At 40.3% G+C, this 288,358-nt stretch overlaps 11 protein-coding genes and 2 long non-coding RNA genes across 21 annotated transcripts in view; 5 read left to right on the forward strand and 8 right to left on the reverse strand.

Annotated features, from left to right (window-relative positions):
• Positions 1 to 5,048: 5,048 nt before the first annotated feature.
• fbn1 (fibrillin 1) lies at positions 5,049 to 67,856 on the forward strand. Its single transcript, XM_063472688.1, has 66 exons — positions 5,049 to 5,364; positions 5,555 to 5,833; positions 7,722 to 7,804; positions 8,599 to 8,697; positions 9,518 to 9,613; positions 11,250 to 11,345; positions 20,984 to 21,181; positions 23,242 to 23,367; positions 24,460 to 24,585; positions 25,607 to 25,759; positions 26,016 to 26,222; positions 26,665 to 26,817; positions 26,896 to 27,015; positions 27,101 to 27,226; positions 27,458 to 27,580; positions 28,473 to 28,595; positions 30,735 to 30,887; positions 31,397 to 31,450; positions 31,581 to 31,706; positions 31,792 to 31,917; positions 32,006 to 32,125; positions 32,501 to 32,638; positions 32,746 to 32,796; positions 32,898 to 33,023; positions 33,112 to 33,339; positions 33,434 to 33,559; positions 34,644 to 34,772; positions 35,813 to 35,938; positions 36,203 to 36,328; positions 36,425 to 36,547; positions 37,102 to 37,227; positions 37,800 to 37,925; positions 43,044 to 43,166; positions 43,386 to 43,508; positions 43,611 to 43,736; positions 46,319 to 46,441; positions 46,647 to 46,769; positions 46,894 to 47,061; positions 49,014 to 49,082; positions 49,195 to 49,320; positions 50,475 to 50,597; positions 50,688 to 50,846; positions 50,941 to 51,012; positions 51,102 to 51,227; positions 51,325 to 51,447; positions 52,230 to 52,355; positions 52,438 to 52,554; positions 52,646 to 52,771; positions 52,866 to 52,985; positions 53,555 to 53,680; positions 57,201 to 57,353; positions 57,476 to 57,538; positions 57,631 to 57,750; positions 57,839 to 57,958; positions 58,041 to 58,163; positions 58,688 to 58,819; positions 58,906 to 59,031; positions 59,673 to 59,879; positions 61,716 to 61,841; positions 62,037 to 62,159; positions 62,649 to 62,765; positions 64,534 to 64,662; positions 64,757 to 64,876; positions 65,335 to 65,566; positions 65,644 to 65,815; positions 66,234 to 67,856. Exons 2-66 carry the CDS (start codon positions 5,643 to 5,645, stop codon positions 66,618 to 66,620), a joined length of 8,673 nt encoding a protein of 2,890 aa, XP_063328758.1. The 5' UTR covers positions 5,049 to 5,364; positions 5,555 to 5,642; the 3' UTR covers positions 66,621 to 67,856.
• Positions 67,857 to 68,142: 286 nt separating this feature from the next.
• Positions 68,143 to 70,961, reverse strand: dut (deoxyuridine triphosphatase). 2 transcript variants are annotated; one of them, XM_063472695.1, is made up of 7 exons: positions 70,563 to 70,961; positions 69,910 to 70,066; positions 69,658 to 69,749; positions 69,440 to 69,484; positions 69,270 to 69,344; positions 68,703 to 68,773; positions 68,143 to 68,257 (listed from the first exon to the last, which is right to left on the reverse strand). In XM_063472695.1, the coding sequence occupies exons 1-7, from the start codon at positions 70,669 to 70,671 to the stop codon at positions 68,201 to 68,203; spliced, it is 606 nt and encodes a 201-aa protein (XP_063328765.1). In that variant the 5' UTR covers positions 70,672 to 70,961; the 3' UTR covers positions 68,143 to 68,200. The 2 variants fall into 2 exon arrangements, with proteins under 2 accessions (XP_063328765.1, XP_063328769.1); XM_063472699.1 differs by having other exon boundaries at positions 69,910 to 70,675.
• A 3,350-nt stretch (positions 70,962 to 74,311) lies between these two features.
• Positions 74,312 to 84,918, reverse strand: slc12a1 (solute carrier family 12 member 1). Of its 3 annotated transcripts, none has more exons than XM_063485084.1 (26): positions 84,670 to 84,918; positions 83,859 to 83,996; positions 83,443 to 83,518; positions 82,630 to 82,725; positions 82,286 to 82,425; positions 81,949 to 82,059; positions 81,750 to 81,861; positions 81,514 to 81,641; positions 81,224 to 81,308; positions 80,844 to 81,007; positions 80,647 to 80,754; positions 80,424 to 80,547; positions 79,954 to 80,055; positions 79,521 to 79,676; positions 79,336 to 79,435; positions 79,069 to 79,180; positions 78,632 to 78,772; positions 77,948 to 78,054; positions 76,987 to 77,069; positions 76,492 to 76,617; positions 75,685 to 75,807; positions 75,383 to 75,494; positions 75,105 to 75,191; positions 74,809 to 74,944; positions 74,612 to 74,679; positions 74,312 to 74,516 (listed from the first exon to the last, which is right to left on the reverse strand). In XM_063485084.1, the coding sequence occupies exons 1-26, from the start codon at positions 84,916 to 84,918 to the stop codon at positions 74,381 to 74,383; spliced, it is 3,120 nt and encodes a 1,039-aa protein (XP_063341154.1). In that variant the 3' UTR covers positions 74,312 to 74,380. The 3 variants fall into 3 exon arrangements, with proteins under 3 accessions (XP_063341154.1, XP_063341006.1, XP_063341077.1); XM_063484936.1 differs by having other exon boundaries at positions 75,685 to 75,813; XM_063485007.1 differs by having other exon boundaries at positions 75,685 to 75,792; positions 76,474 to 76,617.
• Positions 84,919 to 89,137: 4,219 nt separating this feature from the next.
• ctxn2 (cortexin 2) lies at positions 89,138 to 91,999 on the reverse strand. The gene is made up of 2 exons (XM_063485214.1): positions 91,759 to 91,999; positions 89,138 to 90,860 (listed from the first exon to the last, which is right to left on the reverse strand). Exon 2 carries the CDS (start codon positions 90,789 to 90,791, stop codon positions 90,546 to 90,548), a length of 246 nt encoding a protein of 81 aa, XP_063341284.1. The 5' UTR covers positions 90,792 to 90,860; positions 91,759 to 91,999; the 3' UTR covers positions 89,138 to 90,545.
• A 4,513-nt stretch (positions 92,000 to 96,512) lies between these two features.
• myef2 (myelin expression factor 2) lies at positions 96,513 to 105,958 on the forward strand. The gene is made up of 17 exons (XM_063472733.1): positions 96,513 to 96,695; positions 97,716 to 97,915; positions 98,734 to 98,786; positions 99,751 to 99,758; positions 99,856 to 99,949; positions 100,284 to 100,475; positions 101,374 to 101,527; positions 101,634 to 101,683; positions 101,791 to 101,851; positions 102,102 to 102,203; positions 102,548 to 102,592; positions 102,693 to 102,791; positions 102,919 to 103,014; positions 103,102 to 103,167; positions 104,584 to 104,768; positions 105,333 to 105,384; positions 105,575 to 105,958. Exons 1-17 carry the CDS (start codon positions 96,586 to 96,588, stop codon positions 105,736 to 105,738), a joined length of 1,731 nt encoding a protein of 576 aa, XP_063328803.1. The 5' UTR covers positions 96,513 to 96,585; the 3' UTR covers positions 105,739 to 105,958.
• Positions 105,959 to 106,856: 898 nt separating this feature from the next.
• slc24a5 (solute carrier family 24 member 5) lies at positions 106,857 to 113,060 on the reverse strand. 2 transcript variants are annotated; one of them, XM_063472714.1, is made up of 9 exons: positions 112,773 to 113,060; positions 111,929 to 112,108; positions 111,254 to 111,337; positions 110,921 to 111,024; positions 110,668 to 110,768; positions 109,572 to 109,855; positions 109,247 to 109,453; positions 107,677 to 107,778; positions 106,857 to 107,521 (listed from the first exon to the last, which is right to left on the reverse strand). In XM_063472714.1, the coding sequence occupies exons 1-9, from the start codon at positions 112,933 to 112,935 to the stop codon at positions 107,199 to 107,201; spliced, it is 1,548 nt and encodes a 515-aa protein (XP_063328784.1). In that variant the 5' UTR covers positions 112,936 to 113,060; the 3' UTR covers positions 106,857 to 107,198. The 2 variants fall into 2 exon arrangements, with proteins under 2 accessions (XP_063328784.1, XP_063328779.1); XM_063472709.1 differs by having other exon boundaries at positions 109,247 to 109,456.
• A 4,352-nt stretch (positions 113,061 to 117,412) lies between these two features.
• On the forward strand, positions 117,413 to 120,189 carry LOC134626797 (E3 ubiquitin-protein ligase RNF128-like). The gene has a single exon (XM_063472723.1). It carries the CDS (start codon positions 117,761 to 117,763, stop codon positions 118,844 to 118,846), a length of 1,086 nt encoding a protein of 361 aa, XP_063328793.1. The 5' UTR covers positions 117,413 to 117,760; the 3' UTR covers positions 118,847 to 120,189.
• Positions 120,190 to 150,423: 30,234 nt separating this feature from the next.
• Positions 150,424 to 158,472, reverse strand: LOC134635844 (uncharacterized). Its single transcript, XR_010094984.1, has 4 exons — positions 158,070 to 158,472; positions 151,611 to 151,706; positions 151,144 to 151,228; positions 150,424 to 150,790 (listed from the first exon to the last, which is right to left on the reverse strand). It is a non-coding gene; the product is annotated as an uncharacterized LOC134635844 (long non-coding RNA).
• On the forward strand, positions 153,829 to 155,715 carry LOC134635769 (uncharacterized). The gene is made up of 3 exons (XM_063485348.1): positions 153,829 to 154,138; positions 154,283 to 154,565; positions 154,693 to 155,715. Exons 1-3 carry the CDS (start codon positions 154,047 to 154,049, stop codon positions 155,362 to 155,364), a joined length of 1,047 nt encoding a protein of 348 aa, XP_063341418.1. The 5' UTR covers positions 153,829 to 154,046; the 3' UTR covers positions 155,365 to 155,715.
• Positions 158,473 to 186,158: 27,686 nt separating the features above from the next.
• Positions 186,159 to 193,853, reverse strand: LOC134626817 (uncharacterized). The gene is made up of 4 exons (XR_010093836.1): positions 193,451 to 193,853; positions 187,087 to 187,182; positions 186,620 to 186,704; positions 186,159 to 186,266 (listed from the first exon to the last, which is right to left on the reverse strand). It is a non-coding gene; the product is annotated as an uncharacterized LOC134626817 (long non-coding RNA).
• LOC134624162 (uncharacterized) lies at positions 189,280 to 190,754 on the forward strand. The gene is made up of 5 exons (XM_065471740.1): positions 189,280 to 189,528; positions 189,673 to 189,955; positions 190,083 to 190,265; positions 190,353 to 190,436; positions 190,587 to 190,754. Exons 1-5 carry the CDS (start codon positions 189,437 to 189,439, stop codon positions 190,752 to 190,754), a joined length of 810 nt encoding a protein of 269 aa, XP_065327812.1. The 5' UTR covers positions 189,280 to 189,436.
• Positions 193,854 to 225,545: 31,692 nt separating the features above from the next.
• LOC134639143 (M-protein, striated muscle-like) lies at positions 225,546 to 238,063 on the reverse strand. Its single transcript, XM_065471549.1, has 18 exons — positions 237,988 to 238,063; positions 237,521 to 237,683; positions 237,280 to 237,386; positions 236,227 to 236,271; positions 235,727 to 235,863; positions 235,185 to 235,329; positions 234,563 to 234,625; positions 234,229 to 234,296; positions 233,166 to 233,279; positions 232,947 to 233,034; positions 230,574 to 230,612; positions 229,615 to 229,720; positions 228,891 to 228,953; positions 228,380 to 228,476; positions 227,470 to 227,506; positions 225,810 to 225,832; positions 225,664 to 225,708; positions 225,546 to 225,588 (listed from the first exon to the last, which is right to left on the reverse strand). Exons 1-13 carry the CDS (start codon positions 238,061 to 238,063, stop codon positions 228,923 to 228,925), a joined length of 1,182 nt encoding a protein of 393 aa, XP_065327621.1. The 3' UTR covers positions 225,546 to 225,588; positions 225,664 to 225,708; positions 225,810 to 225,832; positions 227,470 to 227,506; positions 228,380 to 228,476; positions 228,891 to 228,922.
• A 50,117-nt stretch (positions 238,064 to 288,180) lies between these two features.
• sema6d (semaphorin 6D) overlaps positions 288,181 to 288,358 on the reverse strand; it is a 21,854-nt gene continuing 21,676 nt past the window's right edge. For all 5 annotated transcript variants that reach the window (XM_063472748.1, XM_063472746.1, XM_063472753.1 and 2 more), the window contains one exon: positions 288,181 to 288,358. This exon is cut by the window's right edge and continues 3,731 nt beyond it. The gene's annotated coding sequence lies outside the window, so the exon portion shown is untranslated.

A 288,358-nucleotide genomic window follows, 5' to 3' on the forward strand; every position in this document is an offset into this window, starting at 1 on the left:
CACAGCTGGGGGAAATCAGAACTGACGAGACAAGGAAGCAAAGCTGGATACACTCACATGAGACACAGACCTTCAAAGTAAAACAGGAAGTATAACACTGAGACGCAGACTAGACACGGTGGAGACAGAGCAACTAAGAACACAGAGACATAAACCATAAGGCATAGAACTCTAAGAACCAAAAGGCTAAAGATGATAAATAATACACAGAGGGAAATACTAGGCACGGAACACCAGAAACTAGACTCAAGGAAGTAACTAAAGACCAACAATGAGAACATAATTCACAATACAAAGTGACAAAAAACACAGGAAACTCAAAACACTCAGTCAACAGTGGCGCGGCTGCCCCTCTGTTGGTCTTCCTTGGTCTCTTGTGTTCTGGGGGCCTCTGGATGTCTGGAGTTTTGATCTCCTCCATACCTGCTTCATGCCCTGGAGGATGGGACTGTGGCCCCCCACACCCTCTAGCAGATCATTACATTAAGGAACCTTTTAAATACAAGCGCGCTCATGCTCACAGGTGTACACACAGGTGATCACACACACAAACTACACCCTTTTTGGCTCCTACCTCAAAGCACACTGTGCGCTGTCGATCTTACGTGCTGCACAATAATGTTTAATATTAAGTATGTAGTGTTATATTCCCATATATCATTGTGATGTTGTTTATTCTATTACTCTCGTTTTCTTCTGCTTGTTTTCTTTTTTCTTTCTCAACAGGTGATCCAGGTGATCGATATATGTATTTTTTGTCTGCTTATTTTGTTGGTTTTTGTTTTTTGCCCTTTATCCCCGTCCCTCTTCTCCGCTGTTTTTTTTTTTGTTTTGTTTTGTTTTTTCCCCCCTCTTTCTTTCTCCCTTTTCTTTTCCCCTGTCCCGTATCTAGCAAGTAAAAAAAATAAAATAAAATAAAATAAAATAAACAATAAAAGGTAAATCAAATGGACCATTACGGCAAGGCTGGGATGGTCCATTTGGTAAAGTAAATCCGTTGGGCATCTTTCTTCGCCTTTAGACAATAATTCTGATGGCAAAAGAACCAAACGGGACAGGTTTAAAAAAAAAAAAGAGGAAAAAAAAAAAAAAAAAAAAAAAAAAACACTCAGTCAAAAACCCAGGACCCTGACATCTCGCCCTATGATAGCTGGGATAGGCCCCAGCATCCCCACAGTTGTTTGAATGCGATGGAGTACTGTTGCCTCACAGCAAGAAGGTCCTGAGTTTGATTCCTCCATCTGACCGGGGCTTTATGTGTGGAGTTGTCTCACTTTAAGTTACTTCCTGTTTTACTGTGAAATGTATCTTACTTATATGGTTTGCTGTTTACTAACATTCTCCCTTTGTTCTTTTTGCCACCCCTGTTACTGTGATTTAGTTCACCTGTGAACGAAATCACCAGAATCAGAATAACTGGTATGATAGCTCTTGAGGCTATGTTTTGTATCACTGCAGTCTTATACCCTCGTTATTCTCACCCTCTATATCTGGTGCTCATTGCAGCATTATACACGGACAATGGTGGTTTAATCTCATTTATCTAACAGCAGCATATTGAATTTCAAAATGTGAAACAACCACTTTGCGTGCAATACTTGAGTGAAGGTAGGCCTACTTTTACTCACCACAACTGACAGATGGCTGCAGCAGAAGCCTGGTGATGGATAATGCCAAGAGTTTTTTGGTGTTGAAGCCAGTGAGCTGCCTCTGACTCCCTTTAACTCACCCCCAAACCACTTGGAATCAAATACTTAGAATTCAAAATCTAGTGCTCAGAATTTCACCCTCATCTCAGCTTCTATCCAGGTCACACTTGTCTTGCAGAGGGTAATCACAGTTAGGTTCAGCAAGAGAGTTAAGGGTCCAAGATAACCAGGGAGAGGCAGTTTTACTGTAAACCACTCCAGCCCCGTTTGCCAGTAACCAGTCTGTTATCTTGGTGCAATATGAAGTTCAGCTTTAGATGTCGTTCACTTTTACCAAGCATACTCAACAGTACTTCCAGTATTATTCCTATTATAATGGAGCACATAAATGTGGGTCCAAATAATATTTAAGTGCAAAGATAATGTTTGAGAACAGAAAAGCTCACATGGATTTTTTTTTTCTTCAGAGAACTCAGGGAAAACAGCAGAGAGGAGAAATGTTGAGTGAAAAGTTGGGGGAATGGTATGGATGATCCAGTTATGTTTGAATACCATTAAAATATGCCTGCCTAAAACTTCAATAAGTTCTGTTACTATCTTTGTAAGAAGTGGCTCATGATGGCATGACTACATGATAGAAGAGACTGATTTAAAGCTTAAAAGATGATTGCCCACAAATATGTGTAATGACTGAAGGGAAAAACTTTTTGCTTCAGTAATACATTGTTAAATGTACAGTTTCAAACGTTTTTATAAAAGTTGAACATAGCCAACAAGACATCATCCATTAGTTCTTTTTTATTTGCTAAGGTGTCAACTCACACCAGCGACCTCATTTAGCAGACTGTATGAATGCATAGACACAGATACCTGCTAATTAGTGCTAAATACCACACAAATAAAATGCTATAAACACTGACAAGGAGCAGGGTGCAAATCAGCAACTGAAATGAGTGAAGTTGAAGCCTGGCAGATAGCTTACAGCCACAGACACCTCAATGAACTTTTATCCAATTATATACAGTTTTATAATCCAATTTAGTACGTGTGCTGTAAAATTACAACATGTGTGTGGAGGATTTAGCTACTTTTGGAGCCAGCCTCAAGTGGCCACTCAAGGAACTGTAATTTTTGGCACCTCATAGTTTGTTTTTGGTTTTCACATAAATCCCTAATTAACTTTGTATATCATTTGTATATTTTATCTACCCATACTTTCTCCACAGTAAAACATAGAAACATATGTTCAAACTGAGAAAATGTAAATGCTAAAGGTACAGTCAGCTGTTTTTTGAGTTTATTTAAAAGAAAAGAAATGCTGTACTCATAAATATACCTCAGTGTGCAGTTATGTTTTCTCGGTTTGTCCCCATGTTGGTTGCCACCTTGAAAACAGTGGCTTAGATGAACTGTTCTGCCTATTCCCTTTTTATGTGTTTGTCTAGAGACCGACCACATATGGAGTACACCAAAGGTGAAGGAGAAGAGAAGTCGTAGGCATTTGCATGCTGTGGAGACAAATGTTACTGAAAAAATAAAAAGAATTTATTTATTTTTGTTCTTGTCCTATGCGCACAGAGATTTCTCCAAATCCTCTGAATCTTTTCATGATATTATGTACTATGATATCAAAAATGATGTTGTTGTTTTTTGTTTGTTTTTTTCCATACCCAGTTATGTTACTGACTTACTGCCAATTAACTGTTTCTTTTGGTACCACTTAGTTTCCCTGCCTTTTGTTGCCCCAGTCCTACAATCAAATTCATGAAATATTAAACATAGGTTTGTTTTAGGCTTTTGTAAAGGAAGGAGTCTTATATCAATAATTAACGATTTTCATTTGGGTATTATTAGCATATTATTAACATAATCCTGTGTCAAGAATTTTAAAAAATGTTAAACATCTGCAATCAAAGCCAAAGGAATCAAATTTGGGCTATGAATTTGTGAAGCACATTTTTCAAAACCTGTATACAAAAGACAGCGCTGGCTGGTGGAAAATGTGAGTTTCCGTATGAATTAAAACAGTGAAAGCTACACTTAAGATAGATCCGCCTGCAATCTTTTGGTGATCTGCTTTGAGGTTCACAGTATTTATAGAGTGAGCTGCAATAGCCCAAATTGGACAGTGAAAGCAGATGCCTTTTAAGATGCTTTTCAAAGACACTGATTAGAAAAAGTTGGACTGGATGAAGCTATTCAAGATCAAACCTGCTCTCGGGGAGCTGCCTCACAGTTGGTCGTCTTGAGGCAGACGCAGATTCTTGGCAGTCCGCTCAGGAGCAAACGTGGTCTTGTACGCAGTGATGAAGAGGCCTTGCAGAGGGCAGGACTTTCCAGAGTAAAGAAAAAGCAGCACAGCATTGTTGAGACTAAGTTTGAGTTGGTGGGCAGACATCCAACTGGAGATGTCAGCAGGCCTAATGGAGATGCGTGCCTCAACCTGAGTGTCAAAGAAAAGAATAGCTGTGGAAGCTGATATAAACTATCCTGTAATGCAAATCAACTCCACATAAGGTGGGACACCTGTTGGAGCAGATGAAGCAAGTTGTCATCAACGTCTTTACAGAGGGAGGTGAAAAATGGACAAAGGGTTACATAAAACACGGAGAATTTAGTGTGTTGTCTCAACCTGGCAACGGCAACTTTCTGTGGTGATTTCATGAGGCTTTGTTCAAGCTATAAAATCTAAAATGCAAAACTAATGTGTAAGACTGGGCTGTGCTCAGACTCTTGAGAAAGGAGAATGCGCATAATAGAAGGAAAAAAAGACAGTGATGAAAACCAATGCAATGGAACACATAGCCTATACAGTGTCAAAAACCTTTTTTCTTCTTCTTAGTTTTAGAGGGATAGCAGACTGGAGCGAGGAGCCAGTTTGACTCTATATTTGCTGGGTGTGGCTGCAGACATGAAGCAATGCGTGTGAAAACTATCACTGGACTGGACAAAATTCCTCAAATATGGACAGTGTAAATATCCACCGGACTTATCATATATCAAGAGGAATAACAGTGACTTAATTTTTTATTTTTTGAGGGGATGAGCGAAAGAAATGACATTTCTTTAATATTTATAACTACTGGAGAGAATGGTTAGTCTGATTATCGTTTGGAACTGTTCTGTGTCACCACGTTTAAACAAAGGAGGAGCAGGTGTACTGGTTTCAAAGATGGAAAAAAAAAAGATATTATGTTATTTATATTATTCAGACTTTAAAAAAACATATAAACGTCTTCATCCTCCGGGTTTTTTCTGGGCTGACTCTCTATTGTTATAGTGTCGCTGCATGCTGAAGGTCCGCGGCTTAAAGTGCATTTTTAAACTCAAGATTTTTATTGTATCGCGAGAGCAGGGCACGGAAGGGGGGAGTTTGGAGAAAGTTGAGCTGAGCAGGGATGAGGAAAGACCTCAGCTGGAAAGGAGAGACGCAGTGAGTTTTACCATTCTCATCCTCTGGAATGCATCAGCTAACTTATCTGTGCACAATTCACGCACAATTGGATGCGCACGGGCAGACTTCAAAAGTTGCATCTATTTATAGCCTAGGAGCCTGAGCGACGGTTTTTAGTGGCTTTTCTTCTTTTCCACAGTTTGCTCCTACACGTTTTTTTGTTTTTTTGATTGTTTTTGTTTTGTTTTGTTTTTACCTGCAAGTCAAAGTGCAGACAGTCCTCTGTCGAGTCCCAAGCGAATCTCCTATTCGGGAGACAAGGTAAGGAATTGGCTGCTGCTGATTTTTTTTTTTTTTTTTTTTTTTGCATGCTTTTGCAAACCTATCACCACCAACCCAGTGACAACAGCAACAGAGTTTTTTTAAATTTGTTTTTTGCCCACCGTTTCTTGCAGTCTCCACTGTCTCCTTTCAAAATGTTTTTTTCCCTCCTGCATTTATTGTTGTGCAGCTTTGACTCCAGACAGGAGAGGTCGACGGGGCTGGGAAACTACATAAGGTGATTTTTCTTCACTGAAGTCGTACACTTGAGAGTGGAAATGACAGAAATTAAGCGTGGAGGACGGCTGCTGCAGTTGGCCGTGACTCTGGTGGCTTTACTGTCGCTCTGTGCCGAGGCTAAAGACGCAGCAGAGGTGGCAGATACCGAAATCACTGAGGTGGCAACGAAGCAGACCGACACCAGAGCCAGTAGGGCCAAGAGGAGGGGAGGGACGGACGTCCTCAGAGGGTAATGTGGTTCTAATAATCCGGCAAAGTCAGTTTTGGAAATCTTTTCTTTTCTTTTCTTTTAAACTTGGAGCAGGTGTCTGTCCTCACATGTTAATTGGTGTGTGTGTGTGTGTGTGTGTGTGTGTGTGTGTGTGTGTGTGTGATTTTGTGTGTTTTTAAAAAGGCAGACTGGGACCCATGAGTGACATTGTCTGTGATGGGAAGTTTGGAGAAAGGTTTAGTAATTAAATACTGGCAAGAATATCACATTCCTGCTGACTGCAATAATAAATTACATCCAAACAAAGGAGGCCATTGGTCGTGTGGCTGTGGCAGAGAGAGAGAGAGGGAGAGAGAGAAAGAAAGAGAGTAACAGCCTAATCCTCTTTCTAGCCAAAAACACCACACCCCAGTTGTGGATAAATCACATCTGCAGCTGTACACAGTGGGTCACTGCTGGAGAGGTTTTGTGTGTGTGTGAGTGTGTGTGTGTGTGTGTGTGTGTGTGAGAAATCGAGAGCGACAGAAAGGAAAGACAGACAGGAGGAAACCAATACAGAAAAGAAAGAACGTTTGTGTTCAGTGATGACAGCAAACAGCTGATGAAGGTCACACAACTCAATGAGCATTCTCCACAGGCATTTTTATTTGACATGCTTTAAGTTAATCTATCTGAACATCTGGGTTCAGTGCAGGAAGTGCATACAGGCTGCATACTGTGTCATGCAGACTTACCACTGTTTCCAACATCCAAATGGCTTCATTTTTCACATCATGGATCTGGTCTGAGTTACAGTGTACATTATATGTATACTGACCCCTGGGTCAATGCATGCCAAGTGATTATAAGTTCACATATGTTGACCTGCTCAGCATCTGTAGGTGGGAGGACAGACTAGGTGTTCACTTTCATGTCAGATGAAACATTTTTGTGTACAGGTGCAGTAAATTTCTTATAGTGGCTGTGCTCACATCATAGCATATTCCGGTGGTTCCCTACATTGTTTTACACACGAACACCAGACAGCTTTATTCGATACTTAAAAAGTTAAGAAATGAAAGAATTAGTTCTGTCATTTGTGCAAGGAAATATCAGATCCATGTGAAAAAAGCTTGGGAACCACAGGCACACGCAAGAACTTTCTAAGTAAAAGCAATGGACAGCTTATGTTTTTTTTGAGGACTGTTAGAATATGATTCAGGCAGTTCCTTTGTACATACAAAAGATTGTGATTAAGATTGGCATTTACTTCTACAGTAATACATGGCTTATTACTGGCACATGGTGACAAAAAATTTGGTATTAAGTGAGAAACGGGGTGACAATGAGAAGTCGAGATGAACGTGGGTTGCAAAGCAGCTTGCAGCTTGCAGATGTGCAGCTACTGTTTCTGGGCTAAAGAAGTATAAATAGTCCACTCTGTGTGGTTTTTACCAAGTGAAGTTCTACAAAGTATGTTGAGCCTTGTGTACAGGTGCAGTGGACTTGGTTTCAGATCAGCTCATCAGGTGATCAGCAGGGATTACAGGTTATCTTTACTTTGTGGCTCACCTGATCTATCACTATGCCTGATTGTTAGTATGTTTGGGAGGGTCTCAGTGTTTGTGTATTTAACAAAATATGGATGCTGTGCTTGGACAACACAGACAGATCCCAACTACCATTCTATTAAAGTGTCCTTGAGCAGTGTGCCATTATTCCTGCCACCTGTTTTAAAAGCTTCAAGAAACAGACCATCAGTTTCAATAATATGTAGACAAGTAAGTAATATAGAGTAATTATTGTTTGGTGTGCCAAATTTCAAGCCCACTTGGACAAATCTTCGATATATATCTTAATTAAAGGACTTGTCTTGAAAATACTTGAGGTTTTTTGACATGGATCATCACTTTTTGATCGTCTGCAGACCAAATGTGTGCGGCTCAAGAAACAATGCCTACTGCTGCCCAGGTTGGAAGACTCTGACTGGAGGAAATCAGTGCATTGTTCGTGAGTATCACCTCTATTACTCTACTTGCACTTCTCATTGTCAATTTTAAATAAATTTTTGCCATAAATTTCAGTTTTTATTTATTGTATCCAAAATTTATTTGGTCTATTTCTCTGGCTGTGGTTACTTTTTCAGGTATATTTTGTCATTAATTGTATTGACTCCACATTTTGCTCTGTCAAACTTCACCCGCCTTCACTCACTTTGTAGACAAGAGAGTCTGAGAAGCTGTGTGATTGCAGCGCGGCTGGCTGGCTGGCTGGATGCCGGTCGCAGCTCTAATGACATTGTTTAGCAGTGGGGTTCATGGAGTAGGGTTCAGTGGCTGGACTCTACCTGATGGGAGCTGGGGGGGAAGTGGACCATGCCAACAAAAGTCTGTGGGAAAGAGAACAACAGAGCAACACAGACGACACCAACTGAAAACACATAACATTTATGGTAACAAAACTCACAGAAGAAAATAGCTCAGCAACGTTGCCAAGTCAGCTTCTATAAGTAAACCACGATCAGGGCAAAAAGAAAGATTTGGCCTTCTTTGGACTGTGGTCTGTTTTTGAAATATTATAGAAGAGAGTTTAGCATGAGGTTAAGATCAGCGCTTTAGCTGCAACAACTGAAATTCTAACCTGAAATTCAAAACCGGCAGCGGACAGGCTGACAAGCAGCAGACGCACAACATCAGAATTTCTCTAACGCAAAATAAAGTCAAGTCCTGGCGCCGTGACGTGAGCGTTGCTTTGTTATTTGGCCTTGTATTTTCTTTGACCGAGTATCATTTTCTCATTTGCAGCCATCTGCCGGAGTTCATGTGGAGATGGTTTCTGCTCCAGACCCAATATGTGCACCTGCCCCAATGGTCAGATCGCACCATCCTGTGGATCCAAGTCAGGTCATTCATTCACCTCCATTTTCATATACTTTCTTCTGAATCAGCTCCATTGAAGTGTTATTAGTTTTGTAATATATAATATGGGTGGCTGGATGGGGGGGCAATAGACAAAGATAATTATGATTTATGCAAATAGGAGTATAGTTTTTTTCCTAAAATTATAGCTCTGACTACACCGCTATTTTTGTATATTTTTTTTAAAAAGTGGCTGTTATCTGAAGAAAAACATTTCACCACATGACAAGTCGTGATGGCTGATGGATGACAGAAAATATGCCATCTTATATAAATTTTCTTTTATTACAGAAATTGCAATCGAATTGATTTTTTGGCACTTAAAAAAATCACAGTTGTTTTTCTCTCCTTATCATGAGTAATGGGCACCAGCTTACGTGTACTAGCATATGAGATAGCAGGGCAAAGAACCTGAACGCATCCCTTATAACTACCTAAGACTGAAGCAACTGATATATGTTGCAATCACATCCTTGATTTTAGCGGCCGATCCTGTGGGTTTTGTGAACGAGTGTGTGTAAGTGTCGACTGGGAGTGTGTATGCTTTGGAAGATGTCCACCATCAACATCTTCTCTATGTCGCTCCCTTGCAGCTCACCGCACTTCAACCTGGTGTGCTCATCTGTTTACACACCATAAATTTTTTAGGAAATATCTAGAAGCATAACGTTTAAGAAACATGGTTCAGTGTCAGTTTTGTTGATGTCGTAAATATAATCTGCAGCATGTGTTTGGATACACTGAACTGAACCCTAACGCTGGTCTGTGTTCATGTGTGTGTATCTTTGTCTTGTTCTTCCCACAGTCCAGCACTGTAACATTCGGTGTATGAATGGGGGAACATGTGCAGAAGACCAGTGCTTGTGTCAGAAGGGCTATGTGGGAAACCACTGTGGACAACGTAAGGCTCATAATAAAACACATTACTCTGAATAACTTCATCATTATCTGCCTCCTTTTTAATTCTATTTCTTAGAGTTTCTGTTTTACCCTCAAGCTTGTAATAGTGCTATTTAGTAAAACTTAGCATCAATAACATTGAGGCCCTCTAGAAGCAAGTCTGGCAACTCTTATTTGGGTGGAAAAAAGAGCTAATGAATGCAAGAACAGAATTTATTGTCTAATTAAAACACTGTGTATAGTCATGTGAAAAAGTACAGAGAATAAGTAGCACCCAGGTGCTGCTAATCAAATGAACCTGATTAACTGATCATCAGCAAGTGTGAGCACTGTGAAAGCAGAGGTTTTGGCAGATTTCTGTTCTGAGCATTGAGATGTGTGTTAACACAGCGCCACAATCGTCCCAAGACTGGACAGACAAGCAAGCTAATCACAAGGTCAGAGAACAGCACGGATTAAGGTTGAAAATTTGCATCTTAACAAATCAAAGGAATTCTGGAATAATGTCTTTTGTGCAAATGAGACCAGAATGGTTAGGTTTGGCTGTAATTTACAGCACCACATTTGGTGAAAACCAAACACTTAACACCAACTGTGAAGCATGGTAGAGGAGAGGTGATGATTTGGGCTTGTGTTGTGACCTGGGTACCTTGCAGCCATTAAGCTGACCATGAACTCTGTATATCAAAGTATTCTAGAGTCAAATGAGAGGCCATCTCTCTGACAGCTAAAGCATCATTATTCTGACAGTATACAGCATTGAATCTGCAATAAAATGGCTTAAAAAGAAAACACTTGAGGTGCTGCAGTGGCCCAGTTAGTCTAGACCAGCGGTCCCCAACCTTTTTTGCGCCACGGACCGGTTTATGTCCGGCAATATTTTCACGGACTGGCCTTTAAGGTGTCGCAGATAAATACAACAAAATAAACCAGTACCGGTACCAAAAAAAAGAAGATTTATTCATAACACATGGGAAAAGATCCAGAGAAACCGAGTTAACGATAAAAACGATAAAAAAGTAATGATTTTAAAATGATAAAAACCCTGAAAAACCATGAATTTCACCGCTGAGCCTCAACTCTCGTGGCTCGGTACCAAACGACTCATGGACTGGTACCGGTCAGTGGCCCGGGGGGTTGGGGACTGCTGGTCTAGATATCAGCCTCCTTAAAATATTGCTGCAGGACCTTAAGAGAGCAAAGTATAATCAGATGCCTGCAAACCTCAATGAACTGAAGCAAACACTGTAAAGAAGAGTGGGTCAGAAATTCTACACAACAATGTGAGAAACTAATAACATCATACAGCTTATTAGGTATTAAATCATGAGTTATGAGTCCTGTGAAAATATTCTTTTTCACATGACTGTGCTTACTAAATTTCACTATAGAAAAGGATCACTGTGTGTAGGTTGGGTGTCTTTTTCCCATGGTTTTAAAGCTAAGAGTATGTGCCTAAACTTTTGATGCTCATTTCTTGCTCCACCTAACCACAACTAGTGACATCATTGTGTTACTGAATTCCTTCACTTTGCATCAGTTATATTTGGTGACACCCTACAAAAACAAAACCCTGGCCCCGTCTACACAGCGGTGTCCTCCTGTTGTGACATTGTTGATTTCTCTTTCTTCTCCAGCGGTATGTGAAAATGGCTGTCTCAATGGAGGAAGGTGCGTGGCTCCCAACAGATGTGTATGCACGTACGGCTTCACCGGAGCTCAGTGCGAGCGAGGTAATGAGTGCCACACCGCATTACTCTGAATTTTCCTCCTTCACTTTACATGAAACTGTTCCTGTGCTCTACATTCACTTCTCACTGCTGCTGAAGTAGTTTTTAAAGGCACACGTGCTGCTTCTTTAAAAACGTGACTTGATGTTGAATGGTGGTTGTGTTTTTTTGTTTTTTTTGACTGAAGGCAATTCCTGCTTAGTCATGCCATCGGCTCCAGGAATGTGGTTTGTTGTGGAACATTTGCATTTTAAGCTCAAGCTCAGAAATTACCATTATTTTCCACATCTGCTCTGAAACAACGCTTTGGGGAATGTAATGTCTTTCTAAATGTGAGCTGTTTGTTAACTGAAGACCTCCCAACCTCCTGTGGTTGCTCTCTGGCACATGTGAGCAAAGTCTCCAAAGTATACAAGCACACGCAAACCAAGGGCAGCCTGCAATGTGTTTGAACAAAAATGTGAGCATTTTTTCAGTGTACGTGTTTTGTGCTTGTGCTGACGACCTTTAGAGGTCAAAATGGTGACCTACTAAAACTAATATTTGGATTAGAAGCCGAGATCCTAATTATGCTTGGGAGGCCTGTCAATTAAGTCCAACTGAAGATGTGCCTATTGGTTTACTTTAGTATGTTCATTAGCCTGTATCTAATAACAACTTATCTGGCAGCTCAACTTGTCTGGTGGGTTTCTACTCTTTGGTGCTGAGTCTTTGGAGTGTTTGTGAGATTTTGCAGGAATGTAAATTAAGCCTTTTTTTTCCCCAACAAATTAACTTGTCAATAGTCATATTTTTCAAGAAACACAAAAAAGCACAAGGAAAAAACATGTTTTGTCTTATATAATTATTTCTGACAAAATAATTATGCACTGGGAGGAAAGGGGGCCATAACTTTTTTTAACTGTTTGATTCGCCATGTAAGGTGATGAGAATTCAAGGAGATGATACATTTTTAAATGAATGAAACAGGTATACTTGCGTATTTCAGGCAGCTACTTAGAGACCACCTTCCAATTTCAGTCAGGTTCTTAACATAGTATAATATACTGTATGGAGTTATCCACTTATGCCATTGCCAGTTCATGTTTAGCTGAAATCTAAGATGATGAAAGCCAGAACAAATCAATAAAAGTGATGATTTTGTAGTGATGAGTATAAATAGTGGAAAAATAAAAAATAATTCATCTCTACATCTTTTCTTTGATAATATGCATCTTTTTCTGTGTGTTATTGTTAGCTTCAACTTTTGTCAGCACTTTGAAGATGTCCGTTTAGGATATGAATGAAACAGCTCAGCATTACATGCTAGCTAACTGTATTTCACTGAATTAAAATGTATTTTCAACTTTTAAGGGTAATGTGAGATGATATTTTTCCTCCATTTGATTGACTTTTTAGTGAGAAATAGTGGATAGAAAATAAATAGAAATCCATAAATTTGCTTTTTGGCTATTCTTCTGGTATTTTGTTGGGCCCAGTCTGGGAACTGATTGGTTATCATCTGATGATAGAGCCTTAAATAGTATTTCTGGGCTTCTGGTCTAGCCAGGCAGATATCTGACCTGAAACCTTCTTCAGGTAACTTTTTTTACACTCATTAGCTACTTTGTTTGGTACACCTATTCAGCTGCACAATTATGCTATCTAGTCTGCCAATCACATGGCAGGAACTTAATGTATTTAAGCATGTAGACATGGTCAGGATGACCTGCTGAAGTTCAAACTGAGCATCAGAATGGGGAAGAAATGTGATTTAAGTGGCTTTGTCATGTGGCATGCATCAGAAACTACTGATCTACTGCGATTTTCCTGCAAAACCATCTCTAGTGTTTACAGAGAATGGTCCAAAAAAGAAAAAAGGTCCAGTGACTGGCAGTTCTCTAGGTAAATGTCTTGTTGATATCAGAGGTCAGAGGAGAATGGCCAGACTGCTTTGAGCTGACAGGAAGGCAACAGTATGGGTATGCAGAAGAGCATTTTTGAATGCACAACATGTTGAACCTTGAAGCAAATGGACTACAGTAGCAGACAGCCACACCAGGTACCATTCATGTCAGCTAAGAACAGGAAACTGAGGTTTCACACTCAAGCTCACCAAAATTGGCCCACAAGAAGCTTGGAAAAATGTTTCCTAGCTTAATGCCAATTGAGCATTGTTTAAAACTTTGCACTAAAAATCCAGGTAGTTATGAGAGAAAACGAGGCTCCAGTCCAATACTAGCAAGGTGTACCTAATGAAGTGGCCAGTGAATGTATATTTATAGAGATTAGGTCATAATTAAGTGAAGCAGAGAAAGTTGGCTGATGCATTCAGTGGCATTTTTGGTTAAGCTACTTTCCCTGGAATTTCCTTGGCTATAATCCATTACCTCCCAAGAGAAAGACATTGTGCTCTCACATAAATACAAACAGATGCATAAAGTACATGTGTACATACACCCCACAGGGTTTTCTTAATGTAGTTTACAGAACTGCGTCCCATTATGGCTCTATCTTATCGCATTAGCAAGAACACAAGCTTTCCACACACGTCATGTGACCAGAAGTCACTAAATTCAGGAGTTCGAGGTTTTCACGGCTGTAGCGTTATCATGACGTTGTCATGGCTCAGCATGAACATACTGAGCTGTGTGTGCTAAACTGGCTGGCGATCTGCTGACCAGTCGTCCCACCACCAGGCACAGCTGACTGCAGGGGAAATGCAGTCTGGTACATGAACGTGTTCTTTGTTCGTTGCAAATATGATTAAGGTTGGAATGTGGAATTGGTGATTGCATGCAGGGCTCCGTGCTCCGGCTGTAGAGTCATTTAACTGTGGAGCAATAAAGTCGAGCTTTCAGTATGACACCATTGAGACGGTGGGGAAAGACTGGCCTGAAATGGTGCTACACGTGAGTTACACAGTCAACAAGTCAGCAGCCAGAGCACAACAGGGAAGTCGGTCAATCAGCTGAGGGGCTCTCTTAGCATCTCACTGACCCCCCCACCCCCACCCCCACCACCACCACCAGTTGTGTTATCCCAATGCAAATATTATGAGGTACATAACCAAGTGTGTATGTCTGTGTGTGTTTGAGTTCAATTTGTTAGTCCGGGGAGGATGGAGAAATCTGCTGACATGCCATTAGGGAAGGCCCCACCCAAATATTAAGACCCATAACACGTGCAATGAAACACACACATGCACAAATCTCACAAACATATGCAAATTACACACACATAAAAGCATGTAAGGTGTATGTAATGAACACCATCTGCAAGGGAAAAACTTAGGAAGGGTGGATATGGAGAAGGTGTGCAGATATCTTTGTGTATGTGTTCCTGGAGTTAATCCAGGAAACTCTTTTACCCACTTCCCGTCGTGCTTTCCCTCGTTTTTTTTCTCGATGATGCTGTTATTGTGCATAAACTCGCCGGGCACTGAGGGAGCATTTCTATTGTGTTCTAAAAGTAACCAAACCTCAAAACAAACACTAAAGAGCTAACGAATCAGAGTCAACGCAAAGTCTTGAATCTAAGATACTTTTTTACTGAAGGACCTAAAGCAGCTACTCCAAAATGTTCCCACCATGTTTTTTCCAAACTAGGGCAAAAACAAGAGTAACATTTTGCAAGTTTTGCTGTGTTTTTGAGATCATCGCTGGCTGGAGTGGGGATGAGGAGTTGGGACATGGGCAGAATTTTTAAGTGTGTGCATGTGTGCGTGAGCGTGTTTGTGTGTGAGCACGTGCGATTACTCCCAGATGTACAGGACATGGGTGGATCCCCCAGCTGTATGCAGTTCACAGAGAGACAGTAAGATGACGGATGAAATGACACCATTTTCACCCTACAGCTGTCTGCCTCTCCCTGTTTACCTCAGCTGACTGTTTAAGTGCAGTGCTTGGATCTACTTTATCTTGTGCTCAGATCTTTCGCCTTAACACTCACTCACTCTCCTCAGCTAAGAGCTGTAATAAGCAGATATCAAGTTAGATTGTGTACTTAGAGCATTGTGAATAAGACATAACAACTTTTTTTTTTGATGAAAAGAGAAACCTGAGTTCTCTTTATACAGCCTGTTGCACTCGCTCAGCCTGGGCTCCATGTGAAAACTTTCCATAGCTCCTCAAACTGCTTTGCCTACATAGAGATTTTCGCTTTGTTATTTTAGATGAGGCACACAGTGTTAGATACAAAATAAGGCTCACAGTTAGTTAAAACAGAACATTCTTGATTGGTAGATCCCTTAAGTAAAAGTACAATAATCCAACTTAGGCAAAATTTCTGTGTTAAAAAAATAGAGTGAAAACAGGAAATACTGGAGAAAATCCCCCCCTGAATATATCTTTTTTAAAGCAATCTTTGGCTTTCTAGTCTAGATTTTGATAAAAAAAAAAAATCATTCCACTCCTGTCAGCACTGGCTCTTTGATCACTTGCAAAATTATAACCATTTCCTTCTGTTGGAGATTTCATAGTTCATGCTTTTCCCCCTCTCACCTCGATTATTGCAGTTCTTTTTGTGTAGTCAAGCCTGATCTCTCCTGCAGTTTGGAGACCATATCACCCCTGTACTGGGCTCTCGTCACTGGCTACCAGTGAAGTATAAAAATTGGTTTTATGATTTCTTCTTTTGTTTTTAAAGCAGTGGCACCTATTGATACACCGGGATTTAATTGATATCAATAGTGAGCCTGTTTATCAATACTGATACTTATGAATACTCATATTGATAACATGCAACATAGGCAACATAGCTGTGATTTTAATAACATCATATGGCTGGTTTTGCAACTCTTGATACAAACCGAGTTAAGCACAACTTTGCCAACTTTCAAGGTGACTAGAGAAGATGATAACATTTGAAGACATTGAAGCGTCAGCAATTTTTGAAGTGTAATAAACAACTTTATTGCTTGACGAGCACATTTCGGCTAGTGGTCTTCATCGAGGTCATCATGTTCTCACTCTTGATGAGTTAGCAAGCTAATGTCAAGCAGGTATTGAGGTGTACACATTGCTTGAGAGTTGTGTGTTTGAGTATTTGTGTTTGTAGACATATCCGTCAATTCTGATCAAGCTACAACAGCAGCAGTATACTAGCAACCAAAGTAACGAAAAAGAGCTTTTTGCCAACTGGTGCAGAAATACTAATTTTCCCCTCACGACCATTGATTGCCAGATGGTTGCAGACTGGTCTCTAGACCAGTGTGACCGGGGCCTTATTCAACTGATTCTACATTGTTACCATGATTATCATGTGTCCATTTTATAGCAATTCACAGTTGTTGTTAGCTTTTGGCTCCTGACCATACAATACTTTCACAATGCAAAAGAATCTTTCACAACAAACTTGACTAGTTGTGTTTTTTCCTGCTTGGTATTGTTTACGAGTTGAGGACAGGTTGGTCTTGACTAAGCTAAAGCTTTAGAGGTGAAGCCTGATTAATCATTACTGCCTTTGTTACTTATTGAAGTTTAAGCTCTGGCTGCTGGGCTGAAGTCTGCATACCTTTAGCTCTACCATCACTCTGGGTTCTTTGCTAGCTTTGTGTTAGCATGCTGTCTTTGCAGATGCTTACAAAGAGCTGATGTTGAGTTAGCAGCAGTGGAGTTGTTTTTGTCCTGTACTTTTCTACTTTACCATCACATTCTTGTCCTTCTGTGCAATAAAAACATAAAGGTTATGTACACATCTCCACTCCTCAGAAGTTACAGTCTGCTCAACCATTTTCCTCCTTCAACATATTTTAACAATGACTGCAAATGCTGAAATTTTTTACTTTCACAAATCCGACCCACATTAGAACTAGCGAGCTCTGCTAGAGCAAGCAAGCAAGCTGCACAGCTTCATTTACAGAATCTCATATTTGTAAGTGTCTTGTTAGGCTGCTGGTGTTAACTTGTTTTCCACTGCTATCTATCTGCAGTCTAGCTGCTTTTTTCAATAAAAATGTTATGAAGAGACATTTATGCAAATCAGATGTGATCACTTGACTGGCAGCTTCATTATTAGAGGATAACTTGTAAAACATGAATTATGTTAGAAGGACTAAATATTATAGATGAATTGATATCAGAATTATTTATCTAGGCTTTAATACTGACAAGCTTTTCTGCTACTTAGTTATTTCGATATTTCGTTATTTCTGCTGTGGCTAGCCAATCAACTGCTGGAAGTGCTTTAATTTACTACTCACATAGGTGAGTTTAGACCTGTTTTTATCAGCGCACCCCTAAAAAAATATTAATAGTATTAATAACTTTTCCCCCCCAACTTTTCTATTGATGACAGTACAGGATAGGATGAAAACAGGTTTTATGTCCAGTATTGTTGATGTCATGATGTTACAGAGCGCTCACACAGAGGTGTTGCTGCTTCAACAGCCTGGCTTGTCATTAATCGCTTAATAAGACTTTCATTGCTGCGGCAGAAAGAAGATGAAGAGGTAATCTAATGACACAAATCAATGATGCAGATTTAAAACACACTTTAACTGGAATATAGCAAAAGTTCAAACTCTTCTCATAATTGCATTGCTGTGCATATAAAGTGCCTGTTTTGTTTAAATTGTTCTCTAAATAGTGTTAATATTAGCTAACGTAGAGTAAAACATTAGAGATTATTAGCTAATTTTAACCTTCTGATCCACTAATCTGCTGGTATATTTGGAGTTGCCAGCCAAGGAGCTGATATACTTTATTACTTTTGTTTGCTAAAAAATTTCCATTCCTGTTCTGATCGAATTGGGCTTCAGTGTTTGTTTACAGTACAACTCCAGATCCAGGTGACAGCAAGTTAAAATGATGTTACCTGTCTATGTCCAGCAAAAGCCTGTATTCAGTTTTAATATTGCTATAAACTGATACCGAGCCGTTTATGTCTTTTATTCACTGTAATGTTTAGTTTTTGGGTGATAGTACAAAGACTGACAGAGGAGTATAGAGAGGGAAAAATGGGAGAGAGCAAAATGAAAACAGCAAAGAGAGAGAGCAAAAAGAAACAAGAGTAAATGTAGACAAATTCACCCAAAATTATAAAGCTGTAGCTTCTGTTTGCCCACATTCATTGGTGATGATTTCACAGAACTAAGCAGTGTATTGGATCCACCACTTGCTCTTATAATAATTACTATAAGATTTATATTTTTGTTATTTTCTAGTTTCTAGTTGAGTGAAGAGGATGGACAGGAAAAATGAGGGAGCAAATCGTGAAGTTAGCTGGGAAAAAAGTTGTTTTTCACAAAGTAGTTTTTCATGTACTTCATGGATGCTTTGCGTGTTTTGCAGTAGGACACTTAAAAAACGCCACTGGACATTGTAAACAGAGTGTATTGATATGAATGGTAGCATTTTACAGGACTCATACCACTGTAAACATGGCATGAAAAGGATGGTTGCCACTACACTGATGTGACAGACTATAAAACTATTCTCCTGTGCTGATTGTGCATAATAAAGGAAGGGTTTGTGTGAATTGGTAAAAGAACTTTGTTACCAATTTGCTTCATGTACAGGTGTGTGGCGTGGCAGGGTGATTTTCCAGTGTCTCTACTGAATATTGCTAGTTTATGTGACTGATGATTTGGTGGGCTGCTTCTATGTGATTAAAACACTGCATGTTTTGTGCATGTTTCTCATCTTGTCTCCTTTGGCACAAATGGTTCTTTATCTTCTTTAACTAAAGGCTCCACCCTAAAATAGTTTGCATTTGAAGGTAACACTGTAATGTGTATCTAAGTAAATTTAGGTTTGTAAATGTGAAAAGGGTTGATTACATTTGTAAACAGCATATTCCATTAATAATAATTACTAGGAACTGCTGACATTATGATTGGGAGCTGAGCCCCCCTAAAATTTTGAACCTAGAATCGCCCCTGCTGTACAACATATGCAATTCTTTCTTTCGTTATTTCTTTTTCATTATATAGTATTTTTTGCAAAAAGGTGAAGTCGTGTTACAACGTGTGTTTGGATTTGTTTTGCTAAGGGTCCCATGAATGTACTACAGCATGAAAAATTAAACCAATGAAGAGGTAGAGCCCTCGTTTGCCTTTCAGATTGCATCTGAGGTGTGGGCTGCGGCCCAGCCTCTCATATCCTATGAGCAATCAGGGAGCAACATTCAGCACAGATTTAAATTAATTAAACTGGGAATTAACACAAAAGTGGCAACACATGGGAGTGTCGCACTGGGATGTGTTTAGCCTGCAGTCTGATTGTTGACTTTTTGGTAACTTTCAGGTTATTATTGTTCAAGAAAGAGACATTATCCTGAAGTGTCTCATGGAGGTTTTCCAAAATAGAAATACTCAAGTAAAGTACAAGTATCTTCAAACTGGGCTTGAGTAAATGCACTGCGCTACTTTCAGCTGCTTGTTGGAGGGAGAAGTAGACAAAGAATCAAAAGCATTTGGTCTCCAATTGAGCCTGAGCAGGAGGGGAGTGAGAAAGAGAGATGACCCAGTTCTGTTTCACACAGTACTGGTGCCAGAGGCAGAGAGACGGTGGAGGCTGGGGTGCACGTGACGGGACTGGGCTGGGCCCCGGTCCACATGGGAAACTCACAATGTCTCGTTTGTTTTAAACGACTGCGCTGTTGGAACTGGTCTCCCTTTTTCCTCTTACTGTCTGTTGTCTGCTGTGAAATGTGGAAATGATTTTTGTCTTTGGCTCATGTCCAGATTCTTTTGGGAAAGATGTATCCCCCTCCTACCCTTTTTTTCTGTGCCCCTATCTCTGTTCCATCTTCATCTTCCAGGCCTTCACCTGATAAGAGTAAATGATTGTGTAAACTCCTTGGGGACTTGTAAGGAGAGAGTGGAAAAAAAGAGGGGTTAGATAAAGCAAGCAGTCGGCTCTAGGGAATCTGATTTGAAGGGAAGGAGAGATGAATAGTCTTGATGGAGGGACTTTCTTTACACTCTGTTATTTATTATTAGCCTTTTAGTTTTAATTCTAGGCTGCAGTAGCTAGTGTGGAAATCACCTACTGTGTTCCACAGACACACCCTTGCAGCCAGCCAGCCTCCGGTGGCTTTAGGGATGATGATCTATACCCTAGATTGTGGATTATTAAGAAAATCGCAAAAGGCAGCAAACTGCTGATGGTAAATGTGACATTTTACAGAATAGCAGTAGCATAGGTAACTAATGAGCCAGTGATCATATAATAGAAGCAACAGACTGATTTTTCTTGTCCTTGCTTGTGTCCGTCGCTCTCCATAGCCGCCCACACAACTTTAAAAGGTTTTCCAGACCTCTTCCCTATCTCTTGTTTTTTTCTTTCACTCACTCACTCACATACACACACACACACACTCACAGAGACACGCGCACACATACACACACTCACGTACAGTGCACCTGAATGCCAGACCAATTAAAATGCCAGGAAAATACAATGCATGCTTTATGGAGTGCGTTACCGTCTGCTCTGCAGGCCCTTTATCACTTATAATCTAAGTGTGTTGTAGATGTCATGTGAGATTACATTGAGTTTGAGCGTTTGTGTATGCCAGACAGCCATTCGCTCACTCACTCAGGATAATGTTCATATTCTGTGATTTTAAGCTCCAGCTTCAACCTTTTTTTTTTGGCCTAATCTTACAACCTGTCTTTTTGCTTTGGGTTTAAAAAAATCACCCTTTTACCTCTGCAGACTATCGCACCGGGCCGTGCTTTGCCTCAGTAAATAACCAGATGTGTCAAGGACAGCTCACGGGCATTGTGTGCACAAAGACTCTGTGCTGCGCCACAGTGGGACGGGCGTGGGGTCACCCCTGTGAGATGTGCCCAGCCCAGCCTCACCCCTGTCGAAGAGGGTTCATACCAAACCACCGCACCGGGGCATGCCAAGGTAAAGTCTATTCCTCTGTGTCTCTGCCTCCCAGTCTGTTTTCCTATCTTTCTTTTTCTCTGTTACTCTCCCTCTACCCTCTGCTTTCTTTGAGTAGTGTGCTGCTGCTGCTGCTGCCATCTTTTCCTTTAACTCCTTCTCCCTCCTTGTCTGCCTTCACCCCCCTCCCTCTGTCACCCACTGAGCTCTGCCCACCATCCCTTTTCCAGAGGATTAGCTCTAATTGGGTTAAATTGGGGTGGGTGGCAGTGCCTCCCACATGTGTATGGAATGCCCGCAGACGCCCGCTGCGGCGGGACTGTCAGAGTCAGTAACACGGGTCAGTGGCGGTGCCACGTGGGAGAGCTCATTTCTGGTAAGACGGCCCTGTGTCTGCCTGCTCCAGACCCAACAACATCAGAACCTCCGCAGGGGAGGCGGACCTGAGCCAGGACCCAGAGGAACATGGAGTACTCTGAGACAGCATCAGGTCACAGCCTCCTGTAGGTTTCCAGCCTGAGACCTTCGTTTTAGTCTGTCACATTCATTAAATGAATTTCATTTAATCATCAGCATCACTCACAAAGTAACAGATTAGAAAGCTGCACAAACCTGATGGTCTGGGTCACCTCACAAATGGCGTCATCATGGCCCTCCTTTCAAGCAATATCTTTATGTACATTAGTCTTCATGTGCGTGTGATCATAAATGTATCGAACCTGATGCTTTACTGTCAGCCTTTTTTTCTATATTCACTTCATTCCTGTTTTTTTTTTACCAGTTTGGTTGCAGTTTTTGTTCATTCTGCTGGAGAAATTCCTCTCCTCCTGTTTCTTTTCGTTTGTCATACTGTTGATCTCAGGAAAGTCAGAGAGAGACTGTAAAAACAGACCCATGTACATCCAAGGCTGTTCACATTTGTGCGTTAAACTCAGTCAGCATGTGTATTAGGGCTGCCACGATTAGTCGACTAGTCACGATTACTTCGACTATCAAAATCGTCGACGACTGATTTAATAGTCGACACGTCGTTTGAAGCTTTGTAAGATTCCAAAACACGCAGGAATAAGTAGTAGGATTTAAGAGTGTAATAACGGACTGAAACAGAAGATGGCAGCACTGCATGTACAAGGATGCCAGCTGCCATTAAACCCCGAAGAAGAAGAAAAAGAAGAAGAAGAAGCTGTGTCCCAGAATTCATAGCGCGGCCCAGCTAAGTTTCCAACAATGGCGGCAGCTAGTTAGTTTTAATATTACTCTTATTATTCTTTCTGGGTGACAAAATAAACGTTTAACATATTTTCAGGCGAGAATGTAGCTGTGTAAACCTCAAATATCTGCTCAGTTTATCAAGACACCACATATTTTCAAAAGTGCTCCGGCGTTTTCGGAGATGTCTGTTACCCACTAGCTCGATAGCTAGCCGGGGGCAAGGCTCACTAGCGCCGGTGAGAACACCGGACTCCCGGCAAATCATTTTCAAACCCACCGCTGTCTTTCGCTACTCAGGTTAAACATATATGAGTCACTTAGATAACTTAAAAATATTATTGTTTGGCTTTTTTTTAGTATTTTATTTGTCCCTGAGTAAATCGGTTTGGCTGAGATTAAAGTTATAGTTTTTACACAGCTGAATAAACGTCAAGCAGACAATCCGAAGTGTGAGATGCTCGAGAATATACTCCGGTGTCCTGTTATATTTTAGATAGCAAGGAGTTCATTAAACTTCACCGAAACAATCTGCAAATTTCATTAAAATTTAATAAACTATCATCTTGTCTTTATTTTTAGTTAGCACATACCTTAAACACTTAAAGCTGTAAGTTAATGATAGTTATATAAGAGCAGATGCATGCTGGTGCAATAAGCTGTACATTTTACGTCCAATTGATGCATGATCTGATTAGTCGACTAATCGCAAAAATAATCGGTGACTAGTCGACTATCAAAATAATCGTTTGTGGCAGCCCTAATGTGTATTAACTTCCTGCTCCTCTTCTAAGTTTATTTTACCACAATAATGTCTGTGTCCTTTTGCTGTTTCACCGTTAGAGTATTAATTCTGTGATATGCATGTACAGATGTGGATGAGTGCCAGGCCATCCCTGGCATCTGTCAAGGCGGAAATTGTATCAACACTGTTGGATCGTTTGAATGTAAATGCCCCGCTGGGCACAAGTTCAACGAGATCTCGCAGAAATGTGAAGGTAAGCAACAGTAAAGCCATGAACTGTCTGGCTTTCGGTGTCAGCTTGAATGACAGAGTAGACTTTCGGTTATTTTTTAAATCCGTAAAAGTTGAGACAGTTAAAAGCCACATCCGCCAAGATGTGGTTAACTTCACCTCAGTCGTGGTATTCTGATTATTACTTTGTAAGGAAAGACCACACATAAGCCACATTTTTGCCCTTCCCTTGAAAAAAGCCTAATTAAAGCAAAGCAGCGCTCTGGTTTCTCTCAGTAACCCCATGTAACACTCAATTTTGATGTTTGAAAGAAATGCTGATGAATTTTGAAATGAATTTTTTCCCCTTCTATACAAATGTTAAAGCTAGACTATGTAAGTTGCTGCTCCAGACTAATTCAGTCTGGTATGAACAGTAGATTGGGGAGGCTAATATTGTGTTAGTTTTATTGAAATACTCATCTTAAACTTACATCTCTTCTTTACAATACTTCTGTTTTATTGCTTTGAATGTTTCAACTTATTAAAATTCATTATTAGCATTAATTATTGCTGTCAGTTGTAATCAACATGGTTGAGCTGCACCATGAATCCTAATTAGACTCAGTTTCAGGATTATTTGATAAAAACATGTTTTTCTCCCTCTGCTGTGGGACTCACATGGATTTTAATGCTTTTGCTGGAAAATTTTTACTACTCGTCCACAAATATAGGCCTAAACCAATCCTGTGAAGTGTATTGTCCGTTAGACGTGTATATAACAATTTCAAGGCCTAAGCTCAGAGAAAGGTAATCTGGCACTTGTTTACAGTGTGAAATGTGTGCTATTTTAATGCCCAGAAATAATTACCGGAAAACTTCTGCACTTTGTAAGAAATATTTCAAATGTGTCGAAGTCACAGTGCTATTCCTGCAGACTTTTGTGCTGCATGGTGTGCGCTTGGTGTTTAATGGTGCTAACAGAAGAGGTACGGAGGTCCCTGGATTTGATATCCTGTGACAATGCCTCATTTCCATTGTTCCTGCCAACGCACGCTCTAGTTTTGGAGAAATTCACGTTTCGAGATAGTTTTCACTTTCAACACCAGCTCTCCTCTCCTCTCCTCTTTCGCAGATCTGGACGAATGCTCAAACATTCCAGGTATTTGTGGTGTGGGCGAATGCTCTAATACTGTCGGCAGCTACTTCTGCAAGTGTCCCCAGGGGTATTATACCTCAGTGGATGGATCCAGGTGTATAGGTGAGTCCCCCTGTCCCCTTTCCCACTCCAAAGAGCTGCAAGTTCCATTGTGTGTGATTTGCTTTAGTTCATGGTTGCAGTCATTATTAGACCTGACAAAATAGGAGACAAAGCAAAAGATGCTGCTTCATTCTCTTTCCTTTTTCCACTCTATTTTGGTTCTTCTTGGCACTGAAAGCAGAGAAAGGAAACTCTCCAAAGTTCCAGCTGGTAGAATTTAGGTCAATAGTCACTTGTTGAGTTAAACTCTCTTCAAGCTGTGGCGAGCACGTGATGAGAGAAGTAAAATGAAGTCTTATTTCCAGGTGACTTTCTTCACAGCTGGAAAACGCTAAATGTATGTGCGTCTTCGTAAAGAAAACTCCTGTATACTTCCTAGTTAAGCTCACTTTCACCCTAAAACCAGAGCAGGAAAAAAATTAGGTCAGAGCAGCCTCTTACACATACACGTGCATACAGCACACACGCACAAACATATGCAACCATGCAGTCACATTACTCCCCCCCAGGAGAGCGTGTTCCTGAGGAAGGAATGTCTGTGTGTTTCGTTTCCAGAAAACTTTTGCCCAAAACATTTCGTCTGTTTCTCATGCAGTCACACTTCTCGCCCGACCCCCTTAAGATCTCGTGGTTGCTTGCGAGCAGTTCTGTGCCTGACATCTTGTCGAACTGAAGCAAGCGATCTGTAGTTTAGGCTGTCATTTTCTCCACATGAAATCTGCCCCGGATGGTCTGGGTGTGAAACAAAACATGATATATTTATGTTAATGCACAACTTGAGTGTGAGTCATGCTGGCACACAGTGCCAAAAACTGCAGGATGAAGGAAGGGTTCATATAAATAGGAAATGAGGACTATTGGAAGTGGCTTCCACCTTCCAAATGATGGAAAATCTGAAGCAACAACAACAATTTTTTTCTGATTGTACTCTTGCCAATTTGCTCAACACGCAGACAGCACATGCCATATTCCATGCGGCGCGGTTAGTTTAACCGACTTCCTGCTGTGTCGTTTCCCACAGATGCTCGTGGTGGGTATTGCTACGCCAGCCTGCTGAACGGGCGCTGCGCCAACCAAAATTCACAGCTGTTGACCAAAATGCAGTGCTGCTGTGATAGTGGACGCTGCTGGTCTGATGGGTCCACCCCTGAAATGTGCCCCATTCGTGGAACAGGTGCAGTCATTCACATGGCTTAAGTATTGTGATCTTTGTGGCATTGTTATTTAATTATACTCAAAATCAATGCTCTTAATAAAAATGTAATAAATCTGTAAGAATCTATGGAGATTTACAATGAAAACAACAAAAACAAACTTTACAAAGAATAAAATGCAAGTTAACATACAAACACAATGTACACACATATTTGCACACACACTAGACAATTCAGAGCTAACTTCTATCTGTTTTTCAAATATGCTTGTTATAGAAGAGTACCAGAAACTGTGCATTCAGATACCCAGTGGACCGATACCTGATCGTGTCCCAGGGAGCCCTGACATACCCAGCATCTACCCAGTTCCATATCCTGGACCTGACATTCATCAAATTCCAATCAAGGTCCCTGTCCAACCTGTCCAACCTGTGCAGCCTGATCATCCTAGACCACCTGTAGAACCTATATTGCCTAGGCCAGGTATGTCCCGGCTTTCTGCCCGTGATTGCTTCATGTTTGCATGTTCAACCTGCAATTGACCTTGGGCTGCCATCAACGTCCAACTTTTGATATACAAACAACCGGTACCGTTGAACTAAAAAATTAATGGCAGTGAGTGTCCTTTCTCAAAGAAACCATTCTTACACAACTGCATAGTAGTATTTAGAGTTCTATTAAACATGTCCAAAATCTTTGGCTTTAAAAATTCCGACACAACTGTTTTGCACAACTATTATACTGTGCTAATGCAGTGTTCAGATTTATCTGGCAATGTAAAACTACATATGTGCAATATGCCAGAAACAGGTGTGTTGGCTACACTTCCTGTAAATTAAGATGTTGAACTAAACAAAAATATGATTTTTCGTTATATTACCTCATGTTTTATTGACGAAACGCTCGCGTGATTTTGTTCTATCAGGTCCCGTAATTATCCAAACCCAGAATATCACCAACATGTGCCAGGCCTTTCGTAACCTCTGCCTGAATGGCAGATGTATCCCCATGCCAGGCGTTGGATATCGCTGTGAGTGCAACATGGGCTTCAGGCTGGACAGAAGGGGAGAGTGCATCGGTGAGTTCTGACAAGTTTTCTTAACACGAAACTCAAGGTGCATGCGTTTGGCTGTTAAATTTCACGTTTGCTTTCCAGATGATAACGAATGCGAGAAGAACCCATGCGCACACGGAGAATGTGTGAACACAGACGGATCTTACATCTGTCAGTGTCCTGCTGGATTCCAGTCGACCTCAACCAGAACAGAGTGCCGAGGTTACACATTTACATACATGCAACAAATGCGCACTTTAAGAGTGTGTATGTTTATTGTGCTATCCGTTGCTTTTTTCCCTGCCAGATCTGGACGAGTGTGTGGCCAATGGTCGTATTTGCAACAATGGCCGCTGTGTGAACACTGAAGGCAGCTTCCACTGTGTCTGCAATGCTGGATTTGAAATTTCTCAAGATGGCAAAAACTGTCAAGGTCTGTTAACTTCTCATGTTGGTCACTTACTACTCTATGGAGTAGAGATTTAAAGGGCAGATTCCTTTAATATTTATGATAAATGGACCATGGATATGTTAGAGGTGGTGGAAGCATGAACCATAATGGGTGAAATCATGCACAATCACTGAAAATAATTATTACTAGAGTAAACCTCTAGTGTTACTAGAGTAAACTAGGGTAAATCATTTAGTTTCCCTTTGTCCACAGACCTGGATGAGTGTCTGATCAGGAACATGTGCCTCAATGGACTGTGCATCAATGAAGATGGGAGCTTCAGATGCATCTGTAAACCTGGGTTCTATCTCGACACCAGCGGACGCATGTGTGTAGGTACGTTTGTCCAAAAGCCCACAAAGTGAAGCATCAGCAGAATGTATTTTGAGTAAGATATTCTCTTGACTGCATTTTCGCCTAGCTTGGAGGATGACTACCTCTCTGGCATGTTAGTAGCTCTGTTATATGACTCTTAACACACAGGGCAAAAAATCCCCCTAAAAAGCCTTGGAAAAATCCCTTTGCTTCCTTGCACGCCAGTTGGACATAGTTGGATAGTTGGGACCCGCCTGTTTGAGATTTCAGCAGTCAGGCCGCCCTAAACTTGTTGAGTGCAAAGAAGAAAAAACGATTTGGCTTTTTCTTGTTACATGCTATAACATGCTGTAATAGCCAACAACTATTGTATATGCCAACATCAGAAGCTATATCAAACCTTAGATGGCAACTAGAGTTTCATGGTCTCAGACACAGACGTTTGATTTCAGAGACACTGACCTGGTTAAGTCATTACAGAATAAATAAACAGGAGAGTAGAGTGTGGCTGAAATGTGCTGATGTATGCAGCCATTAATGAAATGTGTAGTCTGAAGGGGCCCTGGGGCCTCATTGTCTCTCTCCAGTCTGTCTGTCCTCCAAGACACCCAAACAGAACACACACATACACATCATACACATACGTACATGAACACAGACTTAAGCATGCATGCTTTATCACGGTGTATGCTCGTTATCGTAATTATTGTAACACAGTGAGAAAACAAAGAGAACAAAGAACATTTTCTTAGCTGAAGTTAAAGCTGAAATTTTAGGAGTTGTGGCTGCATTTTTTTAATCAGTTATTTATTCCAATCTGTTTTATCTTCTTACCTCTTAGTATTGTGAAGAGAAAGGTATATCGTTGGATATAGATGTATACAGAGGTGTTTTTTCTTGTCTCTATTTGTAGACATTGATGAATGTGAGACTCCGGGCATGTGCATGAACGGCCACTGTGTCAACACTGAGGGATCCTTCCGCTGTGAGTGTATGGCCGGGATGGCAGTGGGCCTGGATGGACGGGTCTGTGTTGGTGAGTACATGGAACTAGAGTGAATTGCGTGATCAAGAGTCAAGAATAATCTCACCTTTTTTTTCTTCTTTTTTTTTTAAAAAATAAAGCAAAAACTTGAGTTTGTACAATTCTAATAAGATTGAAAGTCAATATTTGGTGTGACCATCTTTATTCTTCAACACAGCCTGAACTCTCTTATTTAGCTTTCTTGTAATCTCTTTAACTAATCTCCAGGAATAGTTCTCTGGGCTCCTTGAAGGACATTCAAAGCTCTTCTTTCAAAGTTCTTCTACCTTTTGGACTGTACTCTGTCAAGATGATCCCACACTGTTTCAACAGCATTGAGGTCCTGGCACTTGGGAGGCCAATCCATGACTGTTGTACCTCTTGACGTTTGTACTTACCGATGAACCAAAAAACCTAAAGTTTCAAATTTGTACTCATCACTCCCAAATACCTGTTGCTACAGATTTTTGATCTAGTTCTTGTGTAATTTGGCATACCCTGGTCTTTTCTCCCTGTACCCCTTCCTCAATAATGACTTCTTGAAATCCACCTTTTCACTGAAGTTGTTTCTGAGGAAAGTTCATTCACTTATCCCATTTCCTCAAGTTTCTAAGAACACTCTGCACAGCATACCAAGATATGAAAAGTGCTTGGCTATATATGGAAATCACCTTGTTGGTGTAGAATAACAGTTTTATACCCATTAAACTTTACTATCTTTCACATTTTTTGTAGATTGTATATTTGATAGACTGCTAGTAACAAGGTGCATAAAGATACACTTTAATATTGTCTCTTTGCTAAGTTGTCTGTTAAATGTAGACACAACACTGGTTCAACCCTTGAGGTGCATTTTTTATTTCGTATGTGCCTTTTCACTCGCTGGGCCCACGTCCTGGAGCTGCGGTTTGTTTCGAAGGGGACTGGCGGCGGCTCCCGGGCCTGGCAGATCCCCATGTACTACATAGAGGTGAAGAAGTGAAAGAATCGAAAAGGGGAGGGAGGCTGGGGCATGAAAACCTTGTTGAACTGGGGGATCATATATAGATAAGAATCGGAAGGAGCGTGTTTGGAGGTCCCGCTCCTGAAATTCAGATACTTTATCTCCAAACCAAACAAAAAAGAAAACAACACATAAACAGGAGAGTAGAGTGTGGCTGAAAATGAGTGAAAAAGAAGCCAATGTTCAAAGAAATCTCTGTAAGACCTCCATTAAGACTGGACAACTACTGCTCAAGAACGCTTTAAAAAAATACAAGAAATCTGGCTCTTTGTAAGAAAAATATAAAAAATGATGGTTGGCTCCAGACTTTGTACTGCACAAGTCCAAGAACAGAAAACATTGTCTGAAACTGTTTAGAGCAGACTGAAAATTTGCTTTTGATTACTTGTACATACCATGATGTCAATATTTGAAAATTTGTTCATATTTAATAGGAACAACCAGCACATTAAGAAAGAAATAAGTAAAAGAACTTTAAGTGCTTTGGCGAAGACTTCAGTACATGTGACCATTTTAACCAACAAAGGACAAGCCAATGGTGAAAGTGTTTGTTCCACTTTTTGAAGCACCTGAAAGCACAGACTGAACATACTTGTAAGATGGGTTAATCCCACAACTGTCTACAGATGTTTACCAGCAAGCGTACATATTTTTTCCTATTCTGTGCTAAAATTCAGCAAAGATGAACGCGATAAAGCAGAGAGTTTTCACGTCATATTAACCTTTACCATCAACCTGTGCTGTTCCTGCACATTTACTGCAGTTATTGAGCACATGTTGATCAGCACTCAAAGAACTTTCTGTCTCTCCTTCTGCTCCGGTCCCACAGAGGAGCCCTTTGAAAGATTTGTCTTGCATTTTCATAAATGATATCTCTTTGTGTGAGAAATGTCGAAACGCTGTTGTTTGGTCTATGTGAACATTTGTCAGAATGATATCAGTGCAAGAGAATTCTTCAAATCCCTGGATATTGTGAAAAGAGAACAACCATTTGTTTTGCCAGTGTTGTTGTTTATTGGAGCTGCGGCCTCTTTCCTCCTTTTCTCTCGCTCTCTCTCTTTTGCTTGGTCTTCGGTCTCTTTTGAGATCTCTTTCCTCATCTCGGTTTCTCACACACATGCTGTCTGTCTTATTTTTGTTTCAAACAGACACACACATGCGCAGTACGTGTTACGGCGGATACAAGCGAGGGCAGTGTGTTAAGCCTCTCTTTGGGGCTGTGACCAAGTCGGAGTGCTGCTGTGCCAGCACAGAATACGCCTACGGAGAGCCCTGCCAACCGTGCCCACCACAAAGCTCTGGTACGGCTATTCAAATTGCCCCAACCTTTACACATATAGAACCACCTCCTGCTGCTTGACAGATGCAAACGCAGACAGACACAGTTTGCGCATAATTCAAAACACACCCGTTGATGTGAGGATGACCAAATGAAACACTGCATCTCCTCTGCATGCCAGCTTAGATTTCACAAAAATATAAAGTTAAGTTGTTTGACGGTGATTCCCGCAGTTTGGAAACACTGACAGCCACCAAACACACACACAAACCCATGTCCACAACCACACACACACACACATAATCCAGTCACTTCTCATTAGTTGTGCCAATTAAGGTTTCGGTATCAAAAGATGCCAGAGCTGCACCACATTAAGAGCCTGTTTTGTATACATCTAGGCTAAATGAGAAAGCGTGTAAATGGATAATGACATGGTATTAAATGGCTTTTGGCAAATGTGATATTACTTCTGTTGCTGTTGTTGCTGCTTTTTTCAAGCAAACTGTGGTGTGTGTGTGTGTGTGTTTGTAGCCGAGTTCCTGGCTCTGTGCCCCACTGGCATCGGAACGACCGGTGATGGACGAGGTAATGTAATACATAAGCTCAAACCACTGACAACCTTGAAACCAAGTGGTGCTGCGTATATTTAAGAGGTTTTTTAGAGTTTGTTGGGTTTTTTCCTGCAGACATGTTCAGCGGTTTATTGTTTTTGCAGATATTAATGAGTGTGCCCTCGACCCTGACATCTGTCAGAACGGAGTATGTGAGAACATGCTGAGGACGTACAAATGCACCTGCAATGAAGGTTTTGAAGTAGACCTGACAGGGAAAAGCTGTGTTGGTGGGTGGACTGTTCTGTAATGTCCTTGTCTACAGCCTTGATCTCAAAAGCCAGTGTCGTCACGCGTCCCTGTCTGTGATTTCAGATATCGATGAGTGTCTGATGAACCGGCTGCTCTGCGAAAATGGCCAGTGCCGGAACACGCCGGGGAGTTTCTCCTGCCTGTGTTCGACGGGATTTCGCTTTGATCCCGAGACAGACGTCTGCGAGGGTCAGAGACCCGTTCATTCCCTTGTACGGCGCAGTGTAGCTGCATCTGCCGTGTCTCAGATTTGTTGTCTCATTTTTGTGTCCCACAGATGTCAATGAGTGTGAGTCTAGCCCTTGTATAAATGGGGACTGTGTGAACAGCCAAGGGTCCTTTGTGTGCTTGTGTTCAGCGGGTAGCTCCCTGGACAGCACCGGGCTGGAGTGCATAGGTAAGTATTATACCAATACATTACCAATAGATTTTATGGCCAAGTTTTTTTTGTGTATTTGAAAAAAAACTTTAAAAAAAGGTACACTGTAGTATGGATTGATTCAGTCCTACCAATTATAATTAGATCATTATAGATTAAAAATGAAAATTTGCTTCACTTTTGCTGAACCTTAACTCAGTGCATCGCCCCTTAAATTAGTGCTACGCCACCACTTGCAAGCCAATCAGCTCATTCCTTTTTTCCAACGATCAAAGGAGATTAATTAAATGTAAACGATATTATGCACTGTGTCATACTGTATATAAAGCCAAATCCTAGTTACTTCGTGTAAACTGATTGTTTAGTAACTCTGAGGTCTGTTTGATAAACCAGAGACTATTAAGAGCACTTGCTGGCTGAAGATGATCAATGATCGGTGTGAGGTCAACATCAACGGGGCCACACTGAAATCCCACTGCTGTGCCACACTGGGAGAAGCCTGGAACAGCCCCTGTGCCAAATGTGAAAAAGGTGGACAATCGTTGATTCTTTTTAGATATGAGTTTATGTTATATAGTTTTTATTTTAACCGATGACTTCATTGATTTGGAACGTGTTATGTGCCCTTCTTTGTTTAGATCCAATCTGCAGTAAAGGCTTTGCTAGAGTCAAAGGAAACGTCTGTGAGGGTAAGTGCTGCTTTGATGCTGGGTTCTGGAAAATCAGACTTGCACTCTTATTCCTGTAATGTTCAAATTGTTGATGTTGTTTTTTCTCTGCTTACCTTCAGATGTGGATGAGTGTCAGGTATTTCCTGGAGTGTGCATCAATGGCAAATGCGTCAACACACCGGGCTCCTTTTTCTGCCAGTGTCCTCCAGGAATGACTGTTGACATGAGTGGCAGGATGTGCATCGGTAGTAGCTGTCCTTTATACTTGTGCAATCTATAGCGCGTCATAGTCTTATGTCAAATACATGTTAAATATGTGTTTGTGACATCCAGACCTGCGCACGGAGCTGTGCTACCTCACTCATGAGGATGAGCGCTGCGGGACTCCTATCCCGGGGCGGCACCGTGTAGATGCCTGCTGCTGCTCAGTGGGTGTGGCCTGGGGCCCTGAATGCGATGAATGCCCGGAAAAAGGCACTCCGGAATTTAACCAGCTCTGTCCTCGGGGCCCAGGCTTCTCGCACAGGGGTGACTTCATTAACGGCAGGCCCTTCCTTAAAGGTGTGGCACTGTTCACAAATAGCAAAGACTGCTATTGGTTGTTGCATCAACTACTTCTCACCTGTGTCTTTAATCTCCCTGTTCTGCACCTCAGATATAAACGAATGCAGGATGATAAGCACGCTGTGCTCCAATGGGAGGTGCAGAAACACTATTGGTAGCTTTCGTTGTCGCTGTGATAACGGCTATGCTCTGGACTCTGATGAGAGGAATTGTACTGGTGAGTAGAACTGAAGCTGATTGGTCAAATCATTTGGTTAAGGCATGAAAGCAAATATTTTTTGCTTCTTAATTTATTATTATTGTAGTTTATAGTTTAGGTCCATTAAAGCAGCGTATTTATGTGATATTCAACCTCTGATTCAACCTCTATATTTAAACAGCGAGCGTCTGTAGGGCGTTTGCTTATTTAAACCTTCTGCTTTCTTCTGATTGGCTGCCCCTCAGCTGGCTTCCACAAACAATACCCATTACTTAAGAGCAACATCTCCTCTTCATTGTAAAATAAACTTTTAGATAGTTTCTTAATGGATTACTTGATGGGCTCTGGTCACACACTGATCAGCATGTTTCAGTATTTCTCACATATATGAAAGAATGATTTACTGAACATTTTTGACAGCTAATCAGTAATGAAAATAATCTTTAGCTACAATTAAAATTCTATTTTTGACTGGAGTATGTCAGCTGCTCCATTATGTCTCTGCAAGTCTAACCATCCTTCATCAGTTCCGCTTTCTCTGTATCCCTCTGCCAGCACTAATTACAACAAAGTGTTGCAAAGACATTGCCTCCATTCATCTCATTCAGTCTAATGGGAGTCTGGCTAGCTTTGGGGACTTGTTGGAGCCGGTCCTTGCAGTCTGGTTAGCTACATTGCAACACTGTTAAAATGTGCACGCATCACTTTAGGTTTAAATGCCTTTACATTCTATTTCGTTATTCTGAAATAATTTATAGGCCCAGACTGAGTAAATGATATCTGGGACCCTTTAACCCCATATGAGGGAAATCCCAGCCCAAATGGTTTGAGTTAAGTGTTTCAAAATGTGGATTCAAGTCAAAAGGGATCAGAACTTTAGCTTTCATTGGCCCTTTAATCTTATTGTATACTTTGACTTTCACTATTTTTAAGCGTTCTGTGCTTTGATATGTTAATTTGCCCTCCGCTTAAAATCAATTCTCTATTTTATGTATTTTTTACTTATGATAAATAAATAAATATGCTCTCTTTACTCGTGAATGTTAGTGCAGTTTTGTGGATAATATCTAACTTGCTGCATTGTTCTGTTCCTTTCTTATAGACATCGATGAGTGCCGCATCTCACCGGACCTGTGCGGACCGGGCACCTGCATGAACACGCCTGGAGATTTTGAGTGCGAGTGCTTTGAAGGTTACGAGAGTGGCTTCATGATGATGAAAAACTGCATGGGTGAGCAGTGAATCCCCACACAGCAGTACCTGAGGATTTAGACTATGCATACCCCCTCATCTTCATACGATCCGGTTCAGTAATATGCAGAGACAGCATGCTTTCATGTGAAATCATTTCATCTGTCAGGACATAACTGAGTAATTTGATGTCCTTAACAGCTCTCTCATATACCCTGTTAAAGGGACAATGTCTGAGTGCAGCACAGCCAGGTTGAAAAGTATAGTGACGGCCTGCCACCTCCTTCACGTTCCCCCATGGGTCATAATCTCTGGATGAGGTGCCTAGGCTTGTATGCCAGACCAGGACCTCACTGTTGAAGAAGATGATGTAATCTAAATGAAATGAAAGTTTAGTTCACTTAATTTGAGCCCCCGCGGGGTGTTGAAAGCATCTAGTCTGGGCAGCCCAATGTGGTCACAACCGCTTGACAAAGCTGGTCCATAAAATCTTAAGGATAATAGCTCTTTATTACATGCCATACTTGACCTGCACGCGAAGGACCCGCACACAATCAGCTGCCCAACCAAAATGAATTTTATTTGAAGCTTCAAGTTCTAATACTCTAATGAAAAAATGGTCTATTTCTGTTCTGGTCTGCCTTTTGATGCCGTTTGATTAAATATCTTGGAAAAGTCATACAAACAAAATGGTGAGACTCAATAATTTTGTCGGTGAAGAGCCGTAATTAGCCAGAAATTGGCAAAGCAAAATTTACTGCTGTGGCAAAAAAGCAGCTGGATGTGGAAATAATGTGGGCAGAACTACAATCATAAACTGGTGGTACTGAATGGGTTTGCAGGCTGACTGAAATAACGTAATCATGCCGTTATATTGACTGAGATATAACAAGTACTTTGTGACTGCCAGTCCCACAGTCTTTGTTAAAATGGAAACAGAACTTCTGAAGTTGTCAGTCCGGTGGGTTTCTATGGTGAAGCAAACATGTGCACAGACTAGTGTTGCCTCGATTGCTGATGGCTAGCACTGAATGGCTGTACTTGCATCATTGTGTCTACTGTGTGTTCTGCCATCCCCAGACATCGATGAGTGTGAGAGAAACCCTCTGTTGTGTCGAGGAGGTGAGTGCATGAACACAGAGGGCAGCTTCCAGTGCGTGTGTCCGGAGGGACACGAGGTCGCCCCCGATGGATCGGCCTGTTTAGGTGAGTGTTGAGAGATAAGAGAGTCTTTTCCTCTTTCCTGTTTTTCTCCCTTCATTGATTACTGCACATTAGGCCTTTTCTACTGTATTTTCTTTGGATCCTTGGATTGACTTGGATCATGCTGTGTGTGGGCTCATTAGAGAGCGTTTGTGTCCTTAGATAGACGGGCAGACATGGACTCTGGGCCAATGTGCTCTCCTATATGCTGACATTCTTGCAGTCGTTTAGAAATGAACTAATATGATGTTTTTTTTGTCTTTACAGACATCAATGAATGTGAGTTGAGTGACAGGCTGTGCAAGCATGGTCAGTGCGTGAATATGATCGGCCGGTACCAGTGTTCCTGTGACACAGGATACAAATCAACCGAGAACAGACTGGAGTGTGTCGGTATGTTGTGACTGTCATGTGACTGCGTTTTAAAGAATAGATTTTATTTAGATTTTTGCCAACAGTATGTGTGTGTGTGTTTTGTCTGCCGCTTAGACATTGACGAGTGTACCATTGAGAACGGTGGCTGTGAGACTTTCTGCACCAACTCAGAGGGGAGCTATGAATGTAGCTGCCAATCTGGGTACGCCCTGATGCCCGATCTAAGAAGCTGTACTGGTGAGTAGCTGCGTTACCTGTCTGTTGTTGTCTTACAGTTGGCATTTTTTGTACACTGCATGCAAAATATTAAAAAAACCCTTAATTTTTGTGTTTACATCAAAAAATGTATGTACAATACAAAGACGTGGCTGTGACTTGGCTGGCACATGTTTAAAGAAAGCTCACACTGAGCCGGGTTATGGTGCCAGAATTTTTTTTGCTTCAAAGAAGCTCTTTTTGGAGAATGAGTGCAGGTTTCAGGCGCTGCTTATAGACTCACTCTTGTGATGCTTATTCCTTTAATTAACAGAGACGGATTTACAGACAGAGATCCAGGCAATAGAGGGGTTAATTGGAGAGAACTGTTCAGTTTCTTGCAGAAGTGCTGTCCTGAATTGAACTTGCTTATTTATGAGAGACAAAGTAAATTCAGTCCTGGCTTCCTCTTTGAAGCTGATGTGTGCTTTTCCCTCATTGTTTGCATACCTAGCTTTAAAATATGTTTTTTTTTCTTTCCCTCTTGTCCCTCTCTTTTCTATTCCTATTCCCTTTCTGCTTTCTCCAATCTGCAGATATCGATGAGTGTGAAGAAAGCCCAGACATCTGTGACGGGGGCCAGTGTACAAACACACCGGGGACCTATCAGTGTCTGTGCTTTGATGGCTTCATGTCATCCGAGGATATGAAGACCTGCCTGGGTAACGGACGTTCTTTTTATAGCCCAAATAAAACACTGCAGCCACACCAATTGTAGCTCTGCGCTTATTAGATCCAGGGGATTCTCGCATTTACTGAAACTACATAATGAGCATCTTCAGGGTTATCCAAGATATGAGTCATGAGAATAAGTCTTAAATGACTCAGATCAATGAGTCTGTGTATGAGAGAACGGGGCAAGTGCTGTTGTTGATTTATAAAATAGTGAACATTGTGTTAGCCGGAGGAATGTGTGACATTTAGACGTCTGGTTCCACTGAGTGAGAAAACAAAGAACTGACTTCTAAATGGATCTGCACAAGCTGTCTGTTATTGTTGTATTTATTTAAAGTAAATGTTTTAAAGCCTCAGTGTAGCTCATGATGTAATTTTTTTGTGCCTTCCTAACACCCATGTTATAGCTTATTTAAAACCATTTTTTTGGCTGGCTGAACATACAAAAGCAAATTCATCTCAAATTCATAAACCTTTCCTTTATTGTATTCATTTTAAGCAAGTTCTTGATTTTTATGTTTTTTAAATGGCATCGCTCTGTTCTTACCTCACTGCATAGATGTGGATGAGTGCGAGTTAAACCCGAACATCTGTCTGAGCGGGAACTGCGAGAACACCAAGGGATCCTTCATTTGTCACTGCGACCTGGGCTACTCTGTACGCAAGGGAACCACAGGCTGCACAGGTGAGTGAAACAAGCATACAAACCCACCAAACCAAAATGCTCTAACTGTGGGGGAAAATGAACAGAAGTGAAAGAACGGTGAGTCAGTCGGAGCCGGCTACTAATTAATCAGTGTGGAAAGAGTGCGAGTGTGTGTGTGTGTGTGAGACGTTGTTTAACAGCAGCAGTGAAAACAAGTTGAAGAGAGGTTAGAAATGAGAAGACCCAAGGAGAATGCCTGGCTAGCCCGAAGCAGCTCGAACATTACTCATCACCATTCGAAAGCTGCTGTCTGAGTTGATAAGAAACACGCTCACACATACACACACACACACTCACGTGTGCAGACAAACATGCAGCATCGTTAACAGCAGCAGGAGCAGTGAGGTCACCGTCTTCCATCAGATGCATGCATCATTTTGCACCTTTGTTTATTCTTTTGTTGCTCTTTCATTAGGGTCAGTTAAACATTACGTGATGGTTGGAAGAGTTCGGCAGCACGTAATCACCTGTAACGTCTCCAGAACACATAAATACAACGTCTGTCCGTCCGCTAGAGTCTTTTGCTAGTTTGGACTCGCCACTCGTCTAGAAAAAATTAAGTCTTGATTTATGAGGCTACTTAAAAAGTGTGCGGTCGAAGGCTAGTTGTGACTTTGGCCGGTGATTTCTTTTAATCTAACACACTCAGCAGCAGCAGCAGCAGCAGTGCATTTTCTTCAGACGCAAATAAACAGGTTTTTCTGAACTGTTACACCTCCACCTTCTCCACACACACACACACACACACACACACACACACACACACACTTGCAAACACATAACTCCTGCTCATTCTAATCCCATTTAAATGTCCATACAGTATTTTCCTTGTTTTCCTCGAGGTTGCAGCAAAAGCAGCCGGTTCTGATTCACAGCTTTGGAATTTCAGCCCCAGACCAGGGAATCGAGATGCTAATTCCTCTCGGACAGGCATGATGTCTTCTTATACACAAGAAACAAAACCTGCTACTCTTTCTTTTGGAAAAAGGTCTCCACCAAATAAAAAAATTCAGACAATGAAATTCACAAGAAATTGGTTGCTATTGTTCAGCTGCCTCATGCGACCTTGTTGGCATGCAGGGACTAAACCTTCTTGCATGTGTGTGTGTCTGTGTGTGCGAGTGTTAATGAGTGAGTGGTGCTCTTAAGCCCAGATATGATCCAGCTGTTTATGTGGCTCCCACAAGAATTATTTCTGTTTTTATTCCACAACATTGAGAACTCAGGGGCAGGGTGTGAGTATCTTGAGCGTACACTCAAGCACTTTTGCGTCTCTACATGTGTATTGGAAAGTTGGGGCCTGGGTGGAGATGTATTGGTAGAGTTTACAAGCATGGAAGCATCTTAAAGGGGTGATCATTATCAGAATTTATGGTCTGTTGTCTTTATCGTCTCTCAGCTAAATGACAAAACAATGAAACAATTCTTGCTTTAACAATGTGTTGAAGCAAGACCATGCAACTTTGACAATAACAAATTACACTAGCTGTCATTTGAAAGTGAGAACTTAGATTCCAAAGAGTCAGTGTGAACCCTTGGTCAGTTTTTACTACTGCAGCCGAAAGGTCAGATTAGCTATATTTTAATTCCCAATCTAATCGCGTTATTAACCATGTATGGTATGACCAGCAGCTTTTGCTGGCTAATGCTTATTGTTATCAAACTTAACATGAATGTGACTTTAAACATGGGCTGCATGCTAACAAGATGGATGCAGCCACAATTTCAGTTTGTGCTGTTTTCAGTTTAGGTTAGATTGGTACTTAGTGCTTTTCTTATCTAACTGAGCACTCAAAATGCTTTTTACTACAAGCCTCATTCACTCAGTCACACACTATTCAATTCAATTTTATTTATACAGCGCCAAATCAGAACAACAGTCGCCTCAAGGAGCTTTATATTGTAAGGTAGAACCTACAATAATACATACAGAGAAAAACCCAACAATCATATGGCCTCCTATGAACAAGCACTTTGGCGACAGTGGGAAGGAAAAACTCCCTTTTAACAGGAAGAAACCTCCAACAGAACCAGGCTCAGGGAGGGGCGGCCATCTGATTCAACCAGTTGGGTTGAGAGAAGGAAGACAGGAAAAAAGACATGCTGTGGAAGAGAGCCAGAGATTAATAACACATATTCATACAAACACTTTTTTCTATATAATCACCTTCTCTTGACATTCACACACACTCATGCTCATGGATGAGGCAAATCGAGATTCAGTAACTTGCTCAAGGAAACTTCAGCACACAGCCTGGAGTAGGCACAACTAGTCTTCCAGTTGGTACCTCCTGAACCACAGCCACCCCAGGAGCTCAGAGATTCTATGGTTTATGGTCCAAATAGATTTAGAAATAGGGTATAAAATAAATAAGGTGTATCAACTTGAAAAGATGAGAGTATCTCATAGACAGTATCGAAGATGGATTTAACTCCTGTGATTTCTTTTATTGGTTTCTGAAGTCGTGTTCTGAAGCCTTGAGAGAAGTATTTCTGCTGTCACTATCTTGGTGAGCAGTAATAAAAAAAACAAAAATAAAAGGAAGTTATTGAGAAGTTATTAGGAGTTTCTTTCCACAGGTAATCCTACATTTTAGGAAAATTATTTTTTATTCATTTTTTTAGTCAAAATCAGTGACTGAGTCCATAATCTCAAGTCTTTAAAGAGGTCAAGATGGAACATTGTTTTCCCTTTAGGACTGGAAATGTTTTTGTTTTTTTTTCCTCAACCACAGGTATCATCGTCTCCTTCAGATAGAGTGCAGGTTTAAGGCACTTCCACATTGGCTTCATTTTCCAACCTGGAAGCTATTTCCATGTTTTGTACTATGACGAAAACTCTGGTTTCGCGTTATGTTTTGGCTTCTTCTGCTCTTGTGCCAGTGTTGATATGGAGGTTTTTACCCTTCAGCTGTAAAAGGCTCATGGGGAGTTGTCGTCACCCTGCTGGGCGGCTGGCCAACATGAACACCCAAGTTTGTGAATGCGGTACCTTGAGAACGAATGTTACCACTGGGGTTTCTTTAGATTTATGTGCTTTTGAATGTATAAATGATGGATTTGGGGTCTAAAAAAGGGAAAATAAGAGTAGAGCTGCATTATTTTTAATGACCAGCAGGGGCAGACTCTCCTGGTTGCAAAAAAGCTTCCGATTGCATAGAAATCTATGAGAAAAAACACCCCTCCGATCATGTGCTCTTTGACTTGGGTAAACACTTTCCCAAAGACTTTATGGGCTCATAACCAATACGATGTAACAGTGGCTCTGTCTTTTGTACTGTGTATGGTCTGACGCAGCTTCAAACAGCCGATGATGGATGGCACTTTTGACACTGGTACTTCTGCTTTGGCATCATTATTCCACGCTGGCTTTAGTTTAGTTTTAGTTTTTCATGACTCTTATTTTTTAACATGATAATATTTGTCTTTGTAAATGATTCCCTTGTACTCTTGCTTTGGTTATTTGACTAGTAGATCATGGTGATTAAAACAGTAAAAAGGCTTCAAAAACATGTTAGTGGTGGTACATAAAGTAGAGAGGCAGATCCTTCAAATGCAGTATTAAGTATTAAGAGAATGCGGCACGTTAATATGGCAAATACATAAATGGTAAATGCTTGACAGTTGTCAAAACATGTTGGAAAAAAAAGAGACAGGAGGACACTCAGATAAACTGGCAGTCAGGCATGCATACACACTAACAGCCAGCTAAGCAGCCATGTATAGGCAAATGTGTAATTCTCAACTTTTGGTGTCCATTTTTTTCATCTGTCAAACACTGTCCTAGTTAATTCTGCCCTGTTTTTTGACACCAGCTGCGACCGATGACACGCTTCTCACATGCAGCAATCTTTGTTTGCATTGTGTGTGTGTGTGTGTTTGTGTTCTTTTTTCATCAAAGGCTTGGAGGAGCTGATCATTAGTTTTGCCTGTAATCCAGGGAGATTCGTTTGCCGCAAGCCCTCATATTAACCTTGTAATCAAATGTAATGAAAATATGCCGTACCCTGTCCTTAGGAAGACTGTAAACCAGCAGCGCTAATCTCTAATTGACTGTGTCTTGAATTACTACCCTCACAAAGACAGACACACGCAGAGAGGAGTGTGTCTCATTCCCTGATAGGTCGTAACATCTTGAGTTCTCAGCATGGTTTCCCTTGAAGTACATGAAGGGAACGTGAACTAACTAACTAACTTGCATGCTCTTGCTATTAAAGCTCCACCTCTAGCTCAGGCCTCAGTCTTTGAGTGAGGCTACAGCCACACTCAAAGAGATCCTTATTGGTTCCACCCCATAGGATTTAATCAACTTTATGAGCAGGGCAGATTTTAATAATATTCACTAATTGCTCCCATTAATTTTTATTGCTCATTTATTAGAATCTTGAGTGGCAAACAGTAGGTCTGTACATTCAGAGAATAGATTTAAGTACCCTGAATATTTCATTGGTTGGGAGATATTATTGTCATGGTTTTGCTGTGAAGGAATGTTTATTTGTAGAGTTGGCACATCACACTTTTACCACATCACATTTAAAGAAATTATGTTTTGGAAAGATTAAATTTCCACACTTGACATCTGGGGCGGTGAGAAACCCAAACATGAACATTAAAGGGGGGGCGGGGGTCGTAATGTGCTGTTCCAGAAGCTTCACATTAGAGATGCAAAGTCTGTGGGTAAAAGGAGGTATCTTTGCCTAAAATAACCTGCGAGGACTAGTTCAGACGGTGCAGACAGAACAAGGCCTCAGCGTTAGGCCTTCGTTCCACCTCTTAGCCATTTTACAGCTCTCAGGACACACTTGAATGACGAAAATCCAGAGACTTGCTGCACTCATTAAACCTTTGTAGCAAGGCCATTAGTATCAGAGATCATGAGAATGCCTCGTTGCCTTGTGCTCTGAAATACAGAGACAGTGAGCCAGAAAGACTTAGCCCTGTCTTCTCCCGCTGCTATCTTTATACAAATCAAACCAAGCATCAACTCACTCTACAGCGCCAAGAACCCCACTGGAATGAGAAAGCAGACCTTAATCATCGGACCATCAGACCTGTGTCTATTTTTCTTTATGTTGTTTCTCGTTCTCTCTTTGTCAGATATCAATGAGTGTGAAATCGGAGCCCATAATTGCGATAGACATGCAACCTGCACCAACACGGCCGGCAGTTTCAAGTGTAATTGTGCTCCGGGGTGGATTGGCAATGGTCTCAAATGTACAGGTAAGGCTGATGGCCTGGAATGTGCAAGTAAATGGTAAAAATACATGAACCATCTGAAATGAATGAGCTTGTGTATGAGATGCGCAATTGCGAAAAGCGGACCTGTGCTTTTGGCTATGGTCTTTACTTTGATATTGATTTAATACTGCAAGCCTTATCCTCAATATTTGGATGAATTCGTTTACGTTTGCAAAAATGTAATCGTTTGTTGTGTTTCAGACCTGGATGAATGCTCAAATGGGACACATATGTGCAGCAACAATGCTGACTGTCTCAACACCATGGGCTCCTATCGATGCGTGTGCAAGGATGGATTCTCTGGAGATGGATTCTATTGCTCAGGTCACACATACAAAATCAGTTTCTTAATCCACACTTCAGCCTTTTAAAAGATCCACGAATGTATTTTGTGCTTACTGACTCTGTGTGGGTGTGTGACTGCAGATAGCGATGAGTGTGCAGAGAACGGCAACCTGTGTGAAAACGGCCACTGTCTGAATCTGCCAGGAGGCTTCCGCTGTGAATGTGACATGGGCTTCATCACCACTCCTGACGGCAAGGCCTGTGAGGGTAAGGCAATACAACACAGACTATCATAGTTCCCAGGATTTCAATGGGTGCCCGCATCCTAAATTATGTTGACAGTTTCAAAAAACAAAACCCAAAAATCTCCTGGTGCTATTTGTTTGTTTTGTTTTCCTGTTTATGGAAATAGCAGATCCAAACAGATGCTGCCTACTAATTATATGGATTTTTGGACATCAAACAGCACAATATGCTGAGCATTAATGTGATTTAGGCTGTGAGAACATTTCGAAGGACTGACAATAACAGTGAAACTCGCCTTGATTTTCTGTTCACATTTGCTCGATAATTTAGTGTTTCAACATCACGCTTCTGAAACTTGAAGCACACATCACAGCGTGCGAGCTCATAACTATGAGATGTTTATCTAACTCAGGAGTGTATATCAGTTGTGCAACTGCTACAATTTGGTTAAAGGTTGTATCTAAGCTTGTGATGGAGACAAAAATGAACTGGGTGGAAGGAATTCTTTGAAAAAACAGGTCCAAACATTATTTCCTGCTTACAGTGTAATTCCTTGTAGCATAAAAAGGCTACATATTAGAGTTGTAATGAAAGGCTGCTCTAAAAACAGTCTTATTCTTAAAATTAGTGCTTGAGATGCACAAGCTGCTTACACAACATACAGCTGTGGACAGAATTTTACTCATCGTAGGCATAAATTGTAATTTTGAGCTTTTGACGATTTCTTTGAACTGTTCTTTTGCCAGGGTGGAATGATTGTACAGCGTACACCTTTAATGACCCAAGCAAGAATTAGGTGCACAATTTTCAGTTTACTTTTTTGTTTTCCTAATATACACAGGGCCAAACTTATACATACAGACCCAAGACCTTATATATAGACCCCCTCTAATATCTTGTTAAATGTCTCTTAGCAAGTTGCAACTTGACCAGATGCTTGTCAAAAATTGAAAGAGTTCATTTAAATTGGTTGGCACATTCTTGACTTTTAAGTGTAGTCCATATATTTCCAATAAAGAGGAGGTCATGGCTTTGGGAAAGACATTCCAGAAGCCTAATGTCAGCCTGCTTTAGTCATTCCAAAACCAGTTTGGATTTATGTTCAAGATCATTGTTGTGTTGAAAGATACTATTGTGTCTAACTTTCAACGGTTTAGCTGTTGAGTTCAGGTGAAAATTAAGAATTTAGAGGTAGTCCAGCTTCTTCATTATTCCACCACTTTGTGCAGCATACCAGTACCATTGCTGGCAAAACATCTCCAGAGTATGAGCATTACGCTACCACCACCATGCTTAACAGCTGTTTCCGTTTTCTTAGGTTTGAAAGCCTTTACTCTTCCAAACATACCTCTTACCATTACGGCCAAAAAGTTTAAAGATTTTTCTCCAGAAGGCAGTGACACTGGTGTTCCAACAGTTTCCAGTTCATGACACACTTGAGCCTGGGAAGTTCCCAGGTTGTTCTTGAAATACTAACCAATTTACAAGTTACAGAAGTGGTGACAAATCAGAATAACTTGCATACAGTTGTTAGAACTGATAATCTTAGAGTCTGCACTTGTTTAGAAATGGCTTCAAGAGACCTTCACAACTTGTGTAAATCTGCAGTTCTCCCTTTTACATCTTCACTGAATTCCTTGCACTTTCCCATTTTTCTCAGTTTTAAATGAACAGTGTCAAACAAATGCTTTTTATGCTGGCAGCTACCGGAAACTACCGGTTGTATTAAATTACAATCACTAAACAGAAGATAATATGCCAATTTAAAAGACACTGTAGAACCTTCAGCACCACTCATTAAAAGATATAAGTGAGTGTATGTATATTTTTTTAAAACCCCTCTGTGGATTAGAGTAAATCCAAAAAAAATTAAACCAGTGAAACCAGTAATTGTTTTTTAAAGCCATTAAAGATGTGTCCTGTACAGTCATTTCATACTGGAAGAACAACAGTTCCATGAAATCATTAAAAGTCCAAAATTACCATGACACTCATGCCAATGATGAATATAAGTCAGCTTCTGACCACAACTGTATAAATTCCGGATTCCTAACCTTCATAATATACTGACATATGATTCAGATTTGCCATATGTGGGAATCTCAACTGCAGGCTCTTTTTTAGGATGTTTTGATTGGGATGCATTCCGCTCATTTACTCAAAGTCTGAATAAAATATTAACTTGTTTTTAAGATTTCTTGTAAGCTGCATATGAACACATTTATAACTTGTTGCAGATGAATGCTGAGTGCAGTGATAATGCACTGCAGGATTCAATTGAAAGAGCAGACTGACCTCATTGCACTGATGTGTCAAACATCCTGAAATAACCTGTCCAGTCCTCCCTCCATCAGCTCAGTCGGAGCTGGACAGTAATGACTTGTGCAGAGTGTAATGATGTGGAAGAGCACAATTTCATAACCTTGGCTACAGTTCTGATAGTGTATGTGTGCGTATGTCTGTCTGAGTATGTCTAGAGCTGTCATTCTGTAGCAGAGGTGAGTGGCCTTCACTTCCTAAAGCCGACTGCCAGTTTTCCACCGTGATCTCATGATCCACTAATCACTCACAGCTGGCTCGCTCTTTATCTCTCTTTTTCACAGACATAGATGAATGTACCTTTGCTGACATCTGTGTCAACGGACAGTGCCAGAATATCCCGGGACTTTTCAGATGTAAATGTAGCATTGGTTATGAACTGGACAGAAGTGGAGGCAACTGCACAGGTAAGACTAGTCCAGCTCCCCTCCATGGTGTTCCTGTGTTTAGGCCTCAGCAAACAGGGGAAATATATACAAGTGCAAAAGAAACGCAGCACACGTGTAAAGATAAGAGCTTTCATATTCTGTGATCCATCCAGTTGCTTTTGTATTGGCCAAAAAATTGAAAGCGATGATTTATATATAAAAAAATTTACTTTTTCTTTCTCAGATATCAATGAATGTGCAGACCCGACCATCTGCATTAATGGAGTGTGCGTTAATATCCCTGGAAGCTACCATTGTAACTGCCCACCAGACTTTGAACTCAATCCCACTCGAGTGGGCTGTGTAGGTGAGACTGCAACACTAAACATATTTAAAACTGTTCTTAGCTTGTTCTATAACTAATTGCAAAGAAAAGGCTTAACCAACATAGCTGAAAATCTGTGTCTGTTTATGTGTGCGTTTGTGTGTAGACACTCGCTCTGGTAGTTGCTTTCGAGATGTTCGTTTGCGAGGAGATGCATCTGAAAATTTGGACTGCTCCAATGAGATTGGAGTTGGCGTCTCCAAAGCGTCCTGTTGCTGCTCCATGGGCAAGGGCTGGGGAAATCCATGTGAATTATGCCCGCCTGTAAACTCAAGTGAGTCATCACATCATCCCTTGTAACCACACATTATGTACTTTTTGTTTTCAGTTCAACTGCGAGGAATGTCTACTCTAGCAAGAAATACTCATGCGTGACACACCTCCAGGAAGCCACAGCGTCTATAGCCCAAATACAGTGCATAGTTAGCTAACCTTAGCGTCTCTTTTTGGAGCTGATATACTCAGTGGCATGTGATAGTACATGAGAAGGTAATTTATTGCCAGCATTACTTACTTTGATAAAAATTTCCACAATTCAACATTTTTGTTCATTTCAGCTGTAGGCAGGCAACACAAACATCTGATGAATGATGGCATGATAAAATTGGAACCATGCAGTGGGTTGCATGGGTGCATCACACAGATATAGTACCTGCTAATTAATATATACAAATAAAATGCTAGGATTTAGGAAGACTTTATCAAGTAGGCTACAGTTGTGCATAAACCAATACATGTCAATTGTCAGATAAATGGATTAAAAAGTGTTCCCTGAGTCTCCAAATCCATAAGCAGAGCAAAGGTGAAACACACCTCACAGTCAAACTACAGTTATGGGATAAGGCATAAGGGATAGATTAGCTATGGATTGCAACACCATTCTTTGTACCAGGATGTCTTCTTCTTTTTTCAGCTGCCCCCTTTAGGGGTCGCTACAGCAGCTCATCTGCCTCAATCTCACCCTATCCCTAGCATCCTCCTTTATTATACCAACCCTACATCCATGAAACGTCTCTGTGGTCTTCCTCTTTTCATCCTCCCTGGCAGCTTCATACTCAGCATCCTTTGTCCAGTATCTCCACTATGCCTCACTGACTTTGTCTGAAAACTGCTCAACCTGAGCTGGTCCCTCTGATTTACCATCTTATAAAGCTTTCCTTTCATTCTTGCTGCTATCCTTCTGTCACAAATCATCCCTGACAATGGTTTCCACCCTGCGTGCACTCCCTTCTTCACCTCTCTTGTGTACACATTTGTTTGGATGCCTGACCCCAGGTATTAAACTCACCTACCTTCACTACCTCTACTCTACTGCATGTTCACCTTTCCACCTTGCTTCTACTGACTCCTCTTCTCTCTTGTGCATACCTCCACCTCTCCAGGATGTAAACATTTTTATATATACTCTTACGCTCTTAAGCTTTTGCACCCTGGCTGAAGTGGTCACTCCTGGAAATGCAATTTTTGACAGTTCCTTGTTGGCTTGACTTTTCACCCTGTATTCTTGTTGGTGGGATGGGTTGGCTTGTTAGCTGTTGGCTGTTTTGAATTGTGGTTTAAAAATTAGATTTGAATGTAGAGGAAAGAAAAAGATTTGGTGTTTATGTTTAATCAATAACCCTGTCAAATCCATCTATTTGTGGCAGGGTAAACAAAACAGACCTTAATTTCCTTAAACCAAACCTAAATTTCCTCAAATTAAGGGCATCTGTAAACTAATATGAAAAATCATATCCAAGATCAATATATATTAATATACCAGAGTACATCAGGCGTCTTAAGGTGCAAACTAGCTGCTCTGCTTACATGCAGACTCACATGCTGGCTTCTCTTGCCATGCGATTAGTGTGTTTGCTGTAATTGCTGTTGCTGGTAAAAATGAGACAGCTTTGTGCAACTTATTTGGAAATTGCCAACAGATGTTTCAAAACATTACAGGGAATGACTCATCCTTTTCAGCTCAGGGAACTGTTTGCTTCTGTGACAAGAACAAAACCTTTTTCTTTTCGCTTTGTAATTCTGAGTAGCTGCAGTCATGTCCGGTCCTCTGGGCTCTGTGGCTAACGCTGAGATCAGAAAAAGCACGACAGAAAACGAAAGGAAACAAGTGCATGACTAAAAATGGCTTTTTCAGGCACCTCGATTCATCGCAATTACTGGCAAATTCTGCTATAACGCACACCCTTGATGTAGGCTTGTAATTCGTTTCTGTGTTTTGTGTTACAGCTCAGTACAAGACTCTGTGTCCTGGAGGGGAAGGCTTCAGACCAAACCCCATCACTGTCATCTTGGAAGGTCGTAGCAACATGCTATTATGCCTTTTTTTGTTTTTGAGGTCGCCCCTGGGTATACTTACAGAAACACCAGCCCACAGTGGTGCTGAGTTTTCCCTTTCTCTCTCCCACAGACATCGATGAGTGTCAGGAATTGCCCGGCTTGTGCCAGGGAGGACGGTGCATCAACACGTTTGGTAGTTTCCACTGTGAATGTTCAAGAGGCTTTGCCCTCAACCTGGACACCAGAGTTTGTGAAGGTATTAAGCACACACATGCACAAATGAACAAACAGGTGACCCATCCATCTCCAGCTCTGGCCCTGGGACATTTCACTGGGGAGGAAATTGAGTCCAGCCGTGGAGATGTTCTTTCAGTGACACATGGAGAGAGAAAGAGAGAGAAGGAAGCACTGGGAGCAAAAAGGCAAAGAAAATATTGGACCCTGTTGTCCCATAGACAACACTCAATAAGTGTCTGCTCTAGTTCCCGTTTGTTGCTAACCCAGCAAAGCTCAGCCAGAATGATGAGACAGCTGAGAGCGCTAACTGTGTCCAGAGGAGCGAGGCTCTGATGTGGTCAACTCTTTCCTCGGGGAAGTACGCAGTGTCCCCTGTAGGCACGCCAGTGATGACGGAGAGAGGAATGAAAGGCGATAAAATAGAAGGGTGTTTAAAAAAGAGAAAAGGGAACAGAGAAAGGAGGAGAGCAGGAGGCTTAATGGGGTTGACAGTGACATGTGACTGGTGGCATTTTAACTCAGCCGAAAGCGTGTAATAGACACGCCGGTCCACCGTGCACATTTCACGCTTTGCCCCCCCCCCAAAACGTGAAATGTACACGCATGCAGTAAGTTGCAGTAACAGCAGAGGGGGATATTTTATTTCAAGCCAACATGAAAATAATCATGGGAAAGTGTTTAAACAGACATTATTAACACGTTTGTGTGTATATAGATACTAGCCCCCTAGCTTAATCGATTCTGACAATTAAGGACCCTGGAATGTACTTGATATGTTTTTTGCTCACTGCCGGTAATGCATTTTCTGCATGTGTTTCCTTTTCACGTTTTGGATAGGCAAAGTGCGAAATGGACACAGTGGACCGGCCTGTCTATTACATGTTTTGCCGTCACACTGGGTTGTTTAATTAGTGTGTTTTTGTTGGCCAGAAGTACAAAAGCAGCTGCTCTGTAAAGTCTAGCACTGCAAGTCCTCCTTGTTTGTGGTCAATGAACTGTTCAGCTATGAGCTGGGCTGGGAGGAATAAGCATTGTGTTCATGGCTTTTTAGGAGTAATGCTGATAAAGAATTTAATATATTTAAAGGCATGGACCAAAATATGTTTCATAGAAGTAGCTGGCACCTTTACTGAAGGAATGTTTCTTTCCCTGTGCTGCTCTCTCTGTGTACAGATGTCAATGAGTGTGAACGGCCAGGCATCTGTGGCCCCGGCCAGTGCTACAACACCATCGGGAACTACACCTGCATCTGCCCTGTGGATTACATGCAGGTCAACGGAGGGAACAACTGCATGGGTAGGTAGGCTTGCTGGGTTTTCACGATTGTCGCTGTCGTATTTAGGTTTACCTGAAACTCTGCATTTCTCATAAACGCACCACACACAGACATGAGGAAAAGCTACTGCTACAGGAACTTTTACTCTGACAACGGAACGTGCGACGGCGAGCTGACCTTCAACATGACCAAAAAGATGTGCTGCTGCTCCTACAACATCGGCCGTGCGTGGAATAAACCCTGCGAACAGTGCCCCGTGCCCAGCAGCGGTGAGGTCTAGAACAGTAGAGTAAATACGCAGTATATACCAGCACGTGGAAGTGGCGATGAACTCCTATAAACTCGTGCCTCCTGTCCATTCAGATGAGTTTGCGATCCTGTGTGGCAGCGAGAGACCGGGATATTACATCGACATCACCACCGGACAGATTATTGGTAAAGATTTTCACGCTGAAACGCTTACGTGATGAGAAGGAACGCTTCTCTTTTCTCACGCCACCGTTGGTCTCTCGTTCATTTGACAGACATCGACGAATGCAGGGAAATTCCGGGAATCTGTGAGAATGGAGTGTGCATCAACATGATCGGTAGCTTCAGGTGCGAGTGCCCCATTGGCTTCATCTACAACGACAAGCTGCTGATTTGTGAAGGTGAGGTTTGCAGTCTGCTGTAGAATCCCTGTGTTTTACTTTGGTCTTTTTATATTTATGCCTGCTGTATGAACATCTCTTTCCCTCTTGTTGTCAGACATTGATGAGTGTCAGAATGGACCGGTGTGCCAGCAAAATGCAGACTGTCTGAACTTGCCAGGAAGCTACCGATGCGAGTGTAAAGCTGGGTACCGCTTCACTCCCACTGGGCAGTGTCTTGGTAAGGATGTGCTGGTTATTAGCTAAAAATGTTTGAGGTATCAGCAGCACTCGAATTACACTGCAGTTGTATAATCTTCATGTTTTTCTCAAGCCTCCAGTTTAGTCATCTCCTATAATGGCATCAAATGGAGATAGTACAAAATTAGTGGACAGATGGAATAGAATTATAGAAAACATTAGCCAAAAAAGAGCAGCCAGAAATCCCTCTGTCATTCCCTTGAGAAAGATGCTAACTTCACAGGGTCTTTCTGTGGCCTCACGCTAACGCTGTCTCGCTTCTTCCAGCTATTTTATCAAATGCGGTTATGCGAAACTCTTTGAAGTGCACATTCTTCCCAGTTATTTGCCAGAGATAAAGCACACAAAGAGGCAGCACAGTGACAGTCAGCCTGAGACTGAATTCTTCATGGTGGGCTTGTTATTAAGGAGGAGAGAATGTGAAGCAGGTGTTGAGCTGCTGAACATGTGCTACAGCGTATCTAAATCATGTTGCTGTCAGTCTGGAGAGTCCTAAACGATAAGTGAATGTTATGCCGGCATCCTGTTTTGCTTCCTGCTTTTCATGCAAGTCCTAACACCCAAACACGCTCAGGCTGGACTTGATGATGTTATTGGTTTCATGCAGTCTAATTATTGAGTTATAGTGCAAAAGAATTTTTGGTCAGTTTCATGTATTTTGAAGAAATATATGAATTTTTGTGACTGTTTGAGGATAAAAATATCTAAATACTATTTGAATATGATTCAAAGTGTGACATTTGTTTTTCTCTTTTCTCTCAGACCGTAACGAGTGCATCGAGAACCCCGGTATATGCAATCCAGGCCAGTGCATTGACACACTGGGGAGCTATCGCTGCGTCTGCCCCAATGGCTTCAAAGCAACTCGGGACCTGTCGATGTGTGTCGGTAAGCTGTGCTACTTCCCATCAGTCTCACCGGTGTTCCTCTGCCAGGTGAAAAAAACTGTGACGCTGCTCTCTGGTTTCAGACGTGGACGAGTGTGAAAGACAGCCCTGTGGAAACGGGACCTGCAAGAACACCGTAGGCTCTTACAACTGTCTCTGCTATCCTGGCTTTCAAAACTCGCACAACAGCGACTGCATAGGTGCGTGTGTGGACGTGAGTAAATAAAAAGTGAAAAAGAAGAAGAGCCATAGCATCTGTGTTAACTATTGTGTTGCCTATGTGCCGAGCAGATGTCGATGAGTGTGCGACGCAGAGGGGCTTGTGTCGAAACGGGCAGTGTGTCAACACAGTGGGCACATTCCTCTGTGTGTGCAATGATGGCTATGAGCTCACTTTAGACGGCAGACTGTGTGGAGGTAAGGAAATGCTGTTTGTCCTTTTTTATACTGATCTAATTATGATATAGATATGTTCTATAATATGTACATTTATATCATCCCTTTTCTTCAGATATTAATGAATGTGCAGTGAATCCAGGCACATGTGGTGCAGGAACTTGCCTGAATTTGGATGGTTCTTACAGGTGTATCTGCCCACCTGGCTACCACCTTCATGAGGAAACCTGTGAAGGTAGAGCGTCATAAATCCCATTCATTCTGTGTTGTGGTTTAAAAAAAAAACCTGAAATGTGAAAAACAAGAATTACTGAAGCAATAAAATGCACATAGAGGTGAATTTCTGCTAACATCTAACTTAAACTAGTTTAGACCAGCTCTACTGGAGTGCACCAGAGGAGGGGAAGCTTCGTCAGACCCCCTTTTTCTTCCTTTCACATGTGAGAATAAGGCTGAGCCAAAAAACATGGATTGTTTGTATAGTGGGGCTGATGAGGAGATATTCCGGAGACTTCAATACATTCCTGCTTTGTGCTGAGTTCCTAGAAGAAGGGAGGAACAGCTATGAATTCTCAGCATCAGAAGCAGCCACAGCAGCTGGTTATTGTGATAAGTGAACATGTAACAGTGAGGCGCAACTGCCTTCGTGCAATTATTCACTTGCGAGATTACACTGACATTTAGATGTGCAGTGACATACTGGAAACTGGAATGCTTCTAATGGTACAAAATAGGGGCAGGTTTTAAACAACTGGAAATGTCATTTAATGAGGTTCACAATGTTGTTTCTCTCTTTTATGTCAGACACCGATGAGTGCGCCCAGTCACCTGAGATCTGTCAGTATGGAACCTGCTCTAACACTCAAGGAAGCTTCATCTGCTTGTGCCCTGAAGGCTTCCAGCTCTCTGCGTCTGGACGGAGATGTATAGGTAACTGCGTGTGCACGTGTGGGAGTGAGAAGGATGGGAAAAGAAGCTATGAAATTATAGCATGCATTTGCTTTTACAGTGAAAAGTGAGCACTAGTGGAGACTAAGCAGCAGCCAGTGGTGTCAGGCTTTTCCTGCTCTTTCATGATAGCACACTGTGTTCCAGCTGGTTCTGCTGCTGCTGCCTCAACAAGGCCAAGGGTGGCTCTGAACAGATCACTTTTCCATTTCCTCACTTGTGTGTGTGTGTTTATACAGTATATGTGTGTATTTTGGATTGGGTGGGGGTGCGCTGAGTCCTCTGCTAGGGAGTTCCCTCTCCAAACACTGAAGTGATGACATCATCAGAAGCGTTCGACTGAAGGTTAGGGGATAGACAGGAGGAGTTTGGTGGAAAGTGAGTAACACTGGCAGTAAATTAGTTTATGGTTTGTGTGTATTACTGAGAAAACACTGATGATGGTGAGATTTCCAAAATGCATGTATAGTTTCTATAGCTGCATAACCTAAAACAGCCCTTTAACATATTGAGGAATAACATTGTTTTATTTTAGATTATACTCTTCATAATTTAGCAGACTGGAATAAATGTACATATTTAGATTTGACCGCAAACCCTAAATTTATTTGTGCTAACCGCTCTCCTCCGTGACATCTGTATTTTACATGAATGCTACAATAATGAATGAAGACGTAGTTCTCGGCCACAAAAGGGATTATGGCATTATGCAATATAGTGTTAAAGCAGCACAAGTTAAGAAGAGTTATGCAGCCTGCATATGCAATAGCAGAGAGAGTACTGGCGGGGACAAGAACGAGTAGAAAGACTCCCTGTTAAATCTAAAAACAAGTTTAAAATCCTTCTACTCACGTCCAAAAACTTTCCTTTTTGATAAAGCTTTTAGGGTCAGGTGACCCTGAACTAGCTCCCTTTGATAGGCTGCAGTAGGCCTAGGCTGCTGGGGGCTTCCCATGATGCACTGAGTGTTTCTTTTTCACTCACTATTTGTTTTCAAACTCCGCTTTGACTTTAATAATTATTTATTATTAATCTCTAGCTCTCTTCCACAGTGTGTCTTTTTCCTGGCTCCCTCCCCTCACCCTAACCCATCATGGCAGATGGCTGCCCCTCCCTGATCCTGGTTCTGCTGGAGGTTTCTTCCTGTCAAAAGGAGTTTCTCTTTCCCACTGTTGCCAAGGGGGGTCGTCTGATTGTTTGGGTTTTCTCTGTATTATTTTAGTGTTTATCTTGTAGTATAGAGCGACTAGAGGTGACTGTTGTTGTGATTTTGTGCATCGCTGATGGTCACTGAGGTTCTTTGACATCAATGATTTATTAGTGATCACTGTCCTCTGTGCAGTTCTAAATTTAATCTGTATGTATAATCATTTGTGACAGATATTGTGACAGCATAGGTGCCACAGTGATGCTTTTGATGTCATTCCCATTGACGTCTATTGATTGCCTGGAAACAGGGAAAGAAAATGAGGCCACCCATCAAAACAAACTCAGCTTCAAACTCAGCACTGCAGTTAGTAACATTCCCAGAAATGAACCTCACAAGTTTAAAGTGGCTTGAAAGAACAAATGTCGAGATAGGGTGAAGGATATCAGTAGTTTCTCTATTAGCAGGATGTTTGTTTAACATTCTTTGGTAACAGAATCATTCACAAAATGCAGATATGTGGTGAAGAAAGAGGCTGTGAATTTCATGTTTTTTCTGGCATCGCAATAATCGATATTGGTAGGAAAACAGAAAGAGAGAATAGGAGGGTGATGACATGGATGATTAGTCCTTGGATGGAACCATTTCAGTGATTAGGGGAGTTGCATTTGCAGTATTTGGTATGTGTCTTAACCACTTGGCCACCAGCGCTCGCCAATTAATGATATGTTTTAAATTATAATGCTTCACTGGTTTTGCAAATGAACATAATTATAACTATTAAATATCTGTCACCACACTTCAGATCGTTGTCCCTGCTGTCAGTGTTAGCCAAGAGTTGATTTATTTAAAAGCTTTTTTTTTTTTTATCAGGCGACTCTCTTGTTGATTTTAAAAACCCTAAAACAATTTATTTCTTTATTTCACAATTTTCCTTTTATAAAATACAAAATATGAAGGAGATATGCACTTGGAGATTCCAATGCACCCGTGCATATGTGTACATATACTTGCAAGGGGCTGTGCACAGAGCTCCATCAATCTCTTTCACAGAGAGGCTGACAAATCAGTTTCATGGAGGAAAGTAATGTGACACTCTTTGACATTCTCCTCACAGCACCAGGTGTTCATGTATGTGATCTTTGCTCCTGAGCCAGGTGTGTGAGTGATCTATGGCGGTCAGAAAGCTTATTTGTGTTGAGTTCACTGAAGGCCATTGCTAGCAGGAGAGCGAAACCATATGCTTCCTATTACAAGTAAGGGGCTGCCTAGTCCTGGAGTAACCAGACACACACAGATTGGTGAGTGGAGATAATTATGCAACTTCAGTCTGTACAATTAAAAAATGGTTGAAAACAAGAACACTTTTTCTCATATCGAGGTTCTGTTTTGTAGTTTTGATGAAATAGCCCCTCACACTGATGTAATAATCAAGTCGCAGGTACAAGCACTACGTAAGACTTTACAGCTTTTACATTGTGGCCGGAGAATACCTGACTTCAGCTCTTTCTAATTCTGAACTTTTAAAATGGTTGTTGTTTAGGGGCTCGAAATAAAGCTTCCTTCTTTTAAATTTTCTTCTTCATATTTTTCATGTAAAAACTTAGGATTTTGCCACACTGATTAGGAATAGTTTCTTCATTCTTTTGTGTTAGTTTCATGCCTTGCCCTTGAGCACTCTGGCACCACCAGTTGCTCAAGCTCAGACCATTTATGCGCGTAACTTATGAACTTCATGACTGATTTTTTTCCAAACTTTTCCCGAATTGTCACGGATGATTTTCGGACTAAGCCTGCTCATTATTCATTCATGTGGATTTTTGATTCTCAAGCTCTTTTGTCTGTTACAGCCAATTGTTTGTGGCAAAGCTTCCAGAAAATGAAAGGAGACTGAAACCAACAACAGAAACAAACAATCAGGAAGATGGTGATCACAGTGATTAACTTGCCATAACGACTCAAGACCTCAGTTTGAGAAAGCACGAAAAAATTTGAGTTGTTTGAAAAAACAGAGTTTTGTCATATTTGCCTTAATCAAATAATCTTTGTGCCTCGGAATATAGCAGGATTTCTTGAGGCTGAGGCTATAGTGAACCAACCAGCTATGGATTTACTGATTTATTGAATTATTCAGAAGCAACAAACTTTTCTTACGATCTTTACGGTTGTCAAATAGTTTCTCGAGTTATCTGAAATGTTTTAGATTTTCAGAACCAGTTGTCCTCTGCCAAAACAAGCCTGACAGGATCCTGACTTGATATATATTATCTTGACGATATTGCGCTTCTAGATATTTCATCCATCTGTTTATCACCATTCACTGTTCTTGCCTTCTCTATGTGTGTTATCCCATAGATGTCCGTGTGAACTACTGCTATACCAAGTTTGAAAATGGGCGCTGTCAGGCTCCAAAACCTCAAAACACTACCAAGGAAGTGTGCTGCTGCATCGGCATGCCAGGTCAAGGCTGGGGAGACCCCTGTGAAATCTGCCCCATCAAAGGACAGGGTGTGTATTCTACACATAAAACAGACACTGCTGCGCAAAACACATAGATGCGAGAAACCACTCATATTCATGTAAGCTCATGATCAAAACGTTTGATGACTTTTGACATCTGACGGTTCCAGAGGGGTATCGCGATCTCTGCCCTAACGAGGGATATCAACGTGGGCCAGATGAACATCCAAAAGGTAAATAGGCTGATAATAAATCTGCATTTTTTAATATCTCTGTTACTGTTGTGGCATTTAATTTCACTCTGTGTTGACATTTCTGATTGCAGATATTGATGAATGCATCAATAGTCCTTGTGTTAATGGCCAGTGCATTAACACAGACGGCTCTTTCCGCTGTGAATGTCCCATGGGATACCGCCTTGACATTAGTGGAGTCAGATGTGAAGGTCAGTCAGGTCATTTTCTTTTTTCTTATCCTCCTGATTGCTCTTTTAGTCATTCTGAGTCGTTTTTTTCTTTTTTTCTTCAATACAGACACTAATGAGTGCGACATTGGAAATCCCTGTGGAAACGGCACATGCACTAATGTTATCGGGGGATTTGAGTGTGCGTGTGATGACGGTTTTGAGCCTGGGCCAATGATGACCTGCGAAGGTATCCGAAGCTGTATCTGAGCCCCCGTTTAGGTCATGGGTGTCTTTATGTGTAACTTGTGGTTTTTCTGTTTCCGGTCCAGACATCAACGAGTGCGCCCAGAATCCTCTGCTGTGTGCCTTCCGCTGTGTTAATGTAGTGGGTTCGTACGAGTGTAAATGCCCAACAGGCTACGTGCTGCGGGAGGACAGGAGGATGTGTAAAGGTATAACAGTAAAATGACTCACCCGTGTAGTCAGAGTTCGCAGGTCCTTTAACTGGAAAGCTCTGGTAGAAATTCTCACAAAAAGCCATGCCAGCACCTTCCATAAAGTTACATAACACACTCTCGCACTATTTCTGTTAGATCCTCAAGGGTTCTCTGTCTGGGATGAACTTAAATCACTCTGACAACTGTAACCCGCCGAGTCTCTGTTTACACCTCTGATCTCTCATATACCTCGCACGCCATAGCAACAGTTGTATTTGGAGGGAAGCGGTGAGTCAGGAGGAACATGTCAGTGTCTATAACGTCACTGTTTACATTACAGTTCCAAACAGACCACCAACTACCCCACTACAACCCTGTTATCAATCCAGAGCTCAGTGTTGGATTTAGTGGTTAGATTAAACTCTGGCGTACTTTGTCTGAGTGTCTGTGTTACGTCACCTGTTGCACAGGCATGAATGCACGTGGGCTTCTTGAGGCTTTTGCATCCACTTACTCTTACTATGGTGTTTGTCTTCCAGACCAAGATGAGTGTGCAGATGGTATAGATGACTGTGACAGCAGAGGCATGACCTGCAAGAACCTGATTGGTACATATATGTGTATCTGTGCACCTGGATACACACGGCTGCCCAGTGGAGAGGGCTGCATGGGTAATTATCATGGTGTCGTAGGTGGTTTTACCTTGAGTACATTTAATATAGTATGCCTCTTTACACTGTGTGTCTGTCTGCTTTAGATCTGAATGAGTGCACGGCCAAACCGGGTATCTGTAAGAACGGCCGCTGTGAGAACACTGTCGGAAGTTACCGATGCAGATGTGACCAAGGATTCATTCCCAACCCCACTCAGACAGAATGTATTGGTATGTACACTGTCATCAATTTAAAAAGGCTGTAAGGTTATTATCAGAAGAGAACCCCTTTATTTAGTATCTTCTTTATAGATTTACATCTTTAAATTGCTGTCAGATAGATGAGATTAGGAGTACATAATTAAAACAAGTGTTTGCAGTGTCTAGCCACAGAGACAGTAATTGATTAAAAATCATCCATACTACTAATAGTTTAACAATATAAATAATTTAGACATTAATGTACTGTATGTGTTTTGGAAAAACAGAAAATGCTGAAGCTGAATTTAATGCTTCCATGGGAATTGAACTTTACCATGATGGTGTCCAAATCTTCCTAAAATAAACAAGGGTCTGTTACTATCAGCAGAGGAGGAAGCAAGGAAATACTGCTCAAAGCCTTTCTTCCTAGTCTAAATATATAGTATACCTCTGGATAGCTGTTATGTGTTGAGCATGGTGAGAAAACCTCCAGTGGGACTTGTAACTGTATGGCTATCTTCCTCCTTACAGACAGTAGTGATAGAGCAGTGTGGCTTATCTATTTATGTCTGCTGTGTGAGGCCAGGCCCTGTCTGGGTGGTTTGGTCTGCTTGCTGTTATTGTCTCGCTCTCACGATCCTTTCTGTGTGTGTGTCTCTCTCACCCTGCAGATAACCGTGAAGGCGTCTGCTTCACCGAGGTTCTGACCACTCTGTGTCAGATGACTTCTACTAACAGGGTCCCAGTGACCAAGTCAGAGTGTTGCTGTGATGGGGGCAGAGGATGGGGTAACAACTGTGAGCTCTGTCCCTTGCCAGGGACGACCCAGTACAAGAAGATGTGTCCTCTGGGACCTGGGTACACCACTGATGGAAGAGGTAGCTTAATGAGTATTTAGTAATCCACATTTACTTTCTACAATTCAGAAGCGTTGAGCTGGAAGTCACCAGATTTGGATGACACCGTGAAGTGCTAAGTTATAAGCTAGTTCTAACTAGCTTTTCTAGCAAGGTTCATCGACTGTAAACAGGCATAGACACCTTCTAATTAGCGCTTAAAATGCTAGATTTTCACTCACCAAAGCTGAAGCACTAACTTCGAGGACACTTTGTGCAGTTAGCCAAACAGTAAACAATCATCATTTGAAAGATAGTTGAATAAAAAAAAAAACATCCAAAAGGTAAAAAATCAGATGGACAAAACATCAACACAGCTGTATAGCCTATCTGTTCCTCGTGCTATACAGTTATCACTTTACTGGCATCAAATATCTGTATTTTTATTAAAATATGAAGACACTGATTTGATGTCCTGCCGAAAATGAACCAGTTTTTGTGGCGAAGAAGATCAGGGGAATGTAATCAGAGATATTTAACTACACAACACACACTGCGGTGAATAAATACACTATTGTGCCATTTTTTCCTTCAGTTACCAAGGAGATTGGTGATTTTTTTGAAATATTACTCTGTGGTTTATAGTTACTCTGTGATTTCCACATTGAAAACCACAAACATGGTTCGGCGCTTAAGTGATTATAATTAGCTGAGGTGAAGCCTAGCAGAAAGCTTCAGCTTACAGCAGTTTATATTGGCATCCACCTATCAGTCACAATGAACATGGGCTTAATAAAGCTTAACTTCGAGTCTTAATACAATTTAAACAAGTAGATTATCACTAAATTCACACCCCATTCAGTGAGCACAGAGTAGAAAATTAGCTATGACAGATTCTTTTTTTGTACCAGGTGCTAAATGTGTGTGTGTGTTTTCCCCCAATTCTAATTTTAGGCATTTTAACACGAGACAATGGGGACTGACTCCATTTTGCAGCCTCAAATGGTCTAACAGAGGAACTTTTTGACACTTTGACTCAGTTTTTCAGTCCAGAGAAAATAGTAATCAAACATCAATCGATGAAAAGAAATACTATGTATCTTTTTATCTGCTTTTGCATTAAGTATCCCTGTTGGTGTGAGTATATGCCAGCAGGCAGTTCCTCCCTCGCTGAACTCCCTTGACATTACAAGGCACAAAAGCATTCCCTATATGCCTGTATTTGGTCAATACAAATAACAATGACAAGGTCAGTGATCATTGTTTCTAAGTTATAAGGCTTTCTGTCAATTTTCAACCAGTAAATTGTCAAATTGACCTTGACGACCTTGGTGGTTGTAAGCCAAATTTTAATGGACTGTTAACATGATCCCATTCTACACTCCTACAAGTTTTATCAGAAGTCATTCAAAACTTTTTAAGCTATCGTGTTTACAGACATAAAGAATTACACACACGCACTCAAACGCTGCAAAATCGTGCAAAAAACACAATACAGGACACAATACGATGAGTTGAGGCCCTAAAAATGGGGCCAGTGATTAATTTTTCTAAAACTGCCATTGCGTGTATGTAAACCAGAAACCAGAAAATTATGAGTAGTGAAGGTTAAATAATATAAGATGGTTGTTGTTATCTGTGTTGACATCACTTGCAAAGCATTAACTTTTTCTCTGGTTAACAAAATTTGTAAGATCAGTGATTTTATACCCGAAATACATTTTTTAATTGATGGTGCATAAAAGAACGCATAACAGATATTTCCTCCAACTTTTGGGGAACTATTCAGTTTTTTGATATGTAATTATTGTCAAAATCTGAAAGAAACCAAATCTTGAACTAACTTGAAGTAAGCTGGCGTTTCTCATTTCTCTCCAGATATTGATGAGTGCCGTGTGATGGGGAACTTGTGCAGGAATGGTCAGTGTATCAACAGTCTGGGCTCCTACAGTTGCATCTGCAAACCTGGCTACACTGCTGACATCACTGGCACGCAGTGTGTGGGTAAGGCTTAAATTCACCTCCAGTGTTTATACAGAATTGAAACCTCTCGTTCTCATTCCTGCTGTCTAGTAAAGAACCCACACCACTCCTATGAAAAATGCAGCTCGGGTCTGTCTTTCTCATGATCTCTGTTTATGGAATTTCTGGCTACAGGATCTGTTTCTTTATTTTGAATCATTCTGCCTCTCCCTCTAGATGTGGATGAGTGCATACAGGCACCAAAGCCTTGTAACTTTATCTGTAAGAACACGGAGGGAGGGTACCTCTGTTCCTGCCCCCGAGGATACATCCTTCAGGAGGATGGAAAGAGCTGCAGAGGTAACTTGCACAAGCACCAAAAGAAGCCCGCAATTAAGCCCAGTGGTTGTCACATCACTTGAGTCCAGCGATTTTCATGCTTGATTTAGTTTCCAGGTTGGAGCTGCTACATTCTGCGTTCTGCTTGCCGACCTAAGATGCTCACTTTTAAATGCTCACTGCAAGTGTGCCCTTTGCCTTTGACACAGTGCATCTGTCTGTATCTGTGTTTATCAGGCGTGTTTATACGCCTAAACAAATAGTGCTCATAGTGTTCTTTATTTACCATAGTTTTAGCTTCTCCCTCTACAGTACCCTTCTATGTTTCCGGTGTCTAGTTCATTTGTAGGTCAGTGACTGTAGAAGGACTGGAATTTGCTTGAAAAAGAGCAGTCCACATACAGTAGAGCAAGTAGTAGTCTTAGATTACTCCGACCCCTGTATCTTAACTATGAAGTATGAAACAGGTTCAGTTGGGAAATTCATTCTTTATGTTGTTCTTGTTTACAGATCTGGATGAGTGTTCGACCAAACAGCACAACTGTCAGTTCTTATGCGTCAACACCATCGGTGGCTTCACCTGCAAATGTCCTGCTGGCTTCACCCAGCATCACACTGCGTGCATTGGTAAAAACACATATACAGTCTATACAGTCGTATACAACATCCGGTGATTTTTTTCCCTTTAAATTCTGAATTGTCTTTAATCAAACTGCCTGTGTAGTCCGAACAGGATTTCACACAGACTGTTGGTCTTTTCACAGAAGAATTTTTTAAAGTGTCATCCTGCCCAGCTCATAATAGACATGGGAAGCACTGTTTTGTCTATTTCTTTATATACCCATTAAATGTTAATGGACTCTGGCGGATATCACACTGATCTTATTAGGCCGGTCTGGTTTGTAGTCATGGCAGCTTAACAATGCTTGTTATGGAACATTGCAGTAGATCGCCATGACAACTCCAAGCCTTTTTTCCAGACCATAAAACGGCACCCGAGACCTCACATCAAATCAGTGTCAGGGAATCCTCGGGTTTGGCTTTTTTTAGAGTGTAACCCAAATGGCACACAGCAGGTGTGGATGTGCTGTTAGTCTACGAGTAATGAGGTGGGAAAAACATGACTGTGACGTAAAACTGTTGTTCCAGTCATACTATGATCGCTGTTTGCCAATATTTAAGAGAAAGTGGTACAAAATGAACCTCTGAGTCATAGGAGGATAGTGTAATTTGGCTGTAGATTCCAAATATGCTTCAAAGTTGACCTAAATTGTTTTTCCTTATTTCAGTCATATGTGTGATTCATTAAGGTGCATGCTCATCAAACAAGTTGTTCAGTGGGGAAAAATAGTGGCCGTTTCCAGACATATTAGAGATACTACTCTTCTTCTCTCTCCAGCACATCTATTTTGCGCATGTCCAGCACCATCATTTTTTTGTTCTTCAACTCTGCTAGACTAGCTTGTGTCATTTCACGTGTCAACACAATCTTTGTTTTAAATGGCCCCTCTTTCAATCAAGCCAACTTTCTTGTAATTGGCTGCCCCTCATAAACAGTGGGTGGGTGTGTCTGCTATAATAACTGACCAAATTAAGAATATCCACTGTCCTTGACATCTTACAGAAACAAGAGTAAATAAAACAGTTTGAGCATTTACTAACATGCGGTTTGCTTGTACATGCACAGATCTTATTATGTGAATCTCTACCCATGTTTAGCATGAATCCACAACTGTAATACTTTACATCCACTGACACCAGTAAGGAAAATCATAACGTGTCCACTTTAAATCAGCTTTGAAACCCATAGTTGGGTTGCCTGGGGACAAAGTAGACTATCCTGCTATGCTTTAGCATTATGTCCCACGCACTGATTGTTTCTTCAAATGGAAAGCTAAACTGCGAACGTGTTAGCAGTCTTTCTAAATCTCAACCAACTGTGAAAAATAACAACACATTTAAAAGCTGAGATTTAGAGATTACTCTGTTTCCCAGCCTGAACTTCAACGTTGTGTTCAGATGTACACAGATTCCAATCACAACAATCAAACCTGTTTCTCAAACACCCACTTCTACATTTTTTTCCTGAAACTTCTTGTTAATGAGCGCTGGCTTTTCTTTTATTCCCAAGGTCAGGAATTCAAATTTAAATATTTGTTTTTGCCACTTCTGATCTGATCTTCGTTCAGCTGATTAGGGATTTTATTCTTGAACCCCTTTCAGACATCAAGACAGTTTGTACCAAGAGTTTACAGTAACCTGACCTATTTTTAGAGGCCGGTGCCAACTGTGAATGAATTTTTATTGACTCAGCAAGTCCAAATCAGGGTAATGAGCCTTTATGCCATGTTTCCAGTTTTACCCTTGTCTGAACCTTCCCTTTTTGTCCATGCAGACAACAATGAATGCGCAACAGACCCCAATCTGTGCGGCTCCAATGGTGTCTGCCAGAACACGCCAGGCAGCTTCAATTGCGATTGCCAGCGGGGATTCTCATTAGATCCTAGCGGACAAACCTGTGAAGGTCTAAAAACAATTTGTTCCAACCCAGCATCAGCTGATTAATCACAGGAAAAGACTCTCAGTAATTTTGTGTTGTGTGTGTGTGCGTTTGACAGATATGGATGAGTGTGACGGCAATCACAGATGCCAGCATGGCTGTCAGAACTTAGTAGGTGGATACAGGTGCAGCTGTCCCCAAGGCTACCTGCAGCACTATCAGTGGAATCAGTGTGTTGGTAAGTAATACCGCTGTCCTCTTTGACAGCAAATATAACAATTCTTTATTTTGGAACATCCTCATGAATTGGTTGCTAAAATATCAACCATATAGGATTGAAGTTCTCCAATAGAGTCTATTTTATTAGAAAATCTTCTCATATTTATTGTGTTAGTGCTAATGAACGATTGAAGTAGGTAAAAAATCAAATAAAAGGTAGGGTAACATCAAAAATGCATTTGGTATGTAAAATAAGTAAGAATAGCTAAGTTATCGAGAAAGCAATTATATGTACTGTGTATGTCCTGATGTGTGCACCACCGAATAAACAAGTGGTGGTTAGTTAAATCTCTAATTTTAGTTTGAATGTCTGCACATATTTACGACATTCATTGCAGGCTTTCCCAGTATTGTTTGTCTCTTTTAACTGGAATGACCCCGTGTTTGTTTACTTCCCGTCAACTTCCTGTGACCCAGATGAGAACGAGTGCCTGAACAGCCAGATCTGCGGGGGAGCGTCGTGCCACAACACCCTGGGGAGTTTCCGTTGCCTTTGCCCCACCGGCTTTAACTACGAGCAGACCAGTGGAGGCTGCACGGACATCAACGAGTGCTCCACGAGCCAGAACCCATGCAAGTTTGGCTGTTCAAACACGGATGGAGGCTACTTATGTGGATGTCCACCTGGGTACTTCCGTGCAGGACAAGGGTAAGTAAATGAGCGACTGTGGTGGTAACGTTTCCTCTGTGTTTATAGGTTACTGATGGCTTTACTTTTGCTTTCAGACACTGCGTCACAGGTTTGGGCTTCACAAGTCCTGGACAGGGAAGTGAAATGGAGGATAATTCCCTCTCACCCGAGGCCTGCTACGAATGTAAAATCAATGGCTATCCCAAGAAGGGACGCAAACGTCGCAGCATTAACTCAACACAGGAAAATCCTCTGGAAGACATGCAGGTATGTATGAAGCACACTGTCCCCTGTATTTTTTTAGAGAAATTGAAGGTTTTGAAAAGTTGATGGATTCTGTAAGAGACACTACGTTTATATTTGACTACTTTAAGTCTTAATAAAATAAATAAATGAAGGCCTCTGATTTCTTCCAAAGAGTTTTCCCCTCTATAGCAGGGGAAGGCCTTGTAACAGAAATGGGACCAAAACCTTCATGTAAAAAAAGGAACAACTTTGTGAAAATCTGTATTAAATGACAGATCTGCCAACCGATTACAAGTCATTTTTTTCATAATGTCTCCAGCTTCTAGTCAGACTTTAATTAACACTGATTCACATATTCACTCTGCTGTGTTTGCACATGACTTTACTATTGGACATCTTTAGCATCTAAACTCAGCCAGACCACATTTTCTCTTTGCAGCTAACTGAGACAGAGGCGGTCAGCCTGGCCAGTGTGGACATCGAAGACACTCTCCAGTTCCACCTGAACATCAGTGACTTGAGTAACCGCGACCACATCCTCGAGTTTACCCCGGCCTTAAGCACACTGAGCGACCATGTGCGTTACAGCATCGACTACGGGAATGAGGAAGGCTACTTCAAAGTCAATCAGAGGGAGGGTGTCAGCTACCTGCACTTGAGCAAGAAGAAGGGCCTCGTGCCAGGCGCATACTACCTTCAGATCAGCAGTATGCCCCTCTACAGGAAGAAGGAGCTGGCTGAGCTGGAGGACCAACATGATAAAGACTACCTCACAGGACAGCTGGGAGACATACTGAAGATGAGGGTGCAGATCATGCTCCATTAACCATCACAAGACTGAGAGAGGCGGATGTTGCCAGCAGCTGCTAATCCAGTGTCAAGCTCACAGTCCCCCCTGAAAAAGGCCAAACATTTCTGACTCTGGGTCAGCAGCTAAGGGTTAACGTCTACTCACTCTAACCGGGAGAAGGGCTCGCCACCAAAGAGACAAGACGGGGGTGGGGGTGGGGGGGATGGACTGTTCTGTGTCATTTGATCACCAAAGATGATTCTGCATATCATAGGTACAATTTCTGTGGAAAGTATCCACCGAAGGTGTGAAAGATTCCAGTCGAAATAAAAAGCATATCACCCCGACACACCACTCCTGCTGCGTTTAAAGCACTATTGAGGGTGTGGATAGGGTTTGTAATTGTATGGTTTAATATTGTATGATGATATGTGGAATCGGATGCCACATTGAAGGGCTTGTGGACTGCAGAAAGCTCTAAGGGCCAAGTTTGTTTGTTTTCTTAGAACTCAGCTTAAGTGGCGGGGGGATAAAAAGAAAGAGGCGAGTCCCAATAGTCTGAAATAAATTCATTTCCTCCCCTCAGGTAAATGACTATCAAACCTGGATACACACATTTCTTTGTTTCCCCAAATAAGGCTTAGGAGAGGAGAGGAACCCATTGTGGACTATTGAGATGTAGTTATGTCGGAGCTTGAACGCCTCCTACCGCGTATTTGAACTATGCTTTTCCATTTTTCCTACTGACTAGAATAATTCATATTTACTGGTGCTAGCAACACATCCACATAGACTTTTGAATGCACTCAGTAGTGAACAAGGCGCAATCCCATTGGCCTTTCTGAAGGTTTCATGTCTTTGCAACAGTAACAGCTAGCTTCATAGCCTGCCTGCTCTCCTCTATACTACATGTAAATTGTGTTTATACTGTAATAATCAATGCCACTTTTAATCTATGAAGCTTTTGTAAACTAGAGGAAGCCCCTGGAATAGAGGGGAAGGGGTTGTAATGGTGCTTATAATGACCAACTACTTCCTTTGTAAACTGTGTATACATACAGACACACACACGCACACACAAAACACATTGATGATGCCAAACCTGGGCCTTCATGATTATGCACTGAGGTCTTCATGGCCACATATTCTCTCACAAGTCAAAATCAGTGCTGCATTGCAATGGACCAGCCTGACACCAGTCTGTGTTCCATGTTCACATCAGTGAGGGTTTAGATGTAAATTCACAATAAAAACATTTTTGGAGTACATGTACTCACTGCTGTGTTTCCCCCTTTATCTGAATTGTATTACCATTGTAACCAAGTTGAGCAGGCACCTATATGTCCTCTTTCTGCACACGTCTGTATTAAGTAAAGGGAAGTTACCAAGCCTCTGGCAGATGAAATAGTTTGAGCAGATTACATTCTTGTGTATGACTGCCCCCATGTGGCCATCTGGAAGAATAGCTTTGTTGAGAATTTATAACTTCAGTGAACTTTTACTAGGAACGCATGGTTTTCAGTCCCAGCAAAACTCTAGACTCAAATATAAAACAAAACTTTATTTCTTATTTTATCAAAGTTATAACTAACATATTTTAAAAACACATGAGGGTTTCAGTTGGTTCCAGTTGATCCAAAACCTCCAGCGCCACGGTCTGTTTCATCGAGTGTCTAAAACAGAAAAGATAAATAAATAAAGGCAAACACTTGGATTTAAAGACTAAAACTAATCTGAAGAAATACACAAGAAAACAAATGCATTATTAAACCTTTATTATTTCTACATAGTTTTCTTTTTCCTACTCTGAACACTCAAAGCGACTTCTTTAAGCAACCTTAAAGAAGACTAATTTTCTGGTTCTGAAACTCAGAGGCTGAGATTCAGCTTTATGACAATTTCTGTGTCACTTGTAGTGCTGTTCAAGTTCATTTTGTTTCACAGACATAAGCCTAGACATCTTTAAGTAGTGTAGCCTATAATAGTTCAAGAGCAACAAAAAATGGCAGCTTCTAATAGCCACACAGCTGAAGCTTCGCATCTTTTCATGACCGTCATGAAACATTTGTTGCACCGGTTTTAATTAGATCTACCCAATAAACTCAACTTTGAATTTACCTCTTGCTCCACCAGATCTGGGTAGCAGATCTTCTCACACACCAGCTGAGCAACTCTGTCGCCCTTTTTCACTGTAAGGTTAAAAGGAAGCAGATGAAATAACCTTTAAATCTGACCGATCGATAAAAGTCTTCATATCAAGTGTTTATGTGTATACTTTCATTATTAAGCTCCAATGAGCTCTGGAATAGGCTGAAAAGTGTCAACAGTAAAAATATTGTTTATTTTTTGGCTTAAATTAAATATAAGCAACATATGTGAAGCTCAATTTATTATTCTCAGATCACTTTTAGACCTTTTTTTGGTCTTCAAAGTGAAGCCAATAGCTTAAATAGTCTTTCACACAAATACCAATTCTTTTTTTTTCTTTAAATCACAAAATTTACTGATAAATAAAAGCTGATAATTGCATAAATCTTTTAAAGTATCCAAGTCTGCAGTCATACTGCATCTATATTTTCAAGCCACAGGTGGGGCGCATGGATGTCATCCCCTAATCTGACTACTTTCATTGGTTACTGTGGTTATGAAAGGCTGACAATATACATTATTGTCACCATAACTCACCTTCAAACGTCTCTTTGCCAAAGTTGAACAGCACAACACCCACATTTCCTCTGTAGTCCTCATCTACAACTCCAGCTGAGGAGAACATGCGACACATAACACAAATTAAAATGTCTGTACACTACTGGGGTTAACTTGCAATAATTAGGTCAGATAGCTAGCTAGCTCACCACCAACATCAATGAAGTGTTTTGCTGCTAGTCCAGATCTTGGTGCTGGGGAGGGAAAAACCACAAAAAGACAGTTACAGACGACCTGGTGTTTTACAACTGGTGCACAAACAGGAAAGAATAACACGAGTTCACACGACAGTCTTTGGCAACTCAAATAAAATGTAAAACAAAAAACCCCAAAACAAATAAAAATTGAATAGCAGAGAGACACTCACCAACTCTCCCATAGCAGCCATGTGGAACTGCTATCTGAATGTCTGTCTTTACAATGGTCTTATCCATAGGAGGAATGGAGTAATCATACGCACTGTTAAGTAAAGACAGTAAAGGTAAGCTTATCTGCATTTTTAAAATAATACTTTAAGTTAAAGGTACAATCAGACTTAAATATACATGCACACACATCAACAGTCACAAATTAGGCATCTATTGAACCTAACACAATTTCAGTTTAAAGAGTTACTAACCTGTAGAGGTCATAACCTGCTGCTTTAGCTGAGCCTCTGGTCGGGGTCCTAGCATGCTCAGAAAGTTTAGCAAATTTGAGGACAGGTCTTTCCTCTGCAGGGTTTGTTTCTGTCCTTGTTCTCTTTGATGGAGAAACTGCAGAAGCATCTGTGACTTCTAGGACGGGCATGTTGGCAAAGTATGCAAAATTAAAAACCTACAGTACACTAAAAAAAATTAAAACCTACTAAAAACTAAGTTATTGATAATTAAAGGACGACAATACAAACTTCCACCAAGAATCTACTTCAGTGTATTCCCGGGTCTGCGAGATAATTTGCATGAAATTCCCGCGTTACGTCAAAGTAGTTAACGCGAGTTTTCTCGCGAGAGTTACTAATATAAACATTTCGAACTTCCGGTGGAAAAATATATCAGCCTACAAAAACAAAAAGGAAATCGTTGACATAAGCCTTATATATTATATATCCGAACAAAACAGAAGGACTGTTCAGCTTACGTGGTTCGAACACGACAAACAAGAAAGAAAACAGCATGAGCAAACCAAAGCAGACAGTTACAAAACGCTAGGCAGGCTAGCAAAGCTAACGCCATTAAGCACTTCCTGGCGTGTCGGTCATGGTGGTGTTATCGCTCTTAATTTCTTGCTTGCCTTTATTTTTAGTTGTCATTTGAAAGTGCAGTTCTTTCCCCAAGAAACGTGGAGTAGCGTTAAAAACCCGCGAGCATAGTTGAAAGTCCTTTAGCAGCATTCGAGCCATACTGTTAATAATTTCGTTTGGCAGGGTTTCTCAGGTTCACCAACGCCGCACTCCCCCTCGCCGTGTCTCGAAGCGGCTCTAAGCTTCAGCAGCCTATACAATACGCAAACGACTTTATAGGTTAGAGCCAAGGAACGAAACACGATTTATATACTCTTCGTCGTATCGACTCGCAACCCAGTTCTGTTTGATAGGGTATGTTTTTAAATATTAATTTAATTTGCTGTCACAGCACCGGGGCTAGTTCAAATCGTGGCATCAGCACCGAGATGTGGCATCATCCCCAAATGCTGCTGCATCATACCCAAAATGCTGTGCTGTCATCTCCAAATAGCAGGACATCCTCTCCGACTCCATATGCCACAGCATTACCCCTACATGCCGTTGCAGGTCACAGCATCTAACGTGCTGGTATCACGATTTAAATCAGAATCAAAATATTTTATTAATCGCCAAGGAAATAATGTGGTTACAGTTGCTGTAAGACAATAACAGTAACTAACTGAACTAAATTTAATAATGTAAAAAGAGCATGTGCAAAAGAGTGTAACTATTGCACTATGTAGTGTGCATTAGATGGGCAGGATTGATTTCTTGCATCGTTCTTTGGTGCATTTGGGTAATTTCAGTCTTTCACTGAATATTCTCCTGTGACTGGCCAGCACGTCATGGCGAAGGTGGGAGGTATTATCCAGCATCGTCCTTATCTTGGACAACACCCGCCTCTCCGACACCACCTTAAGGGAGTCCAGCTCCATCCCCACAACATTACTGGCGTTGCAGATCAGTGCAATAGCAGTTACCACCCTGCTATTGCGACTGACCACAATAGCAGGGTGGTATTGACCACAATAGCATAGAGGATGGTACTGACTACAACAGACTCATAAAAAATCCTGAGCATTGTCTGACAGATTTTAAATGACCTCAGCACCTCAGAAAATAGAGACAACTCTGGCCCTTCATGTAGGCGGGGCTGGTAAGCAAACTGAAGGGGATCCTGATGTGGCCTGACAATAGGTCAGAGTTGGTCAAGGATGAGTCTTTCCAGGGTCTTCATGACATGGCAGCCAGCTCTTTTCTCCATCACAGTGCAGATCTGTCTTAATTGTGTTAAAGTCTCGAGCCAACCCTCATTTCTTTATATTTTGCTAGCAAAATGGGACATACAGATGCAGTAATTTATATACTGAGAGACAGAGAGCGATATAGATATATATTTATATCTGTAAAACAGGTTTTGTACAATTCTAGCAGCCTTGAAATTCACTATTTGGTATGATCACCTTAATTCGTCAACACAGCCTGAACTCTTCAGGCATTTTGAAGCTGTTTTTTGGAAACAGCTTCGCTCTGTTCTCTGGCAAGATGATTCTGTGCTGCTTAAGTAAAGTTAAGGTCCAGGATCTGGTGAGGCCAATCCATGACCAGTGGTGCTGTTTTTCTATCTAGGTATGCTTTTACTGGAGTGGCCATGTGTTTGGGATCTTTGTCATATTTAAAAATTAAGCTATTGGCAATCAGATGCTTTCCAGATGGTACTACGTAGTGGCTCAAAATCTGATTTTTCTTGGTTCTTGAGTGTATCGATTTTGACAGGATCCCATACATCACAGGCTGAAATGCAGTCTTAAGCCACAGCCTACAGATGGCTATAGACACTCATTGCTGGACTCCTTGCCTTCTCTGTATACATTGATGATTTGAACCAAAAGTGTCAGATTTGTTTCTTCCCTCCATAAGACCTGGTACTACTGATTTGCTCTTGTGTCATTTGGCATACCTCCACCTGTTCTCCCTGTTCTCAACTGAAAGGCCAGATGCATCTCTCATACTCTGGGTCAGCTCTTTAGGAATGAAGTTGTCTGTTACAGTATGTGTCGACACAACAGCCTTTTTTATGCTTGAATGATTCATAGATCACTGTTGAACAACTTAAACAAACAAACAAACAAACAAACAAACAAAAACATGGTCAGGTACAAGGACTGGCCTGAAAATGAGTGAAAAAACTGCCGATGTTCAAAGATCATCTGAGATCATACTCAGAGTATCTATATCCCTTTATCTGAGAACAGAGTTGAATTTTAAGATTTTCTCCTTTGAATATCACCATCAGTTGAAAAGTTTCTGTTGGATTACAAATTGTAGCTCTTTCTGTGGGTTAAAAGTGGTTAAAAGGAGATTCACATTCAGTGTAATATATTCGTAGACACATAATATGATCAGGGAGTTGTGGCCCAATACCGACCGGATATGCCTGTATAGGTGTGGGGTTTTTTTGGGGTTTTTTTCTTGTTTCTTTAAACTGCAAAATTTCAACTATAGCAATTAAAATAATAGTTTTAAAGTGTGCTAAATTATGTTTGAACTCTGTATCGTTGATGTGACACAACAGATAGACTCTGGGTTATGGCTACTGCCAACGGTAAAGGTTGTCTTATTTGCTGATAGGGAAGGCTGATCTTGATTTGGCTGATATGCAGGTGGCATGTGCAGCTTTACTTTTAACTCAAAAGATCTTTTATGGTTTGCAATGAATAAATATGTCTGATGAAGGGTAAACGTCATTATTATTAAACCTTAGGTTCTGCTGACTACTTTCAAAAGGTGCAGACTTTTTATTCCCAGTGTGCTAAACTGTATATAATAATCATCATAAAATGAGAAAATACCCAAATGATGTCTGTAAGGTACCAAGTAAGATACTATACATTTAAAATGAATAGACATCTAATTTATATACTGCAGCAAATACCCCATTTCCCTGTCCACTGACACATTTCTCTGGACAAAGAACATCTGACACTATAAATAAATATAATATATTCACATAAGAAGACATCACAAATGTTTTTAATCTTTATTTCAGCTGATTAACATTATGTGCTTAAATAGATAGACTAAAATAGGAAGGCTAAAATTTACAGAATAATCTGATTTATAATGTTCTACCTCCGTTGCCCTTAAAAAGTGTACTATGAAAGTAACATGAAAAATATTGAAAAAATGTCACGTGAAAGGTAAACATCTGTATAATGGCAGCAGTGTATTTTACACAGTGAATATAACAAGTGTTTAAAAAAGAACTGATAATAAAGTTGCCAATAACAAGATGTTGATCATTTCTAGAATACACACATCTACTATATACAATTATTTTACAGCCACATTCAGTATGACCATTGCACAGCCGTGGTTGTGTCTCTGCCTTTGTTTATGAACTGATTTGAATTGATTTGACTATGTGTTCTTCTAAGCTGCTAAATTCATATTCAGACACATTCACATTTACAAATTCAATTTCGGAAATACAGACTTGTTGTGTGTGTGTGTCCTTTCTTAGAGGGCATTAGACTTTTGATGTATCATTTGATACATGGTTTCAGTGATAGCCATACAGTGTATAATCAAAGCAAGGTTTCTGGCTGTGATTTAACAGCAGTGCAAGTAATTTCTTGACAAACCACACAACTTATATATTGTGTGGTGTGTATATATATATATATATATATATATATATATATATATATATATATATGCTTTCAACTGGAGTTATCCACAAATGCTTGATTGTGTTACACTTTTCTGCTGGCCTGGAAGACTAAATATTCTTGTACATTTTATTTAAACATGGGTTGTCATTATGGCAACACCATTCCTTTCCTTTCTAGCTATATCACACTTGGATTGTTAGCATGGAAAGTGCTCAAGAGTAGAAAGTGAGCACACTCTTGTGGTTGCCTCTAATGAGCAGGGTGGGTGGAAGGTCCTTTGTCAGAATGTCCAGCCAGGCCATGTAGAGGAAATCAGAGATCGTTTCTTTACGAGCTATGGGCATGCTCCTACAGGGGGTCAACAGTGTAAACAAATATGTTAGACATTGTTCTTTCAACACTGGATTATGCTTGGTAGTGTTATTCAGACAATATATACTTACAGAATGATTAAATTGGCTGATCTGGAGTGTTCCTTGAGGAGCTCATTCAGTCGTACCTGGAGGTGTGTCTGTAACCAAGCGACAGTTATTTTTTTTAACAATAAATTTTTTATTTTGTTTATATTGATATGAAGATAATACATGATATCTTCACTGTAGCCTGTGTAAGGTTATTACTTAGTGTCAGTGGTTTTTACCTTCTCCTCAAACTCGCTTAGCTCTTTGTCGGTGATCTTCCAGGGCTGCTGTTTCTGCAAGGCTCTAATCTGATCAGGGTCTTTGGACCCTTCATGCAGACGGAAAGGCTCAATCATCTCCTGTAACTCCTTCAAGCTGGAGAAATGCAAATAAGAACATGAGCTTTCTCTATAAATGTTCTTTTTCTCCCCTAAACCTGTAGCACGCTGATATTACAATGTGATTAAATTGTACTATTACTACTTCAGCATCTGGTTCGCTGTTACTTGTGCATGTGAAAAGAAATGGCAGTTACCTTTCAGACCTGGGCTTGATATGTAGGTCATCAAAGACATTAATGTCACTGCAGTTGATTCTAAACTTCTTCAGCAAGCCCTTCATCCTGCAAGTCAAATCACCACGCACTGATTAGCTTTCCTATAAATGTACTTCATTATTTTGGTGTCAATGCTAAATAGCATTCCAGTAACGTTAGCAGCACATGGATTTTCATATCTTGCCAATTAATGTATCCAGTCTAACTTCCACATATTAAACTGTAATTGATACTGAAATATTAATTAGTTTACTCACTCCTCCTTATCCAGATCACTGCGTCCAGGCTGTCCTGCGATGAAGATCCTCATTTTGCAGTCTTTCCACTTCTTCCTGGTAGTGAGGATGTAGGGGAGGAGCAGTGTAAGACCTGAGAGAAGAGAAGCACATTTTTTATTTATTGCTCCGTGTTGCATCTTTCAGAGACTACTACTTTTTAAAGATTTGGCTTGTTTCATATATTTTTGTCTCCAGTGATATCGAGGAGAATGTTATGGATTTGTGTGCACCTATCTGTTACGAACTTCAGGCAGCGTTCATAAAAATGAGCCAAGAATTACCTCCATCATCAAACAGCCACCACACATCAATGGTGCCTTTGGGCTGTTTCTTCTTAAACTGAAGACTGGCTTCCACCAGCTTCTCATTCATTTTGGCAACCTGTGGCGGTGGAGAGCCACACACTGACACTGGGAGAGAGAAAGAAAGGGAGAAAGATATGAGAGCAACAGCAGGAGGGAATATAATTCACTGTAAAGTCGGATATGAAAACTATCACAAACCAACATTAAGAGATGACTTAATGTTGGATGACGAAAAGGAGTGTATTATTGGATTACAGCCTCAGAGGCCTCTTTAGTGGGAATGGCGGATTCAATTATGTCTGAATGTGAGCATGACCCCCCCCCAAAAAAAAGAAAAAGAAAAAAGAGAGTCATTGGTTTCATTTATTAAATGTAAGCTATTTGAGTTTGTGTGTGGAGGAGACTGAACAAGAGAAACGTGCTTCCACATATTAAGAGATCACGTTCATCTTTTGATGCAACTTTTTCTTTAACCCTTTCACGCATAGTGGTCACTACAGTGGACAGCTATTCAAAGGCTGTTTTCTTGTATTTGTGTCAGTGTTGATGGTTTACTTGCACATAAACCACTACATTAGACACTGATGTGTCACTCCATCCCCTGCCACCCACTGGTCGTTTAATGTTACTGTAGATATATGACGTGTTTCATTGTAATTATTGTTATTTAAGCCTGTCATGCATGAATTATGACATTTTTTTATTAAGTATTTTTATTCATCTTTTCATGCCTAAAGATGAAAAAAAAATACTTAAGAAAAAAATCCTGATTGAGATGGATACCTCTGGTCGTGAGCACTTGCTGAGATGACTTCCTGGATTTCCTGAATAGTCCTTTTCCCTTCCCTCCATTTGGCATCATCTCATTCTCCAGAGCCTCTTGCTCCTTTGCTGCCCTTAGCATCTCCTCTGAAAAACAGAATGGGAAACATGACTGTGAATATGTGTTACACAAGGTAGGATCCCTTTTCTTATTGGAAAACAAATCTGCAGAGACACAGCTATAAATGGCATTTTTTTAACATCTTATCTGTGAACTACCTGACCGTTGTAAACCTTTATTAAAAGCTTCTAATCTACAGAACAAAGTATCTTGGTTTATCAGTGTTTTTTATTATTATAATGGGTTATTGTGGGTTGTTGTGGCACATGTACAGCAGTTTCTTACAACAGTTTTTCTTAATTTCTTTGTGGTTTGTTTTCTCTACCATGGGTATGTTGATGCTGGAGCTCTTGCGGGTTAAATAATTTAAAGCCTAAAGACAATATCATACTGACCTTCTGCCTCGACAATGTGAGACACATCCAGTCCCTGGTTCACCCTCAGCATTACGGTCCCGTACTCAAAGTCAAATGCATCACTGTCAACAAGAGAATAAGGATGCTAGTTCAAACACAGGTCTCCTGTTTATGCTTAATTACCTTTATGCTTAATTAAGGAGGTTGTGCTTTCGGTAGTCTGTGGTGTACATGTGTGTCATCATTCTGTCTCTAAACACAACAGCTCAAAAACTTTTGAACGAATTCTAATGAAAAAAAAATTCTGGCTTACATCCACTAAGAACTTCAAGGTCAACTTCCTGATTAATTCGCTGAAAATTGACAAAAACCCTTATAACCCAGAAACTATGACACTTACATTTGGTGTGTACAGTTGGTGTGTGTGAAATGCATAATTTAAAATATGTCACATTTGACCTATGACCTCCCCTTTAAGGTCATTAGATTGATCTGAAGGTCAAAGTGAGAATAATGCTATATAGAGATATTAAAAGCTAAGTTTCTAATTGCCATTTGCATTAACAATGCGTAAGCATATCGGGAAGGATATATGGGCATTTGAAATATCACATTATTATGGCTTTGTAATGTACTTTATAGGAATAGGTTATAAATGTTTAAGTACATAACAATGTGAATACATCCACAATGTTTATTTATATGTTTTTTTAAATAAAAAAATTCACTTGATATTTTTTCCTAAAGATTGAAATGGATTTTACTGTGAAATAAATGCTACACATGTATTATAATGACATATTAAAATAGATTTCAAATGATCAAATAACAGAAGCCTACACTTTGTATTGGTTTTTTACTGCACTGCAAACTTCATAAAGTACATTTAAAAAGCACAGAGAAAACAAAATAAATGAAATGATAACTCTCAATGTGCTTCTCATTACTGAGTGTGTTATTGTTATAAAAATGTACGTGTGTGTGTTTATTTGGCACTTACTGAAGTATTCCCACGTAACTCTGAACTGCTTCTGCCCCAGCAGTCCTCCAGTTTTTCTTGAAGCCTATCATTAATGTGTTAGGCTTCATACGGCCAAGACCAGAAGCCTATGAGGAAGATATAAAATCCCAAATCACAATGAGCTGTTAAGTGAAGCAATACAGACACCATGTTACCCTGGGGTTATAAAACCGAGTGTAAAACCTTGATTAAGAGAGGGAGGGGGAGGGGAATGATTTCTAGAAAGCTTAAAAATTTCCAAGCGAAATAGACTGTAAGGCTGTTTTACTGTCAGATCACTCAGCAGACCTCACTTTATCTTTGCCGGAGCTCATCCAAATGCAGTGTTAATCAGTTATAGCTTTTAATCTGCCGTGTTGTTTGAAGTAAGCTATCCGGACAATGATAAGAGGCCTTATCTCGACGGTGCAATAGTCTGAGCCATACCACTGTTTTTCCGCTCCGAACTTTTCTACTGCACATATGTCCTGGCCAGATTCTTACGACAGCTCTAGATCAACAGATGTAGGGTGTTGTTTGGAAGACATGGGTCAATAAAACCTGCTTCTGTGAATCTGCTATCATATTCTCATCAAAACTCACGTTACACATTAATACGCTGGATTATTGTGGGTTAACTTGATTTTTTTATTTACCTCCTAAGTAAATTATGACCATACTGACCTGCAGCAGACTCTCAGTCCCTTCTCTGAAGTTATTGCAGGCCACGGCAGCATAAAATGCCTTGCGTTTTTTCTTCTTAAGCCACAACTGGTTCTTCTCCATTGCATTGTTCATCTCTTCAAAGGTCTCTGATCTGGGGCCCTGAGGAGATCACACCATACGGCTGAATGTAAGTGTTTTTGTGAAAGGGAAAAGCGGTTCCACGTCCATCTTTTTTTATATTCAGAAAGTGCACCTGACCCTAAACTTTAGTCTCAGGTGCCCAGACAGTTGGCATTTCCCTCATCCCTACTTGACATTCTTTTGAACACCCACTGCATGCTAAGTCTGCACTCTGATGAATTACATTTGCTTGATTTTGCAAATCTTAATATAAATGTGAGGTTGATTTTTTAAATGAAGATTTTAAGACTGTCTGAGATTGCAATATTACATACCACAAACACTTCGCAGGTAATGCATAGTCCATAGTTCTTAGAGAAGGAGTGAGCCAGGTCAAGGAGAGCCGGCCTGCTTCGTGTTGAACCCGTCAGAACTAAGACCTGAGGCCTGAAGACGGGAAATAAGAACATTATCACCTTTTGTTTTAGGTTTCTGAAAATCCCCTTGATTGAAACATTTTACCTAACGTAAATTATCTTTGAAACTATTATGATAATAATGTTTCTCATATGTGCTTGCAGGAATGGAGTGCAGGATTTTACCTGAAGTTCTTGACGTGATCCTCCACACCTGACAGAGATAGAGCATTGCTGACTGCACTCACAAACGTTACCGCTTGCGTGGACGAACCCCAGTTCACATCTGAAGATAAAATCAGTCCAGACAGGTTAGCTCTACTTCTCCTGTTGCACAGCAAAAATCCTTCCAAGCAATCAAATAAGCTCACCGGGCTTCTTCACTGTGACATATATGTAGAGGAGGAATTCAATGCCATATGTGAGCAGAGCAGCCCACCAGTTGATAACAAACATAACAACGCAACAAAGCAATGCTCCCATCAGGGACAGCCACATGTTATAGTATTTATATGCCGGTCTCCAACCTGCATTAAAACAAAGTTTGAAAAAAAAGAGCAATGTGAGAAAAGTGATGGAAAACAGACTACATATAACAAAATCCATTAAACATAATGCACTGCTGAAACAGCTCGGTTTGTCAGGTAGTGCTTTATTTTCAAAATATTTTAAGTCACTTATACAAAATTAATGGATTAAAACAATAACAGCAACAAAAAATGGTAAATGAGAATGGGGACAAGCAGAACTACCTGATTTTACTAACAGAATTTTTCCTTTATAAGCTACTTTTTAGACACCCACCTGGAGATTTGGCATAAGATGCATGGAAGCAGGAGAAATTGATGAGGGCATAAGATGCGAGGAAGAAGTTTGAGATGATAGGAGCGATTGTGTTGAGGTCACCTGCACAGACAGAAAATCTCTGTCACATTAAATTCTTTCACAGAGCGCTCAGATTTTGGTTGTCAGTGGGAATATCAAACTTAAACATTAACCAATATGTATCTGAAACAGGTTTGTGAATATACACAAAAAGCAGATTGCTAAGAAGGAGTTCTAACTGTATCGCTTTGCATGGACGCCACTTGTCAGATGAAATCTTTCTTTCGTTGTTTGGCTTGTTTAGTTTATGTCAGTGAACTGTTGATGTGTGAACGTGTTTTCTGATTCATTAAAATTGGAAGACTTTGTTAGCTATGTGGTTTGAGACAAAGTATGAAATGTTGGTTTAAGGTTGTTCGGGTGCCATGGTACAGCAGCAGTGGGCTCACCGATGAGAATGAAAGCAACAGAAATGATGAATGTGAGGACATAACCACGGATTGGCTCGTTGTTTTTGCCGTGTCCTTTGGCAAAGAAGTGCAGGGCCCTGTAGATGTTGTCTTTACACAGTGCCTGAGGAGAAAAGAAATGATGTGAAGGAAAATATTTTCAGAGGTTAAGAGCAACAGGTTTTATTGTAGTACATTAAAAAAACAGTGGTGATCTACTGACCTGGAAGACTTTAGGCGCACTGACAAGGGAAGCCAGGGCTGATGACAGGGTGGCTGAAAATGTTCCAGCAATAATGAGAGGACCAAACCCAGACACCAAGGTCATGACCTGAATCAGAGGTGATGAGAAGATGAGAGCATTAGAGATGAAGAAATTGAATTCTTCTTAAAAGTTTCTTTATTTAGAAAGTTGTGTACCTGGAAGTTATTCATCAAGCCAAACTTGCATTTCTCTACTTCACAGGAAGAAAAATCGTAGCCGAGTTCACAAGCAACCGCTGTTGAACCATTGCAAATTACTGGTGTTGTGTAATTTATGATGCTGGATGAGTTGCCTGTGGCATCACGGACAACAGTAGCAGCTGACCAGTCGAAGAAAAGAACAGATGGATTGATTAGCATTTTTTAGATAAAGATTTGTGCTTTCAGGACACATTTATATTCAGGGACATAAGTGATACTGATTGTATGATCCAGGTAAAACTGTATCTGCCAAAGGTAATGCTATACACAGTTTTACTTATTCCAGTGAAGATTTTTTTTCACTGGAGCTGCATTTTATCAAACATGTCACTTACCGACACAAAGAGCCATCGCCAGATAGGTGAGACCAGTGATCAGGATGGCTAACAAGGTACCTTTGGGTAGTGCAGCTTGGGCATCCTGTGAAAAAATAAAGATTTGTGTTAAATTATGCAGATCTGTGCTTGACAGTTAAATACAATGACTTTAAAGAAATGTATTTATGTAAAACAAAGAAGTTTAAATTAAAAAAATATCAAGACAGTTAAAAACTCTTTATTCAAGCCTATGTTACGTAGCAGTTAATGACCCCCATGTATTACTCTTCTCTGTATGAAAAAGTTACCCGCAAGTCTCCAGAGATGTTAGCTCCAGCCAGGATCCCAGTTGCCGCGGGGAAAAAGATGGCAAATACTGAAAAAAATGTCTCACCGTCCCTAAATTCTGGAGTAAAATTCTCTAAGAAGATTTTGGCTGTGAAAAGACAGAGTGAGGAGAAATGGCAGGGGTTAGCAGCACTTTGTGAGTGAGCAGGAGTATTCGTAATGAAAAATGTGTATCGGTTTGGAGCGGATGTCTCACATCTATAATTGAAAAACCCTTGGGCTTTCTTTTCTTTGGTTGCAGGAATGACTGTTCCTACAAAAACATTCACTATGGCCACCAGCAGGATAACCAGAAGAATAATTTGTGCCTGTGGTGAGAAACAAATGCAAACAGTTTAAGCTTTAGTACAAGTAAATGAGATTGGTGAACAAACAGCACTGCTTTTTGCTCTAACCTTTGCCTCCCATTCCATCCCAGCAACTGATATACCCAAGAGCAGCACAATTGTAATACAGCCAATGATCCTGATGTCGTTCATTTCATCCACCATGATAGCAGAGTTCTCCTGTGTATGACAAAAAAAACAAAAAAAAAAACAATATATATATATCTATCTATCTATCTATCTATCTATCTCTCTCTCTCTCTCTCTCTCTCTCTCTCTCTCTCTCTCTCTCTCTCTCTCTCTATATATATATATATATATATATATATATATATATATATATATATATATATATATATATATATATATATATCTACAACAGCCTAATCAATATAACATGTCTCACCTTGAGCAAGTCGACCACTGTCTCAGCAAATCCCACCACATACATGGATACACCCACTGCATTGGCAAATGCGAAAATAAGACCAATCGAACCACCGAACTCTGGTCCCAAACTGCGAGATATCATGTAGTAGGCACCTCCTGAAATGGCAATGTAACGCACACAGACACATACAGTAGTGGATGATTAATAGAAAATTCAGTGACTGATTGATTTAATGTCAGGATAAGTTAAATATAGCTTTAAAAAAACAAAACAAAACAAAAAGCGCTTCAGGAGATCATATTCAGGTGTTGTTTGGAACTTTGTGCCTTTATCTTTATCTTGAAATTTCGCTGCCTTACCTCCTCTCACCACACCATTAGTACAAATAGCCGACATGGAAATGCCGGTGATGGTGGTGACCACACAGCTGAGCGCGATGATCACAATTCCCAGACCTGAAATGCAAATATGCAAATAATCACTTTTGTAAAGTACAACTACAGCACTGCTTAGTTAGATGTAAAACACTCTGTGTGTGTGACATGAAAGCTTCCTCCCCACAGTTAGCTTTAAAAATGCTAAACTTTAACGTCTCATGGGAACCCCATGGGTTACCCCAGCTGATCAATAGGTTCTGAAGCAATGAACAAATTAATGAAGCCATACTCAAAGCCCCCCCCCCCCCCCTTTTTTTTATTTCTCTCACTTTCTCTCTCATCCACCCACACAAACACTACTATCTACCTCTACCTCTCCCAATAGACCTTGAGCAGGTATAGATCATTAAGGGAGCTCAGAAAGGCTTGTTCAGTTGAATCTGTCCAAATTCACTCATTCCATTACTAATGAGTGGAGGACAATGTAATCCTTTAATTATCCTTTAATTATCTCCAATCCCTGCAATTACATGGAACATCATCGGCACTGGCCTTGAGAACACAGACTTCTGGGATCGGTCTGTTTTTGCCCCAGATTATACATTTTCACCAGGTAAATGGATTATTTTTCATTGCGTTCACTGTTTGATAAAAGCTGAAGTTACAGGTGGACTCATTTTCAGCAAAAGTGCTCACACACAACAACAAACAGTCAGATGGAATGATGTATAAACCATTACTGTGGGCTTAGTGGCTATTTATGTGTGCGTATGTGTGTATCGTTGCCTCACTCACCCCAGCCTGCTTGACCAAAAACCCAGGACAGACGGATGAACAACATGACACCCCAGATGTTGAGCATGCATCTCACCTGTGGAAGAGAGCAGTGTAAGTCTATTTTCCTCACTGTGTTTCATGATTTATTGTTATGTCAATTTTTGGAGTAAATGTCACTGAGCATAATTTGGCTTTTAATTACAAAAAAATCCAATAAAAAATATGTTGGGGGCCTTTTTTGACCTTTGTGCCCTTGAAACACAAAAGCAAGATCAAAAGCATGTCCTGAGCAAATGCAAATCATTCCCAGATTCTGATCTCGAAAGCGCCACTGGGACTCATTGTGTTATCGAGACCCACAGAGCTTCATTTTTGGTTGAGTGACCATGGTTAAATAAAAAAGAAGTAGCTTACCATGACCTAAAATAACTTACCAGGACTCCTCTTATCCAGCCAAACTTTACCATGCCCATATCGTCAGTGGGAGCAGCAGACTCTAAATCGTCAGAGGGGGTTCCAATGCTCCTCTCGCCATCGTCCTCCAATGTGTCTGGGACAGAGATCGCCCCGTTCTGCAGGAAGAATGAAAACACAAAAGGAAACATACATTTTCACAGTAACTAGATGGCATTTTTCGTGTTTATATGCAATATCCGCTGCAAGAAAAGGGGCGGCATTATAAAAAGTTGTGGTTTTTGTTTTCTTATGGCAATAAATAGGTGGTAGTTTTTTTCATTCTCTGCTGGCAAGGGTACTAAAATATCTTTTTTTTTTTAAACCATCCAGTGGTGCAAACCTAATTCAGCCAATAAACCTAAATAATCTTATCCATTTCTTTGACAATATAGCCTTATAATAATAAAAAACCCAATAAAACTTAAGTGTGTCAAGAGTGCTGGTTGTCATTCAGTTGTAAGAATAACTTTTGTTGTCCTTTTTAGTTTCACAAGTTTTAAGATAAGGCTCTAATAATTGGACTGTGGCTACTGCAAGGTTGTTTGAAAGAATAAACATCTGTAAAATATATCTCTTCACTTTCTAATGAAGTGTGTAGCACAGGAGGAGGAAAAAAACCCTGCAGTTAAAACGTCACTGACTTGAATTTGGAGAAAAATGGGTGCAGGCTATTTTCTGCAGAATGGCAGGTTGTGGACAAAACAGGCTTAACAGAGGAGGAGATCGGGTGCCGACCATAGAGGAAAAACAGAGAGATCTTATACATCTCACACATCTACATTCACTTACCTTCTGAAACACATCATGGAGCTCCTGCAGGGAGGGCCGCACAGCTCTGTGGCCACTCATGCTGCCTGCATTGCGGTAGAAGTCAATGTGGGGCACGCGGTCCAGAGTGTCATGACCGAAGGCGCTGATCACGGAGGGTCGCACTGTCCTGTGGTCATCGTTGGTCTCCTCATAAACTGGAGGTTCATCCAGGTTGGAATCATAGGCAGAGTTGATGTGCCCCCCTTTGTTAGAATTGAATCTCTCCATCAAGAATGCTGAAGGAGACTCTCAGATTTAAACCGTCAAGGATAAAAGAACAGTCTAGTCTTCAGACATCCAAAAGTTTCAAAAGCGCTGAGAGCTGGATCAACCTGGTGTGGTTGTCCTTGTTTACTGATGACTAGGCTATGATCTATGATCAGACTTGCAGAGAACTCTTCTGATACTCTCAGCACCTTGCAAATGAGCTTGGTTTCTTTCAGATGGCTTACCTTTATATCATGTATCCCAGGGTCATACACTGGCTGTCAGCTATTGGCTAACTTACTGGATCAACCCTCAGAAATCCGAACAAGGGGTGTCAGATATGTCCTTGCTCCATCGTAAGGGACACAAAGACATTGCTTAACTATTAACCAAGTCATAAACACCAAACGAGAGATAAAGGTGCTCATTGCCTGAGTGCTGGAGAATTGATTACTAATATTATTGTCTGAAGAGCAGGGTAACAGTACATGCTGTTCTGTGGTTGCAGTTTAAGTATAGTATTTCCTCAGACCTATGTTTGAATCATTTCGGAAACATCCACATGGAAGTTCTCACTAAACAGGTTTCAGACCCATTATGATGTGTATATCGTAAAGAGTCTGAAAAAGATAAGGCTAATGTAGGCCAATAGAAAAATATACATTTCATAACATATGTTTGCAATAAGATATAATCCCGAGGAACGGTGTGATAACGGGAGAATCTACGTGTGACTAGTATACTGGGCCCAGAGTTATATAATGGATTAAATAAATGTCTCTAATGATTCTCTTTGCTGCAAATTGTTATGGGGGAATGTTAGTGAATTGGCGAGCTCAGAAGAAATGGCCATATTAATGGGGAAATGGGAGTTAATATAAGACCATGAATTACAGGAACATGCCGGAGGCCTTTCACCAGAGCCACATGACTTCTGAAGTGCCTTTAAAAGACCTTTTAACAGGTAAACTTCCTTATTACTGATACACCACAGTGATTTATGCACCCAGTGAAAGGGTAGCTAACGACTTGAGATCTGACCTTGGCTGTATTGCGGGCTGACAAAGATACTCTAGCATGTGTTTTTATATCTAAGTTGAAAGGAGACAATCAATTGTTCATTGCCTATCAAATCAGTGTTTCAAAGTTTTTATGGTTTAATACATGAATGATACTGACTGAGTCATGCTGGAGAAAAATTTCCATGTGGAGTGTAAAAATCTGCACACTAGATCTCTCCTCTTCCCTTCTGCTTCCCCATCTCGTTGTTTTTCTTAATCAGACTCCAAAAGGCTTGTACACCTAATAAATAATAATAATAATAATAATAATAATAATAATAATAATAATAATAATACATTTTATTTAAGAAAGCGCCTTTCAAAACACTCAAGAACACTGTACACAAGAAATAACAACAACAAACATAATAATTTACAAAATAATAAAGATAAAACATAGAGCAAATAAATAAAATAAACTAAAGTAGCAGGATGGAAAAGTTTTTTGTGGAATAGGCTATTGTGAACAGGTGAGTTTTGAGTCTGGACTTAAAAAGAGGGAGGGAAGTGAGGTTTCTTATATCAGGAGGAAGGGAGTTCCAAAGACGGGGGCAGAGCAGCAGAAAGCCCTGGACACTTTGAAGCTTATGGATAGATTTTTGACTAAGACCAAAAAGAAGAGAGTTGCAGTAATCGATCCAACTAATACAGATATTAGTCTTTAGCTTTGAGACACATGTTCATTCCCAGGTTTACAGTTTATTTTGTGGTTAAACAGGCCAAGGCCTTGTCTCATTTTACACTGCGGCTTTCTTATTAAAGTCAGTGATCCTCAGGCCTTGCTGACTCTCCCGCAGCCGGGACATAAAATTGCTGCGATTCTTTTTTATTATCCAGGCTGCTTGACTTTTGCCAGATCTGCTTTAGTAAATTCACAGTATACAGCTTTCCTCAGAGAGCTGTTGAGCGGACACTGTGAGCCTGTGGCAGCAGGTGCATATGCACCAATTTGTACAGAGAACAAGGGAGTCTGCACTCTCGTTAACATCCAACTCACTTGAAAAAGGCAGAAAACCCCTTTGCATAATCTATCAAGCCTGCAATGTGAAAATATTAGCAGACAAGATTCTCAGCATTACATCTTAAACAGGAAGCAATAGACTGCAAATTAAAGAGTGGTCAAACCTTTTAGCTCCACTCATCTATTGTACTAATTGTACTGCATTATGGCATTCAGAAACAAAATAAGCGACCTGGACTCAAATATGGCCTATTTAAAAAAAAAAAAAAGACAAGAAAATTTTAAGTGCTGGATAAATGGTCTCTCTTTTCTATAATCTAACAAAGACCAAACGTGATCCTTAAAATGAAAAGGAGAAAAAGTCAAACGCGAAATAACTTGCAACTTCTTGCTTTGATGGCTGTACTGTAGCCTTTGATCCAAGAGTAGTAGCACTTCTCTGAAAATTCAGCTTTTTCAGAACCATTATTTTACAGAACTACTACACATAGAAGTGTTTTCTTGCAATATTAAACTCAGGTAATATATACCGTTTCATTATCATTAATAATAATGATAAATATTCAGGTAAAATAAACTTTCTGTATATATATTATCTTGTATGCCTATTGAATCAAATCAATTCAAACCACCCTGGTTTGAATTGATTTCAGTGTTAGCATTAACATTAACTTGCAAATAACTAAGAAAAGGGTATCCAAGAATCAGTTTTTTTTAATCATTTAAAAGTAAATTATTAAAGAGCCTTTTAATCATTAATAACCATTATAAAACAATGATATATATCGAGGTAGGTAATCATTGATATGTTCATTCATACAGGCTTCCACAGTTGTTCAAAGCGCTTATTTCAAGCCTGTCCACATTAAGATTATACATGCAAAAGCAACCCAGCAAACCCAGCACGAACTGTGAAAAAATCAATAAACAGCTAGAAAACTTTTATGATTTTGAGTTTTCTATACAACAATTTTTAGCACCACTCCTCTTTATCAGAAGCAAATGCAATTATGGGGATGCTTGTCAAATTATGTAACTCAAGTCACGAGTCTAAAATTAAATACCGGTAGTCTTAGATAAAGCATTAGATCTGACCCCAAGGTCACTGACAATAACCAGTGCCGTGTTAAAATGAGGCATTTAAACTACAGTATTCAGCTCACTAAAATGATTTCCTAAAGGTCTTGTACTAAAAGCAGCAGATTGTATTAAATTGCTTTTGGTTCAAACAAAAATTTAACTTTTTGGATCTTCTGGCCTTATTGCGACATCAAGGTCATAGTTGGTGAAGTCCGAAGATCGCAAGTTATAAAACTAATGATCGATAATCAGCAACGCTAAGGTAAATTATTCAGTCATGCCATCAACACATGATCTGTGCAATAATAATTTTGTAATCACTCAGCTCCTATTTCCATCAAACCCAGGAGCCAAAGATCCAAAGAGCTGTCTCCTTGTTTTATTCCAGTCAATGAAGGGATAGCGAGTTATGGTGTTTAAACGAATAACGGACACCGTCCAAGCTGACAGCAGAGTGACATATTACAAGACAGTGTGACGCAGAAACGTTTCGAAACACTTCCTGGGTAACCTTTGTTACAACGTCGGGTTCATTTTTCTTTCAAGTGGTCTTGTAGGCTTGAGGGCAAATTGGGCCTTTTCCTGCTAAGAATAGATTTCAGATAAGGATGTCACGTAGGTGACAGAGATAATGGCGCAATAATGATTGCATTCCTGACAAATGATGCGTGTCAGAGGGGATGAACAGGGTGGCCTTTCATTGTAAACTGCATGTGGGTTCTGCAGATCTCCTTGTGTCTGCTGTTGCATTAGCCCCCATTTCTCTTTAGACCGTACCATACATGCACATGCATATCATCAATTTCTGCATGAGGACCTATTTGTAAAAGTTTTATTTAAAAAAACATAAAAGTCTAACTGCTTCTAAATCTCCAATATTAGCCTGTGGCGCTCTCTTGCTCCCCTTCCCTCTGTTGCTGCAGCAATGTTGCAAAACTGCTCTCCTAGCTTACGAGCGGGCCATGTAAAAAGGCTTGAAATTTTGTAGCGTGTAGTGTGCTCACATGTAAAACAGATCTCCCCGCATAAGAAGCAAGAGGCACAAAACACAGAGACTTTGCAAGCAATATTTTAAAGTGAAGAAAATTCTATTTATTTTTACATCATTGGATCCAACAAAAATCAATGAGAAACCTCCACCACCAGCTGAGCAAGCAACAGGCCTGTCGTCATGATATGACACTCACGCACACACACACACGCACGCGTACGCGGGCACGCACGCACAAACAGGTGCTCTAATGTTTTCTAGATGAAGGCACATAAACCCATTGAAGGTCACAGTAAGGCAGAGTCACAGCGCTAAGGAGAAACCGTAGACCGTAGAAATTAGCAAAGGAACACTCCAGACTTTGAGCAGTGGGCCGAATTACAGAATCTCTGTTTAGGACTGTTCTGTCTTCCTCTGTCTGGAAGAAAGACTGCAGGTGAGACCGAAACTACAGGAAAAAGATGTTCAGGTGCAGCGGGACGCACATCCCACACCTGTTTTCCATGTGACCTTTTCCTATGCAGGCAGGCGAGCAGTGAGAGTTTCTCCTTGTCTTCAGAAAACTAGCAGTGCTGAGAATGAGGAAGTCCTTCCAATTTTTTTTCGTCCTCATTTCGCTTGAAAGCTAAACAATGGAAGTAATGCTTGACAAGTCATAGAGCAACACTGCCACATGTATCAAAGTAAACAGTTGGGGTTGTTTTTTGTTCCTTTCACTCTGACACGTGATTGTGGCAGGATACAGTATACCATCATTCAAAAAAAAAAGCAGCAGTACAAACTCTTGAGAGTTGATTTTGCATCATTTAGAAACAGTAACACCATAATGTAAATCACAGTTTGTCGTGTTGCCTTTCATTGCATGACTTCAGAGAACAAGACACCACAGAAAGGGACCGAAGTGCACACACACAGCAGCAGCAGCAGCAGCATCCATTTGGATCATCCACAGATTGGATTTGATTAGTCTACAAAGCACTAGTTAGACATATTACCCTGTATCCACTCGTATACATTCCTGTGCAGAACAATTTAGCTGTGCAGAGTTTCAAACACTCTCTCTCTTCCATTCTAAGTTCACATGAGGAATCTTGTCCCTGAGTCTTCAAACTATATCTTAAAAGATCCATTGCATCCTAATCTCCCACCCACTTCCATGAACATCCATCTCTTATTATCTACAGACATTCATTCATCTCGCAGGTATGGGTTAAAGGGAGCTTCGGCCAAGTTCTGTGTAAATCGATGATTTGAAATACACACCCCCTGGCAGAAGGGCGGACAATATGACCACCTCCCACACTCACACGCATACAACAAACATGTAGTCGCACACAGACACTGAACAATTCACACACATTAAACACGCGGCTTTGCTGTTGGAGTTTGGTATGCCACAGTAATGTCTTAATGGCGTTTCAGCGTGCAATGGTTGTGCGGAGCTTGTGTGCGTTCATGTTTGCAAGTGTGTGTGTGTGTGTGTGTGAATATGCATATGGATTTCCATGGACACTTCTTGTTTGCCAGGACATCTACTGATGCGTGTGTCCCTGTGTTAAGTAAGGGCGTACTCAAACGTCCCTTTCTCCAGCCCCTCAATGCCATCAGCCCAGTTGGAGGAGGGCATACTGCTGTAGGGGTCCAGCAGGATCCTGAAACACCTTACTATTAGCAGCCCCAAAAACACCAGTAGCATCCCCACAAAGGCAAAGGCTGTCTTCTGCTCCAGAGTCAGAGAGTGCGCCATCATGTCGTTTCCGCTCATGGCAGCAAGGGAGTGGTTGTAGTGGACGCTGCTCATGGTAAACCAACATCTAGGTGCCTCATCTCTCCTCTGATAGGGTCAGGCGTTTAGAAGCCTGCATGTTACCTGGACAGAGTTTAAATGATGGTGTCAGCTATCGGCCATCATGTCTTGTGAGCAGATCCATTTCAATCAGCCTGTTTAAGTGCAACAGTTAATGCATAGACTGTAGAGAAATTCATTCAAGGTTTCCTGTATCTACATAAATGCCTCTTTTGAACATTCGAAGATTGATCTCTCTCATTCTACAGATTCCCCCCCCCCCCCGTAAATTTTGCAAAGAAATTAAAAAAACAACAACCCCAAAACCCAAAGAGCATACGTGAACCGAGGAGAGAGACAGGCTCGACTCACTGAAAGCGAGGCATGACTACATGTCTTTAAGTCAGGTTAGAATTACAGTGTGTCGCAGTGCATAGCCAGCCGTTACACATAAGCAAAGCAGTGAGGAATGAATGACTACATCGCATCTTGTGAAGATGTGACGCTACATATGTTCAGCCCACAGGAATGGAATCTCTACCTGTTGCATGTAAGCAGATGCCTGCGCGACAGTGCAATTCCATTAGACGGTGAGAGGGAAACCGTAAATGACCAAACATAATCACAAAATTGGTGTGGTCACCCAAGTGGAAGTCTGCACTTTCCCAATCCCCCAACCCCAACGCCAATATCTTTCACATGAACACAAGCAGCAGGTGGCCAGAGTGAGAGGACAGGAAGGGGGTGAGGGGGTAAAAGAGAAGGGGGATTACATACAGATAGGAAAATGAACAGGGAGGACAGGGAAAGACAGACGAGGAGGAAGGAAGCAGAATGATGAGGAGGACACTGCACAAGTGTGGATGGTGAGAGAGAGTGAGAGAAGAGAGAGCGAGGCAGTGAGGTAAGGTGAAAGAGAGAGGGACTGCATTGACAGATTCTCTAGTGAGGATGTCTTAGGAAGAAAAAACAGGCGTCTCACCATCATTATCATGCCATCCTTACAGACCTGTTGCTGCTGTCTCTTCCCAACAACTCCTCCTTCTTGAAGCCTTCAGATGTATATCCATTAATTCATCCATTGCTGGCATTCTGGATGTGCTAGGCTAACTGCTCATCTAACCAAAAAGCCAGAGGTGAAGAGATTAAAACAGAGGAAGGGAAGCGGAAGGCTGGATCTAGCTATTATATGTCTATTCTGAGAGATAGAGCTCCTGTCCTCATGCTCCTTTACTTGCTGCCTGCTGCTCATTATCATTCTGTTTCTCTAGCTCTCTCTCCAGAAGCACGCGCGCTTGCTCCTGCTGCATGGCAACCACTTGTTAGTCTCACTCAGCTGCTCTGCTGCCTCAGTCATTCACAACATTCCCTCCCACCCCAACCTCAGCAGCACCAGGATGAATGCAGCAGCATAAACAAGCAATCTGCCTCATCTGCTTCTTCTCTCTTCACTGTTCCTTCTCGGGGCTTATTTGGGGGCTTTCTCCAAAAAACAAAACGTCTCCAGCAAAAATCAAACAGGGATCTCCTGGTTTAGCAGGCAGGGGGAGTGCTCCCTCTGACTGCCTCTGGGCTGTAAATGCTGCTGCAAAGGTATTTTTGGTACAGCACAGCACTATCCTCCAAGCCGAGTTTGATGATGTGTCTTTAATTGGTGCAGTTGGCTGTGGCCAAATCGAATTAGCCCCCTCTCCTTAAAGGCTTATCCGAATGCAAGCTGCCCAGACACGGCGAAGGAGAAAAGCCTGTCGTTTTAAGAGATATTAATGTAGTGAATGAAAAGCAGTATTGCACAGAAAACAAAAAACAGACCAAACAGCAAGTACTTGATTATTAACTATAAAGGAATGCAGCAGTGAAGCATCTGGCCATCTGTTTCATTGTTATTCAGTGGAAATTCAAATGAACAATGTTGTTTGTTGTCACAGTGGTGCAGTGGCTCGCATCTAAGGATAAGGCATGTCATGAGGGAGATTATCATCACCGATGCAACCTTAGACGGAATAGTTTCTTCATATTGGATTCGTGCCTCTGCAGTGTAAATTTTAGTATTGCTTTTCTTGGATCAGCAGCTATTTTTTAGACTTATTGTTAATACTTTGCTGTATTCAGGTAGAAATAGGCAGCCTGCTTCAGTATTTCAAACAGTGTTTCCAATTTAGATGCCACACTGCACGGGCAGTTTCCTCATTAGTCTTTTTACCTCGTTGTTCTTATCAACTTAAAGCCCAAAGGTTAAAATGAAAGTCTCTTAAGAGGTGCTATTGTCAAGATACAGTGGAGTAGTGTGTGGTCATCAGTGATGAAACACATGTAAACTGCATGTTATTATCAGTCCATTGATTGATAACGAATTTGCAGAGAGGATTTCACAAGTCCATTCATGTCAAAATTATCAGAAGTTCAATTACTTGCCTTTATCATATCATTAAATGCACCTTTACTTGTGCGTCAAGGTGAAAGAGGAACTGCTGAGGCATTAACTTGTTGCATAAAGCATATTAGAATATTATCCAGTGTTGGTTGTACATATGGATAACGGCTGTTGGATGTTTATCTCAGTCAGACAAGCGATCAGGAGAAAGGCTGATACTGAGAACTGTAAAACAATTATTCTAAACTGCTCTAAGAGAAACTTTAATGAATGTCTTTTTGGGGGGTTATACAGTCTCACAAGGAAGTACAAAGACTGATTTGCAAAGATTGTAATTACTCCAGTTGGCTTTCCCGTCAACCAAAACTGCTGCAAATACTACTTCTCCAGGGAGCTGCAAGTTAATCAAAATGACACTGAAAATTTTATTTTCATTAAAAAAAATGGTCGGGTACATTTTCCCACAAATACACAGGGCAATCGTGGCTCAAGAGTTGGCAGTTCGTCTTGTAATCGGAAGGTTGCCGGTTCGAGCCCCGGCTCGGACAGTCTCAGTCGTTGTGTCCTTGGGCAAGACACTTCACCGACTGCCTACTGGTGATGGCCAGAGGGGCCGATGGCGCGATATGGCAGCCTCGCTCCTGTCAGTCTGCCCCAGGGCAGCTGTGGCTACAACTGTAGCTTGCCTCCACCAGTGTGTGAATGAATAGTGGAATTGTAGGGCGCTTTAAGGGTCTCGAAAAGCGCTATATAAATGCAGCATAGACTGCTGCTCCTGCAACCTGGATAAGCAGCAGAAAATGGATGAAATACTATTATAGAATTATTTTAGAGGGAGACACTAGTAAGAGGGCTTTCATTTTAGAATGTGCAGATGTGACTTTTAGCTGCTTCCTTATTCACAAGGGGTCACTTCACATGTTTGATTTGGCAAAACTGAACCAGAGATCTTTTGCTTGTTAGTGTAAACCACTACACATGAAATACTTTGTCGTCGTTGTTACTTTCATTCGGTACTCACACTCCAGCTTTAATTTATAGGTCTTGCTCCAATAATAGTAAAAGTAAATGTGATATTTTATCGATTAGTGATTGTTCAGCAGGCATGGTATGAATTGTGCACCAATCATTTGTGAAATGGATGTTATGCTATCAAGGAAATGAAGGATCAGTTTACTGACCTGATTTTTCATTTACAGAGTGATGCATGCAATGTATGTTAAATTTTAACCTATGTGCTCAGTTACAGGTCAACCAGACGTACGGTTGTTTGCAACTTGTACTCTGTCACTCCTACGTGTAGCTCTTCCTGAATGAAGTGAAAGTTTTTTTTTTTTTACAAGTCAGTTTTTGAGTTAGCGATTAGTATGCCGAAACCAAAGCAGTGAGGTATATATATATATATATATATATATATATATATATATATATATATATATATATATATATATATATATATATATTTATATATATATATATATATATATTTATATATATATATACACACACACACACATATATATATATGCATATTTCTATTTGTAGCTGCTGAACCAAAATGCAGAAGCAGTGTGTGAAAAACAAAGTACAACCCATGATTGAGTAGCTTGTAGAACCACCTATAACGGCAATAGCTAACTTGTGTGTCTCATCAGTTCATTGCGGTTAACAAGGATTTCAATTATGCCCAGCTCTTATAAGTTCCTGCCACAACATTTTAATCAGGTTGAGGTCTGGGCTCTAACTGGGCCATTGCAGCACCGTGATTCTTTTCTTTTTTGGTCATGCTCTTGTAGATTTGCTGTTTTGCTTGGAATCATTGCCCAATTTCAGCTTCAGCTGTCAGACAGACAGCCTCACATTTGACTCTAAAATAGTTTGGCTTACAGAGGAGTTCATGGTAAACTTAATAACTGCGAGGTGCAGGTTCTGTTGCTGCAAAATAGGCCAGATCACCACCCCTCCACCACAGTGCTGTGGTGATTTGCTGCGCTTGGTTTTCACCAAAAATTGTGCTCTACATTATGTTCAGACATCTCCACTGTCTGGTCTGGTCTGTCCACAGGACATGACAAAAGACATGTAGACTCTGAGATGCTATTACTGTGTATTGCATCGTCTGACTTTGGGGTGAATTTACTGGGTCATTCACTCCTGGGAAGATTGTCACATATCTAACAGTTACACATAAGCAAACTGTGAAAATGTTTGCTTTTACGCAGTTGCTCACACTTACTGATGATCAGTTAATCAAGTGCATTCGATTAACAGCACCTTGCTGTTTCTATAGGACGACAAACCTGCTGGGCAAAGAGTTCTGTACAACTGTGCAACTTTAAACTGTGATGTTAAAAATTAGCTTTCAAAGTATTTCTCCACTGGTGGAATCTCCTCAGGGCTCGCTGAGCAGATTCTCTTCAAATGTTAAAGCTGATTGTGTGACGAAATTGAAAGTATTCCTGCAGTGGAGTAAAAGTGCATTAATCAATAGTTTCAGGAATGATGAATAGACTTGGCTCTGCATGATAATCAATAAGATGGGACATTTTAGTCTGACACCGTGAGTGTGCTGCCTGGAATATTGTAGTTTATAGGTAATACTGGTATTGCTTTATGAATTACAATGTCTGAAACAGGAAAACAAATGTATTATAGCACTGGCCTTTCTAACCAGCAAACAGATCATTTTTAATAAACTTAAAGCAACACAAACAAACAGTTTGAGGATGGAAAGCTGCCATAAAGATGTTATGGAGATCAAATTAGTGGAGCAGGCAATTCTCTGGGACCTGATGTGCTTGATGGACCTTGGAGCTTTATTGGATCATATTTTAAGAAAGTTTAAACAGATTCTATAACACTGAACTTCTGTATATTCTGTACCCAAACATCACCCCAATTTATGTTTATTTTTTGTTTTGTCTTTTTATCTGGAAAGGGGACAAATACGCATATAAAATAGTTGTTGCTCTATAATACTTTATAAGAAATCTTTTGCACTATATTGTTAGAAGACATTTTCACAGTATCCAACGATTTTTATTTTAGTAGACGCTTGTTCGCACGCTGTTGTGTGCATGTATAAAATGGCTTTGGTGGACAAACAAAAGTTTGCTCATGGTATTGCTCAACTTGGAATCCTTTTTACTGCTAAAATAAAGTGGGGCACATAAGAAAAAGGTAAGAATCGCTGCATTAGAAGCTTTTACTTTCTTCAGTTCTCAATTTAGAGAGAAATCGCGTCCACATTCTTTTTAAAGGATTTAATTTTTTCTTTTCACCCGTGTCCATTGACACCTATACTATTCAATTCTCCCACGATGCCTAGCAACAGCTCCCAAATCTCGCGTTGGAATCACATATCTTCCCAGCACATTTTGAACTGCGTAGCGATCGAGTTATCCTGCGTTGTGTGTGGGGAAAATAAACCTAAACATGGCAGATGTTGAAACGCTTAAAGAGGAACCACAGGAGGAGGAAATTTCTGAATCAGTCAAGTCGGAACCCGACGAGACATCTGAAGAAACACCCAACGGCGTGAAAATGTGAGTTAAAAAGTTGTAATGTTGTCTGGTCCTTCTGCGTCGCTGTTAGCTAGCTTAGCTAAAATGGAGTCCTTGAATGCTAGCTATTGTTAGCAAAGAATCCTCCAATCTCTAGTAAGAAATATAACGTCGAAGTATATGTGTTAAATTTAAATATAATGCAAGACTTTAAGGTATATATGCATCTCCATAAACTGTGGCCATAATGTTACAAGGCTGGTGCAATGGGTCATTCTCGGTTAGGTGCTACTCTCCATTGTGTTGTGCTTGCATATTTAGCTAAAGCTAACGAAACTCTAAAATTCAGCGCTAGTAATCAACAAGCCAGCCTTACTTTAATTAAATTAGTTAGGTTAACCACAAGCATTATATGCTGTGCTTTTACTAGTTAGCACCCATTCTAATCTTAATGCAATTGTTCATGGCCATTGCGCTATGCTATGCTAACAAACCTGCAGTTAGCTGCTAATGGCTCCGCGCTGTTGCACAGAAATTAGACCGGCTTAGTTCATTTAAAGTGCTCTATACGCATTAAAGTATCCGTTCATTTAAAATGTGTGCTGTATTTTCATAAGGATTTATAAAATGTCACATTTGGTTAAAATCCTCATTATGTTGGTCTTTAGCAAAATCAGAAGTTGCATGAGTACTTTTTCTTTTAATTTGTTCATGCATTCATCTACTCACGTAGTTGTCATTTACACGCACAGAAATCCAAAGTTTGTCTAGCACGTATGCATGCATATTGCTGTTTGTGGGTATGGCTATGTTAGATGATATTATTATTATTATTATTACTATTATTACTTTAGATCCATATTATAGAATTCATTAAAATGAGTAGAGTTTTTATGTATGTATAAGGTTAAAAAAGGTGTAAATTAAATTTCTAAAGCAAATCATAAAGGATGAGTCTGCTATTACTCACAAATTTATTAAGGGTAGATTTTTAATTTGATGCCCCAGTGATCTGTGAAAGATGTTTAGAGATGTTGACCTGCACTTCTCTGTATTTTGTAGGGAAGAAGAAGGCAAGCCCCCCAAAGAAAAGCATGATGGTAAAGAGAAATCCTCTGGAGGCAGAAGAGGAGGCCGCTACCATCCCTACAAAGACAAACATGGTGGAGAAAAGAAGGGTGCTCATAGGAACAGAGTGTTCATCAGCAATATCCCGTATGATATGAAGTGGCAGGCAATTAAAGATCTAATGCGTGATAAAGGTAATCTATCCAGTGATGGGTATGGTGTCTTTCCCTCTGTCTCTCTCTTCAGCTGAAAAGAAGATTTTGACCTTTTGTTCTGTTTTGTTACAAGCTTGAACGTCTGCTTCTAACGCCAGCTAATTTGTGTGTAGCTTTTGTGGATATGCTTAGTGCAGATATTAAGGAACCACCATATTGTGATTTAAGGTTATTGGAGTTTTAATTCTTTTATGTATTATTTTTGGATGGGCACCAATTTAGTTTGGGCTGATATGTATGTGAGGAAAAAGTAGGATTTACGTAGTTACATTGTTACTTGTTTTAATGGATTGTCAGCTCCAAAATGTAACCTCAATCCAGCAAGGAATATTTTGATTGTTGAATGTTTTTGTTGCATCTGCATTAAGGTGAATCTTGCTAGTATCAATGAACAATATTCCAATGTTTTACTTTATGAAATACAGAGTTCCCAAAAAAGATATTTTGAAAGGTCAAAGGACAGCTTAAACATCTCAACTGCCTTGAATGGAATTTGTTGCTAAACTGATCACGTTGAAGTCTTTTGATTTGAATTTTGAAATTCCCAGGTATAATATAGCTGTGTTTTTGTTTTTTGCTGTTTTTGTTTTTATTTTTCTGGCCTTGGCCTTTGGGTGTCTCAGTCACTGCCCAGAAAGGCATGGTGTTGTCTGGTGGGATGTTGGTCTGGGCTGGCTGTTGATCAATGGGGACATCTCCATCTGTAGCTGTATTGCCAAGGCCAGCGGTGATTTGAAGACTTGGTGACTTAAATTCCTTTGTTCTTTTGGTATTTTCCCTTTGTATGTCTCATGTAGTTGGTGAGGTTACATACGTGGAGCTCTTTAAGGATGCTGAAGGAAAGTCAAGGGTAAGTGATGTGGCCAAATTGCTGCACGAGGTTTTAAATGCCCTCAGCAGGCTCTCAATAATGTAGTGCTCTTTTAGGCTCTGATCCTTTGGGTTAAATGAACTGGAGACACTATAGGTTGTGTTTAGAGCCTGAAAGATGGCTAATGATTGATTTTTCATTTGAAAGGGAGATGTCCTGTTGACTTTTGGAAATGTAGCCAATGAACTCATCTAAGAGTATACTTTTGCTTTTGTTGTTGTCATTTCAATTGGTTTAAAAGTTTGTTTGTTTGGCCATTTTCCAAAGGGAAATGCGGGGTTGTGTGATTGGTCTTATTGATTGACCCTCATGTCTCAAAATTTTATTTTACAATTCTGTTATATGGCAAAGCTTTCTGTTTAATGGAACAAAGCAGTTGCAAAAGACCACGTAGTTGTTTTTGTTATGTCTTTATGTTAAATGGCAACAAATGATGCAATAGATTTAAAGATGAACCACACAATTTTTCTCTTAAAGTCACAACTTGTTAATCCTAAACAATGTACTAAATACATTTGTTGTTGCTTTTTTCATCTATCGTGGTAATCAATGTCCAGTTCAAAACCTAAATATTTTCAGGTAGAATAATAGAATGTTTAAATATTACTGACAAATGTGTTTGTTTTTTTGGGGGTTTTTTTTAACCGCAACCTTTATATTATTACTGTTTAGATATTTTTCTTCTTGTAATATCTTTAATTATTAAGAAATGTGATGTTTGTTTGTTTTTGGGGTTTTTTTTTTCAGCATTTTTCTTGTTTGCAGTAAAGTTAAAAACCAGCCGGCTCAAGCCAGCAGGGAAAATATGGCCAACATGCATAAAAAACATATTAAAAACTAGTTGAGATGTTATATTATGTTTTTGTTTGTAATATCTTGTTTTTAACTGTATTTTGTTCCCTCCTTCTGTGACTCCTGAACTCCTGTGATGCCACCTTCGTAGGGGTGTGGGTAAGAAACCCTATTTTTCTCAAAGAAAGAACTTTTTGTTTTTATATGTTGTGCTCGCATTGACTCATGTGGCGTCTCCGTTTGCCTCGTTCAACAGTGTGGTGGAGTTCAAAGATGAGGAGTTTGTGAAGAAGGCAGTATTAACTATGAATAAACATGACCTGAGTGGAAGGCCACTCAACATCAAGGAGGTGAAAATCATAGATTGCAGATTATATTTAGCTGTTCTTTTTTTTTTTTTTTTTTTTTTTTAAGAAAAGCTGATCTCATGTTGCTATTTTCTGTTGATTGTGGGCACATGAAACAGTCATAAAAAGATTGTGGTGGTAACCATGATGTAGCATTATTACATTACATATGTTTTTGTTAACATCAGATCTGAAAATATCCAGTGATGTACCACTAAATTAAAATGACACTGTGAATTTTTCTAGTTTTAGTTGTTTTTCTTAAATGTTATCATCACAAATTTAGCATTTGTGATAATGTAGAATATTGATTAAATGGTAATGTTTTCTATTTAAGGACCCTGATGGAGAGCATGCCCGCCGTGTGTTGCAACGCATGGGAGGGGGTCAACAGGGAGGCCGTGGGCAGGACATGGGGCCTGGTGTGATGAACCTCCCGCCCTCCATTGCTAACAACCCTAACATCCCACCTGAAGTCATCCATGCACTGGAGGCTGGGCGACTTGGCAACACTGTGTTTGTAGCTAATGTAAGGAAATGTTATTAAACATTAATTACCACTGTGCAATTGTAGACATCTGCCAAGCACACTCGTATACATAGTGAAGGCTTTAAAGTAATTTAATAGCTTGGCACCAGAGATTAGTATTACTAATTAAATATTTGACCAGCTGTGAAATACGTCCACAATCATATGTTTCTACAGGATTTGTGCCAGTCTGTTTTAAGCCTGGCAGCCCACCAGAGTTTAATGGACCTTCAGCTGGGCCTAAACATTGTGTAATTTAAAAAAAAAAATAAAAAATGATATGTGTATATGCTGTAGCTACAACTGTTTAACAAGCAAATCCACTTTCACCATTACAGTTACCGTTAACTGTTTACACACAAACATGTAATTTAGAATTATTGTTGGGGGAGGGCGGTCAACCTGGAGAGAACCCACATAGGCACTCGGAGAACATGCAAACTCGACACAGAAAGGCTTTAGCTGGCCGGTGAATTCAAACCCCTTTTTGTTGTGAGGTGACAGTGCTAAACCCTGCACCACTGTTCTACCCCGACCAAAAGAGCTAGTAGACCCCTAAGTAAGCAAAAATAACTAGATAACTACTGACATAGTATTGTTTTAACCCCTTTCGTGTGATATCCATCCACTAATGTTTACTGTTTACCGTAAGCAGTAGTATAATCCACTTTACTTTGTCTTCGTACTGAAAATGGGAAATGAACTCCCCACTGTACCACCGTCACCACCCTTCATTAGCATAAGAGACGGCTACAAAAGCTCTGCTGTGCCATCTTTACCACACAGTGTGCACAGTATGGCTGTCACTGATATGGAGGTATAGCAGTTTCCAAATCTGTGTAGTAATCTTTTTTTTTCTGTTTATTAAACTCACTGGTGTCTTTCTGTTGTTCAACAGCTGGATTTTAAGGTGGGGTGGAAGAAGTTAAAAGAGGTGTTTAGTATGGCCGGTGTGGTGAAGCGAGCAGATGTAAAGGAAGATAAAGATGGCAAGAGCCGTGGGATGGGAACAGTGACTTTTGAGCAGCCACTGGAAGCTGTGCAGGCCATTTGTATCCTTTATAATTAAGTATTAATTTAAAAAAAAAAAAGAGAGAGAGACGAAGAACTTATTCTGCACAATATTTACCACAGCATTCTCCTTGATGTTGATTCCAGCCATGTTCAATGGGCAGATGCTCTTCGACAGGCAGATGCATGTAAAAATGGTACGTGTGTGTTGTATTTTTTGTTTTTGTTTGTTTAAGTTACAATGTGCTTTAAGCTATGCAGAGGATGTGAATATGTGGGCAAAGAAAAATGCTTGGTCTTGCAGGATGAGAAGTCTCTACCCGCTGAAGACTTCCGGCAAGTAGAAAAAGCACCTCAGTTACCACGTGAGTTTGCTGTTATTCCCTCATCATAAGCGAAAAAACGTAATTAAAAAAATAGTTTTATTATCATTAATCAAGTAAACGCGTCTTACCAGAACAGGATGTGAACAGCTGCATTTTAACAAGATGGTGTATGAGTGAATAAATAATTTGTTCACCAAAATGGCACTGCGCCTTTAGTATGTATGAAGTATGTCTTGAGCAGTTCTTGTGGTTGGAGACAATACAGAAGGAATTTTTCTTCTTTGTGTAGGTGGTCTAGGTGGTATTGGCATGGGATTGGGGCCAGGAGGTCAACCCATCAATGCCAACCGCTTGAGTGGTGGAGGCGGCATGAGCTCTATGGGACCTGGAGGTCAGTCACCTTTTGAGATATTAGGTTTAAATTATATTCAGTGCAAAGTGTGTCATATATATGCCGAGTTGCAACAGTTTGTCTTTACAAGCTAATATTTATCCGACAGAATTACATTTCCACTAGCTGATCATCAAATTAGGGTCTCAAGGCAATATTAACTGTGTTCAAGTTAGATTGACATATATGCAACATACCAGTGTCTGTTTTTCTATTAGCCTCAATGTACAAAGAAATGAAATGAGCAGAGCTCTGTCCAGATAATATTTAAGTGCTTTTACTTTGTAGATTTTATGGAATTACATCAATTTCTTGTAATTCGATGTTCCTTTGTCTTTTGCCAGGTATGGATGTATCAGGTTATGGTGGAATGAACAGACTTGGGGGAGGTGAGCTTTTTGCTACCTACGAGTTTATTTCCTGTTGAATGACCATGGTTACCTTGGTGTTAACAAAGGAGATTTCTTTTTTCTCTTCTGCTTTTAATAGGAATGAGTAGTGGGAGTGGAGGCTTTGGAGGCATGGATAGCATGGGCAGTATGGGTGGCTTTGGAGGGAGGGACATGGCACCAGTTGGCAGAATGGGAGGTAAGTCTGTGTTTTACCCTCAATGGGCCAAAAAATCAGGTTATCTATTTGTTATTGGTAACTAATGTGTCATCTTGTTTTATTGTTGATTGTTTTGTTTCTCTTTTGTTGTATTTTTGGCGTTAAGATATGTACCGATCAGGAATGGGTGGAATGGATCGGGACTTTGGGCACGGTGACATGCCAATGAATCGAGGATTTGGGGATTCTTTTGGAGGAATGGGTAAGTTATACTCCCACTTCAGGGAGGCTGTGTTTTCCACTGCATCGTAGTATAATCTAATTTGCATCAACTTGCACTCTTCTTTAGGTGGAGGCTTTGGAGGAGGCATGGGCAGTGGTGGCATGGGGCACATGGGAACTGGATTAGGCACAGGTTAGGAAAAAAAAAATCTAATACACAGTGTTTCCAATTATCATTTTTATAGCAGCTGTTCTGTAATTAAAGGTACATGAGACTCCATAACAGAACTCTTACTTAAAGTTTGGGCTGCCCCCAAATCATCCATTCCTTCCAGTAGTTAAAATATTTAGTCTTTTTCAAGTATGACCCTTTTTGTAAAATGTAACTCTTTTGCTTGAATTTAAACAGTGTAAATTGATAAACATGGAAAAATTAAAGAATGAAACAAAATTAACAGGATTTCCTGCTATAACATAAGTAACATCTCTCATATCATACTTCCTACCTGTTTAAAGTGGTAGCCTTGTTGTTGCTGAATGTTTGCTGGTAAGCTTTACAATGATGTGGGAAGCATAGAGTCATCATCTTTGCAGCATTGCATAAATTGGAGCTCTGTTTTCTTTCTTACAGGAAAGGATAACATTTGAATAGAGAAACAGAAGCTTAGATCTTTATGGCTGATTACAGCAACCTAATCTCCTGAACTGTCATACACTTAGCAGTGGGTGTGGAAACTTGTGGTCATGGTTGTCACACAGATAAAGAAAGTAGTGTATTAATACCTCTTACTTATTAGCAAGCACATCGGTGTATTTTGCAGCTCCTCGTGTCACAACAGACTCAGTCACCACACCTATTTTATTTTTTGAAGACCAAGAAAAAACAGCAGTGGGCCATGTGCCTGGCTGGCCACAGCAACCCACAGAGAAAATATGCACTTTCTCTGTTTCATGTATGCCAAAAAACCCACACAAACCTGAAAACCTTTACAGTTACAGTGTAAGATGGAATCTATGACGGAGTTGTCAAGTTTTGGTTGACCATCCTTATGGTATTTTTCCATTTCATCCTGAGCTTGTTTAAATTATTAGACTGAAAGTATTCAGAACACTGCTGCCTGTACAATAGCAAATGCTATAGTATTTATTTTTCCAGAGATCGACAATTACTTGTTTGTTAGAGACTAAAAAGGGGTATAGTGGTTTGTCAGTGGTTAAAATATTTTCTTTTCACAAAAGAAGTTTTCCTATTGATTCTTCGTGCAGTGTGGTGACTAATAATTTAAACTGGTACGGAGTCTGCACCCACTGTATAAACAGTGTCATGGCGACATTGGCTTCTGTGATAGCAAGTTGGAAGTAGAAAATCAATCCTCTTCTGCAGTGTTTAGATACACGTCGGTTACATTTTATTAAAATAAGTTAATAAAAATCTATTCATAAAATGGTGCAAAGTGTTTTTAAAGTCCCAATTCACACAAATGTGTCATGAGACTTTGTAGTTCTGCAGCAGTGCAGGAAACTGCAAACATGACCCTGTTAAAACCGAACTGTGCATTAGGTTACATTGTTTGTGTGCGCTTCTGTGTGTGTGTGTGTGCGTGTTCAGGTGGTGGAATGGGAAATATGTCGATGGACCGAATGGGCTCCAGCTTTGACCGTTTGGGAATGTCAGGAATGGACATGAACCGTGGCTTTGGTGGCTATGGCGGCGGGGGGCCGGGCCACATGGGTGGAGGCATGTCAGACAGAGGCTCAGGGTCCAAAGCAGGTTGCCAGATATTTGTGCGAAATGTAAGCAGAAATAAAACCATGTTCATTTATTTTGATTTGCAGAGCTGTTACATCTGTGGACATCCTTATCTTCCCATACAGTCAGTCGTGATAGTGATAGTAGTCATAGTGCAAGCACTATAGTATGCTGCCACTCAAAGTTTAAAATGTTAAAGGGGCATTCAAAGGTCCAGGTTTAGCAAACATCACTTGTGTTACAATTTCTTGTAACCCCCCCATCATTCCTCTTTTGTTTAGATGTGTTCTCAAGACATTTGTGTATCTAAATTTACTGCTTCTTTAATCAGTTCGCTGTGCTAACATGATCAGTTAAACTTTAACGTGATAAACGTTCATTAGATGTCATTAAATATATTGTTGCTGGGCCTTTGTGTGCCTATGCAGCTATCCAATCAAAGTTATTAATAATATGTGGTGTGCTTCGATGAATCATTAATTTTTGCTTGGAGGATTTATAATCAGTTCAATGTCATCTTTGACATGTTTGATTCCTGTACAAAGGTCCAGCTGTAAATGTGTAAATGCTGACTAATGTAATGACTGAAGTATATTTTTGTTTTATAGCTGTCCTATGATTTGACATGGCAAAAACTGAAAGACAAGTTCAGTCACTGTGGTAAGTGTTTCGCTTATTATAGACCACTGAATTAAATATTCTCTGTTTAATTCACTAACCACTGGAGCACTTTTGGCATTTCACCACAATTGATCGCTGAAAACAAAGGCCAAAATGTAAGATTTAATCAACACTTTGTTAAAGATTCTGCTTTCAAAATTCAGCTGTTGCTCATTCTTTTCTGCTACAGGTCAGGTAATGTTTGCAGAAATCAAGATGGAGAATGGAAAGTCGAAGGGATGCGGAACGGTGAGATTCGACTCTCCAGAGAGTGCCGAGAAGGCCTGCAGGATGATGAATGGAACCAAGATAAATGGCCGAGAGGTGGACGTCCGTATTGATCGAAACGCCTAGATCCTTTGTAGAAGTGAAGCTAACACGTACACATTCAGTCCCCTTGCCAATGATCTTTTGTTTTGTTTTAAAAACACAATTACTTCATATCTTCACGTGTATACTGTTTCTTTCTTTCGTCCTTTTTTGTTTGTTAATGTAAACTACATAGCTATTTTGTTTTATAAACCCTTTTTAATTTGTGAGACAGTTTATTTGACCAAATAAAGTTTGTAATTTTTAAACTTGGTGGTTGTAAATTCTCCTGAGATCAAAGTCTCAAAGTTGTTCTTCATTGTGTAAACTTTTGCTGTAGTTCTGCCCCCACCCCCCCAAGAACAGTGTTCTACATTGGCAACTTCAAATCTGAAAAATACCACAATAGTCCACAGATGAAACTCAGTATGAGTTTATTTTATAGGAACAAAAAGATATTCAAGTATTTAAACCTTCAAGCTTAAAGTTATTAAAGTTTAGTATTTTTAGTTAGATCGCGGAGTGGGTTTGGCATAATCCTGACAAACTGAGTTACCCGCTGTGGCGACCTGTTAATAAGAGTACAACCAAAAATAGCTGTTTTGTTTAGATTTGTTTTGGTTTTTTTTTAGTTATATTATGGCACGTGTATGTCGGGGGAATACGATACGGACACCTAACTAGACATCAGTGCTGCAAAAAAGATGCGTAACAGTGCATCCTCAAGCTGTTAGAAAGATTTCACCAAAGCTACAGATTAAAACGGGATTTTAAACTGTATTTTTATTTGAATTAGGTTTGCTACAGTTTTGAACAAATTCTTTTCTTGGAAGTCTTTTGAAGGCTTTTGTGCTTAGTTTGAACTAAACTTTGTTGGGTTTGTTCTAAGGGTAGATTAGTGTCTAAAGTCCACATAAGCATTGCAAACTTGGTTGTGGAAAAAAAATGCGTGACAGTTTTAGGAAACTGAAGATGAGTGGAAAGTTTTTCTTTCTTTTTTTTTTTTCTTTCTTTTCTTTTTTTTTTTTTTTTTTTTTTTTTTTTTTTTTTAAACTATTTATGGCTCTAACCATTCTTTCTCGCTCATAAAAGCTTATCAGAGAAATAAGTCCTTTTGTTTTAGCTCAACCACCCTCTTAAAAAGGAGGACAAGGCCAGATGAGTTCAGTTTAAACCTTTTATTTCTTTTCTTATTGGAAATCTGCAGTAAACTTGTGGGAGCAGTAGCTTTTTGTTCATGACCCTTATGTAAGACAGGGAATGTCTTGGAATGTGAAGATGGGCCTTGTGATGATACTGGTCTTGTCTGGATCTTGGTGTACACGCCCAAAATAATGATCCTAGGAACATTGCCACCTTTGGTAAAATATATTACCAATAGATCATTCACTGAGGTGACCATCACGTATGCGCGCCGTAGCGACTTGGTATTTGTACAGTTTTAAAAGCTTAACATTTTTGTTTTGTCTCAGAAAATATGGCTTTAGTCCTGAGAAGGTCAGATCTTAGTCGCTGCACAGCCTTAGGGGATTATTCCCAATAATTCCCAGCTCATACAGGATGGACAGAGTGGCAAAGAGGATGTAGCAGATGAGAGAAACGATTCCCAACTTCCAGTCCAACTTCCATCCGTTGATGTGCACGGCTACGAAAAGGAAGACAATTGAAAGGAGAAGTGTGGAGGAAATAAAGACCAGTCCGGTGCTGTTGACCTCTACAGGGTTGTTGGTGTCCACAAAGGCAGTTTTGATGAACCAAGGCAAACCCAGGCACAGCATGTCAAACACATTAGAGCCCACAATGTTAGACATGGCCATATCAGCTTTCCCTTAAGAAGAAGAAAAAAAAAAAAGTTTACATTGAAATTTTAAAGAATTCAACATTCCTGTATTTTGAGTGAACAAGCTGTGGAAGTTTAAATGTACAGCAAGCAGTTGTTCAGGAATTTTAAATGAAGTTAATGAAACTGGAAATTAGTGTTACCTTCTCTGGCCACCATCACACTGGCCACGGTGTCAGGTATACTGGTTCCAGCAGCAAGCAAAGTAAGTCCCATAATAGTATCGGGGATAGCAAGGGTCTCACCTGCATAAACACAATGCCGACACAAGGTCAGATTACCCTACCAATAACTTCAAGATACAGTGTTGTGCAAAAATATTGAACTACTACTCATTTTGTTATGTCTTGCTAGGGAAATAGGTGCAGAGATTAATGGAAATGCAGTATATCAGGCAGGGTTAGTACAATTTCTGTGTCTAACACACCTGACTGAAATGATGCGCCAAACCCATGACAGAGCCTCCTCTGTGTTATACAGATGGCTGTGGAGACTTTTCTCCCTGTTTTCTAGCCTTAAGAATAGCTTCTTGACAGCCATTCTCAACTAAAGAGATACCACTTCTGTAGTCAAGTCAGTGAAAAATGCGAACAAATTATGTTTTGCGACAGGCTACTAGTAACAAAGTGCCTAAAGATACAAATTAACATTGGTTCTCTGCTAAGTTGTCTGTAATGTGTAGACACAACACTGGTTCTTCCCTTAGGTTGGGTACTTTTTTTGTTTGAATGACTCATAGGTCAGGGTTAAGTTGCTCAACAGAAACATTCCCTTGTAAAGGGTTAGGTAGAAGCGCTGAAAATGACTGAAAAAGCAGCTAAAGAAAACCTTCGACCTTTAGAAAAACTGAAGGAACTATTTCTCAAGACCAAAGCTAAATATCAAGAAATGAGGGGTGGCTCAAAAGTACATAGTACTGTGGATCTTCCATAAAAATGTGAAATCCTATTATCAAGTTAAGTAAACGGCACATCTGCTCCTTGTCTCTTTCTGAAAATTAAGTCCGTTATTAGACATTGTCCATTATCCAGAATCCACATTCATCAGAGGAAAATAAATAAATTTCAGGCAAAGTGATCCAGAAAACAACTCACCAATATTAATCACCACCTTAAATGAATCCTTACAATCCTGCCTGTGAACTGTGACTGAGTTCTCTGTACTGTCCAATTCAGTGCAGAGCCTACATGCCTGGTATTTCGTAAGACTCAACTTTCCCTGCATGTGAGCCTTTCTGAGAACTATTGGATAATAATCTCATTATACATTAAGTAGACCTGCCACTGTCACATGATAATATTGCCTTTTTACCCTGAACGTGGATCCGTTTTATAGTTCATTCTTTTGTAGATGGAAGATGGAGGGGTTCTTGAAGCCCTGCCAAGTTCTGTATACACCCAGTCCTCACATGACTGTGTTTCCTTAGGGGTGAGCCCCCTGTTAATTGCTGTGGCCGGCTAGGCACATGGCCCACTGGAGCTACAATAGGCCCCCTCTGAACCTGCCTAGACAATGGCATCCCAGGAATTAACCAGCAGACCAACATGTGACTGTACTCTGCAAATCAAACATTTTTCTCACAAGTTTCAACACTTGTGATCTGCCGTGGCTCAGTGGGTGATAAGCTAATTTACACCTGCAGCTAATCTGCAAAAGTTTAATGAAAACTACAGAATTTTATTACAGACTTCAGAGTTAAAACAGCCATCTTACCAACTACAGTGACCATCCACACCAGCACATATGTAAAAGCTGAGATCCAGACTGCTGACATGAGGAAAGTGATCACGAACCACTGTTTCCAGAACCTTCTCCTGCAGTCAGGGATGGTGAGGAAAAGCAGAGTGATGATGGGCAGGGACAGTACCCAGAGAATCCGTTTCAGGTCGCTCTCCGGGACGGCAAAAACACTTTTATGCTCTGCTGGTATGAGAGAATATACATCATACATCTCTCGTAGATCAAACACGAAGGCGAATGACTCAAAGTGGTGGTGAAGGAAAGCAGTTTTACTGTGCCACTGAGAAGTGCGTCTTACCTTCAGGAATTTCATTGAGTCCGTGTAGGCTGAGGGACAGGTGAGAGTATCCTGACTCATCGTGGAAGATCCCACTGTCTGTTCTGGAGCGACTGTGGACTCGCAAACTGGTGTCGTCATTCCAACCCAGCAGACGCTGTGTCTCAATCTTTTCACACGAACCTGACCCCAGACACTTGCAGCAAGGGCTCAGCTTCCTCAGGACAAACTCACTGATGCGAAGGTCAAAGCACAGAACCACAATGTAAACGCCATAGACCAGCAGGAGACAGGCAGCATCATACCTGTCAACAAATTACACAGTTTGAGCATTAATAGTTCATTGACATACTGTAAATGAAAAATATTGTAAATAAAACATACAATGCTGTGAAAAAGCATTTGTCCCCTTCCTGAGTTTTTAGTTTTTTTGCATATTTGTCAGACTTATATGTTTCAGAACATAAACTAATTTTAATATTAGACAAAGATAATCTGAGTAAATACAAAATGCACTTTTCAATTATTATGTCAATGTAAGTAATAGCAGTGGTGAACCATGGTGAGAGCCATTATCCACAAATGGAGAAAACATGGAACAGTGGTGAACCTTCACCAGAGTGACCGGCCTACCAAAAGTACTTCAAGAGTTCTCCGAAGACTCACCCAGGAGGTCACAAAAGAACCCAGATCAACATCTAAAACACTGCAGGTCTCACTTCCCTCAGTTAAGGTCAGAAAACATACTTTTCAGTGGCTTTTGTACCACTGGATTATTTCAACATATTTTCCATGTGTAATTCTCCAAATTGTTGTTGCTTTTTTTAGCCATGGATATAGTTATGACAGTACCATAAAAAACCAAAAAGAAAAAAACAAACCTGCACTGTACAAATTGTTTTGTGATCTCTTTTAATTTGTTTTTCTCTACATCACAAGAGGCAATAAAACGCTATAAATGACTTTGTATCTTGTTACCACCCTTTGGGTTATAAAATAGAGTCTCTTAGAAAAGGACAAAGTCTTTTACAACCCAAATTCAACCCCTGTTTGTATGTGGTGAAAGGTCTTAAGATGATTCATGTAATGATGAGTCAGTACACACAAATACACTCACCAGTAAACTTTGTTATCTGAAATAATCCCAATGACAGCAGCGACACTGATCCCATATGCCAGGCAGTCCCTGAATAGTGGCCAACAGGTGAGACGCCCAGCCTGATAAAGCGAACAAAAATAAGTGGTTTAAGGCTCATAAAACACAACGATCCTTCTGTTTTGGCTGAGTAAAAGTGCAACTGCTACACACAAGTAGTTAGCAGAAGTGTAATGTTTATCTTTATCTTATGTGTTATCGTGTCAGAATGTACCATAGAGGCTAAAAGTCCACAGGCACCACAGATTCCTAGCAGGTTGTAGACAGCCGATCCCACAATGGTGCTGACCCCAATGTCCCCTTTTGTCACAAACACACCTGACAGTAAAGAGCACATTTTAGCTTTGAAGCCAGGAGCAATGAGGAAGCATGACAGGGAAAAGAAATAAAGAGCTGAAAGTTAAAATAGCCTAATTCAAGGACACTTTTCCTTTTTGTTCCCATATGGTAAAGTCACTGTGTCAGGCTGGGGAACACCACAAGGACACAGATGATCATGCTGGGGTCATCGTTATCATAATTAGGTTTTTACTTAATGGGCGATTACCTAGGAAGGCTGTGACTAGTTCAGGTGCAGAACTTCCAGCTGCCATAAACGTGGCTCCTGCTACATCCTGTGACAATCCCAGACCTGAGAGTCCAAATAACACACACACAAAAAAATTATAATGCACAGTTTTGTTCAACAATAGCACAATCCCTCCTCAAATGGCCCATTAAAAACAGATTGATATATTTATTTTAAGGATTTGTCTGCGATATTACATTTTATATCCGCCAACTGTGGGCTTGTTTAGTCAGTCAGTTGATTTCATGGTTTGATCGTCTATTTAAAAAGGATATGGTTCTTTTGAATAAAATATACTTAGGTTTTGGAGGGATAGTTGCATAAAGTTGAAAACTTTCACAATGTTTGTAGACTTTGCAAAGACCAAACTATTAGTTTACATTAACTATACCAAAAGATTAACTGACTAATAGCTTTATTTATTACTTAAAATGTTCAGTAAGTTAAATATTTAGGCATTTTCCTCACACTGTATGTGTAGATTTGGCTCCCACTTTGTAAATGAAGAAATTGTGTTAGAATCTGTTGTTATAAATCCCGATTACTCTGATAATCATACAGTGCAAAAATACAATGAGAACATCCACCCAAGCCTACACCTTCACCTTACACACAGATGTTCTATTGGAAACGTGTGTGTTATGTAGAACTTACGTTCACTGATTACTTCTAATGATGGCAGAAAGTAATCGTCACAGACTATAGAGACAGCCAAAAGCATGTAGAAAATAAGCATAAAATAAATGATGAGCCCTCCGTCCTTCCTCTCCTGCACTGTGAAGAAGCCTTCAGGAAACTCGGAGGACTGTGGCGGGATGCATTCTGTCTCATTCTCTAAAACAGCAGAAACAACACGCACACGCATTCAAATCAAGGCTATTATAGTAAACTAATGCAAAAATAAGGGAGAAAAAACATTTTAGAACATTTTAGTAAAGTGAACTAAAATCTAATTGTACAGAAAAGTTTCAGTCTGGCCATTTTGGTCGAATACGTCAGTACAGAAAGCCTAAGGAAGATTATCTTTATGGAGACTGGGATGAGGATGAATCAGTCACCTCCAGTAACGGTTGTGTGATAATACCTATTTTCAACTTCCTTAATCTAGCCCCTGACAAATACACGAGAGAATATTATCAAATAAAAGACGAAAGCACCGACTCTAATAACGACTCTTAACAACTCATACACACGAATTGTCACCCCAAGAAGCCTGCAAGTTGCTAGAGCGCTCTGCCAAGATGGTTAGATCTCTTTTCATGGCAGTTACACGGTCTTTCATGCGGATAACATACGACGATTAGTAGAGCAAACATTGCCACAGTTGCTATGCCACATGATTACGCACACATTATTGCCGTGACATAACTCATGACACACTGAACAGATTGTCACTATAAAACAAAGCTCCCTCGGATTATTGTGGCAGCTCTAAAATGTTACAAAGTAACCCAAAAATTCCGCACGCACTTGCATACGGTGTTTCAGATATGCTTACCCACGGCCCGACGCACCCTGACAGAATGACTTCCCTGTGCTGTTTTTGCTGTTACTGAAAGGAGACTGACCGTGCAATACAAAAATATTACAAATCCCAGAAAATAAGGTATAAAATCTTTTCTCTTCTTTTTCTGCACAGCTACAGCAGTACCCATGGTCATTTTAAAATTAAATAAAACAAAAAAATAAATACGAAATTAGCGATTAATCCAAGGACGCATGTGTGTCTTTACAAGCTTGTAGAAATGTACTAAGGACTAAAATTGGTTGTGATCGTTGCATCTAACACTACATACGGCTGCAAGCTGCAAAGAGAGATTATTGGGAGGGGGGACATTTTAAAGTCTGGTGCTACTAAGAATGGGGGATCACGAGTTGCGAGTCATTCCAGTCGGCTTGAACACAATCCAGCCTGAGGCGCAGCAGGGGTGAAATCCAGATTTCTTTAAACACAGTTTTAATGCAGCTTTACAAGTGGAAATGTAATGTTTTCTTGATTAAATACACATTTAAGCAACACACTTGCTGAATTTGGAGATGATCATCTTCACGTCAAACAGTGGCACTGTGGGCGCACTGTGGGCATACATGCAGGCCACTCAACTAGGCCTTTGCGCATATCTCACTCGTGATTGTAGACAGAACATAAACAGGATTTAGTGTAGTTTTAGTTACACGGTAGACCGATACCTATACCACTCACATGTGAGGAAAAAAAGGGGGGTGTGAATATGTGGAGGGACGGGGTGCCGGGGCTTGTTTGGACATGCCCCAAAGTTTCCCCCCGAGCCACAGAGCGTCAGTCAGGAGTGCTCTCTGTGTGGATCGCCTTCTTGCTCCAAAGACATTAAATGAATGGATGTTAAAATGATGGATAGTTTATCCTGAGTCCAAAAAAGATGATTTGAAAAAAGGTGAGTCAATTCAATTACTGGTTTTCTGAGAGGCTGCTGTGTGTCTATTGCACGTATTTCATTAAGCAGAAGATTAAACATTATGAATTTATATTATGAAAGCAACTTTAAGGTTGACAAATGCTTAAATCATGAGTCTGGCATTTCTGTTGCACCAGTGAGCAGCGCACACTAGCCGAATGAAGCTGAACTTGCTTGTTTTGTTGTGCTAGTTGTGATGAATGATGCTGAGCCTAGCTGTGAGTTAATGGCGCCCCTGTGTGGTATTGACTGGGTTTGTGGTTTGCTGGTCATCTTGTGTAGACTGATAAGGGCCTAGTCTGGAAGTCATGCAACAAAGAAATAAGGCAATGTTAAAAAAAACCTAAAACAAAAACAAAAACCAACACACGTATTCTGGTAAATAGACGGTATGCTTGGATATATTTTTTAAAACACTTGCTCTTAAAGTTTTATTTTTATTTTTTTAATGTTTATTTACAAGATTTTAACTTAAAATTAAAAAACAATGACATCCAAGCGCAGAAAGTAAGACAAAAAAAAAAAAAAAAACAGAACAGGAAAACAATAAAAGAAAAGAAAAGAAAAAACACCGGTTAGCCAGTCCAAATCAGAAGTTAAAGAGAAATGCTAGTGTACAAAGAAGATGATCTTCTGTATGAAGTTAGACAGGGCAACAGAGAGTTCACCAAGTCCAAAAGATGTGGGGAACAAGTCCAGGAAGGGATCAGGGTCTGGCAGAGATGCGGTTTCACACAAACACAAAGTGCAGTCAAATGGGTTTAAATTTATGTTGAATCCCCGTAATATGATTCAGAAAAGGGCCCCAGATTTCGACAAATTTAATGTGAGTGTCAGCCAGACGATAATGAACCTCTTCAATATACAAACATGCAATCCTCTCTCATAGCCAAACCCTAAACAAGGGAGGAGTTGGGGATTTCCAGGCTCTAAGAATAGCTACAATAGCTTTTAGCTACAATCATGCCAAACATTAAGCGTTTCTGAAGAGGACATCTAAGTGCCAGTGAGGTTAGGGAGCAGCCTAGCACTGCAAGTATACAATCCGGCTTTCAGTTCAAGTCATAAATCTGGTTATATATATTAAATATCTCTGCCCAAAAACTCCTGAGTGTAGGGCAAGACCAGAAAAGGTGGCCATGGGTTCCTTCCATTGCTTTGCATTTTATGACACAATGAGGAAATAGATGGATAACAATTGTCGATGTAGACGTCCTTAATAGTGTGAAGACCTAATTCTGACCAATGCTTATACACAGGGTCCATCAAGCCAGGTAAAAAAGAAAGGTTTGGAGTTATGGGGCAAAAATGGATAGGTCTGGCACAAAGCACCCCTAACTTGCTTTAAGATCCGAAGAGAATTGACCTACGACAAAATCTTTGCTAAAAAGTTTGGTAGGTATGTTTGGCTTAGAAAACAGAATAGCATCAAGTGACACTCATAGACCACACCTGTTCAACAGCTCCTTAAAGCAAATATCTAATCAACCAATCACACGACAGTTACTGCTGAAGTTCAAGCTGAGCATCAGAACAGGCAAAAAAGGTGATTTAAGTGACTTTGAACGTGGCATGGTTGTTGGTGCCAGACTTGCTGAACTACGTATTTCAGAAACTGCTGATCTACTGGGATTTTCCCACACAGCCATCCCTAATGTGCAGCATTTCTCTGGGAGAAAATCCCTTGTTGGTGTCAGAGGTCATAGGAGAATGGCCAGACTCCTTTCAGCTGATAGGAAGGCAACAGTAACTTAGGTAACTGCTTATTACAACCAAAAGAGGAGAGCGTCTCTGAGCATGCAACATGTCAAACCTTGAAATACAGGAGCTACAGCTACAGAAGACCACACCGGGTCCTGTCAGCCAAGAACAGGAAACTGAGTTTACACTTCACACAGGCTCACCAAAATGCTCCAAGAGAAGATTTGAAAAATGTTGCCTGGCCTGTAAAGTCTCAATTTCTGCTGACACAGCTGAATGCTAGGGTCAGCATATAGCATAAAAAACCTGAAAGCGTGCATCCATCCAGTCTTGTATCAGCGGTTCAGGCTGATAGTGGTGTAATAAAAACTGAGTGTCATTAAAACACCTCAGCCTACCTGAGTGTTGTTGATGACCATAGCCATCCCTTTTACGACCGCAGTGACAGCATGCTCATTGCTGTCAAATGGCCTCCACAGCCACCAGATCTCAATACAGTAGAGCACCTTTGAGATGTGGTGGCACATGAAGCCTGCCAACATATCTGCAGCAACTGTGTGATACAGTCATGTCAATATGGACCAAAATCTCTGAGACATTTTTCCAGCACCTTGTTGAATATGCTACGAAGAATTACAATAGTTCTGGAGGCAAAAGGAGGTCCAACTCAGTGCCAGCAAAGTGTACCTAATAAAGTGGTTGATAAGTATCTATCTCTTTTAATGACTCTGTTCATTTATTGGAATAACAACTTAATACTGTTTGATCTTTTATTATTTAATTAACCTTTTAGGAGTGAATTAGTACAAATTCATTTCCCCCGTACTGCTTCCATTAATTTCTTTACAATTAATTTTTATTTATTTATTTATTTTTATTTAAGTAAGTGAGTTTAAGTTCATCATCAAACTAACATCACTGAATACTGTTGAAATCACTATTCTTTTTTGGATTAAAATACAAGCAAATGCGCACATGTGTCCAGTGCTGACAGTTTGCACGTCAATCTGACTCACCTAGCTTGGTGGAGGTTTGTCTTTGCCTTTGACCACACCACTAACCAGCCAGCAGATGCCAGTATTAGATCAGAAAGTCTCAGGATACCTTTAGAATCTAACACCAAACTTCACCTGTACAGAGGAATGTCTGTTTTTATTAACTTGAACAAGACATGAGATCTTTTTTGGAGTGCGTGTTCAAAACTTGACAGGGTAATATTTCTGGAATTTAAGGGTCAGAGCAGAACCATTGTTCCTGTTATCAGAAACTGTGACTTCTAGCTGTCCTAAAAGGAAATATCTCACGGTCTTTTATTTACAGAGCTAGCCCCAGTCAAATGGATTATTTAATAGCGCATTGTGTACACATTCTTTGTGTGTGTGTGTGTGTGCGTGTGTGTGTGTGTGTGAACTAAGCTAAATGGCTCAATGAAATAGAGCAGATCTCAATCCAGTCTCAATCTCAGGTAAAATATCAAGCTGGACAGCAACCTCACCATCTAATTTGTCATTTGAAGCCTTTCTGTCTCTTAGTGTTTGTGTGCTTTCACTTGCGTGTAAGAAGATACAGCGGAAACTTGACAGTGCCTCGTTCTATTTCAGTTGTCACTGGTATGCCTGCAGTGGTGGATGAGTCTCTAGTTACAGTATCAACACAATGGAAAAACATTACTCTTGTGTGCAAAAGTCTTATCCTCTTCACTCAGTTTTTTTTGTAAGCCTGTAAAAATATTCAGCAACATTAGTCTACTGCAGCAGAATATGCAGTAGACTATATTTGTAGATTAGAGACAATAGCCACAAGGCAGAGGTGCAAAACTTGCCTGTCACCTTAATAAAACAATGATCGCAGCCGCAGAAAAAAGAGGAAGGAAACCAGTCAAACTAGAAAAACTGGCTGAGTTGCCTTTGTCATCATTACGCAAGGAGAATGCGGCAGTTTTTACTGCTGTCACAGTCCTGCCTTATGAAAGTCTTCTTATCATTTGCTTATCATGTCTTTCCTTCTCGAATGTTGTTCCTTGGCTCTGGAAACAGCATAGGTCTGTGCGTTTTGTGTACTTCAACTTGTTGAATAGCAACACCCTGCCCTCTGCGGGGAGTGTTCAGTGTTCAAGGTTCAGGAAGATAACGAGAGGTGAGTGGCTGACGCGTAGCTTGTTTTATGTTACCAAAGGCTCGTGTCATATTACTGAAGACAGCAGGCTTGGTGAAACTATCGCCGGATTGAGACTGCTGAGACTTGAACAGAACAGGAACTGGGACTTTTTTCTTTTTTAAAAAAAGAAGTTTTGAAGAGGCTAAATAAGCCTGAGTAAGAGGACTTCCTCTTGTTCAAGAACAGTGTTACCATGGGTAAGAAGACACAACCACCTCTGCTGCTTTTGCTGTTTTTGTCAGGGCTTGTTCACTGTTCAGCTACCTTTGTATTTTGGACTGCCAACGTGGAAATAAGCTTTTTGAACAGCTACAATGAGACTGAGGAGAAATATTGTGAGTGTGGGTTGTATGGCCGTAACTCTCGGAGGACAACAGCTTCAGGCATCGTTACACTTCCCGTGGGAGACCCCAAAGGCTGTGGCCCAGATCCTGTGTACGACCGCAACGAAACCTCACCACCGTGGATAGCCCTGGTGAAGAGGGGCAACTGCACCTTCGGTGAGAAGATCAATGCTGCCAAACGCCTCGGAGCAGCTGCTGTTGTTGTGTATAATGTGGACGGCAGTGGAAACAGCACTACACACATGTCACACTCAGATGCAGACAAAGTTGTGGCGATCATGATTGGTAACACTCAGGGCATGGAGATTGTCAGGTTGGTGAAAAACGGGATTGATGTTCAAATGATAATTAGTGAAGGCATGGCTCACGGACCCTGGATGGACACCTACTGGCTTTACTTTCTGTCCATTGCCTTTTTCATTGTGACCGCAGCCTCCATCGCCTACTTTGTGTTCATCTCCGCAAACCGTCTCTACAATATGAGCATGAGCAAGCGCAATGAGAAGCGACTGAAATCTGAGGCGAAGAAGGCAATTAAGCGTTTGCAGGTACGCACGCTCAAGAGAGGGGACGAGGAGACCAGTTCGGACTCCTCGATGTGTGCCGTTTGTATCGAATCCTACAAGGTAGGCGATGTGGTGACCGTGCTGACGTGTGATCACATCTTCCACAAAACCTGCATCGAGCCCTGGCTGCTGGAGAGGCGAACCTGCCCTATGTGTAAGTGCGACATCTTGAAGGCCCTGGGCGTTGAGGACGACAGAAAAGAGAGCTTCTCTGCTGAGTCACCGCCAGATGTCACTGTGATCACAGTGACAGGAGACGCCCTGTATGAAGTCCCACTGACTGACCCAGGGAGCCTCGACCCAGAGAGACAGCAGCATCGCTATGACAACAGGGCCTTCGAGGAAGACTCAGAGGCTGCGAGGGGATGAGCAGCAGCAGTGGAAACAAAACAAAGCACAAATCAGGACACAGTTAAATTCCCTGTTTCAAAGAGATATTTTTCTGGCACACAGTGATCCAGTGGAATCAAAGTTTAATCTATCAACAGAGGAGACAATGTTCATCTTGCAATGTGGACATGATAAAATGATTTTAAAAAGAATCCAAGGATTTAAAATGTCAACGGATGTGTGTCATTAACTTAAATGTCAGTGCTTCTTCTTTGTTTTCTGTTCTGGTGTAAGTCTGTAAACAGTGGGTGTGTTCATAAATCCGCAGCTCATTAGAATAGAATTGAGCAGTCATGGAGCAGCACCAATCTCAGCTGTTTTGCATAGGCACAAAGCAGTTGATGTTGGTGAGGAAGGAATATAAATATCAGAAAGTGGGGCCAAATTTCTTCCAATAAAAGGCTCAATATTGGGCTGCTCGCAGTAATATACAGCAAACGTTTCCTTTGCCTTTAAACTGAAATACAAATGTATTTCTCATAATCCACTTTGTCCTAATGACTGTCCTTTCTTTTTCTGAGTGTTTTTTTCCATTTGCATCTGGGTTGTCACTCTGGATTTGCAAACACACCCTCATAAACACGCCTTTGTCTGGTAACACTGCATGGCATGCATTTCTCTGGCATGAGTAAATAAAACACCTGAGGGCCAGAGGCTCATAGCATGACAATGTGCTGAAATAAGAATTTTCATGTTCGGTCAGATCACAACCAGAAGTGAAATGTAATGCAGTCATGTTGAAATAGACATATCTACCTATCTCTCTCTCTATCTGTCTATATATATATGTATAAAACAGTCATCTGCATTGTAGATAATTTTCTTCCAAAGATGTTTTCTTGGCTGCTGGACGGGGGAATTACTGTGTAATTATCGTGGAATTATTGTGTGTGCTATCTTTTTAAGTAATACACTGAGATTGGCTTATCACTCAATCAACTTTATCTGTTAATATAAAGGTAACACACTATGGAAAATACAGCTGATTTTCATTCGCAGACATAAACTGTTATTGATGAACATGTCTTCCAGGTTTTGCCCGTGCTCTACCTCTGATCTATCACACGGTTAAATATAGGAACGTGTTTTTCCACGATCCAAAGTGTGTCCCTCCATAAAGGATAAAGCTAAAGAATTGTTTCACTTCTTTGTTTTCTGGCGGGATGTGCCGATCATGGTACTAAAAAGATTTTATATCAAATCATTTTCACGGCTGTTTTACAGATTCCAGGAGTCTTAAATTGCACTGTAAAAAAATGAATATTACTTTCTGTTTTAAATCACATTGATGCTTTTTAGAATGAAATAAATCCCTCAAAATGAGGCCAACTTAACGAGGACACATACTTGTGAAGTGGTGTTTGTTTGCGTGTGTGTGTTTTGCGGGATATATATATGAACATGAACATGAACGTGAAAAGTATGGTAAAGGAACCTCTCACTTTCAGAGATGTGTCTCTACAGAGATAACTGTAGGAGAGAAGTGAAATTGTAATTACTCCTGCATAGGTTGGAGCTGATACACACATACACACCTTAAGCTTCAGTGGGATAATCATCATACCACATAAGTATACGGGCTTGAATGAACAAGCCGAGCAAGCTCGTCTACTCCTCAGGTGATCACATTTCCTGAGTTGGAAAAATCCAAACATGGAAGCAAAACGGAGGCTCTGGGAAGATGTGTCATATTTTTTTGCTCAAAACAAACAACATGCTGATAATCAGTCTGTTTAGCTAATAAATAACGTTAATAGGTTATCAAAATGGACCCAAAGTAGCATACTTAATACTGTATTACAAGCTAAATAGTTGCACAAATACATTTCAAAAAAATGCTGTATTTGCGCCATTAATGAAAATGGTTTCACTGTCAGTGGTTTGGAGCCTGAGTGAGCCGAGGTCCAGTACACTCAGCAGCATGAGCTTTTTCTGTTTAGCAGAGATTCCCAAGCTTTTGGTTTTGTTTTCGATTGAATTCCAGTAATGACCGCATGTGACACCTGATGAAACTCAGTCAGTCAGCCTTATAATTTTACCACAGACCGTGGCCTCTGTGTGGCTGTGAATAAGGTTGAGCCAAAAAGTACGTGTCTGGGGTTTTTTTTCCTTTTCAGATTGCTTGATTTTAGAACCCAGAGGTATCCGATAGTTGGCAATAAAGCAAAATCAGAAAGATATAAACATGAATTTGAGTTCCCGTGCATTCTTGAGCTTGTTGCTTGCTTTGCGTTTATTTGCTTGATTTCAAATGTTACGTTTTAGTTTTCTTTTTAAATATTCTGTGCCTCTGGGTTTTGCCTTGTTTTGTAGTCCTTATGATCAGAGGCTACACTAACCTAAACAGCAGTGAGTAATTAGTCCTTAGTGTTCATATTTTTCATTCAGGCAAGCAAGCAGCATCTGTTTATGTCATACTTTCCACTTGCAAGGGTCAAAGTGCGCATTGTAAAACTAGCTTATAACACACCCTTATAAAAAATCGAATACAAAAACTAAAATGAGCTTTAACGTCTAGCCTTTTTATTATATTGTCAGAGTGTCAGAATTTCCGTGAGTTGACCAAAGAATTGATTGATTTGTCACAAGAGGATTTTTAAAAAAAGATTAATGTAAGAGTGGGGTCAAGTTGTGCAAGGCAGGCATGGTTAGAAGTGCAGAGACTAAAGCAGCGATACTAACAGGGCAGGAGCCAAGGGCAAGCGTTTTCGGTTAAAGTCCTGCAGTCCTAAGCCCAGAGGGTGAGCTAAGTGTTTCCTCACATGGCGCTCCCTCTCCCCTTGGAGGGCAGTGTGTGCTGGATTTCAGGCCAGTGCTGTGAGCTCAGCTTTCATAGGTCAGATGGTTATAGTGGTATAACAGCACGACAGAGAATCAATACTGAACTAACTGGCCATGTTGGGAACAACTGGCTGGCTTTGGGTTAGAGGCATGCTCTGCTCAGCAGCGGTGCTCTTCTGATTTATTGTAGTTGTTCTGAGAAAATTGAGTCAGAAGGTTTTCATTTAATGGCACACTAGTCGGTGGCTGTACCCTGGTACCACACTTGACCTTCAGTTCCAGATAAGAATCAAACAATGGAATTAACTACCGTAGTGGCCCGATAGCTTATCTTCTCCTGCGCAGCCTAATCACAGTAAACATCTCATGTTTTTCTATGGCACCAAGTACACTTGGCTGGAGGCCTGCAGCTGGACGAGACAGTGGAAGGTGTTCTGGCCTGCTGTTTGTCGCAATTAAACAAGAACACACTGCTCTATGTTTAGGCACGAATACAATGCTTCTCTGTAAGTCTCAGTCTGTCCTTGTGAACATTAGGATCGTCCTGCAGCACCACCTGGTGGACACAGTCAATGCTTGCAGTGACTTTAAATTGCCTTCCAGAGAAGGTAAAACTGCACGGTTCCACCCTTTCATATTTGATCTTCAGGTACTTCAGGACAATTTCCTGCTTGAGTGGAACATACAGAGTAATAAATCCTTTCATAATGAAATAGAGCGCTTACGTGGCAGTGTACTTTAATGGCCCAGTTGAGGAGTTCTGCTTGTCCACTTATTGAGGCATTGATATGCCAAACACACACACAAGTTCAAACAGCTAGGATTTTGGATTGACCTTAAACTAGATCTATCTATCTATCTATCCATCCATCCATCCATCCATCCCACTCTGTGGTCTGTCTATTAAGAAGCTTCAGTGGAGCAAAAGAAAGTCTCTTTAATCGAATTACAGTACTTGGTGGTTGTCCATGGCTCTCTTGTCCCAGACTGTCTGAGTAATTATCTTAATGAACGAGAGAAATTTGATTACAAAAGCGCACTAAGAAACAAATGAATCAATTTAGCGAGGGAAGTACAACATAAAACATTTCTTATGTTGTGCTTACACAGACAAATAAATCACAAAGCCCCCTTCTTCACATCTCACTGGCTCCGTGATGAAGTGAAAATATTGAGAATGCAAGTCACAGCTCTTCTCTGCAGGTTTATGTTCAAAGTATTAAGAAGACTCAGACTCTTCAGTTCAATAAAAGCTACTTGATATTTTACTGGTGACTGATGTGGCTCATGTCTGGCTACTTATTGTGTTGTGCATATATCTATACTCCCCACCCCAGCAGCACTGTTTCACGTTTTCACAGCGCTGAAATGCTGCAGGGGCATTCATAAGTCCAAAGGGGATGCGAATCCACTCATATAATCCCCAGGGGGTCACAAAAGCAGTGAGTGGACGACTTTCTTCTGACATGAACCCCTGGTGGTACGCTTTCCCCTGATCTAAAAGCGAAAACCAGGAGTTTCCACCCAAACTGAACATAATGTCCTGGACGCGTGGGATGGGCTGGCGATCAGGATGGGTTTTCCGATTCAGGTCTCTGTAGTCTATGCACAGTCTTAAAGTACCATCTTTTTTTCTAACACAAACGACTGGTGAGGAGCATGACGAGTCTGACTTTCTGACCCAGCCTTGTGCTATTAAATCATGCAGGTAACTTTTCATGCAGGTAACTTGCCATGGCCGCTTGGTAGAGCGGACATGGCCGCTTGGTAGAGCGGCCATGTCACAGACAGGTATGTGCGTTTGACTGGTTCGTTGTCTTTGAGTGAGATGGTCATTTTCAGTTTTTCAATACAGCCTATATCATTGTCTGTCTTAGAGAAAGAATGGCATTCCTCTCTGAGCATCTGTTTCGCTAATACTCTCTGCTCTTCACCCAGGTGGCTAAGATCTACAGGTGGATCCCACTCTTCACTAGAGCTACACTGGGCTTGTGTATTTGTCTGGTTAACAGTAGCTACAGATGCGGCTTTTTCAAACATCTGGGCAGGTAAAACAGCTGTAATAGTCTGAACCGAGCCAACTAACGTACGGCCTGGAATGACAATTTCATAGTCAATGGGGTTAGAGACACCTAGTGTTATGACCGGTAAAGTACCCTTCTTAACTTTAACCAAAGTGTCAAAAAACTCAAGATTGTCTGGCCACTGAGGGTTTAAGTCTGGCTCAAATATCATGACCATGTCCTGTTTAAATGGCCCTGCTGCTATACGACCCTCAACATGCATGTGGCTCTGTTTAGGTACAGTAATACAGTCTTTCTTCGTCATCACTTTGTACTCGTCAACTGTATCTGCACTAACAGCCTGTATAAAAGCTTTCACCTTGTGTCTTTTGAGGCTGGGAAATGCTTTTCTCACTGTGCTGTACAGTTTAGCTTGGTCAGTCTTATTCACAATGTATTCAATGACATTGTAACCTATAATAGGGCATGTGAGCTGAAAACCTTTCATTACCAACATGGGGATGGTCAATTTCTCCGTTTGTTCAGTTCCAGAAACAAGTTGGAAGGTTGTCTCAACCCACCCAAGATATGGCATGTTGGTCCCATTTGCTGCAGTCAGGGTGAGTTCAGATGTGTCCATAATATCGGCTACATCTCTCAGCTCCGTGTGTGGCAGATAGTCCTTTTTCCATTTCTCATCAATGATCGACACCTGTGAGCCTGAATCCCATAGAGCTTGAAGCCTGTGGCCGTCCAGGAGACACTCAACCAGACATTGCCTGCCCACCAGAGATGTGACTTTGTGAGGGGTGTTTACATGAGCTGGCGGCAGTGGTACCTGAACAGTCTTATTGTCTTTGTTAGTCTTTAAGCCAGTGCATTGTCTCTTATGTTGTCTCCAGTGTTGATTCTGGCATGCTTTTGAACAATAAAGTGCGTTTTTACATGCTGAACACTGTCTCATGCCTGACTTTTCTTGTTTACAGTTGGAGCAATGTTGGGACTTGTGGATGATAGGCATGGTTAACACTCGTCCCTCGGTGGTAACCATTGCTGGTTTAAATGTTTCTCTGTATATGGTCTCATACCTCTGCTTCTACATCCAGCCTGAAAGTGTTCTCTACTCCCACAGAGGTAGCAGTGTGTGCAGCTAACTCAGTTAAAAGCTCGGGTGGTATCCTAGCTTTAACTTCTTTCACAGGGTTCTTAGCAGGTGACACATCATCTGACTGCACTGCACTCACACTTGTAGCAGTCTGTGATGCTAAACATCTTTTCTTGTTTTTCCTTTCTGCCTCATTGGCACAAGCCATATTTAACCTCTCTAACAGGAGTTCATCAGGTGTCTTAGAGTCTAACAGGAGTGGCTGCATATCTATCCTGACACTGTCACTCTGGAACCCTGTGAGTATGGTGTGTAAACACATACGCTGGACTAAAGCTGGGTCGTATTTGAGTCCTGACTCTGATTCTTGGGAAGCAAATAGGACTTTCTGCTTTAGATCTAAAACTCTCATCAGGAAGCTTTGGGCAGTCTCTTTCGGGGTCTGTACCTTAGAGGCAAGTTGTTTATAGAGTTCGGTGGCGCTCTTCTCCTGGAAATGGGAGCGCAGGATGCGGCGTAGAGTCGGAAGGGTGAGTTGAGCTTTTCCCTCCAAATAGCTGCGTAGTTGTAGACCTGGTAAGATAGCTCTGATGACAGCATCTACAATGTCAAGCTCTGAGTAGCCTCTGCTCAGTCCATTTTCGATCTGGTGAGCAAGACTGGAAAATGTCAGTTTATCTTTTTGACCTGGTTCGCCAATCTGGCCTGATATTTTGAAATCTTTCTGCCAGTAAGGGCTTGGTCGTTGGGGGGCACTTGACACAGATGAGTTAGGGACAGAGTGATTAGCTTGGGAGTGAGAACTAACAGCTGTGTTAACTGCATTAGCTGTCTCCGTTACCAGTGAGGTTGCAGTGTTTAGTTGCTCTCTGTGCCCTGAATAACGTCCTTCATTTGCATTTGGTTCAGTCTCAACAATTGTCTCTTTCATTACTTCAGCAATCTTATCATTAAACAGTTCTGACATTCCTTCATCCTCAAGTTCTGTTATACCTTCTCTCTCAATGTGTATTTGGATGTGTGTTAGGAGTGACAGTCGTGTTTTTCTGCTAACATCTATTTTCTCTGCAATGCCAAGGAACTCGCAGATTGACACTAGTTGATCTTTGGACAGAGTGTGCATTTCACGCACAACCTCTTCTCGCAGCTCTTCCACCGAAGACATTGTGGCAGTAGGCAGGAAGAATTTTACATGTACAGGTGACGCTGAGCTGAGTCGTTTTTGCAGCCCCTGATGATCTCTGGCTGGCCTCAGGAAACATGCGCTAAAACACAGCTACCAGTTCGCCTCGACAGCAACACTTTCCTCACTGCAGTCTGCCTGGGTTGTATGGGGGGATTTGGCTGGCTTGGACTACGATGTGCAGATTGTGGACACCGGACATCTAAGCAGCGATCCCAGAGGTGCCTCCAAATGTTACACCCCTGAAAACAGGGGGAAAAGAATCACGAGAGTGATTATGACTTGCGTCTCTCATGCAGTGGTTTATTGCAGTCAAAATGAACAGAAACATTTCACACTCTGCACTGCTCAATGTCACATGGTGGAAGAAAACACCAAACAATAAACCAAAATACCAAAGTGCTTACTATACAGATACCTGAGCAGGTTTCCTGACAAAATGGCTGACAATAGCTGCGTTTTTAGCTCTTGCCATTATCTTAATGGCCACCACACAGTACAAAACTGAGGCTCAAAACCGCCACGTATATGTGCACAAAACCCGTAATATAATGCTTCTAAAGCTTACAAAGCAATGAAGGATTATCTCTTAAATATCTTAACAGTGTACACATTGGAAATATATCAACTTTTAAACACTTTTACCTGAAAACAGGGGGAAAAGAATCACGAGAGTGATTATGACTTGCGTCTCTCATGCAGTGGTTTATTGCAGTGAGGAGAGCGCGCGAAAGCCCCCTAGTGGAGAATAGAGACACTACTAATCGATCCCAGAAAAGGCTTACTAGATCACTGATGTATAGATTGCAGTTCTCTTAAATAACATGAAAGCCATTGATATAACATGAAAAATAATAAACTCTTAACCATTTTCTTACCATATTTACATTATCAACTGATATGAATTATTATTAACTGAACAGTTTTACATGCAGTAGTCCTTCAACAGTAGTCCTTCAACCTGTCACATATCCAAGTAATCCTTTCAGCAATCTTCACTGCTATGGTCGTCGTCAGCATCACCCGATAGGGACCACCGTGGACTGGACCAGCACTTCCTCTCCATGGCCTTATCAAAATCCAATCTCCAGACTTCAGACTCTGCTCCTGTGGAGAAACAGAATCATCTGGCAGATCATTTGTTCTCAAGACTTCTTTATTTTTAAACATTTTAAGCATCTAATCTGCTAATATGCTCTCTCTTCTGCTTCTCTATCATCACTACAGAAGACTAGAACTCTAAATGCTCTAACATATATAATCTCAACGAGTCAGACCGTTCTCTGTTGGAATAATCCTCATGTACATCTCAACTAATTCTACACAGTCTAACCATGTCCTGCGTCTCCCTAAGTCTTAACTTTACTGTTCCATTAGTTCTCTCTATCAACCCTGCACTTTGTGGGTGATATGAACAATGATGTTTTAATGTTATCCCTAGATGTTGTGCCATTAATCTAATCACTTCATTTACAAAGTGTGGACCATTATCACTAAACAATACTCATAGTTATTACAGTTGGACAGCTCTATAGTCCATGTGAATAATTTGTAATGGGTGACTGGGTCTGGGGAATTTCCCTCTCTTATGTCTCAAATTACCCTGAGAATTGTGCTTGCAACATATCATACATAACTTGCAAAATTTGTTTTTTAAGGGTATTTAATCTTAAAGTATAAATTACTCATCATCTCCCTCCTGTTGCGACATGGCAAAGCCCATGGCGCAAAATAGCAGCAGTCTTATACAAATTCTAAAGGCAGTATTGGTGTATCACACAGATAATAAACACCATCCTGCAAGCTCGCTGCTTCTTTAAGTCACACCTGTTTTCCCTGCAGTAGGTGAGTGGGCCTGCATGTCTGCTAATACATGTGGTATAATAGACAACGTCTACTGGTGTTGCATTGCTAAAATGTTAACATCATGTTCTCCTAAAGTTGCCTCTTTCGCGATCTTATCTGCAAAAGCATCCTCTAATGCAACTGGATCTTTCCCTCACATGTGTGCTACACATTTACAAACGGCAATTCTACTGGATAATAACACTGCCCAGAGGCAAACATTGGTTTGCCTCTTATTTGTAGTTATTTTTATTTAATTTAATAACTGTACAATACTCTGTATATAGTAACTGTATAAGATAAAGGTCTAATCGTCTCTTACTTTACTCAGATTGCACAGAGTGTATATTTGTTAATAATTTGAATTATTTTGGATAAGGATAAGTGTAAGATAATGGGTAATTTCAGTTTTTGCTTTATAATTTTGTTTAGCGTAATTTTTACGGTTGTCACACCTCGTCTCACCCACTGCACTACAAAGAAATATACTGTAGCAAATGTATACTGGCTATCAGTGTATATTGTCACATCTTGTTTCTCTGCAGCTTAACACGCTTCCGTTAAAGCTACTATCCCTGCTGCTCAAGCAAATATGAAACATGCTAGTTGTCCTGTACAGATAACTTTCTCACTATCTACTACAGTAAAACCTGTTTTAGTCTGTCCCTCTGCTGTTGTAAAAACTCAAACCATCAACAAACCAAACCTTTCCCTCACCAAGTGGCACATCTATTAAGTCATCCCTCGGCTTACACTCCTTCTCTACGCTCATGAGAAGTGCCCTCTTCTTTCGTTGGCAAAAGGTTTGACGGATTCAGAATTGTGCATCACTTTATGGTAATATGTGGTTGTGAGAGTAACAGTAACATTAAAGACAAGCGTCTTGTAGGTGACAGAAATGTAATTTTAGCCTGCAGTAGTAGACATCTACCTCGTGTGGAACTAACAGTGTCAAAAAGGTGAAAAACTATATCCTGAAACATTGTACAGCTTAAGCCGCTGCACATACTGATCACACGCATGGAGGTAAAGCACAAGGAACTACAGCTAATCTTTTAGGATAGTAAGTTACTGGCTTCACTTGTGGAAAAAGTGCTGTTAGTTATTTCACAGTCACCTGGCATTTGTGCTGTTCACAGAACCACAAGTCCATCGCTGGACCTCCTCTGCGCTGTCACTTTTTGGAGCTTGGCACGCTCCCTCAGATTCTCATGTTCCAACGCTGCTGAAGATTTTAAAGGCAGAGCACGTCGTACACCTTAGTTGTCTTCCTCAACGTCTACGTCGAAACTCTTTTATCCTATTTAAGATTCTGCTGTGCAGAGTCTCCTCATGACGATCTCCTGGAAGCCCAGTAGCACAGCTCTCTGTGCTAAAGGTGATCTCCGATCCTCCTGAAGACTCTCTCCAGGCCTCAGCTTCCATCTTATCGATGATCCTCTCAGTCACTCCTTCTCGTCATGGCACCTCACGACATCTGCAAATTAAAATGACACTCCTCTCACCACATGGCTTTCGCCATGTGTCAACTCCCCTATGAGACATGTACAAGAATATTGCACAGTCTCCCTAAAAAAAAAAATCTCCAGGGTTTCCCACTTGGAGCAGCCATACTCCAACCTGTAACTCTGTGTAAAAACATCAGTCAGCAATTAAATGTTTAGCTTGTCTAACTCTCAGCTCCACCTGGAGCCTGTATCCTGGAAGATAAAGTCTTTAAGTTAAAACAACTATACATTTGCAACCAACTATAGATCATAAGAGTAATAAAGTATTCAGCATAAAAGACAAATATCATGTGCAGGTTTTCTCCAATCATTAAATCACTATTATTGCCATAATTTGTCCCAAATCATGAATCATCCCAATTTATTCCACAATTTAATCGGTGACTTCCCTTAAGCAATGTCACTCCACTCATTTTTATCACTGTGAGCTTAATAGTGGCTAGCTAATGAGCCCCATATTCAACTATTCTGTAACCACTGCACATTTGTTCAATTGTCACTTGTCTGTCTGTGCTGAATCTTTTACAAGCACTCTTAAAGAAAAACAAACATTAGCCAAACACACGGTTCATCCTGGTGGTCAGGCGTCGGCCACCCAGATTCCAGAGATGCTGTAAAAAAGAAGTAACACTGGTTTTAAACACGGTGTCACTCTATTCACTTTTCCCCTGCAACATTCATATTTTCTCCAACACAGTGTAATTTAATCACCAACACACAGCCTGTAACCAGTTTTCTTCACACAAAATCTCAGTAATCCTGTGATAGAAAAACATCTTTAAGATGTGTCCTACTACAAATCACATGATCGAATGACATGATTAACCATCTGCTGTAAAAAGAAATTTAAATGTCAGCGCTACGCATTTGTATACACTCTTTCTCACAGTCATCTCTGTGAGCAACACAAAGCAGTTAATAACACACCCATGGTAAATTCACAGACACAGAAATTTTTAAACTAAAAAAGGTTAAATTTGCAGAGTTCACATAGTCATGTGACCCAAGTTTCCTCTTGTGGTCTCCTTCTGTTCCTGCAACAGAAGACACACACAGTGATGCGTCCACACCTTTGTCAGGTGGGGGTTAACTTCACACAATGGTGTTAAGTCAGTCAATCTTGTCAGCTTTTGTCAGTCAGTTTTTCCACTCATTCTTTCATTCTTTCTTTCTTTGCTGATAGTGGAAACTATCGTCGAATTCCGTTTCCACCCACAGCAAAGTGACGTCATTTCAAAAGGAAAAAGAAAAACTTTAAATCGGATTACCTCTCTGAATCCTTTTTGGCAGGGACTTGTTTTCTGATTGTCCCAAATAAGTGGCTTTCTCCTAAGCCTATTTAAATTTTTGGAGAAACTCACTTTTACAACAGTTTTCTTGACGACGAGTCGTATAGCATTTCTGTTCTAATCGTGCATATGTGCTCAAACAGAGATCATCAAACGAAACTTTCAGTGCACCATGAAAGTAACAAAATAAAAAGAAAAGAAAGAAAAGAAAGGAAAAAGGAAAGAAAGGCCTTGTTTAAATCATGACACGTGTTCTTCATGCCAGGGGGATAAATCATAACAACCCATTTGGCAGGCTCAACTTAGTAACAAAAGACAAATCAACAGCTAGATCAATTTCAAACATTCATCCAATCAGCCACACACAACATACAGCATAACCCTGTTGTCTCATCACATAATAAGTTTCTTCTCATGTAACCAAACGTGTGCCATGGTAAAACTTCTTCACACACCAGAAACTCACAATCAGCTCACTCATTTAAAACCCCTCATCAGCATTCTGTTTTCTCCCTATGATGCGGTCATCTGTCCTCCTATAATATTCAGTCCACTAGTCTATGTATCACTTTCATCTTACTAGTGACTTGGACAAGATGACAAACAGAATCTCATGCTTAAGATGCTGTCTGGTCTTCATGAGTATCATTTATTGTGTATGTGCATGTAGGGTTAGTATGGTTGATGCATTTTCTGTATGTTTTTGTGTTCCTCTCATCACATTTTCATTAATCTCATCACTGCTTAAAACAAAACACATCTCTCTCTCTCTCTCTCTCTCTCTCTTTTTTATTTTTTAACTGTCCTTTTCTCCAAAACAGAAAATAGCATTACAGCTGTTTCAGGCTGAGAAACACCAAACACTCTTTGTGTTATCATTCATCCACACAACTATGTTATTTCTTTGTCCGCTGGGCAGGTGACCTACAGAATCACGTCTGCCCCAGCTGGACACCTTTTCACACACACACCGTGACGTCAGACACACTCACACTCACTTCTGCTTAGAGCACAATTTCACTTCATTCTTCAACGATCCACACAACACGTGCTGCCCAATAAAAACTTTGCAGTGTATTTCATCCTCTTTCAAGGCAGACTTCTTTTATGTTTGCAGCAGGCAACGCGACTTACACCAAAACCCAGGCTACGTGTACACAACAGGTCACAGAATTCCATTAACACCGCTTAGGTTTCCTTCTGTGCTGCTGCGTTCACTTACTGGCACTCACACACATATATGCTCATTCACACTCTTTTTAGGCCCATAATCCCCCTTACTGCGGCGAGCTCTTTCCTCCTTACCATTGGTGGAGAAACCATACACTCAACGCCCTTAACTGCGGAGAACCTTTTTTTTTTTATTTTTTTTTTTTATCTTTATAGAGCTCTATCCTCCTTTCGGTGGAGAAACCGTCCTTACCCTCCTTCTATTCGGTGGAGAAACCTCTTTAAACCTCCTTCGGTGGATAAACCGACTTAACCCTCCTTAAATAAATCAAAAAGATTAATAACAAAACAAAAACACTGGCGGAGAAACCAGGCAGCTTGTGTCTACACGCACAGCTTGCGCACTCACGTACCTGCTTTAACGCACGGGCACATAGCCGCTCTCTAAGGCCTTCTGTACTCACTGTTCGTGTTGTTTCCGTTCATGGGAAGAGTCTCTGTTCCCCATCAATCGCCATCCAGAGTGCATGTGAGGGGTGGAAAGTGTCCTTCACACGTCGGATGATGTGTTTGTCGTAGAGTTGGGAGATGGGCGGGAGAGGGCCTCCAATGATCCTCTCTGCTGTCCTCACTATCCGCTGCTGACCTCTGAAGAAAATGAAGACAATCAAAATTCAAAAGCCTCAACAGTAGAGAACACTTTGGCCTTTTCACATTTACAGTCTCTGATGCCCCGTAACATTAATAAAAATAAATAAAGTTCTTTAGTTAAAAAGAACTTTTTAACTAAAGGTTTTTAGCTCGTGGAATTTACAGATGAAAACATGAATATATTTAATGTAGAGGGTCAATATGCATAAATAATTAAATATTTAAATAATGAATGAAAGGTCTCATTAACTAATGTATTCTTTATAGTTAGTTTCATCATGTACAGTTAATAGTAGAATATTATTTAGTCAATTTTAAAAAAAACAAAAACAAAAAAAACCATACCTATTAAATTGTTTCACTATTTCAGTAGTTATTTCATGGTGCCTGTGCCATAGCACCTCACCCATCAAACACAGCCTACTTAGCAGGTACACAAAGTTCACAGTGAGACAGCAGCTTGGCTGTTTACTGCCTTTTCACCCTAATGTTAACAAAGAAAATAGTATATAACAGCGACAGAATGGGTGTTTTCTTATTTTTATTTAGCAGACTGATTAAAATAGAGAGAAAAGAGTTGGATAATTATTTTTAAAAACTGATAATATGATCATTTCTGATGCAGTTTGATATCTCGATATAGGATATCCACGAACTGCACCAACATGCTGCTCCAGATGACAATGCTATCACTTTCCTCATTGTAATAAAATATTGTTTTAATAGTTAGTTTAAATTGAACGTGCACTAGTAAACAAGATTCAGAAATTATTCCATTCAAAAGACTTTAATAGTAAATATCATTTCAGTGAGAAATCTCATAGACACTGAAATTACAATGTGAATAACATCAGTAAGAAACTGTTCGAACATTTGTTGTTTCCTGAAAGTTAACTATTATTATCTTTCAGAAACAAGCTACAGTTTGTAAGCTTTGTTTCCCTATCCTTTAAAACATACATACCTATTACTGCCAGCCAAACTATCAATATTGTGAGAGGAGGAAAATAATACAGGGCTCACAAACCAGAAGGAATAACATAAAACTACATGTATTTCAGGCATTGGGTCTAAAATACAAAATCCTCGATTTTAGAAGCTAAGCGAAGTAAATATCCATGATGAAAGGCAACTAAATATCTTGAAAGGCAGGGAGAACACAAGAAGAGGGCAGGACCACAGACTATTAATACAAACTGACACACTTGGACTAAGCAGGAAATGGGAAACAGGTTTTGAACAAGGAACCCCTGAAGACAATTAAGAAAGCAAAACAAAGGAACCTTGAAAAGCATATAGAACATTTTTCAATATTTGCATTTGCAAATATGTTTGTAAATATCCTCTTTGTGCCAAATTTGATGAATAAATATTAAGCACCTGTTCACCTGACATATTCGGCAACTATTTAAGTTTAGCCATTTAAAGAGAACATGTGCAGTATAGGTTGGGTTTAAACTTTTAATTTGGGCAATTTAAATTGTATCATTATTATTATTATTAGTAGTAGTAGTAGTAGTAGTAGTAGTAGTAACATTATAATTATAATTATTATTATTATATTTACTGATAACTGTACACACTATACCAAAAGGACAGCATACTGTTTTGTCCTACGTGGTGCATCGTTCATTTGTCTAAACACCAAATGGCAACTCCTTGGCAAATAAATAAATAAAATAAAAATGATGAAATAAAATGATGCGACCAAGACAAAACCTGTGGTATTTTGTAAATATGACAAACGCGAATTCACTGTGTATAACTTTATTAGCAGTGTCCTCCAACAACATTGAGACTAACGTCCTCCTCTCTGCCCCTTTATGCTCTCTGGTCGCTATGGTAACGCGTAAATATTTCTTTAAAAATAAGACACACAACTACTACACGGAAAAAGACCCAGGGAAACCGAGTTAACGACAAAAGCAAAAAGAAACCCTGAAAACCATAAATTTTACGCTGAGCCTCAACTCTCGTGGTGCGGTACCAAACGACGCACGGGCCGGACCGGTTGGGGACCGCTGATTTACACAGTATATTCAAGGTTACGTTACGTCAGTCCCACCAATCACGAGTTGCAAAGCGAGAAATACATTTGACACTCACCGCGTTGTCCAATTAAAACTCTGACTTGTGTTTGGTGGTTGTAGAAATCTTTTTATGAGCTTTTAGCTGAGATTGAGAAGTCTGAGTGCACCACACATGCCTGTCTATATTTACACAGCAGACCTGGCATTACAGCCGGTAAAACCATGCGCAGTTGCCCCCGCCCGGTATCGCGGGCCTTGCCCTAGGTTAGCTACCTGACGCCATCTTGATAGCAGCGCTATCAAATGCTAAGACTAGCTAAAAGTCCATGGTGCATAATATACACATATGCTACATTTCATACCCCAAAAAACGCTTACCTGTATGTTCTTAACCCTTTAGCGCATCCATTAGGCTGCTCCGAACACGAGGACGTTTAATGTTCAAACATGTCTTGCTTTGCATACTAATAATCAAGGAACTGACCTCACTGTTCATTCACTGGGCTGGCTTCAGTTATTGTGCAAGTGTACTGTTTATAAGGTTGGGGAAAACCTGCAGTCAGCTGAGACTGAAGTCCCTTGGATGAGTGACTAAACGTTTCTCTCACTGAAAACAGAATCAACCTTTTGGAAAGGTTTAAACCAATGACTGTTGGTTTAAACACCTACAGCTGACGGCCTTTAGGCACCGCCCAGCCAAAATGTCATGTGACCTTTTCTTTATGACATCATCACTCCTTGGTTTAGAGTGATGATGTCATAAAGTCAAATTTAGAATCTTAAATCCTTTGAAGTTTTTCCTTAAATAGGACCGAGAAGCAGCAATTTTTAGTCAGTGTTTTCACAGCATTCAAACGTTCACCAGAGAAACATCTGAAAACCTTTTCAAAGTCACTGTAGTGTATACAGCCATGAGTCCACAAAAACACAAAAAACGACAAAACGCATCCCTGTCCTCTCTTTGCTCTGTCGATCTACAAAACAAAATTAAACGAGCTGAAGAAGAGATGCTTGGACTTCAGGAGAAGTGCATAGAAATGGAAGCACAAATTAAACGCCAGCCTGACTTAGAGATCATTAATGAAGGCTGGGGAATCAGGTTTGGTAAAGCCCGAAATGATATTTATTCCATGAAAAAAGACTACAAGAAACATATGGGTCTTTTACAACAAGGGTCCGACAAGCTTGATGCAAATAGTGCTACTATAGAAAAGTTAGAAGAAGAGCTCGAACACACACACAAAATTAATGAGGAGCTCCAAGAAAACCTCTACAAAGTGCTGGAAAAAAATAGAGAAATCCTTCAACAGAAGGAAGAACAAGACATAAAGCAAAGAGACATGCAGTGCAAACTCAAAGACATTGAGGAAAAATACAGAGAGTCCACAATGGCTGAATTTCAGACTGCAGTCTCTGTCCTCATTACTCCAGAGAATATCTTACCTGCTGTCAGTGAGTGTTTCAATCGGTTCTCCCGAGTACAATGGGGGACGATTGAACATGGAGTCTGGGACTCTGATCTCCAAGCAGCACTGGCTGACATGATAACTGAAATAATTCAGACAGTTTCTACTGGCATCCTGAACTCGGCACTTCCCGTAGTTCAGAAGTTTATGACACATGTGTCCCAAACAGATATTAGCATACCTGTGGTAAAAATAGCTCCGTCGCTGGGAGACTCTCTCTCAATGAGCATTGCCATCTCTCTTAACATCCCCCATGACAAGTATGAGTCCATTAAGACGCTGACAAAACTGATTGAAATGGAGATTTCAGAAAAGGTCAACTCGGCTGTGACTCTACTTTTAAACAACCCGGATTTACGGTCAGATCCCGCTGTTTATGTCAGCGGAAAAATTACATGCATAAAAAACCTTCGACGCATGGTCTCTCATGCAGCCTCGTATCTGAAGAAATGTGCAGGTAAGCTAAGCTGCCTGTGCATGCGAAAGGGGGCCAGTTCGAGTTCCCCTAGTCCCTCTGATTCAAGTGCAGAGAGTACTAAATCAAAGATCCGTGAGAGGGTGACACGTGATGAGGTCAGCATTGCTCTCACCAAATGGAGCACAGATGCAGCAATCACTGAGGACAAAATGGAAAGTCTAACCAAAGTGATCGCAGCTGATGCTGTCAATAAAATACTTGACAATCTGAATTATTTAGCTGAAGATGCCACAGGAATAGAGCAGTGCACAGATGCTGTGGCTGCTGAAAGTCTGCAGCCTCCCAGCACGCCAGAAGAAATAGCTGCAGCTGATATTGTCAACACAGTAATTGATAATCTGCAGTCTTCTGATGGTGAAGATGTCACATCTAGTAACAAATGTGGCTCTTGCAAACCTTTTAATGTGCAGCTAATTATCCAAAAGGTGAAAAACTTTTTTGCCTCATGCATCCCACCCCTAAAAACCAATGAACAAAAGCTGCACAAAGACCACTTCTGCAGCTTTGCCAAAAAGCAGTTTTATAAAGTGATAAGAGAGATAAAACACCTGGTGAAGAAAAACAAAAGGTTCTTCATCTGTCTCCAAGATCCGGTCAAGTCACCTGATAATCAGAGAGCAGATTCTATGGACAGCTACAGTTCTTTCTGTAGCTATGTAAACACACCAACTATGCATACCAGGTTTAAAAGTTCTTCCTCAGTTGATTTTACCAGTTTCAACCCTTATCTTGATCAACTGTTTAATAAATTAAAACAGACAAAACACCTTAACCTTATCCAGAAACCCATGGAAAACGTAAATGCATTTGTTGAAGTTGAGACGTTTTGCAGGGAGTTGACAGATAAAATTTATGACCATCTCCAGTCAACTCAAAGATATTCACTCCCTGTGATGCTACTGGGAAGAAGTCTTTCAGACTCTGTGATTTCTAGGTCTCCAGAGCCAACAGGTGAGTTACCCTTTTCGCCCGAAGTCCTCTATGTAACTGTAGAAGACTCAGTGCAAAAGTTTTTGCAAAACATTCTTCTGTGGTTAGAGAATGATGCTTTGGATGAAACTGTCCAAAGTGACAAAGTTTCTGGTGCCGTGGAAGACATCCAGGATGTGATTTTACGAGCACTAACCCCAACAGAGCAAAGAGAATGCGACAGACTGTCTGAACCAGAGTCAAGTCCAGTTTCTCCTCACAAAAATCAACCCATCTCCTGTGTGAGTGTACTAGAGCAGGACCTACCTCCAGAAAAAAGCCCTGAGCCTGAGCCAGTCGCTGACACTGGGCCTACAGAAGGTCAAAGTCAGCCATCAATCTCTAAAAACTTACAGGAGGAACCTTCAGAATTTTTTATATCACCTTTTGCTGCTGAGAAAATTGCCAAAGACTTCAGCGCCGTTCTGTTACCGAGTCTCCTCGAGAAATGCAGTTTTGACACAAGAAAGACAGTGAATACAGAAAAAAGAAAGGCCATCACCAGGCGTCTTACACATCTGGTTTTAGATAACGTCAGAAGCTCAGAATATCTGAGTGCTCTTGAAAATAACAAACTTCAGATTGTAAAGAAAATGACTAAAGCCCTTAGAAAGGAGCTTGGCTCTTTAGATCAATTCGTACATTCTGTTCTTACACCAGATGATTCAACATTTGCTCAACTTTTTCTGGCTCATCTGGAAATCATTATTGAGGTTGTACTCAATCCCCCAATGAAGTCTAAAATTGCTAGGTTCTTTCGAGCAGTGGGAAAAGCTTTAATGAAGCCGTTCAGCTGCTGCTTTAAGGGCAGCAGTGATGACTAAATGACCATCTTGACTTTTTTCCCCACTAGCATGCTTCTTTAGAGATCTTGAAGCATTTGGCCATCAGAAGTATACTTCATCTTGTCTCCCTATATTTTCTTTTCACACCCCCAACCGGCCGCAGCAGATGGCCGCCCCTTCTTGAGCCGGGTTCTGCTGGAGGTTTCTTCCTATTAAAGGGAGTTTTTCCTCCCCACTGTCGCCAAATGCTTGCTCAAAGGGGATCTTTTGATTGTTGGGTTTTTTCTTGGTAGGACAGGGGTGGCCAACTCCAGGCCTCAAGAGCCCATGTCCTGCAGGTTTTAGATGTGTCCTTGATCCATCACAGCTGATGTAAATGGCTACATTACCTCCTCAACATTTCTTGAAGTTCTTCAGAGGCCTGGTAATGAAGTGATCATTTGATTCAGGTGTGTTGACCGAGGGTGTTATCTAAAACCTGCAGGACATCAGCTCTCGAGGCCTGGAGTTGGCCACCCCGCTGTAGGGTTTTCACCCTACAGTATAAAGCACCATGAGGAGACTGTTGTTTTGCCGTGATGCTATATAATCTTGAATTTAACTGAATTTTAAAAACATCTATTATAGCATCAAAGTAAAACTAAACGACTAAAGTATACTTCATTCAAATGAATCAAAACCTGACATGAAGAAAATATTATTCAGCATCAAATAAAAATCCAAATCACAAATACATTCTGATTTTCTTGTGTTTTATTGTGTTGTCAAGTATGAAAAAAAGTGTTGCATTTGTGCGCTCTGATCATCAGTACTGGCAGTGGCGGCTATGGTTAGTGTTGCAAAAAGCAATTTCACCCCGGTTCGTGTATTCGTCAGGCCTCCAGAAAGAACACCGGGACTCAGTAGTCAATTAACAATATTTTTATTAATACACACTTATTGATTATACCTTCTAAAAGGGAGATGTACAGAACCCCGGATTTCCTCTGCAGATCTCAACTCCTTTGTCTGTTACATGCAGTTTTGTATAAGTGACCCCCCTTCTAACCCTTCTACGAGGTGCCATAAAACTAATCACCATGTTTACATGTTTGTGTGTGTGCGAGCACGTGAATGCCTACATGTGCGTGCTCCCACGTAGCTACGTGAGTGTTCGTGAGTGACTATGTGCGCCTACCTGTGTGTATGTGTGTGCACGTGAGTGAGTGTGCACAAGTGTGAACAATAAAAATGACTCTTTCTTAGATTTTCTATACATATATCTACAAAAAAAAACAAATCCACGTCACTTTTGAATGTATTTAGTTTCTCAGCATGAAAGAAAGCTCAACTGCTCTGCTTTCATTTAGAGCTCATTTCCAACACAAATTCTTTTTTTCAGTTCTCTCTCATGAAGCCAGCTGTGTATTTACACCTCAGAGAGTTTGATCGGAGAAAGGCCCAAACTGGAATTTTTGATATCTGTGTATTTTGGATATGAGGAGTTGAGCTTAGATTAAAAGAAGTTAGAAACACATGATATGTCAATTAAAGCTCAAATCTAAGGTATTTTAACAGAAAAGGTTAGTATATTAAATTGTAATCATTGTAATTATTTAGATCAGGTAGCTGTTAAGCATACAGTATATTTATTGCAGAGTGTAGTTGGTGTGTTTTCACTTTGGGCAGCTTCTTTTTTTTAAATTGATTTTTAATCAGAAATAACCTGCGATTTTGACACAGTGTGTAGTGAATACTCCACAGGAAAAAAGCTTTTAGGGTAATTACGCAAAACTAGATGTTTCTAAAACTTTTAAGTGAAATAAGGAGCAGTCATTAAAAAGTATCGCTGTACTGCTGTCACTCTTATTTTTTTAAAGACAGCCAGAGTGTATCAGAATTCCAGTTTAAATCCAGGCGTTTCTGCAGCGTCCTGGTCCACCAGGGCTGAAACAGAGACCTACATGTTTCCATCAGCGTGAAGAAAAGCGCACGTGTTACAGTTTTTTCTGATTGCTTAAGCACATTTTTTGTAACTATTGGCTATTTTTGCAAAACTCTACACACAAATAAGAAAACCTGTCACCCAATTATCAAAACATTGTAGTTCTCTTGCAAAAGCGAACACAGCTAGATTAACTCTTCACACCTTCGTAAAAATGGTGTTTTCGTATCAAACAGTACACACAAGCCATCATCTACTAAGCACACAATGCGCCAACTACACACTGATGGTATGAATACAAAACACATCTGACTTTTGCTGTGTGCACAAGGTAGGCCATGTCAGTTTGAGCTCATACTTTTGTCATAGATCCATAAGCACAGAGGGATCCAAACTTCTGGTACTGGTGTTTATTCACACACATCAAAACAAACACAAGTGTTTATTTCCAAGTACAGGACTATTTGCAATCACCATATTGACTATATGGGTTTCTTGGTCTGCAGTGAACATGCTTCCTCTGCCCCAGCATCTGGTCGTCTAGCAATTCTGTAAAGTAACAATTTCAGTATTTTTACATCTATGGTATTTTTGTGTTTCTCATTAGCATATGGCAGTGCTACAAGTCTTAGTGCAAAGTGACTGTACTAACCGATTCTGATTTCGAAGTGTCCTTATGATGCTTGCTACAGTGTAACAGCTCGAGTTAGGCTGAACCCGTTGGCCAGCTTCCCTCAGGGTCACTCCATGGTTGATTACATGGTCCACTATTGTAGCTCTGATGCCATCAGCAATTCTATTTCTTACTCTTCTTACCCTTCCTCTCCCCCCTCCTCGTCCTCCTTCCCCCCCCCTCCTCATCCTCCTCTTGCTCCTCCTTGTCCTTGTTGTCCTCTTCGTCCTACTTCTTCACCTCCACGTCCTCTTCCTCGGCCTCCTCTACTTCTCACTCTTCCTGCTCCCTCCACTGTACTCCACACACAGAGCTTACCTGTATTATAGTGCTTAGGCTGATTGCAAAGTGAACTAATTATCTAAAAAAGTTTTCACATGTGACAGTGTGCCAGACAGTTGGCAAAATAGCATAAATAATGGCCATAAATGTGTATAGTTTTGCTAGGAGTGTGTTGGAAATTTGGTAATTGAGTGTAAGCAGTGAATTGTGCCTACAGTTTTGCAAAGTGTGTGTTACAAAATGGCAAACTGAGTGCAAAGCAGTGTTTGTGCTTTTAGTTTTGCAAACTCAGTGAGTGGTTTTGCTATAAGTATTAATAGTTTTAGAAATTGTGCTATAAGAATCACAGTTAGGGTTTAAGCATTCAGAAAAAACTGTAAAGCGTTCTGAGTTTGTGGCGTCTGTTATTTGTTGATTTTAACTCAAGATTGTAAATACACTGTGAGGTCATGGCTGTGTTTCATGACTCAAACTGAGGGCTAATCGTCATTACGTACCAAGTTTACAGTTTTGCACTCAAATTCACTGAGAATGCTTGTCGTTTTCACACCAACCGAACCTCCTCACTCTGAATGTTCACAGCTCTTCATGTTTGTCCTGACACCACAGGAAGACTCTAGTATTTTCTAACAGTCCAACTTGTAAAAACCAGTGTTTGTGCTGTAGGTGGTGACGGAGATGTCCACACACTTTACTGAAGTAAAAGCACTAATGGTTAAAAAAAAAAGACTCAGTCGTGACTAAATGTTTTGTTGTGTAAGAGTAGCAAGTATGATTTTGCAATTAATATGTTTGTCAATTGACTAATTCTGTTAGAGCTGTGAGAAAATCTAGTATGAGTGCACAGGGTTCAGATATCAGAGTTCAGAAAGTTGTAAAGCTTCATCCATGTGCTCAAAACATGTTTTATCTAAAGTACATGAGCATTTGTTTCTGCGTTGCTTCAACCTGAATGTGTTCTCATTGTCGGTCAACGTGAACAGTTAACATCATTTTCAGCATCACTGTCAACTGCAGCTATCAAATATAACATGAGGCATAATGTGATGTTGTTAAAACTGAGGGTCCGTGCAGTGGATTCACTCAGAAACCGAGTGATTGTAAACACAGCTGTTAAAGACCTCAGAGTGAGAGTGGGTAAACGTACCTGTAGAGCTGCCGTGGATGCAAAGGTCATGCTTTGGTTATTTATCTTCATAACGCATTTGAAACGTATGAATGTCGAGACAATCACTAGAAATGATTTGAAAGTGAAAAAAAAAAACTAAATATGTAACACTCAAGATAAGCTGTCATATAGAGTGGACGTAGGTGGACTTGGTGTAGCAGAAAATGTTGCTTTCTTGTGTGGTTTACCAGCAACAGATAAGAAGAAATGTGTATCATATGTCTGAGTATTTAATCCTGTTGACATATTTTGCCCACTGTATTTGTATTTAAAAACATGCACAGGTTATATTTTCATTCACTTTAATGCATTGCTGTGAATAAATTATTTGAATAAAATCTGATTCGAAGAGTTGATTTGTGTGCCTTCGTGGTTTGTTAACCAAGTCTTGTAATTTCACCTGCATTTGTCCAGGTTGCACGGCTGAAAACAGTCCTGATCTCATTTTCTTGATTTGTGACTCTTGAACTCTATGATGTGTGGCATTTGTTTTGTCTTGTCCAGAGAGTGATGGAACTAGAAGCAGATGCAATGGGACATGAGCTACTTTTTGTGGATGAGGCCGGTTTTAACCTCAGTAAAACCAGGAGACGTGGCAGGAATATTATTGGACACCGTGCCATCATCAATGTCCCAGGACAACGTGGTGGTAACATAACCATGTGTGCAGCTATAAGCCAAAATGGTGTTGTTCACCATCATGCAACCATAGGCCCATACAACACTGCACACATTATTGCATTCCTGGACACCTTGCATGACATGCTCACTGTTCAGAGACCAGAGCATCATATGGGACAATGTTAGTTTCCATAGGGCTGCTTTGGTCCGCAACTGGTTTACAGACCACCCATCCTTCATGGCACTCAACCGCCCTCCATACTCTCCATTCTTAAATCCCATCGAGGAGTTCTTCTCTGCCTGGCGCTGGAAAGTGTACGACCGTCATCCTCATCAACAGGTAGCCCTTTTACAGGCAATGGAGGAGGCATGTGGAGATATTGACCAGGCATCATGTCAGGCCTGGATACGGCATTCAAGGAGATATTTTCCCCGGTGCCTTGGACTGGAGGATATCGCATGCCATGTGGACGAAATTTTGTGGCCGGACCCAGAAAGACGACATGATGTAGGCTGATTGTCTTTTTTTTCCCTTTTTTGGGGGGAAATTCCTATTTTGTGTTCTGACTTTGTCTTGGTTTTGATGAGTGTGAATAAACACCAATACTTGAAGTTTGGATCCTTGTATGTTTACATGACACTATGACAAAAGTGTGACCTCAAATTGACATCTGTACACAGAGAAAACAAAAGCCAGATGTATTTTGTATTCATACCATCAGTGTGCAGTTGGCGCATTGTGTGCTTAGTAGATGATGGCTTGTGTGTACTGTTTGATACGAAAACACCATTTTTACGAAGGTGTGAAGAGTTAATCTAGCTGTGTTCGTTTTTGCAAGGGAACTACAATGTTTTGATAATTGGGTGACAGGTTTTCTTATTTGTGTGTAGAGTTTTGCAAAAATAGCCAATAGTTACAAAAAATGTGCTTAAGCAATCAGAAAAAACTGTAACTGTTTCGTCCTGACCCCAAAACTGTTCGAAAACCTGAAACTTCTGGATTTCTAACTGTTAAACTGGGGTTAAACTGACCTCCCAGCCCATTGTTCATTCAGTGGTCCTAGTTTCAGTCATTGTGCAAATGTACTGTTTATAAGGTTGGGGAAACCTGCAGTCAGCTGAGACTGAAGAAGCCACTTGGATGAGTAATGAAACATTTCTCCCACTGAAAATGCTACGTCCAGATGAACAGAATCAACTTTAATAAAGATAGTAAATAAAGACCAGCATGCAATTCATATCATTTGTTCCTTTTAACCAGGACAGCCAGCAGGAGGACGGAGACAATTGGAAGGATAATGTAAACCACCAGCTCCAAACTTTCTGGAAATCCTAATTCCAGTCCATAAACACTGTTGTCCTAGAGATCAGCAAAGAAGAATTCATGATATATTTGTCAGCACTTTCAGAACTTCCATATTCATCTATAAGCCCTAACATTCATGTAAGAGATGTGCAAATTAATGCAGACTGCTAATGATGTACAGGTAAGAAATGTACCTTAGACCCCCCCCCAAAAAAAAACAAACCAAGATTTTATTCACAATAAAACATTAAAAACAAATCAAATATTTAAACTGAAAAAATGTACCATTTAAACAAAAATCGGCCCTCATTCACTAACAGCGCATAAATTATGTGTCAGAATCAGTGTTGGTTAAGTTACTTTAAATTAGTAACTTAGTTACATTACTAGTTACTTTTATAAAAAGTAACTCAGTTACTTCAAGTTACTCATTACTTTCAGAGTAACTAGTTACTAGGGAAAGTAACTTTGGATTTACTCAGAATTCTCTGGTTAATGTGTTGCTTCTGTAACTGGATACCCAGCAAGATTGCCAGTCTTCTAGCTTGCTTACTTGCCACAAGTGCACTGTGCCACCTACCAATAGAATGGAAAAAATAATGTGCACATTTCCATGAGAGAAATCCCACGCCTGGACCGTCGTTGACCGCTGCATGATTCTAGCCTGCTTTTTACATCCAACACAAAAACTGTGGTCGTGGTGCTTTTGATTGTACTCAGAACTCGGAAATTCTGCCTTCTGAATAGGAAGATGTAGGTAACACCAGACTGCAGATGAGCTGCATACAGAGCTGGACTGGGACAAAAAAATCAGCCCGGGCATTTTGACTAGAGACCGGCCCACCATTATAGGAAAAATTATAAAGCCTTTGAATGAAAACAAACACTGTCGTGACAGTGATGTACACTGTTTGATGGTATATATGTATCAATCTATCAATTGTTTGTTGTAAGACTCAGATAATTATTTTTTTTTAAAAGCGAGACATTTTAAATGAGAATAATAAAGAAAAGTATTTCCTTGTCCCCCCCTTTCCCTGTTAATGCCCTACCTGCCCCCCTGGCAACACTTTGCTAGACCCGCCCCTGCACAGTTACCAGCTGTCAGCTACTTAGAAAATGATCCTGGTGTTATTTGTCTCTCAGAAACAGTTCATAACTTCCCTTCAACTCATTCATGTCACCTAAAAGGTAAACCTGTTTCTCCATCACCTGTTCAGCTCTGATGATTCAGTAAGGACATCTCCTGGTTTCATCTTCATGTTTCCCTCTCACCACATATCCAAACCGACATCCTGACCAGCAGCTTTACAGCTGTGGCTCCAGCAAACATCAGCTGATACTAGAAATTAATATTAAATAAATTCCAACAACAGCTGATCAAGAGTCTGAGTCTGTGAACTGCACAAACTCTTTGAAGATTTCAGCATGTTTGGCACTAAAGTTGAGAAAGGTCAAATAAAAATAAATAAATAAAATACAATCAGGAAAGAAATTGTTAAATAATGAAAAGCCAGGAAGCTAAAAATGAAATCCAATAACAGTCCAATTGTGGAACAGAGGCTCTCTTTTAACTTATGTTCAAGTGTAACATGTAGCATATCAATATCCTTACCTGATGTCAAAGAGCATAAATGCTGCTGAGGATGTGATCAACAGGCTGGTCTAGAGCCCTAATGCCACATCCTGTGGCCAGCTGGACCTCGTCACCCCCTTCTGAGTTTTCGGAGAGAAAACCCTGGCCAATATCACAAACTCCTTTAGATAAAATAATATTTATTTAGAGAGCAATTTTCACTGACGACAGCCACAAATTACATTATAAGAGAAGTATAAATACAAAATACATACGTTATCTGTGTTTCTGTTTGTGCTTTCATCACACATCAGACCAAAGGGTTGGTTTAGTCACAGTTTAATCACCTCCTTGTCCAATTCTGGGCAATGGCACCTATCAAAGTGCACAGAAATGAAAACGCCGTTTTTCTACTAACTGTACTGCACTTGCTGCTTACTTGAAATAATAATAACAACACTAATTAGAATATTTAACGACTTTATCTTAAATACGGGAGGACTCTGTATTATAAGGGATGGATGGCAACCCTAACTCTTAGAGATCTTGGCGAGCGATCTCCGAATCCGGGAACATATCCTTCATGGACGTGTTGAAAACATCTGCAAACGTGAATGAGATGTTGCTTGTAGCTAACAGGATAGCCATCTTTTTCTCTGCATAAATACCACCCTTGGGTCTCTCTTTGGCAACATGACCCAAAATACTATAGGCCGTGATAGGTGCTGCACGCATATTTCTTTCTCTTGCTGGTCGTTGCCATTTCTCTTCTGCTTCGTCTTCCTTTGTTCTGATTCCCACGCTTGACTTCAAGGTGTCACCGTTATTATAGTCCGGCCAGCAACAGAAGCTCAGTTAAGGATGGTTTAGCAATTTTTTTTGTTTTGTTTTTTAAAGTCTTTGCACAAATTTACAAACTCTCAATGGGAGATAACATTGGTGCAATTACATCTGAGCAAAAAACATAGGAAAAAACAAAACAACAAAAACAAAAAATAAATATTTACAATATAAATGAGCCATATTCTTATGACATTTTACATTTTCTTTTCTGGTAACACTAGCATGCGCAAGGCTTACTTGGTACAAAAAATGAAACACATTCCTTAATAGTGTTTCATTATTATTCATTATTAGTTTCAGGAATCTGATTTAACCGTAAAGAGGGTAGCTTTATTTGTTCTTTAGAGTAACATAAATGATTTTGTATCAAACTCAACAGAAGTAAAGGGATCACATTACAAACTTTGTTATATACTCTAAGGGAACACTGAATGTTAAACTTTGAAAACATTGAAAACACATATTTTGAGAAACTGCCCCTTCTCCTCAAGTAAATCTGTTATAAAGATGTTTTTTTCCATGCCATTCTTTAATGAATGACTTCCTATTAATTGTAATGGCCCTGTTATTCCACAAGGTGGAGCCATGGGGCGTGAGGTCATGGGCAAAAACCATCTTCCAATAAGATAAGACTTGCTTATGATATTCTGACAGTTTGACAGGCAACTTCCAAATATCAAAATCACATTTCAGGAGAAAATCCAACCCTCCCACCTTTTTGAAAACATTTTTGGGGATTTGGAACGATATGGAGTCAGGTTTTGAGAGGAAGGCTTTTATCCAGTTTATTTTACAGTTTTTTCTGAATGCTTAAACCCTAACTGTGATTCTTATAGCACAATTTCTAAAACTATTAATACAAAACCACTCACTGAGTTTGCAAAACTAAAAGCACAAACACTGCTTTGCACTCAGTTTGCCATTTTGTAACACACACTTTGCAAAACTGTAGGCACAATTCACTGCTTACACTCAATTACCAAATTTCCAACACACTCCTCGCAAAATTATACACATGTATGGCTATCATTAACACTATTTTGCCAACTGTCTGGCACACTTTCACATGTGAAAACTGTTTTAGAAAATTAGTCCACTTTGCAATCAGCCTAAGCACTATAAACAGGCCACAGGTAAGCTGTCTATGTGGAGTACAATGGAAGGAGCAGCAAGAGTGAGAAGAGTGAGAATCAGAGGAGGCCGAGGGAGAGGACGTGGAGGTGAAGAAGTTGGAGGAAGAGGACGTGGAGGAGCAAGAAGAGGACGAGGAGGGGAAAGAGGAAGGGTAAGAAGAGTAAGAAACATAATAACTGATGACATCAGAGCTACAATAGTGGACCATGTCATCAACCATGGGATGACCCTGAGGGAAGCTGGCCAACGGGTTCAGCCTAAACTGAGCCGCTACACTGTGGCAGGCATCATTAGGACATTTCCAAATGAGAATCGGTAAGTACTTTGTAGCACTGCCATACTCTAATGAGAAACACAACAGTACCATACATGCAAAAATACTGAAATTGTTACTTTACAGAATTGCCAGACGTCCAGATGTTGGGGGCAGAGGCAGAATGTTCACTCCAGAGCAAGAGACCCATATAGTGAACATGGTGATTGCCAATAATGCAATAAGACTGCGCGAAATACAGCAGCGCATAATTGATAATGACACCATCTTTCAAAATGTACATAGTGCAGAAATGCTTGCACTAAGTCGTGTACTTGCATGTGGAGATATTGACCAGGCATCATGTCAGGCCTGGATACGGCATTCAAGGAGATATTTTCCCCGGTGCCTTGGACTGGAGGATATCGCATGCCATGTGGACGAAATTTTGGGGCCGGACCCAGAAAGACGACATGATGTAGGCTGATTGTCTTTTTTTTTCCCTTTTTTTTGTGAAATTCCTATTTTGTGTTCTGACTTTGTCTTGGTTTTGATGAGTGTGAATAAACACCAATACTTGAAGTTTGGATCCTTGTATGTTTACATGACACTATGACAAAAGTGTGACCTCAAATTGACATCTGTACACAGAGAAAGCAAAAGCCAGATGTGTTTTGTATTCATACCATCAGTGTGCAGGTGGCGCATTGTGTGCTTAGTAGATGATGGCTTGTGTGTACTGTTTGATACGAAAACACCATTTTTACGAAGTTGTGAAGAGTTAATCTAGCTGTGTTCGCTTTTGCAAGAGAACTACAATGTTTTGATAATTGGGTGACAGGTTTTCTTATTTGTGTGTAGAGTTTTGCAAAAATAGCCAATAGTTACAAAAAATGTGCTTAAGCAATCAGAAAAAACTGTAAATACTCCAGCCATTGAGTGAAGTGATTGATTGGAGTTCATCTTTTTAATACTTTGCGGGGTAATGTATAATGAATAAGCTGGATAAACCATCTTTGAGACACCCTCTGATTTTGATAATAGATTGCATCCAAAAATTGTAATATCTCTCATTAGCCAATGATTTAGTGTTTTGGACATACCATCAGTTTTATCTTTTAGCTTTTTTGACTTTTGATATCTTTTTTAAATAAACGCCTAAATATTTAACGTCACTTTTCACGGGAATCGTCCTCATGCTTTTTCCAACAATTATAAAGTGAACATTTCTTTAGATTCAGGTACAAGTCTGAAGCTTTAGAAAAAACTGAAATTCCATTCAAAGTTTTTTGGGATTGGGACTTGGTAACGGAGTGTGGTCACCCGTGGGTCTTGCCATATTTTGTTGAAGTTCCATCTCTTCTATATCTTCATCCTCACATGCATCTTGGACTGCAGCGAGGTTGTAGTTGTTGTTGGAAAGGCTGTTAGCTTAGGGCAAATGGAGGAAAATGGAGGATTTTGTGTTGGAGGCAACTGTGAGTTCACGCACTGATAATCTATTTGTAGCCTAAGATGTTTAATCTGTCCAAAAAAGTTGAAAAGCAATTTCTCAGTCTTTGTTTTCTGTTTGTGAAATGTTGTGCTCATGTGCAAGACCCTGCAGAAACACTGAAAAGCACCACAATAAACCAGCTCTGCCAACCACACACTTGTTTCAGGTCACCATGAATAGCTTACATTGTAAATCACAAAGAGCCAGTATATTATACTGTAGATTACACTCACTGTGACAGGATGGCTTGAAGGAAGTAATTACACTCTGCTTCATTTGGTTACAGCTCAGATTAAGGGACAACACATGGACAGATGGAAAAAATGTCTGAAAAATATTTACTGTTAGAAACATTTATTACAGAAGTTTCTGTTTGGCAAACCTCAAAGGTTTGCCAAACAAAGGGGGGTTAACAAAAGAGGGCTTAACAAAAGGGGGCTTAACAAAAGAGGGCTTAACAAAAGCTTGATTTTGTCAAACGACAGATAACTAACTATTTGGGAGCGTGCAATGGCTGCCCCTAAGCTTTCAGTAGAATATTAGCTCTGATTTCTAATTAAACTACAAACTGAGAGCATATATGATTTTATCTCGGGGGCTTGACAGTAATTTGATTTATTCAGACACTCTCAGTGTATTCAATTTCAAAGATCAGGGAGCACTTCTTTAGGGCTGGTCTGGAGACGTCAACAGACTTTAGGTGACAGGAAGTGCTGCAAGAACTGAGAAACACACTATTGATCTCTTTTTGGTGCACATGATGACAGGTGTGATTCATGTATTGTGAGTATTATGTGTTGAGGATTTCTCTTTGTGACTGAGATCCTTACCGGTGGCAAGATTTATATTGAGCATGTATCATGCATGTAGTGTCATCAGACACCAAACCACAGAGGGAGGAGGACTTTTGGAACAACTTGTCCTTTTTATATTCATAAGTTGTTTCAGCTGTTTAAGGTGTTCAGAGTTTTTGCACTTTACGATTTAAAAGAGAATTTAAAAGGACAATAACATCTTGAGAGTGATGTGGATTTTATTGAAAATATATATATTAAATAAATTGACACTGGTATCAAGCTGAGCTGTAATTTGACTATAACAAACTATTCATGCAACTTCAAAATGAGGCTCAAAAATCAGGAAAACATTTTCTTAAATGTTTGCTGCCTCAACGTCTCCCTCCCTGTGTCTCTGCTTGCCTACTCCTCTGCTTGTATCTCTGGTGAGCGGTAACAAGACACGAGGAGTGGAATCAGAGAGAGAGACGAGTCCCCACTTCAAGCATTAAGTCACATTTCAGCTCATCCGGCTGCAGGACCGATGAGCTCCTGCCACGGGGAACCGTCCGTCGTCCATCTGTCTGCTCACATGAGTCATTACTCCTCCTACAGTGTGGGTCATTATTTAATCAAACTTGTACACAATGAGAGCTCTCACAATATAAACTCATTATCAAGGTCACATTTGTTGTTTTATGGGCAGTCGTCTCTGACCTTCTAATTATTAAAGTTTGATGAATCTACAGTTTTTGACAAACTCTGTAAATAATTGTGTTAACTATCCATCATCTCAACCAGGGCCGTGCAGAGACGTTTATAGGGGCGGGTGCTCAAAGCTAAAAAGGGGCACATTGAACCAGGCTGAATAACAACAACACACATTCATCAAGAATCTAATATGGAATCGCATCATACTATATCACTGTTGTGAGGCAAAGCAAACGTAGCCTATGTTTTACCTGATGGGTACAATGTTGCTGTTGAGGGGTTGCTGCTGCTCCTGCTGCTGATAGTGCTGGAGGGCAGCGCTGTGTTGATCTGAGACTGTAGACATTAAAAAGTCCATAGGAGAGATGGTAGCTGATTAAACAAGTGTCATGAGATAATAACAAAATGCAAAGATTGGTGACAGCACTTGGAACCATAAGGCAACAAAAAACTGAGAAATAAACTAGACCCTGCCTGTGCCTCCTTCCATCCCCTCATTTCATCTATCACTCTCCACTTGCTGTCCATCTAAGAACAAGGCACAACTTGCTATTGCAATACACTATTATTTAATTATCCACACTTAACAACTCTTACACTTAATCTATAATAAAATGATGACAGAAAAATGTTATAGAAGCAAAACATTTCAGTTGTGCTTATTATTATTTTTATACTGGAATACCTCTCCAACAACTGGTACATGTGTTAATGTTACCTGTGCTCTTTGTAATCCAGCTGCTGAGGGATCCACTGCCTTTAGTAACCTCACACAGCTCCTACTGTTTCCTCCTCATGTCCTTACCAGCCATGTCTGGACAATGTTATATTATGAGTAATAATTCAAAAATCCATATACATAAAACACACACATGCACGCACACACAGTGACATTTTAGACCTTCAGAATACTGTACAGGGAGTGCAGAATTATTAGGCAAATGAGTATTTTGTCCACATCATCCTCTTCATGCATGTTGTCTTACTCCAAGCTGTATAGGCTCGAAAGCCTACTACCAATTAAGCATATTAGGTGATGTGCATCTCTGTAATGAGAAGGGGTGTGGTCTAATGACATCAACACCCTATATCAGGTGTGCATAATTATTAGGCAACTTCCTTTCCTTTGGCAAAATGGGTCAAAAGAAGGACTTGACAGGCTCAGAAAAGTCAAAAATAGTGAGCTATCTTGCAGAGGGATGCAGCAGTCTTAAAATTGCAAAGCTTCTGAAGCGTGATCATCGAACAATCAAGCGTTTCATTCAAAATAGTCAACAGGGTCGCAAGAAGCGTGTGGAAAAACCAAGGCGCAAAATAACTGCCCATGAACTGAGAAAAGTCAAGCGTGCAGCTGCCAAAATGCCACTTGCCACCAGTTTGGCCATATTTCAGAGCTGCAACATCACTGGAGTGCCCAAAAGCACAAGGTGTGCAATACTCAGAGACATGGCCAAGGTAAGAAAGGCTGAAAGACGACCACCACTGAACAAGACACACAAGCTGAAACGTCAAGACTGGGCCAAGAAATATCTCAAGACTGATTTTTCTAAGGTTTTATGGACTGATGAAATGAGAGTGAGTCTTGATGGGCCAGATGGATGGGCCCGTGGCTGGATTGGTAAAGGGCAGAGATCTCCAGTCCGACTCAGACGCCAGCAAGGTGGAGGTGGAGTACTGGTTTGGGCTGGTATCATCAAAGATGAGCTTGTGGGGCCTTTTCGGGTTGAGGATGGAGTCAAGCTCAACTCCCAGTCCTACTGCCAGTTTCTGGAAGACACCTTCTTCAAGCAGTGGTACAGGAAGAAGTCTGCATCCTTCAAGAAAAACATGATTTTCATGCAGGACAATGCTCCATCACACGCGTCCAAGTACTCCACAGCGTGGCTGGCAAGAAAGGGTATAAAAGAAGAAAAACTAATGACATGGCCTCCTTGTTCACCTGATCTGAACCCCATTGAGAACCTGTGGTCCATCATCAAATGTGAGATTTACAAGGAGGGAAAACAGTACACCTCTCTGAACAGTGTCTGGGAGGCTGTGGTTGCTGCTGCACGCAATGTTGATGGTGAACAGATCAAAACACTGACAGAATCCATGGATGGCAGGCTTTTGAGTGTCCTTGCAAAGAAAGGTGGCTATATTGGTCGCTGATTTGTTTTTGTTTTGTTTTTGAATGTCAGAAATGTATATTTGTGAATGTGGAGATGTTATATTGGTTTCACTGGTAAAAATAAATAATTGAAATGGGTATATATTTGTTCTTTGTTAAGTTGCCTAATAATTATGCACAGTAATAGTCACCTGCACACACAGATATCCCCCTAAAATAGCTAAAACAAACTAAAACCTACTTCCAAAAACATTCAGCTTTGATATTAATGAGTTTTTTGGGTTCATTGAGAACATGGTTGTTGTTCAATACAGTTTTTCTCGATTGCTTAAACACTATAACCAGGCCTCTAAACTAAAATTTCAAAACCATAAACGCTATTGGTCAAAAAGCTCACCCATTTCCCTGAACTATAAACACTATTCCCTGCTTTGACACATGACTCAAATTTGGTGAACTGGTACTGCAAAACTCTACACACAAATCCCTACATTTTACAGTGCTTACACCATGTAGTCATGTAGAAAGCACTAGCATGCAATAATGTTAACTTAAGTCAGCATAGCTTGAGCCCAATTAGCACACAATTAACCAGGTGGAAACACTAGGAGTCAAAATTTAGCACACACCAATCAGAACCTGCGATGGATAGATAAAAGGGCCAAAGTCAGCTCATTCAGGTTTGAAACAATGGATCCAAAGAGATGCAAAGGAAGAGGACGTGGTGGAGAAAGAGGACGTGGTGAAGGAGGAGGACGTGGTGGAGAAAGAGGACGTGGTGAAGGAGGAGGACGTGGTGGAGAAAGAGGACGTGGTGAAAGAGGAGGACGTGGTGAAAGAGGAGGACGTGGTGAAGGAGGAGGACGTGGTGGAGAAAGAGGACGTGGTGAAAGAGGAGGACGTGGTGGAAGAGGAGGAGGAGGTGGTGAAGGAGGTGGAGGTGGAGAACGACGGCGACAAGGAAGGGGAAGAGCAAGGGCACGAAGACAGTCAGTCTCGGATGAAATTCGAGCCACTTTAGTTGACCATGTCCTTGTCCATGGGATGACTATGAGGGAGGCTGGGCAACGAGTACAACCAAATTTGAGTCGCTTCACTGTTGCCTCCATCATCAGAACCTTCAGGGAGGAAAACAGGTAGGTGTACTTGCAGTAAGACTGCTTTGTACAGTAACGTTTAAGTTACTGAATTTATGTGTCTTGAGTTTCAGTATGTTTCCATTATTTTCCTGTAAAATGAATGTGTGACAGTTACAGTAATGAGTGCTTCTATTTTTGTAGGACACAGAGACGACCACCTGGTGGAGGCAGGTTAAGGCTTTTGTCGGAGGAGCAAGAGAGGGAACTTGTAAACATGGTAATTGCAAATAATGTAATCCGCCTGCAAGAGATTCAAAGGAGAGTGATTGAGGATGATCATCTTTTTCGAGGCATAAATGCCATCAGCCTCTCCACAATTGACCGCATCCTCCGAAAGAATCAATTCCGGATGAAACAGGCATACCGAGTCCCTTTCGAACGAAACTCTGACAGAGTGAAAAACCAACGTGTGGAATATGTTCAGGTATGAGTTTTGATACTGTATAAGGTATTGTGTACCATCACAGCATGGCAGTTTATGCTGCCATCTCAGCACTCTTGAACTTTGGTTCAGGGTACCGATTGACTCTACTGTGTTATGTGTTTTGCAGAGAATCTTTGAGATTGAAGGACGGCCTGTTCCCCATGAAATGATCTTTGTGGATGAGGCAGGTTTTAACCTGACCAAAAGAAGGAAAAGGGGGAGGAACATAATTGGCCATCGGGCTATTGTAAATGTCCCTGGTCAGCGTGGGGGGAATGTCACTATGTGCGCAGCCATCAGCCAACGAGGGGTACTCCACCGCCATGCCGTACTAGGACCCTATAACACTATGCTTCTCCTTGCTTTTCTTGATGGTTTAAGACAACATATGTTCCAGCTGGACTACAGGGAACCAGCACAGCCAGAGCAGCCTCACTACGTTGTTGTGTGGGATAACGTCAGCTTCCATCGCGCTGCTCTGGTTCGTGACTGGTTTACCAATAACCCAAGGTTTTCTAATATCTTTCTGCCTGCATACTCCCCCTTTCTAAACCCGATAGAGGAGTTATTTTCGGCATGGCGGTGGAAAGTGTATGACCGAGAACCTTATGTCCGTGTTCACCTCCTTCAGGCCATGGAAGAGGCCTGCCTAGACATATCAGTAGATGCATGCCAGGGGTGGATCAGGCATGCAAGAGGATTTTACCCCCGCTGCCTGGCTGGGGCCAATATAGCCTGTGATGTGGATGAGATTCTCTGGCCTGACCCAGACCAAAGACAAGATGCTGTGGTGGGATAATGTTTCTGGTGTGTGTTGTACTGTATAGTACATGAATGACAATGTGCCACTGTACATACATTGGTTGCGTCTTTTGTGTTTATCATGTGACAAGGGTTTTGAAGGGGAGAACCATAAGCAACCTAATTGTTTTGGAACTATTGTTTTGAATTAATTGTACCAGTGTGCAAAACTCTGTGGTTTTTTACCAGTGTGTGTGTTTTTGAGGGCTTGTGTTTGATGTCTGAGGGCAAAGTTCGGTTTTTCAGCAGGAGTGAATAGTTTTGGGTGTAGAGCTTCATTTTGACCTGGAAATAGGATGTTTGGGGAATTGAGTGAGATGTTATGGATTTGTGTTTACTGTTGTGCGGATATGAGGAGTAGTTTCAAGAAATGTGTTTTAGCAATCGAGAAAAACTGTAATTGCAAAATCATACTTGCTACTCTTACACAACAAAACATTTAGTCACGACTGAGTCTTTTTTTTTTAACCATTAGTGCTTTTACTTCAGTAAAGTGTGTGGACATCTCCGTCACCACCTACAGCACAAACACTGTTTTTTACAAGTTGGACTGTTAGAAAATACTAGAGTCTTCCTGTGGTGTCAGGACAAACATGAAGAGCTGTGAACATTCAGAGTGAGGAGGTTCGGTTGGTGTGAAAACAACAAGCATTCTCAGTGAATTTGAGTGCAAAACTGTAAACTTGGTACGTAATGACGATTAGCCCTCAGTTTGAGTCATGAGACACAGCCATGACCTCACAGTGTATTTACAATCTTGAGTTAAAATCAACAAATAACAGACGCCACAAACTCAGAACGCTTTAACACGTGTGCTTTTCTTCACGCTGATGGAAACATGTAGGTCTCTGTTTCAGCCCTGGTGGACCAGGACGCTGCAGAAACGCCTGGATTTAAACTGGAATTCTGATACGCTCTGGCTGTCTTTAAAAAAATAAGAGTGACAGCAGTACAGCGATACTTTTTAATGACTGCTCCTTATTTCACTTAAAAGTTTTAGAAACATCTAGTTTTGCGTAATTACCCTAAAAGCTTTTTTCCTGTGGAGTATTCACTACACACTGTGTCAAAATCGCAGGTTATTTCTGATTAAAAATCAATTTAAAAAAAAGAAGCTGCCCAAAGTGAAAACACACCAACTACACTCTGCAATAAATATACTGTATGCTTAACAGCTACCTGATCTAAATAATTACAATGATTACAATTTAATATACTAACCTTTTCTGTTAAAATACCTTAGATTTGAGCTTTAATTGACATATCATGTGTTTCTAACTTCTTTTAATCTAAGCTCAACTCCTCATATCCAAAATACCAAAAATTCCAGTTTGGGCCTTTCTCCGATCAAACTCTCTGAGGTGTAAATACACAGCTGGCTTCATGAGAGAGAACTGAAAAAAAGAATTTGTGTTGGAAATGAGCTCTAAATGAAAGCAGAGCAGTTGAGCTTTCTTTCATGCTGAGAAACTAAATACATTCAAAAGTGACGTGGATGTGTTTTTTTTTTTTTGTAGATATATGTATAGAAAATCTAAGAAAGAGTCATTTTTATTGTTCATTCTCATACAAAAAACAACACCAAAGAAACACAGTTCAGTCAATTTCATCTGAAAGTGTTTAGAAACAGAAATCTGAACTGTTCCTGCAGATCCAATCGTTACTGTCATAGGGAAAGCCAACAACAAAAAAAGAAAATTAAAGAAAGGTGATGGTTAATAACTTTTGCATAAATGGGCTTTAGTCTGAAATTTAAGGATAGTATTTTTCTTTCTCTCTCGACAGCAGCGATTCGCTCTGACAGGATGCTGGAGCAAAAAAAACACTGTTCCTGTTGTCTCGACAGTTTATCATAAATAATCCCGTGTAATTTGACATCAAGTGAACATGTGGGAAAGGCTATACCACACCATCACAAGTCATAATAAATGTTTATTCGTTTATTTTCTCTCTCTTTTTTTTTTTTCTTTTTTCTCGTTGCTTGTTTGGTAAATAATAAGGGGGAAAAATGTTCCAACATGAGAAGTTCTGTTTTGTATTCATTGTAAACAGTTTGTGTTTTCCGTCTTCTTTTTTTTCTTTGTAAACTATATCCACAAATACTCAATAAAAATATTTTGAATTAAAAAAAGAGCGTTGGAGCATTTTAGCGCTTAAAGCTGCAGCTTCTGACCACTTGGGGGCGCATTAACAACTGCGAGCTGTGTCTGTCCTCTGCTACAGTTGCTTTTAAGAGCTTTTTGTCTCCATCAGGAAGCCAAAGCAGCAAGGTCGTGAATGCAGATAAACGCTGATGTAAGGGCACATCTTACATCAAACATCTTCCAAAGGACTCTGCAGTCTAGCTGATAACTGCTGCTCAATGATCAGACACACTCGTGTAACACTGTTCCTTTCTCATATGAGGAGTGACACCCTCCTGGCTGAAGCGCTAATTCACCCAGTAACTGAGAGAAGTTATCTAAGATCCCAGAGAGAAGGGAATTAAATTAATTTTAAGTTAATTAGATTTGTTTCGTGTCACTTCTTCACTTTATTTGTTATTTCTCTGTCAACTAAGGAGACAACGCAGCGAGCGGTGTTTGCTTGTGGCAACACGGTTCTCTCTCTGTATTATTAATTAAAATGATACATGATTTCCTCCTGATATTTGCACGTAAGGAAACTTGTTATTTAGGGATTCTAGGTGGAGCCCATCTCTACCTAAGCCGGGCGGAGAAACAGCGCATGTACTCTGTCATCCAGTGGTCGTCCACCACCATCAGCTGCGAGCGTCTTATCTTCTCCAGGTCAGCCGATCGAGCCCGCCGGCGGTCCAGCCTGGAGCTCCGCTTGTCAGACTCCCTGCGGGTCTGAACGCAGGCATCAGAAGTGTGACTCTGTGAGGAGAAACCAGAGAGAGGAGTCATTTCCGAAAGCTACACCGGCGTTTTATTATTCATGTTTGCCACGTGTTCGGTAACACAGTTTCACTTCTCTTCTGTCCTGTGAATGAGGTCGAGCTGCTCTGCAGGACCCCTGCACTACCAAGGACGGGCCTGAAGAAAAAGGCTGGTAATGTGCTACGTGTTTTTTTCTAGTTAGCAAGTCTGTCTCTTGAAATATAATGGTGTTTAAAATCTTAATGTATAACTTAAAAACAGTCAAATTATTGATTGTAATTAAACACACACACACACACACACACACTTACATACATATAGAAGTTCACACACAATGCCTTGTCTTAGAAACTATGTGGGCATTACTTTTTGTGTGAACTGTCTCTCAATAAAAGGCAGCGAGAGGAGGCCGGATTTGGGGTCTCTTTCGTGCTGGACACAGATGAGGCCTCCCTTGCGCAAGTAATCAATCGAACGCTGTAGCCTTGTTTTTCTTTCATGGGAATAAGTCCTGGATACAGCGGGGTCTGAGTTTAGACCCAACATTATATTTTTACACCAAATGAACAATGAACAGAATAAATTATGTAACAGTTTCAGAATTTTCATCATAGAATTACGTTAAAGGAAAAAACAGTTACTTGAATGAAGTTTTCAGCCAGCTGTTAGGGTTAGCTAATGTAGGGATGTTTAGCTTATTTTAGAAGTTTAGGAATGTGTTAGTTAGAATGTAGAATTATTGTAAAGACACTGACACTGCCCTCAATGTAATAAAGGCCTGATTGTGTCATGAACTTAGAAGTAGATTTTAGGAGGCCCTCCCCCACTTGAGTTGTGAAACTAAGACAAAAGGAGTAAAGTGGAAATTCCTCAGGGTATACTTAGGTGGGGGTGTCAACATTTGTGACCTGATAACGGTGGTCTGGAACGGAGATGGGTTTTTATGACCTCCGGGAAGTCACTACATTGAGACACACACCTACAGTGCTTTAATTTACGCACCCACACCCACATGCACACTCACTCACGTGCACACACATACACACAGGTAGGCGCACATAGTCACTCACGAACACTCACGTAGCTACGTGGGAGCACGCACATGTAGGCATTCACGTGCTCGCACACACACAAACATGTAAACATGGTGATTAGTTTTATGGCACCTCGTAGAAGGGTTAGAAGGGGGGTCACTTATACAAAACTGCATGTAACAGACAAAGGAGTTGAGATCTGCAGAGGAAATCTGCAGATTTCTGTACATCTCCCTTCTGTACATCTCCCTTCTAGAAGGTATAATCAATAAGTGTGTATTAATAAAAATATTGTTAATTGACTACTGAGTCCCGGTGTTCTTTCTGGAGGCCTGACGAATACACGAACCGGGGTGAAATTGCTTTTTGCAACACTAACCATAGCCGCCACTGCCAGTACTGATGATCAGAGCGCACAAATGCAACACTTTTTTTCATACTTGACAACACAATAAAACACAAGAAAATCAGAATGTATTTGTGATTTGGATTTTTATTTGATGCTGAATAATATTTTCTTCATGTCAGGTTTTGATTCATTTGAATGAAGTATACTTTAGTCGTTTATTTTTACTTTGATGCTATAATAGATGTTTTTAAAATTCAGTTAAATTCAAGATTATATAGCATCACGGCAAAACAACAGTCTCCTCATGGTGCTTTATACTGTAGGGTGAAAACCCTACAGCGGGGTGGCCAACTCCAGGCCTCGAGAGCTGATGTCCTGCAGGTTTTAGATAACACCCTCGGTCAACACACCTGAATCAAATGATCACTTCATTACCAGGCCTCTGAAGAACTTCAAGAAATGTTGAGGAGGTAATGTAGCCATTTACATCAGCTGTGATGGATCAAGGACACATCTAAAACCTGCAGGACATGGGCTCTTGAAGCCTGGAGTTGGCCACCCCTGTCCTACCAAGAAAAAACCCAACAATCAAAAGATCCCCTTTGAGCAAGCATTTGGCGACAGTGGGGAGGAAAAACTCCCTTTAATAGGAAGAAACCTCCAGCAGAACCCGGCTCAAGAAGGGGCGGCCATCTGCTGCGGCCGGTTGGGGGTGTGAAAAGAAAATATAGGGAGACAAGATGAAGTATACTTCTGATGGCCAAATGCTTCAAGATCTCTAAAGAAGCATGCTAGTGGGGAAAAAAGTCAAGATGGTCATTTAGTCATCACTGCTGCCCTTAAAGCAGCAGCTGAACGGCTTCATTAAAGCTTTTCCCACTGCTCGAAAGAACCTAGCAATTTTAGACTTCATTGGGGGATTGAGTACAACCTCAATAATGATTTCCAGATGAGCCAGAAAAAGTTGAGCAAATGTTGAATCATCTGGTGTAAGAACAGAATGTACGAATTGATCTAAAGAGCCAAGCTCCTTTCTAAGGGCTTTAGTCATTTTCTTTACAATCTGAAGTTTGTTATTTTCAAGAGCACTCAGATATTCTGAGCTTCTGACGTTATCTAAAACCAGATGTGTAAGACGCCTGGTGATGGCCTTTCTTTTTTCTGTATTCACTGTCTTTCTTGTGTCAAAACTGCATTTCTCGAGGAGACTCGGTAACAGAACGGCGCTGAAGTCTTTGGCAATTTTCTCAGCAGCAAAAGGTGATATAAAAAATTCTGAAGGTTCCTCCTGTAAGTTTTTAGAGATTGATGGCTGACTTTGACCTTCTGTAGGCCCAGTGTCAGCGACTGGCTCAGGCTCAGGGCTTTTTTCTGGAGGTAGGTCCTGCTCTAGTACACTCACACAGGAGATGGGTTGATTTTTGTGAGGAGAAACTGGACTTGACTCTGGTTCAGACAGTCTGTCGCATTCTCTTTGCTCTGTTGGGGTTAGTGCTCGTAAAATCACATCCTGGATGTCTTCCACGGCACCAGAAACTTTGTCACTTTGGACAGTTTCATCCAAAGCATCATTCTCTAACCACAGAAGAATGTTTTGCAAAAACTTTTGCACTGAGTCTTCTACAGTTACATAGAGGACTTCGGGCGAAAAGGGTAACTCACCTGTTGGCTCTGGAGACCTAGAAATCACAGAGTCTGAAAGACTTCTTCCCAGTAGCATCACAGGGAGTGAATATCTTTGAGTTGACTGGAGATGGTCATAAATTTTATCTGTCAACTCCCTGCAAAACGTCTCAACTTCAACAAATGCATTTACGTTTTCCATGGGTTTCTGGATAAGGTTAAGGTGTTTTGTCTGTTTTAATTTATTAAACAGTTGATCAAGATAAGGGTTGAAACTGGTAAAATCAACTGAGGAAGAACTTTTAAACCTGGTATGCATAGTTGGTGTGTTTACATAGCTACAGAAAGAACTGTAGCTGTCCATAGAATCTGCTCTCTGATTATCAGGTGACTTGACCGGATCTTGGAGACAGATGAAGAACCTTTTGTTTTTCTTCACCAGGTGTTTTATCTCTCTTATCACTTTATAAAACTGCTTTTTGGCAAAGCTGCAGAAGTGGTCTTTGTGCAGCTTTTGTTCATTGGTTTTTAGGGGTGGGATGCATGAGGCAAAAAAGTTTTTCACCTTTTGGATAATTAGCTGCACATTAAAAGGTTTGCAAGAGCCACATTTGTTACTAGATGTGACATCTTCACCATCAGAAGACTGCAGATTATCAATTACTGTGTTGACAATATCAGCTGCAGCTATTTCTTCTGGCGTGCTGGGAGGCTGCAGACTTTCAGCAGCCACAGCATCTGTGCACTGCTCTATTCCTGTGGCATCTTCAGCTAAATAATTCAGATTGTCAAGTATTTTATTGACAGCATCAGCTGCGATCACTTTGGTTAGACTTTCCATTTTGTCCTCAGTGATTGCTGCATCTGTGCTCCATTTGGTGAGAGCAATGCTGACCTCATCACGTGTCACCCTCTCACGGATCTTTGATTTAGTACTCTCTGCACTTGAATCAGAGGGACTAGGGGAACTCGAACTGGCCCCCTTTCGCATGCACAGGCAGCTTAGCTTACCTGCACATTTCTTCAGATACGAGGCTGCATGAGAGACCATGCGTCGAAGGTTTTTTATGCATGTAATTTTTCCGCTGACATAAACAGCGGGATCTGACCGTAAATCCGGGTTGTTTAAAAGTAGAGTCACAGCCGAGTTGACCTTTTCTGAAATCTCCATTTCAATCAGTTTTGTCAGCGTCTTAATGGACTCATACTTGTCATGGGGGATGTTAAGAGAGATGGCAATGCTCACTGAGAGAGAGTCTCCCAGCGACGGAGCTATTTTTACCACAGGTATGCTAATATCTGTTTGGGACACATGTGTCATAAACTTCTGAACTACGGGAAGTGCCGAGTTCAGGATGCCAGTAGAAACTGTCTGAATTATTTCAGTTATCATGTCAGCCAGTGCTGCTTGGAGATCAGAGTCCCAGACTCCATGTTCAATCGTCCCCCATTGTACTCGGGAGAACCGATTGAAACACTCACTGACAGCAGGTAAGATATTCTCTGGAGTAATGAGGACAGAGACTGCAGTCTGAAATTCAGCCATGGACTCTCTGTATTTTTCCTCAATGTCTTTGAGTTTGCACTGCATGTCTCTTTGCTTTATGTCTTGTTCTTCCTTCTGTTGAAGGATTTCTCTATTTTTTTCCAGCGCTTTGTAGAGGTTTTCTTGGAGCTCCTCATTAATTTTGTGTTCGTGTTTGAGCTCTTCTTCTAACTTGTCTATATTAGCACTATCTGCTTTAAACACTTGGGACAGTAGTTGTATAAGACGTACATGTTTCCTGTACTGTTTTGTCAGGGAACAAAGCTCATCTCGGGCTTTACCATACCTGATTCCCCAGCCTTCATTAATGACCTCTATGTCAGGCTGGCTTTTAATTTGTGCTTCCATTTCTATGCACTTCTCCTGAAGTCCAAGCATCTCTTCTTCAGCTCGTTTAAGTTTGTTTTGTAGATCGTAATTTTCCTTCCTCCTTGTCTCTAATGCCCTTCGGATGTTTAAGATTCTTTTTCTTTTATTCTGTATTCTTTTTGGGCGTTTTACAACTTTTTTTATTTGATTGACAGAGCGAAGAGAGGACAGGGATGTGTTTTGTCGTTTTTGGTGTTTTTGTGGACTCATGGCTGTATACACTACAGTGACTTTGAAAAGGTTTTCAGACGTTTCTCTGGTGAATGTTTGAATGCTGTGAAAACACTGACTAAAAATTGCTGCTTCTCAGTCCTATTTAAGGAAAAACTTCAAAGGATTTAAGATTCTAAATTTGACTTTATGACATCATCACTCTAAACCAAGGAGTGATGATGTCATAAAGAAAAGGTCACATGACATTTTGGCTGGGCGGTGCCTAAAGGCCGTCCGCTGTAGGTGTTTAAACCAACAGTCATTGGTTTAAACCTTTCCAAAAGGTTGATTCTGTTTTCAGTGAGAGAAACGTTTAGTCACTCATCCAAGGGACTTCAGTCTCAGCTGACTGCAGGTTTTCCCCAACCTTATAAACAGTACACTTGCACAATAACTGAAGCCAGCCCAGTGAATGAACAGTGAGGTCAGTTCCTTGATTATTAGTATGCAAAGCAAGACATGTTTGAACATTAAATGTCCTCGTGTTCGGAGCAGCCTAATGGATGCGCTAAAGGGTTAAGAACATACAGGTAAGCGTTTTTTGGGGTATGAAATGTAGCATATGTGTATATTATGCACCATGGACTTTTAGCTAGTCTTAGCATTTGATAGCGCTGCTATCAAGATGGCGTCAGGTAGCTAACCTAGGGCAAGGCCCGCGATACCGGGCGGGGGCAACTGCGCATGGTTTTACCGGCTGTAATGCCAGGTCTGCTGTGTAAATATAGACAGGCATGTGTGGTGCACTCAGACTTCTCAATCTCAGCTAAAAGCTCATAAAAAGATTTCTACAACCACCAAACACAAGTCAGAGTTTTAATTGGACAACGCGGTGAGTGTCAAATGTATTTCTCGCTTTGCAACTCGTGATTGGTGGGACTGACGTAACGTAACCTTGAATATACTGTGTAAATCAGCGGTCCCCAACCGGTCCGGCCCGTGCGTCGTTTGGTACCGCACCACGAGAGTTGAGGCTCAGCGTAAAATTTATGGTTTTCAGGGTTTCTTTTTGCTTTTGTCGTTAACTCGGTTTCCCTGGGTCTTTTTCCGTGTAGTAGTTGTGTGTCTTATTTTTAAAGAAATATTTACGCGTTACCATAGCGACCAGAGAGCATAAAGGGGCAGAGAGGAGGACGTTAGTCTCAATGTTGTTGGAGGACACTGCTAATAAAGTTATACACAGTGAATTCGCGTTTGTCATATTTACAAAATACCACAGGTTTTGTCTTGGTCGCATCATTTTATTTCATCATTTTTATTTTATTTATTTATTTGCCAAGGAGTTGCCATTTGGTGTTTAGACTAATGAACAATGCACCACGTAGGACAAAACAGTATGCTGTCCTTTTGGTATAGTGTGTACAGTTATCAGTAAATATAATAATAATAATTATAATTATAATGTTACTACTACTACTACTACTACTACTAATAATAATAATAATAATAATAATAATAATGATACAATTTAAATTGCCCAAATTAAAAGTTTAAACCCAACCTATACTGCACATGTTCTCTTTAAATGGCTAAACTTAAATAGTTGCCGAATATGTCAGGTGAACAGGTGCTTAATATTTATTCATCAAATTTGGCACAAAGAGGATATTTACAAACATATTTGCAAATGCAAATATTGAAAAATGTTCTATATGCTTTTCAAGGTTCCTTTGTTTTGCTTTCTTAATTGTCTTCAGGGGTTCCTTGTTCCAAACCTGTTTCCCATTTCCTGCTTAGTCCAAGTGTGTCAGTTTGTATTAATAGTCTGTGGTCCTGCCCTCTTCTTGTGTTCTCCCTGCCTTTCAAGATATTTAGTTGCCTTTCATCATGGATATTTACTTCGCTTAGCTTCTAAAATCGAGGATTTTGTATTTTAGGGTTAGGGTTTGTTCAATTGTCACTTGTCTGTCTGTGCTGAATCTTTTACAAGCACTCTTAAAGAAAAACAAACATTAGCCAAACACATGGTTCATCCTGGTGGTCAGGCGTCGGCCACCCAGATTCCAGAGATGCTGTAAAAAAGAAGTAACACTGGTTTCAAACACGGTGTCACTCTATTCACTTTTCCCCTGCAACATTCATATTTTCTCCAACACAGTGTAATTTAATCACCAACACACAGCCTGTAACCAGTTTTCTTCACACAAAATCTCAGTAATCCTGTGATAGAAAAACATCTTTAAGATGTGTCCTACTACAAATCACATGATCGAATGACATGATTAACCATCTGCTGTAAAAAGAAATTTAAATGTCAGCGCTGCGCATTTGTATACACTCTTTCTCACAGTCATCTCTGTGAGCAACACAAAGCAGTTAATAACACACCCATGGTAAATTCACAGACACAGAAATTTTTAAACTAAAAAAGGTTAAATTTGCAGAGTTCACATAGTCATGTGACCCAAGTTTCCTCTTGTGGTCTCCTTCTGTTCCTGCAACAGAAGACACACACAGTGATGCGTCCACACCTTTGTCAGGTGGGGGTTAACTTCACACAATGGTGTTAAGTCAGTCAATCTTGTCAGCTTTTGTCAGTCAGTTTTTCCACTCATTCTTTCATTCTTTCTTTCTTTGCTGATAGTGGAAACTATCGTCGAATTCCGTTTCCACCCACAGCAAAGTGACGTCATTTCAAAAGGAAAAAGAAAAACTTTAAATCGGATTACCTCTCTGAATCCTTTTTGGCAGGGACTTGTTTTCTGATTGTCCCAAATAAGTGGCTTTCTCCTAAGCCTATTTAAATTTTTGGAGAAACTCACTTTTACAACAGTTTTCTTGACGACGAGTCGTATAGCATTTCTGTTCTAATCGTGCATATGTGCTCAAACAGAGATCATCAAACGAAACTTTCAGTGCACCATGAAAGTAACAAAATAAAAAGAAAAGAAAGAAAAGAAAGGAAAAAGGAAAGAAAGGCCTTGTTTAAATCATGACACGTGTTCTTCATGCCAGGGGGATAAATCATAACAACCCATTTGGCAGGCTCAACTTAGTAACAAAAGACAAATCAACAGCTAGATCAATTTCAAACATTCATCCAATCAGCCACACACAACATACAGCATAACCCTGTTGTCTCATCACATAATAAGTTTCTTCTCATGTAACCAAACGTGTGCCATGGTAAAACTTCTTCACACACCAGAAACTCACAATCAGCTCACTCATTTAAAACCCCTCATCAGCATTCTGTTTTCTCCCTATGATGCGGTCATCTGTCCTCCTATAATATTCAGTCCACTAGTCTATGTATCACTTTCATCTTACTAGTGACTTGGACAAGATGACAAACAGAATCTCATGCTTAAGATGCTGTCTGGTCTTCATGAGTATCATTTATTGTGTATGTGCATGTAGGGTTAGTATGGTTGATGCATTTTCTGTATGTTTTTGTGTTCCTCTCATCACATTTTCATTAATCTCATCACTGCTTAAAACAAAACACATCTCTCTCTCTCTCTCTCTCTCTCTCTTTTTTATTTTTTAACTGTCCTTTTCTCCAAAACAGAAAATAGCATTACAGCTGTTTCAGGCTGAGAAACACCAAACACTCTTTGTGTTATCATTCATCCACACAACTATGTTATTTCTTTGTCCGCTGGGCAGGTGACCTACAGAATCACGTCTGCCCCAGCTGGACACCTTTTCACACACACACCGTGACGTCAGACACACTCACACTCACTTCTGCTTAGAGCACAATTTCACTTCATTCTTCAACGATCCACACAACACGTGCTGCCCAATAAAAACTTTGCAGTGTATTTCATCCTCTTTCAAGGCAGACTTCTTTTATGTTTGCAGCAGGCAACGCGACTTACACCAAAACCCAGGCTACGTGTACACAACAGGTCACAGAATTCCATTAACACCGCTTAGGTTTCCTTCTGTGCTGCTGCGTTCACTTACTGGCACTCACACACATATATGCTCATTCACACTCTTTTTAGGCCCATAATCCCCCTTACTGCGGCGAGCTCTTTCCTCCTTACCATTGGTGGAGAAACCATACACTCAACGCCCTTAACTGCGGAGAACCTTTTTTTTTTTATTTTTATTTTTTATCTTTATAGAGCTCTATCCTCCTTTCGGTGGAGAAACCGTCCTTACCCTCCTTCTATTCGGTGGAGAAACCTCTTTAAACCTCCTTCGGTGGATAAACCGACTTAACCCTCCTTAAATAAATCAAAAAGATTAATAACAAAACAAAAACACTGGCGGAGAAACCAGGCAGCTTGTGTCTACACGCACAGCTTGCGCACTCACGTACCTGCTTTAACGCACGGGCACATAGCCGCTCTCTAAGGCCTTCTGTACTCACTGTTCGTGTTGTTTCCGTTCATGGGAAGAGTCTCTGTTCCCCATCAATCGCCATCCAGAGTGCATGTGAGGGGTGGAAAGTGTCCTTCACACGTCGGATGATGTGTTTGTCGTAGAGTTGGGAGATGGGCGGGAGAGGGCCTCCAATGATCCTCTCTGCTGTCCTCACTATCCGCTGCTGACCTCTGAAGAAAATGAAGACAATCAAAATTCAAAAGCCTCAACAGTAGAGAACACTTTGGCCTTTTCACATTTACAGTCTCTGATGCCCCGTAACATTAATAAAAATAAATAAAGTTCTTTAGTTAAAAAGAACTTTTTAACTAAAGGTTTTTAGCTCGTGGAATTTACAGATGAAAACATGAATATATTTAATGTAGAGGGTCAATATGCATAAATAATTAAATATTTAAATAATGAATGAAAGGTCTCATTAACTAATGTATTCTTTATAGTTAGTTTCATCATGTACAGTTAATAGTAGAATATTATTTAGTCAATTTTAAAAAAAACAAAAACAAAAAAAACCATACCTATTAAATTGTTTCACTATTTCAGTAGTTATTTCATGGTGCCTGTGCCATAGCACCTCACCCATCAAACACAGCCTACTTAGCAGGTACACAAAGTTCACAGTGAGACAGCAGCTTGGCTGTTTACTGCCTTTTCACCCTAATGTTAACAAAGAAAATAGTATATAACAGCGACAGAATGGGTGTTTTCTTATTTTTATTTAGCAGACTGATTAAAATAGAGAGAAAAGAGTTGGATAATTATTTTTAAAAACTGATAATATGATCATTTCTGATGCAGTTTGATATCTCGATATAGGATATCCACGAACTGCACCAACATGCTGCTCCAGATGACAATGCTATCACTTTCCTCATTGTAATAAAATATTGTTTTAATAGTTAGTTTAAATTGAACGTGCACTAGTAAACAAGATTCAGAAATTATTCCATTCAAAAGACTTTAATAGTAAATATCATTTCAGTGAGAAATCTCATAGACACTGAAATTACAATGTGAATAACATCAGTAAGAAACTGTTCGAACATTTGTTGTTTCCTGAAAGTTAACTATTATTATCTTTCAGAAACAAGCTACAGTTTGTAAGCTTTGTTTCCCTATCCTTTAAAACATACATACCTATTACTGCCAGCCAAACTATCAATATTGTGAGAGGAGGAAAATAATACAGGGCTCACAAACCAGAAGGAATAACATAAAACTACATGTATTTCAGGCATTGGGTCTAAAATACAAAATCCTCGATTTTAGAAGCTAAGCGAAGTAAATATCCATGATGAAAGGCAACTAAATATCTTGAAAGGCAGGGAGAACACAAGAAGAGGGCAGGACCACAGACTATTAATACAAACTGACACACTTGGACTAAGCAGGAAATGGGAAACAGGTTTTGAACAAGGAACCCCTGAAGACAATTAAGAAAGCAAAACAAAGGAACCTTGAAAAGCATATAGAACATTTTTCAATATTTGCATTTGCAAATATGTTTGTAAATATCCTCTTTGTGCCAAATTTGATGAATAAATATTAAGCACCTGTTCACCTGACATATTCGGCAACTATTTAAGTTTAGCCATTTAAAGAGAACATGTGCAGTATAGGTTGGGTTTAAACTTTTAATTTGGGCAATTTAAATTGTATCATTATTATTATTATTAGTAGTAGTAGTAGTAGTAGTAGTAGTAGTAACATTATAATTATAATTATTATTATTATATTTACTGATAACTGTACACACTATACCAAAAGGACAGCATACTGTTTTGTCCTACGTGGTGCATCGTTCATTTGTCTAAACACCAAATGGCAACTCCTTGGCAAATAAATAAATAAAATAAAAATGATGAAATAAAATGATGCGACCAAGACAAAACCTGTGGTATTTTGTAAATATGACAAACGCGAATTCACTGTGTATAACTTTATTAGCAGTGTCCTCCAACAACATTGAGACTAACGTCCTCCTCTCTGCCCCTTTATGCTCTCTGGTCGCTATGGTAACGCGTAAATATTTCTTTAAAAATAAGACACACAACTACTACACGGAAAAAGACCCAGGGAAACCGAGTTAACGACAAAAGCAAAAAGAAACCCTGAAAACCATAAATTTTACGCTGAGCCTCAACTCTCGTGGTGCGGTACCAAACGACGCACGGGCCGGACCGGTTGGGGACCGCTGATTTACACAGTATATTCAAGGTTACGTTACGTCAGTCCCACCAATCACGAGTTGCAAAGCGAGAAATACATTTGACACTCACCGCGTTGTCCAATTAAAACTCTGACTTGTGTTTGGTGGTTGTAGAAATCTTTTTATGAGCTTTTAGCTGAGATTGAGAAGTCTGAGTGCACCACACATGCCTGTCTATATTTACACAGCAGACCTGGCATTACAGCCGGTAAAACCATGCGCAGTTGCCCCCGCCCGGTATCGCGGGCCTTGCCCTAGGTTAGCTACCTGACGCCATCTTGATAGCAGCGCTATCAAATGCTAAGACTAGCTAAAAGTCCATGGTGCATAATATACACATATGCTACATTTCATACCCCAAAAAACGCTTACCTGTATGTTCTTAACCCTTTAGCGCATCCATTAGGCTGCTCCGAACACGAGGACGTTTAATGTTCAAACATGTCTTGCTTTGCATACTAATAATCAAGGAACTGACCTCACTGTTCATTCACTGGGCTGGCTTCAGTTATTGTGCAAGTGTACTGTTTATAAGGTTGGGGAAAACCTGCAGTCAGCTGAGACTGAAGTCCCTTGGATGAGTGACTAAACGTTTCTCTCACTGAAAACAGAATCAACCTTTTGGAAAGGTTTAAACCAATGACTGTTGGTTTAAACACCTACAGCTGACGGCCTTTAGGCACCGCCCAGCCAAAATGTCATGTGACCTTTTCTTTATGACATCATCACTCCTTGGTTTAGAGTGATGATGTCATAAAGTCAAATTTAGAATCTTAAATCCTTTGAAGTTTTTCCTTAAATAGGACCGAGAAGCAGCAATTTTTAGTCAGTGTTTTCACAGCATTCAAACGTTCACCAGAGAAACATCTGAAAACCTTTTCAAAGTCACTGTAGTGTATACAGCCATGAGTCCACAAAAACACAAAAAACGACAAAACGCATCCCTGTCCTCTCTTTGCTCTGTCGATCTACAAAACAAAATTAAACGAGCTGAAGAAGAGATGCTTGGACTTCAGGAGAAGTGCATAGAAATGGAAGCACAAATTAAACGCCAGCCTGACTTAGAGATCATTAATGAAGGCTGGGGAATCAGGTTTGGTAAAGCCCGAAATGATATTTATTCCATGAAAAAAGACTACAAGAAACATATGGGTCTTTTACAACAAGGGTCCGACAAGCTTGATGCAAATAGTGCTACTATAGAAAAGTTAGAAGAAGAGCTCGAACACACACACAAAATTAATGAGGAGCTCCAAGAAAACCTCTACAAAGTGCTGGAAAAAAATAGAGAAATCCTTCAACAGAAGGAAGAACAAGACATAAAGCAAAGAGACATGCAGTGCAAACTCAAAGACATTGAGGAAAAATACAGAGAGTCCACAATGGCTGAATTTCAGACTGCAGTCTCTGTCCTCATTACTCCAGAGAATATCTTACCTGCTGTCAGTGAGTGTTTCAATCGGTTCTCCCGAGTACAATGGGGGACGATTGAACATGGAGTCTGGGACTCTGATCTCCAAGCAGCACTGGCTGACATGATAACTGAAATAATTCAGACAGTTTCTACTGGCATCCTGAACTCGGCACTTCCCGTAGTTCAGAAGTTTATGACACATGTGTCCCAAACAGATATTAGCATACCTGTGGTAAAAATAGCTCCGTCGCTGGGAGACTCTCTCTCAATGAGCATTGCCATCTCTCTTAACATCCCCCATGACAAGTATGAGTCCATTAAGACGCTGACAAAACTGATTGAAATGGAGATTTCAGAAAAGGTCAACTCGGCTGTGACTCTACTTTTAAACAACCCGGATTTACGGTCAGATCCCGCTGTTTATGTCAGCGGAAAAATTACATGCATAAAAAACCTTCGACGCATGGTCTCTCATGCAGCCTCGTATCTGAAGAAATGTGCAGGTAAGCTAAGCTGCCTGTGCATGCGAAAGGGGGCCAGTTCGAGTTCCCCTAGTCCCTCTGATTCAAGTGCAGAGAGTACTAAATCAAAGATCCGTGAGAGGGTGACACGTGATGAGGTCAGCATTGCTCTCACCAAATGGAGCACAGATGCAGCAATCACTGAGGACAAAATGGAAAGTCTAACCAAAGTGATCGCAGCTGATGCTGTCAATAAAATACTTGACAATCTGAATTATTTAGCTGAAGATGCCACAGGAATAGAGCAGTGCACAGATGCTGTGGCTGCTGAAAGTCTGCAGCCTCCCAGCACGCCAGAAGAAATAGCTGCAGCTGATATTGTCAACACAGTAATTGATAATCTGCAGTCTTCTGATGGTGAAGATGTCACATCTAGTAACAAATGTGGCTCTTGCAAACCTTTTAATGTGCAGCTAATTATCCAAAAGGTGAAAAACTTTTTTGCCTCATGCATCCCACCCCTAAAAACCAATGAACAAAAGCTGCACAAAGACCACTTCTGCAGCTTTGCCAAAAAGCAGTTTTATAAAGTGATAAGAGAGATAAAACACCTGGTGAAGAAAAACAAAAGGTTCTTCATCTGTCTCCAAGATCCGGTCAAGTCACCTGATAATCAGAGAGCAGATTCTATGGACAGCTACAGTTCTTTCTGTAGCTATGTAAACACACCAACTATGCATACCAGGTTTAAAAGTTCTTCCTCAGTTGATTTTACCAGTTTCAACCCTTATCTTGATCAACTGTTTAATAAATTAAAACAGACAAAACACCTTAACCTTATCCAGAAACCCATGGAAAACGTAAATGCATTTGTTGAAGTTGAGACGTTTTGCAGGGAGTTGACAGATAAAATTTATGACCATCTCCAGTCAACTCAAAGATATTCACTCCCTGTGATGCTACTGGGAAGAAGTCTTTCAGACTCTGTGATTTCTAGGTCTCCAGAGCCAACAGGTGAGTTACCCTTTTCGCCCGAAGTCCTCTATGTAACTGTAGAAGACTCAGTGCAAAAGTTTTTGCAAAACATTCTTCTGTGGTTAGAGAATGATGCTTTGGATGAAACTGTCCAAAGTGACAAAGTTTCTGGTGCCGTGGAAGACATCCAGGATGTGATTTTACGAGCACTAACCCCAACAGAGCAAAGAGAATGCGACAGACTGTCTGAACCAGAGTCAAGTCCAGTTTCTCCTCACAAAAATCAACCCATCTCCTGTGTGAGTGTACTAGAGCAGGACCTACCTCCAGAAAAAAGCCCTGAGCCTGAGCCAGTCGCTGACACTGGGCCTACAGAAGGTCAAAGTCAGCCATCAATCTCTAAAAACTTACAGGAGGAACCTTCAGAATTTTTTATATCACCTTTTGCTGCTGAGAAAATTGCCAAAGACTTCAGCGCCGTTCTGTTACCGAGTCTCCTCGAGAAATGCAGTTTTGACACAAGAAAGACAGTGAATACAGAAAAAAGAAAGGCCATCACCAGGCGTCTTACACATCTGGTTTTAGATAACGTCAGAAGCTCAGAATATCTGAGTGCTCTTGAAAATAACAAACTTCAGATTGTAAAGAAAATGACTAAAGCCCTTAGAAAGGAGCTTGGCTCTTTAGATCAATTCGTACATTCTGTTCTTACACCAGATGATTCAACATTTGCTCAACTTTTTCTGGCTCATCTGGAAATCATTATTGAGGTTGTACTCAATCCCCCAATGAAGTCTAAAATTGCTAGGTTCTTTCGAGCAGTGGGAAAAGCTTTAATGAAGCCGTTCAGCTGCTGCTTTAAGGGCAGCAGTGATGACTAAATGACCATCTTGACTTTTTTCCCCACTAGCATGCTTCTTTAGAGATCTTGAAGCATTTGGCCATCAGAAGTATACTTCATCTTGTCTCCCTATATTTTCTTTTCACACCCCCAACCGGCCGCAGCAGATGGCCGCCCCTTCTTGAGCCGGGTTCTGCTGGAGGTTTCTTCCTATTAAAGGGAGTTTTTCCTCCCCACTGTCGCCAAATGCTTGCTCAAAGGGGATCTTTTGATTGTTGGGTTTTTTCTTGGTAGGACAGGGGTGGCCAACTCCAGGCCTCAAGAGCCCATGTCCTGCAGGTTTTAGATGTGTCCTTGATCCATCACAGCTGATGTAAATGGCTACATTACCTCCTCAACATTTCTTGAAGTTCTTCAGAGGCCTGGTAATGAAGTGATCATTTGATTCAGGTGTGTTGACCGAGGGTGTTATCTAAAACCTGCAGGACATCAGCTCTCGAGGCCTGGAGTTGGCCACCCCGCTGTAGGGTTTTCACCCTACAGTATAAAGCACCATGAGGAGACTGTTGTTTTGCCGTGATGCTATATAATCTTGAATTTAACTGAATTTTAAAAACATCTATTATAGCATCAAAGTAAAACTAAACGACTAAAGTATACTTCATTCAAATGAATCAAAACCTGACATGAAGAAAATATTATTCAGCATCAAATAAAAATCCAAATCACAAATACATTCTGATTTTCTTGTGTTTTATTGTGTTGTCAAGTATGAAAAAAAGTGTTGCATTTGTGCGCTCTGATCATCAGTACTGGCAGTGGCGGCTATGGTTAGTGTTGCAAAAAGCAATTTCACCCCGGTTCGTGTATTCGTCAGGCCTCCAGAAAGAACACCGGGACTCAGTAGTCAATTAACAATATTTTTATTAATACACACTTATTGATTATACCTTCTAAAAGGGAGATGTACAGAACCCCGGATTTCCTCTGCAGATCTCAACTCCTTTGTCTGTTACATGCAGTTTTGTATAAGTGACCCCCCTTCTAACCCTTCTACGAGGTGCCATAAAACTAATCACCATGTTTACATGTTTGTGTGTGTGCGAGCACGTGAATGCCTACATGTGCGTGCTCCCACGTAGCTACGTGAGTGTTCGTGAGTGACTATGTGCGCCTACCTGTGTGTATGTGTGTGCACGTGAGTGAGTGTGCACAAGTGTGAACAATAAAAATGACTCTTTCTTAGATTTTCTATACATATATCTACAAAAAAAAACACATCCACGTCACTTTTGAATGTATTTAGTTTCTCAGCATGAAAGAAAGCTCAACTGCTCTGCTTTCATTTAGAGCTCATTTCCAACACAAATTCTTTTTTTCAGTTCTCTCTCATGAAGCCAGCTGTGTATTTACACCTCAGAGAGTTTGATCGGAGAAAGGCCCAAACTGGAATTTTTGATATCTGTGTATTTTGGATATGAGGAGTTGAGCTTAGATTAAAAGAAGTTAGAAACACATGATATGTCAATTAAAGCTCAAATCTAAGGTATTTTAACAGAAAAGGTTAGTATATTAAATTGTAATCATTGTAATTATTTAGATCAGGTAGCTGTTAAGCATACAGTATATTTATTGCAGAGTGTAGTTGGTGTGTTTTCACTTTGGGCAGCTTCTTTTTTTTAAATTGATTTTTAATCAGAAATAACCTGCGATTTTGACACAGTGTGTAGTGAATACTCCACAGGAAAAAAGCTTTTAGGGTAATTACGCAAAACTAGATGTTTCTAAAACTTTTAAGTGAAATAAGGAGCAGTCATTAAAAAGTATCGCTGTACTGCTGTCACTCTTATTTTTTTAAAGACAGCCAGAGTGTATCAGAATTCCAGTTTAAATCCAGGCGTTTCTGCAGCGTCCTGGTCCACCAGGGCTGAAACAGAGACCTACATGTTTCCATCAGCGTGAAGAAAAGCGCACGTGTTACAGTTTTTTCTGATTGCTTAAGCACATTTTTTGTAACTATTGGCTATTTTTGCAAAACTCTACACACAAATAAGAAAACCTGTCACCCAATTATCAAAACATTGTAGTTCTCTTGCAAAAGCGAACACAGCTAGATTAACTCTTCACACCTTCGTAAAAATGGTGTTTTCGTATCAAACAGTACACACAAGCCATCATCTACTAAGCACACAATGCGCCAACTACACACTGATGGTATGAATACAAAACACATCTGACTTTTGCTGTGTGCACAAGGTAGGCCATGTCAGTTTGAGCTCATACTTTTGTCATAGATCCATAAGCACAGAGGGATCCAAACTTCTGGTACTGGTGTTTATTCACACACATCAAAACAAACACAAGTGTTTATTTCCAAGTACAGGACTATTTGCAATCACCATATTGACTATATGGGTTTCTTGGTCTGCAGTGAACATGCTTCCTCTGCCCCAGCATCTGGTCGTCTAGCAATTCTGTAAAGTAACAATTTCAGTATTTTTACATCTATGGTATTTTTGTGTTTCTCATTAGCATATGGCAGTGCTACAAGTCTTAGTGCAAAGTGACTGTACTAACCGATTCTGATTTCGAAGTGTCCTTATGATGCTTGCTACAGTGTAACAGCTCGAGTTAGGCTGAACCCGTTGGCCAGCTTCCCTCAGGGTCACTCCATGGTTGATTACATGGTCCACTATTGTAGCTCTGATGCCATCAGCAATTCTATTTCTTACTCTTCTTACCCTTCCTCTCCCCCCTCCTCGTCCTCCTTCCCCCCCCCTCCTCATCCTCCTCTTGCTCCTCCTTGTCCTTGTTGTCCTCTTCGTCCTACTTCTTCACCTCCACGTCCTCTTCCTCGGCCTCCTCTACTTCTCACTCTTCCTGCTCCCTCCACTGTACTCCACACACAGAGCTTACCTGTATTATAGTGCTTAGGCTGATTGCAAAGTGAACTAATTATCTAAAAAAGTTTTCACATGTGACAGTGTGCCAGACAGTTGGCAAAATAGCATAAATAATGGCCATAAATGTGTATAGTTTTGCTAGGAGTGTGTTGGAAATTTGGTAATTGAGTGTAAGCAGTGAATTGTGCCTACAGTTTTGCAAAGTGTGTGTTACAAAATGGCAAACTGAGTGCAAAGCAGTGTTTGTGCTTTTAGTTTTGCAAACTCAGTGAGTGGTTTTGCTATAAGTATTAATAGTTTTAGAAATTGTGCTATAAGAATCACAGTTAGGGTTTAAGCATTCAGAAAAAACTGTAAAGCGTTCTGAGTTTGTGGCGTCTGTTATTTGTTGATTTTAACTCAAGATTGTAAATACACTGTGAGGTCATGGCTGTGTTTCATGACTCAAACTGAGGGCTAATCGTCATTACGTACCAAGTTTACAGTTTTGCACTCAAATTCACTGAGAATGCTTGTCGTTTTCACACCAACCGAACCTCCTCACTCTGAATGTTCACAGCTCTTCATGTTTGTCCTGACACCACAGGAAGACTCTAGTATTTTCTAACAGTCCAACTTGTAAAAACCAGTGTTTGTGCTGTAGGTGGTGACGGAGATGTCCACACACTTTACTGAAGTAAAAGCACTAATGGTTAAAAAAAAAAGACTCAGTCGTGACTAAATGTTTTGTTGTGTAAGAGTAGCAAGTATGATTTTGCAATTAATATGTTTGTCAATTGACTAATTCTGTTAGAGCTGTGAGAAAATCTAGTATGAGTGCACAGGGTTCAGATATCAGAGTTCAGAAAGTTGTAAAGCTTCATCCATGTGCTCAAAACATGTTTTATCTAAAGTACATGAGCATTTGTTTCTGCGTTGCTTCAACCTGAATGTGTTCTCATTGTCGGTCAACGTGAACAGTTAACATCATTTTCAGCATCACTGTCAACTGCAGCTATCAAATATAACATGAGGCATAATGTGATGTTGTTAAAACTGAGGGTCCGTGCAGTGGATTCACTCAGAAACCGAGTGATTGTAAACACAGCTGTTAAAGACCTCAGAGTGAGAGTGGGTAAACGTACCTGTAGAGCTGCCGTGGATGCAAAGGTCATGCTTTGGTTATTTATCTTCATAACGCATTTGAAACGTATGAATGTCGAGACAATCACTAGAAATGATTTGAAAGTGAAAAAAAAAAACTAAATATGTAACACTCAAGATAAGCTGTCATATAGAGTGGACGTAGGTGGACTTGGTGTAGCAGAAAATGTTGCTTTCTTGTGTGGTTTACCAGCAACAGATAAGAAGAAATGTGTATCATATGTCTGAGTATTTAATCCTGTTGACATATTTTGCCCACTGTATTTGTATTTAAAAACATGCACAGGTTATATTTTCATTCACTTTAATGCATTGCTGTGAATAAATTATTTGAATAAAATCTGATTCGAAGAGTTGATTTGTGTGCCTTCGTGGTTTGTTAACCAAGTCTTGTAATTTCACCTGCATTTGTCCAGGTTGCACGGCTGAAAACAGTCCTGATCTCATTTTCTTGATTTGTGACTCTTGAACTCTATGATGTGTGGCATTTGTTTTGTCTTGTCCAGAGAGTGATGGAACTAGAAGCAGATGCAATGGGACATGAGCTACTTTTTGTGGATGAGGCCGGTTTTAACCTCAGTAAAACCAGGAGACGTGGCAGGAATATTATTGGACACCGTGCCATCATCAATGTCCCAGGACAACGTGGTGGTAACATAACCATGTGTGCAGCTATAAGCCAAAATGGTGTTGTTCACCATCATGCAACCATAGGCCCATACAACACTGCACACATTATTGCATTCCTGGACACCTTGCATGACATGCTCACTGTTCAGAGACCAGAGCATCATATGGGACAATGTTAGTTTCCATAGGGCTGCTTTGGTCCGCAACTGGTTTACAGACCACCCATCCTTCATGGCACTCAACCGCCCTCCATACTCTCCATTCTTAAATCCCATCGAGGAGTTCTTCTCTGCCTGGCGCTGGAAAGTGTACGACCGTCATCCTCATCAACAGGTAGCCCTTTTACAGGCAATGGAGGAGGCATGTGGAGATATTGACCAGGCATCATGTCAGGCCTGGATACGGCATTCAAGGAGATATTTTCCCCGGTGCCTTGGACTGGAGGATATCGCATGCCATGTGGACGAAATTTTGTGGCCGGACCCAGAAAGACGACATGATGTAGGCTGATTGTCTTTTTTTTCCCTTTTTTGGGGGGAAATTCCTATTTTGTGTTCTGACTTTGTCTTGGTTTTGATGAGTGTGAATAAACACCAATACTTGAAGTTTGGATCCTTGTATGTTTACATGACACTATGACAAAAGTGTGACCTCAAATTGACATCTGTACACAGAGAAAACAAAAGCCAGATGTATTTTGTATTCATACCATCAGTGTGCAGTTGGCGCATTGTGTGCTTAGTAGATGATGGCTTGTGTGTACTGTTTGATACGAAAACACCATTTTTACGAAGGTGTGAAGAGTTAATCTAGCTGTGTTCGTTTTTGCAAGGGAACTACAATGTTTTGATAATTGGGTGACAGGTTTTCTTATTTGTGTGTAGAGTTTTGCAAAAATAGCCAATAGTTACAAAAAATGTGCTTAAGCAATCAGAAAAAACTGTAACTGTTTCGTCCTGACCCCAAAACTGTTCGAAAACCTGAAACTTCTGGATTTCTAACTGTTAAACTGGGGTTAAACTGACCTCCCAGCCCATTGTTCATTCAGTGGTCCTAGTTTCAGTCATTGTGCAAATGTACTGTTTATAAGGTTGGGGAAACCTGCAGTCAGCTGAGACTGAAGAAGCCACTTGGATGAGTAATGAAACATTTCTCCCACTGAAAATGCTACGTCCAGATGAACAGAATCAACTTTAATAAAGATAGTAAATAAAGACCAGCATGCAATTCATATCATTTGTTCCTTTTAACCAGGACAGCCAGCAGGAGGACGGAGACAATTGGAAGGATAATGTAAACCACCAGCTCCAAACTTTCTGGAAATCCTAATTCCAGTCCATAAACACTGTTGTCCTAGAGATCAGCAAAGAAGAATTCATGATATATTTGTCAGCACTTTCAGAACTTCCATATTCATCTATAAGCCCTAACATTCATGTAAGAGATGTGCAAATTAATGCAGACTGCTAATGATGTACAGGTAAGAAATGTACCTTAGACCCCCCCCCAAAAAAAAACAAACCAAGATTTTATTCACAATAAAACATTAAAAACAAATCAAATATTTAAACTGAAAAAATGTACCATTTAAACAAAAATCGGCCCTCATTCACTAACAGCGCATAAATTATGTGTCAGAATCAGTGTTGGTTAAGTTACTTTAAATTAGTAACTTAGTTACATTACTAGTTACTTTTATAAAAAGTAACTCAGTTACTTCAAGTTACTCATTACTTTCAGAGTAACTAGTTACTAGGGAAAGTAACTTTGGATTTACTCAGAATTCTCTGGTTAATGTGTTGCTTCTGTAACTGGATACCCAGCAAGATTGCCAGTCTTCTAGCTTGCTTACTTGCCACAAGTGCACTGTGCCACCTACCAATAGAATGGAAAAAATAATGTGCACATTTCCATGAGAGAAATCCCACGCCTGGACCGTCGTTGACCGCTGCATGATTCTAGCCTGCTTTTTACATCCAACACAAAAACTGTGGTCGTGGTGCTTTTGATTGTACTCAGAACTCGGAAATTCTGCCTTCTGAATAGGAAGATGTAGGTAACACCAGACTGCAGATGAGCTGCATACAGAGCTGGACTGGGACAAAAAAATCAGCCCGGGCATTTTGACTAGAGACCGGCCCACCATTATAGGAAAAATTATAAAGCCTTTGAATGAAAACAAACACTGTCGTGACAGTGATGTACACTGTTTGATGGTATATATGTATCAATCTATCAATTGTTTGTTGTAAGACTCAGATAATTATTTTTTTTTAAAAGCGAGACATTTTAAATGAGAATAATAAAGAAAAGTATTTCCTTGTCCCCCCCTTTCCCTGTTAATGCCCTACCTGCCCCCCTGGCAACACTTTGCTAGACCCGCCCCTGCACAGTTACCAGCTGTCAGCTACTTAGAAAATGATCCTGGTGTTATTTGTCTCTCAGAAACAGTTCATAACTTCCCTTCAACTCATTCATGTCACCTAAAAGGTAAACCTGTTTCTCCATCACCTGTTCAGCTCTGATGATTCAGTAAGGACATCTCCTGGTTTCATCTTCATGTTTCCCTCTCACCACATATCCAAACCGACATCCTGACCAGCAGCTTTACAGCTGTGGCTCCAGCAAACATCAGCTGATACTAGAAATTAATATTAAATAAATTCTAACAACAGCTGATCAAGAGTCTGAGTCTGTGAACTGCACAAACTCTTTGAAGATTTCAGCATGTTTGGCACTAAAGTTGAGAAAGGTCAAATAAAAATAAATAAATAAAATACAATCAGGAAAGAAATTGTTAAATAATGAAAAGCCAGGAAGCTAAAAATGAAATCCAATAACAGTCCAATTGTGGAACAGAGGCTCTCTTTTAACTTATGTTCAAGTGTAACATGTAGCATATCAATATCCTTACCTGATGTCAAAGAGCATAAATGCTGCTGAGGATGTGATCAACAGGCTGGTCTAGAGCCCTAATGCCACATCCTGTGGCCAGCTGGACCTCGTCACCCCCTTCTGAGTTTTCGGAGAGAAAACCCTGGCCAATATCACAAACTCCTTTAGATAAAATAATATTTATTTAGAGAGCAATTTTCACTGACGACAGCCACAAATTACATTATAAGAGAAGTATAAATACAAAATACATACGTTATCTGTGTTTCTGTTTGTGCTTTCATCACACATCAGACCAAAGGGTTGGTTTAGTCACAGTTTAATCACCTCCTTGTCCAATTCTGGGCAATGGCACCTATCAAAGTGCACAGAAATGAAAACGCCGTTTTTCTACTAACTGTACTGCACTTGCTGCTTACTTGAAATAATAATAACAACACTAATTAGAATATTTAACGACTTTATCTTAAATACGGGAGGACTCTGTATTATAAGGGATGGATGGCAACCCTAACTCTTAGAGATCTTGGCGAGCGATCTCCGAATCCGGGAACATATCCTTCATGGACGTGTTGAAAACATCTGCAAACGTGAATGAGATGTTGCTTGTAGCTAACAGGATAGCCATCTTTTTCTCTGCATAAATACCACCCTTGGGTCTCTCTTTGGCAACATGACCCAAAATACTATAGGCCGTGATAGGTGCTGCACGCATATTTCTTTCTCTTGCTGGTCGTTGCCATTTCTCTTCTGCTTCGTCTTCCTTTGTTCTGATTCCCACGCTTGACTTCAAGGTGTCACCGTTATTATAGTCCGGCCAGCAACAGAAGCTCAGTTAAGGATGGTTTAGCAATTTTTTTTGTTTTGTTTTTTAAAGTCTTTGCACAAATTTACAAACTCTCAATGGGAGATAACATTGGTGCAATTACATCTGAGCAAAAAACATAGGAAAAAACAAAACAACAAAAACAAAAAATAAATATTTACAATATAAATGAGCCATATTCTTATGACATTTTACATTTTCTTTTCTGGTAACACTAGCATGCGCAAGGCTTACTTGGTACAAAAAATGAAACACATTCCTTAATAGTGTTTCATTATTATTCATTATTAGTTTCAGGAATCTGATTTAACCGTAAAGAGGGTAGCTTTATTTGTTCTTTAGAGTAACATAAATGATTTTGTATCAAACTCAACAGAAGTAAAGGGATCACATTACAAACTTTGTTATATACTCTAAGGGAACACTGAATGTTAAACTTTGAAAACATTGAAAACACATATTTTGAGAAACTGCCCCTTCTCCTCAAGTAAATCTGTTATAAAGATGTTTTTTTCCATGCCATTCTTTAATGAATGACTTCCTATTAATTGTAATGGCCCTGTTATTCCACAAGGTGGAGCCATGGGGCGTGAGGTCATGGGCAAAAACCATCTTCCAATAAGATAAGACTTGCTTATGATATTCTGACAGTTTGACAGGCAACTTCCAAATATCAAAATCACATTTCAGGAGAAAATCCAACCCTCCCACCTTTTTGAAAACATTTTTGGGGATTTGGAACGATATGGAGTCAGGTTTTGAGAGGAAGGCTTTTATCCAGTTTATTTTACAGTTTTTTCTGAATGCTTAAACCCTAACTGTGATTCTTATAGCACAATTTCTAAAACTATTAATACAAAACCACTCACTGAGTTTGCAAAACTAAAAGCACAAACACTGCTTTGCACTCAGTTTGCCATTTTGTAACACACACTTTGCAAAACTGTAGGCACAATTCACTGCTTACACTCAATTACCAAATTTCCAACACACTCCTCGCAAAATTATACACATGTATGGCTATCATTAACACTATTTTGCCAACTGTCTGGCACACTTTCACATGTGAAAACTGTTTTAGAAAATTAGTCCACTTTGCAATCAGCCTAAGCACTATAAACAGGCCACAGGTAAGCTGTCTATGTGGAGTACAATGGAAGGAGCAGCAAGAGTGAGAAGAGTGAGAATCAGAGGAGGCCGAGGGAGAGGACGTGGAGGTGAAGAAGTTGGAGGAAGAGGACGTGGAGGAGCAAGAAGAGGACGAGGAGGGGAAAGAGGAAGGGTAAGAAGAGTAAGAAACATAATAACTGATGACATCAGAGCTACAATAGTGGACCATGTCATCAACCATGGGATGACCCTGAGGGAAGCTGGCCAACGGGTTCAGCCTAAACTGAGCCGCTACACTGTGGCAGGCATCATTAGGACATTTCCAAATGAGAATCGGTAAGTACTTTGTAGCACTGCCATACTCTAATGAGAAACACAACAGTACCATACATGCAAAAATACTGAAATTGTTACTTTACAGAATTGCCAGACGTCCAGATGTTGGGGGCAGAGGCAGAATGTTCACTCCAGAGCAAGAGACCCATATAGTGAACATGGTGATTGCCAATAATGCAATAAGACTGCGCGAAATACAGCAGCGCATAATTGATAATGACACCATCTTTCAAAATGTACATAGTGCAGAAATGCTTGCACTAAGTCGTGTACTTGCATGTGGAGATATTGACCAGGCATCATGTCAGGCCTGGATACGGCATTCAAGGAGATATTTTCCCCGGTGCCTTGGACTGGAGGATATCGCATGCCATGTGGACGAAATTTTGGGGCCGGACCCAGAAAGACGACATGATGTAGGCTGATTGTCTTTTTTTTTCCCTTTTTTTTGTGAAATTCCTATTTTGTGTTCTGACTTTGTCTTGGTTTTGATGAGTGTGAATAAACACCAATACTTGAAGTTTGGATCCTTGTATGTTTACATGACACTATGACAAAAGTGTGACCTCAAATTGACATCTGTACACAGAGAAAGCAAAAGCCAGATGTGTTTTGTATTCATACCATCAGTGTGCAGGTGGCGCATTGTGTGCTTAGTAGATGATGGCTTGTGTGTACTGTTTGATACGAAAACACCATTTTTACGAAGTTGTGAAGAGTTAATCTAGCTGTGTTCGCTTTTGCAAGAGAACTACAATGTTTTGATAATTGGGTGACAGGTTTTCTTATTTGTGTGTAGAGTTTTGCAAAAATAGCCAATAGTTACAAAAAATGTGCTTAAGCAATCAGAAAAAACTGTAAATACTCCAGCCATTGAGTGAAGTGATTGATTGGAGTTCATCTTTTTAATACTTTGCGGGGTAATGTATAATGAATAAGCTGGATAAACCATCTTTGAGACACCCTCTGATTTTGATAATAGATTGCATCCAAAAATTGTAATATCTCTCATTAGCCAATGATTTAGTGTTTTGGACATACCATCAGTTTTATCTTTTAGCTTTTTTGACTTTTGATATCTTTTTTAAATAAACGCCTAAATATTTAACGTCACTTTTCACGGGAATCGTCCTCATGCTTTTTCCAACAATTATAAAGTGAACATTTCTTTAGATTCAGGTACAAGTCTGAAGCTTTAGAAAAAACTGAAATTCCATTCAAAGTTTTTTGGGATTGGGACTTGGTAACAGAGTGTGGTCACCCGTGGGTCTTGCCATATTTTGTTGAAGTTCCATCTCTTCTATATCTTCATCCTCACATGCATCTTGGACTGCAGCGAGGTTGTAGTTGTTGTTGGAAAGGCTGTTAGCTTAGGGCAAATGGAGGAAAATGGAGGATTTTGTGTTGGAGGCAACTGTGAGTTCACGCACTGATAATCTATTTGTAGCCTAAGATGTTTAATCTGTCCAAAAAAGTTGAAAAGCAATTTCTCAGTCTTTGTTTTCTGTTTGTGAAATGTTGTGCTCATGTGCAAGACCCTGCAGAAACACTGAAAAGCACCACAATAAACCAGCTCTGCCAACCACACACTTGTTTCAGGTCACCATGAATAGCTTACATTGTAAATCACAAAGAGCCAGTATATTATACTGTAGATTACACTCACTGTGACAGGATGGCTTGAAGGAAGTAATTACACTCTGCTTCATTTGGTTACAGCTCAGATTAAGGGACAACACATGGACAGATGGAAAAAATGTCTGAAAAATATTTACTGTTAGAAACATTTATTACAGAAGTTTCTGTTTGGCAAACCTCAAAGGTTTGCCAAACAAAGGGGGGTTAACAAAAGAGGGCTTAACAAAAGGGGGCTTAACAAAAGCTTGATTTTGTCAAACGACAGATAACTAACTATTTGGGAGCGTGCAATGGCTGCCCCTAAGCTTTCAGTAGAATATTAGCTCTGATTTCTAATTAAACTACAAACTGAGAGCATATATGATTTTATCTCGGGGGCTTGACAGTAATTTGATTTATTCAGACACTCTCAGTGTATTCAATTTCAAAGATCAGGGAGCACTTCTTTAGGGCTGGTCTGGAGACGTCAACAGACTTTAGGTGACAGGAAGTGCTGCAAGAACTGAGAAACACACTATTGATCTCTTTTTGGTGCACATGATGACAGGTGTGATTCATGTATTGTGAGTATTATGTGTTGAGGATTTCTCTTTGTGACTGAGATCCTTACCGGTGGCAAGATTTATATTGAGCATGTATCATGCATGTAGTGTCATCAGACACCAAACCACAGAGGGAGGAGGACTTTTGGAACAACTTGTCCTTTTTATATTCATAAGTTGTTTCAGCTGTTTAAGGTGTTCAGAGTTTTTGCACTTTACGATTTAAAAGAGAATTTAAAAGGACAATAACATCTTGAGAGTGATGTGGATTTTATTGAAAATATATATATTAAATAAATTGACACTGGTATCAAGCTGAGCTGTAATTTGACTATAACAAACTATTCATGCAACTTCAAAATGAGGCTCAAAAATCAGGAAAACATTTTCTTAAATGTTTGCTGCCTCAACGTCTCCCTCCCTGTGTCTCTGCTTGCCTACTCCTCTGCTTGTATCTCTGGTGAGCGGTAACAAGACACGAGGAGTGGAATCAGAGAGAGAGACAAGTCCCCACTTCAAGCATTAAGTCACATTTCAGCTCATCCGGCTGCAGGACCGATGAGCTCCTGCCACGGGGAACCGTCCGTCGTCCATCTGTCTGCTCACATGAGTCATTACTCCTCCTACAGTGTGGGTCATTATTTAATCAAACTTGTACACAATGAGAGCTCTCACAATATAAACTCATTATCAAGGTCACATTTGTTGTTTTATGGGCAGTCGTCTCTGACCTTCTAATTATTAAAGTTTGATGAATCTACAGTTTTTGACAAACTCTGTAAATAATTGTGTTAACTATCCATCATCTCAACCAGGGCCGTGCAGAGACGTTTATAGGGGCGGGTGCTCAAAGCTAAAAAGGGGCACATTGAACCAGGCTGAATAACAACAACACACATTCATCAAGAATCTAATATGGAATCGCATCATACTATATCACTGTTGTGAGGCAAAGCAAACGTAGCCTATGTTTTACCTGATGGGTACAATGTTGCTGTTGAGGGGTTGCTGCTGCTCCTGCTGCTGATAGTGCTGGAGGGCAGCGCTGTGTTGATCTGAGACTGTAGACATTAAAAAGTCCATAGGAGAGATGGTAGCTGATTAAACAAGTGTCATGAGATAATAACAAAATGCAAAGATTGGTGACAGCACTTGGAACCATAAGGCAACAAAAAACTGAGAAATAAACTAGACCCTGCCTGTGCCTCCTTCCATCCCCTCATTTCATCTATCACTCTCCACTTGCTGTCCATCTAAGAACAAGGCACAACTTGCTATTGCAATACACTATTATTTAATTATCCACACTTAACAACTCTTACACTTAATCTATAATAAAATGATGACAGAAAAATGTTATAGAAGCAAAACATTTCAGTTGTGCTTATTATTATTTTTATACTGGAATACCTCTCCAACAACTGGTACATGTGTTAATGTTACCTGTGCTCTTTGTAATCCAGCTGCTGAGGGATCCACTGCCTTTAGTAACCTCACACAGCTCCTACTGTTTCCTCCTCATGTCCTTACCAGCCATGTCTGGACAATGTTATATTATGAGTAATAATTCAAAAATCCATATACATAAAACACACACATGCACGCACACACAGTGACATTTTAGACCTTCAGAATACTGTACAGGGAGTGCAGAATTATTAGGCAAATGAGTATTTTGTTCACATCATCCTCTTCATGCATGTTGTCTTACTCCAAGCTGTATAGGCTCGAAAGCCTACTACCAATTAAGCATATTAGGTGATGTGCATCTCTGTAATGAGAAGGGGTGTGGTCTAATGACATCAACACCCTATATCAGGTGTGCATAATTATTAGGCAACTTCCTTTCCTTTGGCAAAATGGGTCAAAAGAAGGACTTGACAGGCTCAGAAAAGTCAAAAATAGTGAGCTATCTTGCAGAGGGATGCAGCAGTCTTAAAATTGCAAAGCTTCTGAAGCGTGATCATCGAACAATCAAGCGTTTCATTCAAAATAGTCAACAGGGTCGCAAGAAGCGTGTGGAAAAACCAAGGCGCAAAATAACTGCCCATGAACTGAGAAAAGTCAAGCGTGCAGCTGCCAAGATGCCACTTGCCACCAGTTTGGCCATATTTCAGAGCTGCAACATCACTGGAGTGCCCAAAAGCACAAGGTGTGCAATACTCAGAGACATGGCCAAGGTAAGAAAGGCTGAAAGACGACCACCACTGAACAAGACACACAAGCTGAAACGTCAAGACTGGGCCAAGAAATATCTCAAGACTGATTTTTCTAAGGTTTTATGGACTGATGAAATGAGAGTGAGTCTTGATGGGCCAGATGGATGGGCCCGTGGCTGGATTGGTAAAGGGCAGAGAGCTCCAGTCCGACTCAGACGCCAGCAAGGTGGAGGTGGAGTACTGGTTTGGGCTGGTATCATCAAAGATGAGCTTGTGGGGCCTTTTCGGGTTGAGGATGGAGTCAAGCTCAACTCCCAGTCCTACTGCCAGTTTCTGGAAGACACCTTCTTCAAGCAGTGGTACAGGAAGAAGTCTGCATCCTTCAAGAAAAACATGATTTTCATGCAGGACAATGCTCCATCACACGCGTCCAAGTACTCCACAGCGTGGCTGGCAAGAAAGGGTATAAAAGAAGAAAAACTAATGACATGGCCTCCTTGTTCACCTGATCTGAACCCCATTGAGAACCTGTGGTCCATCATCAAATGTGAGATTTACAAGGAGGGAAAACAGTACACCTCTCTGAACAGTGTCTGGGAGGCTGTGGTTGCTGCTGCACGCAATGTTGATGGTGAACAGATCAAAACACTGACAGAATCCATGGATGGCAGGCTTTTGAGTGTCCTTGCAAAGAAAGGTGGCTATATTGGTCGCTGATTTGTTTTTGTTTTGTTTTTGAATGTCAGAAATGTATATTTGTGAATGTGGAGATGTTATATTGGTTTCACTGGTAAAAATAAATAATTGAAATGGGTATATATTTGTTTTTTGTTAAGTTGCCTAATAATTATGCACAGTAATAGTCACCTGCACACACAGATATCCCCCTAAAATAGCTAAAACTAAAAACAAACTAAAACCTACTTCCAAAAACATTCAGCTTTGATATTAATGAGTTTTTTGGGTTCATTGAGAACATGGTTGTTGTTCAATACAGTTTTTCTCAATTGCTTAAACACTATAACCAGGCCTCTAAACTAAAATTTCAAAACCATAAACGCTATTGGTCAAAAAGCTCACCCATTTCCCTGAACTATAAACACTATTCCCTGCTTTGACACATGACTCAAATTTGGTGAACTGGTACTGCAAAACTCTACACACAAATCCCTACATTTTACAGTGCTTACACCATGTAGTCATGTAGAAAGCACTAGCATGCAATAATGTTAACTTAAGTCAGCATAGCTTGAGCCCAATTAGCACACAATTAACCAGGTGGAAACACTAGGAGTCAAAATTTAGCACACACCAATCAGAACCTGCGATGGATAGATAAAAGGGCCAAAGTCAGCTCATTCAGGTTTGAAACAATGGATCCAAAGAGATGCAAAGGAAGAGGACGTGGTGGAGAAAGAGGACGTGGTGGAGGAGGACGTGGTGGAGAAAGAGGACGTGGTGAAAGAGGAGGACGTGGTGGAGAAAGAGGACGTGGTGGAAGAGGAGGAGGAGGTGGTGAAGGAGGTGGAGGTGGAGAACGACGGCGACAAGGAAGGGGAAGAGCAAGGGCACGAAGACAGTCAGTCTCGGATGAAATTCGAGCCACTTTAGTTGACCATGTCCTTGTCCATGGGATGACTATGAGGGAGGCTGGGCAACGAGTACAACCAAATTTGAGTCGCTTCACTGTTGCCTCCATCATCAGAACCTTCAGGGAGGAAAACAGGTAGGTGTACTTGCAGTAAGACTGCTTTGTACAGTAACGTTTAAGTTACTGAATTTATGTGTCTTGAGTTTCAGTATGTTTCCATTATTTTCCTGTAAAATGAATGTGTGACAGTTACAGTAATGAGTGCTTCTATTTTTGTAGGACACAGAGACGACCACCTGGTGGAGGCAGGTTAAGGCTTTTGTCGGAGGAGCAAGAGAGGGAACTTGTAAACATGGTAATTGCAAATAATGTAATCCGCCTGCAAGAGATTCAAAGGAGAGTGATTGAGGATGATCATCTTTTTCGAGGCATAAATGCCATCAGCCTCTCCACAATTGACCGCATCCTCCGAAAGAATCAATTCCGGATGAAACAGGCATACCGAGTCCCTTTCGAACGAAACTCTGACAGAGTGAAAAACCAACGTGTGGAATATGTTCAGGTATGAGTTTTGATACTGTATAAGGTATTGTGTACCATCACAGCATGGCAGTTTATGCTGCCATCTCAGCACTCTTGAACTTTGGTTCAGGGTACCGATTGACTCTACTGTGTTATGTGTTTTGCAGAGAATCTTTGAGATTGAAGGACGGCCTGTTCCCCATGAAATGATCTTTGTGGATGAGGCAGGTTTTAACCTGACCAAAAGAAGGAAAAGGGGGAGGAACATAATTGGCCATCGGGCTATTGTAAATGTCCCTTGTCAGCGTGGGGGGAATGTCACTATGTGCGCAGCCATCAGCCAACGAGGGGTACTCCACCGCCATGCCGTACTAGGACCCTATAACACTATGCTTCTCCTTGCTTTTCTTGATGGTTTAAGACAACATATGTTCCAGCTGGACTACAGGGAACCAGCACAGCCAGAGCAGCCTCACTACGTTGTTGTGTGGGATAACGTCAGCTTCCATCGCGCTGCTCTGGTTCGTGACTGGTTTACCAATAACCCAAGGTTTTCTAATATCTTTCTGCCTGCATACTCCCCCTTTCTAAACCCGATAGAGGAGTTATTTTCGGCATGGTGGTGGAAAGTGTATGACCGAGAACCTTATGTCCGTGTTCACCTCCTTCAGGCCATGGAAGAGGCCTGCCTAGACATATCAGTAGATGCATGCCAGGGGTGGATCAGGCATGCAAGAGGATTTTACCCCCGCTGCCTGGCTGGGGCCAATATAGCCTGTGATGTGGATGAGATTCTCTGGCCTGACCCAGACCAAAGACAAGATGCTGTGGTGGGATAATGTTTCTGGTGTGTGTTGTACTGTATAGTACATGAATGACAATGTGCCACTGTACATACATTGGTTGCGTCTTTTGTGTTTATCATGTGACAAGGGTTTTGAAGGGGAGAACCATAAGCAACCTAATTGTTTTGGAACTATTGTTTTGAATTAATTGTACCAGTGTGCAAAACTCTGTTGTAGTGTGTGTGTTTTTGAGGGCTTGTGTTTGATGTCTGAGGGCAAAGTTCGGTTTTTCAGCAGGAGTGAATAGTTTTGGGTGTAGAGCTTCATTTTGACCTGGAAATAGGATGTTTGGGGAATTGAGTGAGATGTTATGGATTTGTGTTTACTGTTGTGCAGATATGAGGCGTAGTTTCAAGAAATGTGTTTTAGCAATCGAGAAAAACTGTAATTGCAAAATCATACTTGCTACTCTTACACAACAAAACATTTAGTCACGACTGAGTCTTTTTTTTTTAACCATTAGTGCTTTTACTTCAGTAAAGTGTGTGGACATCTCCGTCACCACCTACAGCACAAACACTGTTTTTTACAAGTTGGACTGTTAGAAAATACTAGAGTCTTCCTGTGGTGTCAGGACAAACATGAAGAGCTGTGAACATTCAGAGTGAGGAGGTTCGGTTGGTGTGAAAACAACAAGCATTCTCAGTGAATTTGAGTGCAAAACTGTAAACTTGGTACGTAATGACGATTAGCCCTCAGTTTGAGTCATGAGACACAGCCATGACCTCACAGTGTATTTACAATCTTGAGTTAAAATCAACAAATAACAGACGCCACAAACTCAGAACGCTTTAACACGTGCGCTTTTCTTCACGCTGATGGAAACATGTAGGTCTCTGTTTCAGCCCTGGTGGACCAGGACGCTGCAGAAACGCCTGGATTTAAACTGGAATTCTGATACGCTCTGGCTGTCTTTAAAAAAATAAGAGTGACAGCAGTACAGCGATACTTTTTAATGACTGCTCCTTATTTCACTTAAAAGTTTTAGAAACATCTAGTTTTGCGTAATTACCCTAAAAGCTTTTTTCCTGTGGAGTATTCACTACACACTGTGTCAAAATCGCAGGTTATTTCTGATTAAAAATCAATTTAAAAAAAAGAAGCTGCCCAAAGTGAAAACACACCAACTACACTCTGCAATAAATATACTGTATGCTTAACAGCTACCTGATCTAAATAATTACAATGATTACAATTTAATATACTAACCTTTTCTGTAAAAATACCTTAGATTTGAGCTTTAATTGACATATCATGTGTTTCTAACTTCTTTTAATCTAAGCTCAACTCCTCATATCCAAAATACCAAAAATTCCAGTTTGGGCCTTTCTCCGATCAAACTCTCTGAGGTGTAAATACACAGCTGGCTTCATGAGAGAGAACTGAAAAAAAGAATTTGTGTTGGAAATGAGCTCTAAATGAAAGCAGAGCAGTTGAGCTTTCTTTCATGCTGAGAAACTAAATACATTCAAAAGTGACGTGGATGTGTTTTTTTTTTTTGTAGATATATGTATAGAAAATCTAAGAAAGAGTCATTTTTATTGTTCATTCTCATACAAAAAACAACACCAGAGAAACACAGTTCAGTCAATTTCATCTGAAAGTGTTTAGAAACAGAAATCTGAACTGTTCCTGCAGATCCAATCGTTACTGTCATAGGGAAAGCCAACAACAAAAAAAGAAAATTAAAGAAAGGTGATGGTTAATAACTTTTGCATAAATGGGCTTTAGTCTGAAATTTAAGGATAGTATTTTTCTTTCTCTCTCGACAGCAGCGATTCGCTCTGACAGGATGCTGGAGCAAAAAAACACTGTTCCTGTTGTCTCGATAGTTTATCATAAATAATCCCGTGTAATTTGACATCAAGTGAAGATGTGGGAAAGGCTATACCACACCATCACAAGTCATAATAAATGTTTATTCGTTTATTTTCTCTCTTTCTTTTTTTTTTTCTTTTTTCTCGTTGCTTGTTTGGTAAATAATAAGGGGGAAAAATGTTCCAACATGAGAAGTTCTGTTTTGTATTCATTGTAAACAGTTTGTGTTTTCCGTCTTCTTTTTTTTCTTTGTAAACTATATCCACAAATACTCAATAAAAATATTTTGAATTAAAAAAAGAGCGTTGGAGCATTTTAGCGCTTAAAGCTGCAGCTTCTGACCACTTGGGGGCGCATTAACAACTGCGAGCTGTGTCTGTCCTCTGCTACAGTTGCTTTTAAGAGCTTTTTGTCTCCATCAGGAAGCCAAAGCAGCAAGGTCGTGAATGCAGATAAACGCTGATGTAAGGGCACATCTTACATCAAACATCTTCCAAAGGACTCTGCAGTCTAGCTGATAACTGCTGCTCAATGATCAGACACACTCGTGTAACACTGTTCCTTTCTCATATGAGGAGTGACACCCTCCTGGCTGAAGCGCTAATTCACCCAGTAACTGAGAGAAGTTATCTAAGATCCCAGAGAGAAGGGAATTAAATTAATTTTAAGTTAATTAGATTTGTTTCGTGTCACTTCTTCACTTTATTTGTTATTTCTCTGTCAACTAAGGAGACAACGCAGCGAGCGGTGTTTGCTTGTGGCAACACGGTTCTCTCTCTGTATTATTAATTAAAATGATACATGATTTCCTCCTGATATTTGCACGTAAGGAAACTTGTTATTTAGGGATTCTAGGTGGAGCCCATCTCTACCTAAGCCGGGCGGAGAAACAGCGCATGTACTCTGTCATCCAGTGGTCGTCCACCACCATCAGCTGCGAGCGTCTTATCTTCTCCAGGTCAGCCGATCGAGCCCGCCGGCGGTCCAGCCTGGAGCTCCGCTTGTCAGACTCCCTGCGGGTCTGAACGCAGGCATCAGAAGTGTGACTCTGTGAGGAGAAACCAGAGAGAGGAGTCATTTCCGAAAGCTACACCGGCGTTTTATTATTCATGTTTGCCACGTGTTCGGTAACACAGTTTCACTTCTCTTCTGTCCTGTGAATGAGGTCGAGCTGCTCTGCAGGACCCCTGCACTACCAAGGACGGGCCTGAAGAAAAAGGCTGGTAATGTGCTACGTGTTTTTTTCTAGTTAGCAAGTCTGTCTCTTGAAATATAATGGTGTTTAAAATCTTAATGTATAACTTAAAAACAGTCAAATTATTGATTGTAATTAAACACACACACACACACACACACTTACATACATATAGAAGTTCACACACAATGCCTTGTCTTAGAAACTATGTGGGCATTACTTTTTGTGTGAACTGTCTCTCAATAAAAGGCAGCGAGAGGAGGCCGGATTTGGGGTCTCTTTCGTGCTGGACACAGATGAGGCCTCCCTTGCGCAAGTAATCAATCGAACGCTGTAGCCTTGTTTTTCTTTCATGGGAATAAGTCCTGGATACAGCGGGGTCTGAGTTTAGACCCAACATTATATTTTTACACCAAATGAACAATGAACAGAATAAATTATGTAACAGTTTCAGAATTTTCATCATAGAATTACGTTAAAGGAAAAAACAATTACTTGAATGAAGTTTTCAGCCAGCTGTTAGGGTTAGCTAATGTAGGGATGTTTAGCTTATTTTAGAAGTTTAGGAATGTGTTAGTTAGAATGTAGAATTATTGTAAAGACACTGACACTGCCCTCAATGTAATAAAGGCCTGATTGTGTCATGAACTTAGAAGTAGATTTTAGGAGGCCCTCCCCCACTTGAGTTGTGAAACTAAGACAAAAGGAGTAAAGTGGAAATTCCTCAGGGTATACTTAGGTGGGGGTGTCAACATTTGTGACCTGATAACGGTGGTCTGGAACGGAGATGGGTTTTTATGACCTCCGGGAAGTCACTACATTGAGACACACACCTACAGTGCTTTAATTTACGCACCCACACCCACATGCACACTCACTCACGTGCACACACATACACACAGGTAGGCGCACATAGTCACTCACGAACACTCACGTAGCTACGTGGGAGCACGCACATGTAGGCATTCACGTGCTCGCACACACACAAACATGTAAACATGGTGATTAGTTTTATGGCACCTCGTAGAAGGGTTAGAAGGGGGGTCACTTATACAAAACTGCATGTAACAGACAAAGGAGTTGAGATCTGCAGAGGAAATCCGGGGTTCTGTACATCTCCCTTCTAGAAGGTATAATCAATAAGTGTGTATTAATAAAAATATTGTTAATTGACTACTGAGTCCCGGTGTTCTTTCTGGAGGCCTGACGAATACACGAACCGGGGTGAAATTGCTTTTTGCAACACTAACCATAGCCGCCACTGCCAGTACTGATGATCAGAGCGCACAAATGCAACACTTTTTTTCATACTTGACAACACAATAAAACACAAGAAAATCAGAATGTATTTGTGATTTGGATTTTTATTTGATGCTGAATAATATTTTCTTCATGTCAGGTTTTGATTCATTTGAATGAAGTATACTTTAGTCGTTTAGTTTTACTTTGATGCTATAATAGATGTTTTTAAAATTCAGTTAAATTCAAGATTATATAGCATCACGGCAAAACAACAGTCTCCTCATGGTGCTTTATACTGTAGGGTGAAAACCCTACAGCGGGGTGGCCAACTCCAGGCCTCGAGAGCTGATGTCCTGCAGGTTTTAGATAACACCCTCGGTCAACACACCTGAATCAAATGATCACTTCATTACCAGGCCTCTGAAGAACTTCAAGAAATGTTGAGGAGGTAATGTAGCCATTTAGATCAGCTGTGATGGATCAAGGACACATCTAAAACCTGCAGGACATGGGCTCTTGAGGCCTGGAGTTGGCCACCCCGTCCTACCAAGAAAAAACCCAACAATCAAAAGATCCCCTTTGAGCAAGCATTTGGCGACAGTGGGGAGGAAAAACTCCCTTTAATAGGAAGAAACCTCCAGCAGAACCCGGCTCAAGAAGGGGCGGCCATCTGCTGCGGCCGGTTGGGGGTGTGAAAAGAAAATATAGGGAGACAAGATGAAGTATACTTCTGATGGCCAAATGCTTCAAGATCTCTAAAGAAGCATGCTAGTGGGGAAAAAAGTCAAGATGGTCATTTAGTCATCACTGCTGCCCTTAAAGCAGCAGCTGAACGGCTTCATTAAAGCTTTTCCCACTGCTCGAAAGAACCTAGCAATTTTAGACTTTATTGGGGGATTGAGTACAACCTCAATAATGATTTCCAGATGAGCCAGAAAAAGTTGAGCAAATGTTGAATCATCTGGTGTAAGAACAGAATGTACGAATTGATCTAAAGAGCCAAGCTCCTTTCTAAGGGCTTTAGTCATTTTCTTTACAATCTGAAGTTTGTTATTTTCAAGAGCACTCAGATATTCTGAGCTTCTGACGTTATCTAAAACCAGATGTGTAAGACGCCTGGTGATGGCCTTTCTTTTTTCTGTATTCACTGTCTTTCTTGTGTCAAAACTGCATTTCTCGAGGAGACTCGGTAACAGAACGGCGCTGAAGTCTTTGGCAATTTTCTCAGCAGCAAAAGGTGATATAAAAAATTCTGAAGGTTCCTCCTGTAAGTTTTTAGAGATTGATGGCTGACTTTGACCTTCTGTAGGCCCAGTGTCAGCGACTGGCTCAGGCTCAGGGCTTTTTTCTGGAGGTAGGTCCTGCTCTAGTACACTCACACAGGAGATGGGTTGATTTTTGTGAGGAGAAACTGGACTTGACTCTGGTTCAGACAGTCTGTCGCATTCTCTTTGCTCTGTTGGGGTTAGTGCTCGTAAAATCACATCCTGGATGTCTTCCACGGCACCAGAAACTTTGTCACTTTGGACAGTTTCATCCAAAGCATCATTCTCTAACCACAGAAGAATGTTTTGCAAAAACTTTTGCACTGAGTCTTCTACAGTTACATAGAGGACTTCGGGCGAAAAAGGTAACTCACCTGTTGGCTCTGGAGACCTAGAAATCACAGAGTCTGAAAGACTTCTTCCCAGTAGCATCACAGGGAGTGAATATCTTTGAGTTGACTGGAGATGGTCATAAATTTTATCTGTCAACTCCCTGCAAAACGTCTCAACTTCAACAAATGCATTTACGTTTTCCATGGGTTTCTGGATAAGGTTAAGGTGTTTTGTCTGTTTTAATTTATTAAACAGTTGATCAAGATAAGGGTTGAAACTGGTAAAATCAACTGAGGAAGAACTTTTAAACCTGGTATGCATAGTTGGTGTGTTTACATACCTACAGAAAGAACTGTAGCTGTCCATAGAATCTGCTCTCTGATTATCAGGTGACTTGACCGGATCTTGGAGACAGATGAAGAACCTTTTGTTTTTCTTCACCAGGTGTTTTATCTCTCTTATCACTTTATAAAACTGCTTTTTGGCAAAGCTGCAGAAGTGGTCTTTGTGCAGCTTTTGTTCATTGGTTTTTAGGGGTGGGATGCATGAGGCAAAAAAGTTTTTCACCTTTTGGATAATTAGCTGCACATTAAAAGGTTTGCAAGAGCCACATTTGTTACTAGATGTGACATCTTCACCATCAGAAGACTGCAGATTATCAATTACTGTGTTGACAATATCAGCTGCAGCTATTTCTTCTGGCGTGCTGGGAGGCTGCAGACTTTCAGCAGCCACAGCATCTGTGCACTGCTCTATTCCTGTGGCATCTTCAGCTAAATAATTCAGATTGTCAAGTATTTTATTGACAGCATCAGCTGCGATCACTTTGGTTAGACTTTCCATTTTGTCCTCAGTGATTGCTGCATCTGTGCTCCATTTGGTGAGAGCAATGCTGACCTCATCACGTGTCACCCTCTCACGGATCTTTGATTTAGTACTCTCTGCACTTGAATCAGAGGGACTAGGGGAACTCGAACTGGCCCCCTTTCGCATGCACAGGCAGCTTAGCTTACCTGCACATTTCTTCAGATACGAGGCTGCATGAGAGACCATGCGTCGAAGGTTTTTTATGCATGTAATTTTTCCGCTGACATAAACAGCGGGATCTGACCGTAAATCCGGGTTGTTTAAAAGTAGAGTCACAGCCGAGTTGACCTTTTCTGAAATCTCCATTTCAATCAGTTTTGTCAGCGTCTTAATGGACTCATACTTGTCATGGGGGATGTTAAGAGAGATGGCAATGCTCATTGAGAGAGAGTCTCCCAGCGACGGAGCTATTTTTACCACAGGTATGCTAATATCTGTTTGGGACACATGTGTCATAAACTTCTGAACTACGGGAAGTGCCGAGTTCAGGATGCCAGTAGAAACTGTCTGAATTATTTCAGTTATCATGTCAGCCAGTGCTGCTTGGAGATCAGAGTCCCAGACTCCATGTTCAATCGTCCCCCATTGTACTCGGGAGAACCGATTGAAACACTCACTGACAGCAGGTAAGATATTCTCTGGAGTAATGAGGACAGAGACTGCAGTCTGAAATTCAGCCATTGTGGACTCTCTGTATTTTTCCTCAATGTCTTTGAGTTTGCACTGCATGTCTCTTTGCTTTATGTCTTGTTCTTCCTTCTGTTGAAGGATTTCTCTATTTTTTTCCAGCGCTTTGTAGAGGTTTTCTTGGAGCTCCTCATTAATTTTGTGTTCGTGTTTGAGCTCTTCTTGTAACTTGTCTATATTAGCACTATCTGCTTTTAACACTTGGGGCAGTAGTTGTATAAGACGTACATGTTTCCTGTACTGTTTTTTCAGGGAACAAAGCTCATCTCGGGCTTTACCATACCTGATTCCCCAGCCTTCATTAATGACCTCTATGTCAGGCTGGCTTTTAATTTGTGCTTCCATTTCTATGCACTTCTCCTGAAGTCCAAGCATCTCTTCTTCAGCTCGTTTAAGTTTGTTTTGTAGATCGTAATTTTCCTTCCTCCTTGTCTCTAATGCCCTTCGGATGTTTAAGATTCTTTTTCTTTTATTCTGTATTCTTTTTGGGCGTTTTACAACTTTTTTTATTTGATTGACAGAGCGAAGAGAGGACAGGGATGTGTTTTGTCGTTTTTGGTGTTTTTGTGGACTCATGGCTGTATACACTACAGTGACTTTGAAAAGGTTTTCAGATGTTTCTCTGGTGAATGTTTGAATGCTGTGAAAACACTGACTAAAAATTGCTGCTTCTCAGTCCTATTTAAGGAAAAACTTCAAAGGATTTAAGATTCTAAATTTGACTTTATGACATCATCACTCTAAACCAAGGAGTGATGATGTCATAAAGAAAAGGTCACATGACATTTTGGCTGGGCGGTGCCTAAAGGCCGTCCGCTGTAGGTGTTTAAACCAACAGTCATTGGTTTAAACCTTTCCAAAAGGTTGATTCTGTTTTCAGTGAGAGAAACGTTTAGTCACTCATCCAAGGGACTTCAGTCTCAGCTGACTGCAGGTTTTCCCCAACCTTATAAACAGTACACTTGCACAATAACTGAAGCCAGCCCAGTGAATGAACAGTGAGGTCAGTTCCTTGATTATTAGTATGCAAAGCAAGACATGTTTGAACATTAAATGTCCTCGTGTTCGGAGCAGCCTAATGGATGCGCTAAAGGGTTAAGAACATACAGGTAAGCGTTTTTTGGGGTATGAAATGTAGCATATGTGTATATTATGCACCATGGACTTTTAGCTAGTCTTAGCATTTGATAGCGCTGCTATCAAGATGGCGTCAGGTAGCTAACCTAGGGCAAGGCCCGCGATACCGGGCGGGGGCAACTGCGCATGGTTTTACCGGCTGTAATGCCAGGTCTGCTGTGTAAATATAGACAGGCATGTGTGGTGCACTCAGACTTCTCAATCTCAGCTAAAAGCTCATAAAAAGATTTCTACAACCACCAAACACAAGTCAGAGTTTTAATTGGACAACGCGGTGAGTGTCAAATGTATTTCTCGCTTTGCAACTCGTGATTGGTGGGACTGACGTAACGTAACCTTGAATATACTGTGTAAATCAGCGGTCCCCAACCGGTCCGGCCCGTGCGTCGTTTGGTACCGCACCACGAGAGTTGAGGCTCAGCGTAAAATTTATGGTTTTCAGGGTTTCTTTTTGCTTTTGTCGTTAACTCGGTTTCCCTGGGTCTTTTTCCGTGTAGTAGTTGTGTGTCTTATTTTTAAAGAAATATTTACGCGTTACCATAGCGACCAGAGAGCATAAAGGGGCAGAGAGGAGGACGTTAGTCTCAATGTTGTTGGAGGACACTGCTAATAAAGTTATACACAGTGAATTCGCGTTTGTCATATTTACAAAATACCACAGGTTTTGTCTTGGTCGCATCATTTTATTTCATCATTTTTATTTTATTTATTTATTTGCCAAGGAGTTGCCATTTGGTGTTTAGACTAATGAACAATGCACCACGTAGGACAAAACAGTATGCTGTCCTTTTGGTATAGTGTGTACAGTTATCAGTAAATATAATAATAATTATAATTATAATGTTACTACTACTACTACTACTACTACTACTAATAATAATAATAATAATAATAATAATAATAATGATACAATTTAAATTGCCCAAATTAAAAGTTTAAACCCAACCTATACTGCACATGTTCTCTTTAAATGGCTAAACTTAAATAGTTGCCGAATATGTCAGGTGAACAGGTGCTTAATATTTATTCATCAAATTTGGCACAAAGAGGATATTTACAAACATATTTGCAAATGCAAATATTGAAAAATGTTCTATATGCTTTTCAAGGTTCCTTTGTTTTGCTTTCTTAATTGTCTTCAGGGGTTCCTTGTTCAAAACCTGTTTCCCATTTCCTGCTTAGTCCAAGTGTGTCAGTTTGTATTAATAGTCTGTGGTCCTGCCCTCTTCTTGTGTTCTCCCTGCCTTTCAAGATATTTAGTTGCCTTTCATCATGGATATTTATTTCGCTTAGCTTCTAAAATCGAGGATTTTGTATTTTAGACCCAATGCCTGAAATACATGTAGTTTTATGTTATTCCTTCTGGTTTGTGAGCCCTGTATTATTTTCCTCCTCTCACAATATTGATAGTTTGGCTGGCAGTAATAGGTATGTATGTTTTAAAGGATAGGGAAACAAAGCTTACAAACTGTAGCTTGTTTCTGAAAGATAATAATAGTTAACTTTCAGGAACAGTTTAGCTTTTGCAGGACATTTGTTGTTTGAACAGTTTCTTACTGATGTTATTCACATTGTAATTTCAGTGTCTATGAGATTTCTCACTGAAATGATATTTACTATTAAAGTCTTTTGAATGGAATAATTTCTGAATCTTGTTTACTAGTGCACGTTCAATTTAAACTAACTATTAAAACAATATTTTATTACAATGAGGAAAGTGATAGCATTGTCATCTGGAGCAGCATGTTGGTGCAGTTCGTGGATATCCTATATCGAGATATCAAACTGCATCAGAAATGATCATATTATCAGTTTTTAAAAATATTTATCCAACTCTTTTCTCTCTATTTTAATCAGTCTGCTAAATAAAAATCAGAAAACACCCATTCTGTCGCTGTTATATACTATTTTCTTTGTTAACATTAGGGTGAAAAGGCAGTAAACAGCCAAGCTGCTGTCTCACTGTGAATTTTGTGTACCTGCTAAGTAGGCTGTGTTTGATGGGTGAGGTGCTATGGCACAGGCACCATGAAATAACTACTGAAATAGTGAAACAATTTAATAGGTATGGTTTTTTTTGTTTTTGTTTTTTTTAAAATTGACTAAATAATATTCTACTATTAACTGTAAATGATGAAACTAACTATAAAGAATACATTAGTTAATGAGACCTTTCATTCATTATTTAAATATTTAATTATTTATGCATATTGACCCTCTACATTAAATATATTCATGTTTTCATCTGTAAATTCCACGAGCTAAAAACCTTTAGTTAAAAAGTTCTTTTTAACTAAAGAACTTTATTTATTTTTATTAATGTTACGGGGCATCAGAGACTGTAAATGTGAAAAGGCCAAAGTGTTCTCTACTGTTGAGGCTTTTGAATTTTGATTGTCTTCATTTTCTTCAGAGGTCAGCAGCGGATAGTGAGGACAGCAGAGAGGATCATTGGAGGCCCTCTCCCGCCCATCTCCCAACTCTACGACAAACACATCATCCGACGTGTGAAGGACACTTTCCACCCCTCACATGCACTCTGGATGGCGATTGATGGGGAACAGAGACTCTTCCCATGAACGGAAACAACACGAACAGTGAGTACAGAAGGCCTTAGAGAGCGGCTATGTGCCCGTGCGTTAAAGCAGGTACGTAAGTGCGCAAGCTGTGCGTGTAGACACAAGCTGCCTGGTTTCTCCGCCAGTGTTTTTGTTTTGTTATTAATCTTTTTGATTTATTTAAGGAGGGTTAAGTCGGTTTATCCACCGAAGGAGGTTTAAAGAGGTTTCTCCACCGAATAGAAGGAGGGTAAGGACGGTTTCTCCACCGAAAGGAGGATAGAGCTCTATAAAGATAAAAAAAAAAAAAGGTTCTCCGCAGTTAAGGGCGTTGAGTGTATGGTTTCTCCACCAATGGTAAGGAGGAAAGAGCTCGCCGCAGTAAGGGGGATTATGGGCCTAAAAAGAGTGTGAATGAGCATATATGTGTGTGAGTGCCAGTAAGTGAACGCAGCAGCACAGAAGGAAACCTAAGCGGTGTTAATGGAATTCTGTGACCTGTTGTGTACACGTAGCCTGGGTTTTGGTGTAAGTCGCGTTGCCTGCTGCAAACATAAAAGAAGTCTGCCTTGAAAGAGGATGAAATACACTGCAAAGTTTTTATTGGGCAGCACGTGGTGTGTGGATCGTTGAAGAATGAAGTGAAATTGTGCTCTAAGCAGAAGTGAGTGTGAGTGTGTCTGACGTCACGGTGTGTGTGTGAAAAGGTGTCCAGCTGGGGCAGACGTGATTCTGTAGGTCACCTGCCCAGCGGACAAAGAAATAACATAGTTGTGTGGATGAATGATAACACAAAGAGTGTTTGGTGTTTCTCAGCCTGAAACAGCTGTAATGCTATTTTCTGTTTTGGAGAAAAGGACAGTTAAAAAATAAAAAAGAGAGAGAGAGAGAGAGAGATGTGTTTTGTTTTAAGCAGTGATGAGATTAATGAAAATGTGATGAGAGGAACACAAAAACATACAGAAAATGCATCAACCATACTAACCCTACATGCACATACACAATAAATGATACTCATGAAGACCAGACAGCATCTTAAGCATGAGATTCTGTTTGTCATCTTGTCCAAGTCACTAGTAAGATGAAAGTGATACATAGACTAGTGGACTGAATATTATAGGAGGACAGATGACCGCATCATAGGGAGAAAACAGAATGCTGATGAGGGGTTTTAAATGAGTGAGCTGATTGTGAGTTTCTGGTGTGTGAAGAAGTTTTACCATGGCACACGTTTGGTTACATGAGAAGAAACTTATTATGTGATGAGACAACAGGGTTATGCTGTATGTTGTGTGTGGCTGATTGGATGAATGTTTGAAATTGATCTAGCTGTTGATTTGTCTTTTGTTACTAAGTTGAGCCTGCCAAATGGGTTGTTATGATTTATCCCCCTGGCATGAAGAACACGTGTCATGATTTAAACAAGGCCTTTCTTTCCTTTTTCCTTTCTTTTCTTTCTTTTCTTTTTATTTTGTTACTTTCATGGTGCACTGAAAGTTTCGTTTGATGATCTCTGTTTGAGCACATATGCACGATTAGAACAGAAATGCTATACGACTCGTCGTCAAGAAAACTGTTGTAAAAGTGAGTTTCTCCAAAAATTTAAATAGGCTTAGGAGAAAGCCACTTATTTGGGACAATCAGAAAACAAGTCCCTGCCAAAAAGGATTCAGAGAGGTAATCCGATTTAAAGTTTTTCTTTTTCCTTTTGAAATGACGTCATTTTGCTGTGGGTGGAAACGGAATTCGACGATAGTTTCCACTATCAGCAAAGAAAGAAAGAATGAGTGGAAAAACTGACTGACAAAAGCTGACAAGATTGACTGACTTAACACCATTGTGTGAAGTTAACCCCCACCTGACAAAGGTGTGGACGCATCTCTGTGTGTGTCTTCTGTTGCAGGAACAGAAGGAGACCACAAGAGGAAACTTGGGTCACATGACTATGTGAACTCTGCAAATTTAACCTTTTTTAGTTTAAAAATTTCTGTGTCTGTGAATTTACCATGGGTGTGTTATTAACTGCTTTGTGTTGCTCACAGAGATGACTGTGAGAAAGAGTGTATACAAATGCGCAGCGCTGACATTTAAATTTCTTTTTACAGCAGATGGTTAATCATGTCATTCGATCATGTGATTTGTAGTAGGACACATCTTAAAGATGTTTTTCTATCACAGGATTACTGAGATTTTGTGTGAAGAAAACTGGTTACAGGCTGTGTGTTGGTGATTAAATTACACTGTGTTGGAGAAAATATGAATGTTGCAGGGGAAAAGTGAATAGAGTGACACCGTGTTTGAAACCAGTGTTACTTCTTTTTTACAGCATCTCTGGAATCTGGGTGGCCGACGCCTGACCACCAGGATGAACCGTGTGTTTGGCTAATGTTTGTTTTTCTTTAAGAGTGCTTGTAAAAGATTCAGCACAGACAGACAAGTGACAATTGAACAAATGTGCAGTGGTTACAGAATAGTTGAATATGGGGCTCATTAGCTAGCCACTATTAAGCTCACAGTGATAAAAATGAGTGGAGTGACATTGCTTAAGGGAAGTCACCGATTAAATTGTGGAATAAATTGGGATGATTCATGATTTGGGACAAATTATGGCAATAATAGTGATTTAATGATTGGAGAAAACCTGCACATGATATTTGTCTTTTATGCTGAATACTTTATTACTCTTATGATCTATAGTTGGTTGCAAATGTGTAGTTGTTTTAACTTAAAGACTTTATCTTCCAGGATACAGGCTCCAGGTGGAGCTGAGAGTTAGACAAGCTAAACATTTAATTGCTGACTGATGTTTTTACACCGAGTTACAGGTTGGAGTATGGCTGCTCCAAGTGGGAAACCCTGGAGATTTTTTTTTTTAGGGAGACTGTGCAATATTCTTGTACATGTCTCATAGGGGAGTTGACACATGGCGAAAGCCATGTGGTGAGAGGAGTGTCATTTTAATTTGCAGATGTCGTGAGGTGCCATGACGAGAAGGAGTGACTGAGAGGATCATCGATAAGATGGAAGCTGAGGCCTGGAGAGAGTCTTCAGGAGGATCGGAGATCACCTTTAGCACAGAGAGCTGTGCTACTGGGCTTCCAGGAGATCGTCATGAGGAGACTCTGCACAGCAGAATCTTGAATAGGATAAAAGAGTTTCGACGTTGACGTTGAGGAAGACTACTAAGGTGTACGACGTGCTCTGCCTTTAAAATCTTCAGCAGCGTTGGAACATGAGAATCTGAGGGAGCGTGCCAAGCTCCAAAAAGTGACAGCGCAGAGGAGGTCCAGCAATGGACTTGTGGTTCTGTGAACAGCACAAATGCCAGGTGACTGTGAAATAACTAACAGCACTTTTTCCACAAGTGAAGCCAGTAACTTACTATCCTAAAAGATTAGCTGTAGTTCCTTGTGCTTTACCTCCATGCGTGTGATCAGTATGTGCAGCGGCTTAAGCTGTACAATGTTTCAGGATGTAGTTTTTCACCTTTTTGACACTGTTAGTTCCACACGAGGTAGATGTCTACTACTGCAGGCTAAAATTACATTTCTGTCACCTACAAGACGCTTGTCTTTAATGTTACTGTTACTCTCACAACCACATATTACCATAAAGTGATGCACAATTCTGAATCCGTCAAACCTTTTGCCAACGAAAGAAGAGGGCACTTCTCATGAGCGTAGAGAAGGAGTGTAAGCCGAGGGATGACTTAATAGATGTGCCACTTGGTGAGGGAAAGGTTTGGTTTGTTGATGGTTTGAGTTTTTACAACAGCAGAGGGACAGACTAAAACAGGTTTTACTGTAGTAGATAGTGAGAAAGTTATCTGTACAGGACAACTAGCATGTTTCATATTTGCTTGAGCAGCAGGGATAGTAGCTTTAACGGAAGCGTGTTAAGCTGCAGAGAAACAAGATGTGACAATATACACTGATAGCCAGTATACATTTGCTACAGTATATTTACATAGAAATATACTGTAGCAGTGGGTGAGACGAGGTGTGACAACCGTAAAAATTACGATAAACAAAATTATAAAGCAAAAACTGAAATTTTGCTTTATAAAAACTGAAAAAACTGAAATTACCCATTATCTTACACTTATCCTTATCCAAAATAATTCAAATTATTAACAAATATACACTCTGTGCAATCTGAGTAAAGTAAGAGACGATTAGACCTTTATCTTATACAGTTACTATATACAGAGTATTGTACAGTTATTAAATTAAATAAAAATAACTACAAATAAGAGGCAAACCAATGTTTGCCTCTGGGCAGTGTTATTATCCAGTAGAATTGCCGTTTGTAAATGTGTAGCACACATGTGAGGGAAAGATCCAGTTGCATTAGAGGATGCTTTTGCAGATAAGATCGCGAAAGAGGCAACTTTAGGAGAACATGATGTTAACATTTTAGCAATGCAACACCAGTAGACGTTGTCTATTATACCACATGTATTAGCAGACATGCAGGCCCACTCACCTACTGCAGGGAAAACAGGTGTGACTTAAAGAAGGAGCGAGCTTGCAGGATGGTGTTTATTATCTGTGTGATACACCAATACTGCCTTTAGAATTTGTATAAGACTGCTGCTATTTTGCGCCATGGGCTTTGCCATGTCGCAACAGGAGGGAGATGATGAGTAATTTATACTTTAAGATTAAATACCCTTAAAAAACAAATTTTGCAAGTTATGTATGATATGTTGCAAGCACAATTCTCAGGGTAATTTGAGACATAAGAGAGGGAAATTCCCCAGACCCAGTCACCCATTACAAATTATTCACATGGACTATAGAGCTGTCCAACTGTAATAACTATGAGTATTGTTTAGTGATAATGGTCCACACTTTGTAAATGAAGTGATTAGATTAATGGCACAACATCTAGGGATAACATTAAAACATCATTGTTCATATCACCCACAAAGTGCAGGGTTGATAGAGAGAACTAATGGAACAGTAAAGTTAAGACTTAGGGAGACGCAGGACATGGTTAGACTGTGTAGAATTAGTTGAGATGTACATGAGGATTATTCCAACAGAGAACGGTCTGACTCGTTGAGATTATATATGTTAGAGCATTTAGAGTTCTAGTCTTCTGTAGTGATGATAGAGAAGCAGAAGAGAGAGCATATTAGCAGATTAGATGCTTAAAATGTTTAAAAATAAAGAAGTCTTGAGAACAAATGATCTGCCAGATGATTCTGTTTCTCCACAGGAGCAGAGTCTGAAGTCTGGAGATTGGATTTTGATAAGGCCATGGAGAGGAAGTGCTGGTCCAGTCCACGGTGGTCCCTATCGGGTGATGCTGACGACGACCATAGCAGTGAAGATTGCTGAAAGGATTACTTGGATATGTGACAGGTTGAAGGACTACTGTTGAAGGACTACTGCATATAAAACTGTTCAGTTAATAATAATTCATATCAGTTGATAATGTAAATATGGTAAGAAAATGGTTAAGAGTTTATTATTTTTCATGTTATATCAATGGCTTTCATGTTATTTAAGAGAACTGCAATCTATACATCAGTGATCTAGTAAGCCTTTTCTGGGATCGATTAGTAGTGTCTCTATTCTCCACTAGGGGGCTTTCGCGCGCTCTCCTCACTGCAATAAACCACTGCATGAGAGACGCAAGTCATAATCACTCTCGTGATTCTTTTCCCCCTGTTTTCAGGTAAAAGTGTTTAAAAGTTGATATATTTCCAATGTGTACACTGTTAAGATATTTAAGAGATAATCCTTCATTGCTTTGTAAGCTTTAGAAGCATTATATTACGGGTTTTGTGCACATATACGTGGCGGTTTTGAGCCTCAGTTTTGTACTGTGTGGTGGCCATTAAGATAACGGCAAGAGCTAAAAACGCAGCTATTGTCAGCCATTTTGTCAGGAAACCTGCTCAGGTATCTGTATAGTAAGCACTTTGGTATTTTGGTTTATTGTTTGGTGTTTTCTTCCACCATGTGACATTGAGCAGTGCAGAGTGTGAAATGTTTCTGTTCATTTTGACTGCAATAAACCACCGCATGAGAGACGCAAGTCATAATCACTCTCGTGATTCTTTTCCCCCTGTTTTCAGGGGTGTAACATTTGGAGGCACCTCTGGGATCGCTGCTTAGATGTCCGGTGTCCACAATCTGCACATCGTAGTCCAAGCCAGCCAAATCCCCCCATACAACCCAGGCAGACTGCAGTGAGGAAAGTGTTGCTGTCGAGGCGAACTGGTAGCTGTGTTTTAGCGCATGTTTCCTGAGGCCAGCCAGAGATCATCAGGGGCTGCAAAAACGACTCAGCTCAGCGTCACCTGTACATGTAAAATTCTTCCTGCCTACTGCCACAATGTCTTCGGTGGAAGAGCTGCGAGAAGAGGTTGTGCGTGAAATGCACACTCTGTCCAAAGATCAACTAGTGTCAATCTGCGAGTTCCTTGGCATTGCAGAGAAAATAGATGTTAGCGGAAAAACACGACTGTCACTCCTAACACACATCCAAATACACATTGAGAGAGAAGGTATAACAGAACTTGAGGATGAAGGAATGTCAGAACTGTTTAATGATAAGATTGCTGAAGTAATGAAAGAGACAATTGTTGAGACTGAACCAAATGCAAATGAAGGACGTTATTCAGGGCACAGAGAGCAACTAAACACTGCAACCTCACTGGTAACGGAGACAGCTAATGCAGTTAACACAGCTGTTAGTTCTCACTCCCAAGCTAATCACTCTATCCCTAACTCATCTGTGTCAAGTGCCCCCCAACGACCAAGCCCTTACTGGCAGAAAGATTTCAAAATATCAGGCCAGATTGGCGAACCAGGTCAAAAAGATAAACTGACATTTTCCAGTCTTGCTCACCAGATCGAAAATGGACTGAGCAGAGGCTACTCAGAGCTTGACATTGTAGATGCTGTCATCAGGGCTATCTTGCCAGGTCTACAACTACGCAGCTATTTGGAGGGAAAAGCTCAACTCACCCTTCCGACTCTACGCCGCATCCTGCGCTCCCATTTCCAGGAGAAGAGCGCCACCGAACTCTATAAACAACTTGCCTCTGAGGTACAGACCCCGAAAGAGACTGCCCAAAGCTTCCTGATGAGAGTTTTAGATCTAAAGCAGAAAGTCCTATTTGCTTCCCAAGAATCAGAGTCAGGACTCAAATACGACCCAGCTTTAGTCCAGCGTATGTGTTTACACACCATACTCACAGGGTTCCAGAGTGACAGTGTCAGGATAGATATGCAGCCACTCCTGTTAGACTCTAAGACACCTGATGAACTCCTGTTAGAGGTTAAATATGGCTTGTGCCAATGAGGCAGAAAGGAAAAACAAGAAAAGATGTTTAGCATCACAGACTGCTACAAGTGTGAGTGCAGTGCAGTCAGATGATGTGTCACCTGCTAAGAACCCTGTGAAAGAAGTTAAAGCTAGGATACCACCCGAGCTTTTAACTGAGTTAGCGGAGCTTAAGACAGGTGTAGCCTCCCTGAAAGGTCTCAGTGCAGAGATAGCTCAGATTAAAGAGACTCTACAGCAGCCGGTGCCTGGTCCTCAGTCATATGCCCCACCACCAGTTATGCAGTATGATAGGGACCAGCAGCAACAGCAGTATTACAGTTTCCAGGGCCCCCGTCAAAGACCACCACCCCCTCAGTATCCTGTACAGCACTACACAGGTAGTCCAGCCCGCCGTGAGAGGAGGTGCCACATTTGCCAGCAGAATGGAGTCAACGAACGCTGCACACACTGCTACCTCTGTGGGAGTAGAGAACACTTTCAGGCTGGATGTAGAAGCAGAGGTATGAGACCATATACAGAGAAACATTTAAACCAGCAATGGTTACCACCGAGGGACGAGTGTTAACCATGCCCATCATCCACAAGTCCCAACATTGCTCCAACTGTAAACAAGAAAAGTCAGGCATGAGACAGTGTTCAGCATGTAAAAACGCACTTTATTGTTCAAAAGCATGCCAGAATCAACACTGGAGACAACATAAGAGACAATGCACTGGCTTAAAGACTAACAAAGACAATAAGACTGTTCAGGTACCACTGCCGCCAGCTCATGTAAAACTCACAAAGTCACATCTCTGGTGGGCAGGCAATGTCTGGTTGAGTGTCTCCTGGACGGCCACAGGCTTCAAGCTCTATGGGATTCAGGCTCACAGGTGTCGATCATTGATGAGAAATGGAAAAAGGACTATCTGCCACACACGGAGCTGAGAGATGTAGCCGATATTATGGACACATCTGAACTCACCCTGACTGCAGCAAATGGGACCAACATGCCATATCTTGGGTGGGTTGAGACAACCTTCCAACTTGTTTCTGGAACTGAACAAACGGAGAAATTGACCATCCCCATGTTGGTAATGAAAGGTTTTCAGCTCACATGCCCTATTATAGGTTACAATGTCATTGAATACATTGTGAATAAGACTGACCAAGCTAAACTGTACAGCACAGTGAGAAAAGCATTTCCCAGCCTCAAAAGACACAAGGTGAAAGCTTTTATACAGGCTGTTAGTGCAGATACAGTTGACGAGTACAAAGTGATGACGAAGAAAGACTGTATTACTGTACCTAAACAGAGCCACATGCATGTTGAGGGTCGTATAGCAGCAGGGCCATTTAAACAGGACATGGTCATGATATTTGAGCCAGACTTAAACCCTCAATGGCCAGACAATCTTGAGTTTTTTGACACTTTGGTTAAAGTTAAGAAGGGTACTTTACCTGTCATAACACTAGGTGTCTCTAACCCCATTGACTATGAAATTGTCATTCCAGGCCGTACGTTAGTTGGCTCGGTTCAGACTATTACAGCTGTTTTACCTGCCCAGATGTTTGAAAAAGCCGCATCTGTAGCTACTGTTAACCAGACAAATACACAAGCCCAGTGTAGCTCTAGTGAAGAGTGGGATCCACCTGTAGATCTTAGCCACCTGGGTGAAGAGCAGAGAGTATTAGCGAAACAGATGCTCAGAGAGGAATGCCATTCTTTCTCTAAGACAGACAATGATATAGGCTGTATTGAAAAACTGAAAATGACCATCTCACTCAAAGACAACGAACCAGTCAAACGCACATACCTGTCTGTGACATGGCCGCTCTACCAAGCGGCCATGGCAAGTTACCTGCATGAAAAGTTACCTGCATGATTTAATAGCACAAGGCTGGGTCAGAAAGTCAGACTCGTCATGCTCCTCACCAGTCGTTTGTGTTAGAAAAAAAGATGGTACTTTAAGACTGTGCATAGACTACAGAGACCTGAATCGGAAAACCCATCCTGATCGCCAGCCCATCCCACACGTCCAGGACATTATGTTCAGTTTGGGTGGAAACTCCTGGTTTTCGCTTTTAGATCAGGGGAAAGCGTACCACCAGGGGTTCATGTCAGAAGAAAGTCGTCCACTCACTGCTTTTGTGACCCCCTGGGGATTATATGAGTGGATTCGCATCCCCTTTGGACTTATGAATGCCCCTGAAGCATTTCAGCGCTGTGTGGAAGAGTGCCTGGATGGGCTGCGCGACAACATCTGCATCCCCTATTTGGATGACACATTAGTTTACAGCAAAACGTTCAAAGGTCACTTGGAGGACGTGAGAAAAGTGCTCCAGAGATTGAGAGGCTTTGGTATAAAGCTTAAGCCAAGTAAGTGTGACATGTTTAAGTCTGAGGTGCGCTATTTGGGCAGAATAGTGTCTGCAGAGGGCAGTAAAGTGGATCCTGCAGACTTTGAAGCAGTCAAAGCACTCAAAGGTATAAAACCACAAAATGTTGGTCAGCTCAGAAAAATGTTAGGCCTTCTCTCCTACTACAGACAATACATAAAAGACTTCTCCAGAAAAGCAGGTTGTTTGTATGAATTGTTAAAAGCTGGCAAAACCACAGAGAACTCAGACACCACAAAAGGGCCAAGGGCAAGACCAAAGAGAGCCAGTCAAGTTGTGCCCTCCTCAAAACAAATTGTGTAGACTGACCAGCATCAAAGTGCGCTTGAGGAACTAATAGACTGTTTGCTCCACCCACCAGTACTGGGATTCGTACACACAGATGCCTCACACAAGGGGTTAGGTGCCGTGTTGTACCAGAGACAAGATGGTAAGCTGCGAGTTATTGCTTATGGCTCCCGTACTCTAACAGCAGCTGAAAAAAACTACCACTTCCATGCAGGAAAACTAGAATTTTTAGCATTGAAGTGGGCTATCACTGACAAATTCAGAGACGATTTGTACTATGCCCCAACATTTACTGTCTATAGCGATAACAACCCGCTAACGTACATTTTGTCAACAGCCAAACTGAATGCCACCACATCAAGATGGGTCGCTGAGCTCGCTGATTTTCACTTCACCATTAAGTACAAACCAGGGAAGGAAAACAGTGACGGAGATGCTTTATCAAGAATGCCACTTGATGTAGAAACCTTAATGAGAGACTGCTCTGAGGAAGTGCCACATGGACACTCTCAGCTGCAGCAATGTCAGTCACAGCAGAAGGTGAGCCAGCAGAAGCAACATTCACACCCATACCAAAAGAACAGCTTAATGAAGCGCAAAAGTCTGATCCTGTTATAAGCCCTGTATTACAGTGTAAACAGACAGATTCAAAACCACTGCCCAAGGAGCTAAGAACATTTGACCCTAAGACAAAATGCTTGTTCAGAGAGTGGGGCAAGTTAACGCTAGATAACAATGGCATCTTGTACAGACTCACTTCTGCCCGGAAACAGCTAGTCCTGCCAGATCAGTTCAAAAAGACTGTACTTGAAGAGCTGCACAATAATATGGGCCATCAAGGTGTTGACCGTACAGTGTCTTTGATACGTTAACGCTTCTTTTGGCCACACATGCAAGCAGACATCGAGCATTATGTGACCAACGTTTGTTCCTGTGTAAAGCAGAAAAAGCCCAGCCATGAAACAAGAGCTCCTTTAACAAACATTGTAACTGTTGGGTCTAAACTCAGACCCCGCTGTATCCAGGACTTATTCCCATGAAAGAAAAACAAGGCAACAGCGATCGATCGATTACTTGCGCAAGGGATGCCTCATCTGTGTCCAGCACGAAAATGACCCCGACGATGGCCTCCTCTCGCTGCCTTTTATTGAGAGACAGTTCACACAAAACACAGCGAAGCAACGCCCACATGGTTCTAAGGCATTGTATGTATATGTGTGAACTTCTGTATGTAAGAGTGTGTGTGTGTGTGTGTGTGTGTGTGTGTGTGTGTGTGTGTGTGTGTGTGTGTGTGTGTGTGTGTGTGTGTGTGTGTGTGACAGACTGTGTGTGACAGAGTGTGCTAGCAGGCAGAGACAAAAGGAGCATATGGCAGCAGCAGCCGAGGCTGTAAATTAAACATAGAGGAAGATTAGATAATGAATGTGTGCTCTGAGACAAAGAGACAACAGTAAGCCAGAGGCGGAGCAGACCGCTCCAGCACCAGAACTGTATGTGTGTATATGTCGTTAAACACATAATAAATGCGTGGAGCAAACAAATAAGTTGACCGACTGGCATGAAATCATTACAAAGAAATAAAAAGACAAAAGAAATGAGAAACACGGGGACGGGGGGCTGTATATAAAACCTTGACCAGTCACACGTGTGAGGGACAGTGACAGCAACGCGAACATAAACATTACCTCGCCCCCCAGATCAAGAAAACTGGACCCCTCCTCTCTAAATTACACATAGTCTAATGCATGATCAAGCATACACAAAGAGTCATATGACATATCAACTCTGAAAGTTAACACTACTTTCAATAACATAGTAAACAAATATAGTTCTTATTTTTCTGTTTTCTGAAGAATATCATTTTGCTAGAACTAATCACGTATCTTCGGCAATCCAAACTTTACAGTGTTCCCTTCATTCGCCCAGTAATATGCAAAAACACATTCAAAGGCAGAGAGCATGAAGCTATTTTTGCCTGACAAATGACACTTCAACATGTAGGTCGTAAACTGGCAAACCTCTCTACCTGCTGATTTAGAAAAATTAAAACATTAAGAGTATTCTGTACTAGTGTAGATTAAACTACTCAGTAGTATATAAAATATATAAAGAAGTTTCATCCTAGCCACACACAGGAAAAAAAAATGCTGAACGGAAGTATATTTATAACAATAAATAAACATGTTTAGCTCAGAGCCACTATAGCCAATAGTGTTATTTTTATATCCAGAAGATTTAGTGGTGTAGTTCCACTCTGGGACCTCCCCACTCTTTTGTATGAGTGAAAAGCATACAGTGGGATGAGTGTACCTCCCTGCCCTTCTGTGTACATACATGCAAAGCCAGAGGCAGAGGAAATCAGCAGAAAGACCCCAGCACAGAACATAGCTGATATCAGAGACAACAAATATGACTTTGGTTAAGTCAGACACTGGATGAAAGAAGAAGATGGGCTAGAGGCAGGTTTCAAAATGGCTTGCAGATGTGCACCATCTGTAGGCCACTGATAGCTGATCTGCCAGGACTGAGCTTGAATTTGTGGCTTGCTTGAAGGGATGTAATGCTCAGTTATGTTATTTTGAAGTTTACTGTACATTTTAGAGTTATCTTATATTTACTTCAATCATATTTTCAATGCAAGACTTTCATTTAAAATTAAAATTTTTAAAGTTTTAATAATTCAATTCAGTATTTTTGTCAGTCTAACATGTATATATCTATACACAATCATCACAGAGTATGTAAGTACAGAATATATGTCTGTACCCAGTCTTGGCCTTAACGCGTGGGCTAATCTGAGCAACACTTTGCACAAACATCAGCACACATACAGCAATTATTAACATCTATATGCTTTTCAAAAACATTTATTATAAATCTCCAAGTCTTCTGATTCTTATATTCTTTGTCCCTTTGCAAATGCAGTGTTACGTTCTCTGCATTTCGTTCATGTGTCATGTTCAATGTATGCTGTCTGTACATAACTCAACAGTTACAAAAATTTGTGTCCTTTGTGTCCTTTGTGTCCCACTAAATTTGGAATGAAAGATTTGAGAAAGCACTACAGTCCTGGGAAAAAATGCCCATAGGATAGGTTTTTGCTAATTACTATAATATTTATGTTATAGGATAGTATTTGTTGAGATTTTAAAGAATTTATTTTTATTTTATTTTACAATTTATTTTATTCTATTCTATTGTGTACAGTATCTTATTGATCTCTTATTCTAGTGGTTTTTCTCCAATTTTTCTATGCAACTTTGCACTGTCCACTGCTGTAACAAAACAAATTTCCCACGCGTGGGACTAATAAAGGTTATCTTATCTTATCTTAACCACATAACTAAAATGCTGGATGATCACAACTCTGTGGTTCAACTCTGTGGTAGTACCCTGTGATTCCTATTATTAAATGTCTGACATGGGATTAGAAACTGAGTCTGTACCATATTAACTGTGTCCATATTCTTATCACCTAAGCATGCACGTTTACACACTTCAAACACAGCTTGAACGCCCACACACATACACAGACTGAACTTCTGCAAGCCTCTATCTTGCTCTGTGTGTGTGTGTGTGTGTGTGTGTGGGATGGGGTGGAGGGATAGAGGGAGTATGGTTTAGGGTAATCTGTCACTGTCTCATTACTGGGCCACATAGAGCAGGGAGGTGGGGTGTGTGGTGTCATGCAATAACAAAAAAAAAAAAAAAAAGGAAAAAAAGAATCAGAAGAGAGGGAGGGAACACGAGGAGGGGACCAGGTTACCCTAATTCAATAATGGATATCGGCTGGATGCAGATGAAACTGATGTGCACCTCAGTTGAGTAACTTTAGTAATCATTTGTATCTCAGACCAGAAGCAGCAACTAGGAAACGAATGTACGTCACCTTAAACTGATTTAAAATGTGAAATACTTCTCAGCCTTTAAATTCTTTAGAGCTTTCAGAAATGCTAGCAGCTGCCTTGGGGATCAAAACTTACTATTTTCTTTTACATATCTGGCATGCAGGAAATGCATACCCACAATGAAGAGGCCTTGCAACATGGTGAAACTACAAACTTGTATTTGTATAAATATGTAATACATACATTCCTGAGTTGTGAGCACAAGCGTGAATAGTGATAACGTTTCTGTGTGTTGTCCTCTGGAAAGAGTGTGTCAATAGTAAGCCCTTGATATTAATACCCCTCAGACTTAGATATTTCTTTGTACAGCTAGTAGATGATACTCTTTCTCCGCTAGTTACATATCTTTTTAACCTTTCTACACTTTGTTACGGAGCTTGAAATTCGTCTTAGTAAACAACTAAAAGACTTCCTTTTTATAAATCATCAGGTTTCAGGGAAAATTACAAAATATCTTTAGCAGCCTTAAAAATATAATGTCTTTGCTTGTTTTCATTATGTAACATGCAACACTGTGCAATCCTTTTTGCTGATTTAGTCAAAGGCTTTGACACAGGCTTCGCAGGAAGAACATTGTTGAAAGGTTTCAAAATTATTCAGGTGCAGGTAGAAGGAGTCGCATATAGCTTCCCCAGAGTAACTAAAGGAGTGCCCCAGGGTTCCATTCTAGGACCACTGCTATTTGTTGCATTTATCTTGGTCATAATATGACAACAGCAAGCTTTCATTTTCAAGCAAACAGTATGGTGAGGATTTGATGATATTCTCCTACTCCTAACCAGGCACTCTGTTAGCTACGATCAACATTTAATACAGTGCACCTAGTGTGTGATTTAAAAATTGTTTTAAATGCACATAAATTAAACTGAAAAAGTTTCCCAAACAAAATAAAAACCACTGAACCTCTCACATATCAATACAGTTCAGGACTCTGAGATCGAGTTAATATCTATTTGTAAGCACTTGGAAATTATAATTGATGACTCTCCCTCTTTTATACCTCACATTCAGTTGCTGGTGAGAAAATTTAAAAACATGCCCTCTAAGGAGATCCCTTCTCAAGCATTTTAACCCCCTCTCACAACTTGCCTCAGGTGACCCCAACAGCTCATATAATGGTGGGGTGGGGCAGTGCTTTACAGAGGTTTCAAATCTTGGCCCTGGTGACAGCAATGACCCATGCTGTTTTTCAACTCATGGCTCATCTGATGACTCAAATGATTAATAGTAGGTCACGAACCCGAAAACCGTCCCCCACTAGAGGTTAAATACCTGGGATTTTCCATCAGTTGTTTTAGAATTGAAGAAGCCTGGATGAGAGGCAAAAACGATCCTGCAGTCCAGTTGCTGTCTTTTCAAGCACTATTGACTACCATGACATGAATGACTGAGAATCTGCACAAATGTAAGTGCCAGGCCAGGATCTTGTAAAAAGAGATTTTTAATATCAAGAGTCATATTTTAATAATAAATATATAAATGAAAATCTTTACACTGTATGTGTGTGCGCACTCACATACACACACACAGATTGCTTTGACTACACCCACATGTACCACCGCTGCCTGGAAGGCTAACAGGGGGGAACCATAATCACACACACAGGAGATAAAGGTGATATGTTGGAGCCATAATGAGGGAACACTGTTGTTGTGAGCCAGTCACTGCAGCTCTGATTACAGGCCGGTGTTCAGTTTCTATACGAGGAGTAAACACATGAGAATACTGCCACTGTGGGGATTTGACAGTAAGCACACACACACTCGCACACACACAGGTTGGTATAGTGTAGATGAAAACACAGCCAGAATGTGAGTGCCTTCATGTGTGAAGGTTTAGTAGGCTGAAGCCCAACACACACCACTTTCCCTGCTTACCGTCTGTCTCTTCAAAAGACAAAGCATGGCCTTTACTGCCCCCAGCTCATTAGCTGCACCAGAGATAGAGATAAACAGCACATGCAAAGACATTGATACGTGTGTTTTTTCACTGATGCTACGGACACCTTAGCAGTTTAGTGGCATTTGGCAGTGGTCAGAAAAGGATCATCTTCTTGCTGATATATACACACATAGCAAGGAACTTATTTCTCTATAACCTACGATTCGTTGCAAAACTATTAAAAAACTATATTGCTAACATTTCCCCTCTTGTAGCAGAATCCACTGTGGTACTGTAAGTGAACTAAAGTATGCCTTTTTTACTGCCTGTTGGTAGAATTGCAGAGCATTCAGCCTGCCACCAGGGATTAGCTCAATTCTCCACTCAATCTCACAAGTGCACACACTATATGAGGGGATCTACTTATGTGTGTGACTGGATGTGCATTTGTTTGTATTAAAGTGTGTGTTTGTGTACACACTCAAGGGTGATATTAGTTAATCATAGCCTTCACTCAGCATAAATAAAGACCAATTACTGTGGATCCCTATGGGCCCTTTGCTATTAGCACACTAAAAACCCTAAAGAGTGTTGCCCCATAGCTAATACAGCCTTGGTGTAGCAGTCAGTCTTCTGAATCATGATGATAAGCAGAGGGTAACAGAAGGACAATAATTACAGGATCACAACTATTGGGGCTGGATTAGACATGCATGCAGCAGGGAAGATCAGTAAGTACTCAAAAGAATAATGATAAACATCATGAAAAGTATACATTTTTGATAAGTGCTAAGCTTTATTTATAACTGACTTTACATTAATAACCAAAAGAAGAAGAATTTGGGTTTCTGCCAGTGATAAAAAAAAATGAGATGGGATTTTGGTTGATAGTAAAAGAGGGCTACTTCTACATATTGAGTTGTCCATTCATTTATGTGTCACTGCATGTATTATACTGTTACATAATGAAATGGGCTTCATATCAATCCTTAGTTCAAAAGGGTATAAGACCTTAAACGGTGTTAAACCGTCTTATCTTAGACACAGAAAATACTGCCATGCATGAACAGGGATTGCTGCAGTTCTACCAAATAATTAAACTGAGGTTGTTTTATTTCAAGAAAATAAAAACTAAATTATTTGAGATGCCACAAGCCAGTGTCCAACCTTTGTAAAGATCAAAGTGCACAGAACTGCAAACTTGCAGTTAAGTTTATGTTATAATAATTAAGTGGTTTTATTTTCTCTGCAACGGCGCAACAGAAATATTTAAAACACATCTGTCCAAAGTAATGGACTAAGCTGGAAGGCATTGCATATGGCACACCCTGTAACATCAAAATCTGCTGTTAAGTGGAAACTATACCCTTTTGCCCATTCGGTCAAATTTTGTACTGTGACTTTTAGCAAGAGTTAAAAAAGTAAAAAGATGAACTAAACCACTGGGTCCAGAGTGCCACTGTGAATTTATCTTTCCTTTGACTTAATGTATACATGTGGACAAGTGAAACAGCAGTCACAGAGATATGTGATCCACAACACGTGCACAAATGCAAAAATACACACACAAATATAGTGGACCCTTGCTGGCAGCCACTCATCACCCGGAGTGGCCAACCCAATTTGGAGGACAGGCTCCTCTTTGTCTGCTGGGGAGGCAGCAGGGATTATGAGCCTTTATACACACTAGTTTATCTAGTTTAGCCACGCTGGGAGAGGGAATCTGTGTATCTCTCTCTCTCTCTCTCTCTCTCTGTGTGTGTGTGTGTGTGTGTGTGTGCGTTTGAGAGAGAGAGCGAGCGAGAGAGCAAGAACAAGGCTGTGCATGTGCCTAAAAGTGAGTCACAGAGTCTCTGTGTGTGTGTGCATGTTCCCATAGTGCCCCCATGTGGAGGATTGCAAAGAAATATATATTCTATAGTCTGGTTTCTTAACACACATACACAGAAACGCACACACACTCGTACACTCCAATGACACGGTGTTATATTTGGAAACACAATTTCATGCTATCAGTACTGGCTAGCTATTCCATTTAGATAGCAGCCATCTATATATATATATTTGTGTGTGTGTGTTATATATTTGTGTGTTTAAGTGTGTTTGTGATCAGGTTGTGTGTCTGTGCATATTGCATTTCTGTGAGTGCACAGCTCACCCGTGTGTCTTGCAGAGACGAGTCATTTTCCAAGTTTATTGAAATTAAAAAGTGGTTGCCATGGCAACATTTGGATTCTCTGTAATTATATTGATTAAAAATGTGAAAATTAATTAAAAAGTCAGGAAAATGATCTCACAGCAGATGATCAGCAAAACATCAAAATGATTCAGATCTGTCTCTCTTTCCCTTCCTCCTGCTCTCTCTGATACACTCAAGCCTTCCCTTCCTGTCTCCCTCTGTCGCACTTCAGAAGTCCTTTATCGCCACACAACACTGAATTATCTGCATTCATTCCTCACACAAGCTTGTCTCCTTTCCTTTCACACTTACTGTATATAAACACTTTATGGCATGATGAAATTTGTCTTCATGTCCAAAGGGATAAAAAAAACAAAGCAAAACACAACAGCACGGAAAATAACACAAACTGCACCGCCTCTCTCTCTCTCCCCCTTCATCCAATCACTCAGCTCATTCACAAGTTTTTAACAAGCATGACAAGACTCGTCTCATGCTGCCAAAGCAGGCGCATCAGCAACAAAAGTAACACTCAAAATGAGGAACCTAACAGTCTCAGTTTCTCTCTTCCAGCCTTCTCCATTACTCAGTTCTCTCACAACCCGTCTCTTGTTCTCAGTCTCTTTCCCTCTGACAGAATGAATAAACAGGCTAGCAAAGTGTAATCGCTTTCTTTTATTAGCAACAGCAAACACAGAAACAATGACTTTACCCTGCGCCCCTCCCTCTCTCTTCTCCGTCTGCTCCTCTCATCAGCTTTAATGAACCACAAATCTCATCAGCCATCTTTTCATCAGCTCTGCCATCACAACTTCCTGCACTTCGGCTCAAGTATTTAAACCTGACTACTTATAGCATGTCTGTTTCTGCTTCTGGCTGATGACCAGAAGGACTGAACATAATTCATATTTGGCTGCAAGGCAGAATGCATATCTTCTGCTAACAGTCAGAGTTAATATTAGGTAAAATTTGGTAATGACGGTTTGAGAGGCAGCAGCGTTAGTAGGACAGCTTCGCTTCACAGCTCTGGTTTACTTAGTGGTGATTCACTGCCAGTTAATCTTCAGCGTGTTCACCATGGTGATCTTAAGGAGGATGGTGTTATACATTTGCAGTCATCAGTTGACCGTGTTGTAGAGGTGGCAGTATAATGACTACTTTGTACAGCCTGACCTATTTCTCTCTGTCCCTTTTTTCTTTGTGAAAGGTGCACGTCTGTGTTTTTTTTCCCTCCCTTTAAACAACATAAAATGAACACTGATCTTGTGAGCTGTGATACTAAGCCTGTGTTGTTTTTGTGCATTTAAATATGTAAATGACTGTGAGACTGAGCCAAACCACTGATCATATTCAGAAAAATATAGACAAGAAGGGCCCACCTCTCTCCACTGGCTCATAATGAAACTTGCCTCAGCCCCATAATCAAAGGCAAATGGGAGTGGTGTGTATGTGATTATACCAAGAACATCTGGTGCTAGACACCATCAAAAATGCAGGTAATAGTCAGCAGGTTAGTGATGTGAGGGCATGTCCTGGCTAGTGGCCCTAGCAACTTTGTAACATAACACAGCATTTTTTAAAACTATGTTTAGAGTAATCCTTGATGGAGCAGACCATGTCTCTGGTTTACTTGAAATATTCTGTGACACAGATAAGAATTTAAAGAGAAAACTCTTAAACTCTACAGTGAGGGGATCCCGTGGTTTTGATATGCTGTGGGGTTATTTTGGTGGCATGGCAACAAAGATGGATGGGTCACTTGGTTACGGGGGACAAAACCCACATCCATAGGGCAGCTTTTTCCATCAGGCCATCAGACTGCTGAACACTTCATAGACACCTCACCTTCACTTACCAGAACTTCAACATTATGCACTCCATACTGTATATAAATACCACTGTTTTGCACATACCAACCTCTGTATATTTTATATATCTTATTTTATTGTTTACTTTATTTCATTACATGTATATACACACTATATACACACTCAAACACACACATGTAGAAAAACATATTTAGTATACACATTCAGTAATGTATATACCTTTACATATTGTACATATATTTATTACTTTTTAGATTAGCCATTTTTATATTTTGCTTGTTTTACGTTATTGTATTTTGCACAACTCTGTTGCTTGTGAAGCTCGCACACAAGAATTTCACTCACATGTACTGTACCAGTGTACCTGCACATGTGATGTGACAATAAAAGTGATTTGATTTGATTTGAAATTAATGTTTACTGGTCTCCTTTGGGATTTGTACTTACTAGACTTTAACCCAATTTTGTTTTGACTAACATGTTAAACTCCCCCTAACTATGATAAATACGAAATATTGTTCCACAATGCCAAGGTGCATCGAAGCTTCAAGTCAGTTAACTTTGGGCAATGTTCCTGTAATTTGCAAGCCATTTAATATTTGATTATACTGCATGCGGTGTCATTTGTGCACTTCAAGAATGAATTTAAAACACATTTCACTCTTTCTTCAAGTTTTATTCAATTTGTAGCTTTATTCAAGTTCATTTCAATTAATTTCTAATTTCCTCATGTTTAGATAGTGCCTAGCTTTTTATTATTCTAGTATAATTTTGCTGATTTTATACAATGATTTCACATTGAAATTATTTTTTGCTTTCCATCACAATTGCAAGATTTATTTCATATGTCAGGGTTTTCTTGACGCTCTAATTTAATGGAAAGAGTATTAGCTCCATTTCAATCCAGATAGAGAACACCAATAAAGGCTTCTCAGCTATGTGTGGTCTAATTGTGCACCAGTGATTGTGTTTCTTCTGCCTTGCTTTTCACTTCCTCCGACTTGGAGTAGGACTCTTCACCCCTCTTCCCAGTGCTGCCTTAGGAGCGGCAGGGCTAGGAGTTGAAGGGGCAGCGCTCGGAGCAGGCTGGGTCTTAGGCTGAGGGATCTCGATTGGTAATTTAGGTGGGATGATTGTTTTAGGGGTCAGAGTTGGTTTTGCCTCAGGGATTTTCTCCCCATGGCGATACACACTGACCTGAAGATAAAAAAAATAGCGAGACAAGGACACAATGTTAATACCCATTCATGCATTTACTACTAGCGGTGAACACAAAAGGATTGTTTAAAGGGCTGCAGCACATTGCATCATCAATAGAAATTGTTTAGGTATTTGTAATTTTAGAGAAATTTGGATTTTGTATTATTTTGTATTAATTCTGTCAAAATCAGGGTGAGCAAAAGTAACAAGGTCAAATATCAGGCCCGTGTAAGGTTTTTGTGCTGCTGCGATCAAATATATCCCCATGTTGGGCACCAATGGAAAGAAAATATTTCTGAAGCAGAGACGGCTCAGAGTAAATCCAGTCATTTGTGTTACACAGCGGAAACACTCACCACTATATCCACAGACTCTCCTCCATATTTATTCTGGACAATCATGGTATATCTGCCAGAATCCTCCATGGAAACGCCTTTGATCGTCAGACTGGCAAACTTGCCCTGGTCCAGGGAGACCACATACTGGGAAATGAATTCAGAGGTTAAAAAAAGTGAGAAAGCCAGTGGAGGGAGTTTAGCATGATTTATTCTTTAAAATGCCTTACTCAAAGTGGCAGCATGAGCAAAAGCTGAGCACTGGTGCATGGGCTGAATGGACAAAGGGACTAATGATGTATTCCTGTCTTATCTGTTCTGCTGCACTCAACCACGCTCAACCAAAGTATGGTGAAATTGAAAAGCAATACAAATGTGCCCAATCTATATTTTTTATACCACCCAAAAAAAACCCTACTGTATATTGTCTCTGATACTCTAGTCTACACAGAGTACTTTATTCTGAATTGTACCATGTACCACGAGTGGTGCAGACAAGAGTCCAACATTTTAAATTGCCTCTTATACCTGCCCACTCACTTGTAAGGTCTGGACATTTATACATTTTTATGGAGTGGTACTTTCAGTAAGTTAATTACATTATTAAGAGAAACACTTGCCTTTTAATTACAAGAAATAAAACGGTCTATTAGATTAAAATCCTAAAAATGGTAGCCATTAGCATGCTATGTGTTCTTGGTTAAATGCATTAATTTACTAGACCAATGTAGGTTAAGCTGTGTATTATTCAGAAAAAAAATATTCTAATTACAGTCGTTTCTGTGATACAGATATTATAAAATTTGACAAAATGTCTAAAAAGTAGTAACTTCTGCTTATTACACTACTCGAATTGAATTCTCTGGATCTTCTTATGTTCATGTTTGTTTTTCATTTATCTTCATGCATCCTCAGACGCCTCTGTGGTAACTAAGTGCATGAGAGACACTCCAGAGGTTTGGAAAACTCATCAACAAGGGCCTCGCTTCTTGTTTTAGACAGATTATTAGCAGGTGAGGGAATGAATAAAGGAGAAAACTTGAACACAAATTCCTCCTGGACAGGGTTTCTCAAACTTAAATCTTCAAAGCTGGTAGAAGCTGCAGGATTCTGATGCTGTTGAAAGAGCTTTCGTCGACTAGCGACAGACTGTAGACTTACTGTACTCTGGTTGGCAAGTAGGTTAGTGAGTTATGAGAGGTAGAGTTGTTCCGTTACTGACCTAGGATTGTGCTGATAATACTGACCCCAAAATGGGTAGAAGCGTAGTGTAGTTCCCTGAATCTTGGTGCTCTCAGTGGTAAATACACTCACCTGCCACTCGATTAGGTATACGTTGCTAGTTTTGGATTGGATCCTTTTGTCTTCAGCCTTAACTCTTTGTGGTGTATCTTTAGCAAGATGCTTAAAACATTCATCAGGGATTTTGTTTCATATTGACAAGATGGCATCATGCTGCTGATCTCATGCTCCACCACATCCCAAACGTACTCCATTGTTGATCTTCTATTGTTGATCAGAATACTTGGTCGCACCAGAATACTTAGACTAGCCCGTCTGTCACAAATAACCCTGCTCATGTACATTCAAAGTCTCACCTTTCTTCCCCCTTTTGACCCCCCTACATGCCTAAATGTACAGTGTTGCTGCCATTGGCTGATTAAATATTTACTTTAATAATTTCTTGAATCGGTGTACCTAGTAAAGTGGCTGATGAATGTATAAGAAGTGCTTTGGCACAATAGGGACAACATCATATTCATGAAGTTCCTAACAAGGAACTAAAGTATATCAATGGTTTTGGGGTTTATTGCATTTTATTACTACTAATCATTTGTACTAATTTAAATATACATGAAGCATACTTTTTAGAAAGTACTTCATTACCACTTTCAGTATTACCAGAAATTGTTTTTTAATTACTGCTATTTCATTATTTTATATGAATACTGGTTTTAATATCATGGTAAGTATTATAGACATTGACTTTTGAACAGACATTATCTGATCAAATGGATCTGGAGAGTTCTCAAAATAACATGACATCATGAAGCATATTTTAGTAGACACATACTGAGTGTGAAATTTCCACAAGACAAGTTAATAGAAACATTATGTTGTAATTGTGTATGGTTAATGAGATAATTAATCGTGAGACAGGAGGGGAGGAGTTGAGTTTCTGAAGAGGTTAAACAGAGTCAGAGAATAAGGCAGTATTTATGGGGTAGGAATCAAATAAAAGTACAAAGCCCCATCTGAATATGAACTGGTTGTACATGTGACTTGCATACACAATTTAATTAGCTGAAAACAACTCCAATAAGACATTTACCTGATCATCAGGCTCGACTTCTGATCCGTTCTTCAGCCATGACACCTGAGGTTTGGGGTCTCCACACACTGTACATGTTAAACTCAAAGTCTACAGAAAGCACAGAAAATACCTATTAGCAAAATGAGACAGAAAGCATGCAGCTTCACACACTTAGACGCCTACCTTCTTTTCCATAATGGTGACCACATCAGGCAGTCCTCCCACCACCTTACCACGGTGTAAAACAAACAGTTGTTAACATTCTAGGTTATTCCTATTGTTTATTATATTAAGCTATTATATAAAGGAGAACAGGAGGATAAACTTACTCTTCTCAGCGTATGCCTCAGCCCTGAAAAATCAAAGCAGTTTTGTATTATTATACAAATTTTATCACTAGCAAATCTTTATATAGTTCAAGCTTTACTTTAGCCAAATCATTTCTGGTTAGCTTTCATTACCTGGCTCTGACCACACATCATTTTTTCTTTGTTTTTTTTTTTCTTTTCTTTTCGGTTAACTAACAGTGGTCAGATGGTGTGCCACAAGGTGCGTTAGATTTACAGCCAAACCTCCTTTTAATATTGTTTACTTCAGGAGTTTCATGTATATTTCCTGGGGAAAAATGATATTGTTATGTGAGCGCTGTTGGAGCAGCATGGCAGGACCAGAGGTCAGCCACAAGACCAGATGGTTGGGGAAACTCTGCTCTCCTCTTGGCAAGTTGATGCTCAATCAAAAGGGTAACAGGGTGTCACTTGTTTCAATGTGTTTGTAAAGTCTTGTGCTTAAATGTCTCTCTTTGAATGTTAATTAGAAAAGGGATTTGGATGGTTTCCACACTGCATGCAGTGTTTAGTGTTTGCAGTCTCAATCCCTTTCCTAAAAGGATTTGCAAAATGTGTGTGTGGGTGTGGGGTTTGCTTTGGCCCAATTAGCCGACAGACCCCAAAGGATCTCTGCTACCTGACTGCTTCTATTTTTAACCAAGATTTTTATCTCAAATTATAATGCGCTGGACTCTTTCCAGACAGCCAGCGTTGGAGTTTTTGAATTTGCTCAACTTAAAGATGCAGGGTAATTTTTCGTAATCATTTCTGCAACTCGAGTTGCAGTGATTTAACAAGACTTTTCAAAACTGTAACTGTAGGTGAAAAAAAAACATACTTGAATAATTGGAACCAGGGCATGCAGAAGTTTTACACCTCTTGGAGCTCTTTAGATTCTGCTCATGCAATAGTGCCAGGGAAGCGTCTGATTCAATTTGCAGCTTGCTACATGCATGCAGCAGTGTTTTAAAGCATACACACAGTTTCTTCAGTCACAGAAAAAGGAGAATAAATCATCAAATAATATAGTGACCTAATTTGAAAATCATAACTTTAGTCTGGGATTAAATCCTCAGTCAGACTTCCACAGTAGACCTTTAAAAAAAGTGCACAGGTCCTTACAGGGCAAAGCACAGGCAAATTAAACAACTAAAATATTCAAAACAAGCAGTTAGTTTTAGTGTAGCAGTTTGGAGTTAGGAGTGCACTGATATTTTAAAGTGACAAGTCTAATCAATGCATGGATCTACACTGATTAACACTGAGCATATAGTGGTTACAAAGGCTCATACAGTCTTCTGCAGTGTCTCAAATGATCTGAAGGCTTTGCACTGTTTGAAATGTGGAGATACAAATGTTAATGAAATTTCCAATAGATGTTTTAGTATTCAAATACAATCAGAACGAGAGAGTCGAATATACGTGTATTTATAGAAAACCTCATGCTTTACATTATTTGAAGCAGGAAAACAAGACTATTGTTTCCTTATATGAACACAGTGTAGCCTGGGAAATCATTACTTTGAACTATTAGATGTCAAACTCACAGTTATGAAGCAAATGTGAAGGAAGCAGTGATTCATCATTAGGCGAGCCAGTCTGACACATAAAGGCACAAGTTTAAAAAAAGAAGAAAACAGCTTTGAGAATATAGTCTTACTTTAGTTTCTGGAACTCTGCAAAGGCTTTCTCATATACTGTTAAATACAAAAACAGAAAACTGTCAGTGTCACAACACATGCCAGTTTACTTTACTTTAAATTTAGACACACCTAGAACCAAAATAGTCTTTATAATATCAAAACAGAATCTTTCCCTTTTCCTGCTCATGAACATGGCAACTTTTTTTTTTTTAAAGAAAATAATAGTTTTAAGATGAGAGTGATGCAGTAAACACAGGAGGAATGAACTCTTTCAGTCATAACACTCATAAATGTGTTTTTTTAACATTAAAAAAAGTGAATTTGAGAAGTTTTAGTGGAGATTTTTTCCATACAGTGCTGTGCAAAAGTTTTGAGCCGCAGTAATTATGCACGTAAAGGTACAATTTAAAAATGGTTCTTTGCTAATTTTTCTGTTATGTGTAGACACAACACTGCTTCAACCGTTGAGTTGGGGGGTTTTATGCTTGAATGTTACATAGGTCAGTGTTGGGTGGTTTAAACCAAAAAAAGCCATTCCTCTATAATTAGCCAGGTACCAGGACTGGACTCGAAATGAGTGAAAAGCAGCTAATGTCCAAAGACAAACTTTTCAAGGCTTTCTGTCTTTCAAACTTTCAAACTCAAGACTTTTGCATTGTTGTGTATGTAATCCGATCCACACTAAAATGTATGTAACTGACAAGCAGCCAAGCAGTCCAAACATTGAATTCTTTTTAAAAGTGAAAACTGGAGACTTTCATACTCAAAGACTAGCTGAAATATAACCAGAGAGACTACACGCTGAAAGAGAGCCATAAAAACAAGTGACTGTTTTTTTCTACCCTCTTTTTACAGAGTTATCGATAAAAACAGGAATTGACTCAGGAGGGAAGGAAATAAGAGTGGAAAAGTACTGAAAGTACTGACCATCACCGCTGAGGTCCAGTGTGCGTTTATGTGAGTTTTCAGGGTCAGTGATCACAATGGAGTACTTGCCCTTGTCCTTCTCCACTGGTTCAACTACCTGTGAATCAATCAGCGAAAAACGATCAGCCACATGACGACAGAGGCATCAACTCAGTGTCTTGCTATTTATTTCTGCTTTGCGTGTTTTGAGCTATGATTTAAAAAGAGATTAATTTAACAGGTAGGCTAATTACAATTATAAAGCTTTCTGACAAAACGATCGGAAGACACGCTACTTAATCAACTTTAATGAATTTTAAACCATTTTTATTCATTAGCTTTCCCTTGTGATTATCCCTTTAATTTATCTCAAAGTTTCCTCGTCTCTGCAAAGACACTTTGAGGACTTTTACAAGCAACACAGACGAGCAGCAGCACCAATGTCTGAGGTGCTTTACTGTCATAAAGTTACTGATGTGTGAGATTCCTCCGAAGCATATACTGTTCAGCTTTGTATAGAAGATGATAATACCTCCATTGTTGCCATAGTCGGGGTTCCACCAATCACAATCTTGTCACTGTGGGAGAGTTTAGTCTCACCGAGGAGAAGAAAAGAGAGGTTAGTGTGTGTGTTTGTGTGGTGGGGGGTTATTTTTGAGCGAGTCAGGTAAATGAAAATCATGTTTACATGCCTCGCTAATGTCATGCCGACCTCTTGCTCTTACATGAACCCACAGAAAAGACAGTGAGATATTTTAAAATAAAATCTTCATAATTTTTATTCAGTTTTACTTCATTGTTCTGTCCACTTGTTTTTATTTTATGAACCCATTTTTTAACATTTTATAATTTCTGGAGTGAACTGGAGTGCTTTTAAGTGCAGAAAAGCCTTCCTTCTTTATAGAAAATAATAGCTGTGTGATTTCTGTCACAAAACAGGGCAATTTTACTGCAATAACAGGGATAATGAAACCACTTGCCAATAGCCCATCAGAAGTTTTATTATGCGGCTTATTGTTTTTCCCACTCGCGGCAGTTTAACTTGAGGGAAAACCAGAATAATGCGTTTGTGGTCAGCATGTTTATAGGTGGACTTAAAAGAATACTCTAGTAAAACAACTACCAGGACTACAAATACTGGAGTTATGCGTATTTTCTTCCTCCATTCCTTATCTTCATCTTCGTACTCCAACTATTTGGTATTATGTTTATATTTGTGAGGCGGTGTTAATTCTGTGTTTAATCTAATTCCTTACCCATTATACCAGGTGATGTTCATCTCTAAGGTGTAATACTTCATGTGACACTGCAGCTGAATGCCTGTTGCTGTGCAGTTTATCACAAGCTCTGCTGCACTGGCTCCTGGAGGAGGTAATGGAGGCGATGGAGGTTGTGAGGACCACGTTTGAAATCAAAGTAAAATACATGTTTTCCTCCAGCTGCTGGACTCTGTGACCTCGCTATGCTGTGAAAGCTACTGCATGCAGAGATGAATTAATTGAATAAAAATAAACTTCCATTTTCAGCCATTTGTAGGATCTAGTTTGAAATTCCCTTTTGTCCAGCTTGGAGAGGAAAATTCTGCTAATGAAGCAAAGAGCAGATTGTTTATATCCTGGCACTCAGTAAAGCACTTCAACCATGACAGGTTTTATTAACTTTTTTTAAGCCGTTATACCTAAAAGGGCATTTTATACTACACAATGTCTGTGTCAGATTTTCCTCACTGCACATTACAAGTGGGCAAGTGTGTCATCCACCTGGTCACATCACCATGGTTTCCCATTATCACAGTAATGAACCACTGCTGTAACAGTTGCTGCAGAGCTGTCAAGTGACTGTCTCTTAAAATAGGAGTAAGATGCTCCTCCACACTGTCACTGTGACAGCGCAGTGGAATTTTAAAGTGATTTCACCACATGATGGCACGATGGCCAAATGCTTCCAGCATGACAACTTCTGCCACACGCTGATAAGTGTGTGTGTGTATGTAGCAGAGGGTTTTTAAAACAAGACCCATATCAGTCTGATGATGGATCTACCAAATCTCTCATCACTGGGGTTTGATGGTGCCATGTTAAATTTAGATAATTTGAACTGGATCCCTACAGTGGGTAGAGGGTGGTGCTGGTGGTGTGTCATACCGTTTTTAACATGGATGTCTCTTTATGAGATTATTGGTGTGTGCGTCTGTGTGCAGAATGCAGCAACTTACCAGCCAGTTGGCTGAGCTTGTTTATGGCATCGTCAAAGACTAGAAGAAAGGCAGAGGAACATGGGGTCAGAGACGGAGCCAAGAGGATGGAAAGGCATGATGCTGCTCTCTGGTGGCTGCATTCAGAGCTCAGTAAGGAAAGGTTTAATGAAAACATGGGAATATGTTACTTTATGGTTTCCCAACACAGTGAAACAGTGTAAGTACCTGCATTTGTTTTGTGAAGTACACTTTCAGCACCATGTAACATGGCAAGAATGGTAGTTATAGAAGCATTTTTAGAAATACCAGGTGTTTCATTACATGTTCATAAAGACTTTACATATACAAAATATATGTAAACTCCTATACATTTGTTTTAGTACAAAAAATAATAACCCTGACAATTGTGAGGAATTGAGGTGTTATTTTTCTGCCATTTTTATTATTTCATGTTACTATTTCTATTTTTATTATTTTGTTATTGCTATTGCATCATAATCATATAACAAGCATTTGCATTGACGCATTTATTAATAGTGATATTGCATTCAGATGTTTAAACACATTGGCACTCAATTAAGTTTTTATTACAGGTGCAGTTATAACCTTAAATGTTCATAAGCAGACGGCAGGGTGAAAGAAAAGGCCCCACGCAGAATAACTCTGTGCCAAAATAAGACAGGAAGTTACATGTTTTTGAAGTTACATGTTTTGCAGGAAGTGAAACCAAAAACCAGAGTCTGAGTGAAAGTTAGTCTGAGGAGCAGTTTTGATGATGCTATTATCTTTTATGCATTTATATCGCTGATTAAGCTTTGATTAAGTTTTAAGTAGTTGTATTAGATTGAAACATTTGTTTTATACATTTTACATATAAGTCAAGATTATTATACACCGGATGGCCTTAGCCTGGTTGTCTATGCTGAGGTCAATTAAAGTGCAGTGCGAGGATCATACATGCACAGACAGACATACACACACATACACACACTGGTTTAGAGAGGTTCACTTGTAGGTGAAAGTTCAAGCAGGTGTTGCTAGGGTTGCAGTGGTTAGGTTGGGGGATGTGACTGTTTGATGAAGAAGCAGGTACACGAGGCGAGAGATGAGCAGGCTTGCGGGAAACCACCGGGGAGAAGATGGAAGCCAGTGTTCTTTTAATTGTGTCTCAAGTTGTCAAATAGAACATTTGTGGTTTTGAAGCTGATGTACTGACGCGATGAGGGGGCGTCACTAAATAAACCCTGATGTATAAAAACTGTAGTTTGATGTTTGGAGATTGAGATTGTGGGGCTCTCTGCTTACAGGGTCAGCTCAATCTCCCACACGTGTGCTTTTCATTAAAATCAACGCTTGAATTCATCTTTTGGACCAGTGTGGTTACTTGCATTCCCCTTGTGTTTCCTTCCCTATATTTTTGAACCTTAACACACTCTAACTGAATCATCTAAATAGCCTAGCAAAAAAGAGAATGTTTTATGCGGTGTTTTCAGATTTACCTCAGTTTGAAGGATTTAGGTAGACTGAGAAAAAGATTTGGATGAGAAAGATAGTCTCTTGGCATACTTGTTCATGTGAAGCTCAGTCTCAGTTAATTCATATATAAACATCTTCACATATCAAACATATTAAACTTACGAGGCACGTCAACATCTGTGAGAAATTTGAGAAAGTGGGGTTTTTGGGTTTTGTTTTTTTAAATGAAGTGTTATTCTGGGAAGCTATTATATCTATTGAATCAGTTGTTTCACTCACAGTTGACCAAGTCTCCAGTTTTAAGTGTTCTGGGTCTATTACCAGATATCAGACCAAATGAAATGAAGAGGTTATGGGTCCCACTGGCTATGACATCAGGATGTAAAATAATATTAATGCATTGGAAATCAAGCAATCTGAGCTATTTTGGATAGCAGATCAAACTGCATGCGAAATAGTTACATTCAAACAAGTGACACGTAGAATAAAAAAGGGAGACGAGATATTTTTGGAGGGGAGCTGCCTTTTGGAATTGACAAAAAATGTTTCTGACTAATTTTAACAGTTTTGGCACCAATCATAATGTATGAATCATTCAAGGTGTCATTTGTAGACCGAGGCTTTTTTATTATTTCCTTTTTTTCTTGTATAGGAAAAAAAAATTTTCAGTATGGTAATATATCTACTTTGTATCCTGCTGCTTTTGAGGAAAAATAATGAAAAAAAGAAATAGTTTATAACATTATAAATGTTTTCCCCATGTCAAGCATTTTATTTATTCTTTTTATAAGAATAATACACTGTAGGTAAACAATTATACTTGCTCAGTAAGACATCAAGCTAACTATCCAGACAGTGAACTTGTCATTTTTATTAAGTGGTAAGATGAACTGCAAAAATAGAGAACATGTTTACCTTTTCCAGAAATGTTTATTTGGCTCATATCTTTTCCTCTGTCATCGCTGATGGTGGCTTTGTAAATTCCTGCTGTCTTCATTGAAAACTGGAGAAGAAACAGTGTGACATAGGGAATACAGATTTGTCCATTTTGAACACAGCACGAGGACAGCGTTGGAACCCCCCCCCCCCCCCCCCAAAAGAAAAATAGTCTTTAGTGCCACAGTGTGCTCTTACCTCTTTAATTGGCAGTTTACAGACTCCTGATCCCAGGTCAGGTTTTACATCCGGGATGATCTCCGTGTCTTCTCTAAACCAGTGAAACACTGATTCCTTCTTCAAGTTAGCAACCTGTTAAAATCAATAAAAATTGCGTATTATCATTTTCGAAAAACAGGAAGTGAAGTTTTATTGTCTCACACACACACTTTATATTTTATACAATTCATCGAACAATGCAAATCCAGATGACCAGGGATGTGCTGTATATAAAGTCTTGTTTATGTGGTAGTTTAGGAAGATCAAGAGATGTCGACGAGGCTTTTGAAAGACAAAGGAAGCAAATGCCTGCAGCAAACGGATTAAAGTGAAAAACAAATCTCTTAAATGTTAATGCATTGGTGCTTTTGTTTTCTGAATATAAAAATAATACTAATCGGAGAAAATGGTAAAACACAGTTTAATGCTTGGCTGTTTAGTTAATGAACTAAATGGTAAGAGTGCATTAGCATTTGAAGAAGGGGTTATTTAAAATGCCTGTTTGCTGCAGGACAAGTACACTTATTTTTGCCTACAAAAGTCAACAAGTCAACCAGAGGTTCCCAAATGTTAGCACATAACTGTACCTCATCAACTTTTTGCAGTAATTCTCATCCACTTGATGGATTTAAACATAAATCCTGTCTTTCAACCAAAAAAACTTGAGGCTAAATGATCCCAAATTGGAAGTAGAGCATTTTTCTGAAAACTGGTTGATGTTTAAGCTTGCTGTGTTTTGGTACTCAACAGTTAAATAATGAATGCATATATTTACTATATCTCAAAGATATGCTGATGTCAACTTAACTGTCCCGGAGCATATAAACGGCCACTTTAATTTTAAAATGTTCTTGATAATATACTTCATTCTAACAAGGGCAGGAAAAACCCTGACAATTCGAGTTATTATCTGTCTGGACCTTATCATTACGCAGCACTGTGGCATCCACACTTAGTCTCCATAGAATATCTGCTCAGTAAGTGAGCCTCCCATTTGTCAGACTGTAAATATTCAATAAATATCGAGTACCACTGTGTTTACCTTGCAGACCAAAGTGACAGAGCAGTCATCCCCAATCTGAAGTGATAGAAACTCACTAAAGTGGGGGCCTGTAGTGAAAAGAAACATGAGACGAAGCCTTGAAAATGGACATAAGCTTTTATAAAACACTTGAGGAACCTTGTTATAAGCTGTATTAACTGATGTGTGGTTTTAACTTTGCAGCTCGAGAGTTTATGCAAAGATAGTCTACTTCTCTCCTCTATGCTCACTCATTAGTTATCTCCCGGGCAACATAGTGTTGTGCTGGTCTCAGGCTAAATTAAGAACAAAGCTCTTACAAGCTTAAAAGTGGATGATGTTTTGTATTTCTTACCCTCTTTGACTCTGATGTACTCTCTCCTCTGGAAATCGGCCTCAGCCAGTGCTGCCTTGAAAGCTACGTGCACATACAGACACACATAAACGGAGAATAATTAAAAGATCAAAGTGTTGCTATAGATTTTTTTTTTAGTGGTCCCCCATATGAGAGCAGAATCATAATTTATGAAATCAAGCATCTTTAGTTGAATCTTAGGGAGTCCTATAGACATGAAGTTCAAACCCTTCTCTACACTGATGGGCTTAATACATTTCCATAATGGGATCTCTAATGCAGCAGATGCTAAGTCTACTGTCATACCAAAAAGCCCATTCTATACACTCTCTGCTACATGTCTGTGTTTCTCCTGGCTTAGGCTTGACAGCATACCCCCTAATTAGTACGCTGAAAAATAAGAGGTTGTGATAAGTTCTTTCTGCACACATCCACTTAATATACATTTGTGGTTTGATACAACTGCAATCCAACCAAGAGAAAAAAAAATTACAGTCCAGAGGTTATTGTTCTTTTTTTGTTGAATGTAGTCGGATACTGCAGGTTTTGTGGGGTCTGACTGGGTTGGAATCACATTTGAAAGGCTGATCGTAGGACAGGAGTAAACCTTGGCCCCTCTTACCATTTCCAATCAGAACCAGTGAGCTCTGTGCCTTTCCTCCTCCATCTGTGATCTGGCAGGTATACGTCCCCTCATTCTCCTCAGTGAAATGATCCATGATGAACTCAATGATCCCTGTAGCGACGTCATGACCCATCTTGTTGGGCTGCAGAAAAATAGAGTTGTAATTTTAAAAAGCCTACTTGACGACAGACTTTGTGAATATCATAACTTTTGTGTAGTTAAAAACAGCTGACTGAACTATTGTCTTGATAGAAAAGTAGGTTGTTCACCTTGAAGCTAGAATATAAATCATTCATCTCTTCTGTTTTTATTTGCAAGGTTCAATTAAATGGTTTAGTCCATACTTTGGGATCTTTCAGTTTGAGCCTCGCAAAAATTGCAGCTGAAAGAAGACTACCTGGCTAACTGATATATCATTTTCCGGACTTCATTTTTTATTTGCATGACTTTCTACACCCATGAATTTCAAGTACTGCATAGGGAGAGTGGCATAAGTAGGAACTGACTACAATCTGCAGGTAAACTAAGATGTATCTTACATCAGCTCCAGACAGTTCCTTGTTGTTTGCAAAGAATTTGTAGGTGACATTGGAAGAAATCTCCTCAGCCTGCAGCCAGAACCTCATTCGGCCTCTCTCCAGAATCTTATAGGCCAACTCAGACTTCAGCGGGATGACTAGAGGACAAGAGGGAGGAAGGGTAAGGGGTTTCAAAACATTATTGTCCTTGTTTAATGAGGAGACGAAGGAGGAGAGGACAGGAGAAGGGGAAGAGCTTAGGCAGGTGATGCAAAAGCAGGTAAGACTTTTTTTTGGGATCAAATAAAAAGAGAAATCTGCCCCTAAAAAAATAAAGAAATCAGAAATCTTCAAAGGCAGAAGAAGAAAGAAAAATAAAAGCATAAAAGAGGGAGAACGAGAAATGAAGTGAGCAGGTAAGACAGATTAAGACTCAGAGGAGAAAGTTTTAAAGAAGAGATTAAAAAGGACAAAGAGAGAGAAACTCAGAGAGATAGAAAGAGTCAGCCAAAGGTACCTACCTGGGTGTCTGATATCATAACTGAGCGCCAGCATCTTTACCAACTCTATAAGGCACAGACACATTATTTTATAGACACAGACGTGCAGTTATCATACATGTGACATTTTATGCATTGGTCTAATTTTACCATTAGCTTCGATGAGGTACCAGATAAGTCAGGGAGAGGAAAATCAAGAAGCAAAAACATTAAAACTGAAGATTAAAGCTGAAAGAACGACATTACATTGTGACTCATAACTGGCCCTGAATGCTTACCCTGAAACACAGACTGTATTATGAGTTGTTGTATTATTGGAGCCTCACCAAGTACCTGTGATATAACTGAAATAAATGAAACCTTGCGTGCTAGAAGTTCAGAAATTATTGCGAGTTACAGTGGAATAACTGTAGGCCGAATGGGAAGCAATCAGTGGAAGCCACTATTATAGCCTCGTAGCAAACTGGTGCAATAGAAGGAAAAGCGTTGTGAAGCTTTCTGACAGAAATCCTTTTGCCACGAAGATCTGGTGGTAAAACATGTTCAGTGCCCCAAGCTTGGAGAAATAATGCGCTCTGCTAGTATCATCAGATGTGTAATGAAATTGTTTGTTGCCTGGGTGCCAGGGTGATTGTTTTTAAGTATGCTCTCACTACTTTCATCTTTTATTGCATTCTACACACTGCCTTAGTTCTCCGATACAAATTTCTTTTGATTTTGGCTCAAGTCTGCGCTTTTGATGTAGTTATTAGGGTGTTGCTCTACAGCTGTTCAAATTTTCACGATCAAGGCATGAGTGGTATTTGCATGCAATAGTTTAACAGAGGTAGGAAACGGATATGGAATGCAAACTAATGCGATGAGATGATTAAGATAATAATGGCAACATCGCAAATTACCATATGTCAACAAGGGCAAATGAGCCATGAGTATAGAATACAAATAAACATAAACATGAGAGATTTCATTAAGTCTAAGTTGCAGATTCTCTTACAGATTTTCAAATTTTGCATGACAGTTGACTGGGTGCCTAAGCATCAGAGCCATCCTTACATAGCAATGAATAGAACCTACCTTCATTAGAGATTGTGTAGCTGGATGACACTCCCTCTGTGTTTGTGACAGAAACAGAATACGTCCCAAAGTCTTCCTTATCTGGGTTCTTGAAGATCAGCTTAGAGCTGCAGTGGAGGGCGGAAGAGAAACACAGACACACACAGTCAGAGAGATTGTTCAAGCTGAAATTGAATGCAACTGTTTGATGTCATATGCATGTCATATATATGTGTGTGTGTGTGTGTGACTGTGGTCTTACTGGGTGCCCTCAGATTTAATCACTACCCCTTTAGAGAAATCTGTGATTTCTTTATAATCTTTCTTCCAGATGAACTTGGAGCCTTCGTTTATCTGGCAGGACTCGAATGACAGAACAATGTCACCTGACTTCTCATCCACCACACAGGACACCTCCTGGGAACCTTCAATACACAGACAAACATAGTTTTTAGACTAGCCATTTTTGTCTCCAGTTAATGCCCAGAAAGCCTAGACTGCTATTAATGTGATCTTTGATATTTGATGGATTGATAGCACGTGTCCACTCGCTCTTAAACTCTTGCCTTCACCACTGTCAACAATAGTGCAACACTCACTCAAAGCAAAACCATAGCACTTTGTATGCTTTACAAAGATACAAAGAGAAACTTGGAGACACATATTTATGAATTTTAACACCCTACATTTTAGGAAGGTATTCAGTTTCTGTCTGCTGTTAAATGTTACCTGCCACGGCCTTGGCAGTCACAGGGTCAAAGTCAAAGTCAAAGTCAAAGTCAACTTTATTTGTCAATTCTGCCATATGTACAGGACATACAGAGAATAGAAATTCCGTTACTCTCAAACCCTAGAAGAAGTAGCAATGAACATTTAAATATAAGAGAGAGATTAAAAATGCAAGTAAAATAATTAAAAAGTAAAATTTGAATAAATACAGTACAAGCTATACAATATACAATATACAATATTCAGGTAACGGTAACGGTAGATGACATTCAGTGTAGACCAGGCAGGGTAGTGCAAATAGGCAAATAGTGCAAATGGAGATTTGGTAATGTACGGTAGGAGGTAGTGTAACAGAACAAAGTCTTATGAGGTAATGGCAGTCCAATGCTCCACAGGTGGCTAATAACTGGTGCAGGCCAGTGAGTGAGTCAGAGAGTGTGTGTGTGTGTGTGTGTGTGTGTGACAGAGTTCAGTGAGACCGTGGAGGAGAGAGGGGAGAGGGGGCAGAATCGGGAGGGAGTTAAGCTTCCTGACAGCCTGATGGATGAAGCTGTCCTTCAGTCTGCTGGTCCTGGCTTGGAGACTCCTCAGTCGCCTCCCTGACGGCAGCAGCTTGAAGAAGCTTTGCATTGGGTGCGTGGGATCAGCCGCTATGCAAAGGGCTTTTTTAGTGAGACGGGTGCTGTAAATGTCCTGGAGGGAGGGGAGAGAGACACCAATGATCCTCTCTGCAGCTCTCACTATGCGTTGGAGGGTTCTGTGAGGCCATTGAGGCCATAACCACTCCTGCAGCATTGACTGCACGCACTCTGAACACATAGGTAGTGCCCACCTCCAGACCTGTTACCTAGGACACAAACAGACAATCTGTTGTTGCTAGGGGGAGTGGAGGTGTGAACGTCTGTAAATTGGTGTGGTAACTTTCAACCTGTGCAAAATTGACAGGTAAATAAATTATGACATAATAACAGCATATTCTATTCTGAATCTAACAATACTATTTATTTTGTTGATCACTTGGTGCTGTGAATAAATGTAAAATATATCATCCTTTAGCCCAGCAGCAGCTGGATCTATTATTATAATTCCCCTTCTTCTTTTAGGCAACATACCCTAAATATTAATAATGCATGAGTAATCCGTATTGTTTCAAAGCATATTTTTATTAGATCACTAAATGGTCTTTGTGTTATTATAATTACTCTTGTCTTATTTTACTTTACTGACTTTCCATTATCACACATAAGGTGATTCACCTTTAAAAGATTTCTTTTTGTACTATTTCACCTAGTAATTACTCGGTTCATCCACTAGATGTCAGCGTCACACAGTTTTTTGTACCTACATTGCTGCAGTTTTGGTAGTGGTAGATAAAGTGCTGGAAAAAGTGGATGAAAATTGATGTTTTGGGGAAAAAAAGTTCAGTAAAGATGAAGAAACACACTGTTACATAATAAACATGATGCACTGCAGTTTACACTTGTTCAAGCAGTGCCAACATTTAGTCTAACCTATATGTTATATTGTAAATTGAAAGCGTTATTCCAATTTCTTTTGTCTTGCCTGCTTGAGTAAAATCTTTGATGAGCAGTGGAGGGTAACCTATGTGATTCATAGATTGGAACAGTGATGCCCTCGCCTTTAGGAAGCGGTGACTGGCAGCTTTTTCATTGGCTGTGATCCAGTTAGCAGTGCCCTTCTTGGCATACTCAACATGGTAGCCTGTGATTGGTCCAGAACCAGTGTAGACAGGCTTTTGCCACTCAACCACCAATGAATTATCTCTCACTTCACAAAAGGTCAGGTCATAGGCTGGGCCTATATGAGCCAGATGATGAGAGGAGAAGAACAACAATTCCATATTTATCTTTCTAGAAGTGTAAAAGCTTCACTTTTGACTCAGAGTTTGAGGTCAGTCACTAAAAAGTGAAATTTACTAACCAGGTTCTGGCATTGTCCAAGCATCACACAATATTGCGTTTCGCTTCTGGTATTACCACGGTACATTGACAAAAACATATACTTTTATTCAAAGGATAAAACTGTTGTTTTGTATCACTAATTGTCCAGTGCGATTACAACATACAATATTATTGTCACTGCTACATTTCTGTAATGCGTACCAGAAATTATTTCCACTACTAATTAATTACCGTTGAGCTCAAAGGTTATATTAATAAACGGTTAACGAATGTGTATTTATGATGACGATTTGTGAGACAGGTAAATTTACCTTTGTTTGTACGATGGTCTTTCGTTCTACACGGTGCATTTCAAGGTCCTGTACCCATCCATCGGTAAACTGTACCTGGGCTTGTTGCAGTGACCTGAAGTTACTAAAAACTTCATGAGTGTATGCACTCACTCCAAGAACCGTATAATTATAAATATGAGCGTGGTGAAAGTTGGGCAGCACGCTAACGTCTTTTGTCCACTTTGTGTGCTGGTAAGGGTCTGACCCTTTCACTCTTTTGATTAATTCCTCGTATCTTTTCTTTGCCTTTTCGTCGAGTCTGTCTTTGTACGGACCGGCATTGTTCTCCTTAGTTTTGTACATTCCTTTTTTGTGCAGCAAAAAAAAGCAAGAAGGTACTGGAACCGGAGAATGAACGTTTTGCGGTGCTGCAAATGTTTGCATTTGATGCGGTACTTGGATTGTTCTGCCTCGAGTTCCCGGCATGCAATGCGCGAAAGTCACGTGATCTGTCAATCGCTATAGGAAAAACCTTAAATTAAGACCAAGAACACTAGAGGTGAGACATGATCATTAATTAATATTAAAATTAATAAATGACAGATTTAGTGATATTTTCATAAACACCTTTCCTTTTTTTTGTTCTCCATTTTCTTTAGTTCGTCTATAAGATTGCTAAACAAGGGAGCGGGTGCATTCGGCCTCCTCGGCTGTAATTGGTCCAGCCCAGAGTCGATCATGACCAATTGGCCAATCCAACACCTTTCCTAAAAAAACAAACAAACAAAAAAAATCCATCGGCCCGATGGCCAGTCCAGCTATGCTCAAGCCCCTCTAGAATAACCTAAAAGAATAACCTTTAATTTGCTAGAGCTAGTGCTGCAATCTGAATCCTAACGGGCAAAATTGCCCGTTTGCCACTTAATTTTAGCCGTTGGGCCGCATCCCTCTGAGGACCCGGTAGGCCAGGGGTCACTAACAGGCGGACCGGGGTCCGAGTCCGGACCCAGACGCCATCCTATGTGGACCTAGACTTATAGTTAACAAAATATTAAATTATATTTAATTTTGACGGGGCGATACAATTTTAAGCGGTAACGTTACATTGTATTAGACCAGGGCCGTGCAGAGACGTTTAAATGGGCGCTGTAACAACTTCTACTGTTATGACTTGCACATTACTTTTCTCAGCTTATATATACACTAACTTATTGAAAGTTACATGTCTACTTTTTAATGCACAGGTACAATAAACAATCTGCACTTTTCTAATTATTCTAAATATTCTTAACTATTTAAACATCTTTCAGTATCCTGCTCTGTTTGCACACTATGTGTACGCTAATTTAAACAACTGTACTGTACTCTGCTCTGGTAACTATTGACTATGTGCACGAGAAAATGCTAACTTCCTGGTTTGAGGCCGGATGTGGGGTTGCACATTTCCGGTAGCTTTACTTTGCGGTAAATCGCTACTGCTAAGATATACTCCAAAATCATGTCCAAAACTTGAAAACGGAAAGATTGCGTTAAGTTCCAAAGAGCAGAAGGTGGGAACACTCACCACTGTTGTGTCACAAAAAATCTAATGATAGATTTTGATGTTTAACCACTTAAGCCCCACGTCTCCGGTACCGGGGGCAAAAAGGAGGAGATCACGTTTAATCGGTTATAACGCGGGTTGAGAAATATAAGTCCAGACATGTGTGGTATCCACAGAAACCTCATAATCTCAGCTAAAATGTCATATAAACCATTTCTACAACCACCAAACACACCGAAAATAAGCCGCGATTAAACGAGCAGTTACGTAAATGCGCAGAAGTCCGCTAAACACACAAAACCGAACCAGAAATTCTTCAGACTTCATAAAAGTAACCGGTTAAAGATAGGCTGGTTAGCTCCCAGAGCCATCACTGACTCCACACACCAAGTTTCACCACGATCAGACCAAAATTCACTGAATTAGCCGCAAAAGAAGACCACAAAAACACACAGCGGCGCAAATGCGCTAAGACAGAAATTGGCTTACCGTCCCGATTATTTTCGCCGGTAGCCGGTAACCACGTGATTGACGTTTAAAGAGTTTAGATCAATCGGTTGTTTGCATCACTCAACACAAGCAGAACTGCATCACTGCAGCATAAGACACATCGTCCACATTCAGAAGCACATCTCTGTATAGTGACTGGTCTTATTCTTTAAACAGGCAAATGTTCAGCATTCAAACTACAGGTGAACAACAGTCAGATGTTTCCCGTTATGTCGATATCAGCGAGTCAAGTACACACCTACACAGCATGTTAACAAACCGTGAAAAAAAGCCACACAAAAAATGAACGATTGCTGGTGAGGGTTTCTATACATTAGTATGTATGAAGGGTATGTTGTGACTTACCTTCTAAATTAAAAAGTGCAGTACTGGATGTCCACGATGTCCACGCATCAAAAAAATAAAATTGGCTACTTGATTTCACCTATCGCTGGTTATTTTTAGAACATAACACCCGCAATAAACGAGGGACAGCTGAGAAATATAACATTTGAATCCCTTTTCTCTTTTGCTCCGAGGCGTGGGGGCAAAATATCGACAAGTCCATGAACATCATTTACAGTTATATTGGGTAAATGACCAAGACATCTATAGAAATGTGAATCGACGCTTAATTCATTCATTTGGTTAACTTCTTTTGGACATTAAACAGGGCGCGAATAGGACACCGGAAACAAAGCTCCACACAGGATTTTCCGCACCGGAACTAGCATATGCTATCGTGCACATAGTCAATTGTCCATGATGTAAATATGTAAATATTGTGCTTCTGTTCTGTGTCCTGCTCTGTTTGTATATGTGTGTTTTTGCTGCTGATACAACCAAATTTCCCCTTGTGGGACAATTAAAGGATTATTCTATTCTATTCTATCCTATTCTTTACTTTTGTGCGATACAGATTTTTTTTCCTTTCTTTTTCATGTTGGATCGTTTTGAATGAAGAAGAAACATGGAAAGGTATTTTTATGAATTGTGTGCTCATTTATTCCTTCTGGATGTTCTTTGTATTAATAAAAAAGCATGTAGGATTTCATACATTTATAGAATTTCGACCAAAACAAAGTAAACTTGCTTCACATATTCTAGTTGGTTAGTCAGGCTGAAAGTACTTCTCAATTTTAGTAAGAATGATTGATTATCATTTTCTTTTCCCTCAGAAACGAAAAAGGTGATAAAGGTAAGAAAAACTATTGCAAAAAACTTCTGCAGTGTCTTCTCAGTTCAGTTTCAGTTTTATTTGTCATATGCAAGTTAGCACAGGGTCAACATCGCAATGAAATGTGTTTGACGAGCAGCGGTCTCTCAGCAGCATGATACAGTAGGAAAAAAATATAATAAAATATAATATAATAAAATAAAATAAAAATAGTAAAGAGCAAAATATTAGAGAGACATGGTAAAAGAGAAAAGATGACTAAATATATATGTATCTATAAATATAAATATATGTACACTAGTGATTAAATAAGAAAATCTTGAAAAGAAATATGACGGGAGGGCAGATGGGATATTGCACAGGAATGAGCAGCAGAAATTTACAGTATTGCACTTTTTAAATATAAACTACAATAACAATAAAGTGAAGTGACCAGTGCAGATTAATCAGAGTACTTGTGAAGCTGCAGGGTAGCTTCTGAGTCCTGTGTTGTGTGTGTTTAAGTGTTGTGGTTGAGGTGTCGTATGGCTTGGTGGTAAAAACTGTTTTTAAGTCTTGTAGTCCGAGCAGACAGACTCCTGTAACGTCTGCCAGATGGTAACAAGGAGAACAGCTGATGTGCTGGGTGGCTGTGGTCCTTGATGATGCTGTGTGCTTTACGGAGGCATCGCTGGTGATAAATGTTCTGAATGGCAGGAAGCCTCGTGCCAGTGATGTGCTCTGCTGCCTTCACCACCCTCTGTAGTGATTTACGGCTGCTGGCAGAGCAGCTTCTGTACCAAACTGTGATGCAGCTCGTCAGCAAGCTCTCAATTGCACACCTGTAGAAATTTGAGATGATGCTGGCGTTCATGCCAAACTTCCTCAGCCTCCTCAGGAAGTAAAGCCGCTGGCGAGCTTTCCTGATAGCAGTGTCTGTGTGAAGGGTCCAGGAGAAGTCCTCAGTGATGTTGACTCCAAGGAACTTGAAGCTGCTGACCCTTTCGACCTTGACACCGTTGATGTTGATGGGCTGGTGTTCCCTGACTGGTCGTTTCCGGTAGTCCACTATCATTTCTCTAGTTTTGCTGATGTTGAGAGTCAGGTTATTTTCCAGGCACCACTCGTACAGTGCCATCACCTCCTCTCTATAGGCCGTCTCATCATTACCTGTGATGAGGCCTATGATGGTTGTGTCATCAGCAAACTTGATGATGATGTTGGACTCATGTTTAGCAACACAGTCGTGTGTGAACAGGGAATATAGGAGGGGGCTAAGCACACAACCCTGGGGCGTACCTGTGTTAAGGATGAGTGATGAGGAAGTGTGCTTACCAACTCTCACCACTTGGGGCCTGTTTGTGAGGAAGTTTAGAATCCATCTGCAGATCGGTGTTCCCAGCCCAAGGTCGACGAGCTTCGTGGCAAGTTTTGAGGGGATGATGGTGTTAAATGCCGAGCTGTAGTCGATGAAGAGCATTCTTGCATATGTATTCCCTTTCTCCAGGTGAGTGAGGGTGGTGTGTGTTGCCAGGGCGATGGCATCCTCTGTGGCTCTGTTTGTCCGATAGGCAAACTGAAGAGGGTCCAGTGTGTCAGGGAGGGAGGAGCAGATGTGACCTTTGACCAGCCGCTCCAGGCACTTCATGATGACGGATGTCAGTGCAACAGGACGGTAGTCATTCAGACTGGAGACCACTGATTTTTTGGGAACGGGAATGATGGTGGATGCTTTGAGGGACGTGGGGACCACTGACTGCCTCAGGGAGAGGTTGAAGATGTTGGTGAACACCTCTGCCAGCTCGTCTGCACACACTCTGAGTAGCCGGCCTGGGATGCCGTCCGGTCCTAGGGCTTTGTGAGGATTGACCTTTTTAAAGGTCCATCTCACAGCTTCTGTTTTCAGAGTTAAAGTTGCAGCCTCACTGTCCTCCTGAGGGTAGAGGATCTGCTCTCTGTTGTCTGCATCAAAACGAGCATAGAAGTTGTTAAGCTCGTCTGCGAGAGATGCAGTGGGCTGAACACTGACTGTGTTGACCTTCTTGTAGTCAGTGATGCAGCGCAGTCCATTCCACAGTCGCCTGGTGTCAAAGCTGTGGTAGCTGGACTCCATTTTGTCCCTGTAGTCCTTTCTGGCCTTTTTTATGGACTTTTTATGGACTTTTATGGACTCTCATCATCTGCTTTAAGGTTTATTGTTCTAAAAAATAAGTAATAATCTTTACTTTTGTGTTGACAAAGATAATTTTACTGTGTAAAATTAGTCAAATGAAGATTTTTTTAAGCTTTACTATAACTGAACTCGCATTTTTAAAAAAAACCTTTTTTGCTCTTTGGTCAAAGGCTCAGAAATGAGCTGCATGTTTCTGGGCCTTTAGCCATGAAACATGCAGCTTTGAATAATAATTTACACCTGAGTTGTCAATCCATGTTGTATGAAAACATTTTTTCAAAGTGTTAGATTTCTTGATATAAAATTTCCATTTCCAATGCAGGAATAAAACATGTATTAACACAGACTTTGCTACTCTCTTCAAAGTTGCTAAGAATAAAAAGTCAATAATAAACCACAACACCAATATAAAGATTTAAACTTTAGATAATCTCTCATGTGAATTTTCATTTCAGCAATTAGGCGAGCTGCTCCCCGGCTCTACCGGCTGGAGGGTGCAATCAGGTAAGTTAGTATCTATTCAGCACTAAAAGGTTTTTGTCAGCTTAATTTAACTTGCAGTACTTCCGGTAACTTCTGTCAGTTAGACAGTAATTATGCCAAATAAAGGACAGTAATTTGAATTGATTACCCTCATGCTGTATAACAGTTCTGTAACATTCTGTTTGCAGTTCCGTCAGTCTGGAAAAATCACACCCATCAGATTCACATTGATGTGATAGTTACATGTTTGCTCACTGTTTTTTCTCATGTCTGCAGACTCCAACAGTACCTCCAGCTGTGGAGAATACAACCCCCTCCGGGCGAAGCTGACCGGCGGGACTCTGTAGCCTACGTCCGGGTATGTGTGGGATGAGAAAAGAAGTTATTACACCATCAGTTTCATTGTCCTGGGCAGCAATGTTTGTTGGAAGTACTTATGTGTTTTTTTTTTTTATGTGTTTTTTTCAGGAGCAGCTCGCAAAGGGCCGAGTGCCAGTAACTATTTCTCCAGGTTTTTTTTTTCAATTATATATATACATATATATAAACCTTCCAAGGTGTCCGAATTGGAGTATTTATTTCTTAATCTGCTGTTTTGTTTGTTTGGAGACAAACTTGGAAACCCCCCCAGCCAAAGTAAGTACCTATGCAGTAGTAGCACCCAGATTTTCAGCATAATGGTATTTTGCATTGCATTGCTGTTTTGATGCAGTTTTCTGTCTTCATTTATGTTGGAAGTGATAAGTAGAGCCGTACGTTTAAATTTTTTTCAGAAATCTCTCAGTCAGACCGTGGTTTATCATGTTTAGGTGGAAACTAGTGAGCTAACTTCACGAAGCTCCTGACTACTTAAGTATTCTTTTTAAGATTCAAGATTAAGAATCTTGAATCCTCACCCTTCTTGAGCTTCTCGAGTGATGTTGCGATCACTTGGTATACAGTGGCTTGCAAAAGTATTCGGCCCCCTTGAACTTTTCCACATTTTGTCACATTAAAGCCACAAACATGAATCAATTTTATTGGAATTCCACGTGAAAGACCAATACAAAGTGGTGTAGACTTGAGAAGTGGAACGAAAATCATACATGATTCCAAACATTTTTTACAAATAAATAAAGTGGGGTGTGCGTAATTATTCAGCCCCCTGAGTCAATACTTTGTAGAACTACCTTTTGCTGCAATTACAGCTGACAGTCTTTTAAGGTATGTCTCTACCAGCTTTGCACATCTAGAGACTGAAATCCTTGCCCATTCTTCTTTGCAAAACAGCTCCAGCTGAGTCAGATTAGATGGACAGCGTTTGTGAACAGCAGTTTTCAGATGTTGCCACAGATTCTCGATTGGATTTAGATCTGGACTTTGACTGGGCCATTCTAACACATGGATATGTTTTGTTTTAAACCATTCCATTGTTGCCCTGGCTTTATGTTCAGGGTCGTTGTCCTGCTGGAAGGTGAACGTCCGCCCCAGTCTCAAGTCTTTTGCAGACCCCAAGAGGTTTTCTTCCAAGATTGCCCTGTATTTGGCTCCATCCATCTTCCCATCAACTCTGACCAGCTTCCCTGTCCCTGCTGAAGAGAAGCACCCCCAGAGCATGATGCTGCCACCACCATATTTGACAGTGGGGATGGTGTGTTCAGAGTGATGTGCAGTGTGGACAGATTCCCCCACCTTAGCTGTAGATCTTTGCAGCTTGTCCAGAGTCACCATGGGCCTCTTGGCTGCATTTCTGATCAGCGCTCTCCTTGTTCGGCCTGTGAGTTTAGGTGGACGGCCTTGTCTTGGTAGGTTTACAGTTGTGCCATACTCCTTCCATTTCTGAATGATGGCTTGAACAGTGCTCCGTGGGATGTTCAAGGCTTGGGAAATCTTTTTGTAGCCTAAGCCTGCTTTAAATTTCTCAATAACTTTATCCCTGACCTGTCTGGTGTGTTCTTTGGACTTCATGGTGTTGTTGCTCCCAATATTCTCTTAGACAGCCTCTGAGGCCGTCACAGAGCAGCTGTATTTGTACTGACATTAGATTACACACAGGTGCACTCTATTTAGTCATTAGCACTCATCAGGCAATGTCTATGGGCAACTGACTGCACTCAGACCAAAGGGGGCTGAATAATTACGCACACCCCACTTTATTTATTTGTAAAAAATGTTTGGAATCATGTATGATTTTTGTTCCACTTCTCACGTGTACACCACTTTGTATTGCTCTTTCACGTGGAATTCCAATAAAATTGATTCATGTTTGTGGCTGTAATGTGACAAAATGTGGAAAAGTTCAAGGGGACCGAATACTTTTGCAAGCCACTGTAGCTATATTTATCACTTGTTCCTCTACTTGTCCACCACTGCTATATATATGCCAGTTTTCTTAGCTGTGTCTTAGCTTAGTGATTAACAATTCAAGAAGACTCCTCAAGATTTGGTAGAACAGATTTAACAAGATTTGTCAAGTTGTGAAAGCGCTTGCTCATAGGGGGTCATCTAATTGTTGGAGCGTTTTCCGTTTTCTCTGTATTATTGTAGTCTTTAACTTACAGTTTAAAGCACCTTGAGGCAACTGTTGTTGTGATTTGGCGCAGTATAAATACAATTAAAGTTATTTGAACTTGCCTTAGTCTCTGCAGGTGTTGATCAAAGGCTTATTTGACTACCAAAGGTTTTGCTTAATTGTCTTGCTAACAAACTGTGTGGTGTGCTCTTGTCTTCCTTTAAAGATCCAATGAATGTTCTGCTCGGTGAGTCTAGTTGAACCAATAGAATGTTCTGCTTGATCATTATTGCTCTCTATTTCTCAACAGCCTTTCTTCAATTTTCATCCTCAGGTGCAGAAAATAAAAAACAAATTCAAGTACTACAGTTCTATGCTTTACTTAATAATTAATCGCCCATCCCATTACACTATGAATATTTACATGCAAAGCGTCCCTGGGAGCCATCCATATGCCAGAGGGAGGGAAGTCTGTGTGTTTATAGCATTAAACGCTCAAATATCGTCACAAACCCCATTTCGCCTCCAACCATGAAAAACACTCACTAAAGCATTGCAAGCATTTTATTTGGTGTTGCACAATGTAACCTATTCAAGTCCCATTTAGACGTGGAGAGTCAGACTACAGGTACTCTCTCTATGCTGAGCAGGAAAATGCAGGTGGATGCCCCACTGGTTGCTTGGATCACTGACTATTTAACAAGTCAACCACAGCATGTTCGGCTGAAGAGCTGCCGCTCGGATAACAGGGGCGCCGCAGGTGACTGTCCTATTACCCTTCCTCTTCACCCTCTACACATCTGACTTCAGGTACAAGTCTCAGTGATGTCATCTGCAGAAATTCTCTGATGACTCTGCCATTGTGGGCTGTATCAGGGATGGACAGGAGGAGTGCAGGAGTGTGGTGGACAGCTTTGTTGAGTGGTGTGAGTTAAACCATCTAGAGCTTAACATCACAAAGACAAAGGAACTGATCATGGACTTCAGGAAGCATGCTTCTCCTCCTACCCCTGTCACCATCAGAGGGGCTGATGTGGAGCTTTATTCACGGTGGAGATGGTGAGGACAGGAACTAAGAAATAACTAAACTGGGAAAACCTAAATACATGAAATTAAAACCAAAACTCACAGAGTGACATGCAAAGGAACACAGGTAGGACCACAGCGGAGACTCTGGGAAGACATCACAGACAAATCAGCAACAGGCAGGAGAACACACAGGGCTTAAATACACACACAGGAGTAATCATGGGTTGGGAGACAGGAGGGAGAAGTCAGGGCCGACGAGACACAGACGTAAAGCTGAGAACACTCACATGAGACGGAGACCTTAAGAATAAAACAGGAAATACAACAGGTTTGCACAGACATGAACTTAACACAAGACATGGCGACAGGGAGGGAACATAAAGACGTGGGACCAGGGCAGGCACAGGGACACAGAACAAAAGGAGCTTGAAATACAAAACAGAAACAAAACCTGAGAACAAGAAATCCCCAACAAGAACGAACCTAAAACATAAGATAATAATCAAAACCTAAAAGTCCACCACTGGGTCCACAGACTCAGGACCACGACAGCTGCTGTCTTCAAAAAAGGGCAGAGTTGGCTTTTCCTAATGAGCTGGCTCAGGTTCTTCAATGTTGGTAGGAAAATGCTGACCATGTTCTATCACGCTGTGGTAGAAAGCGTTCTTTGCAGCTGTGTGCTGGGGCAGTGGGGTGAAGACAGCTGATGCCAACAGGCTGAACAAGCTGATCTAAAAGGCTGGTTCTATCCTGGGTGTCAGACTGGAGAACCTGGAGGTGTCCGAGAGGAGAATGCTAAAGAAGCTTCTTTGTGTTATGGACAACCTCTGCCATCCCATGCATGCCTCCGTGATGGACCATCGGAGCACACGCAGCAAAAGACTAATCGCCCCGAAATGCAGAACTGACCGCCACAGGAAATCCTTCATGCCAGTGGCAATAAGACTGTACAACTCTTCCTCGCTCTGTAGGGGATTTTCCTGAGGATTACTACCAACGTTATTCTGTTCCCATTTAGACCGTGCAATATCACCCAACAGTATTTTATTGAATGTTTGTTTCATCTCCCTATCATATGCTGCTACTCTCTTTTATTTAGTTGCATAATACTATGTCACTTTTTAGAGTCACCTGCACTGATAGTTAAGTTATTTTATTTTTCAGGATATAGTTACATTGTTACTTCGTTGGGGTTATTTGATATTATATTTTGTACTATCCTACTGCATATTACTGTATGCACTATTCCTATTGTATATAATATATATCTTATTCCTCTGTCTCTATTGCTGCATTGAGCATGTGTATGACAAAAGACTTTCCCTTGGGACCGAGTATAGGAAGAAGAAAATAAAGTTGATGTTATTGAAGTGTTGAATGTGCTGAATAATGAAATTAGTGTAAGCTGATGAGTTAGAAGTGGGTGCAGTGGGTGGTTATGAAGTGGAGGAGGAAGACAGGAAAACAGCAGAACGTTAACACGTTAATGCATCATCATGATTAATGCGAGTAAAATTTTACGCATTTATCCAGAACGCAGATTGGACAAACTTTGGACAAACTGCCCGAAATGTGTTGACAGAGACATTTCAGGGATTCTGAGTCACTTTGTGCTCCAGATGGGTTAATTGCGTTACAAATTTTAATCGCGTTAATCGTGATGATGGATTAATCTGTGCTAATGTTAACAGCCCTCTTTTTTGTGATCTAGATGTTGAGCTTATCTCACACAAAAATATCCCACAACATGCTGCAGAGGAAAAAGAGCACAGCTGTTTAAAACTCAAAGGGACCGATGTGACAGGTTCAGAGTGAGATGGTGGCATTATTTTAAGCATGAGAAGTAATTAGTTCAGAGACCTCAAAAAAGAGAGAAGCAATCTGAATAAATAGCACTTATTAAAGTTGGTCCTCTCAGTGATTGGGCTGTTATTAATAATTTTTTTCTAATAGTTAAAATTGTATTTGTAGAGAAAATCATTTAGCCATTACTACTCAGAGCTAAGGCCATACAAGGCTCAGGAGAGTGGTGACTCTCTGTAAGCCTGGCCACAGCGCTAGAAAGAAACCAGGGGTTGTTCCTGTTTAAAGAGGGCTGCTTTTAATAATGTAATGTAACATAAAAATATACTGTAAGTAATTTTTCCACAGGGCAGTCAAAGGTTTTGTAAATTGGTGGAATACTGTTTCATCTTCAGCTGAGGAACACTACAAGGAGCTGTCTTACTTAGTAATTACTTTGTGGCAGTATATGTACACCCTTCAAGTAAAAACTGTGTCACTTGTTATGGAAAGGTTTTATAACCTCCTACTTGTCAAAGTGATGAAACAAATACACATCTATGTGAAGGCAGGGTGGAGCATGTGGAAAATACTGTCAGGGGTGATTTGTGACAGAAGGAGAGCAGAAGGAAATAAAGGGAATATTTACGACATGGAACTGAGACCCAATATGATGTATGGTTTGGAGCCAGCAGCGTTGACAAAAAAAAAATTAAGATATTAAGATTTTCACTACAAGTGACCAGAATGGTTAAGATTAGAAATATGTGTGTGTGTGTGTGTGTGTGTGTGTGTACATATATATTTCTAATCTCTCTCTCTCTCTCTCTCTCTCTCCATATATATATATATATATATATATATGTGTGTGTGTGTAACGTTTTGGGAGACTTCTCCAGTCTCTGTTGACTGCAGGTTTCTTCATCTTTATGAACAGCACTGTTGCATAACAATCAAAACTAATACAATTGCATAACAATGAGCCATGATTGATCAAATGATCATGTCTTATGATTGCTGATATGCAGTTGTCACAGCAATTAATCAACGACCATGCGTGCTATTCACAGAGAATTGGTTTGGGAACACGGGAATGGGAAGAATGACAGGGATGAGAAGTTAAAAAGGATGTGCAGAGTGTGCAGGCAGGACGTTGGATACTTGGATTTCTTTTTGATTCCGGATGTTTCTGGCCCACTGCATATAATTATGAAGATATTTTGGAGCACATCATTTACAATATAAAATATAATTCTCTGTGCACCGGGGACAGGGCTGAAAAACAGTATTAAATAGTTGTAATTACCAGGCCTCAGGTGGTGCAACATTAGAAAGAGACATGATTTTGCAGTGAAAATCACAGCATGGGCTCAGAAATCCATTGTCAGTGAACACAGTTTGTTCCTGCAACCGCAAATGCAAGTTAAAATTATACAGCGTAAAGAAAAAAAACAACATTTTGAACAAATGCCGTTACCCTCTCTGATCCCGAGCTCATTTAAGATGGACTGAGGCAACATGGAAAACTGTACTGTGGGCTGATGAATCAAAATTCCAAGTTATATAATGTAGATGCTGCATCTTCTCTGTGCTAAAGAGGAGCGGGATCATCGAACCATCTGGCTTCTTTTCCATTCAAAAGCCATCCTTTTTAATGCTTTAGGGGTGCATTAGTGCACATATGTGGCTCTCCAGATCTCAGCTTTTTATAGAAAGGGTTTGTTTGTTTTTTCAGCAAGATAATTCTAAACTAAACTGTGCAGTGAAACACAGTTGCAGCTGCATGTATGAGCTATAGATTGAGCTATAGCACAACAAATATTTGCCTGGGTACACTACTTCCACAATCAGACTGAAAAACAAATGGATTTGAGCTTCAGACATGACACTAGGGTTTAGGTTTTCTGTGACGGCTCAGAGATTGGATATGGATGGGGAAAAAACAAAATAAACTTGATTGTTAAGATTAAAGTTTGATTATTAGCATAAAAAAGCTTGATGTGAATACTGGGAACATATACTGTCTTATTTTGTCACATGAGCCCAAGACTTGTTTGGCCCATTGAGATCCCTCAAGTTTTGTAGTATCTGCTCAGGTTTACCACAGTAATACATATTGCTGAAGTGTAAAGTTATGGAGCTGTGAGTACAAAGAGTGAGAGGTAGCTGGCACTTATAGATGACACCATGGAAGCTGTGGAAAAGCCAGAATACTTGCTGAAAATATCACTTGGAGTATCCAGAAGCCCAGCAGAATAGAAATGATCCAAATGACTTAACAAAACCCGAAACTGCACTGCCAAAATAATAGAGGTTTCTACAGACAAAATAACTGAAAATACTCACTTTTGTTGTACTAAATTCTTACTGTTGGTCCTGTGTTGTATTATATTCAAATGAAAATCCTTAGATTTTACCCTTTTTTATCTTAAAAGAAATCTAATTTTAACCATCCAACATCTGAGTGATATTGCACAAGGGCATCCTTACTTGTGTGATATACTGCGAAAAGCAATAGTTATAAAAAGATACCAGATGCTTAATAGGATAGAATTACTGTACTATAGCTATTTAAAATATTTATTTAATGTCTGTTTCAGGGTCAGTTTGTTGAATGTGTACAACATCTGTAGAGATCTACCACAACATCAGAACCAGCTGAAATAGATTAACACTTTGCAGTGCTCAAGCTAGAAAACTTTTGGTCTCGCATTTACATCCACTGGGACAATACTGCAGAACAAATCCATCTCCCATGGAGATATCACCCCTTGATGACAACGGTCTTCCCAAATAGGACATTGCACCAAAAACTGCTTAGATTTAACCTATATATAATACCTCCTGAACTATAGACTTACTGTAATGCCCATATCGGGCCTGAAGTGGTAAATGGACTGGTTCTTATATCGTGCTTCTCTACTGTTCCTGAGCACTCGAAGCACTTTATATAACTTGTCTGATTCACCCATTCCTACAAGTGCTTTCTATCTAACACACACATTCATAGTCTTAGGACGTTTGGAACAGCCAGGGATCAAACCACCAATCTTCCGATTGGGATGACCTGCTCTACCTCCTGAGCTGCAACCTCCCCTAAAGGCATATATATGGTCACCACAGGATACCACCAGAGATCCCATTTTTTTGTCCCAATGGTTGGAGATCCTTCACTGAAATTTAGCAAGACCTACATAAAATTAGAATTAGGTGATTTTAATGTTGTGGCTGATTATAGTGTATTAATTATAAATTTCCCCCCAAATTAGCAGAAAGCATACAGCAAAACTAAAATGGATGAGTAAAAAGAAAAAGCCCCAAAGTGCCACTTAGGCTAGCAATTAGCACGCCACTCCCCAGGCTAACAGTAATGGAGCTAATTCCTGTTACTGCAGCTGAACACTGTGAACACAAACCATTTGTTTAACAGTTCCAGCCAGCTTGAGGCAAAATCTCCTGTAACATATGAAGCAGCTCATTACAATTTCTCTTGCTGTTGGCTAAGTTTTTGACCTGGCACTATTAAAGAAGAGGCTTACCAAGCTCAATTTGCCTGAAAAAATCAGCTAATACAGTGATTGACCATATTTACTGAGATTCACCCCCATGCCTGAAGAAAAGAGGGAGGGTGAGAAGGAAACAAAGTTGGGGTGTGAAGGAATTGTTATGAAAATAGAGGTGGTAAGAGAACAAGTGAGAACGAGAGAAAGAGCCACATAGACAGAGAGAGGAGGGGTGGCAGATGGTGACATGTTGATTTATGAGCTGCAGGGCTTTTCATTAACCATACTGAGTTTTACTGAAACAGAGAAAGAAAGATAGAAAGAAAGAAAGACTGAAGCAGAAAGCAAGAGAGGCAGACGGAACGACGCAAAATTGGAGAACACTGAGCGGGAAGCTGTGGGGTGGGAACATGGGAAGGAAAATGAAGTTTAGTGGAGTAATGCTGGTGATACTGTGATGCAATTTTACACTGCCCTTCCTCGTGTTTGCACTTCCAGTGGCCACATACTCAAATATAGACTAGGTCACCCTTTACCCATCCCTGTTGCTTGTCATGTGTTTCTTTGGTGTATTAAGAGTTTTTTCATGTGCTATGTGCAGAGATATTTTTTTTTTCTGTTCTCAAACTGATGTCCCTGTTGGAGCTCAGTCTGGGGGGAGTTATTTTTTTTCTCCTTATCTTTCCTCATGTGGTGCATTTTCTATTGTTATACCTCTCTGACCTGTCTTCCCCATGAGGTTTTTGTATAATGTATGTATGGTCGGAGGGTAAGATGGCGCCGCCATTGCGTGCAATAGGTCGGCAGCCTTAACATGAAAATTCCCCTTGTGGGACTAATAAAGGTATCTTATCTTGTTCAAAAGTCCCTAATACAGCAAAACATAATTAAATGAGGGGCGACTCAAGACTTTCTCACAGTAATGTAACACAACTTGTTCATCACTGGAACACTTAGGTGTTAGTGCAAGGTACTGCATTCAAACTTCCTCATAAGTTGTGGTCTTTCTGTGCAGCTTGCATGTTGCCCCACAGTTGAAAGACATCTATGTTAACTGTTAATTATTAGCTTTCTCTTGATGCATGCTCAATCATCCACGTGAAGAAATCTCAAAAACTTGATTCTGTTAATCTGTAAGTGGGAAATGTTCCATCACTCTTCCAAGTGATCCAAGTGATTCAGTCAACTTTTTGGGACATGATTCACTTTCTGTGGTGACCTGGCAGTCTGATTAGGTTGCACCCTGCTTCTCACCCCATGACTGCTAGGTTATGTTTCAAAAAAGAGATTAAAAACATAAGGAAAATGTAATCATTAAAGGTCATTTTTATCAGTTTACACCGTATTTGTCTTCTTATGTCAACAACTTAATTTCAGTGCATTAAATCATCCATTGCTGTGTGTAAGAGCAGTCAACAGGTTTATGGAAACAGTTTCACTGTAAAATTTGTGTCGCTAAACATTAAGTATGTTCATATTCCCTCCTCCAGATGCTCCAAAGCTTCCCTCTGCGTCAGTGAGTCCCTCTGCTGAGATAGTGGAGGGCAGTTCAGTGACTCTGACCTGTAGCAGTGATGCTAACCCAGCAGCTAATTACACCTGGTACAAGGAGAATCATCCTAAAGCTCTCAGTGAAGACTCACGTTTTGTCTTCAATTCCATTCAGCCCTTTGACTCTGGAGAGTATTACTGCAAAGCTTTAAACAAGCTTGGGATGAACAAGTCTGGATACAACATTATTAATGTGACATGTAAGTAAAACATAGCTAGTTTCAAAGGGCAATTTCTGCAGCTCTGTCCCTTTAACATTCACAGTTTGCTGCTGAAATTTTATTGGAATCACTGCCATTCTGTAAAGTCGGTCAGTGATTCTTAGATTGGATTAGAAAAATCTTTATTTATCCCTTGGGTGGGTTCCTCCGGGAAATTCAGCGATTTTCTTTTCAAGATTTATGTTTCACTTATGCTATTTTTGTAACTGCTGGCATTTTGTTTGTAATACAAAATCGGTGCTGAGACTGGTCCTGTTGCTGAGGTTGGTGTGATCCTGTAATCTCTTACAAACTACCTCCAACGCTTTCGTGACTGGAATGCAAGTGAAGAGAGTTGTAACATCTCTCTTCACTGTACAAGTACTGTTTATAAGGTTGGGGAAACCTGCAGTCAGCTGAGAGTGAAGAAGTCACTTGGATGTGTGACGAAACATTTCTCCCACTGAAAACGCTACGTCCAGATGAACAGAATCAACCTTTTGGGATTTATTTAACTGGATGATTAAGCACGCATCAAGACCTTATTTTATTAATATTTTTTAAAATGATAGCAGCACAAACAAAATATTTTGCAGCACAAAAGTTTGATATAACTTTTGTTTGATTTGAAGAATGTGTGTGTGTGTGGGGGGGGGGCAACTTCACTCACATTACTTACACATTACTCAGGAAGTGATGCTGGTTTAACTTCACATTTAATTATAAAGTTTCTGTTTTTCTCACATGAACTTCTGACATCAGCAGTGGTGTAGCCTGGAGGAGGATATGTCTTCCTAAAACTTTGTTCATTAAGTGCTCAAATTTTCAATGCTGGGATGGCACCAGTTAACCCATTGTGCTGAAGAACTAATCTAAGTTGTCTATATGCCAGTACATCAGTGATCAGAGAACCGCTTTAACTGTTCTAACCTGCAGTAACTCTACTTTATGTTACAATCAGATAACTGAGGTCATAAAATAAGGAAAGCATTACATGAGTTTCAGTGAACTCAAGTCTTACAGTAGCTTATTTTACAGTAGCTTATTTTACTGACTATTCATGCATGAACAAGCTCCTGTGCAGTTTTACAAGAGTACAATTATCTAAATTCAGGCACAGTAACATTTATTCTACAATGTTGTGGCTTAACTTGACTTTATCTCGTGCCTGAATCAACTCTGTGCTCAGTTGCAGCAGGATAACTTAACTGTCAGTGTTTTATTTTGATCTTTGTTTCCACAGGAGCAGGAACATTAGAAGCTGCTGGAGTAACTGCTGCTGTTCTCCTGCCTGTCATATTCTTCTCTGTCTTCCTGTGGATTCAGTGAGCAGATCTGTTACATTATTGTTTACAAGATAAACTTTGATTTTAACAGTTTATCAATTTCATTATTTTGTTCAACATTAATAGTCCCAACCAGAAAAAAGAGGATGTCCAGGGAACCTGTTAAATCTGAAGACAGAGCAAACAACAGAGAACAGGTGAAAACAGTCACATCAGTGTTGTAAAAATAACCAACATTGTGGTTTTACACTTCCTGTTGGACTCACAAATCCTTCTTTGCTGTTATTCTTTAACATAGATAGATTATATCACTGATACACTCTTGTGTAAAGTATTTTCCTCTTTTTTGTATATTCGTTGTTGTTAAATGTAACACTTTTAATAATAGACCAAGATCTGAGTGTATACAAAACGCAGAAGAATACTTTTTTAAGGGACAAGCAGCTATCCAGACCTACCTGGATGTAGGAATCCAATAAAGTCTTTTCACAGCAGACATATCAAAATGGATCAGCTTCCTCACTTTGTTCAATGATTTCACTCATCTAAATCAGACCATGGATCACACTTTGCTAACTGTACCAGTTTCCATGAACTGCAGTAGCTGCTTCAAATAAACAGCCAGATTCCTCGACCGTTCTCTAGTTACAGCCGTCGTGGTCTGCTGTGTGGCAGGTAGAGTGTGGACCCAGATGCAGGACACAGAAGGCAGAAATAAACTCATAAAGTTCACCAAATGTTTACAAACGTCAAGAAGTCCCAAGCAAAGAGAGACCACACCATGACACATGTTTAAACAAGGAATGTTTATTCATCAAAACTACTTATTAATCAAATAGACATGTTCAAAGCACCACAGTGGTAGAATGATATCACACAGCACCGTCACAGGATATTAAACAGAAACTGGCAACAGGGCTCTGTAGAGTGAGCGATCATAATGAAGCCGTTTATTTGAAGTTGGGATTCAACCTGCTCTTCATATTTCAGGCCACCAGATGTCACCAAAGACAACTGTGGTGAAAAGTTTCAAGTAATGAAACCTTTTTCAGTACAAGCTTCAGAAAGCTTTATTTGACCATCAGTAAACAAAACAACATCAGAGCAGGACAGAAACAAAACAGACTGAGATCCCTTCCCAGACGCCTTAACGCCCACTCACATTCGGGGCCATCTGACCTCAGGAATTCACATGATAGGGTGGGGCCAGGCTTCACAATGAGCTCACCCGAAACCCTGGCTGATTAGATCCCACACCCGCTTTCACACCTTGACTCATGTGATTAGAGGATCACCAGGGGGTCCTTTGTCCCTCTTTGGGGGGATACTCCCACTGGGTTTAAATCTGGGACTCTCGGCCATTTGAACTTAGAACTGAAGAAGCTTCTCGGATGAGAGGTGAAACGTCTTCAAGCAACTTAAAGAAGTCCAGACGCTTTTCTTTCCAAGCTCCTTAGACTACGATGACCTGGATGACTGAGAACCTTCACAGACAAAACAGACTGAAGCAGGACTCCAGGAGAACAGGGACAAAACAGCAATGAGGGGTTAAATACATGTAGGCAGAGTGGAGACAGCTGAGGAAAAACACACAGCTGAACTAAATCTGAGAACAAAAAATGCTGAGGTGTAATTAACACTAGACACAGGCTACCAGAATAAAACAGGAAAGAACTGAACGCGGGAACAGAAACATGGACTTGACACAATTCAATTCAGTTTTATTTATACAGCGTCAAATCACAACAACAATCGCCTCAAGGTGATTTATTTTGTAAAGTAGACCCTACAACAATACTGTGGCGGAGGTGTGGTCCCTGGCTCGGCTGCAAGGGAGGAGTGGTGCAGTGAGCTCAACAGGGCGATGCTGGGGAGGCAGGTGAGAGCAGCTGGTGGCGTTTGGTCTGATGACAATCTTCTTTCCCCTGTTTTAGTGAGACGGGAGAGGAGAGGAGGGGCTGGAAAAACAAGCGCTGACCAGACTGTGAACTGTCACAAAAAAAGGCAGAAATAAACGTGACATCTTGCTGTATCGAGCCGTGTGTGTGTGGAGTGCATTCTACAAATACGTACAGAGAAAAACCCAACAGTCATACGACCCCTTATGAGCAGGCACTTTGGCGACAGTGGGAAGGAAAAACTCCCTTTTAACAGAAAGAAACCTCCAGCAGAGCCAGGCTCAGGGAGGGGCTGCCATCTGCTGGGACCAGTTGAGAGAAGGTATACAGAACAAAAGGCCTGCTGTGAGAGCCAGAGATGAATAAATAGTATGATGAAGTGTACCCAGAGGTTGCCCTTTGTTCAAAATTAAAGTCTACAAATCAATGACATCACACTGGCCTATGTTTATATACAGTCTACATGTCAGTGAGATCTTGGAGCTGCCAGTATGCAAAGCTGCAGCTTTAGAATTTAGACTCTGATCCTTTTTTCCACCATTTTTTATTTTTCTTCTTCTTCCTTTGTGTTTCTCTGCCATGTTTTTTCTCTCCCATCATTTCCTCTTATTGTCCCTTTACATACTCTTTGCCTCGCTCCAGTCTACTGCCAGAATTTCGCACCGAGCTTCAAGGAGAGTGAAATGAACGCAGTCGCCATCACCTCTCTCTTTCTAGTCCCTGTCAGTACTCTTGCTGCAACATTTTGGATTAACTGAAGTCTTTTCAAGGTGTTTTTAGGACAACCTGACTGAAACTCTTCAAATAAGCCAATAAGCCATAACTCAGAAAGATCAGTTGGAGAAAAAGTCTCGATATCAATGGTACTGAAAGTAGCTGCAGATAATGTTACATCTGTGAGATGATTATGAGTAATTTTTTCTCTAATGGTTAAAATTTTATTTGTGAAGAAGTTCATGAAGTTATTACTAGTTAACGTTAAAGGAATCGTTGGCTCAACAGTGCTCTGACTTTTTGTCAGTCTGGCTACAGCGCTGAAGAGAAGCTTAGGGGTGATCTTATTTCTCCAATCAGTGATGAATAGTAAGATGTTCTAGCTTTACGGGGCTCTTTTTAAATGTTTATCTAAGTTTCCAGCTGGGATGGACAAGGCTAAACATCAGGCTTTCAAATAAATTAAACTCTGTATTGATCTTTGTTTAATTAATAAGCTGGTGTGGAAGATTGCTGCCACACCGCCTCCTCGGCCTGTGCTTCAAAGGCTGATAGTTAGTATGACTCAGGGGTGTTAATTCATTTAAACTTACATAATCATCCTGCTGTAACCAGGTTTCAGTAAGGCAGAGTAAATCGATTTGTTGATCAATTACTAAGTCATGTAATAACTCTTTGGTGCTGTTGAGGATACTGTATTGTTCTTTCTTTCTTTTATTTTTTTACATTTAAGTCATTTTTTTCTGGTTTTTACTTTGTTTTTTGTCCGTTTGGGAGCTGACACAGTCTCTATGGAGATTCAGTTTTAGGGGGATAACAGGAGGAGAGAAGCTGCAGAGGTGTGTGAGACTGCAACTCTGCTTCCTGGTCCCAACACTGGATAGTCATGTTTCAGGGGTTTTCATAAATTTGCCAGATTTCTAGAAATAAGAACACAAGTGAAAAAGCAACACACAGTCTGAACCATGAAGGAGACACCGAATCATTAAAAACACATTTCTCTTTTTATGGTTGGGATTATTTATATTTTAAGTGGTTTATCCTGGAGGTTTAATTCATTAAATGCAAACATACAGAAAAAGCTCAGAGAGGCTTCTTTCTTGCCATTGATGATTAATATGTTTGGCAAGATGACAGGGACGTGACGAGCTTACTGGTGCTACGTACGAGTTTTATGAGCTGTTTTTTTTTAGATGAACTCAAGTGTTTTAGTTTGAAAATGTATTAATTATTTAGAATTTAAATAAAAATTAACATATCTATTTTCCATGGAGATGTTTTGAAATTCAGTTTTTCGTTCGCCACTGCTGTTAGTAAGTAGTAGGATGTATGGGGTATTGTATGTATGGCTAAAGGACCTGAAACAGCGCCTTGCAGAGTCGATTCTCAGTTATGGGGTAGCTGTTAGTGATGGGATTTACGGCTCTTTTTAGAGAACCGGCTCCTTCGGCTCGGCTCACTAAAAAGATCCGGCTCTTTCGGCTCCGAATTTTCAATGCTGGGATGGCACCAGTAAACTGTACCAGTTTCCATGAACTGCAGTAGCTGCTTCAAATAAACCCAGTTAACCCATTGTGCTGAAGAACTAATCTAAGTTGTCTATATGCCAGTACATCAGTGATCAGAGAACCGCTTTAACTGTTCTAACCTGCAGTAACTCTACTTTATGTTACAATCAGATAACTGAGGTCATAAAATAAGGAAAGCATTACATGAGTTTCAGTGAACTCAAGTCTTACAGTAGCTTATTTTACAGTAGCTTATTTTACTGGCTATTCATGCATGAACAAGCTCCTGTGCAGTTTTACAAGAGTACAATTATCTAAATTCAGGCACAGTAACATTTATTCTACAATGTTGTGGCTTAACTTGACTTTATCTCGTGCCTGAATCAACTCTGTGCTCAGTTGCAGCAGGATAACTTAACTGTCAGTGTTTTATTTTGATCTTTGTTTCCACAGGAGCAGGAACATTAGAAGCTGCTGGAGTAACTGCTGCTGTTCTCCTGCCTGTCATATTCTTCTCTGTCTTCCTGTGGATTCAGTGAGCAGATCTGTTACATTATTGTTTACAAGATAAACTTTGATTTTAACAGTTTATCAATTTCATTATTTTGTTCAACATTAATAGTCCCAACCAGAAAAAAGAGGATGTCCAGGGAACCTGTTAAATCTGAAGACAGAGCAAACAACAGAGAACAGGTGAAAACAGTCACATCAGTGTTGTAAAAATAACCAACATTGTGGTTTTACACTTCCTGTTGGACTCACAAATCCTTCTTTGCTGTTATTCTTTAACATAGATAGATTATATCACTGATACACTCTTGTGTAAAGTATTTTCCTCTTTTTTGTATATTCGTTGTTGTTAAATGTAACACTTTTAATAATAGACCAAGATCTGAGTGTATACAAAACGCAGAAGAATACTTTTTTAAGGGACAAGCAGCTATCCAGACCTACCTGGATGTAGGAATCCAATAAAGTCTTTTCACAGCAGACATATCAAAATGGATCAGCTTCCTCACTTTGTTCAATGATTTCACTCATCTAAATCAGACCATGGATCACACTTTGCTAACTGTACCAGTTTCCATGAACTGCAGTAGCTGCTTCAAATAAACAGCCAGATTCCTCGACCGTTCTCTAGTTACAGCCGTCGTGGTCTGCTGTGTGGCAGGTAGAGTGTGGACCCAGATGCAGGACACAGAAGGCAGAAATAAACTCATAAAGTTCACCAAATGTTTACAAACGTCAAGAAGTCCCAAGCAAAGAGAGACCACACCATGACACATGTTTAAACAAGGAATGTTTATTCATCAAAACTACTTATTAATCAAATAGACAGTTCAAAGCACCACAGTGGTAGAATGATATCACACAGCACCGTCACAGGATATTAAACAGAAACTGGCAACAGGGCTCTGTAGAGTGAGCGATCATAATGAAGCCGTTTATTTGAAGTTGGGATTCAACCTGCTCTTCATATTTCAGGCCACCAGATGTCACCAAAGACAACTGTGGTGAAAAGTTTCAAGTAATGAAACCTTTTTCAGTACAAGCTTCAGAAAGCTTTATTTGACCATCAGTAAACAAAACAACATCAGAGCAGGACAGAAACAAAACAGACTGAGATCCCTTCCCAGACGCCTTAACGCCCACTCACATTCGGGGCCATCTGACCTCAGGAATTCACATGATAGGGTGGGGCCAGGCTTCACAATGAGCTCACCCGAAACCCTGGCTGATTAGATCCCACACCCGCTTTCACACCTTGACTCATGTGATTAGAGGATCACCAGGGGGTCCTTTGTCCCTCTTTGGGGGGATACTCCCACTGGGTTTAAATCTGGGACTCTCTGCCATTTGAACTTAGAACTGAAGAAGCTTCTCGGATGAGAGGTGAAACGTCTTCAAGCAAATTTGCCAGATTTCTAGAAATAAGAGCTGCTTCATCCAAAGTGGGATGGATGCAATCTCTCCTAACCAGACCAGGGTTCCTCCAGAAAGTTTCCCAATTATCTATAAAGCCCACATTGTTTTTTGGACACCAGTCAGACAGCCAACAATTTATGGAAAACATGCAGCTAAACATGACACTCCTGGTCCGATTGGGGAGGGGACTACAGTCTGGCATTGTGTTGGCAAAGTTACACACTGATTCAATATTGATTTTAGTGACCTCTGATTGACGTAACCGGGTGTCATTATTGCTGATGTGAATTACAGTGGCTTGCTGTACAGTGGCTGTAATGTGACAAAATGTGGAAAAGTTCAAGGGGGCTGAATACTTTTGCAAGCCACTGTAAGTGCAGCCTTGATGTCAGGACTGAGCCACGGTTTAGTATTTGTGAAACACAGTACAGTCCCGGTGGGTACAGCATTATGTGAACATACATTAATGCAGCCTGTTTTGCAATCCATCACACCATAAATGTCCTGCCCACTTTATCACAAAGCACTTCTCACATTGTTGTGTAAAAACGGTCCTTCAGAGCCTCTTCAGTCTCCTCATAACTATGAATTCTGCATATCAATGAATAATGTTCCTCCTGATGATCTCTTCTAATTGAAGTAGAGGAAAGAACTAGTTTGTACCATCTCTTTCTAGTATGGCGCTCCCTCCTGGCACATCTCCATCTCTGTCACATCAGACCAGGCATGATTCAAATGCAGGACTCAGAACTGTGCAACTAAAGGGAGGTTTATTTACAACACCAGGTGAAATGTATACATATGTACAGTGATGAAGGAACGGGGGATCTAGAAATTCAAAGGGCCAGGGCAGGGATAACTAGTTCACACTCCTCTTCACACTGACTCACACACACTAACTCCAGTCCCACACTGAAACTCACTCTCACTCATGCTCATCCAAACAGGATCTACGGGAAACAGGCGGGGGTCCAGGAAGGTCTGTGCAGAGAGAAAAAAATGGAAAACCAATAAACACGACGGCAGACAAAGTGATTCACAAGAGAGAGCTGGGACTACATTAATGGGGGTAAAGACAACAATCCAGCAAAGAACAGCACTCCACCAAGGCCTTAAGTACTGGCAGGAACAATCATAGATGATGAGCAGCAGGTGAGTGATGAGTGGGTGTGGAGAACAAGGCGGGAACTAGGAACCAGATGCCACCATGGTGGGGGGGAGTGAAGAGGGAGAGACACAAACAGAACACCAGAGAGGACCAAACCACCATGACAGCATCTTCCTTCTCATCTCACACAGACTCGCAGGTCTCTCCTCAGGGATTACTGCTGTGTGACGCAGTGTTAAGAGTGTCCTCGTGTGTTACAGAAAATCATTAAAAACTTTATATTTCTAATATTTTTCATGAATCATCTTCAGTCGTTCTCTGCTCTGTGTTCCATTTCTAATTCAAGTTCTCTTTCTAATGTGTTGTACAAACATCTAATTTAGATATTTACCACACACAGTGATCTCATCCCACCCATCATGAAACTAAATTAATTAGTACAACAGATTTAATCCCCATTGATCTTTTACGGCAGCAGACTTAGTATACATGGTAAATGGACTGGTTCTTATGTAGCACATCTCTACTCTAAGCACTTTACACAACTTGTACATTCACACAAGCTCTTTTTTTTTTTTTATACACTGTTTCTAAGTGCTTCCTATCAAACATTCACATGCACTCATACTCTGATGGATGCACTGGAGAGCAGCATGGGGTTAGTATCTTGCCCAAGGATATTTGGCATGCAGACTGGAGCAGACTGTGATCGAACCAACAAGCTTACGGTTAGTAGCTGACCTGCTCTACCACCTGAGCTACAGCTACTAGTGATGGGTCGTTCGCGAACGAAATGGCTCTTAGAGCCGGCTCCTTATCGCGAGCCGTGGGTTTTTTTCTTTCTTTCTCTCACCCTCTCTCTCTCTCGCACTTTTTTTTCGCTTCACTCCGCACGCGAGCCTTGTGCTTTGTGCTGGGCAGAGGGGGGAGGCGCGGGAGGGACGGGAGGGAGAGACAGAGAAAGAAAGCCAGGGACAACAACGTCACATTAAAAAAGTATAGTAATCATCCACAACTATTTTCAGTTGCAGATGATAAAGGATTCAGAAAGTTTATTCATGCAGGCCCATATGACAGAGAATATGCATCTTCTTTTTCATATCTTAATTTATATTTAATTGTGCTGTGGTTTGCATTGTTTTGTGTTGTTTCACTTTAAATTTGTTTAAAAGGAAAAGCTGAAAATTTAAATAGTTAAAAGTTGAACAGTGACTAGTTGGTTTTTGTATTATATGATTTATTTATTACATTTTATGTGGAGTGACTAAATAAAAGTATATTTACGGTGGCCCCTAGAGACAAAGCAGCAAGTACAAACTTCAAAACACGTACAAACCCTGAAGCACGTACATACTCCAAAACACGTAAAAACTCAGAAGCACGTAAAAACTCAGGCTACATCCACACGTACCCGGGTATTTTTGAAAACGGAGATTTCTAAAAATGTCTATTTTCGAAAACTCCGTTTTTGCATTTACGGGTGGATGAGGAAAACGGAGAAAACGCAGCGTCAAAGACGTGCACCTTTTTTGACGTCACACTGTGCGCCACTTTTGTTTCGGTGAAATGAATTTCTACAATACTGTTACTGTTAATTGTACTCTCTGCAGTGTTTAAATGCTTACATATACACACACAGTTACTGTCCCTCCACACATACGACTCGGTTCTGCTTCTACGCCCCATCTTTGTTTACTATTTCCCACCGAGGCTTCTAGACTTCTGATTGGCCAACATTTCTACACGTTTAGGAATATATCGACACCTGTTGCTTTGAGCAGCGTTTTACTTCATTTCTGCATTTACATGTGGACGGGATTATTTTTTAAAACGAAAATGGAAAATCTCTGTTTTTTTAAAAATACCCGTGTACGTGTGGACGTAGCCTCAGAAGCACATAAAAATTCCAAAACATGTACAAAAGACAAAAGAAGTGCTCCAGAATGCAGTGTTGAGCTTTTGTTACCTAGAGGCTACACAAGCCAGCAAGTACCAACGACCGGTGTGTGGTAGTAAGAGGTAAATGAACTTTTTTAAATTATTTAAATATATATCAGTGCTTGTGTATAAATACACAAACACTACACATATGCTTTCAATTGTGTAATTTAAGTGATCTAGGTAGCTCTGTTTTGGAAGTTCAGTTAACGCTAGAAATGTGTTTTAGAGTTTGTACGTGCTTTTTGGAGTTTGTACGTGTCTCTAGGGGCCACTGTATATATTTATATATAAACATATATAAATAAAACCACTTTTTTTACATTAGTAATTCCTTTTGTGCAAAATTTTATATTATTGTATTAATAAATTAATTAAAGCAACAAGAAAACCTGAAGAGCCGGTTCGGAGCCGAAAGAGCCGGATCTTTTTAGTGAGCCGAGCCGAAGGAGCCGGTTCTCTAAAAAGAGCCGTAAATCCCATCACTAACAGCTACCCCATAACTGAGAATCGACTCTGCAAGGCGCTGTTTCAGGTCCTTTAGCCATACATACAATACCCCATACATCCTACTACTTACTAACAGCAGTGGCGAACGAAAAACTGAATTTCAAAACATCTCCATGGAAAATAGATATGTTAATTTTTATTTAAATTCTAAATAATTAATACATTTTCAAACTAAAACACTTGAGTTCATCTGCAAGCCATTTTGCAACCTGCCTCTAGCCCATCTTCTTCTTTCATCCAGTGTCTGACTTAACCAAAGTCATATTTGTTGTCTCTGATATCAGCTATGTTCTGTGCTGGGGTCTTTCTGCTGATTTCCTCTGCCTCTGGCTTTACATGTATGTACACAGAAGGGCAGGGAGGTACACTCATCTCACTGTATGCTTTTCACTCATACAAAAGAGTGGGGAGGTCCCAGAGTGGAACTACACCACTAAATCTTCTGGATATAAAAATAACACTATTGGCTATAGTGGCTCTGAGCTAAACATGTTTATTTATTGTTATAAATATACTTCCGTTCAGCATTTTTTTTGCATGTGTGGCCAAAAGAAGCGTTAACGTATCAAAGACACTGTACGGTCAACACCTTGATGGCCCATATTATTGTGCAGCTCTTCAAGTACAGTCTTTTTGAACTGATCTGGCAGGACTAGCTGTTTCCGGGCAGAAGTGAGTCTGTACAAGATGCCATAGTTATCTAGCGTTAACTTGCCCCACTCTCTGAACAAGCATTTTGTCTTAGGGTCAAATGTTCTTAGCTCCTTGGGCAGTGGTTTTGAATCTGTCTGTTTACACTGTAATACAGGGCTTATAACAGGATCAGACTTTTGCGCTTCATTAAGCTGTTCTTTTGGTATGGGTGTAAATGTTGCTTCTGCTGGCTCACCTTCTGCTGTGACTGACATTGCTGCAGCTGAGAGTGTCCATGTGGCACTTCCTCAGAGCAGTCTCTCATTAAGGTTTCTACATCAAGTGGCATTCTTGATAAAGCATCTCCGTCACTGTTTTCCTTCCCTGGTTTGTACTTAATGGTGAAGTGAAAATCAGCGAGCTCAGCGACCCATCTTGATGTGGTGGCATTCAGTTTGGCTGTTGACAAAATGTACGTTAGCGGGTTGTTATCGCTATAGACAGTAAATGTTGGGGCATAGTACAAATCGTCTCTGAATTTGTCAGTGATAGCCCACTTCAATGCTAAAAATTCTAGTTTTCCTGCATGGAAGTGGTAGTTTTTTTCAGCTGCTGTTAGAGTACGGGAGCCATAAGCAATAACTCGCAGCTTACCATCTTGTCTCTGGTACAACACGGCACCTAACCCCTTGTGTGAGGCATCTGTGTGTACGAATCCCAGTACTGGTGGGTGGAGCAAACAGTCTATTAGTTCCTCAAGCGCACTTTGATGCTGGTCAGTCTACACAATTTGTTTTGAGGAGGGCACAACTTGACTGGCTCTCTTTGGTCTTGCCCTTGGCCCTTTTGTGGTGTCTGAGTTCTCTGTGGTTTTGTCAGCTTTTAACAATTCATACAAACAACCTGCTTTTCTGGAGAAGTCTTTTATGTATTGTCTGTAGTAGGAGAGAAGGCCTAACATTTTTCTGAGCTGACCAACATTTTGTGGTTTTATACCTTTGAGTGCTTTGACTGCTTCAAAGTCTGCAGGATATTGTCAGGCTTTCCTTCCTCTTGTTGTCCCTCTGGTAGATCAGATAGTGCTGAGTGTGCCCGACTAAACAAATCCCATGCTGTGGCATTGTTACTTCTCTGACATGTCCTTCCTGTCCGACATGTCGGCTGGCTCGCCATTAGTCGCTCTCTTTTTCCCGCTCGCAGCAAAAGGGCAGACATGCAAGGTCAAAGGAAGAGAGATCACATGCGACTGGGAAACATTTCTTTCTCTCTGACTCAACGGAAGAAAGTAATGTCACAACATTTTCTGACTGTATTACACCAGGAACAAACAACTCATCTGATCTATGGATTGCATCAGTCTTTTAAGCTTTGACTTTGAATTATCATTTTACCTGTTCAGTCTGGTTCGGTGTTGAAAGACTGAAGGGGCCGCAAGCCTGCCATCTAGTGGAGAAATATGAATCCAACATTATATTCACTATCTGAGAAATCAGGGGAATCTCTGTCATTCATTAGATTCTGGAGAAGCTGTGCTTTTTGATTTCTTGATATATGTGTTAATGCATTGTGGTTGCTAATTGTTTTTAAATTAAGACAGTGTGCAGAAATTTAAAAGGCTCTAATACCAAACATTAGTCAGGTCCACCTTTTTAAAGCTGCAAAATTAAGTAAGATTGCAACTCTTTAAACACTAAAAATGTGTCAGGATTTACATGTTCGCTTAACAAGCAAAAGATCCCCAGTTCATTCCTGGGAGGAGACACAAATCCCTTCGGGGATGCATCAGGAAGGGTATCCGGCATAAAAACTCTGCCAAGTCAAACATACGGATCTGCTCGCAACGGCGACCTCCTGTGAACAAGGGAGCGGCCAAAAGTAGCTTCCTCTTCTTCCACCAAGTAAATTTGAAGAATTAACAGCTTTGATGTTATTACAGATATGTCTGCATATGTATTGTGTTGCAAAGTTAACATGCTAAGCAGCTCCTCCAGCAGAGCTTCGTGCAGGCTGAAGCATTATCTGGTGGAAGATTTAAACATCTGCTGCTCTGACGGGAATGTGCTGCACAAATTTACAAAAGTCACTCACAGAAAAAGTAGTTCTTCTTAGGATGTGTGCATGCTTCTGCAAAACATCTGTGACCCCACCTAGTGTAAGGGATTCTACTTATTGCACCCTAAAAATGGGAATTTCTGTTTTTCCTAGACCTTTGTAACAGCTTCCACACTACCAAATACATGTATAGCAGACTGAAGCTGCTACAGTTGAATAAACTTTATCATGGGTCTTTAAAATTCCACCATGCAGTGTGGGATCTGGTGATGGTTTGGTCTTCTTTTCTTTTCTGCATATTCCAAAAACAAAATCACGCCAATTGTGCATGTTATTACCAGAGTGCCACCCATCACACATCTACAGCACAATTGCACGCGCAAGACAAAGGGGAGAGAAACAGAAAGACAGATAAAAAGAGATGGTCTGAGTGCCTTCAGAGAAACCAGCGTTTAAAGTAGAAAAGGGCTGAGAAACACGTCTGCATTCACAATCAGCCTCTGTCTCCATAGCTTAAGTGACCGCTTAACACTGAGCTCACACCTGTCTGGACACGGGCCGCGTACTCATCGTATCAATTGGCCCGGTGCGAATCAAGCATCCGCAAATCCTATGTGGTTTGCCCATCAATAGTTGTATTTGTAAATACTTCATGAAAATGATTTGTCAGCAGTCTTCGACCTCGGTGATTGGGCCGCGCACCATCACTTGCTGGAAAAATATCCTCTTGTCTCCCTCTGAATGTTGATGGCCCGAGGCAAGGATTCAACCAACGTTTCCTCTTGAAGAAACTGCCACTCAGCACAGTTTGACAACACGAATCAATGATCAGGCCGCTTTTTATCAGCTGCTGCCATTTTCTGTAATTTTATGTATGCGCGTCTTACTGGAGGCTAACTCTTCAGAAATGTCAATAGCTTGTGAAAGTGGGCATGTGCTTCTGTGAGCAGATACATGCGCCTGTGCGCTGTGCTCCTTGCAAGTGGTCCATCAATCCACTCTGATTAACTCCTCGTGTGTCCTGTTGCCCGTGGCGTTTAACTAATGACCCATTTGCTTAATTGCAAAGTGTAAGCAGGACAAAGAGAAATGCAAAAGAGCCTTTACTTGGGGATTGATGGGAGGGGCAGGATGTTTGGTTTGGATTTGGGAGTAAGGGAAAATGCATATGAGACTTAGGGAAAAGCTAAAGTAATGCCATTAAACAAAGAACTGGTATGTGCAAGTCTTGTGGTATTAGTGTTAAGCGGGCGCTGTTTTGCTGTGCTGCTTGTCTTGTTGTGATAGCAAGGTATTATACTGAGTGTGTGTCTCTGTTCGAGCCTCCATCCATTGTTGAGTTTCGATATGTCTAATGTAGCACAACAGAAACTTCAGGTTCTTCTCTGTTTTTTTTTTTCTTTCTGCCATGCGCTGTCCCCAAACACAGCACATTGTCAACAGTCACCCGTTCACTCTGACCATCTGTTACAGGCCTGCCTGGGCTTCCCTCAACAGTTTGTCCACAAGCTGTGGCTGCCATTTGGTTTACCAATAAAAGTCACTGGAAGAGGTTTGTCCCAATTTTTAAATGCTAAGGGTCATTGCTTGGACATGGCTTAATTTCAGTCGGATTTTGCAAGAGATGTTTGATGAAATGAGAGCAAATCTTACTCACAAGAAGTGATGTTTATCCTTTCCTTATCATGAAGATAAAGATAGGATAAACTCTAAACTCTATTTCATTGTTGGTGTGATACAGCCTTCTACTCTGTTTTCCAGTTCATCTGCATTCCCTGCTGCCTGTGTGCTCTGTGTCCACCATGTGTTTCTTACAGCAACACTAGGTTCTTCTCCATTTATATTCATGCAAAGTCTCCATGCCATACATATATACATACATGTATATATATATATATATATATATATATATATATATATATATATATATAGAGAGAGAGAGAGAGAGAGAGAGAGAGAGAGAGGGAGATAGCGATTTATTTACATATTTATTTGCCTATGAGTAAGTTTGCTAATAATGTTGGTTGAACCTAAGAGAAGCAGTCAGCGTGCATGATTACATTGCTCCGCTCATCAAAAAGCTGCACCCGCGCGATTATATCGCCTATCGTCGGTTATTGGACTGACCATTGTTGGTTGGAAAGATTTTACATATTGCCCAACGTTATTTGGAACTAGCTTGAACAAAAGTAGAAAAGTGTATTAAGTTCAAAGGCTGATGTGACGAAGCCTAAATGAAATACTTTTATGAAAACGACTATGCAGAATTGAGCTGTTTCTCCAGATTATTACAGCCTGCATCTAGTTTTATGACTTGAGTTGTCCACAATAGTTGACCTGACACACTGGAAAACGAGGGGGGAATGTGTTCCCTAAATGGTTGAGTTCCTGGTTGTCAGTAGGTGAAATTGATTGGAAACAGGGTGCTACTTCAAAAATCTTCTTGCATTTGCTTTGGTCAGGAGCAGATTGCTGCAGTTGCCTGTAGATTTTATTGAAGGTGCCGTTGTGCCTGCAATGTACTAACTATCTAACTACAAACCAAGTATCAATAAAACTTAATAAGAGCACAATGGAAAATGGAAACCAGGAATGTTTGCCTTCAAGCACGCATTGAGCCTCAGCATCGCAGACAACGCAACTTAAAGGGAGAAAGCCCTACTTTGAAGGCAACAGTGTCCGTTTCCAATTTTCACATTTCACTATCTCTCTGAAAGTAGTGGACAAGTGTTTGTAGACAATTTAGCATGCTCCACGAGCAACCGTGGGAACTTGCATGCGAGCAACGCCATGGCAGGGAGGTTTTTCATAACTGAACAGTGAATATACATTTCTCCCCAGCAACTGATGGCTGCAAAGCCTGGGGTCACTAACCACTATCTAGGCTCATATGACACTTGATCTTACATTGTCATATCCAAAATAGCAGACAGGTAAATGTTACATATATAACGATCACGCATCTGCAAAGCCTCAGTATTACAAGTATGTGTTATCAGTCAAGTCTCACGTGTAAAAAATAGAAAAGTTAAAAAGGACGGTTACTTCTTAAGAACTTTTGTCATAGAAAACCTGCAAAATAATTGCTTAAATCCAAATTTTATTTCAATACTACACACAACTGGTCCTGGCTGGTGTGGATGAACCATGGTTGTTTTATGGGGTTGTTTCTTTAAAATGTTTCTGTTTCAAAAGCCCTTATCTTGTTTATGGAAACAACGTTATCATCATACTGCTTCCTTGTGACTGTTTGTGTGGTGCAATGCAGTTTTACAGACGTTAGGACTCCATCAGATAAGTAGCAAGCAGAAAACTAAAGTCTGTGATATGATCCTAATTGTAAAATTTGGACAATGACTTCTTTTTCTGTCACGCTATTTAAAGAAACATTCACAGGATGACTTAAAAGTGTACCTGGTGCAAAGTGATTTAATTACTGTTTTAAGTTTTTATGCCATCTAAAATAACAGAAGGCTATTAAAAGAAATAAATCAAAATATTTTTCATGGTGTATTTGGCATCTTGTAGTTTTCAAGACAAGAGGCGCTGTTGTTGCTAGAGGAGAGTTGAAGGCTTTGTTCTGACTGTATGTGCAAGCATGAGTTACATCCCCGTGAAGCTCCCTTTGTCCAAGCAGTGGGATAGCTGGCCTGTGGCTAAGCCAAGGCCTGAGCAGGGGGGGGGGGACGCAGAGCCGGAGCTGGGAAATGGATACGAGCCCCTAGCTTCAGGTAGGGTCATCTAGGACATCATGTGATGTTACATAAACAAAGAGGATCTTGGCCTCAGGCTGGAAAAGGATTGTTACACTGATGAGAGAGAAAGAGGGAATCGCTTGGCAAAGTTTGCGTTCACCTTCTCCAAACCGCAGGCAAAGCTCTTTGTGAGAGTTTGCTGTGTGGTCTAGAAAGAGCTGGGATTTGTGGCTTAGGAGAAGCTGAGATGCAAACAAAAAAAAAAAAATTCTCCTGGTGTCAACATTTTCTCAAAATACATCATTCAGTGTTTGTGGCACATAAATTCTTCACAAATGAATTTAATAATGGTTAATAAGTCATGGTTTCAGTATTGTCCTCATCAGCAACAATTAAAACCAGCAAGAAATGTAGGTTTAAAAAAACAAACAAACAAACAAAACTTTTGTATTTAGCTCTCTAATTCATCACAATAGTGCATTACTTATTTACTCTAAAATGCTGGACAAAATAATGACGTGTGAAGTTATAAGTTCATGATATTATCATGCGTAATTCAATATATATGCTTTGATCCTAAGTATGGATATAAATTAGATATTGTTTTAGTTATTGTAAGGAATTTGTAAAGCGTAAACTGCATCCAATAACAACTAATACTTTACAACGAGAAGAAAAATGTAACCTGTGTAATAATTATGTATTATATAAATATAATTTAAACTCTAATTTATATACAAGTAAATATATGTGTGTATACATGACACAAATAGTGAGATATTTTCTGATGCTGAGTGGCTAAAATATGGAAGTAGAATATGGCAAAGTGCAGTTGATGAATATCGATAGCAAGACAGAGCACAGACTAATTGAAAACTATTGCACACTGGACCCCACAGTGTGCATATGCGTATACATGTGTGAATTAATACATGGGGTTTAGTGCTGGTCTGACAGCAGCTGGAAGAAACAACCTTGCTATGATGTTTTTTAAGATGATATAGGTGCATTAATACTAAAAGCTGACATCGTTATGTCATAATATGTGATATAGATAATAATCTTCAGGGGCCTGAGATGCAGCTGTGTGCCAAGCTTGGTTGCTCAGTTCTTGAGTCTAGGAAAAATGGGCCATTATGACAATGTCATAATGTCTGATATTGAAAAGAATCTTCAGGGGATAAGATTACAGCATTATGTAAAAAGTACTTTTAAGATACCTACATTTGTTGATTTAACAATCTGATGTTCTGATATATCAGCTGATATTTCTTTTTGTTATGTGTAGTTATTCATTTACTTATTCACGTCTGACTGTATTGGATCTGCTGGTTGTTGTGTTTTGCCAACAGGGAAGTTACAGAGTGCCCTCTGGTGGACAAGCTATGCAACATCAACACTAATAACATGCTTGAAGGGTCTTTCTCTTTACAGCTGCACAGACTTCCCACGGATGCTCCACCTTACCGTTCCACATGCTGCAGACATGCTGCAGCGCCTTTTACAAGCAGCTCTCTTCTCCACATGGCTTAAATGATCACCAAATCTGTTTTTCACAGAACCTTCGTCAAGTTGCATAGAGCAGATAAGGAGGGCAGGAAGTCAGACACTGAAACACCATAGAGTTTTCAGTGACTTTTCAAAATAAAAGACCCTGTGCAGACTAATTGCTGTTTGCAGAATGGAACAAAACTGCTAATCCATGCACCTGGCTAACTCTGTCACATTATTACTATTTCTGGCAAAGTAAGTTTAAGTTTAAGCAAAAATGAAACATCAGCAGATGGTTTTCATATGTTGGAAACCACAAAGTTATTCCATTAATGGTCTATAGCTCCAGCTTTCATACTCTTTATAAAGCAACTTATTAGAAAGAGTTACCGACTGGGTTTGGACAGATGCAATGTGAACATAGATAAAACACCCCCACATTTTTCTCCCTCTTGTAAATAAATGTAATTTACAGCCACTGAGACAAATTCCCCTCAGAGTTTTAGGCCCGCCAAGCTCAGCTAAATCAACCTCGACAAGAAGAACTCTAACAGCAGGTTGGTCATCAAGGAACTGCTTGGAATACAGGATCAATGAGAGGGGACGCAGCAGTGAGAGCAAGAGATATTGCTCAACACAGGGAGGGATATGCTTCCTTTAGTTACATGCATGAAGATATACACACACACACGTGTGCGCATATACATGCACACACACTCTTCTTAGTCTTATCTGTAGTCTGAGGGCGTCAGTCAGAGTTAGTGAGGTCCCCTGCACAGAATCAGTCGCCACAACTCTCCATGCCTTTTGATTACTCCTTTAGATCTCAGCAGGTGAAGGACAATATTGTTCAGGCATTGTATGGGGAACCTAGCTTCAACCCCACAGCTGTACCTCACATTTGCATTTGTTTCTTTCCTGCTGAGTTCATAGCGCTCTATGGCTCTGCACTGAAATCCCCTAGGAGCATATATGTGGATCATTATTTATAGGAAAAACATTTCCTGGATTTAGCTTGATTAGATCAAATGATGTGTATATATACAGTATACTGTATATGTATATATCTATGTGTCTGTGTAAATCTGACATTAAATGGAGCAGTGTTTATATCTGGTCATGTGAAGTGATGTGTGACACTGGTAACTGCAGGCTATGATGGGACATTTTCCTTGTGAGTGACCGAACCAACACACCAATCTCACTCTCTGTTTTTTTTTCTTTTCTTTGCCCTTCAAGTGGATGCGTGTCTGTGTGTGTGTGTGTGACATGCATCATGTGTTTGTATCACTTCACTCGTGTAGTAGTGATGGGTCGTTCGCGAACGAAATGGCTCTTAGAGCCGAATCTTTGAAGTGAACGACGCGAGCCGGCTCCTTATCGCGAGCCGTGGGTTGTTTTTTTTTCTTTCTCTCACCCTCTCTCTCCACTTTTTTTCCGCTTCACTCTGCACGCGAGCCTTGTGCTTGCGCTGAGCAGAGGGGGGAGGGGCGGTAATTACACTCACAGTAGCACAGGAACAGAGCGGGAGGGAGAGACAGAGAAAGAGAGCCAGGGACAACAACGTCACATTAGAAAGGTATAGTAATCATCCACAACTATTTTCAGTTGCGGATGATAAAGGATTCAGAAAGTTTATTCATGCAGGCCCATATGACAGAGAATGTGCATCTTCTTTTTGTTTTCATATTTTAATTTATATTTAATTGTGTTGTGGTTTGCAGTGTTTTGTGTTGTTTCACTTTAAATTTGTTTAAAAGGAAAAAGCTGAAAATTTAAATAGTTAAAAGTTGAACTGTGAATAGTTGGTTTTTGTATTATATGATTTATTTATTACATTTTATGTGGAGTGAATAAATAAAAGTATATTTACGGTGGCCCCTACAGACAAAGCACATACAAACTTCAAAACGCGTCTGAACTCTGAAGCACGTACAAACTCCAAAACACGTACAAACTCCAAAACACGTACAAACTCCAAAGCACGTACAAACTCCAAAGCACGTACAAACTCCAAAACACGTAAAAACTCCGAAGCACGTACAAACTCCGAAGCACGTACAAACTTCAAAACACGTAAAAACTCCAAAACACGTACAAAAGACAACAGAAGTGCTCCAGGATGCTAGGCGCAGTGTTGAGCTTTTGTTACCTAGTGGCTACACAAGCCAGCAAGTACCAATGACCGGATTTGGTGTGTGGTAGTAACAGGTAAATGAACATTTTTTTGAATTATTTGAATATATATGAGTGCTTAAAAATACACATATGCTTTCAACTGTGTAATTTAAGTGATCTAGGTAGCTCTGTTTTGGAAGTTCAGTTAACGCTAGAAATGTGTTTTGGAGTTTGTATGTGCTTTGTCTCTAGGGGCCACCGCATATATTTATATATAAACATATATAAATAAAACCACTTTTTTTTTACATTAGTAATTCCTTTTGTGCATAATTTTATATTGTTGTTAATAATAAATTAATTAAAGCAACAAAACAACCTAAAGAGCCGGTTCGGAGCCGAAAGAGCCGGCTCTTTTTAGTGAGCCGAGCCGAAAGAGCCGGTTCTCTAAAAAGAGCCGGAAATCCCATGACTATCGTGTAGGTGCTCGTTTGCGTGTGTGGGTGGTGGGGTTAAGAAATGGGCTTGTCAGAAGTGAATGATCAGATTAATCAGGTGGAACATACCAGACAGCAGGATTAAACACAGCGGAGAGAGAAAGAGCTCAAATAAAGTCAGGATCAAGGTGCACCTTGAATGTGTGTGTGCCAGTAGTGCTATGTTTTCTCATAAGATTTTTTTTTTATTTGTTTTTTTAACACTATTATGCCATGGGTGTCTGGAAAAAAAATCCCTTTCCTACTTCGCTTTGTGCAAAGCCCAGTCAGGTGAGCATATAAAGGCACACAATCAATCAGCAGCAGCATTTAAAATGACATCCTTTTGATCACCCTTCCACTTAACAAACAAGCAAGTACTTCAAAGACGAACCATTTCACTAGCAGGCCTTAATGGCTCCGACTACTCATTCTGTTAAGCAGAATGAGTTGTTCTGGAATAAGACTTGACACGTTGTTTACCTCCTATAACAATCAACCCATTTAACATTAATGAACCTTACAAGCTTAAACGGATAGATCATCAGCAGAGGAGATAACAGCCCGTGTTTATCTCCTCCATATATCCATTTAGCTACCCAATCACTGATAAACGTACATTCTCGCTCTCATTTGCTCTGACAAATATTGATGTTGCTTTGGTTTGTAATGCGTTGGGATGAAAACAATCATCAATATTAATGGCCACTTTATTTGGAGATAATGCTCACATTCATTATCATCCATTAATGTTTGTTTGCCTAATTTGATTGGACTATAACCTCCACAAAGGCACATCATGCCCGTTTGTGTGAGGATTCCTGAAAGAGTTGAAGATTATTGATTCGAAAGTCAAATGCACTCTGGGAAAGTTACTCTTATTAGCTTCTATTTCCAATCAGTGCCATGCCATAGAGATTCTCATAATTCTACCAGGCTAATCTTTATCATATCTCACATCATGTTGCTATCGTGTACCTCATTACGCTTCCAATCAGACTTGCACAGCATTGCCAAACGGTGTGAATCCAATTTTCTTTCCTTTCCCCCTCTTTCACCCACAGTTATGTTTTTTTTTTTTTTCAGAGTTAAATCTGACTCTTTCTTATATTCATTGCTCGTGTTCTTCCCTCTCCAGGCTGTCTCTCTAGAGCTGCTCTAATTAAACATGGGGTCGGTGGTGGTACAGAGTCTTCCAGTCGAGCAGAGGAGAAAGCCTCTAATTCCAGCTCTCAGGATGGAACTATGACACACAATGGCCCTGCCATCCTCTCTGCCCCCCATAGATTCCCAACTGAAAGCCCTCTCCTCAGGCAGCTTTTTAATAGGCCTCCCCTCCTTTCGCACACACCCACGCGCACACAGATAAACACAAATGCACAAGCACACGCAAACACGCGTGCACCTATGCAGCAACACACATGTACACAACGCACTTACACATGAAAACACACACAAGCCATTGACCCCCTGTGTGCGTCTGTCACTTGTGCTGCCGCTCACACTGCTATGGGCCTTTTGAAGTGCTCCTAAGGCCAGACGACGCCTTTTTACTTTCCAAATCATGCAGAGGTGCAACCGCTAAGCTAAAGCTACTACTCTAACTAGCCAGTATTATAAGAGCTGCTCTCAAGGGCAGACCGATGAGGACTAAAGGGTTTTGGCCATTTTCCCCACATGATGTCGATTTTAAAAGCACTTGATGCATGAGGATTTACATGAAAAAGTAATGTGAAAGCAGGTTGTTCCAAATGGATGAAGATTCTCTGTGCTAAATGGATTTCAGGCTGTATGTACTAAAAGAAAAGAAAATCACCACATCTGATCTGTTTTTTTTTTCAGAAGAGTTGAGGTACTTAAATATATTAGCTATATATAGACATTTGTTACAACAAAAAGTCTATATTGATTTTTTTGATATGATTATAGATTAGAGTTTGGAAGTCATTTTGACTTTTTTAAGGTAGTAAGCGTAATATTACATATTTTAACATAGTTCCCAAGACTACGTAAAAAGGAAGGTACACCCTCTTTCAATTCTCAGGTTTCAAAGAAATTATTTAGTCCTTACCAGGTCTTAAAATCAGGTAAATACTATCTCTGACGTATTAGACCATGTCATGATTTATTTAACAAAAAATGCAGAAGCAGCTTTTGAAAAACTAAATGCTTAGTAGCAGCCAGATGCTCTTAATTAAATGTATTTATTTAACTGATTATCAGGAAGTGTGAAAACCTCTATAAAGGAGAAGTTTTCCTCGTTTGCTGGCATTCAGGTGTTAGCGTAATGTCAGTGATCAAAGACTTCAGCAGTGATCTTAGATCAGTTGCTGCACATCAGTCTGGGAAGGGTTACAAGACAAATTTTCTAAACAATCTGAAGTCAATCATTCTACATTGAGCAGATTATTCACAAGTGGAAAACATTCAAGTCAGTTTCCTATCTACCCAGAGTGGATGTCCCACCAAATTCCCCCCAGGGTCAAACTGCGTAAAAATCAGAGAAACTCCAAACAACAAAAAGTTCCATCTGAGACTCTACAAGCCTCAGTTAGCATGTTAAATGTTAATGTTTATGAAATTATAAATACAATTGAAAACGTACGACTTGTTTGGAAGGACTTACAGGAAAAAACTTCTTCTCTCTATAAAGAACAGCATGGCTTGCAAGGTTTGAAATATTGCATCTGAACAAGCCACAAGACTTCTGGAACAATGTTCTTTGGACAGATGAGACTAAAGTGGAAATGTTTGACCATATACCATATACTAGATACCACCAAATTTGGTGAAAACCATACAATATCAAACACAGTGGTGAAGTGGTGATGACTTGGTTTCTTTTGAAGCCACAGGACCTGGGGGCCTTCCAGTAACTCAACCATGAACTCCTCTGTATACCAAAGTATTCTAGAGTCAGCTAAAGCTTGACCAAAATTGGGTCATGCAACAGGACAATGATCCCATGCTTTATGGCTTTAAGAGGGCTGTGTATAAACTGATGCCAGCAAACCTCAATGAACTGAAGCAACGCTGCAAACAAAACTGGGCCAGTATTCCTCCATAATGAGGAGAGAGACTGATAAAGTCGCTTTCACTTCAAGTTATTGCTGCTAGAGGTGGCTCTAAAAGCTACGGACTAGGTTTTACACACTGTTTCTGCATTCTGGGTTAGTTGTGGTTAAATAAGTAATGACTGCTGTTGTTCATCTGAGGTTGTATCTGAATAATTTTAGAACCTGTTAAGGACCTGATGACTTCTATTATTTCTGAATAGTAAAACTTTAGATCTGCAAGAGTGTGTCCTTTCTTTTCCACGTGAGTGCAACTACTTCTTTGAGTTTGAGTAACATTTGCAAACAGCTACAGCCTTTCCCACAATATTACAGAGCCACTTTTTGCTCGAAAGAATGAAAGCATACGTTTTAGACATCATTAGAAGATGTATGTCTTTAATAGTAAGGAATGGTCTTAGGGATTATTTCCACAAGGAAAAAAAACAAGGAAACCCAAAAGCCAAAGGAATAACTTCATATCCTGTAAGGGCTGCTATAACTTCAAGGTTATGTGTGGGTATGTGCTGCCGGGGATGGGGGTGGCGCTAAGCTGTATCCTGCTCGTCCAGGGTATTGGATCTTTGTTGATGTGTTTTTGCCCTGAATGATAATTCTGCCTGTTGGAAAGACTAGGGGTTGTTGTGCAACATCTTGGCACTCATCTCTTCCCTCATTTTCGTGCCATCTTCTCCCCTCCGTCACACTCTGTCCTCACTCCTCTTTTCCTTCAGTCCTCTGCGCCTTCTAAGACTGTAGATGTGCCTTAACAAGACAAAAAGACAGTGTTCACACAGGGTGGTTAGAGTGGGAGAGAACGAGAGAGAGCTCATCTGCTCAGTGTGACGCCCATTAGGTATTGATCTGTTTAGGGCAGCAAGGGCAAGTTTTATGTTTGTAACTATACGCTGTAGACGGAGGAGAGGAGACAACAGGAGAAGGTTGGCTCCACGTTGGCCTCTGTGTGTTGATCTGATTTCTTTTCAATGATAAACAAGGTTGGTCGGGGGGACGACTGTGGAAGAGAGGGAGAAAATTAGGCAGCTGATACATCAGCCTGCTTGTGAAATCTCTCCGTGCTGATGTGTATAGACTATAAGCCCATTGATCTGGAGGGAGACTTAATTTGCTCTGGCACTAATGCAGGAGGGAGCTAACTTCATGTTGTTAGCCAGCGTCAGAGCCAAGCTATGTTCAATTAAACCTCGTAACAAAGGCAGGGAGCAGCATTTACAACTGCCCTGTATAATCTGATCCATGAGACAGAGTCGTATTATGGTACTTTTTAGTCAGTCATGACTTTTCTTTAAGCAGGTGCTCAGTTATTTATGTCTGATTTTGTATTTCTAATGTGAAAAGTAATTAAAAAGCTCTTTGTTATATGAAGACATATTGCTGCATGTGGTGCAAGCCATTTATCATTATTATAGCTTTCTGCTTATTCAGACAAGGTATCTGCCTGAGGGTAGATGCAGGCTGTTTTTGTGTGAGCATCAGGGGCTTTCCCAGGCTCAGGGCTTCACAGGTGATGAGGGTCCCACTGGGTACCGTGTCACCCCTTGGGGATAGGGTGGGTGCCAGGGTGTGTCATGGGTGCGTGTCTGGGAAGATGCGATTTCCCAATGACAGAGCGCTGTAATAGTAGGCTTGGCTTTAGTCATAAAGCAATTGCGCTAATCCACTGTTTTACCAGCAAAGCTATGAGAACACCCACACTCTAAAAGGGTCTGAGTCAGGCTTCAAAGGTGGGGGGGAGTAGATAAAGACCGTGGAAAGATCCAAAACAGAAGAAAGAGAAGAAGAGAAATGAAGTTATTACGCAAAACAGGTGGAGGGTTATTTAGTTGCCAGATGTACACTTTGTTGTGATAATCCCTAACCTGAACACACAGTATCCACGCAACAAGAGTTAGATTCAGTCAGGTGTTTAGAGTCTTGGTAAGTGAATGTACGCTTGATAGGCTTGCTACAACTTGCTCCACCAACCCAACTCTTCTCCAAAACACACTCTTTTATCTGCACACAAGCACACAGCCCGGTGAGCAGATTAAATCTGACAGATAAGCACCTTTACTTGCAGGTGTTGGAGCAGGGTCTATGCATCTTAAAGAACCACATTGGGCAGATATTCATCTCACTCTCTCCTTTTGCTCTTAGCACTGTTGTATATCTGTGTCTCTAGACTCTTTCTCCCAGACTATCCTGCATTACTGACTTGATGCTATGCATGGTAATACCTAATGGCATGAATCTAGATTCAGTACCCTGTTGCACTATCTGGGACTGAGACGCAACCCAGATGTGGCAGTAACCCTTCTGTGATCTTAATGCGACACCTGATACTCCTACACCAAGTTTAGGTGGAAATAAATCTCAAAGATTTATTTTGCAGCTTATCAGTGGGTGGTATCTTTGAAGGTGATTTCAGAGATTTGTGTAGCTTGGAAAGAATGATAAATTCTTTCTTTGGTATTTTTTTTTCTAGTAACATACAATAATTGCAAACTTGGTTTGATTTCTTTCTTCATACCATTACTGTGACCTCAGAGCAGAGTGTCAGTCAACAATTTCTATGTTTATTGCCTGAGTTTAGCATAATGATGGATTATTGTAGATAAGGGTTATAAAGGTCATTCAGTAATATAAATTGGCACAATTGGCAAACATTGTAATTGCATAATTTTGTTAACTAAGTGGATGTATCAGATTTACATACTCTAAGCTTTTATTTACTTCACAGCTCATTATTCTGTCATAGACTGCATATGAAAGATTGATGGTCCTCTGGGTCTAAAGAGTAAAGTCAGGTAAATTAGACCTGCAGGTGATAACTCATTTGGTTCCAAAAATGAAGTCAGAGGCATACAGGTGCATATGCAGAAATCTATGAGAAAATGATCCTACTGCTCACTTGTATTATGAGCTAAGTAAAAAGTCCTAATAAATGCAGTTTGATGTCCCTTTTGTCAATTATTGTTCCATTTAGAGTGACATAAATAATAAAGGAGGGTGCGCTTTAAGGTGTACCTACCTTGTGACTGAACAGTATTTGTTGTATGAGGATCCAGTGTTCTGCAACCAGGATAGCAACCACATTTAGAGATGCTCTACTATTCAATTCAGTTCAATTTTATTTTATTTATACTGCGCCAAATCACAACAACAGTTGCCTCAAGGCGCTTTATATTATATGGTAGACCTTACAATAATACATACAGAAAAACCCCAACAATCACATGACCTGCGTACATTAATTGTAACAAGTGGTTATTTGAGTTACTAATGCCTCGTATCAGTTTGAAGCAATCTCGCCAGTCTCCTCTGACATCAGCAAGGCATTTTTTGCCTTAAGAACTGTTACTCACTGGATATTTTCTTTTTTTCAGACCATTGTCTGTAAACCAGCTGTGTGGGAAAATCCCAGTAAATCACTAATTTCTGAAATATTTAGACCAGCCTGTCTGGAATCAACAACCATGCCAAGTTAAAAGTCACTTTTCTTCCCTATTCTGGTACTTAGTTTGAACAGGTTAGACCTTGACCATGAATAAACGCACTGAGTTGCTACCGCAGATGTTTGTGTTAACAAGCAGTTGGAACATGTGTACCTAAAAAGCTTCTGTGATTGTGTATTGCTGCTAACAAGCTTAAAGGCCCTACTTGGCTGCTCTGTGTTGCTGAATGCCTCTCCTTTGTGCTCAGTGTTGTGTGTAAATGTGATTTTTACTTACAGTAAAAGACATAAAACATAATCACATCAATCACGCTGAATATCATGGCTAATTGCACTATACAGCTGTGATGTACTTGAAACAAAAGCCATCCAGTGCTAGGAACAGACTGAGAAAAAGATGGTAGATATTCGTTAAATTAATGGTTCACAATCTGTGGCAACAAAGCATCTGTGAACTGTAAGAAAACAAAGGCAAAAACTTATGAGTGAAGTTCTATTTTAGTAATTAAGCAATTTCTGGACATCTTTGCATATGTTTCTACAAAGACTTGGGGACCTCAGAATAATTATTCCCATATGTTTCCCAGTCAGTATTCCTCCCTAATTAATATGCCCCCAAATAAAACACAGGCGGGAGTGCAGATACAACAAGGCTGTCATAGCACATTCTGGATATTTATGAGAACGCAATAACTATGGACTATAAGTACATCATGGTAACTATTATATAATACACAATGAACTAAAAGCTCTGTCAACAAGTTCTCTTCCTCCTGCCATCTCATCACACAGCTCTCACCGTCCTTCTCTGAGGTGTCAGTGTGATATTGATTGTAGAGGTTGGCTGAAGGTCACTGGGGGAGAACTGGGAAGCCATGCATTTTTCACCCATCACTCTATTTTGTTCATCTATGATCCAAATGCCTGTATTTACTCGTAAAGGCGGGGGAAATACCGGTCCTTACCTATCTGCGCTTCCATTCCTCATATTTTAACAACCTCTCGCTCTTTCGCCGCTTTTGCCTGCCTGGCTTTTAAGTTACTTTTCAAAGCAATGTGTGCCATTAACCAACTGTCAATGTAAGGGCGCTTGGCGCACAGATTAGATTTTGATGGCTTTTCCCGAATGTGGAGGCTGTACAAGTGTCAAAACTTTTTTCGATCCAACTTGGAGAAATTTTTACTTCCTCCCTGTCATTTAGTTCAATTTTCAAATTAGTCAATTCCTGGACACTGGGTCAGGTTTTAATACATCAGAGAGAGTGCATGTACTCGCTAAAGCCCACAAAGAAACCCTCTGAGCACCTTTTCCATGACTGAGGCTTGCAAATGGAATTGCTGGTTTCACCTCCAGGCTTTTAGGAAAAGAGGACAGGAAGGCATACAGATGGATGATTTTCAGTCTAATCACTATCCTTAAATTTCTAAAGAGATGCTGCAGAGAAAGCCAAAAAGCAGAAAATGGGCCATATCACTCTGCGTTAGTGTGTGTCTCTGTACACGCTGCTACTGTTTTAAATCAAATTTTCATCTGTACCTTCAGCTCTAGCAATTTACATTCATCTGCCTGCATCTAGATGAGTGGCCTCGCTGTGTTCCACTTAGACTTAACCAAGATGTATTTTTCTTGTTTTTTTTTCTACCATTCGCTTCCCCATCCCACGAGAGATAGAATAAACACACACATGCACACAGACGCGTCAGTATGACAACAAACGCTCGCTTTTTGTCCGAGAACAGTCGCTGTCTGTAATGAGACTAAGTGTGGCCAGGCGGACGGACAAATGAATGAAACGGCTACAGAATCATTGGCTGTGTTTGATTTGCCTCCACTAATTCAAAGAGACCATCTGATAAATTGAGAGGATGGGATGTACATCAGAATAGCAAGAGGTGCCTCTTTGTTGTTCCCCATTCCTAACCAAATCACACCCCAACCCCCGCTAGAACACCCAGAGGGGAGAATGTTTCCCTTGTGTGTGTGTATGTGGGAGAGAAAGGGTGGGTGGGGGTTGCTAGGAGGTGTGAGTTTTCTGGAGGTCCTGCAGAAATCCAGTGAAGGAGTACTTGTGTCAACATTCTGCTGGCAGTGATGAGCCACAAAGCCTCCTAGCCAAACATCCAAAGGGCCTCATCACCTCTCTGCAAAAAAAAGCAGGGCCCGCGCTCTTAGAGCCCTCCTACACAGCTTCTTTATATGCAGATTAGTAAGATGAGTTGGCTTCAGATGATTCCGGTTATTGATTTGAGCTTTAGTAGGACGTTAACACTTGAAATCGTGGTTGCATGTATAACTGATATTACATTACTGTATGTGTTTAAAAAAAGAAAGAAATTAGAATAAAAGAGAAGAGAACGCCCCCGGGCGTTGGATGGCTGGATGGCTTTGGAACAAGTGAAGAAGGGCATACATTTTGGATATTTTTGTTTCACAGCTTTTCCTGCTGAAAAACAACTCCCTCATGGCCTTTCATACCACACTTGAGTATTTAAGTAATGGGTAAAGATTTATATGACAGAAAAGTTCCTGTTTTTTTAATCTATCATCTATCAACTATAGATATTTATGTTCTTACAGAAGGAAAAAAGTAGGATATTTTCTGTGTGTTTTATAATTACAGGACAGTCTGGGCAATGAGCTGGCAGAAAATGTTCACATTTATTTATTATAATTTCAGCCCAAAGAACTGTGCTGACAGACTTCTTTGCTACAGCAGCATTTCTTTATTATGTAGATAAACTGAGACATAATGTTGGAATTCAACTTATTGTTCTTATATTAAGATATCTCAGGACTTTAATGTGTAGTTAAACTTGTAACACTGACAGAAATTTCGCTGATCTGGCCCATTTAAGATCAAAGTAGGCTGTATGCGGCCCACGATGTAAAATAAGCGTGACACCCCTGGTTTAGAGAGCATTTGTGCCCGGCTGGATTCAAACCGGGGATGCTGGCGTTTCGTGATGATTGTGACATCTAACGGCTGCAATAGATTCCCCTGCATCCACGCTGTCATGTTTCAACACTACATCCTATGATAACACGTTTTATTTATGAATCTTTTTGTATTTTTATTGTGTTCATTTTGCAGTTCTAGACTTTGTTATTATATGTGCATTTGTTTCATATATTACATCCTTTAAAGGTGAATGAATAATCCCACCTCAAATGGCAATCACATTTTTTTCGCAGTTCAACAAACTGGATAACATGAACCCGTGATTGCCTCTTCTCCAACCATCACTTGTTTATTCTTTGTTGATGTTACCCACAGCTTTATCAGTGCATAACATAAACTAGATGTTTGCGCTGCATGCATCCAAATATATGTGGGTGCTACTTTTGTGTGCATTCCACCACAGCTCATTGGTGGCTTAGATCTTATCCCCTGGGGAGCAGTTAGTCCAGATGTTCGGTGTCTACAAGAACATACTAGTTTGGAAACTTTCCCACATGCTATCTGGTGTGGCTGACTCTGTGCCGGCCCCAGACATCTAAAAATAGTCTTAATCATTCTACAGTCTGCTCCCAGAACCCAGCTAGCTACTTCCTTTCCAGTCATGTTGCAACTACCTACTACATTTCACCACCAGATTCACAAGGCCCTATCTGTCAAATCTGAACCTTCCTCAGTTGTCCAGAAACACGATAAACAAAGAGATGGCTTACGAAACCCAGCTCTGCTGAGTTCATCAGCAGTTCGTTGTGAAAAACACCACAATGCCACCATTTCTGTGCAGTAATGTTTTATTTCAACTATACATGCCGTGTTAAAAAAAGGGGAAAAAAAAAACAACAACAAAAAATATCATGAAACAAAGACCATCATTATTATTATTTACACATTCACAGTACAATTTTACAACATATCTACACGCTCAAATACTCTGGAGATCAGCTGGCCTCTCATCGCCAC

Source organism: Pelmatolapia mariae, linkage group LG1 (assembly GCF_036321145.2).
Source record: "Pelmatolapia mariae isolate MD_Pm_ZW linkage group LG1, Pm_UMD_F_2, whole genome shotgun sequence".
Taxonomy (NCBI): domain Eukaryota; kingdom Metazoa; phylum Chordata; class Actinopteri; order Cichliformes; family Cichlidae; genus Pelmatolapia; species Pelmatolapia mariae.

Bases quoted from the DNA above. Each gene is read 5' to 3' on its own strand.
- fbn1 (XM_063472688.1), top strand. From the start codon at position 5,643: ATGACAGAAATTAAGCGTGGAGGACGGCTGCTGCAGTTGGCCGTGACT. The intron at 33,024-33,111 runs GTAGTAGCTGTC...TGTGACATCCAG, and splicing joins GAGTGGCAGGATGTGCATCG to ACCTGCGCACGGAGCTGTGC. The intron at 33,560-34,643 runs GTGAGTAGAACT...CCTTTCTTATAG, and splicing joins TGATGAGAGGAATTGTACTG to ACATCGATGAGTGCCGCATC.
- dut (XM_063472695.1), bottom strand. From the start codon at position 70,671: ATGGCTCGAATGCTGCTAAAGGACTTTCAACTATGCTCGCGGGTTTTT. The intron at 68,774-69,269 runs GTGAGTTATGGT...TTAACCTTACAG, and splicing joins TGGCAAAGAGACGTTTGAAG to TGAAAAAGGGCGACAGAGTT. The intron at 68,258-68,702 runs GTAAATTCAAAG...TTTCTGTTTTAG, and splicing joins CAGATCTGGTGGAGCAAGAG to ACACTCGATGAAACAGACCG.
- slc12a1 (XM_063484936.1), bottom strand. From the start codon at position 84,918: ATGGAGAGATTCAATTCTAACAAAGGGGGGCACATCAACTCTGCCTAT. The intron at 82,726-83,442 runs GTGAGTGAGGCA...TTTGCATTTCAG, and splicing joins TTTTGGTCAAGCAGGCTGGG to GTCTGGGAATTGTGATCATC. The intron at 82,060-82,285 runs GTGAGACATGTT...TGTCATACACAG, and splicing joins CAGTGGTCGACTTGCTCAAG to GAGAACTCTGCTATCATGGT.
- ctxn2 (XM_063485214.1), bottom strand. From the start codon at position 90,791: ATGAGCAGCGTCCACTACAACCACTCCCTTGCTGCCATGAGCGGAAAC.
- myef2 (XM_063472733.1), top strand. From the start codon at position 96,586: ATGGCAGATGTTGAAACGCTTAAAGAGGAACCACAGGAGGAGGAAATT. The intron at 101,684-101,790 runs GTACGTGTGTGT...TTGGTCTTGCAG, and splicing joins GGCAGATGCATGTAAAAATG to GATGAGAAGTCTCTACCCGC. The intron at 102,204-102,547 runs GTCAGTCACCTT...GTCTTTTGCCAG, and splicing joins GAGCTCTATGGGACCTGGAG to GTATGGATGTATCAGGTTAT.
- slc24a5 (XM_063472709.1), bottom strand. From the start codon at position 112,935: ATGACCATGGGTACTGCTGTAGCTGTGCAGAAAAAGAAGAGAAAAGAT. The intron at 112,109-112,772 runs GTAAGCATATCT...CTGCTGTTTTAG, and splicing joins CAGGGTGCGTCGGGCCGTGG to AGAATGAGACAGAATGCATC. The intron at 107,522-107,676 runs GTAACACTAATT...CTTCTTCTTAAG, and splicing joins TGTGATGGTGGCCAGAGAAG to GGAAAGCTGATATGGCCATG.
- LOC134626797 (XM_063472723.1), top strand. From the start codon at position 117,761: ATGGGTAAGAAGACACAACCACCTCTGCTGCTTTTGCTGTTTTTGTCA.
- LOC134635769 (XM_063485348.1), top strand. From the start codon at position 154,047: ATGACTATGAGGGAGGCTGGGCAACGAGTACAACCAAATTTGAGTCGC. The intron at 154,139-154,282 runs GTAGGTGTACTT...CTATTTTTGTAG, and splicing joins ACCTTCAGGGAGGAAAACAG to GACACAGAGACGACCACCTG. The intron at 154,566-154,692 runs GTATGAGTTTTG...TGTGTTTTGCAG, and splicing joins AACGTGTGGAATATGTTCAG to AGAATCTTTGAGATTGAAGG.
- LOC134624162 (XM_065471740.1), top strand. From the start codon at position 189,437: ATGACTATGAGGGAGGCTGGGCAACGAGTACAACCAAATTTGAGTCGC. The intron at 189,529-189,672 runs GTAGGTGTACTT...CTATTTTTGTAG, and splicing joins ACCTTCAGGGAGGAAAACAG to GACACAGAGACGACCACCTG. The intron at 190,437-190,586 runs GTTCGTGACTGG...CACCTCCTTCAG, and splicing joins GCTTCCATCGCGCTGCTCTG to GCCATGGAAGAGGCCTGCCT.
- LOC134639143 (XM_065471549.1), bottom strand. From the start codon at position 238,063: ATGGCAGAATTGACAAATAAAGTTGACTTTGACTTTGACTTTGACTTT. The intron at 235,330-235,726 runs GTAAGATACATC...ATTTTTCTGCAG, and splicing joins AGGAACTGTCTGGAGCTGAT to CCCAACAAGATGGGTCATGA. The intron at 234,297-234,562 runs GTAAGAAATACA...TTTTCACTACAG, and splicing joins GTACATCAGAGTCAAAGAGG to GCCCCCACTTTAGTGAGTTT.